The sequence below is a fragment of the Ranitomeya variabilis genome, chromosome 1, assembly GCF_051348905.1.
Source record: "Ranitomeya variabilis isolate aRanVar5 chromosome 1, aRanVar5.hap1, whole genome shotgun sequence".
NCBI classification, from domain to species: domain Eukaryota; kingdom Metazoa; phylum Chordata; class Amphibia; order Anura; family Dendrobatidae; genus Ranitomeya; species Ranitomeya variabilis.
The window spans coordinates 115,831,937-116,076,173 of NC_135232.1; the positions used below are offsets into that span (position 1 = coordinate 115,831,937).

The window sequence follows — 244,237 nt, forward strand, 5'->3', positions numbered from 1 at the left end:
TTAGACACCGTAAAATGAAAATCCATAAAGGATTAGACTAGTGCATTCTCAGAAGTGCCAATATGCAGCCCCCTGGACCGGAGTTTGGGAGGTGGGGGGGACTGTATAATTTGCTCGGCATCCAACTGAAAAGGACAAAGTGAAGTGCGAGTAGCTCTTGGACAATAGACATTGTTGTGTCCTGTTTGGTTGACAGGTTGGACCTGTCTCATACTTTTTGGAGGAATCAGTTATATAAGAGAAAGGGTCATTTTCCCAATTGATGAGGCTACGATTCCCCCAGCACTGGCTGCTCGGCACTGGTCCTATGTGCTCCGTTCTCAGCTGTCTGCTGCCATTACTAGTGTGGATGTGAAGAATACCACTAAACGCCAACATGCCTGAGACCCCTTCAGCGAAGGCCTTGTCTCAATTCCTGGGGGCCTGTGTTGTAATCCTTCAGTCCATATGAATCTTTGATCCGTGGCAACCGATCTCTACCATCCGGGAGTCTGGCAGTGCCCCTTCAGTAAAACACATCTGCCCTGGCCAACATACCTGGGCTCACTCTGAGGACAGTAGCTTCCTCCTCTCAAGAAGCTGCTGACCCAGCCCATTAACTAGTTCCTTTCCCTAAGCTAACATACATTTAGCAAACATGGTGAAACATTATCAGATATTACTAACATAGCACATACACTATGTTCCAAATTATTATGCAAATAACATTTTTCTCTGATTTTCCTAAATGGTTGGTGCAAATGACAGTCAGTCTAATAAAAGTCATCACCCGTTAGAGTATACATCGAATTTTATTGAATAAACCTCCCAATGATAACAGTATAATCTCCAAAATGAATAAAAACTTAAAAGGCACTGTTCCAAATTATTATGCACAGTAGAATTTCTAAACATTGGATATGTTTTAAAGAACTGAAAATGCTCATTTGTGGAATTTGCAGCATTAGGTCACATTCACTGAACAAAAAAGCTATTTAACTCCAAAACCTCCTAACAGGCCAAGTTACATGTTAACATAAGACCCCTTCTTTGATATCACCTTCACAATTCTTGCATCCATTGAACTTGTAAGTTTTCGGAGAGTTTCTGCTTGTATTTCTTTGCATGAAGTCAGAATAGCCTCCCAGAGCTGCTGTTTTGATGTAAACTGCCTCCCACCCTCATAGATCTTTAGCTTGATGATACTCTAAAGGTTCTCTATAGGGTTGAGGTCAGGGGAAGACAGTGGCCACACCATGAGTTTATCTCCTTTTATGCCCATAGCAGCCAATGACTCAGAGGTATTCTTTGCAGCATGAGATGGCGCATTGTCATGTATGAAGATGATTTTGCTCCTGATGACACGTTTCTGCTATTTATACCATGGAGAAAAGTTGTCAGTCAGAAACTCTATATACTTTGCAGAGGTCATTTTCACACCTTGAGGAACCTTAAAGGGCCCTACCAGTTGTTTCTCCATGACTCCTCCACCTCCTTACTGTTGTTGCAGCCTTGTTGGGACATGGTGGCCATCCACCAACCATCCACTACTCCATCCATCTGGACCATCCAGGGTTGCTCAACACTTATCAGTAAACAAGAATGTTTGTAAATTAGTCTTCATGTATGTGTGGGCCCAATGCAACCATTTCTACTTGTGAACACTGTTTAAGGGTGGCCGAATAGTAGGTTTATGCACCACAGCAAGCCTTTGACCACCTTACACCTTGAGGGACTCCAGAGGCACCAGCAGCTTCAAATATCTGTTTGCTGCTTTGTAATGGCTTTTTAGCAGCTGCTCTCTTAATCCGATGAACTTGCCTGGCAGAAATCTTCCTCATTATGCCTTTATCAGCACAAACACATCTGTGCTCAGATACAGCCGCAAATCTCTTAACAGTACGATGATCACGCTTAAGTTATCGGGAAATTTCTAATGTTTTCATCCCTTCACCAAGGCATTGCACTATTTGATGCTTTTCAGCAGCAGAAAGATCCTTTTTCTTTCCCATGTTACTTGAAAACTGTGACCTGCTTAATAATGTGGAACATCATTTTTAAGTAGTTTTCCTTTAATTAGAATCACCTGGAAAACTAATTATCACATGTGTTTAAGATTGATTTCAGTGATCCATTGAGCCCTGAGACACAATATCATCCACGAGTTTATTTGAAAAACAAAACAATTAAATCTTTATCACACTTAAATCCAATTTGCATAATAATTTGGAACACAGTGAACATTACATTACTGATACACATATTGCACAGTACAGAAACAAGACATTTAAAAAAAAATAAAGGCACATAATATATGTACATAAGAGTGCACAGGGGGGTCACACGGAAGGAAGAGTGGGCGCAACTGAGGGGACCTGTCACCTACTTACAAATGCATGAATCCATCTCTATCTGTGTATGCATGACCCCATCCTTACCCTGGTATGATTGGCCCCCATCAAAAACATAAAAAAATAAACCATTGCACTTACCTTCCTGCGCTACCTCGCAGCGTCTTGTTCAGGTGCCAGCAGCTACTTTATGCTTGTAAGAAGCGCATGGCAGGGACACCATATGCTGCTCACAAGCAGAGCACAGCTGCCGGAATACTCATCGCTCCCCACGCCAGAACTATGTGCGTGGAGGGCAGTGAGTATTAAGTAGTAGCTGCACACGTGTACTCCCGGCAGCAGCAGGAAGCCGTCCGCTGCGGCTGTCACTGTGTGCTATTACAGAGAAATTAATATTAATTGCCAGTGCAGTGAATATTCATTTCTCTTTAGCAGCGGGCACAGGAGTTAGCAGCGGGCACAGTAGTTAGCATCAGCAGCCAGCTCCTGTCTCCTGTGATCCGCCTCCCCTCCATGTTCTGGACAGCTCACTCGAGTATAAACCGAGGGGGGCGTTTTCAGCACAAAAAAAACTGCTGAAAAACTTGGCTTATACACAAGTATATAAAGTATATAAATATTTTATATCAAACATGTTTACATACACAACATATAGATGTACAGTGTTCCAAATTATTATGCAAATTGTATTTACGTGTCAAAGATTTAATTGTTTCGCTTTTCAAATAAACTCATGGATGTTATTGTGTCTCAGGGCTCAATGGATCACTGAAATCAATCCTAAACACATGTGATAATTAGTTTTCCAGGTGATTCGAACTAAAGGAAAACTACTTAAAGATGATGTTCCACATTATTAAGCAGGCCAGTTTTCAAGTAACATGGGGAAGAAAAAGGATCTCTGTGCTGCCGAAAAGCATCAAATAGTGCAAAGCCTTGGTCAAGTGAAGAAAACATTACATACTTCCTAAAACTTAAGCGTGATCATCGTACTGTTAAGAGATTTGTGGCTGAATCTGAACACAGACGTGTTCGTGCTGATAAAGGCATAATGAGGAAGGTTTCTGCCAGGCAAGTTCATCGGATTAAGAGAGCAGATGCTAAAAGTCATTACAAACCAGCAAACAGATATTTGAAGCTGCTGGTGCCTTTGGAGTCCCTCAAACCTCAAGGTGTAGGATCCTCCAAAGGCTTGCTTTGGTTCATAAACCTACTATTCGGACCCCCCTATGCTCACAAGCAGAAATGGCAGAAATGGTTGCAGTGGGCCCAGACATATTTGAAGACTAATTTTCAAACAGTCTTGTTTACTAAGGAGTGTCGAGCAAACCTTGATGGTCCAGATGGATGGTTGGTGGATGGCCACCATGTCCCAACAAGGCTGCAACGTCAGTAAGGAGGTGGAGGAGTCATTTTTTGGGCTGGAATCATGGGGGAACAGCTGGTAGGGCCCTTTAAGGTTCCTGAAGGTGTGAAAATAACCTCTGCAAAGTATAAAGAGTTTCTGACTGACAATTTTCTTCCCTGGTATAAAAAGCAGAAATGTGCCTTCAGGAGCAAATTCATCTTCATGCTGACAATGCACCATCTCATACTGCAAAGAATACCTCTGAGTCATTGGCTGCTATGGGCATAAAAGGAGATAAACTCATGGTGTAGCCACCATCTTCCCCTGACCTCAACCCTATAGAGAACCATTGGAGTATCATCAAGCAAAAGATCTATGAAACATCACATCAAAACAGCAGCTCTGGGAGGCTATTCTGACTTCATGCAAAGAAATACAAGCAGAAACTCTCCAAAAACTCACAAGTTCAATGGATGCAAGAATTGTGAAGGTGACATCAAAGAAGGGTTCCTATGTTAACATGTAACTTGGCCTGTTGGGATGTTTTGGAGTTAAATAGCTTTTTGTTCAGTGAATGTGACCTCCTAATGCTGCAAATTCCACAAATGAGCATTTTCAGTTCTTTAAAACATCAAATGTTTGGAAATTCTACTGTGCATAATAATTTGGAACAGTGCATTTTCAGTTTTTTTTCATTTTTATCATTGGGAGGTTTCTTCAATAAAATTCGATGTATACTCTAACGGGTGATAAATAATTAGACTGACTGTCATTTGCACCGACTATTTAGGAAAATCCGAGAAAAATATAATTTGCATAATAATTTGGAACATGGTGTATATGAGAACACAAATCTGTAGCTGTGTGTGTATGAATTTAACCATATGTGTTTATGTATGATATATATAAATGTATGTATATATATATGTATATATATATATATATATATATATATATATATATATATATATATATATATATACACACACACACACATACACACATTTATATATGTGTATACAGGTGCGTACAGTGTAGGGAGAGGGCTAGATGGCAGATGATAAGACAGAGCTGTATGAGGTGCCCGGCCGCCTTGGATCAGGATCTAACACTGTACTAGTAGCGGGATCAAATAGGGCATACATAAGTGTATACAGCAGAGGATAATGCACACTAGTAACTGCGGCTTCCTACTCACCCGCCTCCTATACGCCAGGTACAATGCACACACTATTGCTAGGGTGACGGATACCTCGCAGCTCAGATGCAGACAGTGAAGAATAGAACCTCATGAATACGTAACTATAGGTGACATCACAGAGAGTTCTACACTGACTCCGCCCCTGAGATACATAACCCCGCCCTGTACCGGACTATAGGTGATGACAATACAATGACACTAATAGGACAGGCACTCACAGTTTTACACACAGTGAAAAGCAGAAAACAATTTATTGTGACAATCTTTTAACCCTATGCTTGGCTAAAATAAAGTAACCATTACTGACTACCATTTTTTTGTTCTTGATTTCTTTTAGTGTTTCTTAAAGCCAGAAAGTTGCCATTTGAAATGACTTTAGTTTTGTGCCATGTCTGTGATCTGCTTTTTTTCTACAAAATTAAACAACTGAATGAACATCCTCCGAGGCCGGTGATTCCATCATTTTTGCCAGGGGTTGTATATATACCCACAGAGACAGCAGCTGGGACTTGTGCTCAGGCTGCAGCTCCGGCACACTGTGCTCCGACCCCGCAGGACACCAGTCACACTCACAGTTCCGCCTGCTGCGCCTCCTACTGTGGTAATAAATTAACTTTTTGATGATTAATATTGTGAGAAGCACATGTAAGGCTATGTGCACACGTTGCGGATTCACAGCGTTTTTTTTTCCATGCAGAAACGCTGCGGATCCGCAAAGTGATTTACAGTACAATGTAAATCAATAGGGGAAAAAAAATGCTGTGCTAATGGTGTGGAAAATTCCGCATGGATTGAATGAAGGAGCATGTCACTTCTGTTGTGCGGATCTGCAGCGTTTCGGCACCCTTCCATTATAGAAATCCGCAGGGGTAAAAAACGCATGAAATCAGCACCAAATCAGCAGCAAATCAGCAACAAAATCCACATAAAAAACCCATCAAATCTGCACCTGCGTTTTCTGCCAGGAGATGCAGATTTTGTGCAGAAAATTCTGCACCCCAATCCGCAACGTGTGCACATAGCCTTAGAGTTCTGTGCACCCCTGGCGTGGCCAGACAGTTCAGGGCACCTTCACACCTATTTGCTTTCCATTTATCTCTGCCCTTCTCTGGCTTGATAAAATCAGTTGTCAATCAAAGAAAGTGGAGATAGAGGCGCAAACAAGTAGGTGGAAAGGCGCACTTAAAGGTGTGGCCACACCAAGGAGCACAGGGCTCCTTTAATGGTCCAACTGGGATCTGACAGCTTCCTGCTGCACCATTTAATGGTATCTGCATCCGGAAGACCTAGGTCTAAAAGTATTTTGAAATTATCATTTCCACTTTTCACACTTTTTTTTTTACAGCTTTTTGATTTGATCGTCTCAAGTTTGCTTCCAATTTCATAAAACGCCCTCATCAAAGAGGTGACATGTACCTTCCCTTTTCCACAGTGAGAGTCAAAACTTTGGTGGAAATAAATTAAATCAACTGATGTATAAACACCTTAGCAATGTGGATTCTCCTTGTGGAGAGTGAGAAGCCAAGCCTGGCATGTCAGACTGAGGAGACTTCTATATGTCGTGCATGCTTCTGTGGGAAATTACCGTAAATATGAAAATTGCCTCTTCAGAGAGGCAGAGGACTAGAACTCTAGCGCCACCTATTGGAAGTAGCAATCCTATGGCTGACGTCACACTAGCAGCATTTGGTCAGTATTTTACATCAGGATTTGTAAGCCAAAACCAGGAGTGGGTGATAAATGCAGAAGTGGTGCATATGTTTCTATTATACTTTTCCTCTAAGGGTATGTGTCCACGTTCAGGAAACGCTGCGTGTTTGACGCTGCGTTGAGCCGCAGCGTCAAACACGCAGCATCCAGATGTTACAGCATAGTGGGGGGGATTTCATGAAATCCCGTCTCCACTGTGCATTAAAAGACGCATGCGGCAGACCCGCGGAAACGGACATGGGGCGCGTCTTTTAAGAACACAGCATGTCCCAACAATGCAGAAACAACGCAGGTGACCTGCCAGTGACCTCAGGAGCAGATTTGGTCAGGATTTTACCTGCATAAAATCCTGACCAAATCCTGAACGTGGACACATACCCTAATTGTTCCACTCCTGGTTTTGGCTTACAAATACTGATGTAAAATACTGACTAAATACTGATAGTTTGACGGCAGCCTAACAGTCGAAACTTGCCATATAACATAGGATAAAAGCCAAATCAGAATCGCAATTTGCAGACAGTGTTTCGGGATATTAGCCCTCGACAGTGCAAAGTATGAGATCTGATTTGGGTAGGATTGCTACTTGTAATAGGCGACACTAGAGTTCTAGTCCTCCTCCTCCCTGAAGAGGCAATTTGCATATTAAATTTCCCATTGTAATTAGAAGATAACTATTTAGGATATTGGAAGCAGGTATTATGTAATATCTACATTAAAAAAGAAAAAAACTTTCAACATATCCCAATGATATTATCTGCACAAGACATCGTTTTCAGGCTGACAATCCATCAATTTGTTTTTCAATAGACCGTTGCTTCAGGAAAGTTTTTATTCCTGAAGCAAATTTTTTAGTGTGGGTTTTTGGTGGTGGATTTGAGTACTTTCTGGACCACAGTGGGGGGGGGGGGGGTTTTGTGCTCGCCCAGCATTTATGTGGCATCTTTTTTATATCATCTTTCAGTCAGTTTTCACTCCATTCAACACTGAGGAAATTCACTAGGAGTATTCCAAGCGAAACCGCAGGCATCTTCTGGCCATCTTTTTAGCCTTCTTATTGACTTCTGCTATAAAGTATCGAGTCTTCACAATGGAAAACGCCTGAGGAGCCGTCAGCTCACCGCGACTAATCGCTCGGCTTATTCGGTAACCTGTAGCAGATAAAAACACTGATCATGTAGGAACAGCAAGTCGTTTTTACACTTTGTCAGGTGGTTTTCGGAGTGGAGTCTACCTGAAAAAAAAATAGTGTACACATACCCAAAGGGCGGCTGCACACAGTTTTTTTGTATTGGCTTCTCTGAAGAAAAAAAAAAAAAAAAAAAAAAGGCCTGGAAGACTCTTCCTATGTAATTCTATTGTAAAACCACTTCGCTTTTTTCCTGCCTCAAGTTTTGCAAAACTTGGGAGAAAGGAAACTGCAAGTGGCTCCTGATCGAATCTGCTCCATACTGGACACTGTTCAATCAAAAACCTACAAGAGACGATTTATGGAAAACCTCTGGATTGTGAAATCTGATATTGTCCAGAGTCTCTTGTGAGTACGCAGAGTTTTGTGTGCATTTTCCCTATAGAATTGCATTAATGAGTAAATGGGAACGTAGCTAAAACAAGGACAAATATCCATGGCGATAAAATAGTTAGGTCCAGAAACATTTGGACAGTGACAGAATCGTCATGATTTCCGCTCTGCAGGCCGCTGTTTTGGATTCAAAATCAAACAACTGAGATGCAAGTGAAGTGGAGACTTTCAGGTTTAATTAACCCCTTCCTGCCACAGCCCATTTTCCGTTTTCGTTATCCACTCCCCTCCTTCCCAGAGCCATAACTTTTTCATTTTTCCATCAGTATGGACGTATGAGGGCTTGTTTTTTGTAGGACGAGATGTACTTTTCAAAACACCATTGCATACCTCCCAACTTTTGAAGGCGGCAAAGAGGGACAAAATGTTATACCACATCCCTGACCACACCCATTTCACTAGTCACACCCATACCCAAGCCCCAACCACACCCATTTAGCACTACTGATTACACTTTCATAAACAATAATTCTAAACAAAAAAAATATGGCCACACAGTGCACCATACTGTATAATGGCCCCACATGATGCTCAATACTGTATAATGGCCACACAGTGCTCCATACTATATAATGGCCCCACATGATGCTGCATACAGTATAATGTCCCTATATGATCCTGCGTACAGTATAATGGCCCCATATGATGCTGCGTACAGTATAATGGCCCCATATGATGCTGCATACTGTATAATGGCCCCAGATGATGCTGGGTACAGTATAATGATGCTGGGTACAGTATAACGGCCCCACATGATGCTGGGTACAGTATAACGGCCCCACATGATGCTGGGTACAGTATAACGGCCCCACATGATGCTGGGTACAGTATAACGGCCCCACATGATGCTGGGTACAGTATAACAGCCCCACATGATGCTGGGTACAGTATAAAGGCCCCACATGATGCTGGGTACAGTATAATGATGCTGGGTACAGTATAACGGCCCCACATGATGCTGGGTACAGTATAACAGCCCCACATGATGCTGGGTACAGTATAACGGCCCCACATGATGCTGGGTACAGTATAACGGCCCCACATGATGCTGCGTACAGTATAACGGCCCCACATGATGCTGGGTACAGTATAAAGGCCCCACATGATGCTGGGTACAGTATAAAGGCCCCACATGATGCTGCGTACAGTATAATGGCCACACAGTTACCCCACCACCATCATTGCCTTCACATCCCCATCATTGCTTTCTACCCCACCCCCATCATTGCCTTCTACATCACACACACACACACTCACCTCTCACCGCGCTCCCTCGCAGCAGTCGGCAGTCACAGCTTCCTCTCCCACGGCATTGAATATCATCCAGCCGCGCCGCTGACTGCTCACATCGATGCAGCTCTGTTACGCCACTGATAAAGATACCTCTCAGTGTCTCCTGTGCCAGTCAGTTTCGGAGCAAGGAGCAATATCTGTTCCGATCCGACACAGCTAGCGATTGCGCTAGCAGTTTAAAGAAGTGGCGGTACATTTGGTCTGAGGCCACGCGGGAAAAGGAGGATCCCGGCCGGGACAGCGTCTCAAAATCTGGACTGTCCAGCTGGATCCGGGACGGTTGGGAGTTATGCCATTGGTTTTACCATATTGTGTACTGGAAAACGGGAAAAAAATTCCAAGTGTGGTGAAATTGCATAAAAAATGCAATTGCACAAATGTTTTTTGGGATTTTTTTTTTTTTTTTACTATGTTCACCAAATGCTATGATTTTCCAGATAATTACAAGTTCTTAGATACCAAACATGTAAGTTTGTAAAATTAAAAAAAAGCTGCATTTTTTTCTGAGACCTTTAGCGTCTCCATTTTTCGTGATCTCGGGTTGGGTGAGGGCTTATTTTTCGTGCGATGAGCTAATGTTTTTATTAAAACAATTTTGGTGCAGATACGATCTTTTGATTGCCTGTTATTGCATTTTAATGCAATGTTGTGCCAACAAAAAAAAGGTAAAACTGGCGTTTTGATGTTTTTTCTTGTTCCGCTGTTTCATTCTTTTTATATATCAATAGATCGGGTTATTCTGATACCAAATATGTTTTTTTTTTCTTTTTTTTTTTTTTTAAGTTTGAATGGGGCAAATGGGGGAGATTTGAACTTTTATTTTTTTAATATTTTCAAAAACTTTTTTCTTTTTACTTTATTATTATTATTTATTTATATAGCACCATTAATTCCATGGTGCTGTACATGAGAAAGGGGTTACGTACAGAGTTACAGATATCATTTACAGTAAACACGTTTACAGTGACAGACTGGGACAGAGGGGAGAGCGCTGTCAGATTGACAGCGTCATTTAACAAATTAATAGCCGCGGATGGATCGCGATTCCACACACGGTTGTTAGGGGCACATGTCAGCTGTTCAAATGAGCTGACATATGCCGGGAAAGATATGGGCTCAGCGCCGGAGACCACATGAAATGGTTCCAACAATCAGTGATGGTTTGGGCAGCTATTTCATCTGCACCTGTCCACACTGCCAAAAGTACCAATTCCTGCTTTAAAAACAACAGTATCCCTGTGATTGATTGTCCAGCAAACTCGTCTGAGCTTAACCCCATAGAGAATCTATGGGGTATTGTCAAGAGGAAGATGAGAGACACCAGACCCAACAATGCAGACGAGCTGAAGGCTGCTATCAAAGCAACCTGGGCTTCCATAACACCTCAGCAGTGCCACAGGCTGATCACCTCCATGCCTCACCGCATTGATGCAGTAATTGATGCAAAAGGAGCCCCGACCAAGTATTGTGTGCATTTACTGAACATACATTTCAGTAGGCCAACATTTTGGATTTTCAAATTATTTTTTCAAACTGGTGTTATAAAGTATTCTAATTTACTGAGATAATGACTTTTGTGTTTTCATTGCCTGTAAGCCATAATCATTAACTAACCAAAATAAACACTTGAAATACATCACTCTTTGTAAAGAGTTTCACTTTTTGTATTGAAGAACTGAAATAAATTAACTTTTTGATGATATTCTAATTTTGGGAGATGCACCTGTATATGAGAATGTATGTGGAAGAAAAACAGAAAAATAAGATTAAAAACTTCACTAGTTTATTTTTTTTTACATATTGTACATTTATACATTGTTACAGATTTCCAAATAAAGTATAATCGAGTCTCAAAATTACAGAAATTTGAGGAAAACTGGAGAAAAAAAACCAGAAAAGGAAAAAAGTATCAGAAATGTACTGTATTTTCCAAGGACGTTTCATAGATCAACAGAAGATTTAGAAGCAAACTGAAAACAGTCAATGTCATAAATAAATGGAGCCACGAACCATGGTCAGAAGGAACATACACCACACAAGTATGCCTCACTATAAAGCTCTCCATAAAAATATATTCTATATACGGTACATGGCATCCAGCAGTCTGACCCCACCAATGAGAAGGGGAGGCATGTCTTGGCGAGATCATTTTATTATATGAGCGAGATCATTTTATTATATGAGCGGGATAATTCACACAAGCAGATTTCACATCCACATTCAGTACAATTAAAAAAAAATGCAATTATTTGGCCAATCCCAAAGAGCATAGCACAGCGTAAAGCCTAACCATTGATATAATTTACTGCACAAATCAATAGTAGCTGTGAACATAAACTTTGCAATATGTCTTAGGCTTCTTTCACACTAGCGTCGGGCTCGACCCGTCGCCGTGCGTCGGGCCGAGGTCCCCGACGCTAGCGTTGTCCCCGCCGCACAACGGGGGCAGCGGATGCATTTTTCCAGCGCATCCGCTGCCCCATTGTGAGGTGCGGGGAAGTGCGGGGAGGTGGGGGCGGAGTTCCGGCGGAGTTCAGGCCGCGCATGCGCGGTCGGAAAAAGCGGACCGTCGTGAGCAAAAAACGTTACATGTAGCGTTTTTTGCTCCCGACGGTCCGCTACTGCACGACGCATTCGTCGCACGACGAGTGCGACGTGTGGCAATCCGTCACAATGCGTCGCTTCATGTTAATCAATGGCGAAAAAACGCATCCTGCAAACACTTTTGCAGGATGCGTTTTTTCGGCAAAACGACGCATTGTGATGGAATGCAGTTAACGCTAGTGTGAAAGTAGCCTTAGAGAAATTAGCTTCTTTCTCCTCCTGGACTGATCATTCCTTCTCAATATTCCCAATTTATGAGTAAAATCTGTCTTTAGTGAACAAATGAATGCAGATTCTCCCATTATGGAGATGGGAGATGACCGGTGATGCTCAAAGCTCTGCGGAGGACTGTAACTGTGGTTTCAGGGGAACCGGCAGCGTCGGCCTCTAGTTCCTCCATCTCCATAGAATAATAAAAGCACCAACTGCCATCTCCTATCTCAGTAACAGGAAAATCTGTCTTCACTGAATACAGAACCTGCTCAGGGACTGAGAAAGATCAGACCAGGAGGAGAAAGAAGCAGACTTCTCTGGTAAGATACATTACAAGTGTTTCTTATTTCCATGCGTACTATTGAGAGATATGAAACGAAAATGACGGGTACTTTTTAAAGGTTTAACAAAACTTTCCTTCCACCGTGTGCTTAGTTCCAAAATTCTAAGAATTCATTTTCCAAAAAGGATTAGAAAACAAATTAAAAAAAAATGGAAATAAAGCAGATGGCACGAGAAAAACTGTGAAATATTGATGGATGTAATAATGGAGACTGATGTATGAATATCGCTTTATATTTATAAGAAATGACTGATATAGATGAAGAAAATCTAATTGTCAATTCTAAATTGACTAAAGGCAGAATTTATAAGAATAGAAACATTCGTACAACCCTGCGGCTCCAGGAATGCTGGTCCTGTACTGAGGAGTCACGTACATAATTCATGTGATTGCTGCTGCCGCCCTGCGAGGTGTCATACATGTAAGGATCGCCGCCGTGGTCCGTGCTCGGCAGCAATGCCAGCGATGACACCGTAGGAGCGGCAGCAGGGACGGAGAGTGTGGGGTCACACAGGTCATTATTGCTCTTTCAGATGTCTATTTCTATCTTTACGGGGAATTTGTAGCTGTGTATATAGGCGAGCCCGGACGTGCAGGAACATCACATTTCAGAACGGATTATACTATGGAGTTTATGGAAAAATAGTGGCATTACTGCAGTTTTTCCATGCAATAAATTGCAGCTATTTTTTTCAGAATCCTATCCACATGTATTGTACCAAAGTATGTGCTGCAAATCACCCACATCTGGACTTAAAGGGGCTGTCCAATCATCTTCAGCAGCACACCACTTTCTCACTTCTCAGCATGCTGTAAAACCAGCACTCCTGATCAAATGATCATTCGGACCAGCAGCTTCGGCCTGAACTGTGCGACATCAGAAGAGAGCCAGGATCAGGAGCTAACAATGTGCTCCAGCTTCAGAGCAGCGCTTACAAGCTCTTTAGTAAAGAGCTTGATAGCACTGCACATGTTCGGCCACCGCTGCTAGAGAGAAGTAGTGTCCGGTAACCACAGCAAAAAACTGTAAACAAAAAATTGTATCGGAAGAACGGTCCACGATTTTAATAAAAAGGACATATAAAAGTTGCTTGTCTTTACAACCATTTTCCAATGATACCCATCTTTTCAGATGTGAATAAGTCTAAGAAAACACAATTTCCTCCCACTATAAAAATATAATGTGAAAATGATCAGCACAGAACCCTGAACCTAGATTAGATTTAGATTAAAAAAATGCTAATTTAACGAGATAATCAAGAAGAACCTCATTCCCCGATGATATGATGCGCACACAACATTACAAAGCAGAGCTAAATTGCTGCAAGGCCACTTTGTTACAGGCTGAAGTAGAACAGCCGTCCAAGGCTTTGTGGTGAAGTGAATCCTCACGTCCCACCCTCATGTCAGTCCCGGATCATGAAGCGAGGTAATAAATGAATACTCGGTAATGTCGTCTCTGAGGTCTGTTTTATAGCCCTGTCCTTTCTGGAGGAGGAGCCGATACTTAGAGTCTTCAGTAGATGACAAAGAGAACCTGTCAGCAGCATTTTACTAAGTGAAGTACAACCATGGCCACACTGGCGCTGCCATACTGGGTAATATGATCCCTCAGGTGCAGAAGTCCGTTTTGTAGATTTTTTTCAGATTTGTCTGATGTGTCTCCTCTTTATTGAAAATTTTGTGATGGCGCCGTCCCAGCCGCAGAAAGATCGCTTGAAAGTCTTCAGGAAAGTCTTCACAGCAGCGGGGATGGAACAAAGCGGAAGACCCTACTCACAGTCCTGACCTGATACAGAAGACATGAATACAAGGAAACTTCAACACAGATTAAAGAAAGTCCACAAAACAGATTTCTTCACCTGAGGGATCATTTTAAATCGGTATGACAGCGCCAATATGGCCGTGTGTACTTTACTTAGTAAAATGCTGCTGACCAGTTCCCTTTAAATCGTTTTTTCCCAGGAATGAAGCCGTGTATGGCCATCTCAGTGATTCTTATGGACAAAGAAGAGACTAGCCGCACACGTGCCACCAACACAATAGATTTCAATCGCCTCATTCTAGTGATTGACGGGGGGTCTTAGTGATCAATTATTTATCAATAATTCATTCTTATGGGAGGGCTGAATACGAGTCAGGAGCAGCGCTCGGCTATCTCCGGTGTCCCATTAAAGAGGACTGAAGCCGCAGTACACACAGAGTATATCTTCCACACTAGAGAATATCCCTTTAATTATGTGAGATATTTTTACATATTATTAAAATAAAGACAATCTGACTTTTAACCCAATTGAATTCGATATTAATTCAGGCTGGTACAAAGCTGAAACCTCAAAATGAAAGAGAAACAGAACGTCTGCAAGTCCAAGAAACGTGCCGCAGTAATCGGCCTCGTTCACATGACAGTATATTCGGTCTGAGTGCTGTCCGTGAAAAAAGAACAGCACTTGGACCAATGTTTTTTAATGGAGCAGTGCAGATGAGCGATTTTTGTCACCTGTCGAATAGGTTTGAAATATATAATATATAATATAGCCGCAGGCGCTTGTGCAGACTGATCTCTTGAAAGTCTTCAGGAAAATGGCGCTTGAGGCTACGAATGTGTAGATTGCTCAATTCCACCGATACCATTTTACTGAATCCCACCATTAATCTGTGCAAGCGCCACATGCAGCTATAACAAATGGTGGGCTTCTGTACTCTGTGTTCTGTGGCTTCAGTCCTGGGACACTGGAGATAGCCAAACACTCCTCCTGACTCGTATTCAGCCCTCCCATAACAATGCAAATCCACCAATGTATCTTTTTTACTTTTTTGGTACTATAATGGTGGGGTTCATTCTATACTTTTATATTAATGCCTTGATTCCTCTTAGTAATACAATTCCTCCTAGTTGCGACATCTCTGCTTCCAGTCGTAGAATATGAACTTTTATTGGCAACTTCCTGGGGCCATAAATCTGTCCCACTCGTTTGATCCTGCAATCAGCAGGACAGTTATCGGAGCGCTCGTGGAGCCATGAATCTATGTCCATCACATGACCAGGGCAGAATTCTACCTACTGGAAGACAAAAGGTTAATATTCAATAGAAACTGAGCTGTAGTACCGGCAGTGGCCACTAAGCAGTGTGGTGTCCCGCTCCATGGACTGTGAACAGCCGATTCCTGAATGTGACGGGTGTCAGACCACCACCGATCTGATATTAATGATCTATCCAAAAGACAGGTCATAAGTATCCTGATAATGGAAGACCCCTTTACATGACTGCAAGAAGAGATCTTCAAAGCTTTGGTAAGTACCATTTTAACTAATAAAGGTCTGATCACTGGGACCAATCACTAGCACAGAGGTCATAAGCATGGTTTTTTTTAGTATAAGTGAATCGGTCACCAGGATTTTGGTGCCTCATTTGTAAACAGTATGAAGTAGGGTCAGAGACCCTGATTACAGCAATGTATCACTTACTATGTTATGTCAATAAAATCACTGATTTTATCAACAGGAAATTATCACTAGAGGACTAATAAACCTGCTGCTGTGTAGATTAACCACACCCTCATCATAGATTGGCAGCTTTCGGCCTATGCACAGATAGCTGCCAATCAGTGGTGTGGGTGGGATTATACAGAGCTCAGCATTCAGAGAACTGCTAGATTTGTAGCAGATAAAACAGTACATTGCTGGAATCAGGGTCTCTGCCCCACATCATGGTGCTCTCAGATGGGGTAGCAAAAACGTGGTGACAGATTACAGCTGGTTCGGCATACGTCCTGCCACTCCAGTGTCCATGGGGCTGACAGACAGGTAAGTGCTGTACAGAGAGGCAGGGCAGATCGGCAATCACACCTCCATCAGGAGCTCTGGTCACTACAAGCCTGCAGCGAGGAGGAAGGATGGGTGCAGGGCGCTCCTATTCTAGTGATTGATGGGAGCGTTAGGGTTGGCACGTGCGGTGATTGGGAGCACACCATTTTGTGCTCTGAATGAATCTATATGTCTGCAATGCCCAAATGCAAATTGGATCCTGATAAGTGACAACATGGGGAAAAGCCTGAAGGGTCCCCTACAATATACCTGTATATAAAGCAGTAAACGTGAATGATAGTCATGCTGGTCCAGGTACCGGGACCCAAAATTAGCATCCTGTAATGCATCGCACAGCAACATGTAGCGGCCTACAGCCCAAAATGAGCCAATAAATTAACATTAAATAAATAGAGGTATTTGATAAGGTGTGACTGTACACAACATTTATACATACAAATAAACATAAAAAGACAGTGTAGCATAAATAATACATCATCTGTAATCCCAGTAGCATACATAGGACATCCAGCACACATACAGGTCCTTCTCAAAAAATTAGCATATAGTGTTAAATTTCATTATTTACCATAATGTAATGATTACAATTAAACTTTCATATATTATAGATTCATTATCCACCAACTGAAATTTGTCAGGTCTTTTATTGTTTTAATACTGATGATTTTGGCCTACAACTCCTGATAACCCAAAAAACCTGTCTCAATAAATTAGCATATCAAGAAAAGGTTCTCTAAACGACCTATTACCCTAATCTTCTGAATCAACTAATTAACTCTAAACACATGCAAAAGATACCTGAGGCTTTTAAAAACTCCCTGCCTGGTTCATTACTCAAAACCCCCATCATGGGTAAGACTAGCGACCTGACAGATGTCAAGAAGGCCATCATTGACACCCTCAAGCAAGAGGGTAAGACCCAGAAAGAAATTTCTCAACAAATAGGCTGTTCCCAGAGTGCTGTATCAAGGCACCTCAATGGTAAGTCTGTTGGAAGGAAACAATGTGGCAGAAAACGCTGTACAACGAGAAGAGGTGACCGGACCCGGAGGAAGATTGTGGAGAAGGACCGATTCCAGACCTTGGGGAACCTGAGGAAGCAGTGGACTGAGTCTGGTGTGGAAACATCCAGAGCCACCATGCACAGGCGTGTGCAGGAAATGGGCTACAGGTGCCGCATTCCCCAGGTAAAGCCACTTTTGAACCATAAACAGCGGCAGAAGCGCCTGACCTGGGCTACAGAGAAGCAGCACTGGACTGTTGCTAAGTGGTCCCAAGTACTTTTTTCTGATGAAAGCAAATTTTGCATATCATTCGGAAATCAAGGTGCCAGAGTCTGGAGGAAGACTGGGGAGAAGGAAATGCCAAAATGCCTGAAGTCCAGTGTCAAGTACCCACAGTCAGTGGTGTGGGGTGCCATGTCAGCTGCTGGTGTTGGTCCACTGTGTTTCATCAAGGGCAGGGTCAATGCAGCTAGCTATCAGGAGATTTTGGAGCACTTCATGCTTCCTGGCACCTGCTCACAGTGCCAAAACCACTGGTAAATGGTTTACTGACCATGGTATTACTGTGCTCAATTGGCCTGCCAACTCTCCTGACCTGAACCCCATAGAGAATCTGTGGGATATTGTGAAGAGAAAGTTGAGAGACGCAAGACCCAACACTCTGGATGAGCTTAAGGCCGCTATTGAAGCATCCTGGGCCTCCATAACATCTCAGCAGTGTCACAGGCTGATTGCCTCCATGCCACGCCGCATTGAAGCAGTCATTTCTGCCAAAGGATTCCCGACCAAGTATTGAGTGCATAACTGAACATTATTATTTGATGGTTTTTTTGTTTGTTATTAAAAAACACTTTTATTTGATTGGACGGGTGAAATATGCTAATTTATTGAGACAGGTTTTTTGGGTTATCAGGAGTTGTATGCCAAAATCATCAGTATTAAAACAATAAAAGACCTGACAAATTTCAGTTGGTGGATAATGAATCTATAATATATGAAAGTTTAATTGTAATCATTACATTATGGTAAATAATGAAATTTAACACTATATGCTAATTTTTTGAGAAGGACCTGTACTGTACATGATGAGGTATGAAGCCAGTAGCTGTCAGATGGCATCATCAACCTCCATGAAAATGTCACTAAAGAAATATTCAGACACCGGAGCGGCCTCTTCCTCAGCAGCCAAGTCATGAGATTTGGCCGGACTGTGTAGATCTGTATCTTGATTGTCAGGAATCTGGAACATGAATGAAGACACAAGATTCAGTCTGGAGACCAATGTAAAATCTAAGGGACAATATAGTAAATCAGCAACAAATTCCTCCCCGCCAGCTACCCTGCGGCATTTATCTTCTGCTGTGGCAAAATGGTCTTTGATGCAACTAATACCTTTGCAAACCTATGCTCCTTTTCTGATTTAAAGGGGTTGTACGGGACTATAACATTGATGGTCTATCATGAGCATAGGTCATCAATGAATGCAATCAACCTGGCACCTCTGCAGATCAGCTGTTCCCAGTGTTGGCCGGCACTGCTCAGTTATGGAGCTGCACAGCTCTGTGGCAGGAATAGTGGACGCGGCCGAGTACTGCACATCCACCACCCAGTGATTTGAATAGGGTGCGATCCTATGACTATCCTGTGACTATCCTGTAAATCGAAATCAGAGCTTTAAAACAGGACTGTGGTTATCAGCCAAACCAGAGACCCCCCATGTGTAGAACCCTGCTTCAGGGGTTCTGGCTGGCTTTATCAGATGCTGTGGCCACTGCCTCTCAGAAGATACAGTATCTCCAGATAAATCCGGGATTTCAAAATGTCTGCTGTTAAATTGATATATCTTTTGGTAACAATAGTCTATAAAGTTCACGTGTCAGATAGAAAATGTATATAAATCTTATAAATTTTTAGAGAACTTTCAGGACGCCATGCCACAATAAAACGTTAAAATAGTGGGACAAGTACAGCAGGGCGATGGTACATGACAAAATGATGAAAGATGCAGGTCCCACATCTACAGTGGGTACAGAAAGTATTCAGACCCCTTTACATTTTTCACTGTTTCATTGCAGCCATTTGGTAAATTCAAAAAAGTTCATTTTTTTTTCTCATTAATGTAAACTCTGCACCCCATCTTGACTGAAAAAAACAGAAATGTAGTTATTTTTGCAAATGTAGTAAAAAAAGGAGATCTTTGTGTACTCACTCTAAAATCTCTTTCGCTTAGCCTCTAATTGGGGGACACAGGACCATGGGTGTTATGCTGCTGTCCACTAGGAGGAGACACTATGCATAATCTGAAAAAGATTAACCGTGGCTCCTCCTCTGCAGTATACACCCCTGGACGGTGTCAGCCTTCTCCAGTTTTGTGCAAAAGCATTAGGAGGAACGTAACATGCATAACATAACCATGCCTACAAGAAGGCAACTTATGTACGAGCTCAAGAAAACAATATGAGAACTCAACAGTAACAACGGCCCGGAAAGGGCAACAGGGTGGGAGCTGTGTCCCCCAACTAGAGTCTAAGAGAAAGATTTTATGGTGAGTACACAAAAATCTCCTTTACTACACAGGACCATGGGACGTCCCAAAGCAGTCCCTGGGTGGGAAGCAATGGACGAATATTGTGTAGACAGGCCCCTACACTTGGGGCACCGCCGCCTGCAGAACACATCTACCCAGGCTCGCGTCTGCTGAGGACTGGGTATGAACTCTGTAGTGTTTAGTAAACGTGTGTAGGCTAGTCCAGGTGACCGCCTTACACACTTCTTGTGCCGAAGCCTGGTGCCGAATGGCCCAGGATGCCCTTACCGCCCGTGTGGAGTGTGCAGTAATACCAGCTGGAAGAGGAGAATTTTTAAGGCGGTAGGCCTCTTGTATGGTGGATCTGATCCACCTGGCAAGAGTAGCTTTGGAAGCTAGCAGACCCTTGCGGCCGCCTTCCAGAAAAAGGAAAAGAGAATCAGACCTCCGGAAGGTCACAGTCCTAGACACATATATACGCAATGCCCTGACAAGGTCAAGTGTATGCAGAGCCTTCTCCACTCTATGAACCGGGACCGGACAAAGGGATGGCAGAGAAATTTCCTCATTGAGGTGGAAGTTGGACACAACCTTCGGAAGGAAGGATGGGACTGTACGAAGGACTACCTTCTCCTGGTGAAAAACCAGAAAGGGCCATCTGCAGGAGAGTGCTGTCAGTTCAGACACCCTGCGTAGCGAGGCGATTGCCACCAGGAAAACCACCTTCTGGAATAGAAGGCGGAGTGGGACCTCCTTAAGGGGTTCGAAGGGTGGTTCCTGCAATGCTGTCAGGACCAGGTTGAGGTCCCACGTTTCTAGTGGTCGTCTGTAGGGGGGAACCAATCGGGGAACCCCCTGAAGGAATGCCCTTACTTGTGGCTTGGTAGCAATGCGCCTTTGAAAAAGCACTGAGAGGGCTGACACCTGGCTCTTAAGCGAGCCCAGGGACAGCATGGCCTCCAGACCCGATTGGAGAAAACCAAGTAGTTTGGGGAGGGAATAAGGGAATGGGGTCTGGCCACGAGATTCGCACCAGGAAAAGAAAGCTTTCCAGGTACGGTAAAAGATCTTGGCAAAGGCTGGCTTCCGTGCCCTGATCATGGTACTAATAACGTCCGGCGAGAGCCCTGCCTGGGTTAGAACCCAGGTTTCAAGGGCCACGCCGTCAAATTGAGGGCCCCTGAGTTCTGGTGGTAGAACGGGCCTTGTGATAGAAGATCCGGGCGGTCGGGGAGGCGTCTGCTGTAAGTTGTACGATGTCGGCATACCATGCGATTAGGATGGTTGGAACTCCCTCTTGCTTGATCTTCCTCACCACTCTGGATATCAGGGGGAGAGGTGGAAAAATGTACAGAAGCTGGAACAGGGTCCAGTCCTGAACCAGAGCGTCTGCTCCGAGCGACCGCGGATCGTGTGTTCTGGCCATGAAATTGGAGACCTTGGCATTGAAGTGGGATGCCATTAGGTCCACATCTGGGGTCCCCCAGCGATGGCAGATCTGGCGAAAAATTTTGGGATGGAGAGACCACTCTAACGAGTCTATTCTTTGTCGGCTGAGGAAGTCTGCTTTCCAGCTGTCCACACCCGGAATGTGGACTGCCGAGAGAACCGACCCTGTGTCCTCCGCCCAGTGGAGGATGTGTGACACTTCTCGCATCGCCTGGGTGCTGCGGGTCCCCCCCTTGGTGATTCACATATTCCACAGCCGTGGCATTGTCCGACTGTATTCTGATGTGAGAGGCTGCCAGTAAGTGATAGAAGGCCCTCAATGCCAGGAGGATGGCACGAATTTCCAGGATGTTGATGGGCATGGTCACTTCAACTGGGGACCACTAGCCCTGTGGTGTAGGTGCACTGCACCCCAACCAGTCAGGCTCTTATCGGTGGTCAAAACCTTCCATTGACCTGTGAGAAAGGATTTCCCCTTTGCTAGCGAGGTTGGCTTGAGCCACCAGTGCAGGGACCTCCTGGTTGACGACGTTAGCTGGAACTCCCTGTCGAGAGAAAAGGGATTCCTGTCCCAGGACTTGAGAATGGCTAGTTGGAGAGGTCTGAGGTGAAACTGGGCAAATGGGACCGCTTCTATTGCTGCCTCATCCTGCCGAGGACTCATGACAAACAGGAGAGATCGAGGGGGTTTGCGGAGGAGGGTGCGAACTCCTAGGCAGAGAGCCAGTGCCTTGTCCTTGGGAATGAGCACTAGACCCCTGGAGGGGATGAATAGCATTCCCAGGAAGGTCAGAGACTGACTCGGGGCTGGTGATGACTTTTGTAGGTTGACAAACCAGCCCATGCGACTGAGAGTATCGGTTGTGATTGAGACGCTGAGCTCGCAGTCCTTGAAGGTGGGAGCCTTGATGGGTAGATCTTCCAGGTATGGAACGACTACTATGCCTCTGGAGTGCAGGACGTCCATGGTGGCTGCCATGACTTTGGTAAACACTCTGGGAACCGTGGAGAGTCCGAACGGGAGAGCCACGAACTGGTAGTGGTCCTGGTCGAATGCGAACCTGAGATATTCTCCCTTCTCCATGGACGCAATGATGGACTGAAGGGACTCCATGCGGAAGTGACGGACCCGTACACATTTGTTGAGCCGTTTTAGGTCCAGTATGGGCTATACGCTGCCTCCTTTCTTGGGAACTACGAATAGATTGGAGTAGAACCCTCGGAAGCGCTCGGCCGTGGGGACCGGTACTATGACTTCTGCTTGAAAAAGCGAGGAGACCGCTTGGTGGAAGGCACGAGCCTTGGCTGGTGGTTTTGGGGGGACAGAGAAAGAATCGGTCCGGTGGGTTGGAGGTGAAGTCTATATTGTATCCAGAAGACACTAGTTCCCTGACCCACCTGTCTTCTGTAATAGGCAGCCAGACTTGATGAAAGAGCAAAAGTCAGCCGACTACGGGAGTGGTGTCTTCCGGAGTCCGTGAGTCATGATGAGGAGAAAGTCTGAGATTTTCCTCATCTAGGCTTAGACTGGCCTGCTTTTGACTGCCAGGTCTTGTCCGACCTTTGCGTCGATCGTGAGTTGTCCCTGCATGGGGAACGGTTACGATTTTGTGCTGGACGCGAGATGGACCAGCCCGAAGAGTTCCGAAAGGATCGGAATCGAGTTTGGTTACGCTTCTTGTAAGTGCGTTTAGGTTTCAGTTGGGGAAGAGAGGTACTCTTACCCCCGGTGGCGTTGGATATCATCGTGTCCAACTATTTACTGAAAAGTCGCCCACTGAGATAGGGGAGGTGCGTGAGGGACTTCTTTGAGGCTGCGTCCGCTTTCCATTCCTGCAGCCAGAGGATACGCCGAATTGTGATGGCGTTTGATGCTATCCCCGCTACACCCCTTGCTGAATCCAGAGCTGTATGAAGCATGTTATATGCTACAACTGCTATTTGAACAGCTTGGTCCGACAGCTCAGTAGCGGATGCTTGGAGGCCAGCTTGTACATTTTTGGCCCATGCCAGAATGGCCTTGGCAGTCCAAACTGAAGCGAGTGCGGGAGTCAGGGATGCCCCTGCAGCCTCGAAAATTGAACGAGCCATGCGTTCTAACTGCCGGTCTGCTGCGTCCCTGTGGGTTGAGCTATCTGGCAGTGAAAGGAGGGTCTATGCTGCTAGCCTAGAGACTGGGGGGTCCACTTCGGGTGGATCTGTCCATTCCTTGGTGTCCTTCTGTGGGAAGGAGTACCTCGCCTCCAGATATTTGCGATTAGCAAATTTTTTCTCAGGTTGTGAGCTGCTTTTTAAGGATCACCTTAAACTCTGGGTGGTTAGAGAAAATCTTAGGCGGCTTCAGAGGTCCTTCAAAGGAAATCTTGTGTTCTGGGGCCTCTGGTGGCGGATCAGAAATGTCCAGCACCCGATGGATGGAAGAGATTATGTCCTCAACTAGCGCTGTATTGCTAGGGGGATTGGGATCAGGGACCCCTCCGTTTACTTGTCTGAGTCACAGATGCCTTCCGAATCCTGTGTATCACTGAGACGTCCCCTGCTGGGCGAGCTGGGTCGGAGGCCTTCTCTGGTCGGGGATAGCGGAGATCTGCATTGTCTGCCCCTGGAAGGGGATGGTCTAGATGACCTGGAACTATGGTGCCTCTCCCTGGAAGGGGATGACCGTGTGCTATGGGATGACGCAGATGGACTTGACCTATAGGTCCGCTTGCGTCCTGACCTAGACGTGGAGGTGCCAGGGTCGTTCTGTTCCTGAGTCAAGCTCTCCCTTTGCTGGGTAACGGTCATAGCCGAGGCATGACTCTGCAGAGCCTGAAGCAATGTGGAGGTTAGGTTATCTATAGACTGCGTCATAGATTGCGACATCTGAGTGACCCATTCCGGCGTGGCATTAGACACCGAAGCATTGGCAGGGGCTTCTTGGGGCTCTGACACAGTAGTCTGGATGCAGTCCTGGCAGTGCGGGTACGTGCTGCCACTGGGGAGAGCGGTCCTGCAGGCTGTGCAGAATGCATAATAGCAGTCCTGCCTGGTTCTCTTGGACCTTGAGCCCGGCATAGTGCACAGATGGCAGAAGGGCTGGCTATGCAGAGGACCTACAGGGGTAGCTATGCAGAGGAACCTATAGGGGAGCCTTATAGGGAATTGTCAGGACTCTGAACATTTTTTTATTACCTTTAATTATTACAGGGGATAACTCAGGAGACTCTGTGTGGAACAAGACAACTACAGGACACAGTTTTATAAGTGGTAAAGTCTATATTATCACACGGTGATTCAAACAGGTGCAGAGAGAAACTCAAGTCCACAACACTTGGTGCAAATATCAAATGCAGCTCAGCAGTCTATAGGAAACTTCAGAGGAAAATGCAATCACGCAGAAAGTCTATGAAGCACAATTATTCTTGAGGATACTTGACACGAATAAGTCCTTGCTTAGTCCAAAACACAGATAGATATGCTTATAAGGCAGTTCAAATAATATCTTAGCTCAACCAGGGAGGTCTGGGTAATAGTCTCAGGTTCTTGCAGAGCAGCAACAGCTTACATGTCCAGCAAATGCAGATGGAAGCAAACACGAGCTGCAGATTAAGGAGGATTACTGGTACTGGTGTATGCAGCAGGAACTCAGAGCAGAGTAGCAGGATAACCCCACAGGTTCACAGGAGCAGGTATATAGCCAGGGAGTCACCAGAGGTCAGGAGCTGGATGCAAGGCAAAATACTCTAGCACAGACTGAAGGCTGGGGTGGAGTTTTATAGCCGGAAGACACAGTGCACATGAGACCAAAGACGCCATCTTGGAAAAGGGCAGTAATGCACAAAAAGGTAATAAAAAAATGTTCAGAGTCCTGACAGGAATATGGATTCACAGCAGAGTAAAAACCCAGCTGTGATCTTACCTCACCAGTTTGCCCCTAGGTCCTGCGCCGAAGATCCACAGTCCTGTGCCCCCCGGAGACTGGCTGGCCTGGTCCTGGTGACCGGGAGATGCAGGGTTAATCCTTGTGCTGCAGCAGAAATGGCCGCAGGGAAGAAGAGGAAGGGGGAGAAGCGGGCGGAGAGCTGAAAAAGGGCGGCAGAGCTGTGTAAAAATGCGCACTTTCTGTCTCGTTCCGCCCCCTCTATGACACTGTAGAGTGTCATATTTGTCATCCCGGGGGGCGGGCTGGAGGGCAAAGAGGAGGCGGCGGCTTCAGCTAGGCCGAAGCCAGGGCCTAAATTAGATGCCTGATGCCCAGAAAGGCTCCAGGCCGGCGCGAAAGTCCGGGAGGGGGTCGGATCTGAACCGGACCCCCCCCGGATTTAAAGGCAGGATAGCAGTGGGGCTATAAGCGGAAGGGGGGCCCGGTGAGGGGTCCCCCTGAGGCAGTATAGAGCTGGTGCTGCCGCAGAGACAGGAGCGCAGGGAGCCCTGTGTCTATTGTGCCATGCCTGCCTGCACTCCCCCCGACCCTGACAGGAGCCCGCAGCTGGGCTGGGGTCCCTGGATGCAGGCGCAGTGTGCTGGCCCATTGCTGAGAGCTGCAGAGTGCTGCCTGTACAGGCCCTACCTGAGGTGTCTCAACCTAATGCCCCCAGAGGGGGATTAGGGAGGGTGCTGCTGTCACCATCAGGGGGATTATCCTCGCCTCCACCTCAACCCAGAAACCCAAAATAAATTGGTTAAGGAGGGGGGGGTCTCAACTTCGAACCAGCACCCGAGGGACTGGGGAAGGAGCGACATGGGGAATAGCCATCTCGACTTCAACCGGGCACCCCGTAATAGGGGGCTGAGGAAGGAGCCATGCCAGGAGTCTCACAGGAGACCCACTTTTCTTCATCTGTAATCCCGTTGGAAAAAACGTAGTAAAAATTTTTTTTAGGTGTGCCTCATATGCGACACTAAGCAAAAACTGGAGAAGGCCGACGCTGTCCAGAGGTGTATACTGCAAAGGAGGAGCCACGATTAATCTTTTTCAGATTATGCATAGTGTCGCCTCCTAGCGGACAGCAGCATAACACCCATGGTCCGGTGTCCCCCAATGAGGCGACAGAGTAAAGAAAAACTGAAATATCACATGGTCATAAGTATTCACACCCTTTGCTCAGTATTGAGTAGAAGTACCCTTTTGAGCTAGTACAGCCATGATTCTTCTTGGAAATGATGCAACAAGTTTTTCACACCTGGATTTGGGGATCCTCTGCCATTCTTCCTTGCAGATCCTCTCCAGTTCCATCAGGTTGGATAGTGAACATTGGAGGACAGCCATTTTCAGGTCTCTCCAGAGACGCTCAATTGGGTTTAGGTCAGGGCTCTGACTGGGCCAGTCAAGAATGGTCACAGAGTTGTTCTGAAGCCACTCCTTTGTTATTTTAGCTGTGTGCTTAGGGTCATTGTCTCGTTGGAAGGAAAACCTGAGGTCCTGAGCACTCTGGAAGAAGTTTTCATCCAGGATATCTCTGTACTTGGCCGCATTCATGTTTCCTTCAATGGCAACCAGTCGTCCTGTCCCTGCAGCTGAAAAAACCCCCAATAGCATGATGCTGTCACCACCATGTTTCACTGTTGGGATTGTATTGGGCAGGTGATGAGCAGTGCCTGGTTTTCTTCACACATACTGCTTAGAATTATCACCAAAAGGGTTTCATTAGACCAGAAAATCTTGTTTCTCAGTCTGGGAGTCCTTCATGCGTTTTTTAGCATACTCTATGCAGGCTTTCATGTGTCTTGCACTGAGGAGAGGCTTCCGTCGAGCCACTCTGCCATAAAGGCCTGACTGGTGGAGGGCTGCAGTCATAGTTGACTTTGTGGAACTTTCTCCCATCTCCCTACTGCATCTCTGGAGATCAGCCACAGTGATCTTGAGGTTCTTCTTTACCTCTCTTACCAAGGCTCTTCTCCCACAATTGCTTTGTTTAGCTAGACAGCTAGGTCTAGGAAGACTTCTGGTTGTCACAAATTTATTCCATTTAAGGATTATGGAGGCCACTGTGCTCTTAGGAAACTTGAGTACTGCAGACATTCTGTCGTAACCTTGGCCAGATCTGTGCCTTGCCACAATTGTCTCTGAACTCATTGGCCAGATGTGTGCCTTTCCAAATCAAGTGCTATCAGTTTAAATGAACACAGCCGGACTCCAATGAAGGATTAAAACTATCTCAAGGAGAATCACAAGGAAATGGACAGCATGTCACTTAAAGCAAAATTATGGGTACTCACTGTAAAGTCTTTTCCTCGGAGCCTGCATCGGGGGGGGGGGGGGGGGTGGGGGGGGGGGTAGGAGACACAGGAAACTATGTGTGTATAGGAGGTTGACGCAGAAAAACATAAAAGCACGAACAACAACAGAAAACTGATACAACAGCAAACAAGGGCGGGTGCTATGTCAGAGAAAAGGATTTTACGTTGAGTACCCAAAATCTTGCTTTCTCTCTTGCTTCATTGGGGGGACATGGGAAACCATGGGATGTCAAAGCAGTCCGAAGGGTGGTGAGAAGTCTAATATCCTCAAGTCGGAGCTCAGGCCACTGCGGCTTGCAGAACCTTTTTACGAAGGTTCGCATCTGATGAAGCATGAGTGTGAACCCTGTAAAACTTGGTAAATGTAGCAGCCTTGCAGTGCTGCGAGGCCGATGCCCGATTTTGAACTGCCCAGGTGGCCCCCACCGAAAGTGTGGAGTGTGCAGTGATACTCAATGGAAGAGCTCTAACCTCTTCGACGGTAAGCCTCCAGAACGGTGGAACGAATCCATCGAGGAATGGTAGACCTGAACGCAGGGAGACCCTTTCGTGGACCTTCTGGGATGAACAAAGAATCTGGGCGCCGGAAAGGCTCAGTCCTGGACAGATAAACACGCAGAGCTCTCACTAAATCCAGTCTGTGGAGTGATCGCTCTCGGGGGTAAGAGAAGGGTGGACAAAAGGATGGAAGTACAACGTCCTAATTAAGGTGAAAACCATAAACCACCTTTGAAAAAAGATGGAACTGGACATACGACCACCTTGTCCTGGTGAAAAAACAGGTAAAGAGTGTGACAAGAGAGCGCTGCTAGCTCTGAAACCCTTCTAATTGAAGACCAGGAAAATTATCTTCAGGAAAGGAATGTGGAACAGACCTCATGCAGTGGTTCAAAAGTAGACTCCTGTAAGAAGTCAAGTACCAAATTAAGATCCCATGGGAACTGATAGGGGGGAACGGCGTGAGCAACTCCCTGGATTAAAGTTTTAAGCCGTTGTCGATTCGCCAAATTCCTTTGGAACACAATGGACAGAGACGAAACTTGCCCCATAATAGAACTAGTTACGTTACGTTATCCTGCACTAAGTGAAGGATTTCAGACCCGACTGCAGAAAGGAAAAAATGGGATGGGAGATGAAAAACCATTGCAGTGATATGGTGAGTCTCAAACCACCGAAAAAATGCCTTCCATGTCTGGTGGTAGATGTGAGAAGGCGGCAGCTTCCTAGCTTTAATCATGGTTTGGACGACCTGATCTGAGAACCCAGCTGACTTCAAAACTGCGGCTTCAACAGCCATGCCGTTAAACTGAGCATCTGAACTCTGGAGGAAGAGGCGCCCCTGTGACAAGAGGTCCGGGAGATCCGGAAGTCTCCACAGCGTGTCCGCTAGGAGGTTGACCAACTCTGCATACCAGGGTCTTCGAGGCCAATCAGGTGCAATGAGGATGATGGAATTTCTTCCGATTTTATCTTTTTGACTACCCTGGGAATTAGCGGTAGTGGTGGGAACAGGTATGGCAGGGGGAACTGTGCCCAGGACATCGCTATTGCATCAGATCCGATCGCTAGTGGGTCACGAGATCTGGACACAAACTGAGGGACTTTGTGGTTGAGTCTGGACGCCATTAGGTCCACATCCGGAGTCCCCCACCTGAGACAGATCCAGTGAAAGACTGACGGATTCTGTGGCCATTTGCCTGCGGCGAGGCCCTCTCGACTTAAGAGAGTCTGCCGCCCAGTTGTCGACTCCTGGAATGTGTACAGCGGAAATTGCTGGGACATGCTGTTTGGCCCAATACAAGATCCGAGAGACCTCTGACATCAATGCCCGGCTTCGAGTTCCCCCTTGTTGGTTGACCTACGCCACCGCCGTGACATTGTCAGACTGGACTCGAATCGGACAACCTTGCAGAAGTTCCTGCCAATGAAGCCGGGCAAGAAATATTGCTCGGAGTTCTAGAATGTTGATGTGAAGGGATGGTTCCTGAGCTGACCACGGACCATTAATTTTTGAAACACTGCTCCCTAGCAGAGAAGGCTGGCATCCGTTGTTACTATTGTGCAATGAATGGGAAGGCAGGACCTCCCAAGATGGACCGATTGGGAACACTCCCACTATTTCAGGAACTGCTTTATCCATGGGTGAATTGAGACAACCCGATCCAAGGAACGGATCGACTTGTCCCATCTTGCCAGAAGGAAGAGTTGGAGAGGACACGTGTGAAACTGAGCAAACGGAATTGCTTCCATTGAAGCAACCATCTTGCCCAGTAGAGAGCAGGGAGAGCGACCTCTGAGAGACCGAACTCCGCGTATGAGTGCTAGAGATTTTTCCTTGGGTAGGAAGATCTTTGCTTGGGCGGTGTCGAAGAGCATTCCCAGAAAAACAGGACGTTGGACCTGGATCAGAGACGACTTTGTGGTCTTGACAATCCAGCCCAGCCGAGCAGAGGAATTCTTCTGGCGCCATGGAGGCTGTTACGGATCGAAGAGATTCCGTCCTGAAATGGCGCAGGCACACATATTTGTTTAGTAACTTGAGGTCCAGAATAGGACGAACTGAACCGCCTTTTTTGGGGACCATAAACAGGTTTGAATAAAAACCCATGTGGGAACGGAGACGATAATGCCTGCCCTGAGGAGGGAGTCGACAGCCTTGAAGAAGCCCAGAATGACGGCGGTGTTCTTTGGTGAACAGGACTCGAACAGACAAAGCCGAGGGAGAGTAGAAAACTATCTTGTAGCAGTAAGAGACAACGTCTTGGACCCAGGCGTCGTCGACTATGGATAGCCATTCTTCTCGGGACTGTAGGAGACTACTGCCCTCCCTGAGAGACCACCCAGGTGGGGGCGACCCGTCATGCTGAGGAAAATATGTTGAAGCCTTAACTGGTTGACTGGCATGGAGTATGTCTTGAGTGCCAGGTCGGGGTTGGTTTAAAGGAAGACATTTTCCTTTGGTGACGCACAGGAGATTTGTCCTGTCGGGGGTTACTCTGTGGTGGAAACCTCCGAAAGGAGTGAAAGGGAACAGTACGACGGGGCGTACGTTTGGCACTCTGTAGAGATGCACTCTTACCTCACGTGGCGCTGGAGATTATCTTATCCAGCTCTTCCCCAAAGTGACGAGATCCGTGGAAGGGAAGGTCTGTTTGGGACTTCTTTGAAGCGGAGTCCGCGTTCCAGGCCTTCAGCCAAAGTACCCTGCGGATAGTGATGTTGCCGGCTGCTATGGCTGAATAGGCATCTGCATCAAAACACACGGACAAGAGGTATTTTCACGCGTGGCCGATCTGGTCTGCTAGGTCCGCCAGCTCGTCTGCAGGGGCACCAGAGACGATACCCTGGCAGAGTTGCTTCGCCCAGGCGGAGACTGCTTTGGCCACCCAGGTAGCCGCGAAGGAAGGGCAGAGGCAAGAACCAGCGGCCTCAAAGGCGGACTTGGTCAGAGATTCAATGTGTGTGTCGGAGGGTTCCTTTAAGGAGGAACCATCAGACAGAGGGAGTAAATTATTTGTGGCCAGCCGTGAGACCGGAGGGTCTACGGAGGGAGATGCTGCCCACTTGTTAAGCAGGTCAGCTGCAAAAGGCCTGAGCCCTGTCACGCTTTCCATCATCAGGACTAGCTTTGTCACTTCTCAATGTTCTAGGAAAGTAGAGAGAAGTAGTAAGGAACGGGGGGATCTGCCGGAAGCCCCATAACTTGGCAAGAACATTGGGATAAATCAAAGGAAGTTAGAAAGCAGGCACGACTGGGAATACAGGCGAGCTATGAACAAGACGCTAGCCAGAACATTGTGCAACTAAAAGATGATCTAATCCCGTTTTGTTCCCTATTTAATAATAGAATTGCGGTAAGTGCTACAAGCATGATGCTCAATGTCTGAGAAAGTCCCCAGTACATGAAAACGTTGATACTCACTTGAGATACGGAGGGTAGGGACTGCTCCGTACTTGTACTCTGCATTTCTGCGGCGGACGATGAAGGCATGTCACTGTCATTAGCATTTTCTAGGGTCAAATCTGGACTTTCCTTCTGTCTACTACGAACTGTAGGATAAAGCTTTCTACGTTTTGTTTTTGGTAGATTTTTCTTTTTTAGATTTTCCTTTGCTTTCTTCAACTGTTTTTCTTTGCAAACCAAAGATAAAAATCCCAATGGTTTTCTACCAGGTCTGAAAAAAAACAAGAAAAAAAAAAGTTACAATTGCCAGGAAGCAATAATGGATAGTGATGAGTGAATGTGCTCAGATAAGGCGTTATCAGAGTATGCTCGTGTGCTAACCGAGTGTCTTCGGCGTGCTCGGAATATATATAGGTTCGAGTCGCCGCAGCTGCATGTCTCGAGACGGTTACAGCAACACATGCAAGGATTGCCTGTTTGTTAGGTAATCCTTGCATGTATTGCGGCTATCTTGCAGCCGTGAGACATGCAGCCGTGGGGACTTGAACACATACATATGAGAGAGAAACAAAAAACAGACAACTCAAACTGTAACAATATAACACCGAAAGAGCTGATAAACATGGGAGGGTGCTGAGTCCCCAATGAAGGCTCCGAGAAACAGATTTTACGGTAAGCAGCCAAAAATTCTGTTTTCTCTATCACATCTTTGGAGGACAGGAACCATGGGACATCCCAAAGCAGTCCCTGGGGAGGGAAACAGCAGAAAACTATGTTCAGGTCGGAGATCTCACCACTGCCGCCTGCAAGATCCTTCTACCTAGGCTGGCGTCCACTGAAGCGTAGGTATGGAGACTATAAAATTTGGCGAACGTGTGAATAGAATGCCAAGTTGCCGCTTTGCAAAGTTGCAGGGCAGATGCCATATGGTGTACCGCAAAGGAGGCGCCCACTGCCCGGGCAGACTGAGCCTTAATACCAGGGGGGGCACTCTGTTCTTGACCCGGTAAACCTCTAAAATTGCAGTTCTGATCCAGCGAGCAATTGTAGCCTCGGAGGCCGGCACCTTCTGGAATGACGAAAAGAGTCAGTCTTCCTAAAGGGGGTGGTCCTATCCAGATAGACCTGCACGACCCTGACCTGGTCTAACCGGTTGAGTTAATGCTCCAGAGGATGAGTTGGAGCAGGACAAAAATAGGGGAGGACAATATCCTCATTCAGGTGAAAGGCTGACGCCACCTTGTGAAGGAAAGACGGTGGAGTCCGGAAAACTACCTTGTCCTGGTGAAGAACCAAGAAAGGAGGACGACAGGAAAGAGCTGCCAATTCCGAGACGCGCCTAATGAAAGTGATGGCCACAAGGAACACCACCTTCCCAGACAGAAAAGACAGACCTCAGAGGTACGGGGGAGCAGCATGTGCTACCCCTTGAAGAAAAGTTCTGACCTGAGAACGAGAGGATACATTTTTCTGAAAAGGATTAGAAAGTGCTGAAACCTGGCCCTTTAGCGAACTAACAGCAAGACCAGTGTCAAGTCCCGCCCGGAGAAATGCCAAAATAGAAGGGAGAGAAAATGACATAGGCGGGAAGTGATTAGGCTCACACCAGCTGAAATAGGTTTTCCAAGTCCGATAATAGACCCTGAAAGACAAGCCTGGATCATGGTGTGAATCACCCGATCTGAAATCCCGGACCCTCTCAGAACCGTGGTTTCAACAGCCACGTAGTTAAAATGACTGAGAATTCTGGTGGCAGATTGGTCCTTGAGACAGAAGATCCGGTCTGTCTGGGAGCCTCCAGGGGGCGTCCGCGAGAAGTTTGAAGATATCTCTTGGGCCATCCGATGCAATAAGAATGACCGGCACCCGTTCCGACTTGATCTTCTTCAAAAGCCTGGGAAGCAGGGGGAGGAGAGGAAACAGATAGGGAAGAGCAAACTGTGACCACGGAATTGCCAGAGCATGGGGGCGCTCACCGCGAAAGGATCGCGGGACCTGGAAAGAACCATGGAAACTTCCTGTTCAGACCATGAGGTCCACATCTGGAGTTCCCCATTGAAGGCAAATCTGATGTAAGACTTCCTGATGCAGGGACCACTCTCCCGCTGTGAGAAAGTCGGTGGCCCAATTATCCACGCCGGGAATATGCACTGCAGATATTACCGGAGCCGTCGCTTCTGCCCAGCGGAGAATCTCTGAGACCTTGGCCATCGCCAACGCGATCCAAGTCCCTCCCTGTTGATTGACATATGCCACCGCCGTGGTATTGTCTGTCAGAATTCGGATAGGGAGACCCCTGAGAAGCCTTTCCCAGTCACAGAGGGATAAAGGAATAGCCCTTATCTCTGGACAGTCAGGTGGCGAAAGACCACACCCCAGCCGAGAAGGCTGGCATCCGTCGTCACCACCTGCCAGTGAAAAGGAAGAAAAGGCCGACCCCGGCAGATGAGAGGGTATGACTGCCATCAACTGAGAGATCGTTTGACTAGGGAAGAGAGCCAAATCGGGTAATCCAGGGAGAGAACGGACCTGTTCCACTGAGATAGGATGGCCTGCTAGAGTAGTCTTGAATGGGATTGCGCAAAAGGAATTGCTTCCGACGCTGCCACCATCCTTCCCAGGACAGTCACGGCTGAGCGGAAAGAAGGAAGCTGAGGGCCCTGTAGAGAGCAATCTCCCTGCTGGAGGATTGCTCTCTTCGGGAAGAAAAACCCTTATCTGGCAGGTGTTGAACAGTATGCCTAGGAAAATGAGTTGCTGAGTCGGAACAAGGCAATACTTTGCCCTGTTGACTCTCCAACCGAAACGGGACAGGGTGTCAAGAACGATGGCCAGACTTTCCTGGGCTTTAGAAAAAGACGGAGCTTTGATGAGGATGTCTTCAAGGTATGGGATGAGCACTAGGCCTCTGATCCGCAGAATAGCTATTAACGCTGCCATGATCTTTGTGAAAACCGTGTGAGCTTTTGCGAGACTGAACAGCAGGGCAACGAACTGAAAATGGTCTTGCTGCACCGCAAAGTGCAGGAATATCTTATGCACTGGGATTATATGGACATGGAGATAGGCGTCCTGGACGTCTATGGAGCACAGGAACTCCTGTGCCTTCATGAAAGCAAGTAATGAACGAAGGGACTCCATTCTGACATGTCGCAGTCGGACCCTTTTGATCAGTAACTTTAGATTCAGGATAGGTTGGACCGAGCTGTCCTTTTTTGGCACCACAAATCGGTTCAAATAAAAAATATCTGTAAAACGTTCCTGGAATGGGACGGGAACAATGACCTATGAACTGAAGAGAGGTGATGGATGCAAAGAAACCCGGAACCAGAGAAGCAACTCTTGGAGGACAGGATTAGAAGAATCGATATCTGGCCACAAAACTAATGCTTTTTTGTATCCTGAGGAAACAACCTCCCTGACCCATGCGTCATCCACTGAGGAGAGCCAGACGTCTCTGAAAAAACAGAAACGATCACCCAGCCTGGGAGATTCCTGGGATCTTGAGAAGAGTCATGCGGAGGAAGACCTGCCAGGTTTATGCCTTGTGGATCTACCCTGCACGATACAGGGACACCAGGAAGGAGTGGGTTTAAAGGAAGCCCTTTTCCTATCCTGGCAAGCCTGTGGCCTTTGTTGGCAGGAGAAATCCTATGCTGCAGCAAAGCGGCGAAAGGGCCAAAACTGCCGCTTCAGAGGAGGCAGGCGAGGTTTGGACTGAGGAAGGAGGGAACTCGTTCCCCCAGTGGCCTCCTTAATGATCTGATCCAACTGGGAGCCAAACAGACAAGAATCCTGGAAAGGCAATCTGGTAAGGGACTTCTTTGAAGATAAGTCCACCTGCCAGGTGTAAAGCCAAATAGTCCGACGGATGGCCACAATATTGCTGGATGCCTGAGCAGCGCATGAAGCAGCATCAAGGGAGGCAGAAACCATGAACTTCTCTGCATTAGAAATCTGGTCTGCGAGGTCAGCCAATTCCTCCGGTCGAGCTCCAGCAAGAATGCCCTAAGTTGTTTTGCCCATGCAGTTATGGACTTTGACACCCAAGTAGAGGCAAACAACAGGCACAATGTAGAAGCAGCCGCTTCAAAGGCTGACTGCCAAAAATTCTATGATCCTTTCATTGGAGTCCTTGAAGGATGCTCCATTTATCAGCGGGAGAACAATGTTGGTGGACAGTCTGGAAACTGGAGGGTCCACAGTTGGAGAGGCTGTCTAGTTAGCAGTGAGCTCAGAGGAGAAGGGATATAAAATGCCAAGGCACTTCCACTTGGGAAGCATCTGGTTGGGTTCTCCCTTTCTCTGGCAAGGACCTCCTCAAATTCTTTATGTGGGGCAAAGGCCTTGGCAGCTGGCTTCGACCGTCTAAACAAAACCACCTGTTCTGCGGGTTCCTTAGAGATGTCCTAAATAATAAAGGTCTGGTTGACTGCTACAATGAGGCTCTGGACCACGTCTCTCATATTAGGGGCTTGGTCAGAAACCAGGTCTGAGTCATCCTCTGATAGAGTGTCAGAAACCGCCTCGCCTGACTGACTTGGGAGAGGAGGATTGGGAAGAAGCTCTGACAGCCTGTTTGACCTGCAGAAAGTGAGAGGAGCGAAGGAAACCGCTTCCATTGTCGTCACCAATGTTCCTCAGAACCCTCCTAGCAAATTGAATGGAATGAGGAGATGAGTGAACAAGTGCGCGAGCTCCCTGTTGAAGGGCCACGGCCCTGTCTCAAGGGAGAATCACCAACCTTCTGGAAGATTCCAGGATCATCCACAAAAAGGATATCTGCTGGGCTGGAAATGAGAAAAAACTTGTCTAAGTTTAGCTGCCAGCTCAGGAGAGAGAGGGTATCGCAAGAGATATCGATGACTCAGCGTAGGGCTGAAGAGCGGCTAGAAAGTCGACCAGATCGGGTAGGATGACCACGCCTCTAGGGTGCAAGAGGAACATGACAGCAGCCATAACCCTTGCGAACACTGGGTGCATTGGCAAGCCTGAAGGACAAGGTCGTGATTTGAAAATGCTGTTCGCGAAAGGGAAAGTGAAGGGATTTTTGAAAAGGGGAAACATAGAAACGTGAAGGTAAGCATCCCGAATGTTGGATGCCAGAAACTCCACCTTTTTCCGTTGAAGTAATGGCTGAGCGGAGGAACTCCATCCAAATAAGGGGGACCTTGTCAAGCTTGGTAGAAGTTTGAGGTTCAGGGTCGGTCTTACTTTTCGGTCCCCTTTTTGGAACCAAGATCACTTAGATCTAGACCGTCCTGGACAACTGATCCACTGCTAGTTGGGTCTATAGGAAACATGCGATCCTTTGTTCCTGCGTGGGGAACACTCCCAACTTCTCACCAAATAACCCATCACTCTGGTAAGGGAGTGATGTCAGAGGCCTTTTGAATGCAGAGTATGCTTCTATTCTCTGAGCTATAATGTCTTTCTGAGTGTAATGGCATTTGCTGCTGACAGCGCCACGCAAGTAGACGCATCCGAGAGGCGTGAAGCAGCTAGTCTCCTCGCTCAAGAAATTTGATTGACCAGTTGTACCGTCTTCGGGAAAAGTTTACTGGAGATCAAAGTAGTTAAAGGGAACCTGTCACCCCGTTTTTTCAAGATGAGATAAAAATAGCGTTAAATAGGGGCAGAGCTATGCTTTACATTAGTATATTTTTTGTGCCTTTATTCCCCACCCATGCTGCCGAAATACCTTTGTAAAGTCGTCGTTTTGGGCTGTCACTCACTCTGGTCTGGTCATATGGGCGTGGTGACATCGATGTTTCTCCCCCAGACCCTGCCATCTTCCTGAGGCCGCGCGTGCGCAGATGGTAGTGTTCGGCTTCCCGGGGCTTCAGGAAAATGGCCGCGGGATGCTGCGCGTGCGCAGATGGAGATCACGGCGGCCATTTTCCTGAAGCCGAGTTCGCATCTCGGCTTCAGGAAAATGGCCGCCGCGATCTCCATCTGCGCACGCGCGGTATCACGCGGCCATTTCCCTGAAGCCCCGAGAAGCCGAGCATACCATCTGCGCACGCGCGGCCTCAGGAAGATTGCCGCGCCCACCGATAAACCGCTGAATAGCGCAAATCGCGCTCTTTTCCTTCAACTGCGCAGTGGATTCGCCTGTTGGGCATGCGCACACCACTACGCCACCAACGGAAAGATGAGCAGGATCTGGGGGAGAAACATCGATGTCACCACGCCCATATGACCAGACCAGAGTGAGTGACAGCCCAAAATGGCGACTTTACAAAGGTATTTCGGCAGCATAGGTGGGGAATAAAGGCACAAAAATATACTAATGTAAAGCACAGCTCTGCCCCTATTTAACGCTATTTTTATCTCATCTAGAAAAAACAGGGTGACAGGTTCCCTTTAAGGTCTCTGACCAGGAGACCATTGCTCTAGCAACACATGCGGCGCCTAAGGAAGGGTAGAGAGCTGAACAGGTAGGGCAGGGATACTGGTAGGTATACCACAGGAGATTCTACCTGGTTAATATGCCAAGTGGCAGAATGCACGGCTGCATGCAGGTGGTCAGTAAAAGCAGACTCTTGCTATCGCCGCTCTCTTGACGGTGCGGAGTTAAAATGATGAACTCTTGATCCACCATCCTCTTAACAGGGAAGAGGAGAGGGATCGTCCGCCTTCTTGCATCATAGTGGAGATGCAGAGGGGGGTGTTCGGACACCAAAAAGGGAGCCTCTGGATATCCACAGAGTTAAGGTCCCTGGGTGGACAGGGCTGGTTGTCCGGTGTTAGGCCTGGCTGTAGAAGAGGATACATGAAGGCGACACTCCATGTGCTCGTCTATTGATGGTGTGGGGAGATCGGTGCCCTTTAAAAGGACCCGTCGCCCCTAAGAATCAGACCAGGCATGGCATCTCACGTCTTAGGTGGATATACGTGGAGGGGACACCGCACGTGTATGCATATTGGCTGAAAAAGGATACCGCGCTTGCAGATGTTTTAGTTTAGTTTCCTCATGAGGGACACAGAGTGATATCTAGAGTAGAACTGAATTCCTTGTCAATCTACAGAGATTGGCTCATGATATAAATAGGCAAATCCGTCCTTTTCTGAAGTTCTGGTGAGTCCAGAACCAAGGCAATATCCGATCCATATTCAGAGACTTGTTCTCAGCAAATCATTGGTGAGGGATCAGGAAATGAAACTTCCATTTTCTAGCCGCGTGTACGTTTCTAGACGCCTGTATGTTTCTAGAAAACTTGCAGCTCCTGCTAGCCGACGGCTCCCATGAAGGAAATGGACCATCTATATTGGTCCTGCGAGCACTCCGAGCCACAGAGAGTTCACGGAGGGATTCAATCTCTTGGTTAGAGTACCCATGGGTTGTGGCAGTGACGAAGCCCAATCAGGGAACTAGTTAGTTACTCTGGGATAAGCTGGGATCGGCGGAGGCGGGCTCCTGAGCTCATTTAGGGTGACCGGCTTCGGACTGGTCATGTGCCTTTAAGACAAGGGAATATTGGTCATGAGCCTTTAAGACCAAGGGGTACTGGTTCTGTGCCCTTAAGACAAGGGAATGCTGGTCCTGTGCCTTTAAGACCAGGGAATGCTGGTCCTGTGCCCTTAAGACCAGGGAATGCTGGTCCGGTGCCTTTAAGACCAGGGAATGCTGTTTCTGTGCCTTTAAGACCAGGGGATACTGGTTCTGTGCCCTTAAGACAAGGGAATGCTGGTCCTGTGACTTTAAGACCAGGGAATACTGGTCATGCCCCTTTAAGACCAGGCAGGAGATACTGGTCATGTGCTTTTAAGCACAGGGGCAAGATGCCGGGGAAGAGAGCAGTACTTCCTTACCCAGTTGCAGAGTCGTTGTGCCCCTTTAATGCAAAACCATAGCCCCTGTGTGTGTGTGCGTTGGCAGGGTGGACCAAGATGGCCACCGGGAGTTGCAGAGGTGGTAAGTCTCTCAGAGCGAGAGGCACCAATTTGGGGGGCGGAGCCACAGAGGTGATGTGGGCGGAACCTAGTGGCTTCCATGAATAGGCCCAAGCCGGGGCCTACATTTCTGCAACCGGCGTGAGCAATACCAGGGGTAGAATAGAGGGGTGTTGCCCAGGGAAGCAATCGCTCCCGTGCCAAGGAAGAAGCGCCAGGAAAGGTTTGCGGAGCCGCCTTAGTGCACCATAGTGCTGGCGCGGCTTCCGGTATACGGCCTACACATCGGCCGAAGCCGGGGGCTAAATTTTTGCAGCCGGCTGCAGCGTTACCTCAGGAAGGTGGGCCACAGGGAAGCCATGGCTGAGGCTGCCTGTCAGCATGTGAATATCCCACTGCAGAGGCCCATCGCTGACTGGATCCACTCACCATCAGTGTGCGTCCTAGCATGGAGCCACCGCGGATGACTGGGTTTCAGTCATCGAGAGAGAGATTTTTTCCTGGATCAATCCTTCCGGGCATGCTCAGAGGGGAAAAACGTGATACGTCGCTGGATTTGTGTGTGACGGTCAGCGACGGATCCTGCGCCTATAGGCTTCCATTATGGCCGATGACGGGCAGCGCAGGATGCGTCGCTGACCGATTTTCCAACGTACACAAAAAACGATCCTATGAACGTTTTCTCCGCACGATGGGCTGTTATTTTACAACGAATCCAGTGCACGACGGATGAAACGGATGGCCTTCCGTCACAATACGTCGCTAATACAAGTCTATGGGAAAAAGCAGGATCCTGCACAATTTTTTGCAGGATCCTGCATTCGCAAAAAAGGACGGATTGTGACGGAAGCTGAAAAACGCAAGTGTGAAAGAGGCCTAACAGAGGTGGGACAGTGGGGGCTGCTAGGACGCCATAGAAAGGGAGCCTCTGTACATCCACAGAGTTCAGCCCCCGGGTGGACAGGGCCAGCTGTCCGGCAATAGGCCTGACTGGGGAAGAGGATATGTGGAGGCAACACTCCATGTGCTCATCCGTTCAGGGTGTGGGGAGATCGGTGCCCTTGAAGGGACCCGTCGTCCCTAAGAATCAGCTCAGGCGTGGCACGTCACAGGAGGGATACGAAGAGGCGACACTCTCCGTGCTCACCTGTTGATGGTTCGGGGAGATCGGAGCCTTGAAAGGATCAGTCGCCCCTTCGTTGTAGAAAGTAAAATAAAAAATGTAAAAGGTAAAAATAAAATAAAGAGTTTTGGGTCTGAATAGAAAACCCGTCCGTGTGCATCGTACGGGCACTAAGAAAGAACTGGTTAGCTGAGAGCCAGCGAGAGGGTGTATACTGCCGGGGAAGAGCGAACTTTCATTGTGTCACTTAGTGTCAGCCTCTTAGTGGCAGCAGCAGCATACACCCATGGTCTGTGTCCCCCAGAGGTGAAGGAGAAAGAACAATTTACATTTTACTCAAAAATATACCTATAAAGAGAACAATCAGACAAACTGTAAATTTAGCATTGGCCTCCTAATTTTTGCCAGTGTGTAATAAATAAATAAATAAGATATATTATATACAGTACAGACCAAAAGTTTGGACACATCTCCTCATTTAAAGATTTTTTTGTATTTTCATGACTATGAAAATTGTAGACTCACACTGAAGGCATCAAAACTATGAATCAACACATGTGGAATTATATACTTAACAAAAAAGTATGAAACAACTGAAATTATGTCTTATATTCTAGGTTCTTCAAAGTAGCCACCTTTTGCTTTGATAACTGCTTTGCACACTCTTGGCATTCTCTTGATGAGCTTCAAGAGGTAGTCACCGGAAATGGTTTTCACTTCACAGGTGTGCCCTGTCAGGTTTAATAAGTGGAATTTCTTGCCTTATAAATGGGGTTGAGACCATCAGTTGTGTTGAGCAGAAGTCTGGTGGATACACAGCTGATAGTCCTACTGAATACTGTTCGAATTTGTATTATGGCAAGAAAAAAGCAGCTAAGTAAAGAAAAACGAGTGGCCATCATTACTTTAAGAAATGAAGGTCAGTCAGTCCGAAAAATTGAGAAAACTTTGAAAGTGTCCCCAGGTGCAGTTGCAAAAACCATTAAGCGCTACAAAGAAACTGGCTCACATGAGGACCGCCCCAGGAAAGGAAGACCAAGAGTCACCTCTGCTTCTGAGGATAAGCTTATCCGAGTCACCAGCCTCAGAAATCGCAGGTTAACAGCAGCTCAGATTAGAGACCAGGTCAATGCCACACGGAGTTCTAGCAGCAGACACATCTCTACAACAACTGTTAAGAGAAGACGTTGTGCAGCAGGCCTTCATGGTAAAATAGCTTCTAGGAAACCACTGCTAAGGACAGGCAACAAGCAGAAGAGACTTGTTTGGGCTAAAGAACACAAGGAATGGACATTAGACCAGTGGAAATCTGTGCTTTGGTCTGATGAGTCCAAATTTGTGATCTTTGGTTCCAACCACAGTGTCTTTGTGCGACGCAGAAAAGGTGAACGGATGGACTCTACATGCCTGGCTCCCATCGTGAAGCATGGAGGAGGTGGTGTGATGGTGTGGAGCTGCTTTTCTGGTAACACTGTTGGGGATTTATTCAAAATTGAAGGCATACTGGACCAGCATGGCTACCACAGCATCTTGCAGCGGCATGCTATTCCATCCGGTTTGCGTTTAGTTGGACCATCATTTATTTTTCAACAGGAAAATGATCCCAAACACACCTCCAGGCTGTGTAAGGGCTATTTGACCAAGAAAGAGAGTGATGGGGTGCTATGCCAGATGACCTGGCCTCCACAGTCACCAGACCTGAACCCAAGCGAGATGGTTTGGGGTTAGCTGGACCGCAGAGTGAAGGCAAAAGGGCCAACAAGTGCTAAGCATCTCTGGGAACTCCTTCAAGATTGTTGGAAGACCATTCCCGGTGACTACCTCTTGAAGCTCATCAAGAGAATGCCAAGAGTGTGCAAAGCAGTCATCAAAGCAAAAGGTGGCTACTTTGAAGAACCTAGAATATAAGATATATTTTCAGTTATTTCACACTTTTTTGTTAAGTATATAATTCCAGATGTGTTAATTCATAGTTTTGATACCTTCGGTGTGAATTTACAATTTTCATAGTCATGAAAATACAGAAAGTCATAGTTACTCACCGATAACGGTGTTTCTCGGAGCCCATGACAGCACTACGGAGAGAGGGGATCCGCCCTTCAGGGACAGGAAACCTACAGATAAAAAGGGCGGTACCTCTCCCTCGCATCAGTTGGTTTACAGAGCATCGGAGGACCTCCAGGTTAGTTTACAATAGAGAAAATACCATATTATAACATTTCTTAAAAAGGAACCCCGTGCCTAGATTATAATATATAAATTATATAAATCATATGTAATTAAAGGTGCTCACCGCACTTATGATGGGAGGGAATAAGCGAGTGCTGTCATGGGCTCCGAGAAACACAGTTATCGGTGAGTAACTATGACTTTCTCGGTCCCCCATGACAGCACTACGGAGAGAATTGCAGAGACTAAGCTTAGGGAGGGACCACCGCCTCAAGAACCCTTCGACCGAAGGTCAAGTCAGACACAGAGGCTAGATTTAATCTATAGTGTCTAAAAAAGGTTGACGGTGATGACCAGGTGGCCGCTTTACAGATTTGTTCTATTGATACCTCTGACCTCTCAGCCCATGAGGTAGCTACTGCTCTTGTGGAATGCGCTCTTATACCGTCCGGGATCGCATTTCCCGTGGATGAATATGCCAACGCTATTGCCTCTTTTATCCACCTTGCCAAAGTACCTTTAGATGCCCGGAATCCTTTCCTGGGACCCTGAAAACAGACAAACAGAGAGCCTTCCTTCCTATACTCCCTGGTGGAATCTAAGTATTGGACTAGGCATCGTCTAACATCTAGATTATGGAGTTTCTGCTCTTTTCCATTTCTAGGGTTCGGGCAGAAGGACGGCAGGGATATTTCTTGTGACCTGTGGAATTTTGACGCCACTTTCGGCAAATAGGCCGGGTCAGGTCTTAGAGTGACTCTATCATCCATTATTTTTGTAAAGGGAGGGTTTGAGGACAAGGCTTGGATGTCGCTTATCCTGCGTGCAGATGTTAAGGCTACCAGAAGAATGGTCTTAAGAGATAGCATTTTAATGGGAATCATGTCTATGGGTTCAAATGGAGGGCCAGATAACGCTGAGGGGACTAAATTTAAATCCCATGGGGGCATTTTTTGGATAACTACAGGTTTTGCTCTTGTTACCGCCTTAATGAATCTTATTATCCATGGGTTGGCTGCAATATTCTGGTTATAGAGTGCACCCAGGGCTGCTATCTGCACCTTAAGAGTACTAACCGCTAACCCCTGTTCCAGACCTTTTTGTAGGAACTCCAGTATTTTATTAATCGAGGGTCCCTCCTGGATTTTAACTTTGGATACAGACAAGAATTTTTTCCATGTTTTACCATATATTTTAGTAGTAATAGGTTTTCTACATTTTAACAATGTTGCAACCAAGTTGTCTGAAAAGCCTCTTTCTTTTAATAGTTCCAGTTCAAAAACCAGGCTGTCAAATGCAAGTTCGTCTCCTGTGGGTGGAAGATCGGTCCTTGCTGTAGTAGGTCTGGGAAATTCGGTAGAACCCATGGGTCTGAGACTGATCGCATCCTTAGCCAGGAAAACCATGTCCTTTTTGTCCAGAACGGGGCAACAAGGATAATTTTTGTTTTGTCCTCTCTGACTTTCCGAATGACTGCCGGAATCAGAATGGTTGGTGGAAAAGCGTATGTCAGTTTGTGTGTCCATGGAATCAGAAAGGCATCCAGAGCCTGGGGATTCCCTTCCGGGCTTAGAGAACAAAATTTGTTTACTTTTTTGATTTTGCAATTGGCGAACAAGTCTATTGTTGGGGTCCCCCACATTCTCGTGATCTGGCTGTAGACAGACTGATTCAGGGACCACTTGCCTTGTTTCAATTGGGTTCAACTCAAGTAATCTGCTTTCTCGTTTTTTGAACCTTGAATATGCAGTGCAGAAAGGGATAGTAGATTTGTCTCTGCAAGGCTGATAATTTTGGCAGAGGAATTCATCAGTGACCGAGACCTTGTTCCTCCCTGGTGATTTATATAGGCTACTGTCACTATATTGTCCGAGAAAATTCGGACATGATGTCCCCGAATGTAGGTAAGGAATGATAGAAGAGCACGATGCACCGCCCAGAGTTCTTTTTGATTTGAGGATGCTGGCAGTTCCTGAATTGACCAGTTGCCCTGAGCCACTTTGTCTGCCATGTGGGCCCCCCACCCCCTGTGACTCGCATCGGTTGTTATCACCCGAGATATTTTTGGTACCCAAGGTATCCCTTTTGTAATATTCTGGTTCTTTCCCCACCAGAGAAGGGAATGAATAACGGAGGAATTTAGAGTGACCCTGCTTTCCAAATTGTTTTTTTAATATTAACTGCCATTCTAGTATGTGCCACTGAAGCTCCCTTGTGTGGAATTGTGCGAAAGTACCAAACAAAGCAGCGGGGGCACCACGATCAGTGGGACTCGACCCAGGTCTAAGACAACTGAGACAAATGTGAAGAGAAAAAAGGTAGACCTGACAAAATGGGAGTCACCACCATATATATAAAAAATAAGATAACAACCTTTATTCAACACTTATGCAAAAGACAGCACATTTAAAAACATTTAAAAAGGGATCACACATATCCCTGTACCAGATAGCCTATAATAAGGCCTAAGCACCGCACCCCCTAATGCAGGGTTAAATACTCATGCCCAATATAGTGAACAAAGAACGACCCTATATACTAGCACAGTTGCTAACAGATCAGCTGTCCCCCGGTCCAAATAGTGGCTGACGGTGCCTGTCTAATAACAAAAGTATCAGCACCCCATAATGGCATGAAACCTGGAAAAAAGCAATAATAGGCACAATCAAAGAAGTTTTTGAGCTATATAAAAATGCTGTGACCCTACCAGGACAAAATACCCACCAAAGCGGAGGAGACCAGTGGCTCAGAGTGTAAGAGCAAGCAATGACCCGTAGACGCTGGTCCTAAGCCCAATAGCATAAAAGGGCATGTGTACCCTAGCACAGGTGAGTGCGGGCAGCAGACACCCAACGCGTGTCGCCACACAGCGGTGGCTTCGTCAGGGGTAGTGTCTGATTGTGCTGCCTTCTGCTTAAATAAAGACGCTGCAAACACCTACCGAGTGGCAGCTGTGTGGGCGGGCGGACCGCATGGATAAGCTAGAACAGAGTTCATACCTGCCGGGCCCAGCATATATTTGCTGCGCATGCGCCAGCGTCCTAGAGCGGAAGTGTGCACTCCGCTCATGGTTGCCGTGGCAGCGCATAAACAAAGGAATACAGCGCTTGCGCGGAGTGGAAATAAGGGGTTGCCATAGCAGCGCTTAAACAAGAACGCGATTGCGCACTGATGACTGTAGGCTTGCTGGAGCTGCAAATGAAACGTAGCAGCGCATACAAAAGGAAATACAGCGCTTGCGCAGAGTGGAAGTAAGGGGTTACCATAGCAGCGCTTAAACAAAGACGCGATCGCGCACAGGTGACTGTCAGCTTGCTAGAGCTGCACATGCAACGTGGTGAGCAGCGCTCACACAAAACACACTAACCCTTACGTCAGTGGCAACACATTATCTGGCTGAACATCACTCGCAGTGGGCTGGCACGAAGGTTCTAGGACTTGAAGCAATAAATATGAATATGAGAGGTGGAAATGTTTCCCTTGAACTTTTAAAACGTGAATCCAAGTGGATTTTTGACTTAAATTGTGTCGTCCCTTTTGGAATCAATGAAGACCTTTTGTTCACTGGCTTTTACAAACAATAGGATGGACTATTAGCTGTATGTACAGCTTTGGTTTTTTCATTATGCCTTGTATCTACGGACGTTTGATTAACAGCCTATGTTAAGTGGTACATTTTATTTTTATTTTTTTATTTATTTATTTATTTATTTATTTATTTTTTTTTTTTTTTTTTTTTTTTGTATTTTTTGTATATTTTTTTCTTTTTGAAATTTTTTTCTTTATTTATTCGGAGATGTGCGATCTCTATGGCTAGCGTATACCACATTCCATTATATTGGGTGCTTAGAGCATCAATGCCCCAGGAGTCAGTAAATTCCTCTCAACTATAGGACAGGGACAACATTTGTCGTTTTGGATGTTATTTTTAGGGCTAATTTATACTATACTCCACTATATTGTGTGCTGTGAGCATAAATGCCCTTGGCGGCTGTATACTCCTTTCAAACTTAGGACAGGGCTCACGCTTTTCTTTTGTAAAGCCATAGATTACCCACTCTATAGAGTTTGGCTTTAATACTAGTATCACTAGGAGTAGCAGTAGTTAGGCATAAGCTACCTAGTAATGTAGGACAGGGTTTTTTACTGTCCCTTGCTAGTGATTCAGTTCCTCCATGTATTCACTTGGGCCACAGCATAACATACTGCAGCTCGGAGCAGCTTTTGCTCATTGTTCTCATTAGCATGTTGAATTCTTCTTGTATGTCTTCACCCTTCCCTTTTCCCCTCCTCCCTCCTCCTTCCCCCTCCTGTCTCTGCATTTTTGTGTGAGCGCTGCTCACCACGTTGCATGTGCAGCTCTAGCAAGCTGACAGTCACCTGTGCGCGATCGCGTCTTTGTTTAAGCGCTGCTATGGTAACCCCTTACTTCCACTCTGCGCAAGCGCTGTATTTCCTTTTGTATGCGCTGCTACGTTTCATTTGCAGCTCCAGCAAGCCTACAGTCATCAGTGCGCAATCGCGTTCTTGTTTAAGCGCTGCTATGGCAACCCCTTATTTCCACTCCGCGCAAGCGCTGTATTCCTTTGTTTATGCGCTGCCACGGCAACCATGAGCGGAGTGCACACTTCCGCTCTAGGACGCTGGCGCATGCGCAGCAAATATATGCTGGGCCCGGCAGGTATGAACTCTGTTCTAGCTTATCCATGCGGTCCGCCCGCCCACACAGCTGCCACTCGGTAGGTGTTTGCAGCGTCTTTATTTAAGCAGAAGGCAGCACAATCAGACACTACCCCTGACGAAGCCACCGCTGTGTGGCGACACGCGTTGGGTGTCTGCTGCCCGCACTCACCTGTGCTAGGGTACACATGCCCTTTTATGCTATTGGGCTTAGGACCAGCGTCTACGGGTCATTGCTTGCTCTTACACTCTGAGCCACTGGTCTCCTCCGCTTTGGTGGGTATTTTGTCCTGGTAGGGTCACAGCATTTTTATATAGCTCAAAAACTTCTTTGATTGTGCCTATTATTGCTTTTTTCCAGGTTTCATGCCATTATGGGGTGCTGATACTTTTGTTATTAGACAGGCACCGTCAGCCACTATTTGGACCGGGGGACAGCTGATCTGTTAGCAACTGTGCTAGTATATAGGGTCGTTCTTTGTTCACTATATTGGGCATGAGTATTTAACCCTGCATTAGGGGGTGCGGTGCTTAGGCCTTATTATAGGCTATCTGGTACAGGGATATGTGTGATCCCTTTTTAAATGTTTTTAAATGTGCTGTCTTTTGCATAAGTGTTGAATAAAGGTTGTTATCTTATTTTTTATATATATGGTGGTGACTCCCATTTTGTCAGGTCTACCTTTTTTCTCTTCACATTTGTCTCAGTTGTCTTAGACCTGGGTCGAGTCCCACTGATCGTGGTGCCCCCGCTGCTTTGTTTGGTACACAGTGTATATATGCGGTTTTTACCCGCATTTTCTGGGTGTTGGCACATGGTTCAGCTATAGCGACTTGGGTATATTGCTACTGGGTATTATTATTTCTTATATTTATTGTAACAACATGGATTTGGCGGCTAGAGAGGCTGCATGGAGTAGCCAGGCTTTGAATTTATTCTCAGAGGACACTGGTGATATCACCGCTAGCGTGTCTGGCGCAGATGACTTCCAACAGGTGACTAGGGAATTGGTTAACTTTCACAAGGCTTATGCAAAGACCTGGTGGAATTTGAAAACTTTGGAAGAATATAAGCGTGTGGGGATTATTCCCAGGGGTCTAAGGGTACAAATTTTTCCCGCCTGGGAGGCTGATGCTGGCTTTCAAAAAACCTGGGAGATGGGTCTGTCCAAATGTTCGTATATTATTTTAGACATGCTAATAGAACATGATCAGGGGGTCCTGAGGTCCTTAAAGGACAAAATACGGTCATCTGAGGTTAAATTGAATGGATTTGACCAGAAAGTGTTGGTAGAACCGTTTCAGGGGCAACTCAAGAGTACCCTGGACAGTTTTGAAAAGGAGATAACCACTAAAAAGAGACAAAAATTTAAAAGGGATCAGATGGACTTTAGGAGTGGCCGTGCATACAAATGGTCACACAAGGGAAACAAGAGGTTTAATTATGGGCCGGATCAGGGGGTTAGTAACACTGCCAGTGTGTCGGATATACCCTCCAGTGATGGTTTTTTATCATCCGAACCGAGCGACGCCGAAGGCGCAGGAGGAGGGGTCGGAGGAGGAGACACATTCCAACAGAGACGTGCCCGGAACCGCAGAGTATGGTCACCCAGACACAAGAGGGAAACGCGGCAGACAAGGAAACGCCAATATTAGATCCGCCATGTCCCACTGGTAAGTTACAAATTATCAATTTGTCTGATTATGTTCTCTCAGAACGAGAAAAAATATTACTGGAAAAAGGGCTTTCATTTTGCCCTACCAGTGGACTTGATAAATTTACTTTCATCAAAGATGTTTATCTATTCTGCAGACAGCTTACTTTTAAATTGTTATATCATCGCCCCTCAGTTCTGGATGAATTGCCTATGGCGGATAGACTTGTTTTGAGGGATCTTCTGGACCTCCTGGATGAGGGTGAGGAGTGCCAGCCCAGAAGAAAATTCACTGGAAGGTTACCTTCACAGGCCACTCCCCCGTTTACTCTGTTCCCTGCGGTACAGAGTTTCTTCAATGCTGTTTGCAGAGAGGTACATGACCTTAGGTTGGATACTACCAAGGGGAGGAACATTAGCCAACGGGACCAGGATATTTTGGCTAGGTTGGGTTCTAACCGGGACTTCGTTATCCGTGAAGCGGATAAGGGGGGTAACCTGGTCATCTGGCCAGTTGATCTTTATGTTCAAGAAGCTAGGCGCCAGTTGGGCAACACAGTATGCTATCAAGTATTGCCCTCAGACCCTACTTGTGTTTTTCAGGCCAAACTGAATCGTCTACTGGAGGCTGCGCACGCACGCGGTATTATTAACAAACGTGAAAGGGATTTTTTAACCAACCAATATCCCAGGATTCCCACCTTTTACATGCTTCCCAAGGTACACAAATCCATTCAGGCCCCTCCGGGTAGGCCAATTGTGTCTGGGATAGGTGGTTTACTTGAAAAGCCGTGTGTTTATATTGATTTTTTTCTTCAGCCTTTAGTTTTGTCTCTTAAGTCCTATGTTAAGGACTCTACATCCCTCATCCTACAACTTCGGGATCTCGAGATTCCACCAGGGGCATGGCTTGTCACACTTGATGTTGAGTCGTTGTACACCTGTATTGGACATGACTGGGGCGTTGGAGCTGTATCATATTTTCTGGACCTGAGGACCACGGGAGACAGAGGACATGACTCATTCATCTTGGACCTATTATTGTTTGTCCTGGACCAAAACTACTTCACCTTTGATCGTGTCTACTACAGGCAAGTAAGGGGCACCGCTATGGGGGCACGCTGTGCCCCTGCATATGCCAACCTCGCCTTGGGTTGGTGGGAAGTCACAAGGGTCTACTGTTCGGAACACTTTGCAGAACATGTCATGAAGTGGTTCCGTTATATTGATGACGTTGTTTTCGTCTGGACAGGTACACAGGAACTCTGTGAGGACTTTGTGAATACCCTTAATGACAATCCTTGGAATATCCGTCTTACATCTAACTATTCTCAAACGGAGATTGACTTCCTGGATTTGAAATTACAGGTGAGAGGTGGGCAAATCCGGACAACCCTTTATCGGAAGCCCACGGCTACAAATAGCCTCCTCCATTTTGACAGCTTCCACCCCACACATCTAAAAACCGGTATCCCTAAGGGACAATTTTTAAGAGTCAGGAGGAACTGCAGTGAACAGGGGGAGTTCGCTAGGCATTCCCGTGAGCTTACCACACGGTTCCGTGAAAGGGGCTATCCTAAACGGGTCATTTCCCGGGCTTTTTCGGAGGCCAACAATAGCGATAGGGACAGTCTATTACAAGGTAGAAACAGGGCCAATGATAGACCGCTTGGTATAATCACGGCCTTTAATAATCAGTGGCAAGATCTACGAGGGATTCTATCCAAATATTGGGGTATTTTGCAAAGTGAGTCCAAACTTCTTCCCCATATCGCCCCCCAACCTAGTTTGGTGGCCAGGAGGGCCAGGAGCCTTAGGGACCAGTTGAGCCATAGCCATTTCCAGCGACCAGTCACCAGACTGGGCAGAGGGGTCAGGCTCAGGGGTACTTTCCCATGTGGTAACTGTAGCATTTGCCCCCTTACCAGTTGTAACGAGAAAATTATGGTGCCTTTTTTGTCTTCGCAGACCCCTACCAAGACTTACTTTAATTGTAGGTCCCGGAACCTGGTTTATGCGCTGGTCTGCCCATGCCCAAAAATCTATGTGGGCCAAACTACACAGGAGCTCAGGAGACGTATACAACAACATCTATCCAATGTAACCACAGCGCAAAGAGACAAGACCAAGGGGAAAACCCTTACGTCAGTGGCAACACATTATCTGGCTGAACATCACTCGCAGTGGGCTGGCACGAAGGTTCTAGGACTTGAAGCAATAAATATGAATATGAGAGGTGGAAATGTTTCCCTTGAACTTTTAAAACGTGAATCCAAGTGGATTTTTGACTTAAATTGTGTCGTCCCTTTTGGAATCAATAAAGACCTTTTGTTCACTGGCTTTTACAAACAATAGGATGGACTATTAGCTGTATGTACAGCTTTGGTTTTTTCATTATGCCTTGTATCTACGGACGTTTGATTAACAGCCTATGTTAAGTGGTACATTTTATTTTTATTTTTTTATTTATTTATTTATTTATTTATTTTTTTTTTTTTTTTTTTTTTTGTATTTTTTGTATATTTTTTTCTTTTTGAAATTTTTTTCTTTATTTATTCGGAGATGTGCGATCTCTATGGCTAGCGTATACCACATTCCATTATATTGGGTGCTTAGAGCATCAATGCCCCAGGAGTCAGTAAATTCCTCTCAACTATAGGACAGGGACAACATTTGTCGTTTTGGATGTTATTTTTAGGGCTAATTTATACTATACTCCACTATATTGTGTGCTGTGAGCATAAATGCCCTTGGCGGCTGTATACTCCTTTCAAACTTAGGACAGGGCTCACGCTTTTCTTTTGTAAAGCCATAGATTACCCACTCTATAGAGTTTGGCTTTAATACTAGTATCACTAGGAGTAGCAGTAGTTAGGCATAAGCTACCTAGTAATGTAGGACAGGGTTTTTTACTGTCCCTTGCTAGTGATTCAGTTCCTCCATGTATTCACTTGGGCCACAGCATAACATACTGCAGCTCGGAGCAGCTTTTGCTCATTGTTCTCATTAGCATGTTGAATTCTTCTTGTATGTCTTCACCCTTCCCTTTTCCCCTCCTCCCTCCTCCTTCCCCCTCCTGTCTCTGCATTTTTGTGTGAGCGCTGCTCACCACGTTGCATGTGCAGCTCTAGCAAGCTGACAGTCACCTGTGCGCGATCGCGTCTTTGTTTAAGCGCTGCTATGGTAACCCCTTACTTCCACTCTGCGCAAGCGCTGTATTTCCTTTTGTATGCGCTGCTACGTTTCATTTGCAGCTCCAGCAAGCCTACAGTCATCAGTGCGCAATCGCGTTCTTGTTTAAGCGCTGCTATGGCAACCCCTTATTTCCACTCCGCGCAAGCGCTGTATTCCTTTGTTTATGCGCTGCCACGGCAACCATGAGCAGAGTGCACACTTCCGCTCTAGGACGCTGGCGCATGCGCAGCAAATATATGCTGGGCCCGGCAGGTATGAACTCTGTTCTAGCTTATCCATGCGGTCCGCCCGCCCACACAGCTGCCACTCGGTAGGTGTTTGCAGCGTCTTTATTTAAGCAGAAGGCAGCACAATCAGACACTACCCCTGACGAAGCCACCGCTGTGTGGCGACACGCGTTGGGTGTCTGCTGCCCGCACTCACCTGTGCTAGGGTACACATGCCCTTTTATGCTATTGGGCTTAGGACCAGCGTCTACGGGTCATTGCTTGCTCTTACACTCTGAGCCACTGGTCTCCTCCGCTTTGGTGGGTATTTTGTCCTGGTAGGGTCACAGCATTTTTATATAGCTCAAAAACTTCTTTGATTGTGCCTATTATTGCTTTTTTCCAGGTTTCATGCCATTATGGGGTGCTGATACTTTTGTTATTAGACAGGCACCGTCAGCCACTATTTGGACCGGGGGACAGCTGATCTGTTAGCAACTGTGCTAGTATATAGGGTCGTTCTTTGTTCACTATATTGGGCATGAGTATTTAACCCTGCATTAGGGGGTGCGGTGCTTAGGCCTTATTATAGGCTATCTGGTACAGGGATATGTGTGATCCCTTTTTAAATGTTTTTAAATGTGCTGTCTTTTGCATAAGTGTTGAATAAAGGTTGTTATCTTATTTTTTATATATATGGTGGTGACTCCCATTTTGTCAGGTCTACCTTTTTTCTCTTCACATTTGTCTGAATTGTGCGAAAGGTATCACTGGCAGGCATGAAGACAGAGAGCCCAGCAGTGACATTGCCCTCCTTAGAGTCATGGAGGGGTTTTGCAATGTTTGTGCTATCATGGTTAATATTTTGTCTTTTTTGGGGCCCGGGAGTCGGCATTCTTGAACCTGGGAGTCTAACGTCAGCCCTAGGAACTCCTGTACTTGAGAGGGTTCCAACTTTGATTTTTTTATGTTTATGAGCCAACCCAAGTCCGTTAGAATAGTCATTACTCGGTCTCTCTGTTCTCTGCAGCTTTGAGCCGAGTCGCTGGCTATAAGAAAATCGTCCAAGTAAGGGACTATGATAATGTTTTGTTCCCTTATGTGGGCCATCATCTCTGCTATTATTTTCGTGAATATTCGCGGAGCAATTGAGATCCCGAACGGGAGGGCCCTGTACTGGAAGTTTCTTATTTTTCCCTTTATGGAAACCGCCATCCTGAGAAATTTTTGAGATTGTTCGTGGATGGGCACATGGTAATATGCGTCGGTTAGGTCTATCACGACCATGAAGCAATTTGGAAAAATAATTTTTATTGTAGGTTTTATCGTTTCCATTTTGAACTTGTGGTTTCTTACATAAATGTTTAAGTTTCTTAAGTTTATAATCGTCCGAAAGGACCCGTCGGGTTTCGGTACTAGAAACAGAGGGGAGAAAAACCCCTCCTCCATTTCTTGAGGAGAGATCTCCTGAATTACGGCTTTCTGCAGTAGGGAAATAATTTCTTTCTCTAATGCCGCTTGTTCTGCTGCCGAAGACCTCGTTTTTGTCACTACGTAATTTCAGGGGGGGGGGGGGGGGGGTTAGGGGGGAGAAAGGTAATCTATTTTTAGACCGGATTGTATGAGTCTTAAAATCCAGGTGTTGTTGGATATTTTCTTCCAGGCAGGAAAAAATGAGGTGAGCCTTCCCCCCCACCGTAGGAAAAATGTCATTTGGAGGGCTTTTTGTCACGGGAGGTGTTGCCAAAAAGGTAGCCTCTATCTCGTCTTCTCCCTTCTTCCCATTTATTCTGTTCTCTGGGAGGTCTCCGACGAAAAAATTTCCGGTTCCGAAAGGACTGTTTAAATGGGGCTGGCCCCAGATTTGGAAACCCCTTCTTTTTGTCCCCTGCTTTCTGGAGGATGTCATCCAGGGTTTCCCCAAAATAAGAAATTTCCCTCGCATGGGATAGAACACAATTTCAGCTTTGTTTGGAGGTCCCCTGGCCAGCTCTTAAGCCATAGGGTCCTTCTAGCTGCGTTGGAGAGGGCAGCGGCCTTGGATGTTAAACGTACTGAGTCCGCTGAGGAGTCCGCTAGGAACGCTGCTGCTGCCCTAATTGCCGGGATTGAATCAAGCAATTTACTTCTGGGTGACCCGTCCTTAATCTGGTTTTCCAGCTGGTCAACCCACACCATCAAAGACCTGGAGGTGCAGGTCGCTGCGACTGCAGGTCTCAAGCTACCCCCAGCCGATTCCCATGCCCCTTTAAGAAAGGTATCCGCTTTCTTGTCTAAGGGGTCTTTGAGGGTGCCCATATCCTCAAACGGGAGCGCAAATTTTTTCGAGGCTTTGGCCACTGCTACGTCCAATTTTGGTGCGTTGTCCCAAGAAGTGGACGCCTCGTCATCGAAGGGGTACTTTCTTTTAAGCGAGGGTACTGAAGAATTTCTCCTGTCCGGTTTTTCCCATTCTTTTTTGATCAGTGTCTGGACATTGGAATTTAACGGAAAAGCTCTCCGCTTTTTTTGTCCCAGACCTCCAAACATTATATCTTGAGCCGTTTTATCGGGTCTGGGATCCTCAACCCCCATAGTGGCTCTGACGGCTTTTACTAAAGCGTCCATTTCCTCTAGTGGGAAGCAATGATGGCCCGAATCTTCATCAGAGGAGATAGGGAGGACTTAGAATCGTCAGAGTCCACCCGGAGCGGCGGCCATCTTTCTGCACCCGGAGCGTGCAGAGGCCGGCACAGGAGCTCCGGGTGACCAGCGCCCCTTCCTCCCTCAGAGTCTGGCGGCGGTCTCTCCCCCGCACACCCTGAAGAACCCGTCGGTTCCAGCGGTGGCGGCTTCGGGTGCCGGACAAGCCGCGGCAGGAGCCTCCTCGCTGCCGGAACCCGACTGTCCGGTCCTGGTCCTTTGGATACGCGTCTTCTTTGCAGGTACTGCCGAAAAGAGGTTCCCCGTCAGGGACAGGAAACCAACTGATGCGAGGGAGAGGTACCGCCCTTTTTATCTGTAGGTTTCCTGTCCCTGAAGGGCGGATCCCCTCTCTCCGTAGTGCTGTCATGGGGGACCGAGAAAAACCTTTAAATGAGAGGGTGTGTCCAAACTTTTGGTCTGTACTGTGTATGTATACGTGTACGTGTGTGTGTGTGTGTGTGTGTGTGTGTGTGTGTGTGTGTGTGTGTGTGTGTGTGTGTGTGTGTGTATGTATATATATATATATATATATATATATATATATATATATATGTATATATATATATATGTATATATATATATATATATATATATATGTATATATATATATGTATATATATATATATATATATATATATATATATATATATATATATATATATATATATATATATATATATATATACACACACATACATACATACATACAAACACTCATACATATACCGTGAGATCAGAAAGCATGATCACCGCGGTTTCTAATACGATATGAATGGAGAACAAGGCAGTGTGTGCTTACACTAGAGAGAGATATCCCAGCATATCACTGTAGACATACTCTGTATTACACAGGATCGGCGGGTGGCACACGCACCTTTTCAATGTGGTTTTAGAAGTCGTTCTCGGATTTGCAAATGCTAAAGGCAAATTTCTGTCTAATGGATCAGTAATCGATATTCCAGGCATCTCCACAGGAACAATACCGGTGGTCCTCGCTACTGGCCAGTTAGATGGTCCTGCTATTACAGCAGCAACGCCGACTGGAGACACGTCTGGCATGGGCTCAGTATCAGAAACCTCAGGTGCAACTTTTCCATTACCATCCCCTTCCACAGCTGAAAAATATACGTGAAAGCGATATCAGGAGCTGACAAAATAATTGAATTTACTGACAATCATTGGATCAGTAAAAGATGAGCTAAAAAAAAACTAATTGGGGAATTAAAAATAAGGAAGTTCTTGTTTAAAAAGTAATAATTCAGCCTCTTGACCAGTTAATATTTTTTTGTGGCTGATACTAGCCAAAAGAATGGACACCCTCAGAACAGATTAGAACACCATGGCTGCTTTCCCAAAATTAACTGTTATCCTTCTAGTATTGTGGCCTGGTAAAATGGGCAGAGCACTAAAAAGACTTGAGAGTGATGTTTCCAGAACAAAAACAGCCACGTTTAATATTGATCTCATACAAACCATTCAGAGAAATACATTAAATGAGTTTTCCCAATTCAGACATTTTTGGCATGTAGCAAAAAGTGAGAAGTAGACGAAATGTCAGCTAATATACAGTAGCTCTCACTGCAATTCTTTTATGCAATCTGTCAATAAGATCAACCATCCTAAGTAGTTTATATGTATGGGCATGTCTGTCATAGGAAGCTGAATACATTTATGTCTTCATATCTGCAATCTGATATTCTATTCCAGAGTATTCCATTTTTTATGTAAACGAGCTGTTCAGCACTATGGGCTGGACATAGATCTCTTTGATAATCTGCCTCCAGAGATCATATTCCATAAAAGGATGGGTTAGCAGTAAGACACGTAAGTAACACAGAATGGTCTCCTTTTTACATCTTTGTTGTGGCTTCTGTTCTTCATAATATACAATTTACTGCATCTATAAGAAAAAGTACACCGATGGTGCGTGGCGGCCCCACTGACTTATGAAGCTTTTTGGGATACTTCTACTTGTCTATCATTCTACAAAGGAAAACAGTGAAGGTTGCGGCGCTATTTTCCCTGTAAAATAGAACAGCCTGCGAACTACATGGCAAAGGAAATGGAAGCTCACAGTAAGCAAATAAAGACATACACATGAAAGAATAAGTTAGTTATACTTATTAAATAGTTACCTGCTCCTTTGATTTTTGGATCAGTTACTTGCTACAAAGAATAATAAAAGGAAAAAGTTAAGAAACTTATCTAAATAAACATCAAATGTAATAATAAACAAGCAAGAAACATTGATGCACAACATGGGTAAATTTGGAAGGGCAATGGGGGAACATTTCCCCTAAATCCAAACAAATGCAGTTTTCATCAATTTGATGTAATCTTTGAGGACTGGAGGATCCTTTTCAGCTCAGGGCAACGCAGCTTCTCACCCGGCATCAAGACGTCCTGACTGTCAGCCTTAGACCCTTTGTACAGTGAACCCAAGCTGAAGAGTGATCCAGGAATGAGGAAAGTGAAGAGGTCTGATATGAGGACACAGTAGTCTTCTTTACTCTGGGCCATAGATTAATTCTGAAGTCTGAATGTATTTTGTGAATTTAGTCTAGGAATTAATCCATTTGTCTTGCAACAGACCAGTGTTCCCCAACTCCAGTCTTCAAGAGCCACCAACAGGTCATGTTTTCAGGATTTCCTTAGTATTGCCAGGTGATGGAATTCTTGCCTGTCCTGGTGATGCACCTGGGCAATACTAAGGGAATCCAGAAAACATGACCTGTTGGTGGCTCTTGACTGGAGTTGGGGAACACTGCTAAAGAGGATAAGTATGGTCTGCAAAAGTGAGGGGCCAAACTCTGCAGCCGTCAGAAGTCATGATGGCAGTCAGAACTAATTGCATACTGTTTTATTAGTAAGTCGCGGAAGAAACAGAATTAATCCGAAGCCCTGAATACAATAGGAAACTAATCAATGAACAGATGTATGTCAAGCACAATGGGAGTTATTCACATCTATGTTTTTATATGATGTAATCTGTGCCACAAAAGAAGAAGATTGGTATTCGAGAAATAGAACTAGACCCAAACACAATATAATGTTACCTCTGAAACACTGGGTTTCTTTGGTAGTGCAGGAAGGTCTCCATCATCCATGCACTGCGCACTTCTCTTTCTTGAAGTCAAGCCTAACCCCGGATCTGCGTCTTCCTGGCCGACGGTAAGAAGCTCATGTGATACAGTCTCCACACTATGTAAGGAGATAAAGAACAATAATGTGTCAGCCTCAAGAGGAGGCCTTTTACTCAATAGACTAATGTCAGTTGAAATTGCCATTAATGGTGGGCCTGGACGACAGTCTAATCTGTTTGAAGGCCTCTTTACTCTTTCCTCAGGGAATTATAGGACCTGGTATGTATGAGTTCGGACTGCCGATCCTTTTGTTCTTGAAGAGAAGTCTCCGTGTGCCAGAAGAGTCTGGCAGGGTCTGTCTCAGAAAACAATGGTGAACTCCTGTGTATGGGAGACCTGGGAAATATAGCTGCCGGACAAATGACCTGAAACTTGTCTTATGTATGGCGGCTTTAAGGTACCGTCACACTCAGCGATGCTGCAGCGATACAGACAACGAGCTGATCGCTGGAGCGTCGCTGTTAGGTCGCTGTAAAGACGTCAAACACAGCAACTCCAGAACGATGCAGGAGTGATCCTGTGACGTAGTGGTGACTCACTTATCATTCTCGCTGGTTGTTAGCTCCATGTAAAATGTTGCTGGCATCGTTGCTTTTGATGTCAAACATGACGATACACGCCGACCTGACGACCAAATAAAGTTCTGGACTTCCAGCTCCGACCAGCGATGGCACAGCGGGATCCAGATCGCTGCTGCGTGTCAAACACAACGAGATCGCTATCCAGGACGCTGCAACGTCACGGATTGTTGTCGTTCTCGTTGCAAAGTTGCTGAGTGTGAAGGTACCTTTAAGGTACCTTCACACTAAGCGACGCTGCAGCGATACAGACAACGATGCCGATCGCTGCAGCGTCGCTGTTTAGTCGCTGTGTGGTTGCTGGAGAGCTGTCACACAGACGGCTCTCCAGCGACCAACGATGCCCAAGTCCCCGGGTAACCAGGGTAAACATCGGGTTACTAAGCGCAGGGCCGCGCTTAGTAACCCGATGTTTACCCTGGTTACCAGCGTAAACGTAAAAAAAAACCCCACATACTCACATTCCGGTGCCCGGCGTCCACTTCCCTGCACTCCTCCTGTATCCTGTGTCAGCGCCGAACATCTCCGGCATCTCCCACAGAGCACAGCGGTGACGTCACCGTTCTGCTTTACGGCCGGCACTTACACAGGATGCAGGAGGAGTGCAGGGAAGCGGACGCCGGGCACCGGAATGTGAGTATGTGGTTGTTTTTTTTTACGTTTACGCTGGTAACCAGGGTAAACATCGGGTTACTAAGCGCGGCCCTGCGCTTAGTAACCCGATGTTTACCCTGGTTACCAGTGAAGACATCGCTGGATCGGTGTCACACACACCGATCCAGCGATGTCTACGGGAGATCCAGCGACGAAATAAAGTTCTGGACTTTCTTCTCCGACCAACGATGTCACAGCAGGATCCTGATCGCTGCTGCCTGTCAAACACAACGATATCGCTATCCAGGACGCTGCAACGTCACGGATCGCTAGCGATATCGTTTATTGTGAAGGTACCTTAAGTCTGGTTATACATCACCATTATCTCACCTTGGATTAAGATTCTCTGTTCGCGCTTGAGTGGAGCCTGAACTGATCATTACAGGTGCCGGGAGACTTTCTGCCACGTTGGAATCACAAGAATAGACATAGTCATCTTCAATGGGAATTTCCACCAGTGTCAGAATAAATGTGGCTTCCTCTCCAGAGTTTGGTTCTCCTATGAAGCAATCTGTAAAGACAAGCAAACAAGTTAAACTTTTAGATAATAGAGTAACAATCGGAATAGGATTCAACTGTAAAAATGGAGATGCTCAGACAGGGCTTAAAAAAAAAAAGAGGTTTGATTATGGTTGAGGTATGTGTAAGCCATAAGTGTGAAATGCTGGTTCCACCTCCTGGATCTGCTCCTATGTGGTCTACTGAGCCGCCACATCCAGTGAAGTCTCTACAATAGTGTGAGATGGTCCGCTCCCTCCCGGATCGGCAGTACGGCTCACAAGGAGAAGTGATCACACAGTAGTGTCACAGTTTACCGCTGCACAGTGGGCATTGTGTGCTCTTTCCACCATCATGGCCACATTGGTGCACAAAGAGGGAACTCAGGTAATTTTTACGTCCACTTAACCCCTCTTTGCCATCAGCAGACTATTTATGGATGAAGATGCCATGGCGTGTAAGTAGCGTTACAAGATGGAACAGAGCATCAACCTACCCGATACACTGACATGTTGAGAACTAAAATCTTGCAGCAGAACATCAGCATCCCCTTCCATGACGGAGTAACTCATCTATATATGTAAAAAACAAAGCATGAGTAAAACAATATAAGCTAAATGCTTACACTTCGTTAACAATACAGATCCTTGAGGATCCACCAGCATTGCAAAAGATTCATTTTGTATTAAATCAACATTTATAGAAAAAAGTCTGCCATTTGTTTCAGCGCTACAATACGAGCCATCCCGTTACCTGCTCTACTGGCAATGGCAAGCTGTCATGTATTGGATGGTTCTCAGGATTGGGGGAACAGTGAGGAGATCCCATAATTCTACACAAGGAAGTAAAAATAAAAACATTAGGATATTGTAACCATCTAATGTGGTTAAGATAAAAAAGCAAAATTATAAAAGTTTCCAACCTTGGATCTACTGTAACACTGTTCTCCACAGCACATATATCATCATGAGGGCTGGACGGAAGGGATGGCAGTTCTGGACTTGTGATCGGTCCTTGGTTAGATTGTTGCGTATTCCTGGATGGGTCATTTTCTGTGCATTGATCAGGACTCAGAAATTCCTCTAGAAAGAAATAAGGTTTGCAGTGGGTGAATAAAGACATGAAAACTGTCTTGCAATGCATAAGTAAACCATCTCTTATTCTGCCGTCATTTGTGGTCGTCTTGAGGCATTCAAAGGCCTTGCTCGTCTTAGTATGATAGGGAAAACGGCATTAAGGCTACGTTCACACTTTGCGGGTTTTGCCGCGAATCCGCAGCGGATTTGACACTGCGGATCCGCAGCAGTTTTCCATGCAGGGTACAGTACAATGTTACCCTATGGAAAACAAAACCCGCTGTGCCCACGCTGCGGGAAGTTAAGCGGATAATGTGCAGATGGTACCCGGGGTGGAGGAGAGAGACTCTCCTCCAGGCCCTGGGAACCATATTTTGGTGTAAAAAAAAGAATTAAAATAAAAAATGATGCTATACTCACCTCTCAGCGCTGCCCGCGGCGTCCGGTCTCAGTTGCTGTGCTAGCAGGACCTGTGGTGACGTCGCGGTCACATGACCGTGATGACGCCGCGGTCACATGACCGTGACGTCACGAAGGTCCTTGTCGGCACAGCCGCCTGCAGCACCGAGGAGATCCGGACATCGGAGGGTGAGTATAACCAATTTTTATTATTTTTTACATTACTATTGATGCTGCATATTGCTGCATATGCAGCATCAATAGTATAGGCGGAAACCCGCAGCGGAAACCGCGGAACAAACCGCGATAAATCTGCAGGGATAACCGCAGCGGTTTTGCCCTGCAGATTTATCAATTCCGCAGCGGGATTAACCCGCAAAGCAGGCCGCAAAGTGTGAACGTGGCCTAAAGGTACTAGGTATGTAATAATATTGTGTCTCTTGCTCATATACAGGTCCTTCTCAAAAAATTAGCATATAGTGTTAAATTTCATTAATTACCCATAATGTAATGATTACAATTAAACTTTCATATATTATAGATTCATTATCCACCAACTGAAATTTGTCAGGTCTTTTATTGTTTTAATACTGATGATTTTGGCATACAACTCCTGATAACCCAAAAAACCTGTCTCAATAAATTAGCATATCAAGAAAAGGTTCTCTAAACGACCTATTACCCTAATCTTCTGAATCAACTAATTAACTCTAAACACATGCAAAAGATACCTGAGGCTTTTAAAAACTCCCTGCCTGGTTCATTACTCAAAACCCCCATCATGGGTAAGACTAGCGAACTGACAGATGTCAAGAAGGCCATCATTGACACCCTCAAGCAAGAGGGTAAGACCCAGAGAGAAATTTCTCAACAAATAGGCTGTTCCCAGAGTGCTGTATCAAGGCACCTCAATGGTAAGTCTGTTGGAAGGAAACAATGTGGCAGAAAACGCTGTACAACGAGAAGAGGTGACCGGACCCTGAGGAAGATTGTGGAGAAGGACCGATTCCAGACCTTGGGGAACCTGAGGAAGCAGTGGACTGAGTCTGGTGTGGAAACATCCAGAGCCACCGTGCACAGGCGTGTGCAGGAAATGGGCTACAAGTGCCGCATTCCCCAGGTAAAGCCACTTTTGAACCATAAACAGCGGCAGAAGCGCCTGACCTGGGCTACAGAGAAGCAGCACTGGACTGTTGCTAAGTGGTCCCAAGTACTTTTTTCTGATGAAAGCAAATTTTGCATGTCATTCGGAAATCAAGGTGCCAGAGTCTGGAGGAAGACTGGGGAGAAGGAAATGCCAAAATGCCTGAAGTCCAGTGTCAAGTACCCACAGTCAGTGATGGTGTGGGGTGCCATGTCAGCTGCTGGTGTTGGTCCACTGTGTTTCATCAAGGGCAGGGTCAATGCAGCTAGCTATCAGGAGATTTTGGAGCACTTCATGCTTCCATCGGCTGAAATGCTTTATGGAGATGAAGATTTCATTTTTCAGCACGACCTGGCACCTGCTCACAGTGCCAAAACCACTGGTAAATGGTTTACTGACCATGGTATTACTGTGCTCAATTGGCCTGCCAACTCTCCTGACCTGAACCCCATAGAGAATCTGTGGGATATTGTGAAGAGAAAGTTGAGAGACGCAAGACCCAACACTCTGGATGAGCTTAAGGCCGCTATTGAAGCATCCTGAGCCTCCATAACATCTCAGCAGTGTCACAGGCTGATTGCCTCCATGCCACGCCGCATTGAAGCAGTCATTTCTGCCAAAGGATTCCCGACCAAGTATTGAGTGCATAACTGAACATTATTATTTGATGGTTTTTTTGTTTGTTATTAAAAAACACTTTTATTTGATTGGACGGGTGAAATATGCTAATTTATTGAGACAGGTTTTTTGGGTTATCAGGAGTTGTATGCCAAAATCATCAGTATTAAAACAATAAAAGACCTGACAAATTTCAGTTGGTGGATAATGAATCTATAATATATGAAAGTTTAATTGTAATCATTACATTATGGTAAATAATGAAATTTAACACTATATGCTAATTTTTTGAGAAGGACCTGTATACAGTATATGTTCAGCACTTTCCTGCTGTTGTTTTTGTGCAGAAAGTTTCCGAACAAAGTGGATGAGATTTCATGAAAATCTCTGTCCATTGAGCGTTTACAGACATTGATGAACGGTGTGTTTGTTTCCCTATACAATAGACTTTTACTAGCAGCCTTGGATCTAAGGGGTACAAGAGCAGGTTTTATTTAGCTATCCTGACTCCACTTTGGTTATTCTACATCTAGCTCCTTGCTTTCCAAAATGGAGTCTGTGTTTTGAGATAAGGAATCTCAGGAATTTCTTTTTCTAAAGGGACTTGGAGATGACGTATAAGGAAGTGAAAGTAAAGACGTGAGCCATACCTAGACTGTGAAGGTAGGTGTAGATATTGACTTTAGCCAATTAAATGTATGTATGCTAATGCCAGCATATACGTAGAGATAAGCTGAGCCAATAATATCACTACAATGTATGTCTAGTGAAAACCTATATAAACACTGACCGATGTAATAAAGAGAGGTCTGCTTAGATCCACAAATGTGTGCCTGCGTGACTCTCCTGTAGGTACTTGGATTTTACAATTTAATTTGGAACAGGCACAACGTGTCAGAATGTAGCACATTACATGGCAACAGGGGTTTCTCCATGTGGAGAGTGACAAGCCAAGCCTGGTATATCAGAGTGAGGAGACTTATAAGCCATGCATGCTCCTCTGGGAAATTAAATATGCAAATTGTATCTTCAGAGAGGAAGCGAACTAGAACTCTAGCGCCATTTATTGGAAGAAGTGAGGAGCAATAAAAGAAACATGAATGATCATAATTGAGTTTTTAATTATCGATTGTAATTTTGTGAGGAATCTAAGTTTCTGTAAGAATAAACAAAAGGAAAAAAGTCCAAAAGCAAATTTGTCATTTAAAGACCGGAGGTGGACAGGAAGGCCAGGGAATCAAAAGCAGGGAGTAGAAGACCCAGTGCACAGTCCGGCCCCTGTGCACCAAAATCTCAAACTTCAAATGGCGATTAAAGAACAATAAAAGCGGATTTCTTCACCAACGGCATCCATGTCATCTGTATTATAGCAAAGTCTTTACTAAAAAAAATACCCCGAAACAGCTGTCTGTGGATGGATACCATGTTTTGACATAGGTGGTTTTCCTTTATTGGATGCTGCCCTTCCCGTGGTTGTTCCTTCCCGGTGAAAGACCTGGCTATTCATTGCTTGCGTTGAGAAACACTTGATGGTGTCTCCGCGGCTTTTCTACATGCATTTGCATATTTCCCTTAACCCTTCCCGACCTTTGACGCAACGTAGGTATCATGAAAGTCGGTGCCAATCCGACCTGTGACGCCTATGTGGCGTCATGGAATGATCGCGTCCCTGCAGATCGGGTGAAAGGGTTAACTCCAATTTCACCCGATCTGCAGGGACAGGGGGAGTGGTACTTCAGCCCAGGGGGGGTGGCTTCACCTATGAAAATGGTGAAATATTACAATCCCAGCCATGGCCGATGCTGCAATATCATCGGCCATGGCTGGAAAACCTAATCTGCTGCCCCCCCCCCCCCGATCGCCTCCCCAGTCCTCCTTTCTGCCCCGTACTGTGGTCCGCTCCCCTCCATCCTCCTGTCCGCTCCCCCCCGTGCTCCGATCTCCCCCCCCCTCCTCATACTTACCGAGCCTCGTGGTGTCCGGCCGTCTTCTTCATGGGCGCCGCCATCTTCCAAAATGGCGGGCGCATGCGCAGTGCGCCCGCCGAATCTGCCGTCTGGCAGATTCGTTCCAGGTACATTTTGATCACTGTGATAAAACCTATCACAGTGATCAAAATAAAAAAAAATTGTAAATGAACCCCCCCTTTATCACCCCCATAGGTAGGGACAATAAGGAGATTTTTGTGTACTCACCGTAAAATCTCTTTCTCTTAGCCTCTAATTGGGGGACACAGGACCATGGGTGTTATGCTGCTGTCCACTAGGAGGCGACACTATGCATAATCTGAAAAAGATTAACTGTGGCTCCTCCTGTGCAGTATACACCCCTGGACGGCATCAGCCTTCTCCAGTTTTGTGCAAAAGCAGTAGGAGGAACGTAACATGAATAACATAATTATGCCTGTAAGAAGGCAACTATGTACGAGCTCAAGAAACAATATGAGAACTCAACAGTTACAACAGCCCGGAAAGGGCAACAGGGTGGGAGCTGTGTCCCCCAATTAGAGGCTAAGAGAAAGAGATTTTACGGTGAGTACACAAAAATCTCCTTTACTCTGTCGCCTCATTGGGGGACACAGGACCATGGGACGTCCTAAAGCAGTCCCTGGGTGGGAAGCAATGGACGAATATTGTGCAGACAGGCCCGTACACTTAGGGCACCGCCACCTGCAGGACACGTCTACCCAGGCTCGCGTCCGCTGAGGACTGGGTATGAACCCTGTAGTGTTTAGTAAATGTGTGTAAGCTAGTCCAAGTGGCCGCCTTACACACTTGTTGTGCCGAAGCCTGGTGCCGAATGGCCCAGGAGGCCCCTACCGCCCGTGTAGAGTGTGCCGTAATGCCGGCTGGAAGAGGAGAATTCTTAAGGCGATACGCCTCTTGTATGGTGGATTTGATCCACCTGGCAAGAGTAGCTTTGGAAGCTGGCATACCCTTGTGGCCGCCTTCCGGAAGGAGGAAAAGGGAATCAGACCTCCGGAAGGACGCAGTCCTAGACACGTATATACGCAAAGCCCTGACAAGGTCAAGCGTATGCAGAGCCTTCTCCACTCTATGAACCGGAACCGGACAAAGGGATGGTAGTGAAATTTCCTCATTGAGGTGGAAGTCGGACACAACCTTCGGGAGGAAGGATGGGACCGTACGAAGAACTACCTTGTCCTGGTGAAATGCCAGGAAAGGCCGTCTGCAGGAAAGTGCTGTCAGTTCAGACACCCTGCGTAGCGAGGTGATTGCCACCAGGAAAACCACCTTCTGGGAAAGAAGGCGGAGCGGGACCTCCTTAAGAGGTTCGAAGGGTGGTTCCTGCAATGCTGTCAGGACCAGGTTGAGGTCCCACGTTTCTAGTGGTCGTCTGTAGGGGGGAACCAATCGGGAAACCCCCTGAAGGAAAGTCCTTACTTGCGGCTGGTAGCAATGCGCCTTTGGAAAAGCACTGAGAGGGCTGACACCTGGCTCTTAAGCGAGCCCAAGGACAGCCTGGCCTCCAGACCCGATTGGAGAAAACCAAGTACTTTGGGTATGGAATAAGGGAGTGGGATCTGGCCACGAGATTCGCACCAGGTAAAGAAAGCTTTCCAGGTACGGTAATAAATCTTGGCAGAGGCTGGTTTCCGTACTCTGATCATGGTTCCAATGACATCTGCCGAGAGCCCTGCCTGGGTTAGAACCCAGGTCTCAAGGGCCACGCCGTCAAATTGAGAGCCCCTGAGTTCTGGTGGTAGAAGTAGAACGGCCCTTGTGATAGAAGATCGTGGCGGTCGGGGAGACGCCAAGGGGCGTCTGCTGTGAGTTGTACGATGTCGGCGTACCATGTGCGTCTGGGCCAGTCTGGTGCAATGAGGATGGTTGGAACTCCCTCTTGTTTGATCTTCCTCACCACTCTGGATATCAGGGGGAGAGGTGGAAAAATGTACAGAAGCTGGAACTGGGTCCAGTCCTGAACCAGAGCGTCTGCTCCGAGCGACCGCGGATCGTGTGTTCTGGCAATGAAGTTGGAGACCTTGGCATTGAAATGGGATGCCATTAGGTCCACATCCGGGGTCCCCCAGCGGAGACAGATCTGTTGAAAAATTTCGGGATGGAGAGACCACTCTCCCGAGTCTATTCCTTGTCGGCTGAGGAAGTCTGCTTCCCAGTTGTCCACACCCGGAATGTGGACCGCCGAAAGAACCGACCCTGTGTCCTCCGCCCAGCGGAGGATATGTGACACTTCCCGCATCGCCTGGGTACTGCGGGTCCCCCCTTGATGATTCACATATGCCACAGCCGTGGCATTGTCCGACTGTATCCTGATGTGAGAGGCTGCCAGTAAGTGATGGAAGGCCCTCAATGCCAGAAGGATGGCACGAATTTCCAGGATGTTGATGGGCATGGTCGCTTCCGCTGGGGACCATTTGCCCTGTGCCCTGTGGTGTAGGTGCACCGCACCCCAACCCGTCAGGCTCGCGTCGGTGGTCAGGACCTTCCATTGACCTGAGAGAAAGGATTTCCCCTTTGCTAGCGAGGTTGGCTTGAGCCACCAGTGCAGGGACCTCCTGGTTGACGACGTTAGCTGGAACTCCCTGTCGAGAGAAAAGGGATTCCGGTCCCAGGACTTGAGAATGGCTAGTTGGAGAGGTCTGAGGTGAAACTGGGCAAATGGGACAGCTTCTATTGCCGCTGCCATCTTGCCGAGAACTCTCATGGCAAACCGGAGAGATCGAGGGGGTTTGCGGAGGAGGGTGCGAACTGCTAGTCGGAGAGCCAGTGCCTTGTCCTTGGGAAGGAGCACTAGACCCCTGGAGGTGTTGAATAACATTCCCAGGAAGGTCAGGGACTGACTCGGGGTTGGTGATGACTTTTGTAGGTTGATTAACCAGCCCATGCGACTGAGAGTATCGGTTGTGATTGAGACGCTGAGCTCGCAGTCCTTGAAGGTGGGAGCCTTGATGAGTAGATCGTCCAGGTATGGAACGACTACTATGCCTCTGGAGTGCAGGACGTCCATGGTGGCTGCCATGACCTTGGTGAACACTCTGGGAGCCGTGGCGAGTCCAAAGGGGAGAGCCACGAATTGGTAGTGGTCCTGGCCTATTGCGAACCTGAGAAACCTCTGATGGGCAGGTGCAATGGGTATATGCAGGTATGCGTCTTGTATGTCTATGGAGGCGAGATATTCTCCCTTCTCCATGGACGCAATGATGGACCGAAGGGACTCCATGCGGAAATGACGGACCCGTACATATTTGTTGAGCTGTTTTAGGTCTAGTATGGGCCGTACACTGCCTCCTTTCTTGGGAACTACGAACAGATTGGAGTAGAACCCTCGGAAACGGTCGGTCGTGGGTACCGGTACTATGACTCCTGATTGACAAAGCGAGGAGACCGCTTGGTGGTAGGCTCGAGCCTTGGCTGGCGGTTTTGGGGGGACAGAGAGGAAGAACCGGTCCGCTGGGTTGGAGGTGAAGTCTATTTTGTATCCGGAAGACACTAGTTCCGTGACCCACCTGTCTTCTGTAATAGGCAGCCAGACTTGATGAAAGAGCAAAAGTCGGCCGCCTACTGGTGTGGTGTCTTCCGGAGTCCGTGAGTCATGAGGAGGAGAAGGTCTGAGATTTTCCTCCTCTGGCCTTAGACTGGCCTGCTTTTGACTGCCAGGTCTTGTCCGACCTTTGCGTCGATCGTGAGTTGTCCCTGCGTGGGGAACGGTTACGATTTTGTACTGGACGCGAGACGGACCAGCCGGAGGAATTCCGAAAGGATCGGAATCGAGTTTGGTTACGCTTCTTGTAAGTGCGTTTAGGTTTCAGTTGGGGAAGAGAAGTACTCTTACCCCCTGTGGCGTTGGATATCATAGTGTCCAACTGTTCACCGAAAAGTCTCCCACTGAGGTAGGGGAGGTGCGTGAGGGACTTCTTTGAGGCTGCGTCCGCTTTCCATTCCCGCAGCCAGAGGATACACCGAATCGTGATGGCGTTTGATGCTATCCCCGCGACTCCCCTTGCTGAATCCAGAGCTGCATGGAGCATGTAATCTGCTACAACAGCAATTTGAACCGCTTGGTCCGACAGTTCAGGAGCGGATGCTTGGAAGGCTTGTAAATTGTTTGCCCAGGCCAGGATGGCCTTGGCAGCCCAAACTGAGGCGAACGCGGGAGCCAGGGATGCCCCTGCAGCCTCGAAAATTGAACGAGCCATGCGTTCTACCTGCCGGTCTGCTGCGTCCCTTAGGGTTGAGCTATCTGGCAGTGAAAGGAGGGTCTGTGCTGCTAGCCTGGAGACTGGGGGATCCACTTCAGGTGGATCTGTCCATTCCTTGGTGTCCTTCTGTGGGAAGGGGTACCTCGCCTCCAGATATTTGCGATTAGCGAATATTTTCTCAGGCTGTGAGAGCTGTTTTTTAAGGATCGCCTTAAACTCTGGGTGGTTAGAGAAAACCTTAGGCGGCTTCAGAGGTCCTTCAAAGGAAATCTGATGTTCTGGGGCCTCTGGTGGCGGATCAGAAATGTCCAACACCCGATGGATGGACGATATTATGTCCTCAACTAGCGCTGTATTGCTAGGAGGGATTGGGATCAGGGACCCCTCCGTTTCCCTGTCTGAGTCAGAGACGCAGATGCCTTCCGAATCCTGTGTATCACTGAGGCGTCCCCTGCTGGGTGAGCTGGGGAGGAGGCCTTCTCTGGTTGGGGATTGCGGAGATCTGCATTGTCTGTCCCTGGAATGGGACGGTCTAGATGACCTGGAGCAACGGTGTCTCTCCCTAGAGGGGGATGACCGTGTGCTATGGGATGACGCAGATGGACTTGATCTATGGATCCGCTTGCGTCCTGACCTAGACGTGGATGTGCCAGGGGCATCTTGTTCCTGAGTCAAGCTCTCCCGTTGTTGGGTAACGGTCATAGCCGGGGCATGACCCTGCGGAGCCTGAAGCAATGTGGAAGTTAGGTTATCTATAGACTGCGTCATAGATTGCGATAACTGAGTAGCCCATTCCGGTGTGGCATTAGACACCGAGGCATTGGCAGGGGCTTCTTGAGGCTGTGACACAGTAGTTTGTATACAGTTCTGACAATGCGGGTACGTGCTGCTACTGGGGAGAGCGGTCCCGCAGGCTGTGCAGAATGCATAATAGCAGTTCTGCCTGGTTCTCTTAGACCTTGAGCCCGGCATAGTGCACAGAGTGCAGAAGTGCTGCCAGCAGATGGACCTTACAGGGGTAGAGAACCTACAGGGGAGCCTTATAGGTAATATGGATTCACAGCTGAGTAAAACTAACCCAGCTGTGATCTTACCCCACCAGTGTACCCCTAGGTCCAGCGCCGAAAATCCACAGTCCTGTGCCCCCCGGAGACTGGCTGCCTGGTCCTGCAGACCAGGAGATGCAGGGTTAATCTGCAGCCGAAAATGGCTGCAGAGACCGAGGAGAGAGGAGGAGAAGGGGGCGGAGAGCTGGAAAAAGGCGGCAAGGCTATAAAAAACCCGCCCTTTCTGTCTCGATCCGCCCCTTGTATGACACTGTAGAGTGTCATATTTGTCATCCGGGGGGCGGGCCGGGGGGCGGAGAGGAGGCTGCTGCTTCAGCTAGGCCGAAGCCGGGGCCTAAATTAGATGCCTGAGGCCCAGAAGGGCTCCAGGCCGGCGCGAAAGTCCGGGAGGGGGTCGGATCTGAACCGGACCCCTCCGGATTTGAAGGCAGGATGGCGGTGGGGCTATAAGCGGAAGGGGGAGCCCGGCTGGGGTCCCCCTGAGGCAGTATAGAGCTGGTGCTGCCGCAGAGACAGGGACGCAGGGAACCCTGTGTCTGTATGTGCCATGCCTGCCTGCACTCCCCCCGGCCCCAACAGGAGCCCGCAGCTGGGCTGGGGTCCCTGGATGCAGGCGCAGTGTGCTGGCCCATTGCTGGGAGCTGTAGGATGCTGCCTGTGCAGGCCTTACCTGAGGTGTCTCAACCTAATACCCCCAGAGGGGGATAGGGAGGGTGCTTTTGTCACACACCTTCAGGGGCCTTTATCCTCGCCTCGACCTCAACCCAGAAACCAAAAGGAATTGGGGAAGGAGGGGGGTCTCGACTTCGAACCAACACCCGAGAGGTTGGGGAAGGAGCAGCATGGGGAATAGCCATCTCAACTTCAACTGGGCACCCCATAATAGGGGGCCGAGGAAGGAGCCATGCCGGGGGTCTCACAGGAGACCCTCTTTTCTTCATCTGTAATCCCGTCGGAAAACGGGAAACGGAGTAAAACGGAGTAAAAATCTTTAGGTGTGCCTCCTTTGCGACACTAAGCAAAAACTGGAGAAGGCTGATGCCGTCCAGGGGTGTATACTGCACAGGAGGAGGCACAGTTAATCTTTTTCAGATTATGCATAGTATCGCCTCCTAGTGGACAGCAGCATAACACCCATGGTCCTGTGTCCCCCAATGAGGCGACAGAGTAAATAAAAATAAAGAAAAAAAATATATATTTTTTTTCTTCCACCACTAGGGTTAGGGTTAGAATTAGGGTTAGAACTAGAGTTAGGGTTAGATTAGGCTATGTGCACACATGGTGTGGATTTGGCTGTGGATCCGCAGCGGATTGGCCGCTGCCGATTCGTAGCAGTTTTCCATCAGGTTTGCAGTACCATGTAAACCTCCTGAAAACCAAATCCGCTGTGCCCATGGTGCGGAAAATACCGCGCGGAAATGCTGTGTTGTATTTTCCACAGCATGTCAATTCTTTGTGCGGATTCCGTTTTACAGCTGCTCCTCAATAGGAATCTGCAGGTGAAATCCGCACAAAAAACACTGGAAATCCGCGGTAAATGCGCAGGTAAAACGCAGTGCCTTTTATCTGCGGATTTTTCAAAAATGGTGCGGAAAAATCTCACACGAATCCGCAATGTGGGCACATAGCCTTAGGGTTAGGGTTGGAATTAGGGCTAGGGTTGGAAATAGGGCTAGGGTTGGAAATAGGGTTAAGATTAGGCTTGTGGTTAGGGTTATGGTTAGGGGTGTGTTAGGGTTAGGGTTGGGATTAGGGGTGTGTTGGGGTTAGTGTTGGAGTTAGAATTGAGGGGTTTCCACTGGTTAGGCACATCAGGGATCTCCAAACGCAACATGGCGCCACCATTGATTCCAGCCAATCTTGCATTCAAAAAGTCAAATGGTGCTCCCTCCCTTCCAAGCCCCGACGTGCGCCCAAACAGTGGTTTACCCCCACATTTGGGGTACCAGCGTACTCAGGACAAACTGGGCAACAACTGTTGGGGTCCAATTTCTCCTGTTACCCTTGCAAAAATAAAAAATTACTTGCCAAGACATAATTTTTGAGGAAAGAACAATTATTTTTTATTTTCACGGCTCTGCGTTATAAACTTCTATGAAGCACTTGGGGGTTCTAAGTGCTCACTACACATCTAGATAAGTTCCTTGGGGGGTCTAGTTTCCAAAATGGGGTCACTTGTGGGGGGTTTCTACTGTTCAGGGGCTCTGCAAACGCAACGTGACGCCCGCAGAGCATTCCATCAAAGTCTGCAGTCCAAAACGTCACTACTTCCCTTCAGAGCCCCGGCATGTGCCCAAACAGTGGTTTACCCCCACATATGGGGTATCAGCGTACTCAGGAGAAACTGGACAACAACTCTTGGGGTCAAATTTCTCCTGTTACCCTTGGGAAAATTAAAAAATTCTGGGCTAAAAAAATATTTTTGAGGAAAGAAAACACATTTATTTTCACAGCTCTGCGTTATAAACTTCTGTGAAGCACTTGGGGGTTCAAAGTGCTCACCACACATCTAGATAAGTTCCCTTGGGGTCTAGTTTCCAAAATGGGGTCACTTGTGGGGAGTTTCTACTGTTTAGGCACATCAGGGGCTCTGCAAACGCAACGAGACGCCCGCAGAGCATTCCATCAAAGTCTGCATTTCAAAATGTCACTACTTCCCTTCCGAACCTCGACGTGTGCCCAAACAGTGGTTTACCCCCACATATGGGGTATCCGCGTACTCAGGAGAAACTGGACAACAACTTTTGGGGTTTAATTTCTTCTGTTACCCTTGGGAAAATAAAAAATTGTGGGCTAAAAAATCATTTTTGAGAAAAGAAATTTTTTTTTTTTATTTTCATGGCTCTGCGTTATAAACTTCTGTGAAACACTTGGGGGTTCAAAGTGCTCACCACACATCTAGATTACTTCCTTGGGAGGTCTAGTTTCCAAAATGGGGTCACTTGTGGGGGAGCTCCAATGTTTAGGCACACAGGGGCTCTACAAACACGACATGGTGTCCGCTAATGACTGGAGCTAATTTTCCATTCAAAAAGCCAAATGGCGTGCCTTCCCTTCCGAGCCCTGCTGTGCGCCCAAACAGTGGTTTACTGTTGTGATTTTGCTTTTTGCTCCCTCTAGTGGTCATTAGTGATTTGACTCTGGAGCGTCTGTCTTTTCCTATATCCTCACCTGGGCCGTTAGTTCAGGGGCGTTGTTATATAAGCTCCCTGGACCTTCAGTTCAATGCCTGGCATCGTTGAAATCAGAGCTAATCTGTTGTGCTCTTGTCCTCTGATCCTGGTTCCTGTTTTTCAAGCTAAGTCTGCTTCTTTGCTTTTTGCTTTTGTTTTGTTTGGTATTTTTGTCCAGCTTGTTCCTATCTGTATCCTGACCTTTGCTGGAAGCTCTAGGGGGCTGGTGTTCTCCCCCCGGACCGTTAGACGGTTCGGGGGTTCTTGAATCTCCAGCGTGGATTTTTATAGGGTTTTTGTTGACCAGATAAGTTATCTTGCTATATTCTGCTATTAGTAAGCTGGCCTCTCTTTGCTGAACCTGGTTCATTTCTGTGTTTGTCATTTCCTCTTACCTCACCGTTATTATTTGTGGGGGGCTTGTATCTTGCTTTGGGGTCCCTTTCTCTGGAGGCAAGAGAGGTCTTTGTTTTCTTCTCCTAGGGGTAGTTAGATTCTCCGGCTGGCGCGAGTCATCTAGCGATCACCGTAGGCATGATCCCCGGCTACTTCTAGTGTTGGCGTTAGGAGTAGCTATTTGGTCAACCCAGTTACCACAGCCCTATGAGCTGGATTTTTGTATCTTGCAGACTTACACGTTCCTCTGAGACCCTGTCCACTGGGGTCATAACAGTATGCCAGGCCAGTATTAAATGTTTAATGCATTGCAGAAGTGGGATTATAAGAAAGAAAATTTTGAGGTTTTTTTTTCCCTCTGTCATTTTTTTTTTTTTTCTTTTCCCCTTTACCTCAGAGTGGCTTAAGCTTGCTGCAGACATGAATGTCCAGACCTTGATTACAAGTGTGGACCAGCTTGCCGCTCGTGTGCAGGGTATACAAGATTATGTTACCAGAAATCCTAGGTCTGAACCCAAGATTCCGATTCCTGAACTGTTTTCAGGAGACCGATTTAAGTTTAGGAATTTCAGGAATAATTGTAAATTATTTTTGTCCCTGAAACCTTGTTCGTCTGGAGACTCTGCTCAACAAGTAAAAATTGTTATTTCATTCTTACGGGGTGACCCTCAGGATTGGGCTTTTTCGTTGGCGCCAGGAGATCCGGCATTGGCTGATATTGATGCGTTTTTTCTGGCGCTCGGTTTACTTTATGAGGAACCCAATCTTGAGATTCAGGCAGAGAAAGCCTTGCTGGCTATGTCTCAGGGCCAGGACGAGGCTGAGGTGTATTGCCAAAAATTTCGGAAATGGTCCGTGCTGACACATTGGAACGAGTGTGCACTGGCCGCTAATTTTAGAAATGGCCTTTCTGAGACCATTAAGAATGTTATGGTGGGTTTTCCCATTCCCACAGGTCTGAATGATACCATGTCCCTGGCTATTCAAATTGACCGGCGGTTGCGGGAGCGCAAAACCGCAAATTCCCTCATGTTGTTGTCTGAACAGACACCTGATGTGATGCAATGTGATAGAAAAACCGCAAATTCCCTCATGGTGTTGTCTGAACGGACACCTGATTTGATGCAATGTGATAGAATCCTGACTAGAAATGAGAGGAAAATTCATAGACGCCGGAATGGCTTGTGCTACTACTGTGGTGATTCTACACATGTTATCTCAGCATGCTCTAAACGTATATCTAAGGTTGTTAGTCCTGTCACCGTTGGTAATTTGCATCCTAAGTTTATTCTGTCTGTAACTTTGATTTGCTCACTGTCATCTTATCCTGTCATGGCGTTTGTAGATTCAGGTGCTGCCCTGAGTCTTATGGATCTCTCATTTGCTAAGCACTGTGGTTTTATTCTTGAACCATTAGAAAATCCTATCCCTCTTAGGGGTATTGATGCTACGCCATTGGCAGAAAATAAGCCGCAGTATTGGACACAGGTTACCATGTGCATGACTCCTGAACACCGCGAGGTGATACGTTTTCTCGTTCTACATAAAATGCATGATTTGGTTGTTTTGGGGCTGCCATGGTTACAGACCCATAATCCAGTCCTTGACTGGAAGGCTATGTCAGTGTCTAGTTGGGGCTGTCGTGGTATTCATGAGGATTCCCTGCCTGTGTCTATTGCTTCTTCTACGCCTTCGGAAGTTCCGGAGTACTTGTCTGATTATCAGGATGTCTTTAGCGAGTCCAGGTCCAGTGCATTGCCTCCTCATAGGGAATGTGACTGTGCAATAGATTTGATTCCAGGCAGTAAATTTCCTAAGGGAAGACTGTTTAATCTGTCAATACCTGAACATACCGCTATGCGTTCATATATCAAGGAGTCTCTGGAGAAAGGACACATCCGTCCGTCTTCTTCCCCTCTTGGTGCGGGATTCTTTTTTGTGGCTAAAAAGGACGGATCTTTGAGGCCTTGTATTGACTATCGGCTTTTAAATAAGATCACTGTCAAATTTCAGTATCCTTTGCCGCTGTTGTCTGACTTGTTTGCCCGGATTAAAGGTGCCAAGTGGTTTACCAAGATAGACCTTCGTGGTGCGTACAACCTTGTGCGCATTAAGCAAGGGGATGAATGGAAAACCGCATTCAATACGCCCGAAGGTCATTTTGAGTACTTGGTGATGCCTTTTGGGCTCTCTAATGCCCCTTCAGTTTTTCAGTCCTTTATGCATGACATTTTCCGGAACTATCTGGATAAATTTCTGATCGTTTATCTGGATGATATTCTGGTTTTTTCTGATAATTGGGACTCGCATGTGGAGCAGGTCAGGATGGTCTTTAAAATTTTGCGTGAAAATTCTTTGTTTGTCAAAAGGGCTCAAAGTGTCTTTTTGGTGTACAGAAGGTTCCCTTTTTGGGGTTCATTTTTTCCCCTTCTGCTGTGGAGATGGACCCAGTCAAGGTCCGAGCTATTCTTGATTGGACTCAGCCCTCGTCAGTTAAGAGTCTTCAGAAGTTCTTGGGTTTCGCTAACTTCTACCGTCGTTTTATCGCTAACTTTTCTAGCATTGTGAAACCTTTGACGGATATGACCAAGAAGGGCTCCGATGTGGTTAATTGGGCTCCTGCTGCCGTGGAGGCTTTCCAGGAGTTGAAACGTCGGTTTACTTCGGCGCCTGTTTTGTGCCAGCCTGATGTCTCGCTTCCCTTTCAAGTTGAGGTGGATGCTTCAGAGATTGGAGCAGGGGCCGTTTTGTCGCAGAGAGGCCCTGTTTGCTCTGTTATGAGACCTTGCGCCTTTTTCTCTAGGAAGTTTTCGCCTGCGGAGCGAAATTATGATGTGGGCAATCGGGAGTTGTTGGCCATGAAATGGGCATTTGAGGAGTGGCGTCATTGGCTCGAGGGTGCTAAGCATCGTGTGGTGGTCTTGACTGATCACAAAAATCTGATGTATCTCGAGTCTGCTAAACGCCTGAATCCTAGACAGGCCCGCTGGTCATTGTTTTTCTCCCGTTTTGACTTTGTTGTCTCGTATTTACCAGGTTCAAAGAATGTGAAGGCCGATGCTCTTTCCAGGAGCTTTGTGCCTGATGCTCCTGGAGTCGCTGAACCTGTTGGTATTCTTAAGGATGGTATTATCTTGTCAGCTATTTCTCCTGATCTGCGACGTGTGTTGCAGAGATTTCAGGCTGATAGGCCTGATTCTTGTCCACCTGACAGACTGTTTGTGCCTGATAAGTGGACCAGCAGAGTCATTTCCGAGGTTCATTCCTCGGTGTTGGCAGGTCACCCAGGAATTTTTGGCACCAGAGATCTGGTGGCCAGATCCTTTTGGTGGCCTTCCTTGTCTAGGGATGTGCGGTCATTTGTACAGTCCTGTGGGACTTGTGCTCGAGCTAAGCCTTGCTGTTCTCGTGCCAGCGGGTTGCTCTTGCCCTTGCCTGTCCCTAAGAGACCTTGGACACATATCTCCATGGATTTCATTTCTGATCTTCCGGTGTCTCAGGGCATGTCTGTTATCTGGGTGATATGTGATCGCTTCTCCAAGATGGTCCATTTGGTTCCTTTGCCTAAACTGCCTTCCTCTTCCGATCTGGTTCCTGTGTTTTTCCAGAACGTGGTTCGTTTGCACGGCATCCCTGAGAATATTGTGTCAGACAGAGGATCCCAGTTCGTTTCCAGATTCTGGCGATCCTTTTGTAGTAGGATGGGCATTGACTTGTCGTTTTCGTCTGCTTTCCATCCTCAGACTAATGGACAGACGGAGCGAACTAATCAGACTTTGGAGGCTTATTTGAGGTGTTTTGTCTCTGCTGATCAGGACGATTGGGTGACCTTCTTGCCGTTAGCTGAGTTTGCCCTTAATAATCGGGCTAGTTCCGCCACCTTGGTTTCGCCGTTTTTCTGCAACTCTGGTTTCCACCCTCGTTTTTCTTCGGGTCATGTGGAACCTTCTGACTGCCCTGGGGTGGATTCTGTGGTGGATAGGTTGCAGCGGATCTGGAATCTTGTGGTGGACAACTTGAAGTTGTCACAGGAGAGGGCTCAGCGCTTTGCCAACCGCCGCCGCGGTGTGGGTCCCCGACTACGTGTTGGGGATTTGGTATGGCTTTCTTCCCGCTTTGTTCCTATGAAGGTTTCCTCTCCCAAATTTAAACCTCGTTTTATTGGTCCTTACAAGATATTGGAAATTCTTAATCCTGTATCCTTTCGCCTGGATCTACCTGTGTCGTTTGCTATCCACAACGTGTTTCATAGGTCCTTGTTGCGGCGGTACGTTGTGCCTGTGGTTCCTTCTGCTGAGCCTCCTGCTCCGGTGTTGGTTGAGGGCGAGTTGGAGTACGTGGTGGAGAAGATCTTGGATTCTCGTCTCTCCAGGCGGAGGCTTCAGTACCTGGTCAAGTGGAAGGGCTATGGTCAGGAAGATAATTCCTGGGTGGTCGCCTCTGATGTTCATGCGGCCGATTTAGTTCGTGCCTTTCACGCCGCTCATCCTGATCGCCCTGGTGGTCGTGGTGAGGGTTCGGTGACCCCTCACTAAGGGGGGGGTACTGTTGTGATTTTGCTTTTTGCTCCCTCTAGTGGTCATTAGTGATTTGACTCTGGAGCGTCTGTCTTTTCCTATATCCTCACCTGGGCCGTTAGTTCAGGGGCGTTGTTATATAAGCTCCCTGGACCTTCAGTTCAATGCCTGGCATCGTTGAAATCAGAGCTAATCTGTTGTGCTCTTGTCCTCTGATCCTGGTTCCTGTTTTTCAAGCTAAGTCTGCTTCTTTGCTTTTTGCTTTTGTTTTGTTTGGTATTTTTGTCCAGCTTGTTCCTATCTGTATCCTGACCTTTGCTGGAAGCTCTAGGGGGCTGGTGTTCTCCCCCCGGACCGTTAGACGGTTCGGGGGTTCTTGAATCTCCAGCGTGGATTTTTATAGGGTTTTTGTTGACCAGATAAGTTATCTTGCTATATTCTGCTATTAGTAAGCTGGCCTCTCTTTGCTGAACCTGGTTCATTTCTGTGTTTGTCATTTCCTCTTACCTCACCGTTATTATTTGTGGGGGGCTTGTATCTTGCTTTGGGGTCCCTTTCTCTGGAGGCAAGAGGTCTTTGTTTTCTTCTCCTAGGGGTAGTTAGATTCTCCGGCTGGCGCGAGTCATCTAGCGATCACCGTAGGCATGATCCCCGGCTACTTCTAGTGTTGGCGTTAGGAGTAGCTATTTGGTCAACCCAGTTACCACAGCCCTATGAGCTGGATTTTTGTATCTTGCAGACTTACACGTTCCTCTGAGACCCTGTCCACTGGGGTCATAACAGTTTACCCCCACATATGGGTATCATCGTACTCAAGACAAACTGGACAACAACATTTGGGGTCCAATTTCTCCTGTTACCCTTGGGAAAATAAAAAATTCCGGGCTAAAAATCATTTTTGAGGAAAGAAAAATTATTTTTTATTTTCACGGCGTTGCGTTATAAACTTCTGTGAAGCACCTGGGGGTTTAAAGTGCTTACTATGCATCTACATAAGTTCCTTGGGGGGTCTAGTTTCCAAAATGGGGTCACTTGTAGGGAAGCTCCAATGTTTAGGCACACAGGGGCTCTCCAAACGCGACATGGTGTCCGCTAACGATTGGAGCTAATTTTCCATTCAAAAAGTCAAATGGCGCGCCTTCCCTTCCGAGCCTTGCCGTGCACCCAAACAGTGGTTTACCCCCACATATGAGGTATCGGCGTACTCAGGAGAAATTGCCCAACAAATTTTAGGATCCAATTTATCCTGTTGCCCATGTGAAAATGAAAAAATTGGGGCTAAAAGAAATTTTGTGTGAAAAAAAAGTACTTTTTCATTTTTACGGATCAATTTGTGAAGCACCTGGGGGTTTTAAGTGCTCACTATGCATCTAGATAAGTTCCTTGGGGGGTCTAGTTTCCAAAATGGGGTCACTTGTGGGGGAGCTACAATGTTTAGGCACACGGGGGCTCTCCAAACGCGACATGGTGTCCGCTAAAGATTGGAGCCAATTTTTCATTCAAAAAGTCAAATGGCGCTCCTTCCCTTCCGAGCCCTGCCGTGCGCCCAAACAGTGTTTTACCCCCACATATGAGGTATCAACGCACTCAGGACAAATTGGACAACAACGTTCGTGGTCCAGTTTCTCCTTTCACCCTTGGGAAAATAAAAAAAATTGTTGCTAAAAGATCATTTTTGTGACTAAAAAGTTAAATGTTCATTTTTTCCTTCCATGTTGCTTCTGCTGCTATGAAACACCTGAAGGGTTAATAAACTTCTTGAATGTGGTTTTGAGCACCTTAAGGAGTGCAGTTTTTAGAATGGTGTCACTTTTGGGTATTTTCAGCCATGTAGAACCCTCAAACTGACTTCAAATGTGAGGTGGTCCCTAAAAAAAATGGTTTTGTAAATTTTGTTGTAAAAATGAGAAATCACTGGTCAAATTTTAATCTTTATAACTTCCTAGCAAAAAAAAATTTTGTTTCCAAAATTGTGCTGATGTAAAGTAGACATGTGGGAAATGTTATTTTTTAAATATTTTGTGTCACATAACTCTCTGGTTTAACAGAATAAAAATTCAAAATGTGAAAATTGCGAAATTTTCAAAATTTTCGCCAAATTTCCGGTTTTTTTCACAAATAAACTCAGAAATTATCGACCTAAATTTACCACTAACATGAAGCCCAATATGTCACGAAAAAACAATCTCAGAACCGCTAGGATCCGTTGAAGCGTTCCTGAGTTATTACCTCATAAAGGGACACTGGTCAGAATTGCAAAAACGGTCAGGTCATTAAGGTCAAAATAGGCTGGGTCATGAAGGGGTTAAGTGATGGGGGCAGTGTTCTGGATCACTGCGTTGAGAAACACGTGATGGTGTCTCCGCAGTGTTGGATGTTTTGATGTCCCTGAGGTCATTCACCCTTATGTTTATAGTCTTTCCACCAGGCACTGCTCCTAATAGCCAGTTTCCTACTCCACACTGATGAGGGGCAAATACCCCGAAACAGCTGTCTGTGGATGGATACTATGTTTTGGCATAGGTGGTTTTCCTTTATTGGATGCTGCCCTTCCCGGGGTTGTTCCTTCCCGGTGAAAGACCTGGCTATTCATTGCTTGCGTTGAGAAACACGTGATGGTGTCTCCGCAGCTTTTCTACATGCATTTACTAAAAAATGAAACACGTGCAGCTTTTGTTGCTGAAGAGGAATGAACATAAAAAAAAATATTTCTAAATGAGAGACAGACACTCCTTGACCCTTTGTTCAGACCACAACCAGTCCCGCAACGACCAGCACATCCACCACGACCACATGTATGAGGTCTGTAAAGTCTTGCAAGATTGATATAACTAATAAATCGCACACTATGCCAGCAACACACGTACCTATGTTAGGCCTGTAGACAGAACTGCCCATTGATATCAGGGTCATTGCTGCTTCTGCGCTTCCATCACACTGACCTGTAAAACCATTTATAAACACAGAACATCAATGTGAATGAAAGTGTCAAGTCACAAGTCTGCATTCTCGACTCCAGACATGCAAGAGTTCTGTGTTGGAAAGTTTCTATTCTAAAAACTATATATAAGCAGCATAGAAAAATAGAAGCCATTCATCATTACAAATTATTAACAGCTGAACATTTACCTTTCTTATCTGCAGGTATTTGAGGGTCCACAACCTAGATGTGATGAAACAATGTGAGATGGTTAAAAAGTGACTTATTTTTAATTTGACAACCCCAGTCTATATAAGCCCTAGAAGAGGCTTCACCTAGGAGTGCGGCTCCCGTTCAGACAGACTCGAGCCCGTTACCTTAGGAGTATGGCCAGTTTACAAACAGGCCACTCTACAATCACCAGCACCATTATCCTCATCGGGGACACAAATTATCTAGCGAGTACACCAGCCCCTAAAGGTCACACATGTATTTTTCAATATGTGAAGTTTGCATTTGCGAAATCTGGTGACAAATCTGTTTTAAAGGTTTCTTAAATTCACAATGAACCAGTGTAAATTAGTACGGTTGTTTTGCATCGTTCTGTAAGGCCATGCCATGGATACTTACATGCTGAAAGAGAGAGGTTTCCAAATGCTGGCTCGTGCCATTATCCAAATCCACTGGTATTTCAAGCTGTTTTAGATTGAAAATGAGAAATACAAAAACATCAAATCAGGGCATACAATAGAAAACTGGAGATCCAGAAATTGGAAGATATATGAGCAATGGGCTATTTCTGCATTGGGAAGGAAGTACTGCTGATGACATCCCACCCACAGATACCCGTCAAGATGCGGCACCTGCCCTACTCATCAGAACAGGTCATCTACACATCCCGCAGATGTGAGGTCATCAGGGTCACTCTGCTCCATCAATCGCCATTTTAAGGGTTTTCCAGAGTGCAACACACTTCCACAATGGGAAAGGACAATTTTTCTTCCTCGTACAAATCCCATAAAAAGAGTATGCCAATTATTTTTCTGCTTAATCCTGAAATGGTTAATAAGTAAAAGGTGTGTACCTCTTCCACGGTCTCTTCTACCTCAGCTGGAACTGGCTTAGGTGACCTTAGATGGAAGGGAATAAATACCGGAGCCTGGTTCTGCATATCAGGTGAAAGATCATAATTCTCATCCTCAAACCCTAGGTCTGCATCTTCTTCCTCATCATCTTCCTGCCGCGTAGCCCTGATCTTAACAAGAGTGGTCTTCCCTTTGCTCTTGGTGGTCAAAGACTTTGACACTTTGGTTGTGCTTGGTTTAACATTGCGCACAGCTTTTTCTTTTGCTGGATGATCTGATGCATTTTCAGATTTGGGTGACGACAATGGTGGTGTGGACAATTTCCTCAAAGGCCTTCCAAATCTTTTACGACAAATATAAAAATAATTCAATTAGTTTTTACACATGAATAAAATACCGAGCTGCACACAATTCATGATCCCTTCAGTACATCTACAAGATTAAATCAGCTCTGGAATAATGTCTGCTTCATGGTCTCCTGAAAAGGAGGGTGGGCAAGTTCTCTTCTTCTGCTAAAGCACGTATAAAAAGGACAAAATGGACTTTAGGAGAGCCTAGCCCACCAGTCACTCTCCCCATATCAGAGTGGGTTAACATTAGGCTTCTGCTTTACATTCATGACTATTGGAGTGGTCTCTGGATTTCAGACACTATAAATTACAAGGCAAATGGCGTTCAATGTCTGTAACTTTTGATTATTTGGCCCCATTCCAACGTTGTCTGGATTTTAGCCAGATACCGAAGCGTTAAATAAGTATATCTGTTTAAAGGCTGTGTTTGACAACACAGCTTAGCTCCATTATAGTGAATGGATAAAAGATTAACCCCTTTAATCATTGGAAAGAAAAGCATAAAACAAAAATCATAACTTAGTAGACCTGGGGCACTTATACTAAAGGAGGTTTTCTGGTACATTTAAAAAAAAAAAAAATCATGATCTAGTTTTTCCTGTAATGAGATACTTCCTTTTTACCTTTAGTTAATTTTTTTTTCTAGCTCTTTCAGCCCCATGCAGTCATTAAAATTATTATGGTCTACATCCTCTGGACAATATTACTCCAAGAGGCAGAGCTGTATCTGTCCTATAGAGCACACACTCATCCTCAGTAGCTGCTTACAAAGCACAATGTACAGATGGTGGTAGTACTCTATCCAAAAAGCACCATCTAGAGACTCCTATACAGTCTCAAGATCGATAAATTGCTGCACGCAGACTTCCCCATCATTCCTCCCATTTCACCTAGTATATCGTAATACTCTCCAGCAGCCAGTAACATTACATGTGCGGACATTGGCTGACTCCAAAATATCATGCAATGTACTGTAGTCATTTATTGTAATGTAACCTAGCACTCTGGAAAGACCAGCCCCATCCCCTCTAGCTAAGGTCACAAACGGATATAATTACTTGCACTGTGCGGATCCTGATTTAGGCTACTTTCACATTTGCGTCGGTGCTCGCCCGTCACAAAGCGTCGGCGCGACGTACCGACGGAAGTTTGTCCTTTCACATTTCCATCTGTAGTCCCGGGGAGGAAAGAGAGTGAGTGCGAGATTTCATGCTGGGCATGCGCAGTCACAAACACTGGATACAATGTACAGAAAAACGTTCCCTAAACGTTTTTTGCAAAAGACGGGCCGTCACATTTTGCAGGATCCAGTGCCCGGCGGACAAAACGTGAGTACATACGTCGCTAATACAAGTCTATGGGAAAATGCAGCATCCTGCATTTTCAAAAATCGACGTATTGCGACGGCAGAGGAAAGATGGAAATTTGAAAGTAGCCTTATCTGTGCTCCCTCTACCTCCTGCTGAAAATCACAGGCCACACCCCCCATGACATCACAGGCCACCCATGGAGTCACTGGCCCCACACACCCCATGGCGTCACTGGCCACACCCCCCATGGCGTCACTGGCCACACACCCCCCATGGCGTCACTGGCCACACCCCCCCCGTGGCGTCACTGGCCACACACCCCCCATGGCGTCACTGGCCACACCCCCCCATGGCGTCACTGGCCACACCCCCCCATGGCGTCACTGGCCCCACACACCCCATGGCGTCACTGGCCCCACACACCCCATGGCGTCACTGGCCCCACACACCCCATGGAGTCACTGGCCCCACACACCCCATGGCGTCACTGGCCCCACACACCCCATGGCATCACCGGCCCCACACTCCATGGCATCACCGGCCACACACCCCATGGCATCACCGGCCACACCCCCATGACATCATTGTTCAGAGCTCACTGCTCAGCTGCTGGCTGAGCCAGTCAAAGCACAGACAGGTCTCTCTATTCTGTGCTTTGAATGGACTATAGCAGTAAGTACAGAGCTACCAAATATTACAGCTCAGGAACAAAGCAAAATCTTAAACTGCAAGTAAATTATGGAGCTTAATTTTTCATAAGTTTTGCAATTAATATTTTTTTATCGCCTCTCATTGGGGGACACAGCTAAACATGGTTCCTGTGTCCCCCAATGGAGGCTCCAAGAAACAGATTTTACGGTAAGCAACCAAAAATCCTGTTTTTGCCCGGAAACCTTATCATTGCTGCTGCAATGCAGGTAGAAGCAAGCTCCACTAGATGGCGATAGAGTGGAAGTGGGGTCTACAAACAGACTGAGCAGACCTGCAGTGCAGCAAGCGAGACTACCACCAGGTGGCAGCAGAATAATCAAACAAGCTGGGTCAATTTGTAGACACTAGCGCAGTACCAAAAGAATAAGAAAACTCAGGGTCATTGACAAGCCAAAGGATCAGTAACGGTCAGGAGCGGATATGCCAAAGACAAGAGACAAAAAGCAGGTCAGGGTCTAAGCCGAGTTCAAATACCAGGAAGTCCAAACACATAGAGGAAGCACTGAGTCGGGACAGGGAGAGGGGAATAACACAGACACGGGTAAAGTCAGAAATCACAGCAGGGCAAATCAAGAGGAACTAGAGTCAGTTAGTCACGCCGTAGGCAGATCTATAACCGACATCGCCTGCAGGAAGCAGCGGCAATAAATAGCAAACCTGAACCCAGACTGAGGCTGAGAAAGGTTAACCCCTGACATAACCAGACTGGGTACATGGAAAGACAGAACTCAAAACCTGGTCTGGATCATGACACTCCTTTAATCAGCAGACCATACACTTACTTAGAACGCTGTAGAGAGGCGAGTTCTTGCACACTACTAGTCTGGCTGCTGCTCTGAGGGTCATCAGTCAATGAAGGCTGGTCCACTTCAGAGTCCGACAAACATTTGGGCTTCTGGGTTGTGCCTGAGGGGCAAAGTCTCTTAGGGGACAAGTCAGCATTCCAATCTGGTGCTTTTCTTTTTTTAGTTGATGAAGATATTGCCACTACATGATCTTTATCCTACCATGCAAAAAAAAAACAAAAAAAAACTTATTTCATATCCATGATATCATGTAAAATTATACATTAACAAAAAGCAAAGTTTCTTCTTCTTAACACAAATAGTATTAGGCCAGAGTCACACTAGCATGGAATAAGGACGAGTGCTATGCGAGAAAACATCGTATTCCAAAGACATACTGATAGGGAATTTAGATTGTGAGCCCCATCAGGGACAGCGGTGATAATGTGTGCAAACTGTAAAGCGCTACGGAATATGTTGGCGCTATTTAAATAAAAAGATTATTATTATAGCACTCGGACCACTGTTAATCTATGGGGCAGCTGCCATCACAGTTTTTTTTTCCTCGGGCATATTCAGCGTGCGAGTGAAATCGCAGCATGCTGCGATTGTATGTGTATATCGCCCGAGTCTCGCCAATGCAAGTCTATGGGTACGAGAAAAAATAAAATAAAAAATTCGGACCCCAACACGGACCATCCGTGTGACTTGCGAGAAATACGCACACATTTTCCTCATTTCAGCCCATTGAGCCATTAAATTCAACGGGGAAATTCAGTGAGAAATGTCATGCCATATGCATGTCATACGGATACATAGATGGGATAAAATCTCATCATCGCATTGCAAGCGCATTACACACGGATGACAATAAGGAGAACACTTTTGTGACTCAGGGAGACTCGGACTGATTTTCCATATGTTTAGTGTGACCCCGGCCTTAGTATTTCTGCTCCAAGAACCTGTAGTATAAGGCAGTAATCTACATGTAGCTGTATGTAAACAATGAAGTTATAGGCTCCAATGTGTGCACCAGGGAGAGCATATAGAAGATAAGCTGCAGGCACAGGTTATAAAACCACCTAAAATATCTAATTATCTCAATTTCAAGACTCGAAAACTAAATCGGTGACCTTCATAGGGATACGTTAAAGGAGAGTGCACAAAATTGGATGACAAACAAAATAAAAAAAAAACCATTTAAAAACTATAAACATATTAAAACAAAAAGTACCAAATTTCTCAACTACCAATAGCCTCCAGTTTTCATGACCATTACTAAACATTAAAATTAGGAGAGAAAAAAAAAAATCTTAATGATCATGCATTTGGATGCTACTTGATTACTATTCACTCAGATTCCGAAGTTAGGCTACGTTCACATTTGCGTTGCGTCGGGCGCAGGTTCGGCGACGCATAGCGGCGCATGCGTCATGCACCCCTATATTTAACATGGGGGCGCATGGACATACGTTGTCTTGCGTTTTGTGACGCGTCATTTTTGGCGCAAGCGTCAGGGCGCACAGGACGCTGCATGTTGCATTTTTTTTGCGCCGAAAATCATGCCAAAATTGGACGCATGCGTCACAAAAAGCTGCGTTTGGCATGCGTTGTGCGTTGCGTCGCCGACGCAGCGCCGCACAACGCAAATGTGAACGTAGCCTTATATGTTCAGCAGAAGAAACACATAGAAAAACAAGTCTGGCAAATCATATTTGCATGGGACAAGCAGATCGCGTTGTGACATTTTTTGCATTCATAATTTTACATCCTTCTCCCCCAGTTTTAACGGTGCAGGTGGTGCATCTACATCTTTTGGGAGATGGGAGAGGTGGTGATTTTTCTATATCATCTTTGGGATGAAATCTTTTCAGAAGGACTTGCAGGCTAGAGGGGATTCCTCAGTCTGCAATTTTCATTCTTTCAGTTTCAAACCCCATGATATGCAGTTTGATGCCTGATCCTAAGTTTACATTTTTTACTTTTGGAAGTGTTAGAACTGCTTCACATCTATGTTGCGTAGAGTAAACCAACGGCTGGCCCCTGTCAATCTTTATTCCAGCCCAGGATTCTCAGACTACATCTAACAATATTTTGGGCATTTGTTGGCTTTGCCTCAGAAACGGCATTTGTAAGGTCACCCCACAAATGTTCTATCGGATTAAGGTCCGGGGATTTGGCTGGCAACTCAACCTCAATTTGGTTGGACTGGAACCAAGATTTTGCTCATTTACTGGTGTGTTTAGGGTCATTGTCTTGTTGAAACACCCATTTCAAGGGCACATCCTCTTCAGCGTAAGCATCATCCTGGAGCAGATCATTGGCTGAGCCTTTGTGATTCTGGATATTCTTCCATCCATTTGAATGGTAGTCTTCTGTTTTCTTCCATGTCTCTCTGGTTTGGCTTTCCATTTTAAAGCATTGGAGATCACTTTAGCGGAACAGCCTATCATTGCCTGCACGTTATAAGTTTTACCCTCTCCAATTAACTTTTTAATGAAAGTGCGCTGTTCTGAGCAATGTCTCACATGACCCATATTTCTCAGGCTTTCAAGGAGAAATGCATGTACACTATGTCCTGGCCTCACCCTTAAATAAGGGCCTCCTGATTCACACCTGTTTCTTCACAGAATAATTGACCTAATTGTACTCCACACTGCTATTATTTTGAACACAGCTCCTTTCAATTAATCATTCTAATACACAGACTCCAAAACATGCAGATCATGAATGCGGAGTCTGGTGGATTTCTAAGAATCTACTGAACCAACTGGAAAATTGTTTGACATGTGGTGATATCATTTATATCAAAACAGTGATTAATCTGGTTAGTCATATTGGACCGATATTATTTTGAACACTACTGTAAGCCCAACATAATGATGATGAGGCCAAAGCACCACAGGCACGGAACTTCTATATCCATTTTCCAATTCCATCATCTTCGCTATCACAATCTGACTGTAAGTTTCACAGCCTGGTTGTGAAACGCAGCATTCACGCTCCTGTTCTTCCAATCACTTCTTGATTACGATCTAAGTAGGGAAATTCTCTTAATCTCAAATTCGTCTTCCCTCCCTTATTGTCAGACCTTGAGTCTAGGTTTGTTCCTCAGCTCCCTAAGGACAAGGGCGGAAACCAGTTTCCTCTTTTATCCGGTTGAGTTTTCCTATGGGATGCACATGCTTAGTACATCTCTAGTGGCCTCCCATGTGTCTTGGGGGTCCTGCATCTGGTGTTTAACATTACAGCGTTTTTCTTTATATTCTCCTTTTTAACTTATTCTTCCTTGTTTCCCAGAAAATTCTTTCGGCAACGATCTCTCCACTCCTATACTGTCGTCCTCCCTTCCTGACCTCTCTCTCATGTTATGGTGGTTCTGTGTTCTAGGGCTGTGGAGTCGGATATTTAGAGTCTGGGTCCATTTTTGTGCAGTCGGAGTCCGTATAAAATGGATCGACTACGAAGATATATAATAAACTGGGTACAGTAGTACAATGCAGGATGTGCTGTAAATGTTTTCATAATAATTTGGGAAAGTTATGAAATGTCCTACAAATGTCTGTTCTGTTCCTGATCTAAGGATCTCAGCTTTTACTGGAGATGAATCTGTGCTACACTTTGTGTACATGCTCAGCTGTGACCAGTGCTGTGGAGTCAGAGGTGAGATGAATCTGTGCTGCACTTTATGTACATGCTCAGTAGTGACCAGTGCTGTGGAGTTGGAGTCAGGGAAATTGAGGAGTCAGAGTTTTGGCTTACCTACGCCACAGCCCTGCTACGTTCGGTTCACTCTTCATTATAATAGATAGCCTTCTCTCTCTAGTTCTGTTCTCTTCCTTCTCATCCTCCTATCGGTCTCTTGGATATATTGTAACTTATCAGTGTGTGTCTCAGTGTCCCATCTGTCGAGAACAGTTTCATCAGATGCTCAGTTTCCCAGTTTGTAGATAGAGAGTCATCATAATTGCCTTCTAGTCTGGATCCGCTCCACAATTCTGGACATATTGGCAGGGACTGGGCTCCATCACAGTCTCCCTGCACCATTCATCATCAGACCTCTACTGGCAGCCATCTAAGCTGATTTTTAGTTATCCATTCTTACCTTTTCCAGGTTCTACAGAACACTCACTTTCTTACGCCTCCTTGGCGGTTTGGAGACTGGGCAGAAATGTTTTGCATATTACAGTGGCCGGTCTCCGACTAGAGATTCACGCCTCTGCTTGTACTTTTGACTATTCCTTGTTTGTCTTCCCATCCTTGTGGGCTGCTTTGGGACATCCCATGGTTTCCGGTGTCCCCCAAAGAGAAAATAAGATTTTGGGTTCTTACTGTAAAATTTTTCTCGGAGTCTTCATTGGGGAACACAGCACCAGCCCTTTGTAAAAGCCTCTGTTGGGCCAGTAAAGATTTTATTTTAGGTTGCTAACTTTATTACCTAATGTCAGCCCCCTAGTGGCAACAGCATATACCTATGGATTCCTGTGTCTCCAATGAAGGCACCAAGAAAGATTTTATGGCAAGAACCCAAACTTAGTTTTCTTTAGGCCATTTTCTGTGTCGTCTGCGAGACTGCATATCCTTTCCCCCGTGCCCACATTGTGGAGATCTATATACAGCCCTGCCCCTCCCTGCTGCTATCTCTAGCACAGAAAAGGGAAGAGGAGAGCAGTCAGGGTGGAGCAGGGGCCGGTCCTAGGAGCGCTGGAAAGGAGACCAAAACAAGGATTTTAGTGTTGAACCACAACGTGTTTCAACGGTTAAACCGTCTTCATCAGGTGGAGGATAAAAGATTTACACACACTGAAGCAGCAAAATGGTAGAATATTTTTGAAAAATATCATTCAGAAAGTTGTTTAACATTGAATTTAGGAAGCAAATGAACAATGGCATTTCTATGTGAAGGTGCACATGGCCTTTAGTACTGGTTGACATTTCTGTTCCTTATATTTAAGACTTCTGTTCCCAGACAGCAATTGTATACAATATAGTGTTAGCCTCCAAACTACATGCAAACACAGAAATTCTGAAAATTACCATGCAAGCTATCACTTCAAAGGGGATATCTCAGAATCTATGGGGGTTTTTTTTATTATTATTTTCATACTCCTTTTAGCTGTAGAACTTCTCCAAAGTAACCCAGCCAAGCCTTCAGATACTCATTGGTGACATGATCACTCCCATTTTCTGGCTACAACTTCTCTATAACTGCCCTTCAGTGCTGCCCAGATGACCTCCGTAAACTACATTTCCCACAAGCCCCTGCTTCTTCTCCAGCCTCCCTGCTGACATTCGCTGCTCCTCCAATCTACTCTGCGATCTGCTATTGGCAATAGGGGCAGAGCTGACCGGGGGACATCTGCTTATAGGAAAAGTAATAAGAGTATTTTATGAATAGTTATGTCCATGAATATAATTCTTTCTGTCCAGGTTTATAATTCTCCTCTGAAGAATTCTGTATGTGAATTAGACATACCGTATATACTTGAGTATAAGCTGAGATTTTCAGCCCATTTCTTTGGGCTGAAAATGCCCCTCTCGGCTTATACTCAAGTCATGGTCGGCGGGGGAGGGGGAGGGGTGGCGATTGAGGGGGAGCGACAACTGTCACATAATCACCTGCTCCTGGCGCGGTTCCTGCATGTCCCATGGTCTCCGGCACCTTCTTCCTCTGTTCAGCGGTCACGTGGTACTGCGCATTAAAGTAATGAATATGGACTCCACTCCCATAGGGGTGGAGCCGCATATTCATAACTGTAATGAGCGGTACCAGTGACCGCTGAACAGAGGAAGAGCTGCGGGCGCGCGGAGACCATCTGTCTGGTAGAAGCTGCCAGAGACCGCGCTGGGAGCAGGTGAGTATTTCATATTCACCTTTCCCCGTTCCACCGTCGCGCCGTCTTCCGTGTTGCAGTGACGCTCTGGTCAGAGGGCGCGATGACGTATTAGTGTGTGCGCCCTCTGCCTGAACAGTCACTGCGGAGAGACGGGACGCTGAGGAGCAGCAACGAGAGGTGAGTATGTCTTTTTTTATTGCAGCAGCATTACATGTGGCACATTGTTATATGGAGCATTGTATGGGACCATAATGAGCTGTATGGAGCATTAAATGTGGCACATTGTTATATGGAGCATCTTATGGGGCCATAGTGAACTGTATGCAGCATTATATGTGGCACATTTTATATGGCGCATCTTATGGGGCCGTAAAGAACTGTATGGAGCATTACATGTGGCACATTTTATATGGCGCATGTTATGGGGCCATAAAGAACTGTATGGAGCATTATATGTGGCACATTTTTATATGGAGCATCTTATGGGGCCATAATGAACTGTATGGAGTATTATATGTGGCACATTTTTATATGGAGCATCTTATGGGGCCATAATGAACTGTATGGAGCATTAAATGTGGCACATTGTTATATGGAGCATCTTATGGGGCCATAATGAGCTGTATGGAGCATTATATGTGGCACATTGCTATATGGAGCATCTTATGGGGCCATAATGAACTGTATGCAGCATTATATGTGGCACATTGTTATATGGAGCATCTTATGGGGCCATAATGAGCTGTATGGAGCATTATATGTGGCACATTGTTATATGGAGCATCGTATGGTGCCATAATGAGCTGTATGGAGCATTATATGTGGCACATTGTTATATGGAGCATCGTATGGGGCCATAATGAACTGTATGGAGCATTACATGTGGCATATTGTTATATGGAGCATCTTATGGGGCCATAATGAACTGTATGGAGCATTACATGTGGCATATTGTTATATGGAGCATCGTATGGGGCCATAATGAACTGTATGGAGCATTACATGTGGCACATTGTTATATGGAGCATCTTATGGGGCCATAATGAACTGTATGGAGCATTACTTGTGTCACATTTTAACACTTAACCTACTGATGTCTCAATCAATTTTAATTTTATTGGTATCTATTTTTATTTTTGAAATTTACCGGTAGCTGCTGCATTTCCCACCCTAGACTTATACTCGAGTCAATAAGTTTTCCCAGTTTTTTGTGGCAAAATTAGGGGTCTCGGCTTATACGCGAGTATATACGGCCGTGTTCCCCAACTCCGGTAGTATTGCACAGGTATTGCACCTGGACAGGCAAGCATTCAATCACCTGTGCAATACTAAGGAAATCCTAAAAATGTGACCTGTTGGTGGCTCTTGAGGACCGGAGTTGGGGAACACTGACATACGGTATCTCCCCTATATATGTGCTACCAGCTCCTGATTGTCCATAACAACTAATTACAGTGCAGCTTTTATCCACCAATGCTGTTTAAAGAAATGAAAGCTGAGCTGTGATTGGTTTGTGTGGGAACAAAGACTGTTTCTCTTTTACACAGTGCAGACAGGCGGCCGGGTTGCATTTGTAGGTTCTAAGTGTCCATTATTACAAATATGGACAGAAAGATTTACGATATTAATTAGAAAAACCATTAGTAGTTTTGTGGCCGATACATCTGTGCTTACTTTGCTGTGCCTATCACATGTCCGACTAGCAGTCGGAGAGGAGGATCACTGGTCCAGCTTTGCCAGCAGCAGGTGCACTAAGCCCATGTTCATTCTGTGCAGTGAGGACGGCACAACCGTACACGTACTGAGCACATGCGACCTGTCATTAAAATAATACAGGACGTATCCGTGGGCAACCAAGGTAAGAAAAGCCTCTGACATTCAGATTTCCCAGAGGCAAAATCCAGAGCAGCGATCACTTTTTTTTTTAAATGATTGCATTTGACAAATTTATTTATTTTAGGATTTAAAGCCACTGAGCAATGACTCATATTGTGGCAATAGCCCCATAAAAATCTCACATAACCAGAAGCTGAGCTACATATTATGACGCGTTCAAGTCACAGACGCCATGAAAATGTTACATTAAATCTTAAACCCTTAACGACCAGAGGTATTTTTGGGTTTGCATTGTCATTTTTTGCTTTTCTTCTTGCCAGAGCCATAACTTTTTTTGGGGGGGTCAAAATGGTCATGCGAGGGCTTGTTTTTTGCGGGAAGAGGTGTACTTTGGAACAACACAATTGGTGTGCTCCTCTGGGAAATATGCAAATTGTCCCTTCAGAGAGGAAGAGGACGAGGACTAGAACTCTAGTGGCACCTATAGGAAGTAGAAATCCTAAGTCAATATCGGCCCTTTAATGAGCCTTGTCACATGACTTCTAAAGTAATTTCACTTGATAAAGTAACCTCAAAAATATTGCAAAACTGACAATTCGTTAGCAAAATAAATAAAAATACTAATTCAATTCATCAGTATAACGAAAACCAAAGAAATAAACAGGAGCATAAATTAGTATAAGTGCAACGTGTAGGAGCATCTTCACACTGTGGCCACGTAAACATACAAATCCCAAGCTAAAAACAAAATTAGCAAATACCCTGCAGTAAGTAAATAGTAATAGTGCATGCAAATAACACAGGGCACTTAGTAAACACTGTTCTTGATCAAAAAAGCGTAAAAGCCATTGCACCCCGACAAGGTGTACCCATCGGGACGGTCCTGTCCTCCAATATTAAAACCCCACCTAGTGTCAGACGACCTCAGTGTAGCTGGTGGCAGATCAGGACCAGACCCTGTTTGCCAAGTACCAGATGTTATTCTTACGTACTATTACTACGTAGTTACTTACTGCAGGGTATTTGCTCATCTTCTTTCTAATCAGTATAACCAATTACTTAGGAAAATAACAATCAGAAATAAATGTCTAAAAGTAAAATTACTTTGTCAGCAGCTGCTGTGTTTAAGTCTTCATTTTTCTTGTTATTTAATGGACTCAGGGTCTTGGTAGATGGTTTTACCAGGTTTGGCACGGGCCTGATAAGTCGGCCACGTCTTAGCTGCGCCGGCTGGATGGAGGCAGATTTTTCTACATTGGTACTGGGGGAAAACAAAATGGGGAACAGAAGTCAGAAGCCTAAAGTGTGAATAATAATCTGAAAATGTAATGACTTTAGGAATTAAATCACGGCAGTTTAGACATCCCTCCTGTGGATGTGTCATAAAGGAATGAGAAAGGACAAGCTCTTTATAAAGCTAAACATGGCAGAGATTTTCTTTCCTACTAAGGGTATGTGTCCACGATCAGGACGGCCGGCGGTATCGTCGGAGCAGCAAACCCGCTCGGCGCTAAGCCCCGCCCTCTTCTGGGACGCAATGATGCCGGATGTGTTCATTGTACACATCCGGGATCATCGCACCCCACGCATAGGGCCCTGTGATATTCCTTGCGGCGGCGCAGCATCGCCGCAAGTAACGCGGACATGCTGCGATCTTAAAAGACGCGCAGCATGTCCGGAGTCACAGGGCCGACGGATGCGTGTTTCCACGCATCGTGGACACGGGATTTAAAAAAATCCCCTCCACTATGCTGGAACATCTGGACGCTGCGTGTTTGACGCTGCAGCTCTGCGCAGCGTCAAACAGGCAGCGTTTCCTGAACGTGGACACATACCCTTACTGTCCAGCTTCTTTACAGACATCACCAGCAGTGGACGTATCAGGCAAGTCCTGAGTTTTAGAGAGCTCCGTAGTGGAGGTCTCTTCTCACAGCTTGGCCAAGGTTTGGACTAGGTTTTGGAAATCTTCTGCAGATGGGTTTTAAAGAAGCAACTGTGCCTTTTTCTGGATCATTTACGAATTCCTTAGGCCTTAAAAAAAATAAATAAATAAAAACAGGATTCACTGGCTTGATATTTACAGATTGAAAAGGGGATTTTTGGTAGTTACCGTAAAATCTCTTTCTTGGAACCTTCATTGGGGGACACAGGTTACCATGGGTGTATGCTGCTGTCGCTAGGAGGCTGACACTATGCAAATAAGGAAAAAATAGCTCCTCCTCGGCAGTATACACCTACCGACAGGCATAAGTCAACTCAGTTGGTGCTAAAGCAGTAGTAGGAGCAAGTACAAAAACTCAACCTATGTACCAACCCAAAACAACGGCACATTGGCCAACGCGGTACAACATTAAGGGAGGGTTCTGTGTCCCCCAATGAAGGCTCCAAGAAAGATTTTCCGGTAAGTACCAAAAATCCTTCTTTCTTTCTCGCTTCATTGAGAGACACAGGTTACCATGGGTCGTCGAAAAGCAGTCCCAAGGGTGGTATGCAGAGAGCAGGAAACTTAGGTCGGCCAGTGGGAAACTGCCGCCTGCAGTATCTTCCTACCCAGGCCTGCATCAGCAGAGGCATGAGTATTCACCTTGTAAAACCTCACCAAAGTGTGAGGGGATGACCAGGTTGCGGCCTTGCAAACTTGCAAAGCCGAAGCCTGGTGACAAATGGCCTAGGGAGCTCCCACGGCTCGGGTAGAGTGAGCCCTCACCCCTGGAGGCAGTTTGTCCTGAACACGGTATGCCTCCAGAACTACTGAACGAATCCAATGAGCGATAGTGGATTTTAGAAGCTGGGAGCCCCAAACAGGGAATTGGACTAACGAAAAGAAGCAGTCCTAGAAAGGTAGACTCGAATAGCCCTGACCAAATCCAGCTTGTGGAGAGATCTTTCCAAGGGATGAGCTGAGGAAGGGCACAGAGAAGGAAGGACGATGTCCTTGTTGATGTGAAAGGCAGAAACTACCTTTGGCAGAAAGGAAGGAACAGGCCGGAGGACCACCTTATCCTAGTGCAGAATCAGGAAAGGAGAACGGCAGGACAATGCCGCCAACTCGGAGTCTCTCCTAATGGAGGTGATGGTCACCAGGAAGGCCACTTTCCATGAAAGGAGGGAGAAGGAAATGTCCTGAATTGGCTCAAAAGGCGCATGCTGGAGGGCACCCAGGAAAAGGTTGAGATCCCATGGATCAACCGAAGAATGGTAAGGGGACGCTATGTGCGCGACGCCCTGAAGGAAGGTCTTCACCTGGGGAAGGGAAGCCAGATCCCTTTGGAAGAGAACGGACAGAGCGGACACCTGACCCTTTAAGGTACTTAGGGAAAGGCCCGAGTCGAGACCCGTTTGTAGAAAATCAAGGACAGAGGAAAAGGGAAAATGTCATAGGAAACAAACTTTTGTCTTCACACCACCGGGAGAAGGCTTTCCAACACCTATGATAGATGCGTGAAGATGCTGGCTTTCTTGCCCTGATCATGGTCTGTATGACCCTGTGAGGAAAACCTGCGTCCCTTAGGACCGTGGCCTCAACGGCCATGCCATTAAATTCAGAGACCGAGAATTCGGGTGAAAGAGGGGCCCTTGTGATAGAAGATCTGGACGGTCTGGAAGCCTGCAGGGGACGTCCGAGAGCACGTTCACTAGCTCTGCATACCAGGCTCTCCGTGGCCAATCTGGAGCTAATAACAGAACAGGGACCCCCTCTACCCTTTACCTTTTTCACGACTCTTGGGATCAAGGGAAGAGGTGGAAACAGATAAGGCATCTGAAACTGGGACCATGGGATCACAAGTGAGTCGCAACCGACGGCCATCGGGTCCCGGGACCTGGCTACGTACTGGGGAACCTTGTGGTTCGTTCGAGAAGCCATTAGGTCGACATCCGGAACGCCCCACCTCTGACAAATTTGATTGAAGACTGTGGGGTTGAGAGACCATTCACCTGACACAACCCCTGACTACTCAGAAAATCGGCTTCCCAGTTGTCCACCCCTGGAATGTGGACGGCTGATATAGCGGGCACATGGCTTTCCGCCAAACGCAGAATCTTTGCCACCTCTACCATGACCTGCTTGATGCGAGTCCCGCCTTTGTGGTTTAAGTAAGCCATGGCTGTGGCGTTGTCCGACTGAATGTGGACTGGCTTGCCCGTGAGGTGGGACTGCCAGCGGAGGACGGCAAGAAGGATTTCCCTGATCTCCAAGAGATTGATTAGCAGGATGGCTTCCTGAACATTCCAGCGAACGTGCGCTGTGAGATGGAGGAAGACCGCTCCCCAACCCTGAAGACTGGCGTCGGTGGTGATGACCTGCCATCGGAGAGTGAGAAAGGACCTCCCACGCAGGACAGAGGCGGATAGCGTCCATCAAGTGAGAGACTGCCTCACATTGAGAGGTAGGCGAACTGGATGATCCAGGTGAAGTGTGCTCCTGTCCCAGGTAGACAGGAGGGCCAGCTGGAGAGGGCGGGTGTGGAACTGGGCATAAGTTACTGCATCCATGGAGGCGATCATCTTCCCCAGTACTCATGCAGAGACGAAGGGGAAGAGGGACTGGGCGCTTTAGGGCTTTGATTCCCTACCGGAGAGATAAGAACTTCTCCTTTGGAAGGAAGACTTGAGCTTGGAAGGTGTCGATTTCCATGCCCAGGAACACGAGACGATGAGTTGGGATCAGGGTCAACTTCTCTTTGTTGATTATCCAACAGAGACGGACCAGCGTGTCCAGAATGATCTGGAGACTCTGGTTGCAGTCTCGGCAAGACAGGCCCTTGACCAGGAGACCATCGAGATAAGAGATTATGAGAATCCCTCTTGAAGACCCTGGGGGCGGACGCCACACCGAACGGGAGTGCTGTGAACTGGTAATGGTGCTCCTGGATTGTGAATCGAAGGAACCTCTGATGCTGTACACAAACAGGAATGTGTAGGTATGCATACTGAATGTCCACAGAACAAATATATTCCTCCGGCTCCATGGAGGCGATCACAGAGCGCAAGGACTCCATTCTGAAGTGGCGAATCCGAAGGTGGCGATTCAACTGAGTGAGGTCCAAGATCTGCCGGAGCGAACTGTCTTTTTTTGGGACTATGAACAGGTTCGAGTAAAACCCTTAAAACAGTTTGTGGTAAGGTACTGGTACGATTACCCCTGAGCTGAGGAGAGAAGAGACGGCCTGGAGAAGCTCTGGGACATGAGAAGGCTGTTTTGGTGGACGAGAGAGGAAGAAACGTCTCCTGTAAGCGAAGCAAATTCTATCTTGTAGCCGAATGTAACGATCTCCCTGACCTAGGCGACGTCGACCACCGATAACCAAGTCTCCCTGAGAAGAAGCAGCGTGCCTCCTACCCTGGAAAGATTTCCAGGTGGGGGTGACCCATCATTTAGAAGAGAATCTGTGACTGCTGGATCTGGAGAGCTTAGAGGGGCAGCTCTTGGGCCTCCAGTGAGGGGTAGGCTTGAAGGAAGGTTTCCTTCTTTCCCCCTTGAGCGGAAGAACGGTCCTGCTGGGAGGAACCGCCTGAGGAAGAGAAAGGCCGACAGGGACGAAAAGGCTGGGGTCCCTTTCTATTGAAGGGACGTCTTGGTATGGATTGGGGCAGAGAGGTGCTTTTACCACCGGTGGCATCTGAGATGATCTGGTCCAGCATGGTACTAAAGAGCCTGGAGCCCTGGAACGGTTGGCCAGTGAGAGATTTTTTTAGATGCCGAGTCTGCGTTCCACGCCTTTAACCAAAGGACGCGGCGAATAGCAATAATGTTGCTGTTTGCTCTTGGAGAGCATGCAGCCGCATCCAATGAGGCATTCAAGAGGTATTTACCACGTGGGCAAACTGGTCTGCTAAATCTGCTAGTTCCTCTGTAGGAGCTGCTGCCACGATGCCCCGGCGAAGTATCTTGGCCCAGGCAGATACGGCTTTCGCCAACCAAGTGGAGGCGATATTAGGAGAGAAGCGCCAGACGCCTCAAAGGCCCGATTTGGTTAAAGCCTCAATTTGTCTGTCTGTAGCGTCCTTGAGAGACACCGCATCCAGAATGAACAGAACGGTTTGCGAGGATAAGCGTGATACCGGCGGATCCACCTTAGGGGATTCGGACCATTTGCTGACCAGGTCTGTACTAAATGGGTATAGAATGTCCAGTCGTTTTCTTCCCAGGAAACATTTTCCGGGATGTTCCCAGTGTCTAGAGGTAGTATTCTCAAACTCTTTGTGATTGGTAAAAACTCTGGAGGAACGTTAGACCCGTTTGAATGAAACGGAGTCGACCTGAGTAGCCGCATCTTCCTCTTTTATTTCGAGGGTTTGAAAAATAGCCAAAATAAGGCTATCTACCATGTCCTGCGTCCCAGAAGTTTGATCCGCATCCGAGTCAGACTCTGACTGAGAAGCTACATCCAAACCTGACGTCCGCCTCCGAGGAGGGGGAATGAGTAGAGAGGGGTATTCTGGACGCCGCAGCTTCCTAGATCTTTTTCCTGATCTGTCTCTGTGAAGGTCGTGGTCTGGTGCGTGCGAATCACCGTGGGAGCAGATCGATGTGGCATACATTCCAGGACCTGTACCAGGGACTGTGATATTTTAGCCAGGTCCTGGACTGTCAGACATGGCAACGGCCCACTCCGGAGGGGAATGTGTGCTCTCATCCCGGGAGTTAGAGTTCTCCTGAGGGGCAGACATAGTGGAAGGATTGCAGGACAGACAGAAGGGCGACGGCTGGCCTAAAGCCCACTTTCTCTTACAGCGGCCACAATCGTAGTGAGTCACCGTATGATTGTAGCCGAAGGCCCCTGCGAGGTTGGGCATAGGTAGGGCCTGTGTGACAACTGCAGCAGGACGTTAGGAAGACGATACTGCTGAGGGGAGTTAAGCCAAAGTAAAGTGGCCAGGGATGGAAGTGTGCAGAGGCTACCAGACACCCAGCGATTATGCAGCGGCAGCGCAAGTAGCTGTGTCCCCCGCTGGGTCACTGAGGACGCTGCAGGAGCGCAGGTAGCTGTGTCCCCCTCCGGGTCTGCCAAGATGGACGCTGTGCTCCCTGTGGCCACGCGACGTGCTTAAGCGAGCGGTGGGCGAGGTTATTGTCCTAGGGAGACAGGGATGACAAAGCTTCCCTGTAATTGGCCTGTCAGTCCGGGGGAGCCATACTACCGGCTTGTGAGTCCGGCTCCTCTTCATAGATGAGGATCGCGTCAGGAGCCCTCGGGAGAGAGAGGGTCCTGGGAGAGAAGATCCTCCTTCCCACGTCGTCTCCTGACGGCGCAGAAGACTGCGTCAACCCCTTACGAGAAGGGGGGAGGTCACCAACGGTGACCACCATCTTCCTCTCAGCCCTCTCTAAGGAGAGGGGTGAGGACAGGAAAAGGCGAGGAATGGCAACCAAGAGTCACCCTGAAACACCCATAAGAGTGACAGGGACAAAGTCCAGCCAGCGAGTCTGAGAGTGGGCGATATGGGTAATACCACACTGCTCTCTCGGTCACGTAAACGTGGGAACAACAGGGTGAGAAGCTGCAACCTGTTACCTGAAGAAATGAATCTGAAAGAGAAAGGGAAAATGATTAATAAGCACACAAAAAACCCTGTAAAAGATAATAATGCGGATCTGGTGGTTAGATCCAAGCCCGCCTCCTACAGACACTAAGCAAAAACGGAGTTGACTTGTGCCTGTCGGTAAGTGTATACTGCCGAGGAGGAGCTATTTTTTCCTTGTTTGCATAGTGTCAGCCTCCTTGCGACAGCAGCATACACCCATGGTAACCTGTGTCCCCCAATGAAGCGAGAAAGAAATCCATGTAATCACATACATACGAAGCAAAGGAAATCATTCTTGGAAAGGAGCCTGTCCGTTCCAAATTAGAGTTTAAACCAAGCGCAGCACATTGTACGGATTTTAAGATGAAAGCTATGATTTTTCACATGGGCCCGCAGAACACATGTTGTTCTGGCAGCCAGTAACAGACAGTCTCAATTCTTTGTTTTTCACATGTACAATGCCGAAATGAATATCACTTACTGGGCAAGCGCTGTAACAACAGCTCCGTCACATGTATCTTTTATCGCAGACGATTTATTCTCTGGATCTGTTAACATTTCCGCATCCATTGAAATATTGGAACCATCCTAAAATTACAGGAACATATCAGAATTATTGTTTTAATCTTATACCAATGGTATAGTAATTAGAAATGCCATAGAGCATATATTTACCTCTGAACACCACTAATTCAGTTTCTATAAATAGCAGTTATGGGATCAGTATAGCTTGCTCTGCTACATCATTTCCTTTATTGGTGTGGGACTTACAGAAACAGTGTGAGCTCAGCTGCTCTCGGCTGTCTCTGTAGTCTCAGGCTAGGTTCACATCGTGTTAGGGCATTCGGTTTAACGGATCCGTTTCTAAGCGACACTAACGTTATGTAACGGTTCCGTTAACGCGCCCATAGACTTCAGTTAGCGTAACGCATCCCAATGCATGTCAAAATCGGCATGCGTTAGCGATGGTCCGTTACTTTGTGACGCACCTTCGAACACGGACCACCACATTCTCGGGTACGTTACGGCGAATGAACAGCGAACGGAAGCATTCGCTGTGCATTGAACTCTATTGCAAATGCATGCCGATGCAATGCAACCATGCGTTAAACGCATGTGTTAGCACAATCGCAAAAAATAAGACAATTTGGGACACATCGTTAGGGCATCCGTTTAACGGATCCATTAAACGGAATACCCCAATGCGACGTGAACCTAGCCTTACAAGGGTTGGCACTGGGGAAGAGTTTCAGCCATGAAAGGCTAAGGAGGGAATAACCCTTTTGGGCGGCCATACAGCTTCAATAGTAATCAGTCGTACACACAATTGGCTGAATGCCGTCATTCTCATACAGATTTGGTGCTGCTTGACTGATCACCTGATCTCAATGGGGAGAGGGGAATAGAGTCACTGCCAGAATCACGTGTATTATTCAACATTTCTTACACTGTCTCCCTGCACAGCAGACAAGGGTGGAGCAATCACTGCTGATCTTGGAACAGATTTGCTTAAATTTGGCTTCGGTCTTTGTAGTCTACCCCTTGCCACAACTGGTTTCAACGTTTTTCTTTCATCATCAGATGCATTTTTTTCTTTCTCAGTTCTGTAAAACAGGTCAATGATTTTAGCTGGCTTCTAATTTGGGTTCAAATAATGCTTTAAATACCTATAAAAACAATATAAAGTGTCCAAACACCCTGTTCCTGCTCCTAGATCTGTGAATGGAAATCTTACATCCTACAGAAACGGGGAAGGGGAGAAAAAAAAAGATAGGGGGGGAGAGAAGGGTAAAAGAGAAAGAGGAAAGAAGAGAAGGGGAAAAAGAGGAAAGGTATGAGAAAGGAAAGAAGAGGGGAAAGAGAAAGATAAGAAGAGGAGGGGAAAAAGAGAAAGAGGAAAGAAGAGGAGGGAAAAAGAGGAAAGGAGAGAAAGAAAGAGGAAAGAAGAGGAGGGGAAAAAGATGAGAAGGGGAGGGGGAAAAGATCAGAAGGGGAGGGGGAAAGATGAGAAGGGGAGGGGGAAAGATGAGAAGGGGAGGGGGAAAGATGAGAAGGGGAGGGGGAAAGATGAGAAGGGGAGGGGGAAAGATGAGAAGGGGAGGGAAAGAAGAAAAGGAGAGAGGGAGGGGGGAATGAGAAGGGAGGGGGAAGAGTCTCAAGAACCAGAACTCCAACGATCATAGGCAATTCAAGTGCCATGATACGTAGGCAAAATCAAGATGAAAGTTACTCTTCAAGTTTCATGTCTCCTTCCTAATAAGTGCAGCATTTGAAACAAATATTTCTATGCATCATGTTGGCGATGGTATCAAATAAAAGTTTCTAATGTAATGGGATAAATTAAATGGCTATCATAAAACAGAATCCAACAGACGATTGGTCACAAATTCCATTGCATGAAGGACCAAAAATCTAGGTCTACTGTCAGAAGTGATCTTCAATCATACTAGAATAAAGCTCAGAGTGACAATGAAATATAAATGAGATTGTTACACAAAAACATACATGGCAGGTGTAGACTCCACAGACGTCCCGGGAGATGCGCCATCATCAGATTTTTTCATGGTAAGAGAATCCTCTCCAGTAACAGAAATTTTTTCATGATGTTTTGCCAGCAAGGAGGCGGCTCCTGCTTCATTCGAAGGAACCTGCCAACAGATAAAGGAAGAAAGAGCAGACAATGTCAAGTTTATTTTTCCCATAATGCTTGAGCCCTGACAGAATTTCAGCACCAAGAATTATCCACAGAGCTGGTACTAAATTATAACCGTTACCAAAGTGCTTCTTACATTTACTGAGTTTGCAAACCGGTCTCCAGACAGGCCTGTCCTTTAGCCAGTCTGTGGCTCATCTATTGGTGGCTGTCGTCACGTGCCATACACTGCTGGCCCCACTGCTCAGCGTGGAGCTAAATTGGCAGTATTATGGCATGTGAATGCCACAGATTGGCTGCAGTGGTCGATTGCTTGCATTTTCAAAACAAAGACCACTGGAGCTTTCATAGTGTGCTGGATGAGTAAGGGCTTAAAAAAATGAGAAATAGGGAACCTTTCCTTCTTTTGGAAACTTGTCACTATGTAAAAGCAAAGCAAAAATCTACCTAATAAGCAGGAAAGTCACATCCTAAATATATCTTGGAATATAGGAGGCTGGAACTAAGTAAACACAAAGAGATTAGCTCCTCCTCTGCAGTATACACCCACACACAGGCTCCAGCCAAGCCAGTTTAACCCCTTCACCCCCAAGGGTGGTTTGCACGTTAATGACCGGGCCAATTTTTACAATTCTGACCACTGTCCCTTTATGAGGCTATAACTCTGGAACGCTTTGACGGATCTTGGCGATTCTGACATTGTTTTCTCGTGACATATTGTACTTCATGTTAAAGGTAAAATTTATTCGATATAACTTGCGTTTATTTCTGAAAAAAATGGAAATTTGGCGAAAATTTTGAAAATTTTGCAATTTTCCAACTTTGAATTTTTGTGCCCTTAAATCACAGACATATGTCACGCAAAATACTTAATAAGTAACATTTCCCACATGTCTACTTTACATCAGTACAATTTTGGAACCAAAATTTTTTTTTGTGACGGAGTTATAAGGGTTAAAAGTTGACCAGCAATTTCTCATTTTTACAACACCATTTTTTTTTAGGGACCACATCTCATTTGAAGTCATTTTGAGGGGTCTATATGATAGAAAATACTCAAGTGTGACACCATTCTAAAAACTGCACCCCTCAAGGTGCTCAAAACCACATTCAAGAAGTTTATTAACCCTTCAGGTGTTTCACAGGAATTTTTGGAATGTTTAAATAAAAATGAACATTTAACTTTTTTTCACACAAAATTTATTTCAGCTCCAATTTGTTTTATTTTACCAAGGGTAACAGGAGAAAATGGACCCCCAAAGTTGTTGTACAATTTGTCCTGAGTACGATGATACCCCATATGTGGGTGTAAACCATTGTTTAGGCGCATGGCAGAGCTTGGAAGGGAAGGAGCGCCATTTGACTTTTCAATGCAAAATTGACTGGAATTGAGATGGGACGCCATGTTGCGTTTGGAGAGCCCCTGATGTGCCTAAACATTGAAACTCCCTACAAGTGACACCATTTTGGAAAGTAGACCCCCTAAGGAACTTATCTAGATGTGTGGTGAGCACTTTGACCCACCAAGTGCTTCACAGAAGTTTATAATGCAGAGCCGTAAAAATAAAAAATCATATTTTTTCACAAAAATGATCTTTTCGCCCCCAATTTTTTATTTTCCCAAGGGTAAGAGAAGAAATTGGACCCCAAAAAATGTTGTGCAATTTGTCCTGAGTACGCTGATACCCCATATGTGGGTGTAAACCATTGTTTGGGCGCATGGCAGAGCTTGGAAGGGAAGGAGCGCCATTTGACTTTTCAATGCAAAATTGACTGGAATTGAGATGGGACGCCATGTTGCGTTTGGAGAGCCCCTGATGTGCCTAAACATTGAAACTCCCTACAAGTGACACCATTTTGGAAAGTAGACCCCCTAAGGAACTTATCTAGATGTGTGGTGAGCACTTTGACCCACCAAGTGCTTCACAGAAGTTTATAATGCAGAGCCGTAAAAATAAAAAATCATATTTTTTCACAAAAATGATCTTTTTGCCCCCAATTTTTTATTTTCCCAAGGGTAAGAGAAGAAATTGGACCCCAAAAAATGTTGTGCAATTTGTCCTGAGTACGCTGATACCCCATATGTGGGTGTAAACCATTGTTTGGGCGCATGGCAGAGCTTGGAAGGGAAGGAGCGCCATTTGACTTTTCAATGCAAAATTGACTGGAATTGAGATGGGACGCCATGTTGCGTTTGGAGAGCCCCTGATGTGCCTAAACATTGAAACTCCCTACAAGTGACACCATTTTGGAAAGTAGACCCCCTAAGGAACTTATCTAGATGTGTGGTGAGCACTTTGACCCACCAAGTGCTTCACAGAAGTTTATAATGCAGAGCCGTAAAAATAAAAAATCATATTTTTTCACAAAAATGATCTTTTTGCCCCCAATTTTTTATTTTCCCAAGGGTAAGAGAAGAAATTGGACCCCAAAAAATGTTGTGCAATTTGTCCTGAGTACGCTGATACCCCATATGTGGGTGTAAACCATTGTTTGGGCGCATGGCAGAGCTTGGAAGGGAAGGAGCGCCATTTGACTTTTCAATGCAAAATTGACTGGAATTGAGATGGGACGCCATGTTGCGTTTGGAGAGCCCCTGATGTGCCTAAACATTGAAACTCCCTACAAGTGACACCATTTTGGAAAGTAGACCCCCTAAGGAACTTATCTAGATGTGTGGTGAGCACTTTGACCCACCAAGTGCTTCACAGAAGTTTATAATGCAGAGCCGTAAAAATAAAAAATCATATTTTTTCACAAAAATGATCTTTTTGCCCCCAATTTTTTATTTTCCCAAGGGTAAGAGAAGAAATTGGACCCCAAAAAATGTTGTGCAATTTGTCCTGAGTACGCTGATACCCCATATGTGGGTGTAAACCATTGTTTGGGCGCATGGCAGAGCTTGGAAGGGAAGGAGCGCCATTTGACTTTTCAATGCAAAATTGACTGGAATTGAGATGGGACGCCATGTTGCGTTTGGAGAGCCCCTGATGTGCCTAAACATTGAAACTCCCTACAAGTGACACCATTTTGGAAAGTAGACCCCCTAAGGAACTTATCTAGATGTGTTTTGAGAGCTTTGAACCCCCAAGTGTTTCACTACAGATTATAACGCAGAGCCGTGAAAATATATATTTTTTTTTTTCTCAAAAATGATTTTTTAGCCCCCAGCTTTGTATTTTTACAAGGGTAACAGAATAAATTGGACCCCAAAATTTGTTTTCCAATTTGTCCTGAGTACGCTGATACCCCATATGTGGGGGGGAACCACTGTTTGGGCGCATGACAGAGCTCGGAAGGGAAGGAGCGCCATTTGGAATGCAGACTTAAATGGATTGGTCAGCAGCCGTCACGTTGCATTTGCAGAGCCCCTGATGTACCCAAACAGTACAAACCCCCCACAAGTGACCCCATATTGGAAACTAGACCTCCCAAGGAACTTATCTAGATGTGTTTTGAGAACTTTGAACCCCCAAGTGTTTCACTAAAGTTTATAGCGCAAAGCCGTGAAAATAAAAATTCTTTTTTTTTTTTTCACAAAAATGATTTTTTAGCCCCCAGTTTTGTATTTTCACAAGGGTAACAGGATAAATTAGACCCCAAAAGTTGTTGTCCAATTTGTCCTGAGTACGCTGATACCCCATATGTCGGGGGGAACCACTGTTTGGGCGCATGACAGAGCTCGGAAGGGAAGGAGCGCCATATGGAATGCAGCCTTAAATGGATTGGTCTGCAGGCGTCACGTTGCATTTGCAGAGCCCCTGATGTACCCAAACAGTACAAACCCCCCACAAGTGACCCCATATTGGAAACTAGACCTCCCAAGGAACTTATCTAGATGTGTTGTGAGAACTTTGAACCCCCAAGTGTTTCACTACAGTTTATAATGCAGAGCCGTGAAAATAAAACATCTTTTTTTTCCCACAAAAATTATTTTTAGCCCCCCAAATTTTTATTTTCCTAAGGATAACAAGAGAACTTAGACCCCAGAAGAAGTTGTTCAATTTGTCCCGAGTACGCTGATAACACATATGTTGGGGTAAACCCCTTTTTGGGCGCACGGGAGAGCTCGGAAGGGAAGGAGCACTGTTTTACTTTTTCAACGCAGAATTGGCTGGAATTGAGATTGGACGCCATGTCGCGCTTGGAGAGCCCCTGATGTGCCTGGACAGTGGAAACCCCCCAATTCTACCTGAAACCCTAACCCAAACACACCCCTAACCCTAATCCCAACGGTAACCCTAACCACACCCCTAGCCCTGACACACCCATAATTCTAATCCCAACCCTAATCCAAACGTAAATGTAATCCAAACCCTAACCCTAACTTTAGCCCCAACCCTAACTTTAGCCCCAACCCTAACTTTACCTCCAACCCTAGCCCTACCCCTACCCCTAACCCTAAACGTGACTGAAATACGTGGCACTGAAATACGTGGCACTGAAATACGTGGCACTGAAATACGTGGCACTGAAATACGTGGCACTGAAATATGTGATATGTGGCACTTAAATACGTGGCACTGAAATACGTGGCACTGAAATACGTGGCACTTAAATACGTGGCACTGACATACGTGATACGTGGCACTTAAATACGTGGCACTGAAATACGTGGCACTGAAATACGTGGCACTGAAATACGTGGCACTGAAATACGTGGCACTGAAATACGTGGCACTGAAATACGTGGCACTGAAATATGTGATACGTGGCACTTAAATACGTGGCACTGAAATACGTGGCACTGAAATACGTGGCACTGAAATACGTGGCACTGAAATACGTGGCACTTAAATACGTGGCACTTAAATACGTGGCACTTAAATACGTGGCACTTAAATACGTGGCACTTAAATACGTGGCACTTAAATACGTGGCACTTAAATACGTGGCACTTAAATACGTGGCACTGAAATATGTGATACGTGGCACTTAAATACGTGGCACTGAAACACGTGGCACTGAAATACGTGATACGTGGCACTGAAATACGTGGCACTGAAATACGTGGCACTGAAATACGTGCAACTGAAATACGTGGTACTAAAATATGTGGCACTGAAATACGTGATACGTGGCACTGAAATACGTGGCACTGAAACACGTGGCACTGAAATACGTGATACGTGGCACTGAAATACATGGCACTGAAATACGTGGCACTGAAATACGTGGCACTGAAATACGTGGCACTGAAATACGTGGCACTATGACTGTCAGAAAATGTTCATTAAACGGTTAGGGGTGAGGTTAGGGGTAGAGTTAGGGTTAGGGTTTGGATCCCTTTATCACCTTGATGGTGGTGGGTGGCTTTTCAGTGTGTTTTCTGTTTTTTTTCGATAAAAATGCATGCGTTTTTAACGCAAACAAACGCATGTGCTTAAAAACGCAAGAAAATACTGCAGGTTGTATTTCTGAAAATGAACGCATGCAGAAAAAAACCGCATGCGTTTGAAAACGCGACCAAACGCGTACAAAAAAACCGCATGCGTTTTCAATGTTAAATATAGGGAAAAAACGCATGCGTTTTTTTGTGCAAAAAACGCTGCAGACAAAAACGCAAGTGTGAAACCAGCGACGGTTTTTATAGCAAAAAAGTTTTTGCGTCTCCACATTTTGAGACCTATAATTTTTCCACATTTGCTCCACAGAGTCATGTGAGGTCTTGTTTTTTGCGGGACGAGTTGACGTTTTTATTGGTAACATTTTCGGACACGTGACCGTTTTTGATCGCTTTTTATTCCGATTTTTGTGAGGCAGAATGACCAAAAACCTGCTATTCATGAATTTCTTTTGGGAGAGGCGTTTATACCGTTCCGGGTTTGGTAAAATTGATAAAGCAGTTTTATTCGTTGGGTCAGTATGATTACAGCGATATCTCATTTATATCTTTTTTTTATGTTTTGGCGCTTTTATACGATAAAAACTATTTTATAGAAAAAATAATTATTTTGGTATCGCTTTATTCTCAGGACTATAACTTTTTTATTTTTTTGCTGATGATGCTGTATGGCGGCTTGTTTTTTGCGGGACAAGATGACGTTTTCAGCGGTACCATGGATATTTATATCAGTCTTTTTGATCGCGTGTTATTCCACTTTTTGTTCGGCGGTATGGTAATAAAGCGTTGTTTTTTGCCTCGTTTTTTTTTTTTTTTCTTACGGTGTTTACTGAAGGGGTTAACTAGTGTGGCAGTTTTATAGGTTGGGTCGTTACGGACGTGGCGATACTAAATATGTGTACTTTTATTGTTTTTTTTTTTTAATTTAGATAAAGAAATGTATTTATGGGAATAATATATATTTTTTTTTTTTCATTATTTTGGAATATTTTTTTTTATTTTTTTTTACACATTTGGAAATTTTTTTTTTTACTTTTTTACTTTGCCCCAGGGGGGGACAATACAGATCGGTGATCTGCCAGTTTGCATAGCACTCTGACAGATCACCGATCTGCGAGAAGTACAGGCTGCTTCACAGTGCCTGCTCTGAGCAGGCGTCTGTGAAGCCACCTCCCTCCCTGCAGGACCCGGATCCGCGGCCATCTTGGATCCGGGTCTGGAGCAGGCAGGGAGGGAGGTAAGACCCTCGCAGCAACGCGATCACATCGCGTTGCTGCGGGGGGCTCAGGGAAGCCCGCAGGGAGCCCTCTCCCTGCGCGATGCTTCCCTGCATCGCCGGCACATCGCGATCATGTTTGATCGCGGTGTGCCGGGGGTTAATGTGCCGGGGGCGGTCCGTGACCGCTCCTGGCACATAGTGCCGGATGTCAGCTGCGATATGCAGCCGACACCCGGCCGCGCTCCTCCCGTGAGCGCGGCCGATCGGCTATGACGTACTATCCCGTCGGCGGTCATACGGGCCCACCCCACCTCGACGGGATAGTACGTCGGATGTCAGGAAGGGGTTAATGACAGAGCAGTAGGAAACCAATAACATTATATAAGAGTATAAACACGACAAACTAAAGAACATACTCAAGCCATCAGGCCAACAGGGTGGGTGCGGTGTCCCCCAATGAGTGGCTCGGAGAAAAGGATTTTACGGTGAGTACACAAAAATCCCTGTTTCTCCTTTGCCTCATTGGGGGACACAGGACCATGGGAAGTCCTAAAGCAGTCCCTGGGTGGGAAACTGACAGAACAGATCAAACCTCACGCACCAGATGTCTAGAGATGCGCTACCGCCGCCTGCAAGATCCGTCCCTGGCCCGCATCTGCGGAAGCCTGAGTGTGAATGTTGATGCTTCGAGAAGGGGTGCAGACTGGACCAAGTCGCAGCCTTGCAAGCCTTCTGCCGACGCCTCGTGCCGTATTGCCCAGGAGGCACTCACTGAACGAGTGGAGTGTGCCTTAATCCCCGCTGGGATAGGCTTGCCTCTGACACAGTAAGACTCTTGAATAGTCGAGAGTATCCACCTGGCTATTGTGGACTTGGAAGCGGCGAGTCCCTTTTTCTGTGACTCTCAGGAAGAACAAATAAGGCGTCCGTGTTAAGGAAGGACAACGTCTGTGAGACATACCTTCTGAGAGCCCTCACCAGATCCAGAGAGTGTGAAGAGCCTTCTCAAAACGGTGCATTGGTGATGGGCAAAACGAGGGCGGTACAATGTCCTCGCTAAAGGTGAAAGGCAGAGACCACCTTGGGCACGAAGGAAGGGGACAGCCCGAGAACCACCTTGTCCTGGTGAAAAATTAGAAAACGAGCTAGACAGGAAGGATCAGCTAGCTCCCATACCCGCCTGATAGATGTCAACGCGACAAGGAAGGCGAGTCAGAGAGATGTCCTGCAGCAGCTCGAAAGAAGCCTCTTGTACTACACCAAGGATCAAGTTAAGGTCCCAGGCATCCAACGGCCTTCTATAGGGGGGCACCATGTGGGAGATCCCTGAATGAATGGCTTCAGCTGCATTTTGGAAGCAATCAGATGCTGGAACAAAACTGATAGGGCAGAGATCTGGTCTTTTGAGGGAACTAAGCGCTAGGGCTGCATCCAGACCAGCCTGAAGGAACTGCAAGATAGTCAGAATGGAGAAGACAAGAGGAGAACGACCGCTTTCCCTGCACCATGTGTAAAACGCTTTCCAGGTGCGGTGATAAATGCACCCCAAATAGGTTTACAAGCTCTAATCATAGTGGAAACCACCTCTCGGGAAAACCCAGCTTGGGTTAGGACCCAGGATTCAATAGCCAAGCCGTTAGAACACAGGGCCCTTGCGTTCTGGTGGCAAAGCAGGCCCTGGGAGATCAAATCTGGTCGATCCGGGAGTCGCCAAGGAACGTCAACAACGAGCTGCACCAACTTCATGTACCATGCCTGGCGCGGCCAGTCCGGAGTGACTAGGATCGATGGAACCCCTTCCGCCTTGATCTTCCCGATGACTCTCGGAAGTAACGGAAGTGGGGGAAATACATATGGAAGATTAAATTGACGCCACAGAAGGACCAGTGCATCCGCCCCAATGGCCTCTGGATCCCGTGACAGAGCTATAAACTTGGGCACCTTGGCGTTTAGTCTTGATGCCATCAGATCCACATCCGGAGTCCCCCAGCGATATCAGATCTGTTGGAAGACCTCCGGATGAAGTGACTACTCTCACAAGGAGAGACCCTGACGGCTGAGGAAGTCTGCAGCCCAGTTATCCACACCCAGGATGTGAACCCCTGAGATGACTGAGTGGGTCATCTCAGCCCAGAGGAGAATGTGTTCCACCTCACGCATTGCCGTCCTGCTGCAGATGCCCCCCTGATGGTTGATATATGCCACAGCCGTGACATTGTCCGATTGTATTCGGATGAGGCGACCAGCCAGGAGGTGATGGAATCGCCGCAGGGTCAACTGAATCGCCCAGATTTCCGGGACGTTGATCGAAAGAAGAGACTCCCAAGGCAACCAGCGCCCCTGGGCAGTGTGATGGTGAAACACGGTCCCCCAGCTGAGAAGACTGGCGTTGGTTGAGATCACCAGCCATTGACCTGGGAGAAAACATTTCCCCTGGTTGAGGGAAAATAGTAACGTCCACCACCTGAGCGCCCACTTGACCCGCGGACAGAAGCAGCATAGATGGTCGAGAGAGAACTGGTTCCTGTCCCGGGCCGATAGAAGCGTAAGTTGCAGAGGACGGAAGTGTAACAGCTGGGCAAAGTGAACAGCTTCCATTGCTGCCACCATCTTGCCCAGGACCCCCATGCCGAATCTGATAGAGGAAACGGGCGACAAAGTGCCCGGTGGCTCACTGTTGAAGGGCTAAGGCTGGTTTCACATTTGCGGATGAGGGCTTTGCGGAGGACTGTAGTTCCTCCGTTAAGCCATGTCCACTGCCGCGCCTCTACCATCAACTCAGTCTACATCGGCATGCGTACTGCATACCCTATCTTTAACATTGGGTACACAGGCCATGCGGATGTATGCGGATGCCTCCACATGCGTCGTTTTCACGCTGCGCCGACCTGCGTCAAAGGCAACATGCTGCATATGTGGAGGCACACGCATACATCCGCATGGCCTGCGTACCCAATGTTAAAGATAGAGTACGCAGAACGCATGCAGACATAGGCGGAGCTGAAGGAAAAGACGCGGCAGGGGGCGGGGCTTAACAGAGGAACTACGCAGTCCTCCACAAAGCCCTCGTCCGCAAATGTGAAACTAGGCCAAGACCTTGTCTCGAGGGAGAAATCTCCAACCCTCGGGAAGTGTCCAGAATCATTCCTAAAAAGTATATCTGCTGAGCTGGGACAGATTTGTTTAAGTTTATCAGCCATCCTAGGCGAGAAAGTGTATCCGGCCGCACTCCGTGCAGGCTTGGAAAGACAGGCACTTGATTAGGAGATCGTCTAAGTAAGGCAGAACAACTATGCCCCGAGAGTGCAGAATGTACATGACGGCCGCCATGACCTTTGTGAAGACTCTGGGAGGGGTGGCAAGGCCAAAGGGCAAGGCTACAAACTGAAAGTGTTCCTCGCAGACGGCAAGGCGCAGGAACCTTTGGTGCGGAGGGAAAAAAATAAATCGGGATATGAAGGTAAGCATCCCGGATGTCGATGGATGCTAGGAACTCCCCCTTCTCCATCGAAGTGATGACCAAACAGAGAGACTCCATCCTGAAGTGCTGGACCTTGACGAACATGTTTAGGAGCTTCAGATCCAGGATGGGTCACACCGTTCCGTCCTTTTTTGGAATGGGGGGGGGGGGGATACTTGGTCCCTGACCCATTCGTCATGGACGACAGAGAGCAAAATATGAGAAACAGGAGTAGATGACCGTCTACTCTGCTGGTGTCGACCGAAGAGGGCAGTGAGTCATTGGGCCGAGAATCTATTGGATCTAGATCGCCCCGATCCGGGGCTGAGGCCTTGAAAACAGAACGTGCAAGGTTCTCTGATGGTCCGTGGGGTCTTTAATCGAGGACCCGTCTGGTAAAGATAGGAGGGTTTTTGTAGCCAGGCGGGGGCAGGTGGATCAACTGGAGGGGATTCGGCCCATTCCTTCGCAGATCCAGGGAAAAAGGGTATCTCGCCTCAAGATACTTCAGACCTGCGAAGCGTTTGTCCGGTCGCTCCCTATGCCGCCAAACTATGTCCTGAAACACGGTGGATAGAGAAGACCCTCTTAAAGGACATTGCATTACCAGGGACAGAATTAGAGTCCTCGTCAACCTTCAAAGCCTGGTTCACGGCCTCAATGAGACTGTCCACCGTCGCCTGTTAATTCGGAGAGTCTAGGTCAAGGAGCATGCTGGAATTGGACTCAGATTCATTGTCACTGCAAACCCCAGGTGAGGCGGAGCGGGACACGGATACGGAGGCGCGAGAAGGCCCGGGAGACGAGCTATGGGCCCGTTTCCTAGATTCCTGTGGGGTTTTTGACAGACAGCAACCCGCTTGCCGACTGTTCCGTGAGGTAGAGGACCCTTCCGAGATAGGCAGACGAATGCATCGATCAGTGGAGGAATCTTAGAGGGACTCAATTGCTTTAGCTAGTGAGGCCATGGACTGCGACAGTGACAAAGCCCTATCAGAGGGACTGGGTACACTGGGTTCAGTTGTGGTGGAGCGCTCCTGAACGCATTCGGGATCAGAGGCCTTGCAGAGTGGCGTACTCTGTCCCTGCGGCAGCGAAGTCTGGCAGGTGGTACGTGAGGTGAAAAACACGATGTGTCTTGTTAGCTTTCTGGGATGTCTTAAGAGAGTGACATGATGTACCCCAGGATGTCCCTGCTTTTGCCTATATGCTCCAATAGGGAGGGCCGTGGCTTGCAAGTGATTACTGCAGAGAAGTGGCCAATGAGTGTGCCGCAGCTCAGAGCTCTTACCCAGTCCTGTGGCCCCAACGGTCCTCCCAGTGCACTGTGCCTCTTGAAGTGCGAAGAGGCTGCCAACCGCCCAACCGCGTACGCATGTGGAGAAAGATGGACACAGGGTGTGCCGTTAGAGGCGCCGAGAGAAGTCTTGCGGTAAGCAAGGAGCGCCAAGATAAGGGCGGAGCCACTGTTTGGAATGTCATCAAGAGGGCGGAGTTTCCGACCTGCGGCCGATGATAGGCCCAAGCCGGGGAGTGTCCCCAGCAGGGAAAGGGGACGCCATGGGGAATAGCGCTCCAAATGCACCAGCGGGAGACCTCCGCCGGGGTGGCCCGAACGCACACCCAGCCCCTTACCAGCAGTGTGCATCCTGGTCAGCTGTTGTAGCGTGGACAGTGCAGGGGACCTCCATCCACCACTTCTTAGTCAGGGAGGAGGTGCCTCTGTACATCCAAGGCTTAATTCCACCAGGATGGGACAAGGCTGTTGGTGTGGCACATAACGGAGCCGGATAACCCTTAATGCAGAGGAGGGTACGTGGAGGCGCCACTCCATGTTCCCATCTGTTGCCGGTGTGGGGAAAACGGTGCCCTGAAGGGAACAGTCTTCCCTAAAATATCTCCGGCATACCGGTAATAAATGATGCAGGAGGGGATACGTGAAGGCGACACTCCACGTTCCCGCCTGTTGTAGGTTTGGGGAGAGCGTCACCCTTAAAGAATAAGTCGCCTTTTGAAATCCTTTGAAAAACGTTAAGAATAAAAATCAAGAGAAAAATAAAAATGAAAGGCAAAATATGTGGTCTGAAGATCAGACACATGTGCCTCCTACTGACACCAAGCTAAAAAACTAGCTTGGCTGGAGCTGGTGTGGGTGTATACTGAAGAGGAGGAGCTAATCTCTGTGATTACTTAGTGTCAGCCTCCTAGTGGCAGCAGCATAACACCCATGGTCCTGTGTCCACCAATGAGGCAAAGGTGAAAAACATCTTTCTGGTGTCGCCATTTTCCAAGAGCTGTAATAGTTTTAATTTTTCCGGACACGGGTCTATGTGAGGGCTTATTTTTTGCACCCTGAGCAGACGGTTTCAAGGATACCATTCTGGGGTAGATTTGTAGTTTTGATTGTAATTCTAGTCTTTGCTTTTTGTTTTTCACATTATGTCATTTATTCAGTGAATTAATTTATTTTATATTTTTATAGATCGGACTTTTACAAACGCAGCGAAAGCAAATGTGTATTTTATTTATTTATTTTATGTTTAGTGGTGCAAAAGGGGGGTGAATTTGACATTTTTACTGTATTCAGTAGTCCCCCCAGAGGACTTGAACCTGCAATATCTGACGGCTTGTACTATACATAGCAGGGTTTCAGCATTGCTATGTATAGTCAACATCAATCTCCTGTGAATGATAAACCCTGGCTGTCACAGGATCAGAATGACAGGCAAGGGGGTCTTCAGCAGATCCCCGGCTGTCATGATAACCCATCGGGTGCCCTGATAGGCGGGTGTAATGAACCCCCCCCATCTCCATCGCCACATTGGGGGACACAGGACCGTGGAACGTCCCAAAGCAGTCCCTGGGTGGGAAATAACAACATAACAGTGTAAACTCAAGGCGCCTGCTGTCTAAAGGTGCGCTACCGCTGCCTGCAGAATACGCCTACCCAGGCTTGCATCTGCAGAAGCCTGAGTATGGACATTATAATGCTTTAAGAAAGTGTGCAGGCTAGACCAGGTCGCAGCTTTGCAAACTTGCTCTGCAGATGCTTGATTCCGAATGGTCCAGGAAGCACCCACCGACCGAGTGGAGTGTGCCCTGATACCCGCTGGGATAGGCTTGCCTCTGATGCGATAAGCCTCTTGAATAGTCGACCGAATCCATCTGGCGATTGTCGACTTAGAAGCGGCCAGTCCCTTCCGGAGTCCTGCCGGGAGCACGAACAAAACTTCCGTCTGTTGAAAAGGTGCCGTCCTAGACACGTACTTCCTGAGAGCTCTTACAAGATCCAGGGAGTGAAGAGCTTTCTCCACGCGGTGCGTCGGAGCAGGACAAAACGACGTAAGTACGATATGCTCGTCAAGGTGGAAGGAAGACACCACCTTTGGAAGGTAGGGGACGGTCTGAGGACCACCTTGTCTCGGTGGAATGTAAGGAACGGCGTCTGACAGGAAAGGGCAGCCAACTCAGACTCGTCTGATCGGCGAAATAGCGACAAGAAAAGCCACCTTCCCTGAAAGGAGAGATAGAGAGATGTCCTGCAACGGCTCAAAGGGAGATTCCTGCAGTACACCTAGGACTAGATTAAGGTCCCAAGCCTCTAGAGGTGCTCTATAGGGAGGCACCACGTGAGAGACTCCCTGAAAGAACGTTCTCACCTGAGGTTTTGAAGCAATTTTTCGCTGGAAGAGGACTGACAAGGTCGAGACCTGCCCTTTAAGGGAACTCGGCGATAGCACAGACCAGATTGAATGAATTCCAGGATGGTAGGGATGTTGAAAACCAACAGAGGGGGACCTCTACTTCCACACCATTCAAAGAAAGTCTTCCAGGTCCGATGATGCGCAATGACACCGGCTTTCGGGCATTGATCAAGGTGGAAACTACTTCGCGAGAAAAACCTGCTTGACTCAGAACCCAGGATTCAACGGCCAAGCCATCAAACACAGGGCCCCTGAGTTCTGGTGGTAGAACAGACCCTGAGAAAGCAGAAGCGGACGATCTGGTAGTCGCCAAGGAACATCTGCGATGAGCTGGACTAGCTCTGTGTACCACGCCCGGCTAGGCCAATCCGGAGCGATGAGAATCACCAGCACGCCCTCTGCCCTGATCTTCCTGATGACTCTCGGAAGCAAGGGCAGGGGAAGAAACAGATAAGGAAGGCGAAACTGACTCCAAGGAAGGACCAGCGCATCCACTCCGATTGCTCTCGGGTCCTGAGACCGGGCTACAAACTGAGGTACCTTGGCATTGAACCAGGAAGCCATCATGTCTAAGTCCGGAGTACCCCAACTAAGGCAGATCTGTTGGAAAAAGTCCTGATGGACAGCCCACTCTCCTGAGGCAAGACCTTGAAGGCTGAGGGAGTCCGAGGCCCAATTTTCCACTCCTGGAATATAAACGGCCGATATGACCGAGTGGTTGTTTTCGGCCCAGCGAAGGATGTTCTTGATCTCGCGCATTGCAGTTCTGCTGCGGGTGCCCCCCTGATGTTTTCTATAAGCCACAGCCGTGGCATTGTCCGACTGGATACGGATGGGGTGGCTAGGAGATGATGGAACCGCCTCAGGGACAGCCAAATCGCACGGATCTCCAGGAAGGACCTCCCTTGGAGAGGTTCGGAGCATCCACCACTGGAATGCCAGCTTGACCCGAGGGGTCAGAGGACACGGTCAGTCGAGGGAAAAAACTCCCATCCCATGCGTCCAGCAGTGCGTGCTGAAGGGGCCGAAGGGGCAGTAGCGCAAACAGAATTGCCTCCATTGTGGCCACCATCTTCCCAAGAATCCTCATGCCGAAATGGATGGAATAGGGACGATTGATGGAGCCTCCGGGCCCCCTGTTAAAGAGCTAGGACCTTGTTCCGAGGGAGAAGAACCAACCCTCGGGAAGTGTCCAAATTCATGCCCAGGAAAGAGATTCATTGAGCTGGAACAGGAGAAGACTTTTTTAAGTTGATCAACCAGCCCAGCCGAGAAAGAGTATCCAAGGAAATGCGGACACTCTCCTCACAGGCTTGGAAGGATGGACCTTTGACTAGCAGGTCATCTAGATAGGGGAGCACGACTAAACCCTGAGCGTGTAGAATGGCCATGACCGCCGCTATGACCTTTGTGAAAACTCTGGGGGCAGTGGCGAGGCCAAAAGGTAAGGCCGTGAACTGAAAATGTTCCCCGCGGACAGCGGAGCGAAGGAACCTTTGGTGAGGCGGGAAGATTGGGATGTGAAGATACGCATCCCGAATGTCGATGGAGGCTAAGAACTCGCACTGCTCCATCGAGGCGATGACGGAACGGAGGGACTCCATCCTGAAATATCAGACCTTGACAAATCTGTTTAAGAGGTTTAGGTCCAGGATGGGCCTAACTGTTCCATCCTTTTTGGGGACCATGAACAGACTTGAATAAAAACCGCGGAACCTTTCATCTTCTGGGACAATGACCCCGTCTCGACGGAGTGATTTGATGGCCTGGGAAAAAGCCAGAGCGCGCGTTCCTGCTTCAGGAGGCCGGGAAGCAAAAAACCGGGTTGGAGGGAGAGAGGAAAATTCGATCTTGTAACCGGAGGACACCAGATCCCTGACCCACTCCTCGTGAACGACTGCAAGCCAGGTATGACGAAACAAGAGAAGGCATCCGCCTACTCTGCAGGTTTTGTCCGGACGAGATTGCGAGCCATTTAGTAGAAGATCTTAGGGATCTGGATCCCCTAGACCTAGACTGCTTGGAGCGGCCCCTCCAGGAGTGGTTGGGCCTGTACGAGGCCTGTGCGCTTTTGTCTCTGACGGTGTGGCGCTTGAACCAGGGGAACTGGCCGAGGAGGACCATGCGTAATTGCCAAGAAAGGACCGAAAACGAGCCTGTGGCTGTCAGCGGAACGGTTGTCTGAATCTCTGCTGGGGAAGGGAAGCACATTTCCCTCCTGTAGCGTCTGAAATCAGTTGGTCCAGCTTTTCACCAAATAAGCAGCCACTGAGATATGGAAGGGAGGTTAGGGACTTTTTAGATGCAGAGTCCGTTCGCCAGTTTCTCAGGCATAGTGCTCTTCTAATCGCCACAGCATTTGAAGCTGTAAGTGCAGAGCAATTAGCCGTGTCCAGGGAAGAATTTACCAGCCAAGGAAATTTGATTAGCTAGCTCCGCTATGTCAGAGGGGAGATCACTGTTCTGTAAGGCCTTATGCAGAGAGTCTGCCCAAAAAGTCACGGCTTTGGCTACCCAAGTAGCGGCAAAAGAGGGAAAGAGTGCCAAGCCTGATGCCTGAAAAACTGAACGGGCGAGGCTGTCAACTAGGCGATCCGTGGGATCTGTGATGGAGGATCCGTCCGGCAAAGATAGAAGAGTTTTGGAGGAAAAACGTGAAACAGGGGGATCCACATGAGGGGATTCTGTCCATTGTTTGCGGAGGTCAGGAGAAAAAGGATATTTGGACTCCAGAGATCTCTGACCTGCAAAGCGTTTGTCCGGACGCTCCCTATGTTGCTGAACTATGTCCTGGGACTCCGGGTGATTGGCAAACACCCTGTGAGGACGATTGGTCCTTTTGAAGGACACCGAATTATCCGTATGGGAGGTCGCAGGCTCCTCATCAACCTGAAGTGACTGGTTGACGGCCTCAATGAGACTATCTATAATACTCTGATAACCTGGCGACTCTAGATCAAGAGGCCCATCAGACTCAGGTTCAGAGTCCTGGTCACTACAGGTGCCTGGGGAGCGAGATCGGGAAGCAGAGCTAATGGACGCCGAGACACCAGAAGGCCTGGGGGACAAGCTACGAACCTGCTTCCTAGATGCCCGCTTGTGTCTAAAATGAGAGGGGCCCCTGCAGGCTGAAGATTCCCCTGCTGTAGGGGAATTTTCTTGGGCAGGCGGATTAGTAGTCCTGCTCCTGTATGGATCCTGGAGGGACTCAATCACTTTAGTCAAGGAAGCCATAGATTGTGAGAGTGACAAAGCCCACTCAGGGGGACTGGTTACCGTGGGATCGGTCATGGTGGGGGGCCCCTGAGCGCATTTAGGATCACAAGCATGACAGAGCAGAGCAGTATGCCCGCTTGGTAGTGCAGCCTGACAGGAGGAGCAAGAAGTGAACAACACTGTGTTTTAGAGGACTTTTTGGAGGTTTTAGGTAGAAACATGCTGAACCTCAATCTCCAAAAGGAGCTGCAGGGATGATGCGGCAGAAAAGATCAGCGGAGCACTCTGTGTGACTGAAAAGTAACAGAGCACTTTGTGTGCAGCTGTCAGAGTAGGCTATATGAAGGGGGGACCTGCGGTAATGTGGCAGAGCACTTACCCAGGTCCTGTGCCAGTGTGCCCCAGCGGAGCCCTTTGTGCTTTACCGGCGTTAGGAGGACAGAAGATGGCCGCCGAGAGTACAAGGGCGCTTCTCGCAGTGTTCGAGAAGCGCCAGACCGGTGGGCATGGTCTGCAGGCGTGACACCGCTATGGTTGGCGTTTTTCCGGCCTTCGGCCTAGTCTAAGGCCGAAGCCGGGGACTAAATTAGAAGAGTCCGGCCGCCGGGCTGGCGATGCGCTCGGGAGCCCCCACCCCCCCGCTAAAAACTCACCGCTGGAGCTGGATGGAGTTCTTCCGCTGGAAGTAGAGGGGGGGGGACGGTGCAGGAGCCTTCGATCCATCATCCCCTTTGCTGGGGAGGTGAAGAGGGACCATCCAGATCCATGCAGCACCACTGTTAAAACAGTGGTGGTGCAGAGGGGAGCAGCCGGACGCCATGGCAAGGGGGCCTCTGTGCAGCCTAAGGGTTCGATCCCCTAGGATTTCACAGGGCTGTGTCCAGCTGTGGCATCCCACGTCGCAGGAGAGGGTACGGGGAGGCGACACTCGCCGTGCTCGCCTGTTTATGTTTGGGGGAGATCGGCCCCTTGAAAGGGTCCGTCGACCCAGTCTTCCTCATGCGCAAAAAGTTGTTAAAAAATAAACATAAAAATAAAGAAAATGTGGTCTGAATAACAGACCCCAGTGTGCCTCTTACGGACACTAACCTTAAACTGGTTCTATCAGGAGCCAGTGGGCGGTGTATACTGCAGAGGAGGAGTTAACCCTTTTTGTATTTACTTAGTGTCAGCCTCCTAGTGGCAGCAGTATACACCCACGGTCCTGTGTTCCCCAATGTGGAGATGGAGAAATGAAGTTATAGGCTGATCCAACTTCAGAGGAAATGCCTCAAGACAAGGAAATGATGCTCAGTAGTGTGTGTGGCCTCCACGTGCTTGTATGATCTTCCATCAATGCCTGGGCATGCTCCTAATGAGGCGGTGGATGTTATCCTGAGGGATCTCCTCTTAGACCTGGAATGAAGCATCAGTCAACTCCAAACCGGTCATACTGAAGGATGTTGCAGGCAGCAGATCACTCTCCACGGCGTCTCCAGACTCTATCACGTCTGTCACATGTGCTCAGTGTGAACCTGCTTTCATCTGTGAAGAGCACGGAGCGCCAGTGGCGAATTTGCCAATCCTGGTGTTCTGTGGCAAATGCCAAACATTCTGCATGGTGTTGGGCTGTGAGCACAACCCCCCATCTGTGGACGTCGGGCACTCAGACCATCCTCATGGAGTCTGTTTCTAACCGTTTGTGCAGACACATGCAGATTTGTGGCCTGCTGGAGGTCATTTTGCGGGGCTCTGGCAGTGGTCCTTCTGTTCCTCCTTGCACAAAGGCTAACGTAGCGGTCCTGCTGCTGGGTTGTTGCCCTCCTACGGTCCCCTCCACGTCTCCTGGTGTACTGGCCTGTCTCCTGGTAGCGCCTCCAGCCTCTGGACACTACGCTGACAGACACAGCAAACCTTCTTGCCACAGCTCGCATTGATGTGCCATCCTGGATGAGCTGCACTACCTGAGCCACTTGTGTGGGTTGTAGAGTCCGTCTCATGCTACCACGAGAGGGATAGCACAACAAACATTCAAAAGTGACCAAAACATCAGCCAGAAAACATTGGTACTGAGATATGGTCTGTGGTCCCCACCTGCAGAACCACTCCTTTATTGAGTGTGTCTTGATAATTGCCAATAATTTCCATCTGTTGTCTATTCCATTTGCGCAACAGCATGTGAAATTGATTGTCAAACAGTGTTGCTTCCTAAGTGGACAGTTTTATTTCACAGAAATTTGATTTACTTGGGAGTTATATTCTGTTTAAGTGTTCCCTTTATTTTTTTGAGCAGTGTACATTCCCAAGTCTAGGAAGGGCGATACATAGTCAGAACCGGTAATTGTGGTGATATCCGTCACTCAAATATTTAAGAAAATAACCTACATTTAAATTCTTTGTGATCCTATCAGGGGTTTCCATGTAATTTTATGCTCCTGGCTGATGCAATGAAATGTAGTTGTCCCGTTTATTCACAATTATGCGACTTACATTTTCGGCCCCAGATGAATTGATTTGATCCGTCGCTGGTCTCTTCTCAGCATTACAAACGGGTGCCTCAAAGCTTTTACTTTCTTTAACATCAATATCTGCTTTCCGTTCATGTCGTCCCGCAAGATTTGGCTTTGGTGTCTGCACCCGTCCCGGAGGCAGGGGTGCAGGTTTAATAGCAGATTTAATGTCCTGAGTTTCAGATATTCTTGTTCCTTCAGTCCTAAGTAAAAATAAAGGAAACAAATAATTTTCCAATATTATTTAAAAAAAAACGAAAACCACAAAAATTGCAAGAATCAGCAATAATACCGAAGCACTTTCAGGGGATCCTGGCTCACTGCGCTGTCTTGGGGCAAGGATGGAGAATAAGAGTTGATTTCAGACTTCCAAGAAGCTTGAGAAGATCCAGACTCAGGAATCTTCATATTTTCTTCCTAAAATGAAACACAGATTAAGATATAAACCTGTTTATAAGGAACGACCTTGTGTCCAGTGAAAGCAGCACACGGTGAAGCTTTGCTGGATTCTGTACATGACTTACGTCAAGGGAATTTCATGCATGAATAGCAACTGCAGCACATGGATGCTGTCTGTGCAGGTAACTGCAGTCGGGTCCTGCAGCTTAGTATTATTCATCTGATATGTAAACGGTCCAGGTAAAATCCATTACTGATACAAAGACATCTGAAAGTAGCCATATACAACTGCCGCCACTTACTTTTCCAGAATGGCCATCACCAGGAAAGTCTACAACAGTGCCTCCATCATCATGTCCAGTACTCGGTGCAGAGGAGACCTCCTTGTCTTCTGATGCTCCTTTCCTAGAAGTTGCCTTTATCAGATTGGGTTTTAGTTTCTGGAAACGTCCTCGGGCTAAAAGTGCAGGTTTTATGGACGATTTCCCACATTCATCTTGATTGGCAGATGATGATTCTGTCCTAAGAACAGAAATATTTTCACTTAAATCTAATGAACAATGAAAAAACGGATTTTGGGCAGTCACCGTAAAATCATTTTCTCGGAGCCTTCATTGGGGGACACAGCACCTGCCAAAGTTGTGCCTATGCTGGGCTTGTACCAGTTGTTTCTTGTTGCTTCTCCTATTGCTTTCTCACCAGGCTTTGTGCCAACCGGGGGGGGGGGGGGGGTATCCTGCTCAGGAGGTGGTAACCTTTTTTTGCCTAGTGTCAGCAGCATACACCCATGGTCTCCTGAGTCCCCCAATGGAGCAGTAGAGAAAAAGATCTATACACTATTAGAATTTTACTACTAAAAGTGGCTGTGGAGGAGAGGAGAAAAGGTGAGGAAGCCCAAATAAGTTTCCCAGGATCACAATAACAATGGCCTATACTTGAGATTGGCTATTAAAAACTAGTAGGGTCCAACTCTAAACAATCCCTATAATCAGCCTTGGCCACTTTATGGCTGAGTAATGCAGTGTTATACATTCATATGAAATGAAAAATGAAGCACTTAGCTCAGCACCATGGCCCTCAAACAGCTGATTGGGAATTGAAGAGTTGTATCCAATTGATCTGATATGGATGACCTATGCTAAAGCCCCCCATTATGCTTTAGACAGCTGTCTGATCTCACCTGACTCTCCCATACATAAAAGAGTGCTTGCTCTGCCGACTCTTGTCTAAATAAAAGGATCGTCAGTCTGAAATCGAACATTAAGTATTCAGAATCTCCTTCGACAGATGGATCAGGGACCCTCATACAGAATAGACTGTCGTCCAAACCCATTGGTATCGATAAGATTTGGCTACCACTCGTTTAGAACGTATGGTGGCCTTAATGGTAATAGCGATCATGCTCCCAGGATAATGCTATTTAAGGATGTAAATTAATTCACCATCAGTCAGGGTCCCAACGAACTAAAAAGAATGAAAATGACTGGATATGTGCAGTATACCAGACTACATATTTTTCCATTTATACCCAGTTTAGGGGCCATTCATTTGTGGGGTAATTTAGTCATTGCACATAATATGCAGTGTTTAGTCAAATACACGTGATTCATTGGTACCTTTCCTTAATTTCACTTTCTTGATAGCTGTCCGACTTGATACCAACAGGTGAAACCTGAGAAAAGTATAGGTCATAAGACACATGCATCCATTGTAGAGCAAATATATAAAGATCTATACTAAACGTGACATTAATATCTCATGTATATACATGCATAAATAGTGAACATAAAACAAATACACTACCGTTAAAAAGTTTATGGTCACTTAGAGATTTCCTTACTTTTGAAAGAAAATCAGTTTTTCCAATGAAGCCAACATTAAATGATTCAGAAATACACTCTATACATTGTTAATGTGGTAAATGACTATTCTAGCTGCAAACTTCTGGTTTGTAATGCAATATATTCATAGGTGTATAGAGGTCCATTTCCAACAACCATCACTCCAGTGGTCTTATGGTACTTTGTGTTTGCTAACTGTGTAAGAAGGCTAATAGATGGTTAGAATACCCTTGAAAACCATTGTGCAAGTATGTTAGCACAGCTGAAAACAGTTTGGCTGGTTAGAGAACCTATAAACCTGACCTTCCTTTGAGCCAGTTGAGAATCTGGATCATTACATTTGTTGGTTTCATTAAGCTCTCGAAATGGCCAGAAAAAAAGAACTTCCATGTGAAACTCGACAGTCTATTCTTGTTCTTAGAAATTAAGGCTATTTATTCCATGCAAGAAATTGCCAAGAAACTGAAGATTTCCCACAACGGTGTGTACTACTCCCTTCAGAGGAGAGCACAAACAGGCTCTAACCAGAGTAGAAAGAAGTTTGAGGCCCCGCTGCACAACTGAGGAACAAGACAAGTACATTAGAGTCTGTAGTTTGAGAAATCGATGCCTCACAGGTCCTCAACTGGCAGCTTCATTAAATAGTACACACAAAACGCCAGTGTTAACGTCTACAGTGAAAAGGCAACTCCGGGATGCTGGCCTTCAGGGCAGAGTGGCAAAGAAAAAGCCATATCTGAGATTGGCTAATAAAAGGAAAAGATTAATATGGGCAAAAGAACACAGACATTGGACAGAGGAAGATTGGAAAATAGTGTTATGGACAGACGAATCCAAATTTGAGGCGTTTGGATCACACAGAAGAACATTTGTCAGACACAGAACAACTGAAAAGATGCTGGAAGAGTGCCTGACGCCATCTGTCAAGCATGGTGGAGGTAATGTTATGGTCTGGGGTTGCTTTGGTGCTGGTAAAGTGGGAGATTTGTACAAGGTAAAAGGGATTTTGAATAAGGAAGGCTATCACTCCATTTTGCAACGCCATGCCATGCCCTGTGGACAGCGCTTGACTGGAGCCAATTTCATCCTACAACAGCACAATGACCCAAAGCACACCTCCAAATTATGCAAGAACTATTTAGGGAAGAAGCAGGCAGCTGGTATTCTATCTGTAATGGAGTGGCCAGCGCAGACACCAGATCTCAACCCCATTGAGCTGTTGTGGGGAGCAGCTTGGCCGTATAGTACGCAAAAAGTGCCCATCAAGCCAAACCAACTTGTGGGAGGGGTTTCTGGAAGCAGGGGGGGAAATTTCTCCAGATTACATCAGCAAATGAACTGCTAGAATGCCAAAGGTCTGCAATGCTGTAATTACTGCAAAGGGGGCATTCTTTGAGGAAAGCAAAGTTTGAAGAAAATTATTATTTCAAATAAAAATCTTTTTTCGAACCTTGTCATTGTCTGGACTAGATTTTCAATTCATTATCAACTCATTTGATTAATAAAAGTATGAGTTTTCATGGAAAACACAAAATTGTCTAGGTGACCTTAAACTTTTGAACGGTAGTGTAAGTGTAACTCAACCCATAACGATCCATGTCATCATGAATAAGAGTTTTCAGGCAAGGTAGTTACATAATGCCACGACATCTTACCATCATTAGCATGTGAATGAGGCCTTACAAAGGAACAGAAACTAAAAAGCTTCATAACAATGAGGAGAATTTGATTTAGTGATGAATGAACAAGAAAAAATATCAATTACATTTAATCACTATATGACACATTTGCAATTTTTTACATAAGCGTATGCAACTTCGGCCGTGTATATGGCAGCAATACATTAATGATACCACTCAGTGGTAAAATAAAAATACACCCCAGAGTGGTGCCGTAATCACTAATATAAAAGGGAATCATTTTACACTATATGGGGAAGAGGTGAACGGACAACTCTTTCCAGCAAGTTTCCTTTCCTTGCAGGAGAGAAGCTAATTTGCACTTGTTTTTTTTCACAAGATCAGTGAGCATGACTCCATGCTCAGCTACTTAGGCTGGGGCTCTAGGCTTCGGTCAGCATATGGGTGCTTCATACAAGCTGCAGCCGATTTAAGCATTATTATTACAATTATTGTAAATGGCAGAGTCAGTAACAATAAGCAATTTACAATTAGCTTGTAACAATACAGCTCATTGCCACCGACATCACTGACATAAGAAGCCGCATCGCAGTTAGTGTCTCCGCTACGTGGTAGCAATGCACTGAATGATTCGGGATATTCACCAGTGCTCTTGATCAGATTTTCATCTGTGTGTCAGCCTGTTCCCATAGGAGGAAAACAAACTGTATAAGGTTTCCCAAGCTACTCCTGGCATTAGTCAGTGAAAAGAATCATTCACTTAAATGGGCAAGTTTGGGCCACAGAAATGACCAAACTTGGATAGACATCTATGCGTCTTTTGAAAAGAACCGTAAACTAAAATGGGGATGTGATCTATTCACAAAAAAAAACAAACCAAACAAACACATCACAAACAAGAACTATAGAACACATGAATGTTGGCGACCTCCAATAGGTGGCACTTGTGAGGCATTGGCCATTCTTCATTTGATAGCAATACACAGCCATACCCGTCCAGAGACTGGTGAACGATCACTTCCTTCCTCGGTATCTGAAGACTTCTTCCTCACTTCAGTCTTGGTCAGGTTTGGTTTTGGTCTTAGACGTCCTCTAACAGGCAGGGCAGGTTTCTCTTTACTGTGGGAAACAAGATTTCGTATAAACTTTTCTTGTCAATTACATTTCCCTCCTGCAGCAATAAACTGCACTCACTGCACACAGCAGGCCAGCTCGTGGCTCAACTGCCAAATCTACTGGCATTCGGCTTAAAGGGGATTTCAGGGAGTTTAAAAAAAAACAAAAAAAAATTGTAGTTGCTAATAGAGGCAATTACTTGCATGTTGTACCCGGAGCCGGTCATTGACTGCTCAGATTCAGATGCTTCTTGTCAACAGAGCAGTGGTTTCTCGTCATGTTGACAGGGCAGGAATACTGGCGTCATGCTGATTGATGGCTGGCTTCCCCAGTTAGGCAGTGGAGAGCCAGCTGTCAATCAACATGACACCAGTAGTCCCGCCCTCTCAACAAGAAAGAAACTACCGCTCTGTTGATGTGATGTCAGTGGAAGTTTGTGACCGCTCTGTGCCATTGGAGAAAGGCACCAGGCCCATCAGGCAGGTAGGTAGCAACCACCTGCCTATTAGTGCTTAGGCACAATTCTTTTTTTTTTTTTTTTGGAGTCCCAGATATCCCCTTTAATCTATTCCACATAAACAGGTAGTTAATGCTTTAAATGTCAATTTTCCACAAATCCTTACCTAGAATCTCCCTTATCGGAGTCCTGCTGTACAGGGTTTGCCTTCTCTGCCTGTGGCACCGGCTCAGACTCTGAACCCACATCTTCCTGATCACTGGAAGAATGGTTCTGTCTGAGCTGATCGACTGATGTAACACCAACTTCTCCACTGTCAACCTAATGAAGGAAAGATAATCATCAGTTCTGAAGTTTTTCCTACTTGTGTTATGTTATATGGCATGGCACATACACTGATTTTAAAAGGTGTTAACCCGTTTGGACAACCTTGTATATAAGCCCAGTAGGGGTGCGCCAGAATTTTCAATTAGAAGCTCATTTTTCAGTTTCATTTGAACAAGACAACTAGTGGGTCTCTAAGGCTAGGATCACAGGAATGACCGTGGATTCTCTCATCTGAGAAAATCTGGTCGATTATGCAATTGACCCTCTGACCAAACGCTGATCTGAGTTTGAACTGAGTGTCAGCCTACTGTGATTGAATTCTCCACTGTGTCAGTACGAGAAATCAGACTGCACTCAGATTTCATCCAAGGGCAGACCGACAATTTCCACACACTCTGACTTGCATGGCCGAATGCGATATGAATATCAGATCAAACTGATTTGCTGAGATTTTGCACAGCCTCATGGAACAACATTAGTCTGAGTGTGATCTAATGCTTTGTTGGATTGCACTCAGATGGTAAAAACGGTGGTGCGAACGAGCCCTAAGGGTACAGAACAGACAGGGCAGCACTGATTCGGCTGTAAACATCTGTGTCAGCCACCGCCAAACAGGAATTTTTGGTACTCACAGTAAAATCTCTTTCTTGGAGCCTTCATTGGGGAACACAGGTAACCATGGATGTATGCTGCTGTCGCTATAAGGCTGACACTAGGCAAAAAATGGAAAATAGCTACTCCTCAGCAGTATATACCAACTGACAGGCACAAAGTACCTCAGTTGGTGTTAAGGCAGGAGAAAAGCAACCAAAAGCTCAACATATGTACCAACCTAACAAAGGCAAGTAGGCCCAAAAATGGTACAAACAATTAGGGAGGGTGCTGTGTCCCCCCAATGAAGGCTCCAAGAAAGAGATTTTATGGTGAGTACCAAAAATCCCTCTTTCTTTATCGCTTCATTGGGGAACACAGGTAACCATGGGACGTCCCAAAGCAGTCCCAAGGGTGGCAACAGAGAGAAAGCAAAGAAAACGGACTTAGGTTGGCCGATGCGTAACTGCCGTCTGCAGCACCTTCCTAGCTAGGCCTGCATCAGACGAGACATGGGTATGAACCCTGTAAACCCTTCCAAAGGTGAGCAAAGATGACCAGGTTGCTGCCTTGCAAATCTGTAAGGCCGAAGCCTGATGACGAATAGCTCATGAAGCCCCCACGGCCCGGGATGAGTGAGCCCTCACCCAGAGGAGGCTGTTTGTCCTGAAAGCGCTATGCCTCCAAAATTGCCAAACTAATCCAACGGCAATAGTGGACTTGGAAGCTGGGAGCCCCTTACGACGACCTTCTGAGATGACAAATCCGGAAATCGGATTGACGAAAGTAAACAGTCCTTGAAAGGTAGACTCGAACAGCTCTGACCATATCCAGCTTGTGGAGGGACTTCTCCAGGAGATGGACCGGAGAGGGACCTAGAGAAGGAAGAACAAGGTCTTTATTGACGTGAAAAGAAGAGACCACCAATGGAAGGAAGGAAGGAAGGAACGGGTCTGAGAACTACCTAGTCCTGACGCAGAATCAGGAACAGGAAACGGCAGGATAATGCTGCCAACTCGGAGACTCTCCTGATGGACGTAATAGCAACTTGAAAGGCAACTTTCCATGACAGGAGAGAAAACGGAATGTCTTGAATGGGCTCAAAGGGAGTGCACTGGAGGGCGCCAAGGACGAGGTTAAGATCCCATGAGTCTATCTGAGGATGATAAGGAGGTGCCAGGTGGGCAACACCTTGAAGAAAGGTCTTTACCTGGGAACAGGAAGCTAGTTCTGCTTTTCCAGAGGAAGATCACTGTCCTGTATGGTCCTGCTCACGGTATCAGCCAGGAGACCAAAGCTTTAAATACACCACGGCAAAGAGGAGGAGAGTGCCAAGCCGAAACCTCGAAAAAAAAACAAATGGGCCAAGTTCTCTCTCGGCCCGTGGGGTCATTAATTGAGGAACCATCTGGTAAGGACAGGGGGGTTTTGGCCAAGCAGGAGCCAAGCGGATCCACCGGAGGGGATTCTTCCCATTCCTTCTGCAATCAAAGAAAAGGATTCTCTTGCCTCTATAGGCTTCTGACTTGCAAAGCGTTTGTCCGATCGCTCTCTGTGCCGGTGAACTATGTCCTAGCCTTCCATCTACCTACTCTGAGGTCAGAGGAGGAGAGAAGGACCGTCCGTCTTCCTGCCATCGCACTATTCATCAGGGGCGATGGGGAGGGGGCCGCACGGACACGGCAAATGCCTCTAGACATCCAAGGGCTAACTGTCCGAGGATGGGTCAGGCTATTGATCCGTCGCAGGGAAAAAGGGCAGTATGAGCGTGGTTGCAGAAGGGGTACTTGGAGGTGACACTCCACATTACCATCGGTTGCCGATGTGTAGAGAACGGTACCCAGAAGGAATTCATCGCCCTGGAATATCATGGCATGCCCATAACAAAAAACAACACAGGAAGGGGTACGTGGAGGTCCGCGTTCCCACCTGTTGTAGGTTTGGAGAGAGCTAAGCCTTTAAGGGGTCCGTCGCCCCTCTAATGTGAGGTGAGGGAATTCTCCGAGACAGGCTGGCGAAGGACCCCAGATAGAAGGGGGGCTGTATCTCTGTGACGTCATGGACTGCAACAAAGACTAAGTCCGCTCAGGGGGGGCTAGGAAACCTTGGTTCGGTAGCAGCAGAGGGACATAATGCACCGCAGTATGCCCCCTGACTTCTTATACTGTTAACATCCTCCAATAGAGAGTGTAAAGGAAATTCAGGAAAGGGCCAATGTAGGCTGATGTGTCTGCTGCAGGGTCAGGGCTCTTACCCAGGTCTGCTGCCCATGCCCATCTGTTACGTCCCCTTTAAAAATGCCCTGGGATCTGCTTGGCGCCGCGTCAGCATTGAGAAGAGATGGCCGGGTGTACAAAGATGGACCCGGGAGTTGCATATGCGGAAATCTCGCAGAGAGCGAGAAGCGCCAGTTTGGGAGGCGGGGCTAAGGGTGCGAGGTCATACGGTGGGCAGAGTCTCAGAATTGCTCCGTGAATAGGCCCAAGCCAGGGCCTAAATTTCTGCAACCGGCAGGAACGTTAACCGGCGGGGGGAGGGGAACGCCATGGGGGAGGGCCGAGAATCCTGCGGAGATCCCAGGACAGGTGAGGATATCACATGGGAGACGTCCTCACATCCTGATCCCTTCAGGTCACACCAGCCGCAGTCATCTGCCGGTGACCAAACATTTCTGCACTCGCCCCTCCCCCCGAAGAGTCTCTGCTGTCCGTCTCCTTCCATCGCCGCTGTTTGTCAGTGGTGATGCAGTGGGGGGCCACACGGATGCCATAAATGCCTCAGGACATCCTTGGGGTTAACTCCCCTAGGATAGAGCAGGGCTGTTGATCTGGCTGAAATAAGCCTGGCGCAGAAGGGGGTACATGGAGACGACACTCCATGTTCACGTCTGTTGGTTTGGGGAGATCGGAATCCTGAAGGGATCTGTCGCCCCTTGTAATACATTAAAAGGATAAGAATGAAAACAGCATGATTAACAAGAATAAAAACTAAAAAGTGAAAATGAATAAAAAAATAAAAATTGTGGTCTGAAGACCAGACCCATGTGCCTCCTACAGACACTAGGCATGAACTGGTTGGGCTAGAGCCAGTGGTAGGTGTATACTGCAGAGGAGGAGGAGCTAATTGTTATATTCACTTAGTGTCAGCCTCCTAGTGGCAGCAGACATACACCCATGGTCCTGTGTCTCCCCCCCCAATGAGGCAAAGGAGATTGGCAGTTGGAATTGAGACCACGGGATTACCAGAGCATCGCAACCGATGGCTAGTGGATCCCGGAACCTGGCTATGACCTGAGAAACCTTGTCGTTCATGCGAGACACCAGCAGGTCGACATCCGGGATGCTCCATCGCTGGGAAATCTGGTTGGCGACAGCGTGGCTGAGAAACCACTTGCCCTATGCGAGACTTTAGCGGCTTCGATAATCGGCAGCCCAATTTTCCAACCCCGGAATGTGAACGGCTGATATGGTAGGGACGTGACGTTCCGCCCATCGCAGAATCCTTGTTACCTCTGTTATAACCGGTTTGCTGGGAGTCCCGCCTTGATGGTTTATGTAGGCCACGGCCATGGCATGGTCCAACTGAATGTGAACCGGCTGAGAGTGGACTGCCAGTAGAGAAGGGTGAGAAAAATTGCCCTGATTTCTAGAAGATTGATGGGGAGAGCGGCTTCCTGAGCGTTCCAGCGACCCTGCGCCATATGATAAAGACCGACCACACCCCAACAGAGAAGACTGGTGTCAGTGGGGATGACCTGCCACCGGAGAGGGAGGAAGGACTCTCCCGTGCAGGACTGAGGCGGATAGCATCCACCAGGTTAGCGATTGCCTCACCTTGAGAGGCAGAAGCACGGGTCGGTCCAGGGAGACTGTTCTCTTATCCCAAGCAGACAAGAGAGCCAGCTGAAGAGGACAGGTATGGAACTGGGCAAAAGGCACGGCTTCCATGGCGGCAATCATCTTCCCCAGAACTCTCATGCAAGACCGCAGGGGGAAGAGGAGCTAGTCGCTTTAGAGAGCGGATTCCCTGGCAGAGCGATAAAAACTTCTCCTTTGGAAGGAAGACACGTGCTTGGGTCGTGTCGAACCTCATACTCAGAAACACCAGGTGTTGAGCTGGGGTTAGAGAGGACTTCTCTCTGTTGATGACCAAGCCGAGATGGACCAGAGGGTCCAGAGTAACCTGAAGACTCTAGACACAGTCTCGGCGGGAAGGCCCATTGATTAGAAGATCATCCAAATAAGGAATTATGAGAATCCCCCTGGAACGAAGGATGGCCATGACCACTGCCATGACCTTCGTGAACACTCTGGGGGGCAGAGGAGAGGCCGAAAAAAAGGGCCGTGAACTGATAATGATCCTCCTGGATCACAAACCGAAAGAATCTCTGATACTGAACACAAACAGGAATGTGAAGATAAGCATCCTGAATGTCTACAGAAATTCACCAAATTCTATAGTGGCGATCACCGAAGGTTGGGGCTCCATCCTGAAATGGCGGATCCGAACGTGACGGTTCAATCATTTGAGGTATAAAATTGGAAGGAGGGATTCATCTTTCTTCTTCTACGAAAAGGTTGGAGTAGAACCCTGAATACCATTCGCTTCAGGGAACTGGCACCATTACTCTTGTGCGTAGAAGGGAAGAGATGGCCTGAAGAACCTCTGGGGCCTGAGAAGGGGGTTGTGGCGGGCGAGACAGAAAAACCTCTTCCTGCGTGGGGGGGGGGGGGGTGGAAGAGTGGTCCTGCTGGGACGAAGTTCCTGAAGAAAAGAAGAACAAAAAGGCAGGGGCCCTTTCCAATTGGGACGTTCAGGTCTGGACAGAAGGAGAGAGGTGCTTTTCCCGCCGGTAGCGTCCGAAATTAACTGATCCAGCTTGGACCCGAAAAGCCAGGTTAGTGAGAGACTTTCTGGAGGGTGGATCTGCATTCCAAGCCTTCAACCAGAGGATGCGGAGTATAGCAATGATGTTGCCGTTTGCTCTGACGGAACAACAGGAGGCATCCAAAGAGGCAGTTAGAAGATATTTACCAGCGTGGGCAATCTGGTATGCCAAATCTGCAATTTCATCCAGAGGAGCTGCCGCTACAATGCCCCAGCAAAGCATTTTTGCCCAGGCAGACATGGATTTCGCCACCCAAGTGGAAGCAAAGTTGGGACAGAGAGGTGCCAGTAGCTTCATAGGCTGATTAAGCCAACGACTCAACCTGCCTATCCGTAGCGGCCTTAAGAGATGCACCGTCCAGTAGAAACAGGACTGTCTTGGAAGACAGGAAAGACCAGCGGGTCCCACCTTAGGGGACTCTGCAAATCTATCAACAAGGTCTGGGCTAAAAGGGTTATGAATGTCTAGCAGCTTCCTTCCCGGGAAGTGCTTTTTAGGGATGTTCCCAGTGTTTAGCCATAATCGCTTCAAACTCTCTGTGATTGGGGAAAATCCAGGAAGGACGTTTTACCAATTTAAGGGATACGGAGTGCTCCTCATCCTCCTTTAGGTTAAGAGTTTAGGTAATAGCCAAAATAAGGCTAGCTACCATATCCTGCATTTTTGAGGCTTGGTCCAAATCAGACTCAGACTGGGATTCCACATCCGACCTAAAAGCCGCCTCAGAGGAGAGGACACGGGGAGAGGAGTGCATCCTGGATGATGCAGAGGGACCCGGGAACTGGATAAACTAGAGAGAGCCCGCTTCCTTTGCTTTGTGCCCGATCTGTCCCTGCGAAGTCAGGTGCGTGCGAATCACCGCGAGAGGCGTTCGGAGTACTGGTGGCGGCAGACAGATGTGGAAGACGCTCCAGGACCTGGACCAGGGACTGTGAGACTCTTGTCAGGTCAGAGACAGACATGGCAAGAGCCCACTCTGGAGGGAGGGGTGTGCTCTCATCCCGGGCGTTAGAGGGCTCCTGTAGGGCAGACATGGTGGAAAGGCTGCAGGACGGGCAGAAAGGGGAAGGTTGACCTGAAGACCACTTTCTTTTGCAGCTGGCGTAGGCGTAATGGATCACAGTAGGCTTAGAGGGAGGATGAGAAGCCTCTGCAGACTTGGGCATAAGTCGAGCCTAGGTGACACTGCTGAAAAGGGCTACATAGAGAGACAGAGGCAAGTAAAGAGAGGGCAGAGCCTACCTAATGCCAGTGACAACAGATGACTATCAGGCTAGGTTCACATTGCGTTAGGGCAATCCGTTGAGCGCATAGCGCTAGCGGATTGCACTAACGCAGTGTATCTATAGGGATCACGTTTGCCCATCCCGCTAGCGCAGATCCCAGATCTGCGCTAGCGAGGAACGGACCTCGGGCGCACCGTCAGAAAATAACGGCACGTCGCTAGCGCGTGCCGAAAATGGCATGCGCTAGCGATCAGATTCACATTGCCGTCAATGGGTGCGCTAACGGACCCGTTGCATGGCGTTAATTGCGACAAGATTGCCTTGTGCAGGCATGTACTACGGAGGACAGAGAATGAACTTCAATCCCATATTGCAGCCAGCATGCAGCCGGCGGGTAAGGAAAGGGTGAATCAAACACCCGAAAACCCCGCCCCTATGGCTAAAGATTGTTCCCTCCAAATTCAGGTGACAGTGTCTCTTTAACCAATGCAAGATTTTAAAAGAAAGCCCCCAAAACAGTTTTTAAACAAAACCCCACTCCAAATCAGCAGTCACTATAAAAACTGCAGCAGCTGCATATTTGTCAGACATCAGGACCGTCTCATCAGGCCTCACTCAAACTGGTTTGAAATGACTTCACCCTTCGCGGCCAATTCTTATACATACGACCTATTAAAGTCAGAAGGACTCTACGTGGACTTCATTGTAATCTCTTACAGTGATATAAAGATGAACATGTTGCTGGATCATCTTAGGATCCGGACATTTGGTTTTGACCAATTTTCCAGGATTTTCATTCCTTACCTTTACAGAGTGTTCCTTCTTGTTCGGTGTCAGTACATCAGTGTGTTCAGCACACTTTTCCGTTCCTGCAACGAGGACGTCTGCAGAGTCAGGGACATCAAGTTTTTCTTTTCTGGTTGATGTCCTAGCTGTCAAGTTAGGCTTAGGTCTCTGTAATCTCCCTCTCCCCGGTAACAGGGGCTTTACAGATGACGCTTTATTGCCATTATGTGCAGCAGACAAAGCCTCATCCCTATTGCCAAAAAAATCAACAGTAAATTAGGCAAAGTAAAATAATTGAAAAAAAAAAAAAAAAAAAACATTTCTGTCAAACGCCACTTTAACAATATCCGTACCATGAGTTATTCCCATGATGGATTCTAATGGCAGATGTAAAAACAGCGTTCAAGTGCCAACCACAGAAACGGCAAGCACTACCGTGCAACACCGCTTCCCTGACTCCCAGAGAAATAACTTATAGTATAGTATAGGAACCAGCAGAGTACAGCGAGTCATGCAGTTTCTGTAATTACCGCTGTTTTTATAGCCCCACCACCTGTGGCCGGCGCTTATACATGGTCATACCGGTCTCAGCCTTGAAAGGTGGAGATGGAAACACCCCTGTAAGAGTAACTCGTAAGGGGGATTGTTGGTAAACACAACTGTTCAGCTGACTTAAGTGGGTTTTCTTTTCAGATGCCAATATTACAAAGACTAGATAATTGGTGACTTGTCCGCTATAGTGCTAAAAACGGGTAACAGATTAGCCAAAGGGCTCCCATACACATCACACAGCTATTTCTCCCAACTCCTCCATACACAGGAACGCTCTACTGAGAAGTCATATGCTCCTCATGAAGCAGCCACTTCCCTGGCAGAGGCTTATATCAAGGCCAAATATAGGGATTTTTGTGTACTCACCGTAAAATCCTTTTCTCCGAGCCAATCATTGGGGGACACAGGACCATGGGTGTTATGCTGCTGCCACTAGGAGGACACTAAGCAAATACAGAAAGAATAGCTCCTCCCCTGCAGTATACACCCCTCTGCTGGCTGTAAGTGAACCAGTTCGGTAACAAAGCAGTAGGAGCTTAACATTTAACAAGGATGAACTATGTCAAACCATGTCAACACAGAAAACAAAGCCAATAGGCTAACAAGGTGGGTGCTGTGTCCCCCAATGATTGGCTCGGAGAAAAGGATTTTACGGTGAGTACACAAAAATCCCTATTTCTCCTACGCCTCATTGGGGGACACAGGACCATGGGAAATCCTAAAGCAGTCCCTGGGTGGGAAACAACTACAATTGCTCCTTGTACCCACAAATTACAGGTGGCACTGCCGCCTGCAAAATTCGTCTGCCAACGGTCGCATCTGCCGAGGCCTGAGAGTGAATGAATATGGTAATGTTTTGTAAATGTATGCAGGCTGGACCAAGTCGCAGCTTTGCAAACTTGGGCTGCGGAAGCTTGGTGCCGGATGGCCTAAGACGCACCCACTGACCGAGTGGAATGAGCCTTAATCCCTGCTGGGACAGAATGACCTCTGACTCGGCAGGACTCCCGAATAGCCGAACAAATCCATTTGGCTATTGTCGCCTTGGAAGTGGAAAACACTTTCCTTGGCCCTTCCGGGAGCACGAATAGGGGATCTGACCTGCGGAAAGGCGCTGTCCGCGAGGCGTTTCTACCAAGAGATCTCACTAAATCCAGTGTGTGAAGGGCCTTCTCGATGCGATGTACTGGTGCCGGACAGAGTGACAGAAAAATAAAAACAATCTCCTCAATGAGATGAAAACAGGAGTCAACTTTCGGTAGAAAAGACGGGGATGTTCTCAACACCACCTTATCCTGATGAAAATTCAGGAACGGAACTTGAGAAGACAAAGCCGCCAGCTCGGAGACTTGTGTAATAGAGGTGACCGCAACTAGGAAAGCAACTTTCCATGAAAGAAAAGACAGGGAAACCTCCTGTAGAGGTTCGAAAAGAGCCTGTTGCAAAACTCCGAAGACCAGATTAAGGACCCATGGTTCCAACGGCATCTTATAGGGAGGCACCCGATGGGAGACTCCCTGAATAAACGTCTTGACTTGTAATCTGTTGGCAATCCTGCGTTGGAACAGAACAGATTAGGGCTGAAACCGGTCCCTTGAGAGAACTAAGGGCGAGACCCAAGTCCAAACCCGTTTGTAAGAATTCGAAAATAGAAAAAAAAGAGAACGTCCTCGGTCATTGCACCATGAGAAGAAGGTCTTCCAGGTGCGATGATAAATACGCATAGATGAAGGCTTTCTAGCACTGATCATGGTAAATGGGGCCCTGAGACAGCATGTCTGTGCGATTCTGTTATCGCAAGGGAACGTCGGCGACTAGTTGAACGAGTTCCGCGTACCACGCTCGGCGCTGCCAATCTGGCGCAATCAGGATTACCGGTACCCTCTCCGCTCTGATTTTCTTGATGACTCTCGGCAGTAAAGGAAGCAGGGGAAATATGTACGGAAGCTGAAAATGATGCCAGGGGAGTACGAGAGCATTTGCCCCGATGGCTGCCAGATCATGGGACCGAGCTGTGAAGTCAGGAAGTTTGGAATTTAGCCGTGAGGTCATCAGATCCACATCCGGAATTCCCCAACAACAGCAGATCTGGTGGAAGATCTCCGGATGGAGAGACTACTCCCCGGAGTCGATGCCTTGACGACTGAGGAAATCTGCCTCCCAATTGTCCACTCCCGGGATGTGAACTGCAGAAATCATAGAGTGGTTTTCATCGGCCCATCGGAGGATGTGGCCCACCTTAATCATGGCTACCTTGCTGCGAGTTCCCCCTTGGCGGTTGATGTATGCCACTGCAGTGGCGTTGTCGGACAGAATCCTGATTGGGCGACCTGCCAGGAAGGGAGGGAATTGGAGAAGTGCCAACCTGATTGCCCGAATTTCCAAGATGTTGATCGAAAGACGTGATTCCTAGGGGGACCAGCGGCCCTGAGCAGTGTGATGAAGGAGCACTGCTCCCCAGCCTAGAAAACTGGCATCTGTTGTCAGAACTAACGAATGTACTGGAAGAAATGACTTCCCTTGACTCAGGGAGGATTTCACTGTTCACCCTTAGAGACTATCTGACTCACCGGGGAAGTATGAACCGACGGTTGAGGGAGAACAGGTTCCTGTCCCAAACAGCCAGGAGGGCATGCTGTAGGGGCAGAGGTGTAATTGAGCAAATGGATCCGCCTCCATATCTGCTGCCATCCTGCCGAGAACGCTCATACTGAAGCGCAGAGAGTGAGTGACAGGCTGAGAGAGCTTCTGAGCTTCTTGCTGTAAAACCGAGATCTTTTCTGGAAGGGAAATTTGTTTTTTTTTTTTTTTGTTTTTTTTGAAGGTCATCTTCAAACCTAGGCGAGAGAGTATCTATCGTGATGTTCATGGCCTCCTCGCAGGTGTGGAAAGAGGGCCTTTGATGAGAATATCGTCTAGATACTGTAGCACCACCACTCCTCGAGTGTGGAGTAAGGCCACGGCAGCCGCCATGACCTTGGTGAATACACTAGGGGCGATGGCGAGGCCGAAGGGCAGAGCAACGAATTGAAAGTGATCTTCCTGAACTGCGTAGCAAAGAAACCTTTGGTGAGAAGGTAAAATAGGAATGTGGAGGTATGTGTCCTGGATGTCTATAGACGCCAGGAATTAGCCTTTTTCCATGGAGGCGATGACAGAACGAAGCGATTCCATCCGGAACCGTCGCACCCTGATGAACTTGTTCAGCAGTTTTAGGTCCAGTATGGGCCATACTGTACCGTCATTCTTTGGAACAATGAAGAGGTTTGAATAAAAACCTTGAAAACTTTCGCTTTGAGGAACCGGAATAATAACTCTGTCCTTTCTCAGAGCTTATAGTTTGTATCCGGAGGACACTAGGTCGCGGACCCGCTCGTCCTGAACGACCGAGAGCCACGCGGCACTGAAGGAAAGCAGGCGGCCGCCTACTTTGAGGGTGTTCCCCGGATAGCACAGGGATTCCTTGTGTAGGAAGATCTGCCCGTTCTGGAGCCTCTGGATCCCGACTGACTAGGCCTGCTTTTCCATCAAGGGGAAGGTTTATAAGAGGCCTGGGAACCTCTGTCTCCACGTTGTGCCTGGCCGGAACTGGGAGATGTTGAAGTAGAGGACCAGTTTGAGTTGTAACGAAAAAAAAAAAAAAAAATCGGGACCGAGCCTGTGGTTGCAGGTTCCAAAAGGGTCGAGAGGGTCTCTCTTGTGGATGAAATTTTACTCTTCCCTCCAGTGGCGTCGGAAATTAATTGGTCGACCTTTTCGCCAAAAAAGGCGACCGCTGTTATATGGTAGAAAAGTCAATGACTTTTTGGAAGCAGAATCCACACGCCAGACCCTGAGCCATAAGGACCTCCAGATGGTGATGGCGTTTGCTGCTGCTTGAGAAGCGCAGTTAGTACAAGAAAAGTGGTGCACTCTGCATAGAAAAAAGGTATCCGTCATTATCTCTAACGCTAATAAGCATTCGGTGATGCCTGTACTAATAAAGAATATAATTTCCACGTAAAACTTTCAAGCTTTGAGTGTGCGGCTGTTTTTCTATAGACATTGAGAAGCGCAGTTAGCAGCATCCAGGGACGCGGTCACTACAAAATCTCCACCTCTGGCTGTCTGAGTAGCAAGGTCTGCTATCTCGGGGGGAAGATTGGTATCCAGCACCACTGAAGACAAGACCTCAGCCCAGTGGGTCATAGCCTTAGCCACCCACATAGCGGAAAAAGATGGAAAGAGTGCGGCCGCTGAGGCTTCAAAGGCTGAACGCGCCATATTGTCGATATGACAATCGATTGGGTTTTTAATAGAGGCGCCCTCCGAAGAGGATAAAACAGATTTAGCAGCCAGGCGCGATCGGGGGAGACCGTCACCAATCTTTTCTTGGATCCTGGGCAAAAGGATATTTTGACTCCATGGGCTTCTGCCCCATGAATCGTTTATCTGGACAGATCTTGTGAGAATCAACAAATTCCTTAAATTCGGGATGAGTGGCGAACACTCTGTGAGCTTACTTGGTCCTCTTAAAGGACACGGCATGATCCGTTTTAGATAAAGGTTCCTTTTCAAGCTTCAAAGCCTTATTCACGGACTCAATGAGAGAGTTGAGAGTCTCCTGATCGTGATGAAATTCCTGATCTAGGGACGTATCAGAATCGTCCTCTGAAACAGGTTCTCTACTGGCCCCAATGGAAGGGGAGCGAGAAATGGAGGTCTCAGAACCCAAATCCCGGTGATAGTCTGGGTATATGGCATGAGTCCTTTTCCTGGAAGAGCGAGAGCTCCTTGGCAAGGTAAGACCCCTGGAGTATGAGGGGTTCTGACGATAAGAAGAGTCGTCCGTAATAGTGCCCTGGTTAGAGGAAGGGTCTCGGAACAAGTCAACGCTTTTGCCAGAGATGTCATAGACCGGGAAAGGGAGGTAGCCCACTCAGGGGGACTAGGCTCACAGGGTTCGGTATCAGAATCAGGTGGTTCCTGAGCAGTCACCGGTTCACAAGCTGTGCACAATGCAGTATTGTGACCCTGGGGTAGTGACACCTTACAAGAGGTACATGCAGCGAAGAACACAGTGTGGGTTTCCCAGACTTTTTGTGAGCCTTTGAGACATAGCATAGCCTTGAGGAGAGCGCTTACTAAGAGGGGAAGGGTTAAGCTATGTTTCTGCAGCTTACCCAGGTCCTGTGTCTTGAGTCCCCCGGGGAGGTCCGCAGTGTATGCACGGAAATTGCTCGTCCTGAAGGCTGTGATTCAAAAAGGCTGGAGCAGCACTGCAGCATTAGCCCTGTGGGTGTACCAAGATGGCCACCGAGATCAGGAAGTGAGAGCGCTTCTCAGGGAACGAGAAGCGCCAGAAAGAGTGGGTGGCGGTAACTGCCGGTGGGCGTGGCCAAAACTACGGCCTGTATGAAGGGGAAAAGCCGGGGGCTAAATTTAAAAACCTGCGGTTGCAGCCTGCAGCGCCGGGACCGCTATTAGCGCCATTCTTAAGCCACACTCCTTCATTGAATTGCCGCACTGCGGACCACCCACGGACCCGGGCTTTAAGGTGCGAACCTCCCATACCCCGGGGGGCAAGGACCCCCAGCGCCTTGGCCCCGGTGCTCAATCCACCGTCGCCATAGTTAGAGGGGGTGGAGAGCTTCTGCCGCCTTGCGCCATCCGCTATATCAGTGGTGATGCAGTGGGGGGGGGGGGGGCTGCACAGACGCCATACATATTTATGTCCGGCTATGCACCTGGCTCCAGGAGAGGTACATGGAGGGCTACTCCATGTGGTCGCCTGCTATAGAGGGGGGAGATCGGAACGCGAAGGAACCGTCACCCGTAAGGTGAGCTCAGGGCTGGCATCCAACGGTGCTCCACGTACTTGCCTGTTGATGATTCGGGGGAGATTGGAACCTAGAAAGGAACCGTAGTCCCCATTCGCTGCCTTAAGGGAAAAAAGGAGATTTTTGTGTACTCACCGTAAAATCTTTCTCTTAGCCTCTAATTGGGGGACACAGGACCATGGGTGTTATGCTGCTGTCCACTAGGAGGCGACACTATGCATAATCTGAAAAAGATTAACCGTGGCTCCTCCTCTGCAGTATACACCCCTGGATGGCGTCAGCCTTCTCCAGTTTTGTGCAAATGCAGTAGGAGGAACGTAACATGAATGACATAACCATGCCTATAAGAAGGCAACTTATGTACGAGCTCAAGAAAACAATATGAGAACTCAACAGTAACAACGGCCCAAAAAGGGCAACAGGGTGGGAGCTGTGTCCCCCAATTAGAGGCTAAGAGAAAGATTTTACGGTGAGTACACAAAAATCTCCTTTACTCTGTCGCCTCATTGGGGGACACAGGACCATGGGACGTCCTAAAGCAGTCCCTGGGTGGGAAGCAATGGACGAATATTGTGCAGACAGGCCTCTATACTTGGGACACCGCCGCCTGCAGAACACATCTACCCAGGCTCGCTTCCGCTGAGGACTGGGTATGAACCCTGTAGTGTTTAGTAAACGAGTGTGGGCTAGTCCAAGTGGCCGCCTTACACACTTGCTGTGCCGAAGCCTGGAGCCGAATGGCCAGGAGGCCCCTACCGCCCGTGTAGAGTGTGCCGTAATACTGGCTGGAAGAGGAGAATTCTTAAGGCGGTAGGGGTTGGAGGTGAAGTCTATTTTGTATCCGGAAGACACTAGTTCCCTGACCCACCTGTCTTCTGTAGTAGGCATCCAGACTTGCTGGAAGAGCAAAGTCGGCCGCCTACGGGTGGGATGTCTTCCGGGGTCCGTGAGTAATGAGGAGGAAAAAATCTGAGGTTTACCTCTTTTGGGCTTTGACTGGCCTGCTTTTAACTGCCAGGTCTTGTCCGACCTTTGCGTCGACCATGAGTTGTCCCTGTGTGGGGAACGGTTATGATTTTGTGCTGGACGCGAGACGGACCCGCCCGAGGAATTCCGAAAGGATCGGAATCGGTTTTGTTACACTTCTTGTAAGTGCGTATAGGTTTCAGTTGAGGGAGAGGGGTACTCTTCCCCCCCGGTGGCGTTGGATATCATTGTGTCCAACTTTTCACCGAAAGGTCACCCACTGAGATATGGGAGGTGCGTGAGGGACTTCTTTGAGGCTGCGTCCGCTTTCCATTCCGCAGCCAGAGGATACGCCGAATCGTGATGGCGTTTGATGCTATCCCCGCTACGCCCCTTGCTGAATACAGAGCTGCATGAAGCATGTAATCTGCTACAACTGCTATTTGAGCCGCTTGGTCCGACAGCTCAGGAGCAGATGCTTGGAGGCCAGCTTGTAAATTTTTGGCCCAAGCCAGTATGGCCTTGGCAGCCCAAACTGAAGAGAATGCGGGAGCCAGGGAGGCCCCTGCCGCCTCGAAAATTGAACGAGCCATGCGTTCTAACTGCCGGTCTGCTACGTCCCTGAGGGTTGAGCTATATGGCAGTGAAAGGAGAGTCTGTGCTGCTAGTCTAGAGACTGGGGGGTCCACTTCGGGTGGATCTGTCCATTCCTTGGTGTCCTTCTGTGGGAAAGGGTACCTTGCCTCCAGATATTTGCGATTAGCGAATTTTTTCTTTTCTCAGGTTGTGAGAGCTGCTCTATAAGGATCGCTTTAAACTCTGGGCGGTTAGAGAAAACCTTAGGCGGCTTCAGATGTCCTTCAAAGGAAATCCTCTGGTGGCAGATTAGAAATGTCCAGCACCCGATGGATGGAAGAGATTATGTCCTCTACTAGCGCTGTATTGCTAGGGGGATTGGGACCAGGGACCCCACCGTTTCCCTGTCTGAATCGGAGTCACAGATGCCTTCCGAATCCTGTGCATCACTGAGGCGTCCCCTGCTGGGTGAGCTGGGGAGGAGGCCTTCTCTGGTCGGGGACTGCGGAGATCTGCATTGTCTGACCCTGGAAGGGAATGGTCTAGATGACTTGGAACTACGGTGTCTCTCCCTAGAAGGGGATGACCATGTGCTATGGGATGACGCAGATGGGCTTGACCTATGGGTCCGCTTGCGTCCTGACCTAGACGTGGATGTGCCAGGTCGTTCTGTTCCTGAGTCAAGCTCTCCCTTTGCTGGGTAGCGGTCATAGTCGAGTCATGACTCTGCAGAGCCCGAAGCAATGTGGAGGTTTGGTTATCTATAGACTGCGTCATAGATTGCGACCTCTGAATGACCCATTCCGGCGTGGCATTAGACACCGAGGCATTGGCAGGGGCTTCTTGGGGCTCTGACGCAGTAGTCTGGATGCAGTCCTGGCAGCGTGTTACGTGCTGCCACTGGGGAGAGCGGTCCAGCAGGCTGTACAGAATGCATAATAGCAGTCCTGCCTGGTTCTCTTGGACCTTGAGCCCGGCATAGTGCACAGAGTGCAGAAGGGCTGCTATGCAAAGGACCTTACAGGGGTAGAGAACCCTATAGGGGAGCCTTATAGGTAACATGGATTCACAGCCGAGTAAAACAACCCAGCTGTGATCTTACCCCACGAGTATTCCCCCTGGTCCAGCGCCCCCCGGAGACTGGCTGGCCTGGTCCTGCTGACCGGGAGATGCAGGGTTAATCCTTGCTGCAGTAGAAATGGCCGCCGAGGAGAAGAGGCAGGGGGAGAAGGGGCGGAGAGCTGAGAAAAAGGCAGCAAAGCTGTGTAAAAACGCGCCCTTTCTGTCTCGATCCACCCCCTTTATGACACTGTAGAGTGTCATATTTGTCATCCGGGGGGCGGGCCGGGGGGGGGCGGAGAGGAGGCGGCGGCTACAGCTAGGCCGGACCCGGGGCCTAAATTAGATGCCTGATGCCCAGAAAGGCTCCAGGCCGGCGCGGAAGTCCGGGGGGTGGTCGGATCTGAACCGGGCCCCCCCGGATTTAAAGGCAGGATAGCGGTGGGGCTGTAAGCGGGAGGGGGGCCCTGTGAGGGGTCCCCCTGAGGCAGTATAGAGCTGGTGCTGCCGCAGAGACAGGGGCGCAGGGAGCCCTGTGTCTGTATGTGCCATGCCTGCCTGCACTCCTCCCGGCCCAGACAGGAGCCCACAGCTGGGCTGGGGTCCCTGGATGCAGGCGCAGTGTGCTGGCCCATTGCTGGGAGCTGTAGAATGCTGCCTGTACAGGCCCTACCTGAGGCGTCTCAACCTAATACCCCCAGAGGGGGATTAGGGAGGGTGCTGTTGTCATCTTCAGGGGGCTTTATCCTCACCTCGACCTCAACCCAGAAACCAAAAGGAATTGGGGAAGGAGGGGGGAGTCTCGACTTCGAACCAGCACCCGAGGGACTGGGGAAGGAGCAACATGGGGAATAGCCATCTCTACTTCAACGGGCACCCCGTAATAGGGGGCCGAGGAAGGAGTCATGCCGGGAGTCTCACAGGAGACCCACTTTTCTTCATCTGCAATCCGTTGGAAAAAAACGGAGTAAAAAAATCTTAGGTGTGCCTCCAATGCGACACTAAGCAAAAACTGGAGAAGGCTGACGCCGTCCAGGGGTGTATACTGCAGAGGAGGAGCCACGGTTAATCTTCTTCAGATTATGCATAGTGTCGCCTCCTAGTGGACAGCAGCATAACACCCATGGTCCTGTGTCCCCCAATGAGGTGACAGAGTAAATAGAATAAAAAGTAAAAAATTAAAATAAAAACCGGTGGGGTCTGAAAGCAGACCCAAGTACCTCCTACAGACACTAAGCAAGAACTGGTTCACTTAAAGCCAGCAGGAGGGTGTATACTGCAGGGGAGGAGCTATTCTTTCTGTATTTGCTTACTGTCCTCCTAGTGGTAGCAGCATAACACCCATGGTCCTGTGTCCCCCAATGAGGCGTAGGAGAAATTCTTTTCTCCGAGCCATTCATTGGGGGACACAGACAGTGGGTGTATGCTGCTGCACTAGGAGGCTGACACTAAGTGATACAAAGAAAGTTAGCTCCTTCTCTGCTGTATACACTCTGCTGCTGGCTCTCAGAGAACCAGTTCAGTGCAAAAGAAGTAAGATATCAATAACATACGAGAGTATAGCATGTCAAATTATAAAAACAAGTACAAGGTAATAACAGGGTGGGAGCTGTGTCCCCCAATGAATGGCTCGGAGAAAAGGATTTTACGGCGAGTACACAAAAATCCCTATTTCTCCTTCACCTCATTGGGGGACACAGACCGTGGGACGTCCCAAAGCAGTCCCTGGGTGGGGACATCATCAGATCAGGCCCTGTGTAACCGCTACTTACAAGTGCGCCACTGCGGCCTGCAGAGTCCGCCTGCCCAGACTCACATCTGCGGAAGTCAGGGAATTATAGTGCTTCAAGAATGCAAGCGGACTGGACAAACCCGCAAGCTTGCAGGTGTGCTTTGACGACACCTGGTGCCTAGAACCCAAGAAACCTCGATAGATAGGGAGATAGGCTGACATCTAACACGGAAGGACTCCTGGATGGTGTAACGAATCGACCAGGCTAACATGGCCGATGGAGCGTCAGGAAGCCTTCCTCTTACCGTCAGGAAGCCCAAATAAAGTGTCCAACCCTCGGAAGGACCAAGATGGCCAACGAGAGCTGCAGAGTCAGTAAAGTCTCGCAGAGAGCGAGAAGCGCCAAATCGGGGGGCGGAGCCACAGACGCGATGTGGGCGAAGCCTCGAGACTTCCATGAATACATTTCTGCAGCCGGCGAGAGCAATACCAAGGGTAGAAGTGAGGGGCGTTGAAGTTGCCGAGAAAAGCGAGCGCTCCCGGGCCAGTCAAAAAGCACCAGAAATGTGGGTGGAGCCTCCTTAGCGCGCCATAGTGAGGGTGCGGCTCCTGGGATGCGGCCTACACATCGGCCGAAGCCGGGGGCTAAATTTTTGCAGGTGGCTGGAGTGTTACCTCAGGGAAATGGGCCACAGGGAAGCCATGGCTGATGCTACCTGTCAGCATGTGAATATCCCACTGCAGAGGCCCACCGCTGACTGAATCCACTCACCATCGGTGCGCGTCCCGGCATGGAGCCTCCACGGATGACTGGGTTTCAGCACCGTGGAAAGCGCGCGCACTCTACTGTTCTCCTGCAGGTCAGGTATTGCAGCGTGGACGGTGCAGGGATAGAGGGATAAACCTCAATCCACCATCCCTTTGTTAGAGAGGTGGAGAGGAACCGTCTGCCTCCTTGTACCATCCGCTTTAGAGTGGTGGTACAGTGGGGGCTGCTCGGACGCCATAGACAGGGTGTACAGGGCCAGTTGTCTGGCAATAGGCCTGGCTGGGGAAGAGGGTACGTGGAGGCGACACTCCACGTGCTCATCCGTTCAGGGTGCGGGGAGATCGGTGCCCTTGAAGGGACCCGTCGCCCCATTCATCCGTGGAAAAATTAAAAATCAAAAAAGGTAAAAGTTGAAAAGTAAAATACGAGTTTTGGGTCTGAATAGCAGACCCGTCTGTGTGCCTCCTACGGACACTAAGCAAGAACTGGTTAGCTGAGAGCCAGCAGGAGGGTGTCTTTCTTTGTATCACTTAGTGTCAGCCTCCTGGTGGCAGCAGCATACACCCACGGTCTGTGTCCCCCAATGAGGCGAAGGAGAAAACAGGATCAATCATTGAAGTGTCAATGGTTGGATCCTCATCTCCCTAGACATCATCTATTGGTCGCCAAGTTACGTGTCCACATTGTGTACTGGCTTTAGTATTGAGCTCAATTTAATGACAAGTTAGTCTTTTTCCCAGTCTTACTTTTCTGCTTCATCCTTTTGCTTCTGTTGATCCACACTGGAGCATTCTTCCAGTACGTTATCATTACCCTGAAAAACAAAAGCAAATCAATTGCATCAACAGAAAAACCTAACATTGCAAGAGGTTTTTCAGGCAATACATTTGGTTAGTGCATCTAGAAATTCAGAAAGTTTCAACAATGTGTGTAATACAGTGTAAAGTACCTTCTCGTCGTCTTTATCATTGCTATGATCTTCTGGGGGTTCATGTTGCTCCTCAGTGGAAACCTTTGTCTTTAAAGAAGCTTTGGATAAGTTTGGAGTTGGGTGTGCTCTGCGCCCTTGAGGCACTTTTTGTCTTAAAGTAAGATAAAGTGAAAGGTTATACAAACGCTGTATTCGCATAAGCACAATACACAACTCCCCCTGATGATCCTGCATCTAATCTATTGGTCTCCAAGTTACATTGTGTACTGGCTTCAGCTCTGAACATGTACATTAATTGATACAATAGTATAGATTTCTTTTTGGTCTTACTTTTCTGCTTGATCCATTTGCTTTTCTTCCTCCACACTGAGACATTCTTCCTGTACTTTATTAGCACCCTGAAAAACCAATTGACTCAACAGATTAATCTAGTAGTGTGAGAGTATTTTCACACATTACAAATTGTTAGCGCATCTATTAAACTGATATAATTTCAACAATATGGCCTGGATTTATCAAGGTGATTTATGACAGAATTCTGGCGTAAATCATAAAATGTCAAATTTTTTTTTGCGATACTCGAAGCTGAGAAAAATAGTTTTGAATTTCAGCATTTTTACTCCAGCTCAGGCCAGCTTTTCCAAAGTGGGCAGAACAGGGAACACTGATGAATCCTGCCCAACAGAAATAAAAAAGATGGTGTAATTTACACTAGAAATGTATGGCAGCCATTAGCTGGAGTAACATTTCTGGCTGAGGTACACCCAAGTTAAAATATGTGCCAAATTCATTAAAAGACCTAATTAATCTGATGCAAATCACTCCAGAAGATGCCTTTATTAAGACTGGTGTCTAAAACTCTAGTCTAAATTAATGGAAGCCCATGTGTATAATACAGTGTAACGTACCTTCCCAACACTGATATCCTTATTATCGGGTGGGTGATCACTTTGTTCATCAATGGAAACCTTCTTCTTTACAGAAGCTCTGGATAAGTTTGGAGCCGGCTGTGCTTTGCGCCCCTGAGGTATCTCTGGTCTAAAATAAATAAATGAAAGTAACAATCTAGAACACTTGTGATGAATGAGAATATGATAAAATGATAGTTTGCACTCACTTAGATATTGCATCCTGTTCACTAGGTTGACCAGCTGCTGCATCTGATGCTTTATTTGAAGGGTCAAACTACAAAAGAATAAAAAAATATAATCTTTTCAAGAATTACATAGATGGTAACTGAGCTGGTCTCCACCTGTACAACTAGTAAACCTACTTTGCCTCTCAGCTTGTGGTGCTGATTGTAAGCCTACCAAATACAGTCAGGCCCAGGCGAGCATGATTTGCATTTGCAGTCATTATTAGGAACTACTAAATGGATAACGATAAGGCTAGGGCTACATGGCGACAACCACACACGTCAGGTAGACTAAGTTTGCTAGGCGTAACTGCTACATCGCACCTCAATACAAGTGATCGGGGTGACACTGGAATCCCTAGTATACTGGGACTGCAACAAGCAACTCACAACCGCGTCTGATTTTTCACATTTGTATTGCACTAGTATGTATCAGCGACACCGAGCAAACTTTAAGGCTATGTGCACACGTTGCGGATTGGGGTGCAGAATTTTCAGCACAAAATTCGCATCTCCTGGCAGAAACCGCAGGTGCGGATTAGCCACGGATATTGTGCGGTTTTGATGCGGAATTAATGCAGATTTTTGGTGGATTTTCTGCAGTTTTTACCACTTCTGATTTCCATAATGGAAAGGTGCAGAAACGCTGCAGTTCCGCACAAAAGAAGTGACATGCACTTCTTTTCAATCTGCAGCGGATTCAGTGTGGATTTTTCCTCACCATTAGCACAGCTTTTTTTTTCCTATTGATTTACATTGTACTGTAAATCACTGTGTGGAACTGCAGCGTTTCTAGGTGGAAAAATCCGCTGCGGATCAGCACAAATTCCGCATCGTGTGCACACAGCCCTAGTGCACGGCAGGTGTTATCCCAAAGTCACCGTATGGCCCCAGTCTAATAGGAACTTTTGCCTTTCTCTAGACCTCAGGCACCAGTAAGCGAGCTCATAGGATGTATCTAAACAAACGATTCCCAGTTAGGATAAAGGGAATTAGCAAGGAATAGGCCACTAAGTAAGAAATATTAAATTCACACCTTCTCATTAGCACAAGAGCTGGTTTCTTCTTGGGCGACATTCACAGGCTCCATTTCACCCAGTGCGATATTAGAAGCAACTACCGGGACATCTGAGGCTTGCGGCTCGGCTTTGTCCACCTCACCGAGGCTGCGATGTATGATAAGAGAGAAATTCATTAACCCTGTTTTTTTTTCTTTTGCAAAACCCATCAACTAGTCTATGAGAGTTATGGAAAGCGATTAAGTGGGATAAAAAGATCCAGTTTTACCAATTTCCAGGAATCCTAGTGGTGAGCACTATAGCAGTGACATGATATGGATAGCACATAACTTACACTTTACTCTAGTAAATGCTCCAATTCTACACCATCTGTTCTTGTGACTACAGATTGGTGTGTTCCTGTGTTATTACTCCTGAACATTCATTAATAAACTGATAATTGGGCGTTAACATTCTCTTTTTTAGTGGGATTTGTCCCTACATAGTCTGACAGTGCCAATAATGATTGGAGAACATCAGGCGTTGCAGAGAACACTGATAAAACACATGTATTCAGTCAAAAATTTACAGGACGAATAACAGAGGAACAGAAAATAAGCTCAATACAAAATGGTCCAGAATGGCATCATCATAAATACTAATCACTTAGACATGTTAGATAAGAGGATATGGGGTATCTCGGAGCCTTCATTGGGGCACACAGGATAGCTCCACCTCAGCAGGTACGACCCCCCTCTTCCCAGCTGGCACGAGTACTAAACAGTTAGTGAAAAAGTAGTAGGAAAAGCTACAACTAAATGAATAATTTGATCAAGCCCCACCATAAGCAACAAGAGCGGGTGCTGTGCCCCCTAATGAAGGCTCTGAGAAATAATTTATGGTAAGTACCCCAAATCCTCTAATCTATCGCTTCATTGCAGGACACAGGAGACCAAGGGATGTCCTAAAACAGTCCAGAGGGTGAGAAAAGAGGGATTTTTGGTACTCACCGTAAAATCTCTTTCTTGGAGCCTTCATTGGGGGACACAGATAATCGTGGGTGTATGCTGCTGCTGCTGCTAGGAGGCCGACACTATGCAAAAAAGGAAAAGAACGATAGCCCCTCCCCGGCAGTATACACCCACCTACAGGCACTGAGCACCTCAGTTGGTGAAAAAAGCAGTAGGAGAAAGCCATAACTGAGAACACATGAGTACCAACTCAATCAGGACTTGTAGGCCCAAACACGGTACCAAGAACAAATAACCAGGGAGGGTGCTGTGTCCCCCAATGAAGGCTCCAAGAAAAAGATTTTACGGTGAGTACCAAAAATCCCTCTCTCTTTATCGCTTCATTGGGGGACACAGATAACCGTGGGATGTCCAAAAGCAGTCCCAGAAAAGGGTGGGTAGGAAGGAAGTGAGAAAAAGGGTCAGGTCAGCCGGTGTGCGACCACCGCCTGCAGTACCTTCCTACCAAAATCTGCATCTGACGAGGTCTGGGTATGAACCCTGTAGAACCTCGTGAACGTATGTAAAGATGACCAGGTGGCGGCCTTGCAAACCTGCAAAGCGGAGGCCTGGTGACGAACAGCCCAGGAAGCACCGACAGCTCTGGTGGAGTGGGCCCGTACCCCGGGGGGGCTGTGTCTCTCAAGCACGGTAGGATTCCGTTATAGCAGAACGAATCCAGCGAGAAATAGTGGATTAGGACGCTTGAAGGCCTTTCCGGTGACCCTCAGCAATGACAAACAGAGTCGGATTTGCGAAAATGGGCAGTTCTAGAAAGATAGATCCGAACAGCCCTGACAACGTCAAGCTTGTGAAGAGACTTCTCTAAGGGGTGAACAGGAGAAGGGCAAAAAGAAGGAAGAATGATATCTTCATTGATGTGGAAAGTGGAAGCCACCTTGGGAAGAAATTCGGGGATTTAGAACGACCTTGTCCTGATGAAGAATCAGGAAGGGGGAGCGGCAGGATAATGCTGCCAGCTCAGAAACTCTTCTAATTGAAGTGATGGCAATGAGGAAGGCCACCTTCCAGGGAAGAAAGGAAAAAGACGTCCTGAAGCGGTTCAAAAGGAACGGTCCGAAGGGCACTGAGAACCAAACTGAGGTCCCAAAGTTCCAGCGGAGGACGAAAAGGAGGAGCAAGATGAGCAACTCATTGCAGAAAAGTCTTCACTTGAGAGACGGAAGCCAAGTCACTTTGGAAAAGAATGGACAAGGCGGAAACTTGACCCTTTAGGGTACTGAGGGACAAACCCGAGTCGAGACACGACTGCAGGAAGCCCAGAAAGTCCGGAAGGGAAAAAGTCATCAGAAAGACGTTGTGTGTCTCGCACCACCGGAAGAAAGCCTTCCAGTACCTGTGGTAAATGGGAGAAGAGGCCGGCTTCCTGGCTCTGATCATGGTCTGTATGACCTGATGAGAAAAACCAGACTCCCTCAGAACCGTGGCCTCAACAGCCATGCCGTTAAACGCAGGGACTGAGAACTCTGGTGGAAGAGTGGGCCCTGTGAGAGAAGATCTGACCGGTCTGGGAGTCTCCAAGGGGTATCCTCGAGCATGTTGACCAGCTCCGCGTACCAGGGGCGCCTTGGCCAGTCTGGAGCTATGAGTATGACCGGAATCCCCTCTAACTTTATCTTTTTTACTACCCTTGGGATCAAGGGAAGTGGGGGAAACAGGTAAGGAAACTGAAACAGCGACCATGGGATTACCAGGGCGTCGTGGCTGATGGCCAGAGGATCCCGGGATCTGGCGACAAACTGAGGAACTTTGTGGTTCATCCGAGATGCCATGAGGTCGACGTCTGGGGTGCCCCAACGAAGACAAATCTGGTCGAATACTGAGGGATGGAGAGACCACTCGCCCGCCGCCAGGCCCTGGAGGCTGAGGAAGTCGGCTGCCCAATTTTCGACGCCCGGAATGTGGACAGCTGAAATGACCGGAACGTGACGTTCCGCCCAATGAAGTATCCTTGCTGCCTCTGCCATTACCTGACTGCTGCGCGTCCCGCCCTGGTGGTTTAAGTATGCCACGGCCGTGGCGTTGTCCGACTGGATGCGGACGGGACGACCGGCCAGGAGTGATTGCCAGTGGAGTAGGGCAAGGAAGATTGCTCTGATCTCCAGTAAGTTGATAGGAAGAAGAGCCTCCTGGTGGGTCCAGGGACCCTGCGCTGTGAGATGTCGGAAGACCGCTCCCCAACCGAGCAGGCTGGCATCTTTGGTGATGACCTGCCACTGAAGCGGAAGGAAAGACCTCCCTCTGAGGAGCGATGAAGAGAGGGTCCACTAGGTCAGTGACTGCCGAACCTGCCATGCAGACGAACGGGGCGGTCCAGTGAGGTCGTGGATCTGTTCCAAGTGGAGAGAAGAAACAGTTGGAGGGGACGTGTGTGGAATTGGGCAAAGGGAATGGCCTCCATGGAGGCAACCATCTTTCCCAGGACTGCCATGCAGAACCGAAGCGAGTGAGGAGCTGGGTGTTTGAGAGATCGGGCTGCCTTGCGGAGACCGGAGAACTTGTCCAGTGGGAGGAAGACCCGAGCCAAGTTCGTGTAGAATTCCATGCCCAGGAAGGACAGACGCTGGCTGGGAATCAGGGAGGACTTGTCCCGGTTGATGATCCACCCGAGGCGAGTCAGTGTCCAGAGAGATCTGGAGGCTTCGCGCACAGTCTCGATGAGAAGAACCCCTGATCAAAAGATCGTTCAGGTAGGGGATGATGAGTAACCCCCTGGAACGAAGGATGGCCATGACCGCCGCCATGATCTTGGTGAAGATCCTGGGGGCGACGCCAGGCCGAACGGGAGGGCCATGAATTGGTAGTGCTCTTCCTGGACAGTAAACCGAAGGTACCTCTGGTGCCGTACGCAGATAGGAACATGAAGGTATGCATCCTGAATGTCCACCGAACACGAACTCCCCGGGCTCCATGGCGGCAATCACCGACTGCAAGGACTCCATCCTTAAGTGGCGGAGTCGAACATGGCGGTTCAAAAGCTTGAGATCCAGAATTGGGCGAAGGGAACCGTCCTTCTTGGGGACTACAAAGAGGTTAGAGTAGAACCCCGAAAAACGCTCGTTTGGAGGGACAGGAACGACTACGCCAGGCCTGAAGAAACCCGGGCAGTTGAGACGGTTGCCTTGGTGGCCGAGAGAGGAAGAAACAATTTTCCGGAAGGGAAGAAAATTCGATCTTGTATCTGGAGGTAACTACCTCTCTGACCCAGGCGTCGCTGACTACAGAGAGCCAGGCGTCCCGGAAGGAAAGAAGTCTGCCTCCCACCCTGGAAGTCATTCCAGGTGGGGGCGACCCGTCACTTGGAATAAAATCTATCGGAACGGGAGCCAGAGGACCTGGAAGGTTGGCTCTTAGTTCTCCATCTGGGGGCAGGCTTGTAAGATGGTCTCCTCCGCTCTCCTGAAGCGGAAGGTTGCTCCTGCTGGGAAGAGGAGTCAGAGGTCCGAAATTGACAAAAGTGCCTAAAAGGCCTAGGGCCCTTTTTATTGAAGAAACGTTTTGGTCTAGACTGAGGGAGGGAAGTACTTTTTCCTCCCGTGGCATCAGAAATGATCTGGTCTAAGTGAGAGCCAAAGAGTCTGGAAACCCTGAAAGGCTAGGTTGGTGAGACTTCTTAGAAGTTGTATCTGCACTCCATGCTTTGAGCCAAAGAATGCGGCGTATAGCAATGATGTTGCTACTTGCCCTTGCGGAACAGGCCGCTGCTTCCAAAGGAGGCAGCCAAAACGTATTTGCCCGCGTGGCCGATCTGGTCCGCCAAATCAGCCAGTTCCTGTGGGGAAGCCGAAGCCAAAATGCCTCGTCGAAGAATCTTGGCCCAGGCGGAAATGGCCTTTGCCACCCAGGTGGAGGCGAAACTGGGGCAGAGGGAAGCTCCTGATGCCTCGAAAGCTGGTTTGGCTAGAGTCTCAATCTGTCTGTCCGTAGCGTCCTTAAGCGACGTGCCGTCAGGTAAGGATAGGACCGTCTTGGATGAAAGACGGGAAGCCGGCGGGTCCACCTTTGGAGATTCTGCCCATTTGGCAAGGAGGTCAGCACTAAATGGGTATAATACGTCCAGGTGCTTTCTACCTGGGAAGCGCTTCTCAGGATGTTCCCAGTGCTTAGACAGGGTAGACTCAAATTCCTCGTGATTGGGAAAGGAGCGAAAAGGACGCTTGACCAGTTTGAAGGAGACAGAAGGATCCTGTGAGGGAACCTCGTCCTGTTTAAGCTTAAGAGTTTGGGAGATAGCCAAGATAAGACTATCCACAATAGCCTGTATGCCAGGCGTCTGGTCTGAGTCAGAGTCAGACCCGGACTGGGAATCTATGTCCGACCCAAGGTACTCCTCCGAAGAGGGGAATTGGGGAGAGGTAAGCAGCTTGGGAACTGCTGAGGGACCCGGAGAGCTGGAAGAGGAGCCAGAAAGGGACCTCTTTCTAGGACGGCCGGCCGGAGTGTTCTTCTGAGGGTCGATAACAGGTGCATGCGACTCACCATGAGAGACGGTCGGAGCACTGGTGGCTGTAGCTAGATGCGGAAGTCGTTCAAGCGCCTGGACCAGAGATTGGGATACTTTAGTCAAGTCAGAGACTGACAGACATAGTAACTGCCCACTCTGGGGGAGGGGGAGGGCACTCATCCCGAGATTCGGAAGCTTCCTGCGGAGCAGACATGGTAGGAGGACTGCAGGATTGGCATCAGGGTGACGACTGACCTGCTGACCACTTTTTCTTGCAGCGTGAGCAAGCGTAATGAAAGATGGTGGGTTTGGAAACAGAAGCCCCAATAGAGTTGGACATATGTAGGCTGTGAGCTTATAGTAAGAAAAAAAGGGTTGGAAAGCTCTGTCTGTGTAAGTGCTGACCACTTTTTCTTGTCTAAACTACTGCAGCGCTGCCTCCGGAGTATGATATACTGCAGGGGTGGGTTGCTAGGGTACGGATGAAAGCCTACCGTACAGGAAGGAAAGAGCTGCAGCTGAGCCGGTATCTGTGCCCCCCGTGTGGAGTAGCGTCCGCATAGGAAGCAGGATCCAAGATGGAGGAGGAATAGAGGCCTCGTGGGGAAGGAGGGGGAGTGGTAAAGCGCACAGCAAATGACCGGGAAGAGAGGAAACCCCTGATAGATCCAGCGGCAAAAGGGGGCGTGTGAGCTGTTTAAAATATCACGGGGCGCCAAGAAGGAGCGGGCGATTAGGAGGCGCGGCCGACCGGCCCGAACTGAGGTAAAGTGAAAGTAAAAAAGGGGAGCCACGGCGCTGAATGGACAACGCATGGAATAGACGGCAGGGCAGCGCTGACAGGTCCAGGGGAGGGAAGGGAGCGAGTGTGTAATACAAACAACAATCCCCTTCCCCCCGATATATCTTCATTACCTTGATCTTCAGCGCTGTATGAGGGTCGTCCAGGGGCCCAAGGGAAGGCAGGGACGCTGGAGAGAAGAACCCTCTTCCAGGAGACTGCATCAACCCCCTTAGGGAAAAGGGGGGGGGAGGTCACCGCTGGTGACTACCGTCTCCCTCTCAGCCCTGTCTGAGGGGAGGGGTGAAGAGGAAATTCGGCAAGGACCGGCCACCACACTCACCCTGAGGCACCAATGAAGGCGCAGGGAATAAATGTCCTGCCAGCAGGCCTGAGTGTTGCGATGTGGGTGACACCACACTGCTCGCTCAGCCGCTAATAATGGGAAGGCAGAGTGAATTAACACCCTGATTCCCTAGAAGTTGAATCTGAAAAACAAAATAAATAATTAGTAAAACACAACAAACCTGCGAAAGCAAAAAATGATTAGCTGCGGATCTGGGAGATCCAGGTCCGCCTCCTACAGACACTAAGCATAAACTGAGGTGCTCAGTGCCTGTCGGTGGGTGTATACTGCCGGGGAGGGGCTATCGTTCTTTTCCTTTTTTGCATAGTGTCAGCCTCCTAGCAGCAGCAGCATACACCCACGGTTATCTGTGTCCCCCAATGAAGCGATAAAGAAAAGGAGATGAACACACCCAGGATCGGTCTAAGCTTGGCTGACTGCCGCTAGAAGAAAAGTCCTACCTAGGCTCGTATAAGCCGAAACATAGGTGTGTACTCTGCAGAACATTGAGGACGTTATAAACAGAGGACCAGGTAGCCTCACTGCACATCTACGATGACGAAGCTTGATTGCAAATAGCCCAGGAAGCTCACACTGCAAGTGCCGGGAGACCTCCAAGATGACCTTCAGGAATCACAAAGTCAGAGTATAAACAATGCTGTTCTAGAAAAATAGAGACACCGGGCCCTGACTAGATCCAATTTGAGAAGGGAATGCTCCCAAGGATGAGAAGGTGATGGACAGAAGGACAGGAGAATGATGTCCTTGTTAACACAAAAGGGAGAAACCACCTTCGGGAGAAAGAAAGAACTGGGTGCAGCACCACTTTCTCCTGATGGATGACAAGGGTGACCAGCAGGATAGGGCTGCCAGCTCTGAAACGCATCTGATGGAGGCAATCGCCATTAGGAAGGTGATATTCCAGGAAAGGAAGGATTGATAAACTTCTTGAAAGGGTTCAAAGGGGGCACCCTGGAGAGCGGTCAGGACCAGGTTGAGGTCCCAGGGGGAACGGAATGAGTGTCTCTCTGAAAAAGTCCTGACTTGCGAGCGTGAAGCTAGGTTTCTCTGAAACAGGATCGAAAGAACAGAGACCTGACCCTTAACGGAGTTGAAAGACAGGCCAGACTCAAGGCCTGACTGAAGAAAGGACAAAAAACCAGAGAGAGAGAAGGACATGGGAGCTGCCTGGTTGAATTCACACCAGCAGACAAAGGTCTTCCATTTGTGATGGTAGATGCGGGAGGAAGAGGGCTTCCTTGCTTTGATTATGGTTTTAATAACCTGATCTGAGAAGCCTCTTTCAGGACTGCGGGTTAAAATGAGAGTTGGTGAATGAGAACCCTGGGAAAGGAGGTCTGGACGATATGGAAGTTTCCATAGGAAGTCTGCAATGAGACTGACGACTTCTGCATACCAAGCTCTTCTGGGCCAATCTGGAGCCAAGAGGATGACAGGTATTCCTTCTGCCTTGATGTTCCTGATGAGTCTGGGAATCAGAGGCAGCAGTAGAAAGAGATAAGGAAGGTGAAACAGACCACGGAAGAACGAAGGCATTAGAGCCAGTTACGGGATGTGAACATGAAGGGTGGAACTTTGTTGTTGTTCATACTGGACACCATCAGGTCAACGTCGGGCATGCCCTATCTTTGACAGATCTAGTTGAAAAATGAAAGTTTCAGAGACCACTTGCTAGAGGAGAGTCCTTGGCGACTTAAGTAGTTGGCGGCCCAGTTGTTCTCACAGAATGTGAACTGCTGAAATCGCCAGTACCCTCTGCTCGGCCCAAGCAAGGATCTAAGTGACTTCCACCATGACAGAACTGCTTTGCGTTCTGACCTGGTGATTGTTGTAGGTGACGGCCGTGGCAGTGTCGGACTGGAGAAACACCGCTGCCCAGCCCAGAAGACTGGTGTCCATCGTCACTATCTGCTACACAGGGAGAGAAAGCATATCCAGCACGGGATGAGAGGAATGAAGCGCTACTAGGAAACAGACTGACGTACTTGCGGAGTAAGATGGGATGATCCAAGTAGGAGATCTGCTTGTCCCAACTTGATAGAAGCGCAAGTTAAAGAGGACGAGTGTGAAACTGAGCAAAGGGGCAGAGGTTACACTGTCCTGAAAGTGATCCTGTTCCTAGGTCGGCTTACAGAGGAACGGAGTCCTGCAGAAGATGGTGCAGAGCAGAGAAAGAGGGGTGGGGAAGGAGTCCAGAGGGCTGTGAAGGAATGCAAAACGAGCCAGCAACCCTGAGGAAAGAGAGCTCAGATTGGCTAGCAATCTCCTCCAGAGTGGAGCCCAAGAGGACTGACTGTGGGGTTCTGTGCAGCTGTGCCCTTGCAGTAAGCCCTAGAGCCACCCATAGATCAGTAGCCATTTTTTTAACCTCTTCTGCCTTCTTTGATGCAAAAGGGGGACCTAGAGAAGGAGGAGTAACCTATCCAGATGCGGTCCTGACTCCTCCTTCTCAGAGAATGGAAGACTGTCTTCAGGGACCGCAGGTTGAAGGGAGTTCACTGGATTAGGTCAGTCTTCGTCCCGATGCAGTCTCAATCTGGTGGGTGAGCGGTCTGGGAACAGGTGACAAAGGACAGTCCGCTGGCTGCCCCGATACACTCTTGAAGTGTTAGGGGTATGGTCCTGCGATAGGACATGACGTGGCTCTCTCCACACTGTTCTCTCGGTCTCTAGGTGGCAAATCAGTGTGACTGTACACCCTGTTTCCCGTAAGTCAGAAGCGGAGCCAGAAAGAGAGGGAAAAGATTAGTAAAACAAGGCCCTAAGGTAGAAATGGTTCTGGGAGCATACCAGTGTCTGCCTCCTACTGACAATAAGCTAAAACTGAATCGCACTCGTGCCAGCAGAGAGATGGGGTGGGAGAGGAGAACGGCACCCTGCTGAGGAGGAGACAACTTTTTTTGCCTAATGGCAGCAGCATACACCCATTGTCTCCTGTGTCCCCCAATGAAGCGATAGAGAAAAGCAGATTCTGTTAACTCTGTAACATTTGACTCAGATACGTTTTATACGTTTTGTTTGCAGATGGCTAGTATTGTTTAATATACCCAGATAGATCAAGTCCCGACTGGTCGTCACTCTCTTCAGTAAAGAGTAGCAGTGAGGTTTCCTCTTCACATGTCAGAGCAGGAGACTGAGAGGAGAGATCATCTTCCCCATCGTTACAACACACGTGTGGATCATCAGCCTCAGAATTCTCTGTTATGGCAAAGTCTCCTACAAGAGGGCAAAAGTGAGAAAAAAAAATGGCACATTAGTTATTGTTCACAATGCCAGTGGTTCCTGTACATCCTCAGTCAAGGAAATAAACAGCAGTTTTATATTTTGGGTATTGTCATGAGCACAGATCCCATCTGCCTCTGTAGACCATGAGGCACATTAAAACGTCAGTCTTAATAAATGGCCTGCAGGCCGAATTCATTAGGAGGCGCATACCATGTAATGAATTTGAAGCATCTTCTCAGGGGCGTGCGCCTCTGTGCACCTCACCAGAAATATTACATCAGTGTGAGTCTAGGGCAACATTTCTAGCACAAGAAAACACGTCAGTTTTGATTAATTTGACAAGTGGCCATAGCCTTGCCCCATCTCCTCTCCAACTCTGCCTATTTTAGTGGACCTACTTCGAACTGACATGAAAACTGTGTGATGAGCAAACATTTTGCGACTTTCTGTATTGTCGTGTGGCATTTTTCTGAAGAAAACAGTTTGATGAATCGGCCTCTAAGTTTCTCTGTACTGACAAAGCCACTAAAGGCATGGTCACAAGACACAGTTTTCAAGAGGAAAATGCTTTAGGAAATATCAGCATGTATATAACTCCATTCAATGATGAAGAAACGGCTTATAGCAAAGTGATGGGAAAATGCTCAAAAATACTCCTGGGCGTCTCTTCATCTCTCCCATTAACTTCTATTAAGAGACAGAGTCTTCAGAGTGGAAAACTTCTAAAGATTGGTTTGCTTAATTTTAACCACTCGATGTCTTTGTAAGGCTATGTGCATAAGATGTAGCTTTGCCTGCGGATCCACAGCGAATTGGCCGCTAAAGATTCGCAGCAGTTTTCCATCAGGTTTTCAGTACCATGGAAAAACAAATCCACTGTGCCCATGGTGTGGAAAAGCTGCATTGTATTTTCCGCAGCATGTCAATTCTTTGTGCGGATTCCGCAGCGTTTTACACCTGCTCATCAATAGGAATCCGCAGGCGTAAAATCGTAGGTGAAATCCGCACAAAAAATGCTGGAAATCCGCAGGTAAAGCGCAGTTCATTTTACCTGTGGATTTTTCAAAAACGGTGAGGAAAAATCCACACACGAATCCGCAATGTGGGCACATAGCCTAAAACTGAAGTGGCTAAAATACCCTCAGAAGACTAAAAAGTATGATCAGCAAGTTGTCTTTACATATAAATGCTTACGTTCATGACTTTCAGCATTTAGTTAGAGCATTTCTGTCAGGCTTTGTAGTAGAGGCCACCCGAAAAGGATGCCGTGTGCGTATGCCCTTACTGGAGACCATTCACAAGTAGGTGTGTGACATGCGATGACTTGTTGTCCAGCTGAAAAGGACATCTGTCTGTAAGGCTACTTTCACACTAGCGTCGGTACGGGGCCGTCGCCATGCGTCGGCCCGACGTACCGACGCACGTTGTGAAATAAATGCACAACGGGGGCAGCGGATGCAGTTTTTCAATGCATCCGCTGCCCCATTGTAATGTCCGGGGAGGAGGGGGCGGAGTTTCGGCCGCGCATGCGCTGTCGAAAATGGCGGACATGACACACAAAAAGTTACATGGAACGGTTTTTTTTGTGCCGACGGTCCGTCAAAACACGACACATCCGTCGCACGACGGATGCGACGTGTGGCAATCCGTTGCAATGCGTCGCTAATGCAAGTGTATGGAGAAAAAACGCATCCTGTTGTGCAAAAGAAATAAGCAAAGGCTCAGAGACCATACCCCCCACCCAGAGCTGGAGAGTCCTCAGCCATATGCATCTCATTGCCGGCCAATACTGCTGGAAAGGTCTGGATTTTAAGCCAACACCCATGGGTAGCTGCAATATATATTTACCATCATTTTCATCTTCCAGCTCAGTTTCTTTGTAATAAGGTTTCTTTTTCTGTACCCTCGTTTTCTTTTCAGCCAGAGTCCCATTAAGATTTCCATCATCGTCTACCGAGTGAAGCTCAGGCTTGTTGCCAGTGTCCAGTGTGAGGTCCTTAGCTATAGAGACATAAGCACGTCATTCAGATAAGGAAAGGCTGTTTCTCGGTCACTTCATGGGGGTGTTGAGGGGGCACAAGAACCGTGGGGGTATGGCGCTGCCACCAGGTGGCAGACACTAAGAAATACACCTAAAAGTCAGCTCCTCTCCTGCACACACCGGACTAAATCTATTTAGCTTAGTGTCATGCAGGAGGCGGACAGCGGCCTCGAGCTCCAGATCTGTCTCTAGATACGGTGGGTTTTTTTTTTTGTTTTGTTCTAACTTTTTTCCCTTTAGTTTTAGGTTGAGAAACAGAAAGAAATTGCCAAAAGCAGTGCTGAAGGGGTCACCCTGTACCCTCCTAGGTCTGGACGGTAGGACCTTATTCCCTAATGCAGCTACGTCCCTGTGACAGGCGGACGGTCCTTGCCCTCGTCTCCCCATCACAGAGTGACGCATTATTCACATGTTCTTGCTGCCCTTTTCAAGGGCAAATAGGCTGGAAATTACGGCCAAGCAGGATAAAAGATTTCTGAAATCTCCGACTGCTTATTTATTTTTTGTTGATAACAACCATCAAAGCGGTTTTATTTATTTTTTTGTAAATCTGCAGCATGTCAATTTTTTCAGCAATTTTGAAACATTTCTCATCAGTTCAATTGAATAGGGAAAAAACGAAAATGTAAAAAACACATCAAAAGTGGCATATTTTTCGTTTTTCTTGCTAACACTGGTTTTAGGTGCAGAAAAATCTGCTGAGAAAACACAACGTGTGCACATAACCAACAGGTTTAATAAATTAGCCCTCCTGGCAAGCCATAGAAAATAGATATAACAGAGGAAAAATCCGATGGTATGAGCACATGGATGGGTATATTGTGTGCAAAAAATTAGTTTTGTAGAGTAAGAGAATGACTTCTCACTTTTAATAGACTTCTCTTTTTTTGGCATCGGTGTTAGATCATCATCCTGCGACTCGCGATTATTTTCCTCTTCCGGCTTCTTTGTGCCATCTTTTTTCCTCTTGGGCTTCTTCTTTTTCACAGGATCAGTCGCCCCTGAGCAGTCATCGATATCTAGAGATCTCTTGTTCTCCTTCTCAGCTGTGCCAGCATCTGCTCCTTCCTCCTCGGATATGGCCGATTCCTCATCATGAAGGCTTTGTTCTGCCGCAGCTTTGTCTGTTGCATAAATCAAATCTATTATAGAATACCCGATACGTTAGAATCGGGCCACCATCTAGTATAGTATAAAAGGGGTAATCCCCTTTATTGTTATTTATTAGATGGAGGGATAAGACATTACCTTTGTGTTTCTTGCGTGACTTAGTGTTGGTCTTACGTGGCTGATTACTTCTGGCTTTCTTTTTCTTTCCTTCTTCTAGAGCTTTCTCGAGAAGTTGAGCAAAAAACTCAAAATCAAAATCTTTAGTTTCCCCTAATAATCAATCATAAAAAAAAAGGTTTAGGTGGCAACATATTCACGATTCCAGCCACATCTATAACATCTGACAATTATTACTTAGAAAGAAGAAAAAAAAATTACATATATATAATAAATATACATACATACACATAGAGATATATATATATATATATATATATATATATATATATATATATATATATATATATATATATATATATATATATATATATATATACATACACACACACACATACATATAACACAGCCACGTAGCATATAACACAGCCACATAGTATATAACATAGCACACACAGCATATAGCACAGCAACGTAGCATATAACAGCCCGCGTAGCATATAGCACAGCCACGTAGTAACTTTTGGTCTGTACTGTGCATAATACATACATATACACACACACCTATGCAGCATCAATAGTAAAAACAATGTTAAACATTAAAAAAAAACCCACACATTATATTCTCACCTTCCGGCGTCCGCGGCTGCCTGTCAAGCTCCTCGCGATGCTCCGGTCCCAAGAATGCATTGCGGCAATGACCCCAGATGACGTAGCGGTCTCGCGAGATGGCTACATCATCACGGGTTATTGCTGCAAGGCATTACTGGGAACGGAGCGTCGGGAGGAACATAGGTAAAGGCCTGGGCTGGATCCGGGGGCCGCCGGAAGGTGAGTATAACACTATTTATTTTAATTATTATTATTATTTTTTTTTTTTTACAGAGATATGGTGCGGGCTGTGCTACATACTGCGTGGGCTGTGCTACATACTGCGTGGGCTGTGCTACATACTGCGTGGGCTGTGCTACATACTGCGTGGGCTGTGCTACATACTGCGTGGGCTGTGCTACATACTGCGTGGGCTGTGCTACATACTGCGTGGGCTGTGCTACATACTGCGTGGGCTGTGCTACATACTGCGTGGGCTGTGCTACATACTGCGTGGGCTGTGCTACATACTGCGTGGGCTGTGCTACATACTGCGTGGGCTGTGCTACATACTGCGTGGGCTGTGCTACATACTGCGTGGGCTGTGCCTCATACTGCGTGGGCTGTGCCACATACTGCGTGGGCTGTGCCACATACTGCGTGGGCTGTGCTACATACTGCGTGGGCTGTGCTACATACTGCGTGGGCTGTGCTACATACTGCGTGGGCTGTGCCACATACTGCGTGGGCTGTGCCTCATACTGCGTGGGCTGTGCCTCATACTGCGTGGGCTGTGCCTCATACTGCGTGGGCTGTGCCTCATACTGCGTGGGCTGTGCCTCATACTGCGTGGGCTGTGCCTCATACTGCGTGGGCTGTGCCTCTTTCGCCCGGGTCCCTCAAAAACCTGGAGCCAGCCCCGGCTTCACTGACTGGTCGTGCCCGGCCGGGCATGACCAATCAGCGACAGACGCATTCCGGCCGTGAATTGGCGTGGGATTTGAACCACGCTTGGCTAGTTGGTTGCACCCGGCCGGCTCCTGTGTATTCATTGCATTATTCTGAAACCATCATAAATAAACTACATACATATTCTAGAATACCCGATGCGTTAGAATCGGGCCACCATCTAATAATATATATATATATATATATATATATATATATATATATATATATATATATATATATATTTATTTGTCTAAGGTCCATTTCCGTCTGTTTGTCTGTAAAAAATCCCGTATATATATATATATACATACACACACACATATACAGTTAGGTCCATATATATTTGGACAGAGACATCATTTTTCTAATTTTGGTCATAGACATTACCACAATGAATTTTAAACAAAACAATTCAGATGCAGTTGAAGTTCAGACTTTCAGCTTTCATTTGAGGGTATCCACATTAAAATTGGATGAAGGGTTTAGGAGTTTCAGCTCCTTAACATGTGCCACCCTGTTTTTAAAGGGACCAGAAGTAATTGGACAGATTCAATAATTTTAAATAAAATGTTCATTTTTAGTACTTGGTTGAAAACCCATTGTTGGCAATGACTGCCTGATGTCTAGAACTCATGGACATCACCAGACGCTGTATTTCCTCCTTTTTGATGCTCTGCAAGGCCTTCACTGCGGTGGTTTTCAGTTGCTGTTTGTTTGTGGGCCTTTCTGTCTGAAGTTTAGTCTTTAACAAGTGAAATGCATGCTCAATTGGGTTGAGATCAGGTGACTGACTTGGCCATTCAAGAATATTCCACTTCTTTGCTTTAATAAACTCCTGGGTTGCTTTGGCTTTATGTTTTGGGTCATTGTCCATCCGTAGTATGAAACAACGACCAATCAGTTTGGCTGCATTTGGCCGGATCTGAGCACACAGTATGGCTCTGAATACCTCAGAATTCATTTGGCTGCTTCTGTCCTGTGTCACATCATCAATAAACACTAGTGACCCAGTGCCACTGGCAGCCATGCATGCCCAAGCCATCACACTGCCTCCGCCGTGTTTTACAGATGATGTGGTATGCTTTGGATCATGAGCTGTACCACACCTTTGCCATGCTTTTCTCTTTCCATCATTCTGGTAGAGGTTGATCATGGTTTCATCTGTCCAAAGAATGTTATTCCAGAACTGTGCTGGCTTTTTTAGATGTTTTTTAGCAAAGTCCAGTCTTGCCTTTTTATTCTTGATGCTTATGAGTGGCTTGCACCGTGCAGTGAACCCTCTGTATTTACTTTCATGCAGTCTTCTCTCTATGGTAGATTTGGATATTGATACGCCGACCTCCTGGAGAGTGTTGTTCACTTGGTTGGCTGTTGTGAAGGGGTTTTCTCTTCACCATGGAGATTATTCTGCGATCATCCACCACTGTTGTCTTCCGTGGGCGCCCAGGTCTTTTTGCATTGATGAGTTCACCAGTGCTTTCTTTCTTTCTCAGGATGTACCAAACTGTAGATTTTGCCAATCCTAATATTGTAGCAATTTCTCGGATGGGTTTTTTCTGTTTTCGCAGCTTAAGGATGGCTTGTTTCACCTTCATGGAGAGCTCCTTTGACCGCATGTTTACTTCACAGCAAAATCTTCCAAATGCAAGCACCACACCTCAGATCAACTCCAGGCCTTTTATCTGCTTAATTGAGAATGACATAACGAAGGGATTGCCCACACCTGTCCATGAAATAGCCTTGGAGTCAATTGTCCAATTACTTTTGGTCCCTTTAAAAACAGGGTGGCACATGTTAAGGAGCTGAAACTCCTAAACCTTTCATCCAATTTTAATGTGGATACCCTCAAATGAAAGCTGAAAGTCTAAACTTCAACTGCATCTTAATGGTTTTGTATAAAATTCATTGTGGTAATGTCTATAACCAAAATTAGAAAAATGTTGTGTCTGTCCAAATATATATGGACCTAACTGTATTATATATATATATATATATATATATATATATATATATATATATATATATATATATATATATATACTAGCTGTACTACCCGGCTTCGCCCGGGTTAATGACTGCTGTTAGCAAAATAGAATGTGTTAACAAAAATTTATTCTGCACACAAAAACCACAAAACAAATAGATAGAAATGTAATTATTAAAAGGCAAAAACTAAGCAAATAGAAGCATTTCACAACATATATTAGCTTTGTTATACTGAGAATGTCTTTGTTGCCTATATTAACCAATCAGAGCTCAGGTTAATTAACTGTAGCAAAATAGAAGCTGAGCTGTGATTGGTTGCTATTGGCAGCCTGATAAATCCCCAGCCAACAGGAAGCCCTCCCCCCTGGCAGTATATATTAGCTCACACATACACATAATAGACAGGTCATGTGACTGACAGCTGCCGTATTTCCTATATGGTACATTTGTTGCTCTTGTAGTTTGCTTATTAATCAGATTTTTATTTTTGAAGGACAATACCAGACTTGTGTGTGTTTTAGGGCGAGTTTTATGTGTCAAGTTGTGTGTGTTGAGTTGCGTGTGGCGACATGCATGTAGCGACTTTTGTGAGATGAGTTTTGTGTGGCGACATGCGTGTAGCAACATTTTGTGTGTTGAGTTGCATGTGACAGGTTAGTGTAGCAAGTTGTGTGCAGCAAGATTTGTGCATGGCGAGTTTTGCGCGTGGCGAGTTTTATGTGTGGTGCATTTTGAGTATGTGCAAGTTTTGTGTGAGGCAACTTTTGCATGTGGTGCAACTTTTGTACATGTGGCAATTTTTCTGTGTGTGCAAGTTTTGCATGAGGTGAGTTTTCCATGAGGTGAGTTTTGCACGTGTGGCGAGTTTTGCGTGAGCCTAGTTTTGCATATGGCGAGTTTTGCATGTAGCGAGTTTTGAGTGGTGACTTTTGTGTTTCGACTTTTATGTGGCGAGGTTGGTGTGTGTGTGTGGTGAAATGTGTGCTGAGGGTGGTATATGTGTTCAAGCACGTGGTAGTGTGTGGCGCATTTTGTGTTTGTGTTCATATCCCCGTGTGTGGTGAGTATCCCATGTCGGGGCCCCACCTTAGCAACTGTACGGTATATACTCTTTGTCGCCATCGCTCTCATTCTTTAAGTCCTCATTGTTCACATCTGGCAGCTGTCAATTTTCCTCCAACACTTTTCCCTTCACTTTTTCCCCATTATGTAGATAGGAGCAAAATTGTTTGGTGAATTGGAACGCGCGGGGTTAAAATTTCACCTCACAACATAGCCTATGACGCTCTCGGGGTCCAGACGTGTGACTGTGCAAAATTTTGTGGCTGTAGCTGCGACGGTACAGATGCCAATCCCGGACATACACACATACATACATACACACATTCAGCTTTATATATTAGATATACCTGTATGTAATCTCCTGTATATAGTATATACCTGTGTGTCATCTCACCTATATATAGTATATATCTGTGTGTCATCTCCTGTATATAGTATATACCTGTATGTCATCTCCTCCTATACATAGCATATACCTGTGTCATCTCCTCCTGTATATACTATATACCTGTAGGTAATCTGCTCCTGTATATAGTATATACCTGTGTGTCATCTCCTCCTGTATATAGTATATACCTGTATGTCATCTCCTCCTGTATGTAGTATGTACCTGTATGTCATCTCCTCCTCTATATAGTATATACCTGTGTGTCATCTCTCCTGTATATAGTATATATCTGTGTGTCATCTCCTCCTGTATATAGTATATACCTGTGTGTCATCTCCCCTGTAAATAGTATATACCTGTGTGTCATCTCCTGTATATAGTATATAGCTGTATGCCATCTCCTCCTGTATTAGCCCTCGTTCACACGTTATTTGGTCAGTATTTTTACCTCAGTATTTGTAAGCTAAAATGGCAGCCTGATAAATCCCCAGCCAACAGTAAGCCCACCCCCTGGCAGTATATATTAGCTCACACATACACATAATAGACTGGTCATGTGACTGACAGCTGCCGGATTCCTATATGGTACATTTGTTGCTCTTGTAGTTTGTCTGCTTATTAATCAGATTTTTATTTTTGAAGGATACCAGACTTGTGTGTGTTTTAGGGCGAGTTTCGTGTGTCAAGTTGTGTGTGTTGAGTTGCGTGTGGCGACATGCATGTAGGGACTTTTGTGAGATGAGTTTTGTGTGGCGACATGCGTGTAGCAACTTTTTGTGTGTCGAGTTGCATGTGACAGGTTAGTGTAGCAAGTTGTGTGCAGCAAGTTTTGCGCATGGCGAGTTTTGCGCGTGGCGAGTTTTATGTGTGGTGCCTTTTGAGTATGTGCAAGTTTTGTGTGAGGCAACTTTTGCATGTGTTGCAACTTTTGTGCATGTGGCAATTTTTCTGCGTGTGGCAATTTTTCTGCGTGTGCAAGTTTTGCGTGTGGCGAGTTTTGCACGTGTGGCGAGTTTTGCATGTGGAGAGTTTTGCGCGTGGCGAGTTTTGAGCGGCGACTTTTGTGTTTCTACTTTTATGTGGCGAGGTTGGTGTATGTGTGGTGAAATGTGCACTGAGGGTGGTATATGTGTTCGAGCACGTGGTAGTGTGTGGCGCATTTTGTGTGTGTGTTCATATCCCCGTGGTGGTGTGATTATCCCATGTTGGGGCCCCACCTTAGCAACTGTACAGTATATACTCTTTGGTGCCATCGCTGTCATTCTTTAAGTCCCCCTTGTTCACATCTGGCAGCTGTTAATTTGCCTCCAACACTTTTCCTTTCATTTTTTCCCCATTATGTAGATAGGGGCAAAATTGTTTGGTGACTTGGAAAGCGCGGGGTTAAAATTTCACCTCACAATATAGCTTTGACGCTCTCAGGGTCCAGACGTGTGACTGTGCAAAATTTTGTGCCTGTAGCTGCGACGCCTCCAACACTTTTCCTTTCACTTTTTCCCCATTATGTAGATAGGGGCAAAATTGTTTGGTGAATTGGAAAGCGCGGGGTTAAAATTTCACCTCACAACATAGCCTATGACGCTCTCGGGGTCCAGACGTGTGACTGTGCAAAATTTTGTGGCTGTAGCTGCTACGGTTCAGATGCCAATCCCGGACATACATACATACATACATACATACACACACACACACATTCAGCTTTATATATTAGATATATATATATATATAAAGCTGAATGTGTGTATGTATGTGTTTATGTATGTCCGGGATTGGCATCTGAACCGTCGCAGCTACAGCCACAAAATTTTGCACAGTCACACGTCTGGACCCCGAGAGCGTCAAAGCTATGTTGTGAGGTGAAATTTTAACCCCGCGCTTTCCAATTCACCAAACAATTTTGCCCCTATCTACATAATGGGGAAAAAGTGAAAGGAAAAGTGTTGGAGGCGTCGCAGCTACAGGCACAAAATTTTGCACAGTCACACGTCTGGACCCTGAGAGCGTCAAAGCTATGTTGTGAGGTGAAATTTTAACCCCGCGCTTTCCAATTCACCAAACAATTTTGCGCCTATCTACATAATGGGGAAAAAATGAAAGGAAAAGTGTTGGAGGCAAATTAACAGCTGCCAGATGTGAACAAGGGGGACTTAAAGAATGAGAGCGATGGCGCCAAAGAGTATATACTGTACAGTTGCTAAGGTGGGGCCCCGACATGGGACAATCACCACACCACCACGGGGATATGAACACACACACAAAATGCGCCACACACTACCACGTGCTCGAACACATATACCACCCTCAGCGCACATTTCACCACACATACACCAACCTCGCCACATAAAAGTTGAAACACAAAAGTCGCCACTCAAAACTCGCCACACGCAAAACTCTCCACATGCAAAACTCGCCACACGTGCAAAACTCACCTCATGGAAAACTCGCCACACGCAAAACTTGCACACGCGGAAAAATTGCCACATGCACAAAAGATATATACTATATACAGGAGAGATGACACACAGGTATATACTATATAGAGGAGGAGATGACATACAGGTACATACTACATACAGCAGGAGATGACATACAGGTATATACTATATACAGGAGCAGATTACCTACAGGTATATACTATATACAGGAGGAGATGACACACAGATATATACTATATATAGGTGAGATGACACAGGTATATACTATATACAGGAGGAGATTACATACAGGTATATACTATATATAGGAGGAGATGACATACAGGTATATACTATATACAGGGGAGATGACACACAGCAGGTATATACTATATACAGGGGAGATGACATACAGGTATATACTATATACAGGAGATGACATACAGGTGTATACTATATATAAGGGAGATGACAAACATGTATATACTGAGGTGAAAATGAGAGGTGTGAGGTGAAAATGAAAAGGTGTGAGTGCAAAATGAGAGGAGTGAGGGAAAATAGTGGAGTGATCGGAAACTGACAGATGTGAGGTCGAAATGACAAGTGTTAGGGGGGAATGAGAGGAGTGAGGGGGAATATAAGAGGAGTGAGGTGGAAAATGAGAGGTGTGAGGGAGAAAATGAGAGATGTGAGGGGGAAAATGAGAGGCGTGATGGGAAAATAAGAGAAGTGAGGTGCTATAACTAACCATAGATATTTACTATGCCCAGGCAACGCCGGGCTCTTCAGCTAGCTTAGATTTACAATCTCCATGCTTTTCTCATGGTCAACTTTATGTGGCCTGTTCAAGAGTTGGAACGGCCAAAAATCTGTTTGTCTTTGCACCTGAAGGAAAAACTAAGAATGTCGTTTATCAAAAGGCTCTCGAATAAGTTGTAGAAGATTACTTCACATTACTTGGCCAATTTAGTTAAATCTGTGTGGAATATCTCTGGTGTTGAAATATATGTTGTAAAATGCTTCTATTAGCTTAGTTTTCGCCTTTTTTATAATTACATTTCTATCTATTCGTTTTGTGTTTTTTTGTGCAGAATAAATTTTTGTTAACACATTCTATTTTGCTAACAGCAGTTATTACCCCGGGCGAAGCCGGGTAGTACAGTATATATATATATATATATATATATATATATATATATACATACACACATATATATATATATATACACACACACACACATATACATGTGCATATATATATGTATATATATATATATATATATATATATATATATATATATATATATATATATATATATATATATATATATATATATATATATATATATATATATATATATATATATATATATATATATATTTGTCTAAGGTCCATTTCCGTCTGTTTGTCTGTAAAAAATCCCGCGTCGCTGATTAGTTGTGCCCAGCCGTCCACGACCAATCAGCGACAGGCTTTACTATAGCCTATGCAGCATCAATAGTAAAAAGATATGTTAAAAATAATAAAAAATAAAATCGTGCTATTCTCACCTTCCAGCGGCCCCCGAAGCCTTCCCCATCCTCACGATGCTCTCTGCAGCTCCATTCCCAGTAATGCTTTGCGAAATGACCCCAGATAACGTAGGATCACGTGAGACCGCTACGTCATCACGGGTTATTACCTGACGAGAGCATCGCTAACTCCTGGGCTGGATCTGGGGGCCGCCGGAAGGTGAGTATATAACTATTTTTTTTTTTTTTATTTCTTTTTTTTAACAGGGATATGGTGCCCACACTGCTATATACTACGTGGGCTGTGCCTGTGCTATATACTACGTGGGCTGTGCCTGTGCTATATACTATGTGGGCTGTGCCTGTGCTATACACTACGTGTAAACATAAGGGTGAATGACCTCGAAGAGATCAAAACATCCAACACCGCGGAGACACCATCACGTGTTTCTCAACGCAGTGATCCAGAACACTGCCCCCATCCCTTATGGGAAATATGCAAATGCATGTAGAAAAGCTGCGGAGACACCATCACGTGTTTCTCAACGCAAGCTGACTATGTTTATAGTCTTTTTACCAGGCACTGCTCCTAATAGCCAGTTTCCTACTCCACACTGATGAGGGGGCAAATACCCCGAAACAGCTGTCTGTGGATGGATACCATGTTTTGGCATAGGTGGTTTTCCTTTATTGGATGCTGCCCTTCCCGTGGTTGTTCCTTCCCGGTGAAAGACTTGGCTATTCATTGCTTGCGTTGAGAAACACGTGATGGTGTCTCCGCAGCTTTTCTACATGCATTTGCATATTTCCCATAAGGGATGGGGGCAGTGTTCTGGATCACTGCGTTGAGAAACACGTGATGGTGTCTCCGCGGTGTTGGATGTTTTGATCTCTTCGAGGTCATTCACCCTCATGTTTATAGTCTTTTTACCCGGCACTGCTCCTAATAGCCAGTTTCCTACTCCACACTGATGAGGGGCAAATACCCCGAAACAGCTGTCTGTGGATGGATACCATGTTTTGGCATAGGTGGTTTTCCTTTATTGGATGCTGCCCTTCCCGTGGTAGTTCCTTCCCGGTGAAAGACCTGGCTATTCATTGCTTGCGTTGAGAAACACGTGATGGTGTCTCCGCAGCTTTTCTACATGCTATACACTACCTGGGCTGTGCTATACACTACCTGGGCTGTGCTATACACTACGTGGACTGTGCTATACACTACGTGGACTGTGCTATACACTACGTGGACTGTGCTATACACTACCTGGGCTGTGTGTGACGGGGTGTACGGCAGAGCAAGGAGGGACAACAGGCCAAGGGATGATTCCACAGATTTATTATCAAGAACGCTGGAACAACACATGCAGGTAGATCTACAGAGTCCACAATTAATCCAACGGAACAGGTTCAGGGGCACCTCCCGATAATCCTTGTGCCAGCTAACAAAGCAATAGTCCACACGAGTCCAAGGGATCCCAAAACAGTCTCACGAATGACGAGATATGTCCTCAGCTCAAGTCTCGCCCCGTTCGCTTCCGCAGTCCCAGATGGACGTGGGGTCTTACCTCAGCTAAGAATTCCCACTCCTTCTCCCTCAAGGATCAACTCACATCTGATCTCAAAAATAAGAATGGATTGTCTGAGCTCCTGGGATCCACCCATGAAGGGGGGTAGGGGTCACACCTTCTATTCAATGGTTGGGTCCACCAGAAGATTCAAGACTGGTCGGCTCCGCTTAGTCTATATAGTATGTACATTTGATTAGCCACTTGCTGTGAGGAAGAATGGCTATTCCTCCACTAGTGGTGTTGACAAAGCTTAATTACATTATAGCTTAGGGCTGCAAGTATTGGGGGAAGGAGACATATTGTTACAGGTGAACTCCCAGCACAAGAAAATACATAAATTACAGCTAATAGAAACCAGAGAACAGTTACATACATCAAATGGCATATTATCCAAATACAGGACAGGGCAAAAGTACATATCATGACACTGTGTTAGAAACTACATGGCTGTGCTATATGCTACATGCTACGTAGGCTGTGCTATATGCTATGTGGGAACGGTCAGAGAGGCCCGGTGCCTGCACACTGCAGTACTTTGCTCTGCCCTCAACAGGGCAGACAAAGTATGCCTGCGCAGGAGCCGCAGTGTGACTACAAGAAAAGGACGTTATCGTAAGAAGATGGGAGGCCCCGGATTGGACCGCGATGGCCCATCGTACCGGGACCACCCCTGGGTGAGTATAATCTAACCTCTTTTTCTCATCTTTCAGGATACATCGGGGGCTTATCTACAGCATTACAGAATGCTGTAGATAAGCCCCTGATGCCGGTGGGCTTAGCTCACCTTCGTTTTGGGGGTGACAGGTTCCCTTTAAGTGGGGTGAAATGCTGAAGAAAAAAAAAACGCAGTGAAAAATTTGGTTTGGGTAGCCATTTTCCAAAACTTACCGTATATACTCGAGTATAAGCTGACCCGAGTATAAGCCGACCCCCCTAATTTTGCAACAAAAAACTGGGAAAACTTATTGACTCGTGTATAAGCCTAGGGTGGAAAATGCAGCAGCTACGGATAAATGTCAAAAATAAAAATAGATACCAATAAAAGTAAAATTAATTGAGACATCAGTAGGTTAAGTGTTTTTGAATATCCATATTGAATCAGGAGCCCCATATAATGCTCCATACAGTTCTTTATGGCCCCATAAGATGCTCCGTATACAAATATGCCCCATATAATGCTCCATGCAGTTCTTTATGGCCCCATAAGATGCCCCATATAATGCTCCATTCAGTTCTTTATGGCCCCATAGATGCCCCGTATAATGCTCAATGCAGTTCTTTATGGCCCCATAGATGCCCCATATAATGCTCCATGCAGTTCTTTATGGCCCCATAGATGCCCCATATAATGCTCCATGCAGTTCTTTATGGCCCCATAGATGCCCCATATAATGCTCCATGCAGTTATGGCCCCATAGATGCCCCATATAATGCTCCATGCAGTTATGGCCCCATAGATGCCCCATATAATGCTCCATGCAGTTATGGCCCCATAGATGCCCCATATAATGCTCCATGCAGTTATGGCCCCATAGATGCCCCATATAATGCTCCATGCAGTTATGGCCCCATAGATGCCCCATATAATGCTCCATGCAGTTATGGCCCCATAGATGCCCCATATAATGCTCCATGCAGTTATGGCCCCATAGATGCCCCATATAATGCTCCATGCAGTTATGGCCCCATAGATGCCCCATATAATGCTCCATGCAGTTATGGCCCCATAGATGCCCCCATAGATGCCCCATATAATGCTCCATGCAGTTATGGCCCCATAGATGCCCCATATAATGCTCCATGCAGTTATGGCCCCATAGATGCTCCATATAATGCTCTATGCAGTTCTTTATGGCCCCATAGACGCTCCATATAGCATTGAGCCACATGTAATGCTGCTGCTGCACTAAAAAAAAAAAAAAAAAAAAAAAAATATGACAGTCACCTCTCGTCGCTGCTCCTCAGCGTCCCGTCTCTCCGCACTGACTGTTCAGGCAGAGGGCGGCGTGCACACTAATACGTCATCGCGCCCTCTGACCTGAACAGTCACTGCAGAGGACGCGGAAGACGGAGCGGTGGTGGAACGAGGGAAGGTAAATATGACATACTCACCTGCTCCTGGCGCGGTCTCTGCATGTCCCATGTCTTCGGGAGCGGCAGCTGCTTCCTGTAGTGAGCGGTCAGATGGTACCGCTCATTACAGTAATGAATATGCGGATCACCCCTATGGGAGTGGAGTCCATATTCATTACTTTAACCCCTTCACCCCCAAGGGTGGTTTGCACGTTAATGACCGGGCCAATTTTTACAATTCTGACCACTGTCCCTTTATGAGGCTATAACTCTGGAACGCTCTGACGGATCTTGGCGATTCTGACATTGTTTTCTCATGACATATTGTACTTCATGTTAGTGGTAAAATTTATTCGATATAACTTGCGTTTATTTGTGAAAAAAATGGAAATTTGGCGAAAATTTTGAAAATTTTGCAATTTTCCAACTTTGAATTTTTATGCCCTTAAATCACAGACATATGTCACGCAAAATACTTAATAAGTAACATTTCCCACATGTCTACTTTACATCAGTACAATTTTGGAACCAAATTTTTTTTTTGTGACGGAGTTATAAGGGTTAAAAGTTGACCAGCAATTTCTCATTTTTACAACACCATTTTTTTTTAGGGACCACATCTCATTTGAAGTCATTTTGAGGGGTCTATATGATAGAAAATACTCAAGTGTGACACCATTCTAAAAACTGCACCCCTCAAGGTGCTCAAAACCACATTCAAGAAGTTTATTAACCCTTCAGGTGTTTCACAGGAATTTTTGGAATGTTTAAATAAAAATGAACATTTAACTTTTTTTCACACAAAATTTATTTCAGCTCCAATTTGTTTTATTTTACCAAGGGTAACAGGAGAAAATGGACCCCCAAAGTTGTTGTACAATTTGTCCTGAGTACGCTGATACCCCATTTGTGGGTGTAAACCATTGTTTGGGCGCATGGCAGAGCTTGGAAGGGAAGGAGCGCCATTTGACTTTTCAATGCAAAATTGACTGGAATTGAGATGGGACGCCATGTTGCGTTTGGAGAGCCCCTGATGTGCCTAAACACTGAAACCCCCTACAAGTGACACCATTTTGGAAAGTAGACCCCCTAAGGAACTTATCTAGATGTGTGGTGAGCACTTTGACCCACCAAGTGCTTCACAGAAGTTTATAATGCAGAGCCGTAAAAATAAAAAATCATTTTTTCACAAAAATGATCTTTTTGCCCCCAATTTTTTATTTTCCCAAGGGTAAGAGAAGAAATTGGACCCCAAAAAATGTTGTGCAATTTGTCCTGAGTACGATGATACCCCATATGTGGGTGTAAACCATTGTTTGGGCGCATGGCAGAGCTTGGAAGGGAAGGAGCTCCATTTGACTTTTCAATGCAAAATTGACTGGAATTGAGATGGGACGCCATGTTGCGTTTGGAGAGCCCCTGATGTGCCTAAACATTGAAACTCCCTACAAGTGACACCATTTTGGAAAGTAGACCCCCTAAGGAACTTATCTAGATGTGTTTTGAGAGCTTTGAACCCCCAAGTGTTTCACTACAGATTATAACGCAGAGCCGTGAAAATAATTTATTTTTTTTCTCAAAAATGATTTTTTAGCACCCAGCTTTGTATTTTTACAAGGGTAACAGAATAAATTGGACCCCAAAATTTGTTTTCCAATTTGTCCTGAGTACGCTGATACCCCATATGTGGGGGGGAACCACTGTTTGGGCGCATGACAGAGCTCGGAATGGAAGGAGCGCCATTTGGAATGCAGCCTTAAATGGATTGGTCTGCAGGCGTCACGTTGCATTTGCAGAGCCCCTGATGTACCCAAACAGTACAAACCCCCCACAAGTGACCCCATATTGGAAACTAGACCTCCCAAGGAACTTATCTAGATGTGTTGTGAGAACTTTGAACCCCCAAGTGTTTCACTACAGTTTATAACGCAGAGCCGTGAAAATAAAACATCTTTTTTTTCCCACAAAAATGATTTTTAGCCCCCCAAATTTTTATTTTCCTAAGGATAACAAGAGAACTTGGACCCCAGAAGTTGTTGTTCAATTTGTCCCGAGTACGCTGATAACACATATGTTGGGGTAAACCCCTTTTTGGGCGCACGGGAGAGCTCGGAAGGGAAGTAGCACTGTTTTACTTTTTCAACGCAGAATTGGCTGGAATTGAGATTGGACGCCATGTCGTGCTTGGAGAGCCCCTGATGTGCCTGGACAGTGGAAACTCCCCAATTCTACCTGAAACCCTAACCCAAACACACCCCTAACCCTAATCCCAACGGTAACCCTAACCACACCCCTAGCCCTGACACACCCATAATTCTAATCCCAACCCTAATCCAAACGTAAATGTAATCCAAACCCTAACCCTAACTTTAGCCCCAACCCTAACTTTAGCCCCAACCCTAACTTTACCTCCAACCCTAGCCCTAACCCTAACTCTAGCCCTAACCCTAAACGTGACTGAAATACGTGGCACTGAAATACGTGGCACTGAAATACGTGGCACTGAAATACGTGGCACTGAAATACGTGGCACTGAAATACGTGGCACTATGACTGTCAGAAAATGTTCATTAAACGGTTAGGGGTGAGGTTAGGGGTAGAGTTAGGGTTAGGGTTTGGATCCCTTTATCACCTTGATGGTGGTGGGTGGCTTTTCAGTGTGTTTTCTGCTTTTTTTTCGATAAAAATGCATGCGTTTTTAACGCAAACAAACGCATGTGCTTAAAAACGCAAGAAAATACTGCAGGTTGTATTTCTGAAAATGAACGCATGCAGAAAAAAACCGCATGCGTTTGAAAACGCGACCAAACGCGTACAAAAAAAACGCATGCGTTTTCAATGTTAAATATAGGGAAAAAACGCATGCGTTTTTTTGTGCAAAAAACGCTGCAGACAAAAACGCAAGTGTGAAACCAGCGACGCTTTTTATAGCAAAAGAGTTTTTGCGTCTCCACATTTTGAGACCTATAATTTTTCCACATTTTGCTCCACAGAGTCATATGAGGTCTTGTTTTTTGCGGGACGAGTTGACGTTTTTATTGGTAACATTTTCGGACACGTGACCGTTTTTGATCGCTTTTTATTCCGATTTTTGTGAGGCAGAATGACCAAAAACCAGCTATTCATGAATTTCTTTTGGGAGAGGCGTTTATACCGTTCCGCGTTTGGTAAAATTGATAAAGCATTTTTATTCGTCGGGTCAGTATGATTACAGCGATCTCATTTTTTTATGTTTTGGCGCTTTTATACGATAAAAACTAAAATATAGAAAAAATAATTATTTTGGTATCGCTTTATTATCAGGACTATAACTTTTTTATTTTTTTGCTGATGATGCTGTATGGCGGCTTGTTTTTTGCGGGACAAGATGACGTTTTCAGCGGTACCATGGATATTTATATCAGTCTTTTTGATCGCGTGTTATTCCACTTTTTGTTCGGCGGTATGGTAATAAAGCGTTGTTTTTTGCCTCGTTTTTTTTTTTTTTTTTTCTTACGGTGTTTACTGAAGGGGTTAACTAGTGGGGCAGTTTTATAGGTGGGGTCGTTACGGACGCGGCGATACTAAATATGTGTACTTTTATTGTTTTGTTTTTTTTATTTAGATAAAGAAATGTATTTATGGGAATAATATATTTTTTTTATTATTATTTATTTAGGAATTTTTTTTTTTTTTTTTTCTTTTTTACACATGTGGAAAAAATTTTTTTTTACTTTTTTACTTTGTCCCAGGGGGGGACATCACAGATCATTGATCTGGCAGTGTGCACAGCACTCTGCCAGATCGACGATCTGCTGTGCAGGGCTGCAGGCTTACCAGTGTCTGCACTGAGCAGACACTCGGTAAGCCACCTCCTTCCCTGCAGGACCCGGATGCCGCGGCCATCTTGGATCCGGGACCTGCAGCCAGGAAGGAGGTAGGAGACCCTCGCAGCAACGCGATCACATCGCGTTGCTCCGGGGGTCTCAGGGAAGCCCCCTCCCTGCGCGATGCTTCCCTATACCGCCGGTACACTGCGATCATGTTTGATCGCGGTGTGCCGGGGGTTAATGTGCCGGGGGCGGTCCGTGACCGCTCCTGGCACATAGTGCCGGATGTCAGCTGCGATATGCAGCTGACACCCGGCCGCGATCGGCCGCGCTCCCCCCGTGAGCGCCGCTGATCGGTGATGACGTACTATCCCGTCGGCGGTCATACGGGCCCACCCCACCTCGACGGGATAGTACGTCTGATGTCAGGAAGGGGTTAATGATCGGTACCAGTGACCGCTGAACAGGGGAAGAAGCTGCAGCGCCCAAAGACCGTGGGACATGCGGGGACCGCGTCAGGAGCAGGTGAATATTTGACAGGCGTCGCTCCCCCTCACCCGCCAACCCCCCCGCCTTCCATGACTCCAGTATAAGCCGATAGAGGCACTTTCAGCCCATTTTTTTGGGCTGAAAATCTCGGCTTATACTCAAGTATATACGGTAACAGTATATACGGTAACTTTTTTCTTTTCCCCATCGATAGGGCTGTGATTTTCTGTGCACCAAGTTGAAGTTCTAAATTACTCGGGTACATATGACGTTTTGATCACTTTATATTCAATTTATTTTTTTGGGGGGAGGCAATTTTCACACGTTAATGTATTTTCTTAACGCCATTTACATTATGGGCTAAATCATTTTAAATTTTGATAGATCAGACTTTTCTAGGCGCAGCCATGGTAACACAAGCCCATTAACTTTTTTAATAAATAAAAGACACATGACAACATTAGCGTGGATAAAATTAAGCCGTGATGTAATTTATTAAAAGTTACTAAATATTTAGTAATTAATAAATATGCAATATTAAATAATAAAATACTATCAATTCTCATAGTAACCAATTAACTAAAGACCAACTCCACCCAGCAAAAGCTGGGCGATTATTCCTCTAATGAACACATCACGACAGTTTCAAAGAAAAAGGGGTTGGGTGGGTTTGTGTCTTCTATCCTGTTCTGTCAGAGAATGCCCAGTCCTGGCTTTAAACAGTTTGAAAATCTCCCGCTCTTTTGCGGGCCGCCAATCACATCCTTTGAAAAGACTGCTTCAAACCAGTGCTAACCTGCTGGTGCCCTCACACAGCTGACTCACACGACCTTATGACCTATTCCATCTGACTAAAAAACATATGCCAATACTACAAAATTGATCAAATAAAATAATATAATTTATTCTGTACAGAGTCTGTGTAACCATGTACATGGGGGGTCCCTCATTCCAAAGACATGTATTTTATTACTTTTGGAAAGGAAAAAAGGAAGTCAATCCATATTTTAATGGCTTTTTAAGACATATTTTATATGTGCTTTTCACTTTATTTTTCAGTTCTTGTCGGAAAAAGTTCTTGCAGCTTATAGTAAAATGAAACATGTTCTATGAAGTCAAGCCTTTGGCTCGGGTTGACAGGAGACCCAAGATGACAGTGTCGGGTTCCTTTAGCAGACCCCAGGATGCCATAACAATTCTTTGGCACACACAGTCACGCCACCAGGATCACGCCACCTAATTGCCAGTTCTGATTGTTACTGGTAGGCAGGCACTCCTGAGCCCAGTCCATGATGTAAAAGTACGATATGGAGCGAAAAGAGGTTAAGAACTGGTAGAAAAACGGTGGAGCGAGGGTCACAGGAGGAATGGTCGCTGCTGCAGCAGAAGTGGAGTGATGCTGGGAGTGTCCCAGGGCTTTCATAAGGCTAGGTTCAGATTGCGTTAGTGCAATCCGTTTAGCGCGAGCGCTAGCGGATTGCGCTAACGCAATGTCTTTTTCGGGGCCGCGTTCAGGGGTCGCGTTAACGTCCCCGCTCTCGCAGATCCCCGAGCAGCGTCCGAGGCGCGCTACAAAAGACCGGCACATTGCTAGCGCGTGCCAAAAATGACACGCGCTAGCAATGCGCTCTAACATTGCCGGCAATGGGAGCGCTAACGGACGCGGTGCACGGCGTTAATTTCGCCGTGCAACGCTGTCCGTTAGCGCTATCCCATTAACGCAATGGGAACCTAGCCTAAAATGTTGGCAGTAAGTGGTGTCCCCTTTCTAGTTTATTTCCCTGCAGTGGGCTCCAAGAAAATGGCCGCCGGAGACTGTGCATGCACAAATTGAGATCTCGGGAGCAGTGATCTCAGGAGACTAGCCCGACACCAATGTGACACCCCATCCTCCTAGCACAGCTACCGTAAAATCGGACTGTAAGATGCACCATCATTTTAATTTTAAGCATTTTTTATTTCTTATTTTCCTCCCCAAAATTTGGGGTGCATCTTAAGGTCCGGTGCGTCTTATAGTTCGCAAAATATGGTAAACATATTTCTAAAAGATGCTCATGACATGAAAATCTCACCAGATGTCAATAACAACCCCGTTAATCTACACAAAGAAATCAAACCATAGACGTCCATAGATTAAGTAATGTGTAATAATGAGAAATGGCACAGTGAAAATGTATTGAACATATGAAGCAAGAGAGATGCACAGGAAAGTCATGACACCAGCGGAAATCTATCAGTAATAAGAAAACAATCCTGCCACTCAGTGAGAAATAATATCAGCTGGTTCAACTGATGGTCGATAAAAAGGTGTCTCATTACCAAGGTGCTACACAATTAACATCTCATGATGGGTAAAAACAATGAGATGTCTCAAGACCTTCGCAATCTTGTTGCAAAACTGACGGCATTGATTACACGAGAATTTCGAAACTACTGATGGTACTGTTGGGGCCATAATCCGGAAGTAGAAAACAACCAGTTGCTCCCCACAAGATTTCAGATAGTGAAAATAATCAGAAGAGTTGTCCAAGAGCCAACCACCCCATGTGTAGAGCAACAGAACAACCAGGAAACATCAGGCATGATTGTTTCAAAGAAAGCTATAAATAATGCACTCAACCTCCACAGCAAGATCACAATACAAGACTCCATTGCTGAGCAAAAAGCATGTTCAAGTATGTTTTAAGCTTGCACAACAACATTTAGACAAGTCGGTGAAATACTGGGGGAATATAGTCTGGTCAGAGAAGAGCAAAATTAAACTCTTTGGATGCCATAATACACACAAGGTTTGGAGGCCAAAAAAGCAATGCATATCTCCCCCAAAACACCATACCTACAGTGAGGTTTGGATGTGGTAACATCACGGTGTGGAAATGGCTTTCAGCATACGGCACTGGCAAATTTCAGGTCATTGAAAGACGGATAAATTGACATAAGCACCGAGACATACTTGATAAAAATCTACTGCCATCTACCAGGATGATGAAGATGAAATAAGGGTGGACATTTCAGCAAGGCAAAGATGCCAAGCACACAGCCAAGGAAGTGCTCACTAAAACTGCTAGAATGGCTGAGCCAATCACCTGACCTGAATCCAATAGAAAATGTATGAAAGGAACTAAAGCTCAGAGTTCATAGGAGGACCCCACAGAAGTTTCAGAATGTGAAGGGTGTTTGTGTGGAATAATAGGCCAAAAATCACACCTGAGCAATGCATGCGACTAGTTTCTCCATACAGGAGGCCTCATCATTAACAAAGTTGTGTGAAGTACTATATAAATTTCAATGAAGCAAATGCAATACTTTTTCAATGCAGCATTTCTCATTATTACACACAACTTAATTTATGGACATCTATGGTTTGATTTCTTTGCCTGTGTGGATTGGATGGGTTGTTACCAACATCTGGTGAGACTTTCACATGAATTACATCTTTAGAAATATATTTACTTAGAAAATTGGTGACGTGTCCAATACTTATTTCACCCATTGGAAAAAATATATACTGTATATACTCGAGTATAAGCTGAGGCACCTAATTTTACCTAAAAAAAACTGGGAAACATTATTGACTCGAGTATAAGCTGGGTATACATTGTCTCCTCATCCCTATCCTTGTCTGCACGGCCTCCTCATCCCTATCCTTGTCTGCACGGCCTCCTCATCCCTATCCTTGACTGCACGGCCTCCTCAGCCCTATCCTTGACTGCACGGCCTCCTCAGCCCTATCCTTGTCTGCACGGCCTCCTCATCCCGATCCTTGTCTGCACGGCCTCTTCATCCCTATCCTTGACTGCACGGCCTCCTCAGCCCTATCCTTGTCTGCACGGCCTCCTCATCCCGATCCTTGTCTGCACGGCCTCCTCATCCCTATCCTTGACTGCACGGCCTCCTCAGCCCTATCCTTGACTGCACGGCCTCCTCAGCCCTATCCTTGTCTGCACGGCCTCCTCAGCCCGATCCTTGTCTGCACGGCCTCCTCATCCCGATCCTTGTCTGCACGGCCTCCTCATCACGATCCTTGTCTGCACGGCCTCCTCATCACGATCCTTGTCTGCACGGCCTCCTCATCACGATCCTTGACTGCACGGCCTCCTCATCCCTATCCTTGACTGCACGGCCTCCTCATTCTGATCCTTGTCTGCACGGCCTCCTCATCCCGATCCTTGTCTGCACGGCCTCGTCATCCCGATCCTTGTCTGCACGGCCTCGTCATCCCGATCCTTGTCTGCACGGCCTCGTCATCCCGATCTTTGTCTGCACGGCCTCGTCATCCCGATCCTTGTCTGCACGGCCTCCTCATCCCTATCCTGTTCTGCACGGCCTCCTCATCCCTATCCTTGTCTGCACGGCCTCCTCATCCCTATCCTTGTCTGCACGGCCTCCTCATCCCTATCCTTGTCTGCACGGCCTCCTCATCCCTATCCTTGTCTGCACGGCCTCCTCATCCCTATCCTTGTCTGCACGGCCTCCTCATCCCTATCCTTGTCTGCACGGCCTCCTCATCACGATCCTTGTCTGCACGGCCTCCTCATCACGATCCTTGTTTGCACGGCCTCCTCATCCCTATCCTGTTCTGCACGGCCTCCTCATCCCTATCCTGTTCTGCACGGCCTCCTCATCCCTATCCTTGTCTGCACGGCCTCCTCATCCCTATCCTTGTCTGCACGGCCTCGTCATCCCGATCCTTGTCTGCACGGCCTCCTCATCCCTATCCTGTTCTGCATGGCCTCCTCATCACGATCCTTGTCTGCACGGCCTCCTCATCACGATCCTTGTCTGCACGGCCTCCTCATCCCTATCCTTGTCTGCACGGCCTCCTCATCACGATCCTTGTCTGCACGGCCTCCTCATCACGATCCTTGTCTGCACGGCCTCCTCATCCCGATCCTTGTCTGCATGGCCTCCTCATCCCTATCCTTGTCTGCACGGCCTCCTCATCCCTATCCTTGTCTGCACGGCCTCCTCATCCCTATCATTGTCTGCACGGCCTCCTCATCCCTATCCTTGTCTGCACGGCCTCCTCATCCCTATCCTGTTCTGCACGGCCTCCTCATCCCTATCCTTGTCTGCACGGCCTCCTCATCACGATCCTTGTCTGCACGGCCTCCTCATCCCTATCCTGTTCTGCATGGCCTCCTCATCCCTATCCTTGTCTGCACGGCCTCCTCATCCCTATCCTTGTCTGCACGGCCTCCTCATCACGATCCTTGTCTGCACGACCTCCTCATCACGATCCTTGTCTGCACGACCTCCTCATCACGATCCTTGTCTGCACGACCTCCTCATCACGATCCTTGTCTGCACGACCTCCTCATCACGATCCTTGTCTGCACGACCTCCTCATCACGATCCTTGTCTGCACGGCCTCCTCATCCCAATCCTTGTCTGCCGGCTCCATCCCGATCCTTGTCTGCATGACCCCATCCTGATCCTTGTCTGCATGACCCCGTTCTTATCCTGGTATGATTGGCCCCCATGAAAAAACTAAAAAATAAATAAAAATAAACCATTCTTACCCTCCTGCGCTCCCTTGCATCATCGTGTTCTGGTGCCAGCAGCTGCTTTGCTTTATGCTTGTAAGCAGCACATGGCAGGGACGTCATACACTCACAAGCTGAGCACATCTGCCGGAATACTCACTGCTCCCCCACGCCAGAACTATGTGCGTGGAGGGCAGTGAGTATTAAGTAGGGCGCACAGTGTCAGCTGCCGGGTGATTACATGTGCCGCTACTTAGGAGAAATGAATATTCACCTCTCAAGTAGCGGCACACTTGACCGTCCGGCAGCTGCAGGAGACGGGTGCTGCGGCTGACATTGTGAGCGCCATTACAGAGAAATGAATATTCATTGCCACTGCAGTGAATATTAATTTCTCTTTAGAAGTGATCACAGGAGTTAGCAGCAGCAGCCGGCTCCTGTCTCCTGTGATCCACTGCTCCGCCACCGCCCCTCACCCTCCATGTTCTGGACACCTCACTCGAATATAAGCCGAGGGGGCGCGTTATCAGCACAAAAAAAAAAACTGCTGAAAAACTCTGCTTACACTTGAGTATATAAGGTATATTATACATAATATTATACACACATAGATGTAGATTTGGATCTGTGTACACGCGATTGTGTACATATGCACATACCTCCATACAGGCACGCATACATACACACACAAGAGGCCGGATACCTTACAAGCATTTACAAAACCTTGTAATGAGCACAAATCATTACCTTTCATTTCACATCAGATACACAATACATTTACAGAAAATCACTTACTAAAAGCCTTGTCTATCCTCCATCCATTCACTTTTTCTTCCTTCTTAAATTTGTTCTAAAAAGTTAAAAAGTAAATATAAAAAAATTAAAACATTTTTACTTTAAACGTTTATGGCAAATACTAGAAACCATCGAATAAAAGTTTGATGCACAAACTGCCACGTAGTTGTTGAAAATGGGGATTGTGGACATCATCCCATAGGGATCACTTAGTTCTGAGTGCACATAATATTTTTTTTTTTGTTTAATTTTACTTTTGTGTCTCTGTATCCCCATAGTCACACACTTACAGAGACCCAAGCTTGTGTGAACCTCAGCGTACACACAGCACATGTAACACATACCAAGCCTGTAGTCCATTTAAAGGGAACATGTTCAAGTGTAACTCGAATTATGTAAAAATTGTTATAATTAAACAGATGCTGTGGGGGTTCGGGTGCAGAGACCCTCGCTGACCAGTCAAAACTTTGAATTGTGCACGGAGAGCTGTACAAGCTTAACAGTAGGTCTGTGGGTCCATATACTGGTCTGTGAGAGCATGTACAGCCCGCAGACGGACTATTGAGCTCATATTCCGCTTTGTGAGCGTGACTCATGCAGGAGTGTTTTGACCAATCAGTGGGTGTCTCAGGACCCGGACCCCCGCCAATCAGAAACACTATGCAGCACCCATGTATAAAAGCTTTTATAAAATGACATTACACTTTATTATGTCCCTTCACCCCTTGAACCTAATCTGACTATTCATTTCGACTCCTTCGATACCATAAATCGGTCACCAAAAATGGCTTTGGGAAGCCTGTGGAGCAGTCTGATCTGCATCGCCCGTCTTTTCATTGGTGAGGGATGGACCAGCATCAGCAATATCAGTGATGTATCCATCTCGAGGCAGAGAAAGACGGGCAAGGCTCCATTCAGACCCCATTTCACTGTAGCAGCCATTTTGGACATAAAAAAGAAGAGACAACTGATCTAAGAAAGGAAAAAGCAGCAGCAGAACGGAGGCCAATAGGTAGAGTGACGATATACTAGATGGGAAATGTATACTATGATCACGTTTACTATAGAGGGGGTTCCTTTAAATTGGTACAGCTGTACAGGAACTTATTGTGGTCTTTTTTGGGTAAGCAGTGGCCACAGAATCCTTCCAGTGGCCACTGCTTCTATTTCTACAGCAGTAGCCAATGGCAGGATTTAGTGGCCACTGCTGTAGAAAAAAAAAAACAGTGGCCAGAGTGAAAACTGCAAGATTTTTTTTAATCGTTTTATTTACGAAAATTACATAAACCTCATTTTCTGGCGACATCGTCCCTTTAACCAAGCAGAAACAGAATAAATGGTCTCTCACCTTAATCTCTATTCTCTGTCTGTGAGGGAACAGTTGGCTGATCATTGTGAAGTCCGTTCCCACCATACTGATGGCCAAGAAGAACATATCTGTCTCTAAAACATAAGCAAACATGCAGTCAGATATGTAACCAGAAAGCTCTGACATTGGGCGATGGCTGCAGGAACAGATGGTATAAATACCTTGATTAGACCAAGGCTTTGAGTAATTAGACCGCCGAAAACTAGTATATGTCGTCGTGGAACCTCGTTCAAAAATGGGATCGTTCCCTTCAACAATCGGTGCTTTGGCTCTAATCACTTCCACAGTTAAACTAAAATAAAGGCACAGGAAAAGAGCATAGGATGATGTTTTTATTCTATACAAGAGAATATAGCAATTGAAAAGGAGTGTCATGACTCTGTTGTCGGGTGTCCTGGGACCAGGGTCTCCCTAGCTCGCCCTGTTCCCCGGATTACTTCTTATGGTGAAGATGCCGGGGCCAGGTACCTTGCCTTAGCTCCTGAATCCGCCCTCAGTCTGTACCCTTCCCCCACCCAGGGAAGAGGGAAGTAATAGTGTACCGTAATACACCAACCAGATTAACAAGAGAACAGGGATAAAAGGAAAATACCAATCATACAAAATATACACTAACAGAGGTAAACACCGGTGAGTGGAGGATGGGGTTAAACCAAAGTAGAAGAAAGGGAATTATCACACACTCAAAACCTAGCAACAGTCACAGACCAATCCAGCAAACGCCTTCTCCAATAATAACCACCAACAACCTCCAGTCATGCAGCAAAACCTAACTCTGACTATTAGTGCTAGCCAGGACCCAGATTATATAGGAGATGGAAGTGGTTAACAGTGCATAGCCGAGAGCCTTAATGCAGGAACGCTTCCAGGAGCTCTTAACTGAGCAATTAACCCTTGCACTGCTAAAAGAAACTTACACCGTTTAATATGAAGGTGAAGTGCTTCTAAACAGTGCAATAGTAGGAGAAATCAAAGGCTGCATTTTTCATGATCCTCACTTTTGCAGTAAACCCGTGACATGCAGTTGTTTAAGTATTACAAAACCCCTTTAATGTTTAATTAGATCTACAATTAAAGGGGTTGTTCACTACTAGAACAACTCCTTCTTGAACTACATGTTTGACCCCGATAAAATAAAAATAAAAAGCTTATACTCGCCTCCCATCCTGGCGTCATTCCAGCAGCGTCGCCACTCGAGCTCCCGCGGCTCTTGTGCGGTTCTTGTGACACGTGAGACCGGTGCCCAATCAGCGCTGGTGTCACCGTCTCCGCCTTCGGACAATTTGAACATGAAGAGGAAGCCAGGGCTGCTGCTGATCTCTGACTTCCTCTTCATGCTCAACTCGTACCAAGGAAAGGACAGTGACACTAGAGCCGATTGGGCTATGGGGTCACGTGTCAGAATAACAGCACGAAAGCCCCGGCAAAAGGACACCACTGGAATGGCGCCGGCATCGGAAGAGCGCATAGGCCTTTATATTTTATCGGGGTCAAACATTTAGATGAAGAAGGGGTTGTCCTAGTAGTGGACAATACCTTTAAATTAAAGCAATTTAAACATTTTATGCAAGTTATTACCTCTATAGGTGATGACTAACTCATTCATTTTCCCCAAACCTTGCTGCTTGATCACTTTTTAGCTCGATTATTGAGGCAGAGCTGTGATCTGTGACTACTGCTTAGATACAAGGTCTACAGGGGGTCTTAGACACGCCTCCTGTTTCATCATTGGCTCAGGCTGCTCATCTCTCCTCTCCATTGCAGCTCTGCCTCCTCCGATTGGCTGCAGAATGTAAATACAAGTCTAGCGCAGGCTCACCAGGAAGTCAGTACAAGGAGAGAGAATTTCTACTACCGCAAGGGCAGAATGATAACAAAGTACAGATTACTAACTCACCAGTAACCAAAGAATGATTATTAAAGTAATGGATACAAATAGTTAGGGGAAAGAACCTCAGTAAGGTCTCATGCTGCGCCTTCAAATTACATGTCAGACGTTGAGAAACACAAAAGAATTATGGGTGGGACGGCTGAATAGGCAACCAGCAGACGCCTGCATTTGTCCTATATTAATTAACAGGACAGCTGCTCGATAGCTGTCGGAGGACGTTTTAAGGTTGACTCAGCAACCACTCAGTACAGAATGCCGCAGCATCTCTCCACGTCCAAGGTGGAAATAATAGGCAATGCACAACCCCTTTAAGAGCACATTAAATATCCTAGGTGCTCCTGATACACACGTACAAACGTAAAAGATCACCGTGTACATCTGGCACAAAACTAAAGCTCGAATCAAAGTAGTATGCTTTGATCAATAAGTTATAACTCAAGATTAAAAGGGACATACAATTTCTAATTGACACCATAATGGCTTACCTCTCCTCATCAAGAATAATGGATCCATCCTCTGCCACCTTCACACGAGGAGCCAATAACTGGCTATCGTCTTCTTCATCGTCATCATCAAGATCCTCCTCTTCAGCATTATTTTTCACTGCCAATCTAAAGTGTTAAGTTGAAGATATAGAAAAGAAGGAGAAGGAATAAACACAGAAAACAAGTATAAAGAAAAGTCTACCCTCATTATATTTCAAAGGTTTTCTACACGCACAAAAAACCTTTAAACTTTCAGATCGTGCCTCTTCAGTGGCAATCACAGTAGTGTATGGTGCAAGGAACCAGGAAGAGATTTATACCATCTTACCCTGTGATCGGAGGTTCCACAGGAGGAGGCTTTTCACTGTTCCTACTTTCTTCAAGTGAAGAACTTCAAAAAATATAAGTGGAAAATAATTAGTATCAACAAAGCTAGAATCCCTCAATAATATCTCACATCAGTAATCACCAGACCTCTGCGCACATAACGTCAGATCGGACATATCGCAGACCTACCTCATTGGGTTAGTCATCGGAATGAAGTGTACGAAGTCTCTCATCTTCATCTTGGATTTTTCCAGCTCCGCGATTTCGTGTATGATCGGATGCTTCGCTCTCCAAGCTTTCTACAGCATAATACCAATAAGACAACACTATTAGAACCAGGAAGGGCGAGATATATTCTGATTTCATTACAGTCATATTGACTTCATTGTAGAAAAAAATGCCTCTATATGGAATGTCTGTGACTGCCCGCAAAAACAGTAATTAGACCTACTGGTAATTGTATTTCCAGGAACCCCTCCTGACAGCACCATGTAGGACGTCCTTATCCTCTTTGGGACAGGAAACAACGAGAGGTTAAAAGGACCCTCCATCTCCACCCCTCAGTGTCTTTTCAAAGTACCACATCTGGATGGTTGCAACAAAAAATGTATTAGTCATTCTTATACAAACGTTAAGTCACATTAGTATAGAGCTTTCTCATCAGAGAAGGAACTAGTAGTGCTGTCAGGATGGGTTCCTGGAAATACAATTATCGGTAGGTCCAATTACTGTTTTCCAGTTCACCAATCCTGACAGCAACCATGGAGAATACCAAAGGATGACGATTTAGGGCAAGACCACTGCATGAAGAACCTTGCTAACTGAAGGCTAGTTGCCCTGAGACTACGTCTAGCTTATAATGTTTTGTGAAGGTATTTAGACTTAACCAAGTTGCAGCTTTACAAATCTGATCCACTGAAGCCCCCCCTTTCTCCGCCCATGAAGTAGCTATGGCCCTAGTTGAATGGCCCTAAGATTTGATTTCTTCTCAGGGAACGCCTTCTTTTAGTCTGATGCCTTTTCCAGAATATCATCCAGAACAGGCCCAAACACCTTATTACCAGAGAAGGGAATGGAACAAAGCTTCTTTTTGGACTGAGTGTCCCCTGACCAAGTCTTTAACCAGATAGCCCTTCGGGCAGCATTGGACAAAGACCCATTCCTGGCTGCGAATCATACTAATTCTGCAGACACGTCAGCCATGAAGCCAGTCGCCATTTTTAGGAGGGGAAGGGATCTTAGGATGGTGTCCCTTGGAGTCTTAGATCTCAAATGTTCCTCTAAGTCGTTGACCCATAAGTGCATGGACCAAGCCACCGAGGTTGCTGCGATGTTGGCTCGGATTATAGCTGCCGAGGTTTCCCAGCTTCTCTTTACGAGACCATTCGCCTTCTGGTCCATGGGTTCTTTCAAGCTGGAAGAATCTTCAAAAGGGATTGAAGTTCTCTTCGCCACTTTGGCTACCAGAACGTCTATTTTGGGGATGTCTTCCCAGGCTTTGACGTCCTCTGGCTCGATAGGTAAGCGGAGCTTAAAGTCTCTCGGGATGACTAGCCTTTTCTCTGCATCCTCCCATTCCTCCATGATCATAGAACGAATGTGGGTGTTGACCGGTAAACACTCTAGTTCTCTGGGATCGTAACCCCCAAACATCTCGTCCTTACGGAGAGGGGTTTTGGGGTTTCCTCCACCTGCATGGTATCTCGTACCGCACGGAGAAGTTCATCCGTGTCCTCAGAGGAAAAGAGGTACGTCTTCCCTCCCTCTGGTGGGTCAGTAAAGACTTCCCCTTCCTACTGGTCAGAAACATCCGACATCTCGTCTAAAGAGAACACTTCTGTCTCTCTTGGTCTTTTATGGGACCCTCCCTGGAATTCGGATTGTGAGGTATGAGAGTACACTATCCTGGAGATGGATGTCTGGACCTCCTCTCTTATTATGGACCTCATGTCAGACAGCAAAGAAGTCTATTCCTCTCTGATGATCTTTGGAGTGCAGGGTTCACATAGGTGTTTCTGCCTGGTCTCTTGGTAGCGCTACAGAGAGCACGTTTTTTAATTCTCCCTGACTTCTTGTTATCCTCCTTTGTAGTTGCCGAGACAGGTGTTTCCCCCCCCTAGAATACACAGATTATATGCCATGTGTTTCTAAGTGTAGGGTAAGGGCTAAAAGTGGTTGTTGCTTTTGAAAGCTTACTCACATGCCCCTGGCTCTGCTCCAAGCCAATGCCTGTCTTAGTGGGATCCTCCATGTCAGATTTACTGGTATGCAGTCCTAGTTTTACAGTAGTATATAAACATAAGGGTGAATGACCTCGGGGAGATCAAAACATCCAACACCGCGGAGACACCATCACGTGTTTCTCAACGCAGTGATCCAGAACACTGGCCCCATCCCTAAAGGGAAATATGCAAATGCATGTAGAAAAGCCGTGGAGACACCATCACGTGTTTCTCAACGCAAGCAATGAATTGCCAGGTCTTTCACCGGGAAGGAACAACCACGGGAAGGGCAGCATCCAATAAAGGAAAACCACCTATGCCAAAACATGGTATCCATCCACAGACAGCTGTTTCGGGTATTTGCCCCTCATCAGTGTGGAGTAGGAAACTGGCTATTAGGAGCAGTGCCTAGTGAAAAGGCTATAAACATAAGGGTGAATGAGCTCGGGGAGATCAAAACATTTAACACTGCGGAGACACCACCAGGTGTTTCTCAACGCAGTGATTCCCTTTAGGGATGGGGGCAGTGTTCTGGATCACTGCGTTGAGAAACACGTGATGGTGTCTCCGCGGTGTTGGATGTTTTGATCTCAACGAGGTCATTCATCCTTATGTTTATAGTCTTTTCACCAGGCACTGCTCCTAATAGCCAGTTTCCTACTCCACACTGATGAGGGGCAAATACCCCGAAAAAGCTGTCTGTGGATGGATACCATGTTTTGGCATAGGTGGTTTTCCTTTATTGGATGCTGCCCTTCCCGTGGTTGTTCCTTCCCGGTGAAAGACCTGGCTATTCATTGCATGCGTTGAGAAACACGTGATGGTGTCTCTGCGGCTTTTCTACATGCACTAGTATTACAGTAGGGCAAGCCCACCCACACACACAGGGACACTATTTATACCATACCCATGCTTGGTGTAAGTCCTCCCCGGATCCCCTTCCTGCATTCCATCGTGGAAAGCACGCTTGAAAGCAACCCCAGCCGTGACCTGGAAGTTCTCTGAGCGGCCTGCGGAGATGACGCTGCCGTGGAACGCACGCTGGAAAGCATGCTGGCCGCAACCCGGAAGTGCCCTGCCGGCCTCCAGAGATGACATTGCCGGAAGCACGCTCGCAGGGCTTGCAGCACACCAGAGGCAGACATCCGAGCCGAGAGCCCCCAGGCAGAGGTAAGCGGCTCGCAACTCAGGAGCAGAGCTGCACTGAGGTAGGCTGAAGGACCCCACCATCGGAGGGTGTCGGCCACAGATCTCTTGGTAGCTGGAAGGGAAAGGCTGGGCCCCAGATCCATGACGATCTGCCCTGTACGGCCAGGTATAGGAGCTTCCTCTCGTTGTTCCTATCCTCAGTGGGACAGGAAAAACACTGAGGGGTGTGAATGGGAGGGTCCTTTTAACCTCTCCTTGTTTCCTGTCCCAACGAGGATAAGAAGGACATCCTCCATGGTGTCAGGATTGGTGAACTGGAAAAAAATGGTTTTATTTTATTTTACCTTAATTGTCCCTTCCAGGAATTGGACACCAGGTTTTTGCTACCTAATCTGAGAGAGTATAACGTAGGGGCAGAGACCCCGATTCCAGCAATTTGTGACTTATTGGGCTACTTGCCGTAATTTAGATCTCTTACTGATAAAATAGTGATTGGATCACTAGAAGACTAGTAAACCTGCTGCCTTGTAGTCCTCCATATTCATGAGATCTGCCTAACCCCACCCCCACCACTGATTGTACACAGAAAGCTCAGCATTCAGAGATATGCAGCTGATAAAACAGGGATTTAATCAAAACTGCAGCAAGTAGTCCATTAAGTGATGCTTTGCCAGGATCAGGGTCTCTGCCCCTACATCATGCTGCACTTAGATTCCCTTTTAAGAGCGTGTTTAAGTGGTCAACAAAAATGTATCTGTTATCCATCCAGTGAATAGTTGATAATCACTAGATCGATCTAGGTGGGACACATCATCTGGGCTCCACATATCACCAGTTCACTCTGCTATTAAAGGCTCTCAAATGCAATGAATGAGTGGCAGATCTCATGCACGGCTGCACCACTCCTAGCCTCGTTCTGGTGATATGCGGCTGGGAGAGAGATGGGCCCCCATATGTGTATTTTTTTGTTTGTTTACATAGGACAGAGCTTTATATTACAGCTGGCAGTCAATACTGACAACTGCTGATATGCGGGAAGTAAAAAAAAAAAGTAATGTAAACTATGCTTTTACATACAGATTTAAAAGTATATCAACAACAAATCCTAAAAAAAACTAACAAAAAAAACGGGGGGGGGGGGGGGGATTTGGGGGTTGGGTGTTTTGGCATAGGTCCAGCTACTGAAGTCCATGGATACAGCTAGTGTGCACCATGGCCTTAAATATACCATTTTCTGTGTAGGAAGCTTAGACACCATAAAATGAAAATCCATAAAGGATTAGACTAGTGTATTCTCAGGAGAGCCAATATGCAGCCCCCTGAATCTGAGTTTTTCTTTTGGGGGGTGGGGGGAGGGAATGTATAATTTGCTTGGCATCCAGCTGAAAAGGACAAATTGGAGTGCGAGTAGGTCTTGGACAATAGACATTGTTGTGTCCTGTTTGGTTGACAGGTTGGACCTGTCTCATACTTTTTGGAGGAACCAGTTATATAAGAGAAAGGGTCTTTTTCCCAATTGATGAGGCTAGGATTCCCCCAGCACTGGCTGCTCGGCACTGGTCCTATGTGCTCCGTTCTCAGCTGTCTGCTGCCATTACTAGTGTGGATGTGAAGTATACCACTAAACGCCAACATGCCACACAGATAGGCATATTACAAGTAGGGGAGAACAAAGTACAGCAGTAACGAACGCGTTTCTTATGTTTTCAGAATTAAGACTGTTACACTTCTGGCTGATGGAAGAGGAACATTTGCAGTCACTCACCTGCTCTCTCCGCAGTTCATCCTTCAGCAGGTCGCGCAGTTTTTGCGCTCGTCTAATCCTCTCCTTTTCTAGGTTACTGGTGATAACCTTTCTCGGAATTGATTTTTTAACCGATTCAGAGAAATCGTTACTACAGGATTTCTGGGGCGGCCGTTCTTTCAGCGGGCTGGGATCCTCTTTCAGAGCGCTCTCCACAGGTTTAGAACGACTAACATCTTCGTGTTTAAGGGCAGATTTCTTATATGGAGAAAACTGGGGAACTTGAGGGACAGGCGTCCTTTTTTCAGGTAAAGTTATAATTTGTCCTTGAGGGGGAGACAGAAGCCCCTGAGATTTTTGAGGGCTCAATACCTTACCCTTCTCAGCCGAGCACCCTTCATGCTTATGTGGGGCAGGGACAACGAGTGGTGTTGAAGGCACCTCCACTAGAGGTAGTTTGGAAGGTGGAACAGCAGAGGCAGAATTTGACATCCTTGGTTTAACAAGGTTAGGCAAAGTAGAAATTCTCTTCCGTCTTTGGAGCACAGCAGACACTGTTCTTACAGGCGTTTCTTGGCTGACAGGGACCACTGTTTCAACGCTATAAACATAAAGAAAAAAAATGGAAAAATTCAGTGACACGTATGAAATACCAGATATTATATATTATCTACTGGACCAGGAGGCATCTTCATTGTGAAATTGACATCAGGACAGGCCATCAGTCCATATCATGTGTGTTCAAATATCAGTCCATATGTGTTCTATATGGGAAGACTTTTAGACTAAGCATGCGCCAGTTCTAAGTAACTGATCATGTGAGGGAGCGCGCCCTGGACCCGGACCAGTCTTAGGAACATGCAAAAAGTTTTATCTGGCAGTTCTTAAAATCTGGATCCATATTATAAATGGTTTATAGGATTGCTCCATAAATAGGGACCATGATGTTAGGCCTGACCCAGCCCACAATTTACACTGGGTTACATAGTTTCACATCTGTTTTGGGGGACTCTCATGCTGCACTATTCCGACAGAATGAAAAAAAAAAAAAAAAAAACCATCAAAAGACCCCATTCTAGTTAATGGGACCCAACAGATGTGGTCGATGTCCAACATGAGACAGATTTGGTACTGCTGTCCTTATTTGTTCTGCTTCTATGATGTAGCAGAAGACTGAAAGTGAAACACACCCCAAGAAATGATGGTGCCTTGGAGAACTAAAGATGACATGGCTGAGGTGGGAAAATATTTGAATTTCATATTAACAATAATTTTACAGCAACAGTGTATATACAGGGTGATTCACTCGCCAATTTTCCAGGAAAATTGCTGTAACTTCTAAAAGATGGCTGAAATTTGGACTGTACATACTTTGGCTCATGAAAAGTGAGAGTGCAATGAACCTCAGTGACTAGAAACATCCTCGCACAGAGTGGTCTCGCCGACTTGTTGCCCCACCGCTCTCCACCACCATGAGATAGACTTGCTGCATGCCTTCCTGCGCATCAGTAGTTTGTGTGGAGCTTGCATTTCACACCTGCCGAATTCCTTCTTCATTTGTTAATGTACAGATAACATTTGGAGGAGCAGGTTTTCATTGTGAAAACTTACTGGAAAAGGGAGTCAAAGAGTTTCTAAACAACCGTGTATTCTGTCATTGGTGAATAAGCTGGAACATACTGGATAGGCATGATGGAGGATGTCCAAAAATGTCTGAGGAAACAATCCAAGATGGGAAACAACGACTTCTGGTATCTCCATGTAAATGGTCTCACTGCTTTCCCAGGAGACAGGCACGTATATTCCACATGTGAACGAGCAGTCAAGAAAGGTTGTGTTCACTCGTACAGAGTGACTGTCATTCAGGAATTGAAAGGACCCGATTAAGAGAAAAGAATTACATTATTTTTCAGATTATAAGACGCATTTTTCCCCCAAAATTGGGGGGGGGGGTGTCTTATGATGCAGATATACCTTACCTGTACTGTTGCTGCAGGTTGGGATGAGGGGGTGTACGGTGCTGCTGCGGGGGCTCTGCCAACACTTTGTGAAAGGCCAGAGCCCCGGCAGTTCCATAGTTTCCTGTGTGGTGGACTCCGGGAAAATGGCCGCCGGGGGGCCACGCATGCACAGATGGGAGATCTCGGCACCAAGATCTCGGGAGAGGAGTTTTCAGTAGTGATGAGCGAATATATTCGTTACTCGAGATTTCTCGAGCATGCTTGGGGGTCCTCCGAGTATTTTTTAGTGCTCGGAGATTTAGTTTTTCTTGCCACAGCTGAATGATTTACATCTGTTAGCCAGCATAAGTACATGTGGGGATTCCCTAGCAACCAGGCAACCCCCACATGTACTTATGCTGGCTAACAGATGTAAATCATTCAGCTGCAGCAAAAAAAACCTAAATCTCCGAGCACTAAAAAAATACTCGGAGGTCACCCGAGCATGCTCGAGAAATCTCAAGTAACGAGTATATTCACTCATCACTAGTTTTCAGCGCTGAGACCTCATCTCCCAAGATCTTGGTGCAGAGATCTCCATCTGCGCATACGCCCCCGATGGCCATTTTCCCGGAGTACACTGCACAGGAAACCATGGAACTGCGGGCTCTGGCCTTCCACAAAATGTCATCAGAGCCCCTGCAGCTCTGGGCACCCCCGCAGCAGCCGGCTGCACACCCCGCCGCACATCGGAACTCTCTCTCATCCCAGTCTGCGGCCTGCAGCATCACCCCACTCCTGCCTCCTCCATCAGCGATCCTACGACCCCGATTCACAGCAGCCACCACCCCAGGTAAGCAATAAGACGCAAGGATTATAAGAAGCACCACCATTTTATTTTTAAAAAAAAATCCTATTTTTCTCCTCAAAATTTAGGGTGCGTCTTATAATCCGAAAAATACGGTAGTTCTTGCCGGATTTTTTCCTTTAAGGCTATTTTACGAGTCGGGTGTACAATAATAAGGCATAAACTTTTCCGGCACTCGGAGAGAACATACAGCGAGAAATCCAGGCTATGACTCCAGACATCCTGCAGAATACATGCAACAATATGGAACGGGGCGTGCAGGCGTACTTGGATGTGACCGGTGGACATTTCCAGTACCTGCCTTAAAATATAAATTTATCAGGAACCAAGGGGTATGTACAGTGCAAATAGATAGTCTCTTTTAGAAGTTACAGCAATTTTTTCCGGGTAAAGTAGCGAGTGAATCACCCTGTGTATGTATACAGATCTGAAAAATTAAGAGACCACCACATCAAAACCCTGTCATGGGCAGCCCAATCTCCAGACCTGAACCCCACTGAAAACCTCTGGAATGTAATCAAGAGGATGATGGATAGTCACAAGCCATCGAGCAAAGAAGAACTGCTTAAGTGAAAGACTGGTGGAAAGCATGCCAAGACGCATGAAAACTGTGATTAAAAATCATGGTTATTCCACAAAATATTGATTTCTGAACTCTTCCTGAGATAAAACATTAGTATTATTATTGTTTCTAAATGATTATGAACTTGTTTTTGTATGTTTTTTAAATTTTTGACCATTTCTCCTTTTCAGAAAAAAAATACTAAATTTGTTGCTTGGAAATTTGGAGACATGTTGTCAGAAGTTTATAGACTAAATGAACAATTTACACTTTACTCAAAAATATACCTATAAAGAGAAAAATCAGACAAACTGAACATTTTGCAGTGGTCTCTTAATTTTTGCCAGAGCTGCATATACAGTATATCACAAAAGTGAGTACACCCCTCATATTTTTGTACCGTAAATAATTTAGTATATTCTTCCAAGGGACAACACTGAAGATAGGCACTTTCATACAAGTACCATATATACTCGAGTATAAGCCGAGAATTTCAGCCCATTTTATTAGGCTGAAATTGCCCCTCTCGGCTTATACTCGAGTCATACCCAGGGGTCGACGGGGGAGGTGGAGCAGCAGCTGTGTAATCATACTCACCTGCTCCTGGCACGATCCCTGCAGGTCCCTGGTTCCCCGGCAGCTTCTTCCTGTAGTGAGTGGTCACATGGTACCACTCATTACAGTAATGAATATGGACCCGACTCTACTCCCATAGGGGTGGAGCTGCATATTAATTACTGTAATGAGCGGTAGCATGTGACCGCTTAACACAGGAAGAAGCTGCCGCCGCCCGGAGAACCAGGGACCTGCAGGGACCGCGCCGGGAGCAGGTGAGTATGACGCAGTGCGCGATATTCACCTGCTCCCCATTCCACCGCTGGATTATTATCACAATTAGTGTGCGCACTGCCCTCTGCCTGAACAGTCAGTGCAGGGGATGCGGAAGATACAGCAGCGCCTGGCGGTGGAACGGGAAAGGTGACTATAGCAAGTTCCAGGGGTCTGAGCGACGAGAGGCTAGTATGTGATTTTTTTTTTTTTTTTTTTTTTTTAAATCGCAGCAACAGCATATGGGGCATAATAGTCTATGGAGCATCTTATGGGGCATAATCAATGTTTGTGCAACTTTATATGGGGCAAATGTCTACATGGAGCATCTTATGGGGCATAATCAATGTTTGTGCAGCACTATATGGGGCAAATATCTTTATGGAGCATCTGATGGGGCCATAATCAACGTTTGTGCAGCATTATATGGGGGAAATGTCTGTATGGAGCATCTTATGGGGCCATAATCCGCATTTGTGCAGCATTATATGGGCATATTTTAATATGGAGCATCTTATGGGGCCCATCAAACTTTATGGAGCATTATATGGGGCTCCTGATTCAATATGGATATTCAAAAACACTTAGCCTACTGAATAAAAGTAGTTGTAGTGTATAGAAGTATAAGAATGCTAATTACCTCCAATGAGATGTAGGGCACCAGGGAATGCCCCCTGAAGAAGGAGTGCTTCCGAAACGTGAGTCGGGAAGGGCGCACGGACTCTGGGAACCTGGTGCCCTACATCTCATTGAAGGTAATTAGCATTTTTATACTTCTCTACAACTATTGTCTCTTAGCCTGATGGGAATATGTAGCTCATACGCATCATATTTCTATATTGGAATAGGTTTATACTCTTTGACACTCGGTATGGGTGGTTCTTCCCTTTAGTGCAGCTATGTTGTTTACACTCAATTTACCCCCTGGGTGGGGACTAAATAGTCCTCTGAAGACTTTTTGAATGGGACGTGGGCTGTCCTGGTCCCCTGACTCCGTGCGCCCCTGGTGTCATTACACGACTGTGCGGTGTTCTTGTACGCCATGCGGCGTCGTGCCTTAACCCGTCTGTTGTATTTTAATTAATAAAGATTATTTATACATTGCTACTTATGGACTTTAGGGTCATTTTCTTAGGGCCTCTTTTGACCCACTCCTCTTTCTTTATTGTGCATTAGCAACCGGTCCGTATATTCAGTCCTTAACCCCTTCATGACCCAGCCTATTTCGGCCTTAATGACCTTGCCGTTTTTTGCAATTCTGACCAGTGTCCCTTTATGAGGTAATAACTCAGGAACGCTTCAACGGATCCTAGCGGTTCTGAGATTGTTTTTTCGTGACATATTGGGCTTCATGTTAGTGGTAAATTTAGGTCGATAATTTCTGAGTTTGTGAAAAAAACGGAAATTTGGCAAAAATTTTGAAAATTTTGCAATTTTCACATTTTGAATTTTTATTCTGTTAAACCAGAGAGTTATGTGACACAAAATAGTTAATAAATAACATTTCCCACATGTCTACTTTACATCAGCACAATTTTGGAAACAAAATTTTTATTTGCTAGGAAGTTATAAGGGTTAAAATTTGACCAGTGATTTCTCATTCTTACAACAAAATTTACAAAACCATTTTTTTTAGGGACCACCTCACATTTGAAGTCAGTTTGAGAGTTCTATATGGCTGAAAATACCTAAAAGTGACACCATTCTAAAAACTGCACCCCTCAAGGTGCTCAAAACAACATTCAAGAAGTTTATTAACCCTTCAGGTGCTTCACAGCAGCAGAAGCAACATGGAAGGAAAAAATGAACATTTAACTTTTTAGTCACAAAAATGATCTTTTAGGAACAATTTTTTTATTTTCCCAAGGGTAAAAGGAGAAACTGGATGACGAACGATGTTGTCCAATTTGTCCTGAGTACGCTGATACCTCATATGTGGGGGTAAACCACTGTTTGGGCACATGGTAAGGCTCGGAATGGAAGGAGCGCCATTTGACTTTTTGAATAAAAAAATTATCTCCATCGTTAGCGGACACCATGTCGCGTTTGGAAAGCCCCTGTGTGCCTAAACATTGGAGCTCCCCCACAAGTGACCCCATTTTGGAAACTAGACCCCCCAAGGAACTTATCTAGATGCATAGTGCGCACTTTAAACCCCCAGGTGCTTCACAGAAGTTTATAACGCAGAGCCGTGAAAATTAAAAATAATTTTTCTTTCCCCAAAAATGATTTTTAGCCCAGAATTTTTTAATTTCCCCAAGGGTAACAGGAGAAATTGGACCCCAAATGTTGTTGTCCAGTTTGTCATGAGTACGATGATACCCCATATGTGGGGGTAAACCACTGTTTGGGCGCACGGCAGGGCTCGGAAGGAAAGGCACGCCATTTGGCTTTTTGAATGGAAAATTAGCTCCAATCATTAGCGGACACCATGTCGCGTTTTGGCGAGCCCGTGTGCTTAAACAGTAGAAACTCCCCACAAGTGACCCCATTTTGGAAACTAGACACCCAAGGGAACTTATCTAGATGTGTGGTGAGCACTTTGAACCCCCAAGTGCTTCACAGAAGTTTATAACGCAGAGCCGTGAAAATAATAAATGTGTTTTCTTTCCTCCAAAAATATTTTTTTAGCCCACAATTTTTTATTTTCCCAAGGGTAACAGGAGAAATTTGACCCCAAGAGTTGTTGCCCAGTTTGTCCTAAGCATGCTGGTACCCCATATGTGGGGGTATACCACTGTTTGGGCGCACGGCGGAGCTCGGAAGGGAGGGAGCAAAATTTGACTTTTTGAACGCAAGATTGGCTGGAATCAATGGTGGCACCATGTTGCGTTTGGAGACCCCTGATGTGCCTAAACAGTGGAAACCCCTCAATTCTAACCACAACCCTAACCCAACACACCCCTAACCCTAACCACAAGCCTAATCTTAACCCTATTTCCAACCCTAGCCCTAATTGCAACCCTAACCCTAAGGCTATGAGCCCACATTGCGGATTCCTGTGAGATTTTTCAGCACCATTTTTGAAAAATCCGCAGGTAAAAGGCACTGCGTTTTACCTGCGCATTTACCCCCGATTTCCAGTGTTTTTTGTGCGGATTTCACCTGCGGATTCCTATTGAGGAGCAGGTGTTAAACGGAATCCGCACAAAGAATTGACATGCTGCAGAAAATACAACACAGCGTTTCTGCGCCGTATTTTCCGCACCATGGGCACAGCGGATTTGGTTTTCAGTAGATTTACATGGTACTGTAAACCTGATGGAAAACTGCTACGAATCCGCAGAGGCCAATCCGCTGCGGATCCACAGCCAAATCCGCACCATGTGTGCACATAGTCTAATCTAACCCTAACTCTCGTTCTAACCCTAATTCTAACCCTAACCCTAGTGGGGGAAGAAAAAAATATATATATTTTCTTTATTTTTATTATTGTCCCTACCTATGGGGGTGATAAAGGGGGGGTTCATTTACTATTTTTTTTATTTTGATCACTGTGATGGTTTTATCACAGTGATCAAAATGTACCTGAAACGAATCTGCCAGCTGGCAGATTCGGCGGGAGCACTGCGCATATGACCCGCCATTTTGGAAGATGGCAGCGCCCATGAAGAAGACGGACGGACACCGCGAGGCTCGGTAAGTATGAGGGGGGTAGATCGGAGCACGGGGGGAGCGGACCACAGTACGGGGCAGAAAGGAGGACTGGGGAGGCGAACGGTGGCGGTAGGGGGGGGGGAGCAGATTAGGTTTTCCAGCCATGGCCGATGATATTGCAGCATCGGCCATGGCTGGATTGTAATATTTCACCATTTTCATAGGTGAAATATTACAAATCGCTCTGATTGGCTCTTTCACTTTCAACAGCCAATCAGAGCGATCGTAGCCACGGGGGGCTGAAGTACCACTCCCCCTGTCCCTGCAGATCGGGTGAAATTGGAGTTAACCCTTTCACCCGATCTGCAGGGACACGATCATTCCATGACGCCACATAGGCGTCACAGGTCGGATTGGCACCGACTTTCATGTCGCCTACGTGGCGTCAAAGGTCGGGAAGGGGTTAAGGGTATGTGTCCACGTGCCGTTTTCCATCCGGAATAGCAGCGGATTGAACGCTGCGTGGAGCAGCAGCTTTCAATCCGCAGCGTCCAGATGTTACAGCATAGTGGAGGGGATTTTATGAAATCCCGTCTCCACTATGCGTGGTAACACGCATCCGGCGGCCCTGCGATTACGGACATGCGGGGCATCTTTTTAGATCGCAGCATGTCCGTGTACCTTGCGGCGATGCTGCGCCGCCGCAAGGTAAATCACAGGGCCCTATGTGTGAGGTGCGATGATGCCGGATCTGTGCAATGAACACATCCGGCATCATCGCGTCTACAGAAGGGGCGGAGCAAGTTTGCCGCTCCGTCCAAACCGCCGGCCATCCTGAAAGTGGACCCATACCTTTACTCGTATCAGCGGAGTTACACTTTTTATATCCACCCCCTGAATTTTTAGGGTGGTTTTCACTATACTGATCAAAGTCGTGTTTCTGTTTAATTAGCATCAATAGTAACAAGATAGAATGTTAAAAATAATTTAAAATTTTTTAAAAATCGTGATATTCTCACCTTCCGGCGTCCCCTGCAGCCTTCCCGCTCCTCACGATGCTCCCGGCAGCTTCCGTTCCCAGTAATGCCTTGTGGCAATGACCCCAGATGACGTGGCGTTCTCGCGAGACCGCTACGTCATCACAGGTCACTGCCGCAAAGCATCACTGGAAAAGGAAGCATCGCGAGGAGCAGGAAGGCTGCCAAGGACGCCAGAAGGTGAGAATATTACGGTTTTTTATTATAATTATTTATTTATTTTTTTTACTGAGATATGGTTCCCAGGGCCTGGAGGAGAGTCTCCTCTCCTCCACCCTGGGTACCATCCACACATGATCCGCTTACTTCCCACATGGTGGGCATAGCCACATGCGGAAAGTAAGCGGATCTATGCATTCCAATGTGTGAGGAATCGCCACAATTCCGCAAAATTAATGAACATGCTGCGCTTTTTTCCGGAATGCGATTCCGCCACGGAAAAAAAACGCAACATGTGCACAAAAATTGCAGATTGCATTCTAATAATAGGATGCTTAATGTATGCATTTTTTTGGCAGTTTTATCACGAACACCCATGAAAAAAAACTCAAAAAATCCTAAACGTGTGCACATAGCCTTACACGTCAGTGTCTCCGGTACATTTGGTGACAGTTTTCACATGTACCGGAGACACTGACACACGTAGACCCATTCAAATGAATGGGTCTATGCACAGATCTGTGTTTTTTCATGGACCGTGTGCACCAAACGTAGACATGCCCATTTTTGTGAAGCTGCTCGGATCACACAGACCCATTCAAGTCAAAGGGTCTGTGTAAACACGTAGAGCACAAGGATGCCGTCCGTGTGATGTATCAGTATTACATGGACGTTCGCCGGCGAAGAAGCGCTGCAGTAAGCGCTGTTCCCCAGCGGCTGGTATTCTCCCCTGCTCTCCTGGTGAGCAGAGGAGAATGATGAGCTTTAATTTAAAGTCCGAACGATATCGTTCACCAGTGGTGACGTCATCACCAGCTTTTTCCCACGGTCCACAGGTCACCTCAGTTCAGCCCGGCCGTGATGATTGATGACGTCACCGCTGGTGAATGATGATGCGCTCCCTGCAGCTCATTCACCAGTGGTTTTCAGCCGGGACGGTCACATCTTGGCACCGTCCTGGTTGAAAACTATTTAGCCCCCAGACTTGGATTACAGCGTAGGACACAATGACGGACAGGTATGGTATATTGTTGGTTTATTATTTTATTTTTATCACAGGAGATGGAGAACATTGGGGAATTAGGTGTTACAGTTAGTATAGTTAAATTTAGAACATTAAAGGTGTCTGTAGTTTTTTCAAATAAAAGACTTTGTTTTGGCTGTGTCTTTATTTAACATTACAACTATAGAATTAGCAATGGATAGGTGTCTTATAGACGCCTCTCCATTACTAAGCCTTGGGTTTGATATCACCTGAAAAGGTGACATCAACCCCACAAATATTACCCCACATGCCACCTCTACAGGGCAAGTGGGAAAAGCCGGGTAAATTGCCAGAAAAGGTGCATCCAATAGATGTGCTTTTTCTGGGCAGCTGCGGGCTGCTTTTTTTTAGGCTGGGGGGGCCTATATCAATGGCCCCATACCATATTGAGAATAGCAGCCCCCAGCTGTGAGCTTTAGCAAAGCTGGTTATCAAAAATGGGGGGGGGGGGGGGGGAACACCAAGCCATTTTTAAAATTATTTATTTTAAAAAAACAGCGTGGGGACCCCCTATTCATGATAACCAATCTTGCTGATGCTGACAGCTCGGGTTGCAGCCCCCAGCTGTGAGTTTTGTCTGGTTGTTTCAATAAAATAGGGGGAAACCCACATCGGGTTTTTCATTCATTTATTTCTGAACTATCGCAGGCGGCAGCTGTGGAATACCCCGATCATCCGCACCTACTGTCACTTATTAGAGGTAGCAGGTGTCAGATGATGGGGTAACAGTCTCAAAAGCCCCCACCTGCTGTCATTCGGACTTTAAATTAATGCTCATCATTCTCCGAGTGATCATATTGACACCACGGGTGTGTCACAGAATTTTATACCATTGGGCTTTGAAGACAATATAACTACATTCTTACCATCAAAATGTTGTTTTAGCCAAAGACTTTCACACAAGAAGTGGGTAAAAATGGCACCAAAGTTTGTCCCACAATTTCTACTGAACGTGGCAATACCCCATATGCGGATGTACAGTGCTACTTAGCCACACGGAGGGACGGAGCGCTATTTCCATTTTGGAAATTATACCACTTTCAGAATTTATCTGAAGATTCAGTCTGATCACCGGAAGTGATATAAAGAGGTGTGGTAAATGTGTCAGTAGAACTTGTGTATTATTAATTTACATCAATGCCTTGTTCAAAACCTAGCAGTCCAGGGGGTGGTTCTTTGGTGTGTGTGTGTGTGTATGTATGTGCATATATATATATATATATATATATATATATATATATATATATATATATATATATATATATATATATATATATATATATATATATATATATATATATATATATATATCCGCCCCCTGAACTCTTAAGCTTAACATGAGCAGGGATGTGAAGGACCACTATATCAGTGCTCAGCTTCTCCTGCCTATACCGTACAATGTGACAGGTTTCCTTCTGCCTGTGTGTCCTATAAGTAAGATGCTGGGTGAGAAGCAGACAACTGTTGGTGCAATAGTAAGAAAAGGGAAGAAATACAGTACAGACCAAAAGTTTGGACACACCTTCTCATTTAAAGATTTTTCTGTATTTTCATGACAATGAAAATTGTACATATACACTGAAGGCATCAAAACTGTGAATTAACACATGTGGAATTATATACTTAACAAAAAAGTGTGAAACAACTGAAAATATGTCTTATATTCTAGGCTCTTCAAAGTAGCCACCTTTTGCTTTGATGACTGCTTTGCACACTCTTGGCATTCTCTTGATGAGCTTCAAGAGGTAGTCACCGGGAATGGTTTTCACTTCACAGGTGTGCCTTGTCAGGTTTAATAAGTGGGATTTCTTGCCTTATAAATGGTGTTGGGACCATCAGCTGTGTTGTGCAGAAGTCTGGTGGATACACAGCTGATAGTCCTACTGAATAGACTGTTAGAATTTGTATTATGGCAAGAAAAAAGCAGCTAAGTAAAGAAAAACGAGTGGCCATCATTACATTAAGAAATGAAGGTCAGTCAGTCCGAAAAATTGGGAAAACTTTGAAAGTGTCCCCAAGTGCAGTGGCAAAAACCATCAAGCGCTACAAAGAAACTGGCTCCCATGAGGACCGCCCCAGGAAAGGAAGAAAAAGAGTCACCTCTGCTTCTGAGGATAAGCTTATCCAAGTCACCAGCCTCAGAAATCACAGGTTAACTGCAGCTCAGATTAGAGACCAGGTCAATGCCACACAGAGTTCTAGCAGAAGGCACATCTCTACAACAACTGTTAAGGAGACTTTGTGCAGCAGGCCTTCATGGTAAAATAGCTGCTAGGAAACCACTGCTAAGGACAGGCAACAAGCAGAAGAGACATGTTTGGGCTAAAGAACACAAGGAATGGATATTAGACCAGTGGAAATCTGTGCTTTGGTCTGATGAGTCCAATTTGAGATCTTTGGTTCCAACCACCGTGTCTTTGTGCGATGCAGAAAAGGTGAACGGATGGACTCTACATGCCTGGTTCCCACCGTGAAGCATGGAGGAGGAGGTGTGATGGTGTGGGGGTGCTTTGCTGGGGACACTGTTGGGGATTTATTCAAAATTGAAGGCATACTGAACCAGCATGGCTACCACAGCATCTTTCAGCGGCATGCTATTCCATCCGGTTTGTGTTTAGTTGGACAATCTTTTTTTTTTTTTCAACAGGACAATGACCCCAAACACACCTCCAGGCTGTGTAAGGGCTATTTGACCAAGAAGGAGAGTGATGGGGTGCTACGCCAGATGACCTAGCCTCCACAGTCACCAGACCTGAACCCAATCGATATGGTTTGGGGTGAGCTGGACCGCAGAGTGAAGGCAAAAGGGCCAACAAGAGCTAAGCATCTCTGGGAACTCCTTCAAGATTGTTGGAAGACCATTCCCAGTAACTACCTCTTGAAGCTCATCAAGAGAATGCCAAGAGTGTGCAAAGCAGTCATCAAAGCAAAAGGTGGCTACTTTGAAGAACCTAGAATATAAGACATATTTTCATTTGTTTTACACTTTTTTGTTAAGTATATAATTCCACATGTGTTAATTCATAGTTTTGATGAATTCAGTGTGAATTTACAATTTTCATAGTCAAAAATACAGAAAAATCTTTAAATGAGAAGGTATGTGCAAACTTTTGGTCTGTACTGTACAAAATGATTGACAATCATGGATCTGGGGCACCATGCAAACTCTTACCTTGTGGGGTATCCATCATTAGGAAGGTGAGAGATCAGCCTAAAACTACACGGGGGAACTTGTTAATGATCTCAAGGCAGCTGGGACCACAGTCACCAAGAAAACCATTGCTAACACATTATGCCGTAAAGGTTTAAAATCCTGCAGTGCCCTCAAGGTCCCCCTGCTCAAGAAGGCACATCTGATATTTACCAATAAACACCTGGATGATTCTGGGAGTGACTGGGAGAAGGTGATGTGGTTAGAGAAGACAAAAATTGATCTCTTTGGCATTAATTCAACTCGCCATGTTTGAAGGAAGAAAAAAAGCTGCCTATGACCCAAAAAACACCGTCCCCACTGTCAAGCAAGGAGGTGGAAACATTAGGTTTTGGGGTTGTTTCTCTGCTAAGGGCATAGGACTACTTCACCACATCAATGGGAGAATGGATGAAGCCATATACTGTAAAATCCTGAGTGACAACCTCCTTCCCTCCGCCAGGACATTAAAAATGAGTCATGGCTGGGTCTTCCAGCAAGACACTGACCCAAAACATACAGCCAAGGCAACAAAGGAGTGGTTCAAAAAGAAGCACATTAAGGTCATGGAGTAGCCTAGCCAGTCTCCAGACCTTAATCCCATAGAAAACTTATGGATGGAGTTGAAGCTCCAAGTTGTCAAGCGACAACCTCAAAATCTTAATAATTTAGAGATGATATACAAAGAGGAGTGGACCAAAATTCCTCCCGACATGTGCGCAAACCTCATCAACTACAAAAAACGTCTGACTGCTGAGCTTGCCAACAAGGGTTTTGCCACCAAGTATTGTTTGCCAGAAAACATTGCTAAAGCCAACTGTGTCCATCATTTGGCTCTCAGTGTGTGTGGTGGGCAATCACGGCGCGATGGCCCCCCGGGCAATCACAGTATGAGGGCCCCCGGGGGCAATCACAGTAGGAGGGCCCCTTGCAGGCCAATAGCTCCTGATGGCGCACAATTCCGCCTGCTGTGGAGGAGGCAGTGGCCCCTTACACCAATGGCAGCCGCATATATATATATATATATATATATATATATATATATATATATATATATATACACACATACATAGATACACACACAGAGACAGCAGCTGGGACTTGTGCTCAGGCTGCAGCTCCGGCACACTGTGCTCCGACCCCGCAGGACACCAGTCACACTCACAGTTCCGCCTGCTGCGCCTCCTCCTGCGGTATTCCCGGCTCCTCATGCTCGGCTGGTCCGCTCTCTCCGGGGTCCGCTGTCTTGCTCTCCTTTCCGGGATCAGGCTCCACTGTGGGGGCGACTCCTCCATCCCGAGCAGTGGCCGCACCCGCCTGCCCCGCTGCACCCGCCTGCCCCGCTGCACCCGCCGCTCGGCCGCCGGGCCTGACATTGGGCCGGACGCTGAGCCTCGCTCTGCGCATCATGGTGAGGCCGGCTCTCCGCTTCTCCTCTTCCTCATCCCGGAGCCGCACACACACTCACAGCCAGGTTCAGAGCAGCGCAGTGCGCAGACTCACAGGCCTATCACGTGGGCTTACAGGAGGGCGTGCGTGCGGAATAGAGAGGTTTCATGATGATGTCATCAGTGCGCGACTTCCCAGCCTCCTGTCACTCTGTCAGGCAGGGTTTACCCAGAATTTCGAGGTGACAAGACCGCAGCTGCTGATCGGATGCTGTTCTGTAGTCCCATGGATGATTAGGATGCTGCTCCATCATAGCTCTGCATGATGGGTCACTGTGATAATAACTCTTCTCATAGCTGCAATATAACAAGGAAACATCGTTTGTTATTGTTTATAGATCAAAATGCAATTGCACTGAGTGTGTAGCATCGCATACTGTTTTAATAGTCGTTTGCGAAAAAAGCAAAAATGTTTTGAGTATTAAAAGCAAAACAAATAACCCAACTTTCGGATTTGCAATCGCAGCATCAGGCCGGGATTATCAGAGCGTATTTCATGGTGCATCTATGTATGGCGTACAATGTCGGGTCTCTATATTGTACAGAAGGTCTCTCCAGTAAAACTCTTCTTTATTGGGGACATTTCTTGGTTTTCAGATCATCATGTCTTCTAGAAGTCTAGAGGATGGGGGACACGAGGGAGAAGCTCTGGAGGCGGTTGGGTGAGGAGCGGATAGGTGTGGAGGAGAGAAGGAGGTCTTGGGAGGACCAGAGATTACGTGAGGAAAGGTATTGGGAGATTAGCTCTGAGATATATGGAGGGGACAGGTTATGGATGGCTTTATAGGTCAGTGTTAGTAGTTGAAACTGGTTTCTTTGTGGAATTGGGAGGCGGTGAAGGGATCTGCAGAGGGGAGAAGCGGAGGAGGAGAGAAGTGGATTAGTCGGGCAGCAGAGTTAATGACGGTCTGGAGGGGTGCGAGTGTTAGCAGGGAGGCCACAGAGGACGATATTGCAGTAGTCAAGGCGAGGGATGATGAGGGCGTACACTAACATTTTAGTAGATTCAGGCTTGAGGAAAGGACGGATTCTGGAAATATTTTTGAGTTGGAGGCGGCAGGATGTGGTGAGAGCTTGGATGTGTGGTTGAGGGACAGGGCAGAAGCGAAGGTGCCGCCGAGGCAGAGGACTCCTGGTACTACGGAAAGGTGGTGTCACTAATTGTGATTCAGATCAGGTAAGGGGATAGGTGAGATGGAGCAAAGATCCACAATAAGTGTTGGCCATTATTGTTTGTCCACACGCTTTTTGAGCATTTACTACAAGTTCTCAGACAAATCAAAATTGGAGCAGTTCCTGGCCCTGTGACATGGTGGAAAACGCATTAGTCATCACCAAATTGCTCCTGGATTGTTGGGAGCAGTCACTCTTGGAGGGTGTATAGATCCCATTCTTTATTAATGGCAATGTTCTTAGCAAAACTGTGAATTAACAACCCTCCATGGATGAGAAGCCGCCACACATGCCTTACTGTTGGCATGACACAGGATTCAAGGGAACATCTTGAACACACGACTGTTTAATTCGGATGAGTGCTATCTGTAGTTTTGATGGATAGCACTTGTATCCATGTTATGCTATGGGATGTGCACATGTCCAATTATTTTGCTAAAACTGAGTGATCTGAAGATAAAATCGTTGACATGTCCGATTTTTAATGTCGGGTCAAAATCTGCATGTCTGTGGGTCTGGATTTTGTGGACTTAACAGCGAAGGTGGATAAACTTTTTTTTGCTCTCCACTCTGATCTAACTCCGATCGGAGTCTGATTAGCAAAATTGGACAGTTTTTCTCGGAGAGAAAAATGGTGGTGTGACCCTACCTTAATGCTTAGATTTTCTTCTTCAGACAATCATTCTTCCATATGTCCCAAATAGTCTGAAGGGGGCTTCATCAGAGAAATTGAGCAAAGGCAGAGAACAGAGCACCGGAGTGTGCGGCTGCTTGTATTTCTATGCAACTGAACGCTCCGGTCCGAGTGCCGGCGGCAGTGCCGGGTATTGAGGTGCGAGACTCGTGCAAGCTTCTTGCAAGTGTGACCCCGGCCTAACACAGATTAGTTATGTACCATTTTATGATGTTCATTACTAAACATCGGGCTTGGTATTATCTATCTATAGATCTATCGATCGATCGATCTATCTATCTATCTATCTTTGTTTTGTGTGTGTAAACATTATATTTCAACATGGTATGTGCTGATATTATGGTCTTCAATGGAGTATGTAAATGAAGAGGTTGGACAAGAAATGGCATCACAATTCTTTTTTTTTTTTGTTAAATAATAGATCTTTAGCTTATAAAAACGCATACAAATCCACATAAAAAATGCATCAAATCCGCGTGGATTTTCAACTGTGTTTTCTGCCAAGAGAGGAAGAATCTGCGCAGAAAATTCCACAGGCAAATCTGCAATGTGTGCAAACACCGTTTGCCTCCTGGAGTGCAGATTTTTTAGAACAGTTTTCAGACTCCATATACAGAGCCCCTAATTGCTAGAAAAGCAGAATCCCCTCCTAAGTGACCCCATTTTGGAAACTATACCCCTTGGGGAATTTGTCTACAGGTGAAGTGATGATTTTGACTCCGGAATGAAGGGGTATGCGCCTACCTGCAGAAGGGGATTTTTTTAAAGATCTATATAAAATATACATTATGTAAACTAGGGGGAAGGTCAGTGAGGGATCAGTGACATGTCAGAAGTCATATTGGTGAATACCTAAGCAGGGCCCCACATGAAGACCCCCACAGGCCGCCCTGGAGCATGAGCATATCACTAACTCAAAACTGAAAATAAAGATTAAAAAACAATCACAAGACGCATTTCATCAACCGAAGTATCATTTTAATCAGTATAACGGCGCCGACCTGACAGTGTCTGTAGGTTACTGTGCACAATCCTGCTGACAGGTTCACTTTAAATCATGTCTGGCTGTGCTCCAGGAGGCAAACCGCTCCGTTCCTCCCGAGTCTCTCCGTGTGGCTGAGCAGTACTGTGCAGCCACATATGGGGCATTGCCACATTCAGTAGAAATTGTGGGACAAATTTTGGTGCCATTTTTACCCACTTCTTGTGTGAAAATGTAAAATCTGGGGCTAAAACAAAATTTTGGTGGTAAAAATGTAGTTATTTTGTCTTCACTTCAATGGTATAAAATTCTGTGACTTTCAGTGACACACCCATGGTGTCAATATGATCATTGCACCCCTAGATGAATTCATTGAGAGGTGTAGTTTGTAAAATGGGGTCACTTATGGGAGGTTCTGCTTTTCTGGTACCTCATGGGCTCTCCCCATGGGTCATGGCACCTGCAAACCATAGCAGTAAAATCTGGTGCTCCTTGCCTTCTGAGCCTTGCACTGTGCCTGAAAAACATTTCCTGTTTACATGTAGGGTAATGGCACACTCAGGAAAAAATGGACCTCAGTTTGTTGTAAAAGATGTCCTATTATCGCTTATAAAAATTAAAAACTTGGGGCTAAAATAACATTTTTAGGGTAAAAATGTAATTTATTCTTTCTTCACTGCTCAGTGGTATAACATTCTGTGAGGCACATGTGGTGTCAATATGATCACTGCACCCCTAGATGAATTCATTGGGGAGTGTAGCTTGTAAACTGAATTCCGCAGCGGCGGCGATACGCGTGGGTTCCTTCCACACACCCCATTCTGTCCCAATGCTATTCAGAGCATGGACATCTGCACGGCTATTTATAGCCAGATCATCTTTGGGCTTTAGCTGTTTTCTCCCTTGAGTCAGTTGAGTATTCATGGCATGCTATCACACCCATTGTTTTGCATGGGTACTCCATTTTTTCATTTTGTTTACACCCTACTTGAGGGTTATATAGGGAGCTCTATATAGATATTTTCTATCATGTGCTCATTATGCTTTATTACTTTGATGTATCTATAGGGAGCTCAGGGACTTAGTGTATACCATTTTGTATTTCCCACTTCTGTGTTCTTTGGACACTGGATGGGTTTCCTTTTCAGCCATGAAATATATTCTTACATTCTTATATATTTGTGGTGACACACACTAATGCTAGCCCGGTTTACCATACTTCATACTGTATTCCTAGTTAATGTTTGCAGACACATTATGTTTGAATAGGGGTGTTTTGTATGCACTTGCTGTATTTTAATTGTTTTTATATGTTCTGCTGTGGTGTTTAATAAAACGTTTTGTAAATTTTTCATATTATGCGGTTGTGCGGGCCTTTTTGTAGTCCAATCTATTTTCTTCTTCTTTGGATTTCCATTGTCTAGGCACATCAGGGGCTCTCCAAGCACGACATGGCGTCCGCCATTTGTTCCAGCCAATTTTGAATTCAAAAAGTCAAATGGCGCTCCCTCCCTTCCGAGCTCTGCCGTGCGCCAAAACAGTCTTTTTCTCCCTCGTATGCGGTATCGGCATGCTCAGGTGAAATTACACAACAAATTTTGGGGTCTATTTTTCTTTGTTACCCTTGTCAAAATAAAGAAAATTGGATCTGAAGTCAATTTTTGGTTAACAAAGTTAAATGTTAATTTTTTTTTTCTAAAAAATTCCTGTGAAGGACCTAAAGGGTTAATAAACGTCTTGAATGTGGTTTTGAGCACCTTGAGGGGTGCAGTTTTTAGAATGGTGTCACTTTTGGGTATCTTTTCTCATATAGATCACTCAAAGTGACTTCAAATGTGAGGTGGTCCCTAAAAAAATGGTTTTGTAAATTTTGCTGGAAAAATGAGAAATTGCTGGTCAACTCTTAACCCTTATAACTCCCTAACGAAAAAAAAATTTGGTTCCCAAATTGTGCTGATGTAAAGTAGACATGTGGGAAATGTTACTTAGGCTACGTTCACATTTGCGTTGTGCGCCGCAGCGTCGGCGCCGCAACGCACAACGCAAATAAAAACGCAGCAAAACGCATGCACAACGCTGCGTTTTGCGCCGCATGCGTCGTTTTTTTCATTGAATTTGGACGCAGCAAAAATGCAACTTGCTGCGTCCTCTGCGACGCAAGTGCGCCGCATGTCCATGCGCCCCCATGTTAAATATAGGGGCGCATGACGCATGCGGCGCCGCTGCGGCGCCCGACGCTGCGGCGAGGACCGCAAATGTGAACGTAGCCTTATTAAGTATTTTGTGTGACATATCTCTGTGATTTAGGCTATGTGCACACGTTGTGGATTAGGCTTAGGAATTTCGGGTGCGGATTCTGCATCTCTTGGCAGAAAACGCAGGTGCGGATTTGACGCGTTTTTTGTGCGGATTTACTGCGGATTTTTTGCGGATTTACTGTGTGTTTTACCCCTGTGGATTTCTATGATGGAATGTGTACAAAAACGCTGCAGATCCACAAAAAAGCAGTGACATGCTACTTCTTTTAATCCACAGCGTTTCCGCACGGAATTTTCCACACCATTAGCACAGCATTTTTTTTTCTCATTGATTTACATTGTACTGTAAATCACTTGCGGATCTGCAGCGTTTCTGCACCGCAACGTGTGCACATAGCCTCAAGGGTATGAAAATTCAAAGTTGGAAAAATGCAAAAAAAATTTTCACAAATAAACGCAAGTCATACCGAAGAAATTTTACCACTATCATGAAGTACAATATGTCATGAGAAAACAGTGTCAGAATCACCGGGATCCATTAAAGCGTTCCAGATTTATTACCTCATAAAGTGACAGTGGTCAGAATTGTAAAAATTGGCCCGGCCATTAACATGTAAACCACGGGGATAAAGGGGTTAAAACCGCACCAGGCGCAAATTATCCGGCTCTCATACTGCTGAATGGACAGAAACCTGAAAAAGTTGTGAGTCTCAGAAAATTGTGACACAAACAGCATTTTTTTACAAGGATCTGGATTTTTAAAGCCATGAAACTAATAAAATAAACTATACACATTTGGTGTCACTGTAATCACACCAACCTGATTTTAAGGTCATTTTAAATGCACAATGAAAACTGTAAAAAAAAAACAAACAAAAAAAAACTGTAAACAATGGTGGAATTCTGGGCTTTTACAAAAAAACGTTACAGGTCACTAATCTGCTCTCATTCTATGAGAAGACGTATATCAATAGAGAGGGCTCCAGGTGCCCTGGTCAGGCTGACAGGCGGGGGTCCTGATGGATCAGACAGGCGGGGCTTCTGATGGGGCATATAGGCGGGGGTTCTGATGGGGCATACAGGCAGGAGTCCTGATGGGGCATATAGGCGGGGGTTTTGATGGGGCATACAGGCAGGAGTCCTGATGGGGCATACAGGTGGTGGTCCTGATGGGGCATATAGGCGGGGGTTTTGATGGGGCATACAGGCAGGAGTCCTGATGGGGCATACAGGTGGTGGTCCTGATGGGGCATACAGGTAGGAGTCCTGATGGGGCATACAGGCAGGAGTCCTGATGGGGCATACAGGCAGGAGTCCTGATGGGGCATATAGGCGGGGGTTTTGATGGGGCATACAGACGGGGGTTCTGATGGGGCATACAGGTGGTGGTCCTGATGGGGCATACAGGCAGGAGGCCTGAGCGGACATACAGGCTGGGGTCCTTATGAGGAAGACTGTGAGTGTCCTGATGGGCATAAAGGTGACCCTGTAATTCCCGCTGCACCCTGTAATCTATACTGGACCCTGTAATCCATGGTGTTCCCTGTAATCTCTTCTGGACCCTGTGTCTATACTGGACCCTGTAACCCCCGCAGGACCCTGTAACCTATGATGGACCCTGGCTGTATCTATACTGGACCCTGTAACCCCCGCTGCACCTGTCTATAGCAAGTACATCGCATGCAGCACGCCAGCGGGCGATAAGCGCAGTCTCCACCAGGGGGCGCTGATCAGGTATGTTCTTAGCTGTCTCTCCCACAGCTCGGTGGTGGTGACGTAGGACGGATGCCCTAGTGGGTCAGTACGTGACTGTGTGCTTACGGCGTGCTATGGCCGGGCTGGAGGAGAGTGGGGAGATTTTGTTCCGGCGCGGAGCTGGTCAGGTACCGATCATTGGACTGCTGCGGTGTGGTGCGTGGTACTGAGCCCCCAGTTACCCGGAGGTGTCAGTGCACGGGGGGACATGTAATCACATGACCGGGGGTTAGTAGGACGAGCTGGGATGTGCTGTCCCATGAGCAGTAATCTCACTGACTTCCCTCTATGAGAACCTTACCTAGGACTGTGCGGGGTTGTCAGGCAGCTGTGTCCACTCTGCAGTGGTGCATGGAAGTCCCTGCCACAGGGGAAGCTCCTGTGCTGTAGTCCAGACGTATCTTCCGATTAGTGGTCAGTTGTCTACAGAGGCCCCCGCTGCAGTGGATGCAAACAGCGATTTATTGTTACAGATTCTTCTGAGGGTCCTGTAACTTTTACAGAAAGGTTTGCTGCTAGTGCTCACCCCCTCTGCCGATGCCCCCCCGCCTGCCGCCAGTGCGCCGCCTACCTGCTGATACCCCCCCCCCCCCCGCCTGCCTTTGCCCGCCCCCTCTTCCGATGCCCCCCCCCCCCCCGTCTGCCTGCTGCTAGTGCCTGGTCAACCTGCCGATACCCCCCCGCCTGCTGCCATTTCCTCCCCCCCCCCCACCTGTCAGTGCTTCATACCCCCCCCCCCCCCCCTCATGTGAATGAATTATGCCACTGGCAAAATGTAAAGGGTTGTGATCAATTTTCTGTGTACACACGTTACCCCCTCCCCCAATATATGTGGGGTCATATTCACCACCCCGTCATCTTTTCTCCTATTTTTGATTGTGTTTTGCAACACTCTATGTAAAACATTGTATAAAATAATGTATATTCAAAAGTAAAGGGCCCATTACTGATCCCTGTAGTACCCCTAATGTGAGTGTTCAGTTAATAACCACCCTGTTTCCTATCACTGAGGCAGTCGTTTACCCAGTTACATATATTTTCCAATATTCCCATAATTCTCATTTTATGTAACCACCTTTTATGCGGCGCTGTATCAAATACTTTTGGAAAGCTCAGATAGACAACATCCTCTGTGTTTCCCTGGTCAGTCTGGAAATGACCTTCTCGTAGAAGCTGATCAGATTAGTCTGAAGGACTGATCCATCATAAACCTGTGTTGGTGTATGAGTTGTTTTTTCAAGGAGAGTTTCAGGATAACTCTCTTCGAAGACCCTCACATACTTTGACCATGGTAGAAGTTAAACTTATCGGCCTATAGTTTAATATTGGCACCACATTTGCAATATGCACAGAGTAGTGAGTGCCCTTCTCACAAGAGCTTACAATCTAGGAGGAAATACAGGGGTCAGCTACTGTCTGCCACATCACGAGGTGGTCTTCATGCTCATGTATATTAACAGCTCTTACTTTCCTGTTTGTGTTAGAGTGATGATTCGGACATCTGGGATGATACTGCACTGATCAAGGCTTACGATAAAGCCGTGTCCTCATTCAAGGTTTGTTTTCTTCATCTTGTGTATTGTCTTTTTCTAATCTGAAGAGCAGACTGGTTTATTGCATTTAATGCAGCACATATGAACAGACGGGACCCTATACCTTTTATATGCACAGCCCTGTCATGTTGTGAACTAAGAGTACAGTAGAATGGACACGCAGACTGTACGCTGATGGTAAGAATGGACACGCAGACTGTACGCTGATGGTAAGAATGGACACGCAGACTGTACGCTGATGGTAAGAATGGACACGCAGACTGTACGCTGATGGTAAGAATGGACACGCAGACTGTACGCTGATGGTAAGAATGGACACGCAGACTGTACGCTGATGGTAAGAATGGACACGCAGACTGTACGCTGATGGTAAGAATGGACACGCAGACTGTACGCTGATGGTAAGAATGGACACGCAGACTGTACGCTGATGGTAAGAATGGACACGCAGACTGTACGCTGATGGTAAGAATGGACACGCAGACTGTACGCTGATGGTAAGAATGGACACGCAGACTGTACGCTGATGGTAAGAATGGACACGCAGACTGTACGCTGATGGTAAGAATGGACACGCAGACTGTACGCTGATGGTAAGAATGGACACGCAGACTGTACGCTGATCCAAAACACTGATGTCAGTGTCATTTTTTTTCACGGACGTGTGAATGAAGCCTAATGTAGGTATAAGATTCCTCTCATTATAAGGATATATGGTAATGTATTATCTACTTTCAGAAAGCCCTGAAGAATGGAGGAGATTTTAATATGGAACCTGAGTCATCAGAGAAAAATACCAAAGCGAAAAGGAAAAATAACAAGAAAAACAGGAGCCGGAAGAAGATCAATGCTGCTCCTTTAAAAAAGGTGGTGTATTCCTATTCACATTTGTGAAATGACTTTAGTCCCACACAAACCTGTTTAGTCCCACACAAACCTGGACTGATGTCGGGCAGGAAGAGGAACACATTGTGACATTTAAGAAATGCAGCTTTTGTCTTATACAATGAAAATGATAATTCAGGGTTGTGCCTTGACTCTGTTATTCCTCAAGAAAACTTAAAAATAAATTGACAGCTAAGTATTGCCATTGTCCTTGTCAATGAGTGTGTCCACACACAGTCTGATACAGTCCACTGTGTGCCTGAAGTATGATAAAAGGGGCACAATTTATCACAGTATTTAATAAAATCCTGACCTCAATTTTCATACATCTAAAAGAATTACAGAAGAATAGCAGCAGGGAAAGCCTAAAATGCTCCAGAATTGTCAAAGGGAACCTATCTGCTGACACCCCTAAACCACCACCATGTCTGTACCCTTTTTTTGCATTTTAACAAGCCGCTTTTTGCTGCATTGACTACAATCATAAGCATGACCCTGTGTATGTGGGCGAGATAATTTGCAAGAGCGCCATCACCGCCAGCTCTTTGCAATCCTCACGGATGGTGGAGATGTTGAGGAGAAACATAAGATCAAATACTTAATTAACCTCAAGACATAAGAGATTGAAACAATCCATAAAGTGTATTATTTCACCTTACATAAACTTGCTCGGATCAAAGTGTGACACTAAAGATGGCTGCCATTTCCTGTTTCAACACACACCATGTTCTGGTATCCAAGATGACGCCCACACTGATGACCTCATGGATCCGTCCACGATGATGCCCACCCTGATGACCTCATGGACCAACCCAGCCTGATGACTTCATGGACCCGCCCATGGACTAGCTCATTGCCCGACCCACTATCCAATGCAATACATCCGATCACTCCCATTTTAGAGCTAACCGAGCCCCCTTACAGGGGTTATATAAATCTAAATAAAGGTCTTGGAGCTGAGCCATAGTTTGATCAAGAACAGCTTACATCCGACTGTGTATATAATGTATTTCTTTAGTGCGCACTTGATCAACATCCATTAGGCCAGGAGTAGGCAACTAGTGAACATTTCTTATTGTTCAACCTAACAGAGATCTACATCACTGCTACCTCCCTGGGCATGGCCAGTGCGCCAATGAAGTGCGTTATGTACACCCGACTTCATTGCATATTCTCAGGATGGGAAGACATTAAGCGCATGCCCAATATGACATTGAAGAACAAATGACAGACATGACCCAGAAGGCTTTTACTGCTTTTGTAGAGTGAGCCGTGCTCTGCTGACAAAGATCTGGCTTAGACTAATCTTCCGCAATGACAGATTGATATCAGCGAGCAATGGCAGCCCTAGAGGCAAAAACAGGTCTGAATCTCAGGTCAGTGTCTGCTCAAGTGTGACACTAAGCTAAACTAAATTGCTAGGTGTCGGCCGGCCAGGTGTAGTCTGTTGGGGGATGAGGCCGCTTTTCTCTTAAGATGTATTCTCCGGGAGGCAGCATACAGTCATATGAAAAAGTTTGGGCACCCCTATTAATCTTAAGCTTAATGTTTTATAAAAAAAAAATTTTTTGCAACAGCTATTTCAGTTTCATATATCTAATAACTGTTGGACACAGTAATGTTTCTGCCTTGAAATGAGGTTTATTGTACTAACAGAAAATGTGCAATCTGCATTCAAACAAAATTTGACAGGTGCATAAGTATGGGCACCCTTATCATTTTCTTGTTTTAAATACTCCTACCTACTTTTTACTGACTTACTAAAGCACTTTTTTTGGTTTTGTAACCTCATTGAGCTTTGAACTTCATAGATAGGTGTATGCAATCATGAGAAAAGCTACTTAAAGTGGCCACTTGCAAGTTGTTCTCCTGTTTGAATCTCCTCCGAAGAGTGGCATCATGGGCTCCTCAAAACAACTGTCAAGTGATCTGAAAACAAAGATTATTCAATCAGTTGTTCAGGGGAAGGATACAAAAAGCTGTCTCAGAGGTCAATTTCCACTATGAGGAACATAGTAAGGAAATGGAAGAACACAGGTACAGTTCTTGTTAAGGCCAGAAGTGGCAGGCCAAGAAAAACATCAGAAAGGCAGAGAAGAAGAATGGTGAGATCAGTCAAGGACATTCCTCAGGCCACCTGCAGAGATCTGCAGCATCAACTTGCTGCAGATGGTGTCACTGTGCATCGGTCAACTATACAACGCACTTTTCACAAGGAGAAGCTGTATGGGAGAGTGATGCGAAAGAAGCCGTTTCTGCAAGCACGCCACAAACAGAGTCGGCTAAGGTATGCAAAAGCACATTTGGAGAAGCCAATTTCTTTTTGGAAGAAGGTCCTGTGGACTGATGAAACCAAGATTGAGTTGTTTGGTAATACATAAAGGCGTTATGCATGGCGGCAAAAAAACACAGTGCGTTGTATAGTTGACGATGCACAGTGACACCATCTGCAGCAAGTTGATGCTGCAGCTCTCTGGAGATGGTCTGAGGATTGTCCTTGACTGATTTCACCATTCTTCTTCTCTGCCTTTCTGATGTTTTTCTTGGCCTGCCACTTCTGGCCTTAACAAGAACTGTACCTGTGTTCTTCCATTTCCTTACTATGTTCCTCACAGTGGAAATTGACAGGTTAAATCTCTGAGACAGCTTTTTGTATCCTTCCCTTGAACAACTGTGTTGAATAATCTTTGTTTTCAGATCATTTGACAGTTTTTTTTGAGGAGCCCATGATGCCACTCTTCAGAGGAGATTCAAACAGGAGAACAACTTGCAAGTGGCCACTTTAAGTAGCTTTTCTCATGATTGCATACACCTAGCTATGAAGTTCAAAGCTCAATGAGGTTACAAAACCAAAAAAAGTGCTTTAGTAAGTCAGTAAAAAGTAGGTAGGAGTATTTAAAACAAGAAAATGATAAGGGTGCCCATACTTATGCACCTGTCAAATTTTGTTTGAATGCAGAGTGCACATTTTCTGTTAGTACAATAAACCTCATTTCAAGGCAGAAACATTACTGTGTCCAACAGTTATTAGATATATGAAACTGAAATAGCTGTTGCAAAAAAAAAAACAATTTTTATAAAACATTAAGCTTAAGATTAATAGGGGTGCCCAAACTTTTTCATATGACTGTATACCTTATAGTTCTCATGTCCCTCAATGAAACGTATCCAGTACTAGTTCACTATGCAGCAGACATGTCGGCCATGCTGCAGATCACCGCCTGCCACTGACAGCTTTGCTTTTTAAATCGTTTCAAAATATATTTTGTACAGTGGGGAAAAAAGGTATTTAGTCAGCCACCAATTGTGCAAGTTCTCCCACTTTAAAAGATGAGAGGCGCTGCCAGCAACAGAGAATCTTCAGAGTGAACAATGCACGCTGAGGGGTTTCAGAAGTCTGCAGTCACATAGTCATTGCAGACTTGGTGTTTTAGACCAGACAACCCCTTTTAAGGTGAACCTTCATGTCTACTTAACCAAAAAGAAGTATCTATTGTCATTTAAGAAAAAAGGAAAGGTTCCACTATCTTCAATATGTAAAGTTTATTTCAACATTAAAAGGATTAATCCGGCTAGACATGACAGCGCGTTTCGAATGCACAACCTGTGTTCTTTATCAGACTAAACATTGTCATTTACCTGCTTTGTTCTAGTGGAGAGTTGGGGACTCTTGTAATGCAGTCTGGTCAGAGGATGGCAACTTGTACCCCGCCACCATTACTTCTATTGATGCCAAGAGAGGGACTTGTATAGTCACATATACCGGCTATGGGAATAATGAAGAACAGAGTTTGGTTGATTTGCGTTTCCCAGACAGTTCTGAAGGAGAAAGTGACCCAAGAGACGTAGTGCAGGTAAGAATCTGCAGCATTGGTGAGCGTTATCGAAATTTGCTTTATTTTACTAAAATTTGATAAGACTAGTGTCTGTTACAGTCACTGTGAGGAAATTGTATTTGTTAGAAAATGTAGTGGATGCCTTCAAGAAAATGTTTTCCATCTAATAGGATTCGCTTTTGCAAAGCATACACTGACACACAATGACATGTAAGTGGAGGCCTGTATGACCGCTCCATGAAGTCCTTGCATTGGACTGTCATTAGCGGTTTGGTGCATCTGGGTAATGCGATTTTTCTGTCTTGGAATGACTACTCTGGGGAAAATGCCTCATTGATTCTTCGTGGCATGAAACTTTGCTTGATTCTGTATAAATGTATGAACCTTCTGTACATCTGTCTGAACTCTGAAGCTCATGGAAGTACAGTGTGAGCCCATAGATTTCCATGGGTGCAAGATTATGGATTAGTTTTATGGCCGTGTGCTTGAACATTCCAGCAGATCTTTGCAACTATGCTTTGCAAACAAAGTGAGCAGCCTACAAGTCCCTCTGATCTCTCCTTCTAAAACACGAATGTCAGCAGTGCAATGTATGATTTTGTGGCTAGCCTTTCAATTACGTGGTTCTCTTTAAGGATATAAATGGGGATGAACACTCAACAGATGAAAGTGACAAGTCTTCCAGAGCGTCTGACAGCAGAGATGAGAACAGAGCAGCCGCGCCAAAGTTCTCCCACTGGAATCTTCCCTTCCCACCTGGTGCACCCCCATTTATGCCTGGGTTCGGACAGGTAACTATTAAATCAAGTATGATTGGGACTAGTTGTAAATGGCTTTCAGCAGGGAAGGAGTTCCCAACTCAAATTTTTTTTTTTTGCCATAAACATCCTTCTGTATGTGCTTTGTGGGAATCACCCTTCAAAATCCTCCTATAGAAATGATATCTTATCTATTTACAGCATGGGGAGAAATCGAGTCAAGCACACCCCTTTCTTCCTGGATGGCCACCATCATTCCCTCCCGGTCCTCCTGTAAGTTATTTTCTTGCCACATTATTCAGGAGATCATATTTACATACAATTATGTGCTAAAGTAAATGCATGTGTGGAAAAATGCTGCAATGTAAGAATGCTTTCAAAAATAGAAATGCTGTTAGTTTGTTTTTATCAATTAACAAAATGCAAAATGAACAAACAAAAGAGAAATCCAAATCAAATCTCAGACCCTGTTCACACATGCACATGCTTTATGTCAAGGTTTCCAGTGTTTGGTACCAGGAATAGCACATTATGTAGCAGTCTTCTCTCGGCATCAGATATACTTGAACCCTAGCGGACCCCATTACGCCATAAGACTGTCAGGTTTTATTTAGATGCTGGGGAATAAAAAGCACAATGGGGTCTTATCCACTGGTCAGTAATTACAGGGGGCGCTCACCTGATTGGTATCACACAGCAATGAATGGATAGGAGTTATCAGCAGCTGCTGTTCCACAGGTTAATAACCCGGTAATGTGTCAGGAAGGAATAAGTGGGTTCTCTGTTCCGCTGATGAAGACCCCCAAAAAAAGTACGATCTAGTATGTGGTTTTTGCTAATGAAGTCGGATAACGTTGATAATAAACTGCAATAAATCATCTCGTCTCCTGAGATTTTCTTTTGCATCTTCATCAGCAGCGCAGAGAATCCTCTTATTCCCTGGCAGGTTTTCTCTGAATCTTCTCTGACATTGCAGTGATGGTAGAAGCTCATTGTCACTGTCCATTAGTTGTGAAAATGGGGCATTTACTAGAGACCTGATGCAGAGCGAATGAGTGACGGTGTAGAGGAATTTGCTTTTTATAGACTCCGCTCCAGCAATTCTGTTCCCTGATGTTTTATCCTTAAAGTAACATTAGATGGTTAGGTGCATTGGTATATGGTTTAGTTGGGGTTTGTATTATGAGGTGGTGCTGTAGTTGCGTGATGTAATCCTAGCACATAATATGGAGGTTTTAAAGGGATATTTTCCTAAACTCATTTATGCCTCATTGTACTTATTAGCTAAAATAATTAATATTTGCAATTAAAACCAAGTGGAAAAAAATAAATAAAACGTTCCTTAGTAGTAATGAGCAAACGTGCTCAGATAAGGTGTTATCTGAGCATGCTTGGGTGCTATTAGAGTGACTTGGGCATACTTGAAAAATATATGTTCGAGCCCCCTCAGCTGCGGGTCTCCTAGCTGCTCGACAGCCGTAACACATGCAGTGATTGCCTAACAAACACAAGGGCTCATTCGTCCCCGCAGGCCAGTAGATCAGATTGGTGGGGGTCTGACACCTGGCACCCCCACTGATCAGCTGTTTGCAGCTCCCATGGTGGCCCGAAGTACATAGTGAGTGTGCTGAGGAAGAAATGCACAGCTCCATGCATGGTGTAATGGTCATTATGTAGTACTGCAGTTAAGCTCATAATGAAGTGACTAGGAGCTGAGCTACAGTATCCACGAATGGTCACTACACCGTGTATGGAGCCTTGTGTACATCCAGCAGCCGGGGGGGGGGGGGAGCTGTCGGACCACCACCGATCTGATATTGATGACTTGGTCACGTGAAAATAAAATGATGGGAAGTCGACAGAACAATCACTAACATTTCTGCTTTGTGTGTAGTTGATCCCCCCTCCGCCTCCCATGGGTCCTGATATTGCTGAAGACGATGAAGCTTTGGGAAGCATGTTAATTGCCTGGTACATGAGTGGCTACCATACTGGTTACTACCTGGTAAGTGGAGCCATCACAGCTTTCCTGCCAACATAGGATACTGTTAAGACCTGTGTTTTGCTATACTTAATTTTTTTATTTTTTTTATTTTAACCCCTTCCTGAAACAAATGTTCTGTTTTTGAGCTACCATTTTTTGCGCTTCTTCCAAGAGCTATAACTTTATTTTTTCATCAACATAGCGATGTGAGGTCTTGTCTTTGGTGTTACACTTTTGCATGACTCCATTCACTTTACCATGTAATTTACTAAATAAATGAGGAAATTATTATTATAATATTATGAAAAACCATTTTTTGTTTTTATGGCTTTCATTATTTCGTAAACATGTCCTGCAAATATTATTCTTCATGTCAGTATGATTGACGATGCCAAAGTTTTATTAGGATTTTTTTTTACTGTTTGAGTGGTCAAAAAAAATGTGGCTTTTATCTATATTTTGTGAAACCCGTACAATTTTTTTTTAAAGAGGTAAATTTATTTTGATGTTCTTTACATTTTATTTGTGAAAATATGGGAATTTTGGCAAAAATATTGACATTTTCATACTTTTAATTTTTGTGTACTTAAACAATAGAGTTGTCACACAAAATAGATACTAAATAACATTTCTCACACGTCTACTTTACATCAGCACAATTTTGGAAACGTAATTTATTTTTGTTAGGAAGTTACAAGGGTTAAAAGTTTACCAGCAATTTTCTTAATTTTCCCCCAAAATTTTTGGAAAACCAACTTTTTGGGACCACATTACATTTGAGGTGACTTAGAAGGTTGTAAATGACAGAAAATACCCCCAAAAGTGACACCATTTTATAAACTACACCCCTCAGTGGGTGTTTATGCTGTCCCTCCAGTGGTAAAATTGATGAGGCTGCTTTCACACTACGTTCATGCACCCATTTGGTGGCCCAGTCGAGACTTGTGTCCAAACCCCCTGCATAACGGGAATCGGGATTATGTGCCGACAGGGCCATAGACTATAATGGAGCCGACAGAGCAAGCGTGCGCTCTGCTGTTCATCATTTTTGGGTGTGTATACCTACTGGAGGCGAACACTCAGACGTAGTAGACGGAGTCTGAGTATTTACCTCCCAATAGGTGTGCACGCCCGAAAATTATGCTGTAGCACTTTGGTATGGCAGTATATAGTAAAGTGAGACTTTCTACAAAAAAAAAAAAAAAAAACAATCCACCCAAATGCTTGGCTTCACAGGAGGACAACCCATCGGTTCTCATTATCGTATTTCTGGGAAGATGATGGAAGCCATGAATGTCGCTGTCAGAGATTGACCGTGGAATTTAAATAGCAACCGGCAGCTTTTTCCAGCCGCTGCTGTTGCACAGCAGGTGTCATGCTTGGCATTGTGCAGGCTCGGCTCCTGAGCCCGCTCCATACACCCACAGCGACCACATGCTGTAAATTTGTCATGCAATTATCAGGTTAATTTAAAAAGACAATAGAGCACAAAACCAGATATGTAGCTATTTCTCAGAGAAACATTGAGCCTGCAGTGTGAAAGCAGCTAATGTGTTTTATCACCCAATAGCCAACACTATTCTGTTTCTTCATAAAGAGTGGAAAGGAAATACAACATTTAAGCGACACCTCTCGTATATCAAATCTTGTTTCCTTTCAGGGTTTAAAGCAGAGTCGAATGGAAGCTTCATATGGAAGATATTCACATCCCAAATAATACCAACCAGCGACATGTGAGTATCATGGCACTGAGAATGTCTATAGTACCAATAGCATACCTGGATATGTAAGAGCTATTAGTTTGTACTCCGCACCCAACAAGGGGATAACCTGTACTCTGCTTGTAATTGGACCTTTCTGAAGCAAAATCAGGGACTTAAAACAAACATCCCTTTAAATAAAAATTAAAGAATTTTTGCTGACTTCTAATATTCCTGTACAATTCTAACTTTTTTTTTCCCGTATATCCTTACAGCTGGCATCTCTCCCAGGGAGAGGATAGGACTATCGGTGACAAGAAAGACGGACATTTCTTTTTTTTCTTTTTCTTTTTTTTGTATTGTTCCTTTCATCTGATTATAGTTGTCCTCGCATGTCTGTATGTTTCTTTAAAATGAACCTCCATATACAGTTTTAGAATGCTGAAAATAAAAAGGATTAATGAATTTAATAATCACACAATTGTGCAATAATAATAATTAGAAACCATGTGGATTTGGCTGATCCAAGAGCAAGAAAATGGGCATGGCAACTAAAGTGGGAAGGGGGTCATATGAAGACACATTTAATGATGCCCCCCTCTGACACTCTGATGGGTGCGCAGTCATAGCTTGCCCTCATAGGGTATCACATAAAGCTATCGCAGATGGCAGGTTAGTGTAGTCCTGGCCTCAGCATGTGCTCTATGTGATAACTTCTCTCTTGGTCTGGGTCCCATTATGTATTAAATTGTCATTAGTGATGGATTAGATCACATCGTCACACATTTTTCCCTTCTGTTGTGTGCAGTATTTAGAGGACATAGGTTTTGTTCTGCGAGGGGACTCCGTTCGGACCTCTTGCTTCGTTGAATGTTTTTGATTTATCTCTGTAAACCTCTCAATATTCCTTAAAATATTTACAGTTTACTGATTGAATTTTTTTTGTAATAAAATAAAGAAAAACTCTTGTCATTTTTTTTTTTTTTCCTCATTTCTAATATAGAACATTTTATAGCTACTCGCTGAGAACTGATTCAGCAGAGTCGGGGTATTTTGTTTAATATGGAATAATTTTTTAAATAGCACCGTGAAGTTTACTTAGAGGGGTGTTCTCATGGGATGTGGAATTACTTCCCAATCACTGAATGTCTGTCTGCTGGTACATCCACCGATCCGGAGAATCAGGCTCTTAAGAGCCTGTGTGAATAGAGCATGTCCAGTCATGCACACTGCCGCTTCATTCATTTTTATGGGAGTGCAGAAGATCAGCCGACCACTGTACTTGGTTATCTCGGGCAGTCCTATTAAGAATGAAGGCAGTGCCAGTGCGCATGAAGGACCTCTGCTCCAGTTTCTCAGGATTAGTGGACCTAGCGAAAAAAAAACGCCAGTGATCGGGAAATTATCCCATGGATACCCCTGATAATATCCCTTTTAAAGCGCTATACAAAAGTATACAAAAAAGTAATTCATCAGCAGATAACATTGCTGAACATGGTGCACAAAGATCGTCATTCAGAGAAATAATATTTATGAATGCGCTTTATATCTTGCATATACAAAGTATTCAGCGCTCACCGATTTGTTTGTGTTTTCTTAACGGCCTTCGGCTCAATCTAGAACCATGGCAACTTTATGGATGAATGATTTTGTACAAAATGCTAAAGTACACTCCTGTACTTATTACCAGGACTGTGGAATCTGAGTCAGTGACTATTTTGATGGTGTCGGTATAAAATGGACCGCCTCTGACTCCTAAAATATATAATTTGGGTACAGTAGTACAATGCAGGATGTGCTGTAATTTTTTTTTTTTCCTAAGAATTTGGGAAAGTTATGAAATGTCCTATAAATGTCTGTTCTGTTCCTCATCTAAGAATCTCAGCTTTTAGCTGAGATGAATCTGTGCTGCACTTTATGCACATGCTCAGTAGTGACCAGTGCTGTGGAGTCCGAGTCTAGGAAATTGAGAAGTTGGAGGTTTGGCTCTCCATCTCTGTACTACCCAAAGTTATTCGTTGAGGTCAGGGATCTTATTAAAAAAAAAAAAAGTAAGGCAGGTAACATGCTCAGGACATTCATCAAATTTTGACTCTTACATTAAAACTGGTTTTGTCACTCTGTAAGGGGTTACAAGGACTGATGTGTGCCCCTATCCCTTTAATTACGTTCTGGTTAAATGTGATTCATTAATACAGAATGCGCCGCGTTGTCCAGTACTGTGTATGTTATATTATACTAGAGTGAACGTAGTATAAGATAGGAATTCCATATAGTAAATAGTTAATATAGGAAGGGCCAGCTGTGGGTAAGACGAGTATTTCCTCTTTATAGTCCAGTGAAGACAGGGAGCTGGTACAGCTCAGAAGGGCAGGGATCCCCAGGCGTCCCGTAGGGCTTCAGAGCCCGGGACAACACAGTGACCCTGCAATGTTGAAGAAAGAAGGTTCCCAGCCATCCAGGGCCAGAGCAAGAGCAGCAGAGATAGCAGTGGCTGCTGTAGTAGTAATTGGAGCTGCAGGAGAAGTCATAGCAGCACCGAAGGGCAGGTCGCTCACCATGTGGCAGATCATCGCGTGGGCTGATGCCCCCATATCTGGTGTGAACCTCCAAGCGCAGAGAGTGAACAGGGAGGATGCTGAGGTGCCATTTGATACCGTCCGTCCCGGGCATGTGCTGTATGACAAGGAGAGAAGTCCAGGGAAAGCACGAGATATGTGCGTTGTGGAATCTGTTGTTGAAGCTGTAATGAATATGGATGTGCTGCGAAATCAAGAGAGTAAAGTTTTGCATTTGAAGTTTGAAACGGACTCTGCCTCTGTGCTCAACAACGCCAGTAGCTGAACTTCAGCAGCCCCATGGGACCCTGACTGTGCAGAGGGTGCAGCAGAAGGTATGCAAGAAAAGGGACATTGTTTATATGTGTCGGGAGGCCAGGGCGGGCGTAGCCAGATATGTTCAGCCACAGCGAAGGCCTTGGCTCTGCCCCTCACAACTCCACAGAATAATAATTTATATAGCGCCAATATATACTGTAGCACTTTACAATTGAACAGAGATGTGTACAGACAATAAAGACATTACAAAGTAACACGTAGTTCAACAGTTACAGAAGTGAGGATCCTGCTTGCAAGCTTACAATCTGAGTAAATGGGGAAATATGTAGAACGTGCTTGTCATGTACAGTCCTGCCATCATTCTAATAAATAGGGGAATGAAGGATGATGAAGCCAAGGCGGTGAAACGCGCGTTGAGGCTCCTTTTTTTCGCTGTCTGCACGCCCGCTCTCCACTGCTGTGATGTCTCAAGGTATGAGTATTCAGCCTGTTTACCCCTGGTATTACCCTTGGTATTTCCCTTAATGTCTGAGCATTATAGCAGAGCATTTGGTGGCCCCAGTATCTATACCTACAGCCTTTGTGGTTTGTTACTCTTTTATATATGATTATTTACCACTGGCTGTTGGAACTTATGGTATTTATGGGGTGTTTTTGCGGGGTGTGCAGCAGTGATTAGGATTATTTTTGTGTCGTCTTCAGCGCAACATTTTGACATCTTGTGCGCTGTTTTTCTCAGCTGTTTTCATACCTGTGCACCTTCTGTCTTTTTTGTATGATGTATTTACACATTTATTTGTAGGTTTTTTCAATAAATTTATACTTATTATTACCCTTGTCTGATATGGATTTCATGTACTAATTTTTCTATAATATTTATTGATATAATTACATGAGTTTTCAATTTTTTGCACTGAGTAGACCCTCGGTGGTTTCTTCTCCTTTTTTGGTTTATATGTATTGGCTGACAAGGGTTGCCCTTTGATAGCTCTGAGGGCTTTTTCTTGGGTTTTGCAGTTTAAGGTGACATTAAGCCTGGTTAATAATGGAGAGATGTCAATAAGACACCTATCCATTATTATTTGGGTCATTTTGAAGAAGCATATATACGGCTAATAACTTATTCTTGAAACATATCAAATTGTACCTCAGATATGTCGATGACCTGTTCTTTGTGTGGGATGGATCGGAGGAGAGTTTTACGCAATTTATTGCCTATCTTAATGACAACACTATGGGAATGTCCTTTACGTCATTTTTTGGGGGATCCCATTTAGATTTTCTGGATGTGTCCATAAAAATTGAGGGAGGGGAGATATGCACCTCCCTATATCGCAAACCGGTAGCCACCAATTCGGTTATGCACTATGATAGTTATCATCCTACCCACACGAAATGCTCGTTGCCATATAGCCAACTTTTGAGAACACGTAGAGCTAATAACACTCAAGAGGGCTTTGAACTACAATCTCGAGAACTAGGTCAGAGATTAAAGGGAGAGGGTACCCGGATAGAGTTTGGCAAGATGCAGTGAAGAAGATGAGTGAGGAGAGCCATGATAATGCTCGAGGGATACGAGACATAAAAGAAAAAAGGTTTATGTTTTGCTTCCAATACGGCCCTATGGACCAGTGCATATGAACCGCCATCAAGAAGAACTGGCATATTTTGGAGAAAGGTAAATATCTAGCTGGAATAGCGGCTAGGGGCCCTCTAATCTCCAATAGACGCAGTACGAGGGTCAGGGATATTTTAGTGCGAAACCGTATTACAAAAGATAAAAGAAATAATTGGTTAGAGCAGGGTGCCCCGAAGGGAAACTATCGCTGTGGACACTGCTCATATTGCAGATATCATGTTTCAGAGCGGGTCTTAAATATAGGACCCGTTACCCATAAGGTGACTCATTTTATTTCATGCAAAACGGATTATGTTGTATATGTGCTTTTTTGTCCGTATAGGCGTTATTATATAGGCAAAACGATACGGCATTTATACATACGGTTTAGAGAGCACTTTAAATCCATTACATCTAGCAAAGGGGTCCCTAGACTCATTAGCCATATCCGAGAAGCCCATGGGGGGAACCCCAGTGTAATGACCTTCGCTGGCATTGAGAAAGTAGCACCGTCTGAAAGAGGAAGTGATCTTCATAATCTTTTACTGAGACAGGAGGCTAGATGGATAATGCAAACAGAGGCGATGGGTCCGTTAGGACTGAACGACAGGGTAGACATGTCGATTTTCCTATGAATGGGATGATCTAGACTGCCTTCACGGGATATCTTATTATGAATAAGTGGGATAAGTTGTATTACCTTTAGGGGACGTATCATTACATACGTAAATTGTCTCTTTTTCTCTGAATTTTAGTAACGTATCTGTGTATAGGCCATATATTTTGTGCGATGTCTGGTAGAGTGGTGTTCCTATCTGATTCTATCATGTGTTATAGTTCACTGTAATTCGGTGATTTGTTTCCTGTGTTAACTTACATTTGGGACCCCAGGGATAGTTGAGATATGGGTTTGAGAATAATAGATAATAGATCATCCGCGCTGTGGAGATAGCTTTCTCCTTTCACAGTAATTATGTTCATGGTAATAACGTTTATATTATATTATTTTATTCATATAAGCTTAATATGTTAGAAGTAGCGCATAGGTTATTTACTTGCTTTTAATTGTTTTTAGTATTTTGTGCGGTGAGTGGGCGGGCTGAAGCAGGGAGGAGTTATGCTTATTGCAGGTACATCTTCTTGCGTCATGTCCGTCCATTCACAAACCTGTTGAAGCGCTTGAGCAGCGCGAAACTGCCATCGTTTGACCTGTACACTCTGATGTATATGCTCCCCCGAGCCGTGAAGATTTTACTACAATAAATTATCACTTGCTTTGAAGATCGGTGAGTGCTGCCGTCTCCTCTTTTACTTGCATCTATCCATTATTTATCCAATAGTAGTAAAGGATTAAAAATACACACACACATTATGAATAAAGTATTTTAATGAAATAAACACATGGGGTTTTAATATCTTTTTTCTCTTCGCCACGACAGCACCCACGGAGAGAGGGGATCCGCCCCTAGGAACAGGAAACCCTATGGAGAGATAAAAGGGGCGGTCCCCCTCGCTCCCACAGTTTGGTTTCCTGTTCCTATGGGAAATCCACGGAGAAGAGGATGCCTAGCCTGGATGCCGCTTGCGCAGTTTACCTGTGAGGACGGCAAGGGCTCCAGAGCTGGAAGCAGCGTCGGGGGTCCTGGTGTCAGCTTCCCCCCTCTGCTGGCAGACGCTGTGAGGCCAGGGCTGGAGAGTGCTGGCTCACAGAAAATCATCCGGCACGTCTGCGGGGAGTTAGCGCTGTAATGGGGAACGCTGCGCCGTCCTCGGCGAGCGCTTATACGGCGTGGAGCCCCGGTATGTCCCCCGGAAGTATAGGCTGAGAAGCTTCCGAGGAGAGGGAGGAGACGGCGCCGGCGCTGGTGCCGGTGACAGCGCGGGCATATGAAATATGGCCGCGACCCGGAAGTGATTAGCACTTCCGGGTTCAACAGGAAGAAGATGGCGGCCCCCATGTGAAAAGGACGCCGGCGGTAACGCTCCGGCGTCCAATATGGATTCGGCACAGGACCCTGCGATGTCTTCTATTGAGGCCACCGCAACTACTCCTCGCAGCCATGCCAGCAGCAGCAGCCGCTCCAAGCGGAGTGGATCTTCTAAAAAGAGCAAGCCTCTGCAGTCTCCTCCCCGTCAGCCGGTACCTTCACAGACGCTTCACTGGGGTGAGTGTACATCTACCCTATTAAGCTGATTGCTGTCCCCTCTTCTCTAACACTCTAGGCAAAATGTACTGAAAAAACGAAACACAAACAGTGTGCGATATGTCTTCAGCCCCTTCCGGATAGTTACACAAAGAAACTTTGTAAACCATGCATTGATTCCACCTTACGGGAAGAGGCCTCTGTTAAATCTGAGGACATTAGAGTGTTGATTAGAGAAGAACTACAAGCCCTGCATAGTTCGGGAAAAGAAACGCGTCCTAAGGGGACAAGAGAGTATGTTTCACCCATATCTGACCAATCTTCCGAATTAGAGGATGCAGATTCGGATGTTTCTAGGGATTATGTTTCCTCGGATGAGGATCAAGATACGTGCTTCCCCACCGACAGTATAGATAACCTGGTGAAATCTGTCCGTAACACTATGGGCATTGAGGATTCTAAGACCCCTAAAACACAGCAGGACATAATGTTCGCTGGGCTGTCCGAAAGGAAAAGACCCTCCTTTCCGGTGATAGCAGCAGTTAAAAATTTAATTAAAAAAGAGTGGGAAAGCCAGGGGCAGAGGGGACTACCACCATCTTCAAAGAGACGTTATCCCTTTAATGATGAGGAATTCTCAACCTGGTCAAAAGCCCCAAAAGTAGACGCAGCAGTGGCTTCCACATCTAAAAAATCCCTGCTACCTGTGGAGGATTCAGGTTCACTACAAGATCCTTTGGACCGCAAAGCCGACTCTCTCCTTAAAAGAGCGTGGGAATCTTGTGCGGGAGCCCTAAAACCGGCTGTGTCAGCTACATGCACCGCTAGGTCCATGCTAGTCTGGCTAAATGACTTGGAAGAAGGACTTAAAAACGGTCTCTCTAGAGACAAGTTGAGAGCCTCTATACCTTTAATTAGGGGTGCTACAGCCTTCCTGGCAGACTCATCTGCTGACTCAATACGATTAGCGGCCAAGTCGGCGGGGCTGACTAATGCAGCACGTAGAGCCCTGTGGCTTAAGGGCTGGAAAGGCGATCCCCAGACAAAATCCAAATTGTGTGGTCTTCCATGTCAGGGTGAGTACCTATTTGGTACTAAGCTGGACGAGATCCTGACTAAAGCAGGGGAGAGGAAAAAGGGCTTCCCTAATAATAATTACCTTCCATCTTATAGGAGGGCGTTCCGAAAGCCCATGTTTAACAAGAGGAAGGATTTCAAGAGCCAAGATCGCTGGGCCACTAGAGACACCAGACAGAGAGGAGCACTTTTTGGGAAGCGCCCTTACAAAACTGAGGAAAAACCCCGTTAGAACAGATCTGCCTGTCGGAGGTAGATTGTCTTCCTTCTCAGATCAATGGCAGAAAATAACCTCGAACATTTGGGCAAATAGTATCATCACCTTCGGCCTAAAATTAAAATTTTCCCGAGTCCCGCCGGACTCATTTCTATTGACTTCTTTAAAAACCCAGTTACAGCAGGAGGCTTTGGAGCAGGAGGTATTGAACCTTCTAGCCAAAGGGGTTTTGGTGGAAGTTCCATTTCTTCAGCAAAAAAAGGGGTTCTATTCCCCTCTATTTTTAATCCCAAAGCCAGATGGATCTTTTAGAACCATATTGAACCTTAAAAAATTGAACACCTTTTTGCAGAATCAAACCTTTAAAATGGAGTCTATCCGATCCACCATAAAACTGTTGTCTCCCCATTGTTTTATGACGGTACTCGACCTAAAAGATGCGTATTACCATCTGCCAATTTTTATAGAACATCAACAATATCTCCGCGTGGCGATTGTGTTGAATGGACGTATACGACACTTTCAGTATACAGCAATGCCCTTTGGACTATCAATAGCTCCAAGGGTATTCACTAAGTTAATGTCGGAAGTAATGTCATACCTAAGAGTAAAAGATACCCTCATAATTCCGTACCTTGATGATCTTTTAGTGGTAGGAAGCTCCCCGTCACAATGTCACCAACGATTGTGTAATATGGTCTCGTCCCTGCAGAGGCTAGGGTGGTTGGTGAATTGGGAAAAGTCTAGACTTCTTCCAACTACTCGACAAACATTCTTGGGGATTATAATAGACTCCATAAGCCAAAAATGTTTTTTACCACAATCCAAGCAATTGACAATAAGAAATAAGGTACAGTCGGTAATAGATAAACCTCTAATATCTTTAAGACAAGGCATGTCCCTCCTTGGCTCCTTCACGTCATGTATCCCAGCAGTACCATGGGCCCAATTTCATTCAAGGTGTTTACAATATGCAATTTTACATGAGGAAATAAAATTACAAGGTCATCTAGACGGTAAAATTTCCCTTTCTGAAGATGTAATTAAATCCCTATCCTGGTGGCTAGAACCAGATCACTTGGTTAGTGGGGTCCCCTGGGTAGTTAAACCTTCAAACACAATATTCACGGATGCCAGTCCTAGTGGTTGGGGAGCACATATGAGAGATCAGGTAGCCCAAGGTCTATGGTCGGTTACGGAGTCAGACGACTCGTCTAATATAAGAGAGCTGAAAGCTATCCATCACGCTCTTTGTGAATTCCTTCCGCAGCTACACGGAACACATACAAGGATTCTGTCAGACAACATGACATCAGTAGCGTATATCAATCATCAAGGAGGAACAAGATCAGGAACACTCATGTCTATAGCCGAAGACATCCTAACTATAGCCGAGAAACATCTACTGTCTCTATCAGCACTACATGTCAGAGGAGTGAACAATTCAAAAGCGGACTTCCTCAGTCGCCATACCCTCCACCAAGGGGAGTGGGTTTTAAATCATCGAATCTTCAAAATGATAACCGTAAAATGGGGCTTACCAGAGGTAGATCTCTTCGCTACAAGAGACAACAGGCAATTAAAAAAGTTCGCTTCAATGTTCCAATCCGACAAACCCGATTTTCTCGATGCTCTCCAGGTACCCTGGACATTTCAGAAAGCGTATGCCTTTCCTCCTCTGATACTTCTACCAACAGTAATCAGGAAGATAAGAGAGGACAAAGCCAATATAATCCTGATTGCCCCATTTTGGCCAAAGAGACCATGGTTCTCCCTGCTCAGAGCTATGTCCATCTCAGATCCATGGATTCTCCCAGAGGATCAGGATCTTCTTTTCCAGGGGCCATTCAACCACCCTCATGTGAAGGGTCTACGGTTGACAGCCTGGAATTTGAGAGGCAATTGCTGAAATTAAGGGGTTTCTCTGATCAAGTAATTAATACTCTATTATTAAGTAGGAAAAGATCCACTACTTCTATATATGTAAGAGTATGGAGGAAGTTTCTAAGTCTTTATCCATTGGCCTTGTCAAACGAAATTCCTATACTTAACATTTTAGAATTTCTCCAGAAAGGACGTGACTTAGGTCTTTCAGTTAATACCTTAAAAGTACAAGTCTCTGCTCTAGGGGCATTGTATAGTCACAATGTAGCGGGTGATAGGTGGATAACTAGATTTATTTCAGCCTGCCAGAGGTCAGAACCAGTTCAGATTCCCCGCATACCGCCTTGGGATGTTAATCTAGTCCTTGAGGCCTTGACAGGTCACCCATTTGAGCCACTACACTCAGTTCACATTAAACACGTTACTCTCAAAACTACTCTTCTTGTCGCATTAGTATCGGCAAGAAGGGTAAGTGACATACAGGCACTATCAGTAGATCCTCCTTTTCTGTCAATATTTCCAGATAGAATCGTCCTGAAAACAGACCCTTCCTACCTACCTAAGAGATGTACTAAATTTCATAGATCTCAAGAAATTCTTCTTCCTACTTTTTATGATAATCCTACAAATCAGGAAGAGGAGAAATACCATACCTTAGATGTGAAAAGGGCTGTAATGACTTACTTAGACAGGACTAGCGCCTGGAGGAAGAGCAGGGCTCTCTTTGTTTCCTTCCAGGGTCAAAGGAAAGGAGCTGGTGTCACAAAAGGCACATTATCTCGATGGATTCGGGAGGCGATATACCTGGCCTATTCATCTAAAGGGGAAGATCCACCCGAGACTGTAAAGGCACACTCAACCCGGGCAATAGCATCATCCTGGGCAGAGCGAGCAGAGGTTCCAATAGAACTCATATGTAAGGCCGCAACCTGGTCTTCGCCTATTACTTTCTATAGTCACTATAGATTAGATCTATCTGCTTCCACTGATTTGTGTTTCGGTAGATCAGTTCTTAACACGATAATCCCCCCCAAATAGCTGTCTCTGAAAGTCTCTCAGTGGGTGCTGTCGTGGCGAAGAGAAAACACCGGATTACGTACCGGTAATGCTCTTTTATAGAGCCACGACAGCACCCCTTCACTTCCCTCCCTTATATATTAGTTTGCATATGAGCACTGATAAGGGTGATTGGTTCTTGTAAATATACGTGATTAAGTCAAAGATGAAATGTTAATATAGAATGACCTACTAAAACTTGTGGGCGGTTCCTCGCAATCTCTGTAACCCAAACTGTGGGAGCGAGGGGGACCGCCCCTTTTATCTCTCCATAGGGTTTCCTGTTCCTAGGGGCGGATCCCCTCTCTCCGTGGGTGCTGTCGTGGCTCTATAAAAGAGCATTACCGGTACGTAATCCGGTGTATTGCACGCTCAATCCACCTGAAGACGCTCGTTCTTCTGAAAAAAAAGAAAAATAAAAAAGCAACAATATCCCATACCTGTCCACCGTACAGTCATGTCCCACGCTGTAAATCCATCTGAAGGGGTTAAATACATTTACAACCAGGAGCTTGCTAATGCAGCCGCTCCGGGCTGTAAAAGACAGGGGAATGAATGGAATGCAGGGAAGCTTCGTGACTTGTGGTGCTGTCACCGAAGCTGCGCCCCCTGGTGGCATAAACTCATATGAACTGTAGTGTGAGAAAATATTCAGAAAAATTTCCATGCTACAGTTCAAATGAGTTTGTGCCACCAGGGGGCGCAGCTTCGGTGACAGCACCGCCAGTCCCCGAAGCTACATTACATTCATTTCATTCATTTCCCAGTCTCTTACAGCCAGGAGCAGTCGCATTAGCACCGCTCCTGGTTGTAACTGTATTTAACCCCTTCAGATGGATTTACTTCGTGGGACTTGACTGTATGGCGGACAGGTATGGGATATTGTTGATTTTTTATTTTCCTTTTTTTCGGGAAGAACGAGGGTCTTCAGGTGGATAGAGCCTGCAATAAAGATATTAAAACCCCATGTGTTCATTTATTTTGTTAAAATACTTTATTCATAATGTGTGTGTATTTTTTACCCTTTACTACTTTTGGATTAATAATGGATAGGTGTCTTATTGACATCTCTCCATTATTAACCAGGCTTAATGTCACCTTACAATAGCAAGGTGACATTAACCCCTTATTACCCCATATCCCACCACTACAGGGGAGTGGGAAGAGAGTGGCTAAGTGCCAGAATAGGCGCATCTTACAGATGTGCCTTTTCTGGGGTGGCTGGGGGCAGATGTTTTTAGCCAGGGGGGGCCAATAACCATGGTCTCTAGGCTATTAATATCTGCCTTCAGTCACTGGCTTTCCCACTGTGGCGGAGAAAATTGCGCCGGAACCCACGCCAGTTTTTTCCGTGATTTAACCCTTTATTTAAACACCTAGAGCTCCCAAATTTTGCACACACAAACTACTAACATTATTAGTGAGGGATATGTAAACATCTAATGGACATGAAATGGTTTACTGTATGTAAGCCATGTCTCATATCCTGTCGGGTTTGGTAAGGAGTTAGCAAAAGCCGGCAGTTAAATTACCAGGCAGATGGCAATCTGTGTCTTTATGTATTGGCATTTGATGCTGTGCCTCAATCCTGGGTCACTGCACCCTAATAAGAGAGTTCATACATAGAAAAAAGAGATGCCTTACAGCTAGGAATAAATATCTGGTCAATGTAATAAGTCCGCTAAACCTCATCATTATATATGGAACAACACAGAGGAAGCCAGACCTCTGTTATAACACATTCTCTTTGGTAGAGGACTGTCTCTTTACATTTTACTTTGACGTTTAAATATGTAAAAGCAGACCAGATACAGAGAACCACCCAATAAATTACAAAGGGGCACTACAAATGACCTTGTGGCCTATATTATTTCCACATAGCACCTTCCAAAGATGCACAACTCTTCATCAGTGCATTAGATATGTGTGCACTGTGACCCTGTTAATGGTCCAAAGCAGTGTTTCCCAAACTCCAGCCCTCATGGACCCCAACAGGTCATGTTTTCAGGATTTCCTTAGTATTGCCCAGGTGATGGAAGTATCAGGAGTTCTCTCACTTGTGCAGCACTATGGAAATCCTGACAACATGACTTGTTGGGGTCCATGAGGACTGGAGTTTGGGAAATACTGGTCCAAAGCCTTCTCGGTATAATGCCTTACATAGAGATTCAATCAATTCATCTTTTGTCTCACAAGATAGTAAATGTATTAAAGTGCCCGTGCTTTGTGCTAGAAGTGTTTGATTTCTTATGATGATTTTATAGATGAGGATTTTTTATACTTTATCTATCCCCAACTTAAAAGCACATAGTACCCAAAACACTGCTGGTTAGGCCAAGGACATAGTATACATTCAATGCTATAGACCAGTGTGTAATGATGTAGAATGATAACAAGCGAGTCTACTTATTCTCTGTTGAATGCCTCAACGCGTTTCCCCATGCGTGGAGGCCTAGATTAAGGATCATATGTGGTCATGGCTGAGGCAGAAACGTGCACCTTATTGAATGCACAGAGTGCAAGATTCAATATTTGGCATGCACAATAGGTCACCTAAAGAAATGCATTAGAAGGCACCTATCAGATGCGATTAGTCCCAAAGCAATCACTATCTCAGCAGCTTCTAGACACTTCTCACAAGTACACGAAGGGGATACAAAATTCATGAGATTCGTGGGTATTGAAAAAGTATACGAAACCGATGATCGAGCCAATCTTGACCTTAAAGGGATCCTGTCACCCCCAAAATCGAAGGTGAGCTAAACCCACCGGCATCAGGGGCTTATCTACAGCATTCTGTAATGCTGTAAATAAGCCCCCGATGTAACCTGAAAGATGAGAAAAAGAGGTTAGATTATACTCACCTGGGCTGGCGGTCCGATCCGATGGGTGTCACGGTCCGGTCCGGGGCCTCCCATCTTCTACGACGACGTCCTCTTTTTGTCACGCTGCGGCTCCGGCTTAGCTCACCTTTGATTTTGGGGGTGACAGGTTCCCTTTAATGACCAAGCCAATTTTTACAATTCTGACCACTGTCACCTTATGAGGTTATAGCTCTGGAACGCTTCAACGAGTTTCACTGATTCTGAGATTCTTTTTTCGTGACATATTGTACTTCATGTTAGTGGTAAAGTTTCTTTGATATAACTCGCGTTAATTTATGAAAAAAATGGAAATTTGGCAGAAATGTTGAAAGTTTTGCAATTTTCAAACTTTTAATTTTTGTGCCCATAAATCAGAGTCGTGTTGCACAAAATAGTTAATAAATAACATTTCCCACATGTCAGCTTTACATCAGCAAAAATTTGGAAGCACACCGTATTTTTTGAATTATAAGAAGCACTTTTTTCCCCCAAACTAGGAGGAAAATGGGGGTGCGTCTTATAATGCGGATATACCTTACAGGTACCTTTGCTGCCCCAAAATTTGGGGTGCGTCTTATAATCCGGGGCGTCTTATAATCCGAAAAATACAGTAGTTTTTTTTTTCTTAGGGCATTAGAAGGGTTAAAAGTTGACCAGCGATTTCTCATTTTTCCAACAAAATTTACAAAATTATTTTTTTAGGAACCACCTCACATTTGAAGTGAGTTTGGGGGGCTAAGTATGACAGAAAATACCCAAAAGTGACACCATTCCAAAAAACCCTCAAGGTGCTCAAAACCACATTTAAGAAGTTTATTAAGCCTTCAGGTGCTTCACGAGAACTAAAGCAATGTGGAAGGAAAAAATGAACATTTAATTTTTTTCACAAAAAATTTACTTTAGACCCAAACTTTTTTATTTTCACGAGGGTATCAGGAGAAAATGGACCACAAAATTTGTTTTGCAATATCTCCAGAGTACGCTGATAGCCTGTATGTGGGGGGAAAGCCAATGTTTGAGCGCATGGCAAGGCTCCGAAGGGAGAGAGCACCATTTGACTTTTTGAATGCAAAACTGGCTGGAATCAATAACGGGTGCCATGTCGCATTTGGAGACACCCTGATGTACATAAACAGTTGAAACCCCCCAATTCTAACTCCAACCCTAATACAGCCCTAACCCCAAAACACCCCTGACCCTAATCCCAACCCTAACCACAACCCTAACCGCAACACACCCCTGACCCTAATCCCAACCCTAACCACAACCCTAACTATCACCCTAACCACAACACCACCCTAACCCCAATACCACAGCGGTAACCCCAGCACAGCCCTAACCCCAACACAACCCTACCCCTAGCCCCAACCCTAACCATAGCCGCAACTCTAACCCTAACCTCAACCCTAACCCTAGCTCTAACCCCAACCCTTACCCTAGCCTGCATTTTTTTAATTTTATTTTGACCTAGCTAAGGGGGTGATAAAGGGGGTTTGATTTCCTTTTTTTATCACTGTGATAAACCATATCAAAGTGATCAAAATGAACTATTAGGAAAAATCTATTGTTGCCGGGAACCAGTCAGAAGATCTCGGCGGGCGCACTGCGCATGCGTCCGCCATTTTCTTTCAGGAAGACGACGTGGAGGTTCAGGGAAGGAAGCAGGAGTGGGGGCCCGGTAGCCGAGACCCCAGAGATTTTCCGCCTCTGGGGGGCGCTAAATCCCTATTTCTCAGCGCCGTTAAAAAGCGCTGAGGAATAAGGCCCCTTAACTGCCGCAGGTAAAAGGCGTATCGGTGATCGTTAAGGGGTTAAGAAGAAAAGTTTTGAACAGAGAATTACATTGGATATGTTACAAACTAGAGTCCCACTAGGAATGAATATTAGACAAGATCTATAATTAATAATTGCAGTAAAATTAGTAGTGTTCATTAACGATTTCCAACATTTTTGTAATTTTTTTTATTTGTAGTTTCCTTTTTTATATAGAGT

At 46.2% G+C, this 244,237-nt stretch overlaps 3 protein-coding genes across 6 annotated transcripts in view; 1 reads left to right on the forward strand and 2 right to left on the reverse strand.

Moving 5' to 3' along the window:
• Positions 1 to 4,965, reverse strand: part of LOC143806927 (uncharacterized) — a 110,957-nt gene extending 105,992 nt beyond the window's left edge. For 3 of the 4 annotated variants that reach the window (XM_077287998.1, XM_077288006.1, XM_077287978.1), the window contains exon 1: positions 4,877 to 4,965. The gene's annotated coding sequence lies outside the window, so the exon portion shown is untranslated. The remainder of the gene's footprint in view (positions 1 to 4,876) is intronic. The other variant, XM_077287989.1, reaches the window with a different exon arrangement.
• A 13,526-nt stretch (positions 4,966 to 18,491) lies between these two features.
• LOC143806921 (uncharacterized) lies at positions 18,492 to 211,032 on the reverse strand. Its single transcript, XM_077287965.1, has 43 exons — positions 210,688 to 211,032; positions 196,318 to 196,897; positions 191,371 to 191,480; positions 191,183 to 191,245; positions 190,855 to 190,980; positions 188,640 to 188,770; positions 188,458 to 188,552; positions 187,110 to 187,164; positions 164,007 to 164,138; positions 163,625 to 163,882; positions 162,566 to 162,718; positions 160,540 to 160,708; positions 150,908 to 151,037; positions 149,854 to 149,921; positions 149,645 to 149,774; positions 149,067 to 149,134; positions 148,755 to 148,887; positions 148,552 to 148,619; positions 136,351 to 136,582; positions 128,681 to 128,835; positions 127,934 to 128,060; positions 125,077 to 125,132; positions 123,763 to 123,982; positions 123,354 to 123,478; positions 123,042 to 123,264; positions 103,482 to 103,624; positions 102,424 to 102,580; positions 101,458 to 101,564; positions 94,554 to 94,710; positions 85,774 to 85,994; positions 82,620 to 82,962; positions 82,166 to 82,231; positions 81,745 to 81,778; positions 81,483 to 81,557; positions 60,964 to 61,123; positions 60,795 to 60,873; positions 60,538 to 60,613; positions 59,874 to 60,054; positions 58,225 to 58,369; positions 57,304 to 57,334; positions 56,043 to 56,283; positions 31,578 to 31,830; positions 18,492 to 18,697 (listed from the first exon to the last, which is right to left on the reverse strand). The coding sequence occupies exons 1-43, from the start codon at positions 210,930 to 210,932 to the stop codon at positions 18,566 to 18,568; spliced, it is 6,453 nt and encodes a 2,150-aa protein (XP_077144080.1). The 5' UTR covers positions 210,933 to 211,032; the 3' UTR covers positions 18,492 to 18,565.
• A 6,774-nt stretch (positions 211,033 to 217,806) lies between these two features.
• SMN2 (survival of motor neuron 2, centromeric) lies at positions 217,807 to 229,516 on the forward strand. Its single transcript, XM_077288019.1, has 9 exons — positions 217,807 to 217,960; positions 219,317 to 219,388; positions 220,124 to 220,252; positions 223,924 to 224,124; positions 224,742 to 224,897; positions 225,066 to 225,137; positions 226,759 to 226,869; positions 228,509 to 228,581; positions 228,824 to 229,516. Exons 1-8 carry the CDS (start codon positions 217,907 to 217,909, stop codon positions 228,563 to 228,565), a joined length of 852 nt encoding a protein of 283 aa, XP_077144134.1. The 5' UTR covers positions 217,807 to 217,906; the 3' UTR covers positions 228,566 to 228,581; positions 228,824 to 229,516.
• Positions 229,517 to 244,237: the final 14,721 nt, after the last annotated feature.

Excerpts from the sequence above, each read along its gene's own strand:
- LOC143806921 (XM_077287965.1), bottom strand. The coding sequence starts at position 210,932 with ATGATGCGCAGAGCGAGGCTCAGCGTCCGGCCCAATGTCAGGCCCGGC. Across the intron at positions 160,709-162,565 it reads GCTGGAAGATGAAAATGATG|GAGACTTTGCCATAACAGAG; the intron begins GTAAATATATAT and ends GCCCTCTTGTAG. Across the intron at positions 136,583-148,551 it reads CAAAAGGATGAAGCAGAAAA|GGATGAGGCTTTGTCTGCTG; the intron begins GTAAGACTGGGA and ends TTTTGGCAATAG.
- SMN2 (XM_077288019.1), top strand. The coding sequence starts at position 217,907 with ATGGCCGGGCTGGAGGAGAGTGGGGAGATTTTGTTCCGGCGCGGAGCT. Across the intron at positions 220,253-223,923 it reads ATGCTGCTCCTTTAAAAAAG|TGGAGAGTTGGGGACTCTTG; the intron begins GTGGTGTATTCC and ends GCTTTGTTCTAG. Across the intron at positions 224,125-224,741 it reads ACCCAAGAGACGTAGTGCAG|GATATAAATGGGGATGAACA; the intron begins GTAAGAATCTGC and ends GTTCTCTTTAAG.